General features: G+C 44.5%; 2 protein-coding genes across 7 annotated transcripts in view; one reads left to right on the top strand and one right to left on the bottom strand.

Annotated features, from left to right (window-relative positions):
* Nucleotides 1–14,809: 14,809 nt before the first annotated feature.
* LRRC56 (leucine rich repeat containing 56) lies at nucleotides 14,810–147,819 on the bottom strand. Of its 6 annotated transcripts, none has more exons than XM_077459071.1 (14): nucleotides 147,688–147,819; nucleotides 76,779–76,819; nucleotides 71,453–71,603; nucleotides 71,274–71,361; nucleotides 50,606–50,666; nucleotides 48,415–48,511; nucleotides 46,467–46,664; nucleotides 38,456–38,633; nucleotides 36,991–37,203; nucleotides 35,566–35,630; nucleotides 31,707–31,831; nucleotides 30,842–31,026; nucleotides 27,784–28,084; nucleotides 14,810–26,072 (listed from the first exon to the last, which is right to left on the bottom strand). In XM_077459071.1, exons 3-14 carry the CDS (start codon nucleotides 71,594–71,596, stop codon nucleotides 25,886–25,888), a joined length of 1,842 nt encoding a protein of 613 aa, XP_077315197.1. In that variant the 5' UTR covers nucleotides 71,597–71,603; nucleotides 76,779–76,819; nucleotides 147,688–147,819; the 3' UTR covers nucleotides 14,810–25,885. The 6 variants fall into 6 exon arrangements, with proteins under 6 accessions (XP_077315197.1, XP_077315188.1, XP_077315180.1 ...); XM_077459062.1 differs by having other exon boundaries at nucleotides 35,560–35,630; XM_077459054.1 differs by having other exon boundaries at nucleotides 71,256–71,361.
* Nucleotides 147,820–204,819: 57,000 nt separating this feature from the next.
* The window catches only part of HRAS (HRas proto-oncogene, GTPase), a gene marked incomplete in the record, with an annotated part of 155,612 nt that continues 72,073 nt past the window's right edge, over nucleotides 204,820–288,358 (top strand). The window contains 3 exon segments of the mRNA XM_077459086.1: nucleotides 204,820–205,047; nucleotides 239,961–239,997; nucleotides 272,382–272,505.

The following is a 288,358-nucleotide window of genomic DNA, read 5'->3' on the forward strand; positions in this document are numbered from 1 at the left end:
GTATGTATGGATTGCATGGGTTGTTACCAACATATGGTGACAATTTCATGTCAACAGCACCTTTATAAATATAAATATATATATATATATATATATATATATATATATATATATATATATATATATATATATATATATTAAAGATAGTATATGGGGTTCCCATCCTACAGTGAGGACTAAATAGCTGGGTGTACCAACCCTGTATATAAATATGAAAAAAGTGTAGGAGCAATTGAAATGGGCGTCTCAGACTTTCATAAGCTATGGTATCAAAACTATTTCATTTGTTGAATATAAAGAAAAAAAATATATGGGGGGTTTATACAAAACACAAAACCTTTCCAACCATGTACAGTTAAAAGTATATATACAGTGTATGGTGTTAAATCAAGATTGTCAACATGTTTCGCAGTACGGAAATATACTTTTTTCATATATATCTATATATCTATATATATATATCTATATATAGATATATATATATATATATATAGATAGATAGATAGATAGATATCTCAAAGGGAAAAATTGTTTGCTGCTTAGAAAATGTTAGCTAGAGTTTGTTAGTATATCTAAATCTGCTAGTATATCTAACACTACCCTCCCACCAGACTGACAATGCCGGCCGGCCACCACTCGGTCCCTGGGCGGGCTGAGCTCTGGCTTGATGCCGGTTAACTCCGGCCAGCCTGGCATGGGTCTTCCAGGGTCCCCCTTGCCGCCTGAAGCCCGGGAGAGCCGTGGACAGCCTGGGACTTTGCCGGCCGGCCAGCCTGCCATGGGTCCTGGAGGGTTCCAAAGGTGGCTCTGTTGCTCCTTCATCCAGAGTGGAGGCACTCTAATACAGGAGTTGTGTTACTGGGCAGATTAACAGGTATAAACAGAGGGTAAAAAACCCCCCAAAAAAGAAAACGAATGCAGTCACCAAATCGATTACTGAGCAACAGTTTAGTATATTTTTTGTTTTTGGTTTAGAACTGCTTTAAGAGTCTATCATGATATGATCCTGTTGGGATGAAAAGTTTTTTTTAGGTTCTGGGTAAAATGTTTATTAAAGCTGTAATGGAGGTTTTGATTCCTGATTGGGAATATTTTGATCCCTTCATAATCAGATCTACGACTGGATTAAGAAATGGTTAACTATGCTCAAAAACTTTTGCCCTTTCATCATGGATATTGGTTTGAATATAGTTTACCGAAAATATTGCTAAAATAAGATTGTCTGGGCTGTACTATGTTATATATATATATATATATATATATATATATATATATATATATATATATATATATATATATATATATATATATATATATAATATATATATATATAATGTTATATATATAACTGTATGTTTTTTGCAGCAGTGCTGCTGCCATCTACTGACTTCCAGGGATACTTACAGTGCAAATATTTTTTGCCATTTGGTTTTCTTTTTTATGTTACATAAAGTTGAATTATTTTATATTATGATTTCCTACTTTTTGTTATTACTAAGAACTCTTTTTTGCATACTCATTTATTGTACATTCTATATTTACCAGGTCACTGCGATTCAGCTGTGTCTTATGGTTTTAAATCACTTAAAAGAAAACGTAAGTTTTGATTATTAGGTGCCAAAAATTCAGTCCTGGGATAAGGATGGCCATAAATGACTCTTTTTTTATTAAATCAGCCAGCAGATCGAAAAAAACAAATGGATTATTCCCCCATCCACACAAGCGAGGTGGCTGGAGGAATCCTCCTCGTTGTGCCATTGTATTCTGACAGTGGCAAACCTCCACTGTCGCATTATACAGATCAGTGGCAGTTGGTTATTGAGTTTTCCAACATTGCCATTCCACAAAAGTTGATAGACTGACTTCTATCAAGCTGGAATGGACATAGATCTATATCTGGTCAGTCCCTTCTGAACCAGCAGAATTTAGATCCATCTATGGCCAGCTTAATATGGAAATGAGGCGCTGGATATAGATCTTCAGTCAGTTCAAAAGATGTAATAATTGAGCCTGGTGTCTTGGATTCAGCCCATTAGGGTGGGTGACACTCAGATTAAAGTGGTAGTAAAACACACAAAAAAACTTCCACCTGCAACTTAAAGGGGTTGTAAAGGCAAAAGGTTTTTTAGCTTAATGCATTCTGTGCATTAAGATAAAAAAAAATGTGTGTGTAGCAGGCCCCCCAGCACCCCCTAATACTTACCTGAGCCCCTTTCCAACAAACCAGAAACATTAAGGCTTCATGTACACTGGACGTTGAAAACCTCTACTGAACGTTTGACGTCACCAATTTCAGTCCAGGCACTGCATTATTGTGACAATAAGTTCTGGATCCACAAGGTGACTGGACTGACACCTGCCTCAGCCTCTTAGCGAGCCGCTGAGAGGTTGAGCTGGTCGCCCCGTCCCCTCCACAGCTCAGCGATCCAATGAGTGAAGAGGGGGCAGAGCAGAGAGCTGCGACTGACAGTGTTCAGCTCTCTGCTCAGGGAGCCTTGAAAAACGAGCGTACGGCGGTACTCGATCACTTGGTTCTCAGCACAGAGGCGCTGGAGCACAGATGCCGCATCGGACCAATGCTGCATCCACCTAGGTAAGTATGATTCTTAAAAATAAAAATAAAAAATCCTTTACTTCTCTTTTAAAAATGGGCTGCATATCTGTACACGTCACATCTGAATGAATAAAAGGCTGGCAATATTCTTGCTAAATCACAGATACCTTTGTTAAAAGCTGTAACAAATTGTAGATTCTGAACAATAAAAAAGGCTTCATGTACACTGCAGCTGTTAGACTCATGTTTATGGTCGGCGTTAAAGGGGCTAAGTGTTATGTGCGTTTGAGAATCATTTCCCAAATGATAATAATGAGTTGTTTTATCAATCAAATTTATTTTTAAAAGCACACATCAATGTATATGAATACAGATACAGACTAAATAGGGAATCTTTAATCCTTATCTATTTCTTCTCTCTGTGTACATTAAAACCATATATATAGAATTATAGAATATATTGTGGCAGCACGCAGGTAAAGTCACCTGGTTGTATCCAGGATGGGGAAATATGTGTGCCCTAGATTCAGGCTTTATGCAGACTTGTACAATTAGAGGGGAAGAGTTAATGAGCCCAGCTGAAGTAAGTGGGCTCATTAAGGCTGGGTTCACACCGCTGCGGGGGGAGAACCGGATGTGATTCGCACAGCAAATCACATCCGATCTCCGTAGCGCTGCGAGTTCAGCCATACAGATAGTATGGCTGAACTCGCAGCGGTCCCGCAGCAAACTCGCACGGGACCCTTTTTTGGGTCCGCAACGGAATCGGATCGCATGGGGGTTCACACCATGCGATCCGATTCCTGTGCGAGTCGGCAGATCGCACTGCGATATGCCGACGGATCTGGGGGTGTCATTAACATAACATTGACACCCCCAGCCGTCCGCATAGGGCAGTGTGAACTGCCGGCGGGAGGTATGCGATGCGGGAAAACGCCGCGGATTCGCGGCGTTCCCGCATCGCAGCAATGTGAACCCGGCCTAAGACCTCTACAAAAAACCCCAGCATGCTTAGGGAGATGCTCCATCCTGGAACCAGTTTTGTGTAGTATAGACTGGGGAGTGTGATATCTGTTCTGTGCGGTGAGTTAACGCCTGTGTGGCAAACCTCTACAACAGAGACAGGGACTGGTGCAGCACAAGGCTGCACTCAGTTGTTAGACAGGGAATCTAAGTGTGTAGTTAGAGGTCAAGCTGACCAGGATTTATTTTCATGTTTTATTTTTGTTTGGCTGTTATATGTATCACTGCATGTAGCATAAATAAACCGCATCTTTTGTTTTTTGCACCTACAACGCTGTCTGCTGTGCCTGATTTTGTGTTGTGAACCCATCCAGGGGGTCACACACACCCGCTGCCGAGCTAACCCCTCACAGTTGGTGGAGAATTTTGGCAGTTTTTTTTCAATTTTTTTTAAAGGCCAGCATGGAGGAGATACTGAGACAGCTGGCTCTAGCAAATGCAAATCAGCAGCAAACAAATGCGGCTTTACAAAAGAGCCTTGCAGCCCAGCAGAAAGCTCACCTGCAGAGTCTGGAAGCTCAGCAACAAGCACAGCAGCAATCTGAAGCCCGCTTTATAGACCTGTTGCAGAAGCAAGAGCAGAGTTTTCAACAGAAAATAGAGACATTAATACAGCAACGTCCGCAGACCAATGAAGCAAGTGGTTACAATAATACCGCATCCTTTGGTGTGAGCCGTTTATTGACAAAAATGACTGGAGAGGATGATCCGGGGGTGTTTTTGACCACATTTGAAAGGCCTGCTGAAAGGGAAAAGTGGCCCAAGGAGCAATGGGCTGGACTGGTGGCCCCTCTGTTAACTGGGGAATCGCAGAAAGCTTATTATGACCTAGAGCCTGACCAAGCAAAAGACTATGTGGTGCTAAAAACAGAAATATTGGCACGGCTGGGTGTCACCCTGGCCGTCCGGGCTCAGCATGTGCATAATTGGACTTTTCAGGTTGGAAAACCCCCCAGGTCTCAAATGTATGATCTCATTCACCTGAGCAGGAAGTGGCTGCAGCCAGAGACTTTGACCGCACCAAACATTGTGGAACGTGTTGTCATGGATCGTTTCCTGAGAGCTCTTCCTACTGCCATCCAAAAATGGGTAAGCCATGGAGACCCAGAAAATGCAGATAAACTTGTGGATCTGGTTGAGAGGTACTTGGCTACAGAGAACCTGACCACCTCTTCCAGGGACTCACGGACTTTCCACCCTAAGACCAGATCATCCCCAGTGGCGGGTAAGATGACTCCAAGGGGTGAGGGTGGAGAGAGTGAGAGGGTGGGAGTTCTACCTAAGGTCTGGTGGGAGCAGCCCAGGAAGCCCAGGCTGCAAGAGACAGGGAAAAAGATTATTTGCTACCGCTGCCGGCAAGAGGGACATATTGCAGCCAATTGCCCCGTTGTGGATGAGCCTATGCAATGTGACTTTATAAGGGAGAGACGTCAGTCGCTGTTTGCGACAGTTGCATGCACTGCCATTCGGGGACCTGAGAAACATTTATGTAAAATGTGTATTAATGGTAGAAATGTTGATGTGTTGCTGGATTCAGGTAGCCTGGTAACATTGATAAAAGCTGAATTAGTTACTACAGAGGTCTCTGGGAAGAACAGGGTGGCTGTTATTTGTGTGCATGGGGACACCCGAGAGTATCCTGTAACTTCAGTGTTTTTTGAGACCCCCAAAGGTAACCTCTCTCATCAGGTGGGGTTAGTGTCTCACTTACCACATGATGCTATTGTGGGAAGGGATTTTCCAAAATTCTGGGAACTCTGGGATTGTCCTGAGCCCCCCACTGGTGCCCCTATAAACCAGGAAGATGACCAGAATTCTTCTGGGAGTGGTGAGGACTCTCCTGAATTTCCCTTGTCGGTATTGGCGGGGGGAAACTCGAGAAACTGGGGAGGAGCCAACATCCTCAGATGAAAACATGCCGTCTGTGGAGTTTTCGGATCTTGAGGTTCACAGTGAAAATTTTGCCACAGAACAGTTAAAAGACCCCACCCTAATAAGGGCACGGGAAAATGTGGTGAAAATAGATGGCGAGTTAGTGAACCCAGATAAGACTTGCCCTTATCCTTACTTCACTATGGAAAGGGACCTGCTGTATCGAGTGGCTCAAAGGGCAGAAGAAACCATTGAGCAACTTGTAGTGCCCAAACCTTACAGGAAGTTGGTGTTAGAATTGGCTCATGGGCACATTCTGGGAGGTCATCTGGGGACAGAGAAAACCAGAGAGAGGGTATTGCAGAGATTCTATTGGCCTGGGGTCATAAAGGAAATAGAAAATTATTGTTCCTCCTGCCCTGTGTGTCAGAAGTCGGCACCTATGCCACATTTCCGTAACCCGCTGGTACCTCTTCCTATCATTGAGGTCCCCTTTGAAAGGATCGCAATGGATTTGGTAGGTCCGATAATGAAGTCCGCCAGGGGGCATCAGTACATTTTGGTTATATTGGACTATGCCACCCGTTATCCGGAAGCAATTCCTCTCCGAAATACCTCGGCCAAAACCATAGCCAAAGAGCTATCTCTTGTTTTTAGCCGTGTGGGTATTTGTAAGGAACTGCTTACGGACCAAGGTACACCCTTTATGTCCCGGGTTATGAAAGAATTATGCAAGTTGTACAAAGTGACGCAATTGCGTACATCTGTGTATCACCCCCAAACAGATGGGTTGGTTGAAAGATTCAACAAAACCCTTAAACAAATGTTAAAGAAGGTGGTGGATAGAGATGGAAAGAATTGGGACTGTCTAATACCCTATCTAATGTTTGCCATTAGGGAGGTACCCCAATCCTCTACGGGTTTCTCACCCTTCGAGTTGCTCTATGGGAGACACCCAAGAGGGCTGCTGGATATCGCCAAGGAAACTTGGGAAAATTTGAGTTCTCCTCACAGGAGCGTGATTGAGCATGTCGCCCTGATGCAAGATAGAATTGCACAGGTAATGCCAATTGTAAAGGAACATTTAATCCAAGCGCAGTTAGCACAGCAGAGAGTGTACAACCGTGGGGCCAAGACCCGTACTTTTTCCCCGGGGGATAGGGTCTTGGTGCTAGTCCCTACGGTTGAAAGCAAATTTCTGGCCAAATGGCAAGGTCCATATGAAGTAATTGAAAAAATTAGTGAGGTGAACTACAGGGTTAGACAGCCAGGAAGGCGAAAGCCGGAGCAGATCTATCACGTCAATCTGCTGAAAGCCTGGAGGGATAGGGAATCCCTAGTTGCAGAGACTTTGTCACAAGTACAGCCTGATTGCTTAGTTCCTGAGGTTGGAATAGCAGACACCTTATCGAAACCCCAACAACAGGAGGTTAAAGAGTTTGTACTTCGTAACAAAGAGATTTTCTCTGAGCTTCCGGGACAAACATCTGGCGTAGAGCATGACATTATCACCCCGCCAGGAGAAAGGGTAAAACTAAAACCTTATAGAATACCAGAGGCCCGACTGGAGGCAATACGTGGGGAGGTTCAAAGGATGTTGGAATTGGGTGTGATAGAGGAGTCCCAGAGTGACTGGTCCAGTCCTATCGTACTAGTACCCAAACCTGATGGGAGCTGGCGGTTTTGTAACGATTTTCGACAATTAAATAAAGTTACAAAATTTGACACCTACCCCATGCCGCGTATAGATGAGTTGATTGACCGGCTGGGAACAGCCCGATATATGACAACTCTTGATCTCACCAAAGGGTATTGGCAAATTCCCCTGGCCGAGTCGGCCAAGGAGAAAACTGCGTTTGTAACCCCAGATGGGGCATTCCAATATAAGAGAATGCCGTTTGGGTTACAGAATGCACCGGAAACATTCCAGCGGAAAATGGATAAGATTCTGAGGCCCCATCAGAAATATGCTGCAGCTTACCTGGATGATGTGACTATCCATAGCACAGACTGGGTCTCACATTTGCCGAAAGTACAAGCAGTCCTAGACTCTATCCGGGAAGCTGGGTTTACGGCCAATCCAAAGAAGTGTACCATTGGACAGGAGGAGGCCAAATATCTTGGGTACACTATTGGGTGATAAAACCCCAAGTCAATAAAGTCGAGGCCATACAGAGTTGGCCACGTCCCAACAGCAAGAAACAGGTACGAGCCTTTCTGGGAATCGCTGGCTATTATCGACGATTCATTCCCCATTTTGCTTCTCAGGCTGTGCCCCTCACCAACCTGACAAAAGGGAAAGAGTCTGTCATGGTTAAATGGTCCCCAGAGGCTGAAGAAGCATTTCAGCCCTTAAAAACAGCCTTATGTAGCCAGCCAGTGTTGTACTCACCAGACTTCTCTAAGGACTTTGTTGTACAAACTGATGCATCAGACGTTGGGTTAGGAGCAGTGTTATCCCAGGTCTGGAACGGGGAAGAGCACCCAGTCATTTACCTCAGCAGGAAGTTGAAGTCCCATGAGGTAAATTACGCCACGATTGAGAAGGAATGTTTAGCAGTGAAGTGGGCTCTAGATTCCCTTCGGTACTATCTGCTAGGTAGGCACTTTGACCTGGTGACTGATCACACTCCTTTAAAGTGGATGGCTCAGAACAAGGAGACCAATAGAAGGGTAAATAGGTGGTTCCTGGCCCTACAAGAATTTAACTTTACAGTTAAGCATCGCCCTGGTGTTAAAATGGGGAATGCGGATGCTTTGTCTCGGATACATGTGTGTCTGACTGCTTGTGTTACAACCCCAAGGTTGAAACAAGAGGGGGGGGGGTATGTGGCAGCATGCAGGTAAAGTCACCTGGTTGTATCCAGGATGGGAAATATGTGTGCCCTAGATTCAGGCTTTATGCAGACTTGTACAATTAGAGGGGAAGAGTTAATGAGCCCAGCTGAAGTAAGTGGGCTCATTAAGACCTCTACAAAAAACCCCAGCATGCTTAGGGAGATGCTCCACCCTGGAACCAGTTTTGTGTTGTATAGACTGGGGAGTGTGATATCTGTTCTGTGCGGTGAGTTAACGCCTGTGTGGCAAACCTCTACAACAGAGACAGGGACTGGTGCAGCACAAGGCTGCACTCAGTTGTTAGACAGGGAATCTAAGTGTGTAGTTAGAGGTCAAGCTGACCAGGATTTATTTTCATGTTTTATTTTTGTTTGGCTGTTATATGTATCACTGCATGTAGCATAAATAAACCGCATCTTTTGTTTTTTGCACCTACAACGCTGTCTGCTGTGCCTGATTTTGTGTTGTGAACCCATCCAGGGGGTCACACACACCCGCTGCCGAGCTAACCCCTCACAATATATAATTATCATGCCGCATACACACGATCGGAATTCTCGTCGGAAAAAGCTCTGATGGTTTTCCCGACAGAATTCCGACGGAATTCGGCTCAAGCTGTCTTGCCTATACACGGTCACATCAAATTCCGATCATTTATAACACGGTGACGTACAACACATACGACGGGACTAGAAAAAGGAAGTTCAATAGCCAGTAGCCAATAGCTTCTGTCTCGTAGTTGAATCTGAGCATGCGTGATTTTTGGAATGTCGGAATTGCATACATACGATCGGAATTACCGATAGAAAGTTTTTCCGTCAGGAAAATTAAGAACATGCTATCAAATTTTGGCTGGCGGAAATTCGGACAGCTAAATTCCGATGGAGCATACACACGGTCGCATTTTCCGATGAAAAGCTCTCATCGTTCTTTTTCTGGCTGGAATTCCAATCGCGTGTACGCGGCATCAGACAAAAACGTCTGCGATTTGCATAGCCAACAATTACCCCTTTGCAGCTGGAGTAAGAGTAAAGCCGGTATGCTAATATAGCACCAAACGAGATGATAAGATTTAGAGAAAAAATTTAAATAAAGTTAAAGAAAAATCTACAATTATTGTCATCTCTGGGGAATAATAATCTAAATATCATGAATACTCAATAGTCAGTATATGCAAATAATAAATTAATCAGGAAAGATCAATGTAACATAATTAACTTTCCAAAATGGCTGCTGGCTCACAATGTTCATTACCAGAGTCCCTTAAGACGGCTACCCTACCCAAAATCGTGGCTTGTTAAGGAGGAGCTGCGTCTTGCAACCTTAAAATATCAGAGTATGAGGCGTGATGATGCGGGTATGTATGAAAGTGCATGCGGTGATGAATGTGATGTGAATTGATGAGTCCAATGTATTAAGCGATGAGTGTTGAGCTGAAATGTGTTGTTTTTATGGCTTCCTCTCCTGGTCCTATATACTCTGGACAATAAGCTCATAAAAATTATAATAAGTGTAGCCCAGAAGGTGGAACTTATTTTCACTGGTTAATGCAGATAAAATAGAACTTCCTTGTTTACCTCTTTTAACCACCAAATGTCATCCTAGGGCAGAAATATTTGTTCTGAATTATTCCCATAAATGATTTGTCGTAAGAATGGCCATTATCTCATGGTACAGGCGTGGCCATGTGATATTTTTAATATATATCTGTAATGTTCAGGAGATCTGGTAATGCCATTTAGATGAGTATACGTTTCTAATGCAGCAAATTATTACTATTATTATACACAATTTCTATAACTCCGTTTACGCAGCGCTTTACAAATTATATTGATTATATTGATGATTGAAAATGATATTGATTAGTAAAAAAAAAGGTTTTACCTATAAATATATATTCTGATTAATTACACATTTAGGTAGAAGCAGAAAGCTATATGGATATATATATATATATATATATATATATATATAGATAGATAGATAGTTATACTATACATCTCCAAACACAATAATTTGTATATTTAAACCATTCCTACATATGGAATATTTCCTAATCAAATGAATACATATTACCCATAGATGATTATTATGCCATCAGAAAATACAATCATGACTTGATCTATTTCCTGGCATATAATGTATGTGGTATAGTCTTATATTCACACACTTTTAGATCTATGCAGAGATGGTGCTGTTCTTAGTAAAATATTATCATAAATATAAACATACGTTTTACAGTTCCCTTTAGGCATAGTATGGCCTATGGAGGTTGTACATCAATATTTATGATAATATTCATTGTGGGATCTTTGTTATATAGTGTCCATGTATTATAAGTGTCCATATATGATAAATGATACCCGAGCTTTATTCCTAAATGGTGAGGAATTTTAGGAGGTAAGCCAGATGTTTATTTGCCTGTCCTCTTAAGGCCCATACACACGATCGGACTTTTTGACAACAAACATGCAAATTAGCTGGTTTAAGGCAACAATCCAATCGTGTGTACGCTCCATCGGACAAACTTTTTCGGTTTTCATCGGACTTTTGTTGGCTGTGCGAACGGACAAACTTTTTTGACAACAGAAAGATAAGTGACCTCATCAATTATGCCAACTGGATATGTTGATGAATTGTACCATCATCCAAAAATATGAGAGATATGGACTGGAAGGTCTGGTCCCCATACCAGAGCTACCAAAAACAAAAAAGAGCTGGCGGACTATTGCGGTACATGTTGTAAAATTGATACAAAACTATTAAACCAAAATTAAAATACAGACAATGTTTATTAATACAATAAAACCATTTAACAATTCACAAACTGGTACAGGTGGTGACGTATTTCTACTAGTTTCGCTATAACTTCTTCAGGAAATACATACATCTGTAAAGAGGTATAAATATACATAATGAACATCAGAGAAATACATTCAGTCCGCCAGCTCTTTTTTGTTTTTGGTAGCTCTGGTTTGGGGACCAGACCTTCCAGTCTATATCTCTCAAACTTTTTGATAACATAAGTCCGATGGAGCAAAGTCCGATTGTGTGTACACAAAACCATCAGACTTTTGTACAAAGTACAAACACGCATGCTCAGAACCAATGCAAAAGATCAGACAACAATAAAGAAGTTGACCAAAGGGTGACACTGGAGTAATTGAACGTCCTCTTTTGAAGTGTCGTCAGTACGTTGAAACGTCACTACGTTCGTGTTTGTTGCCAAAAAAGTCTGATTGTGTGTATGCAATACAAATTTACGGCCAACGCCCTTTGTACAAAAGTCCACGGAAAAGTTTGTACAAAGTCCAATCGTGTGTATGAGGCTTTAGAATTGTCCAGCTTGGTAAATATTCCCCCCAAGGTTTTCTTGTAAAGGCCCATACACATGATCAGACTTTTTAAAAACAAACATGCAAATGAGCTGTTTTAAAGGCAACATCCGACCATTTGTACGCTCCATCGGACAAACTTTTTCAGTTTTCATTGGACTTTTGTTGGCTGTGTGATCAGACAAACTTTCCAGCAACAAACGTCCGATGGAGCAAAGTCCGATCGTGTGTACAGAAAACCATAGGACTTTTGTACAAAGTACAAACACACATGCTCAGAACCAATGCAAAAGATCAGACAACAATACAGAAGTTGACCAAAGGTGGCGGTAAAGAGCAGAAAAACCACTTGATTTAGTGAAAGTTGGCTGAAAAAGTCTGATCGTGTGTATGCAATACAAGTTCAGGGCGGATGCCCTTTGTACAAAAATCCACGGGAAAGTTTGTACAAAGTCCGATCGTGTGTATGAGGCTTAAGACTGTTTGAAAATGGCATTTCTCACCTGGGGAAAAACAATTGAGTTTGCCATTTTTCCAAAGTTTTAGTACTAATCCAAGGCTTCTCAAATAAATTCTGTTTACAGACCAGAAAATATATTTATCCTTGGCTTTATATATCCAGTTTATCAAACAACCTGTTTACAGATCTCTAACAGGGTCATAAAAAATGCAGTATGTTCTGTTTGAAGACTAATGTGAATGTCCTGAGCTTCACCTCTGTTTTGAGGCTTATTCATCCTTAACCACTACAATACAGGGCACTTTCGCCCCCTTCCTTCCCAGCCCAATTTTCAGCTTTCATCGCTCTAGCGCTTTCAGTGACAATTGCGCGGTCATGCTACACTGTACCCAAATGAAATTTTTATCATTTTGTTCGCACAAATAGAGCTTTATTTTGGTGGTATTTATTCACGACTCCGTGTTTTATTTTTTGCGATATAAGCGCAAAAAAGCGGAAATTTGGAAAAAAAACTATATTTTCTTTTTTCTATTTTAAAAGAAATCCAATAAAATCAAATTTTGTCATAAATTTAAGCCAAAATGTATTCTGCTACATGTTTTTGGTAAAAAAAATTCCGTTAAGTGTATAATAATTGGTTTGTGTGATCACGGACATATGTACGCAAATGATCATGTACATATGTGTGCAGGTGATCACGTACATATGTGTGCACATAATCATTGGGACAAGTGATTTTAGTGGGACATATGTAGGGGACATGTTTTTATTATTAGGGACATGTGTTTTTATTTTTTGGGGACATGTATGTTTTGGGGACATGTGTGTTATGGGGACATATGTGGGGACTGTGTTTACACTGTGTGGTGTGTTGTGTGTTTACACTAGACTGAAGATCAGTGAGTAAAAAGCTGTAAAAAACAGCTCATACTCACTGATCATCAGCCGGCTGCAGCAATCTGCTCTCCTCTCCTCAGCGATGACTTCTGTGTGAGGAGAGGAGGAGCCGATTGCCTAGCAACCGGCTGTTTGTTTACATCACATGACGGCCGTGATTGGACACGGCCGTCATGTGATCAGGAGGGCCAATCACAGAGCCCTCCTGCCGATCTGAGATGCGCCGTGTCCCGGTGACACGGGCGCATCGGGATCGCGCCGCTGCGCGGGCACGGGCGCGCGCGATCCCGCTCCTCCTGATGGACGTTCCTGAACGTCCTATCAGGAGTAGACGGCTCCCACCCGGCCGTATATGTGCATTGGCCGGGTGGGAATTGGTTAAACCTCCATATGAAAAATGTATAAAATATGTCTATTTCTTCATATAGTTCTAGCATCTCCAAAATGCATTTTCAGCCCGTTGCTTTCTTGTGGAATCAATAATCTTTGGAATCAAATTTAGCCCTGGCTGCTTGATTATTACTTTATTAGCCTTTGAAATTCATATGTTTCTGTTACGAGGCCTTTGTATTTGCTTAGCAAATTATGTTACATATGATGTTAAAGTGGTATTCAACCCAAAACCAAAAATGTAATATATTACAGCTTACCAATCAATAGATGTGATGGCTGCATTATTTTTCTTTTTTCGTTTTTTTTCCTTCCGTTTTTCACCTGCTGATCTGCCCAATAGCACACCTACAGTATTACAGGCAGTCCCCAGATTACAAACAAGATAGGGACTGTAGGTTTATTCTTAAGTTGAATCTGTATGTAAGTCGAAACATGTACATTTTTTAAGTGTAGCTCCAGCCACGTTTTTTAGATAGCATAGGGAAGGGTTATCACCACTGTAACATTTGTTTTGCTGTCTGTGCCCCTGTTCAGAAGATTTCACCTCACTTTCTGTCCCAATGACAATTGGATTTAGAAAATTTGGGTTTTTTAGGGAAACATGGACTGGTGATAAAGCATCAGTGGAGAAACATTTTTCCTATATTAACTTACAGGAGAGAATTTCCCTTCCTCTCACTTCCTGTTGTCTCCCTCCGTTTGTAAGTAGGAGTCATCTGTAAGTCGGATGTTTGTAAGATGGGGACCGCTTGTAGTATGTCCCGCTCTGGATGAAGGAGTATAAGGGGCGCCTTTGGACAGCTGCATTGCCAGTCTAGGGGGAGGGGCATGTTAATCGTACTAGAAGATTTAAATATTTAAACTAATTAATGCCAAACTCTATCTAATATTTTATAAGCAGTCACAGCAGTTTTTGCTCTTTTTTGGGATGAAGGTTTCACATAAATAAATTTAAAAAAAGCTAATCATTGAAAGCACCCCTGTCAGTGGTAAATGGTTTTGTGTCATCTCTGTAACTGATACATCTGGAAGAGAGTTTGGTCTTGTGAAAAACAGGCTCACTGGCTGGATCACCAAATGTAAATAGAAGAAGTAAAGCCTAAAACTGGTAAGCTGGAATTAAAATGCTTGGGTTTAATAACACTTTATTCCTTTCTTGGGTATGGTCTCAAACTGTTCTGCATAGTTATGATAGTACAGATCTAAACAAAATGGTGGAATATTTTCAGGCATGGGGGAGCTGAAATAGAGGGATAATGTAGTAGCGATATTGTAGGCCACTGGGTTCTGAACTTGGAGTGGAACCAGGGGACTCATTGTTGCACGTATACCCCACACCTACTCCTTTGCTTTAATCAAATGAAAATATGTATTTCCGTTGATGTTGTGCTAAGCTGTCAGGCATTTTAACAAATAGAATTCCATGAGATTCTTACAAATTATTAAAAAAATAGCTTTATTCATACAAGTAGAAAAATATGATTGACTTTATTTTTCCAGTGTAACACATCTCGTTTGAATGTCATTTCATCAATGTACATCCAAAATTAAGCAAAATTACATTTCTAATCTCAATATACAGATATGAATATAGGTTTGAGCAAATAAGAAAACAACCTAGGAGCATTTATTTTAGGTTTGACATTTCAATCGACCTAGAACTGGTATTCATATATACAGTGGGTATAGGAAAGAATCACGTCCCCTTTAAAATAATCACATTTTGTTGCTTTCAAGCCTGAAATTAGGACAGAGGAAGTTTTGAAGGGGACGTGTTTTGTACCCATCTCCTGACATGTGCCTGTCCACAACTTTTGACAGTGCCTTGCCACCCATTGTTGATCGCTTGCTTCAGCTGCACTACCAGGGACTGAAATGCTCCAGGAAAGCACTATTCATGTTGAGCTAATCAAACTGACACACAGCTCATCACAATTGAAGTCAAATGGCTTTGTGTGCCATTAGGAGTGTAATTAGCTACACCTGGTTGAGTTTATTAAGTAATTTTTAGGAGGAGTGATCCTTTTCCCAACTCAGTGATTCTGTTTTTTTATTTATTTTTATTTTTTTATTCTGAAATGTTGGTGTTATATCTCTCACTTGGATGTCATAAGTTGCGCTGAGTAAATACAGCTGGATAAAACAAAAAACTGTGTCTGTCATTTCAGGCTGTAAAGCAACAAAATCGAATTATTTTATAGGGGGGGGGGGGTAATTATTTTCTTTTATGGCCATACCTCACGTCAGCACACGATGGGCTAACGCCTCCTCTGGAGCTCACAGGACCACCTGTTCCTTGCTAAATAAAAGACAGCCCCCTCCCCCAAATTAAGTGTTATTTTTTGGTCATGCTCCAGGCCACCTGTGGATTGCAGTGATAAGTACTTGGTTGCTACAAGGATATCCCCCCCTACCGCACCACCCCTCCATGTTCAGCCTCTCATGGAGTTGGAAGACCCTGAATTTCAGATGGTAAAGCCTCCTGAAACTAGGTGTCCTTTGTGCCGGGCCGCGGGCAAGGTTGCTTAGATAGCACAAACATTCTACAGGTGTAGTATTAGTAAGCTCTGCAATATCACCATTGGGGTTTTTCCTCTTTTGTATAGGCAGCGTGCCGCACTGCTCTCCTGGCTTTGGCTTCAGCCTGAGAACGGTGGTGGATGATGTCACAGAAGGCAGGGAGATGGGCGGCGTGGGGTAGTGACCACCAGTCCCCAAGCAGCAGCTTAAACAGTCTTAGAGCCAGCAGAGGAATTGGTTTCTCTCCTCTCTCTGCAGTCCTGCCAGTTTTCCCTTGTGTGGTAAAGACTTGTTGCTGTTTGCTCCCCTGCTGTGCTGTTTTCCCAGGGGTTAGACAGTCTGACTGGTTTTGTCTCAGATTCTGTGCCTCCTGTCTGCCTCAGAAAGGCTGCCTGACCTTACCTGCTACTGCTTCTGAAGTAAGTGAATGAAAGTAGATGGGTCTTAAAGGGACAGTGTACCTATTTTTTCTTGGTAAGAGAATTATGATTTTTTCCATATTTTTTTTGCAAATATGAGCTCACCACACTTGCCAGTGGCACAGAAGACTAGCAAAAGGTACATGGGGGTGGAGTGGGACATGTCTTCAAAAGAGTGCTCAAGGAATAAAAAAGTATGGTGTTTTGCATGACTTTAGGAGCAGAAGCCCTAAACGTAAACACTCCAGAAAACATAAGACCCGCCACTGGTCATCTCCTGACCAAGACAATCTGCATGCCTCACATTCCCGACCAGGGTGGCTTTCATGCTCCTCAAGCAACTCATGTGGCAATGGCTCACATGCATTTAAATCAGCGCAATAGAAAATGCTTTGCCCAGCCATGCAGTGATGGGAAGTCAATTGGCATGAATTGCCTCAAACGACAATGGATAAGGAAGCAGATGCACAAACTTCAAAACCTAGAGGCTGTAGCGGAAAGTATGTGGCAAATATCTATGCAACAGGCAAGACTCAGGCCCAACCATCGCGAAAAACAATGCAGATATTTCTATTAAATGTGAAAAAGGAAGGGCCTTCTTTTCCCATATAGACAGAGCGTTAAAAGCTCATTGATGAAGAATGGGAGAGATCTGATAAGAAGACCAATTTACAGTAAAAGGTCTAAAAGCTTTTACTGTAAGAACATGCTGCATTTTTCCTGTGCATCAAAAACATGCTGGAACACACATGTCCTTATTTAAGGTTAAGAAAAAAAGAGGGGAAAAAATGTGAGTTATTTCTAAGAATTGCAGGCCTACAATATAAAACGCCAAATTTCCATGCAAAATAATTGTACCGCTTTCAGCACCTAAAATCTGATATAATCATACCGCCAGGGAGGTTAACAGTGATGTTTAAAGCAATAAGAAATTACCTTTAATTCAAGGGGAACCTGCAGACGTGGGCATGGTTCTGGAGGACTTGAACCTGGCTGCTGACTTTTGGCCAAGGCTTTAATAGACCTAGTTCTAGGGCTGGCGCATTCAGTCTGAGCCATGAGTGCTTTGTGGTTGCGCCACTGGAGGGTGGCTGAAGCTTCCACACAAGCCCTTTGTAACATTCTCCATAATGGGAGGTTGTTGTTTGGCAAAACGGTGAATGAAGCGAGTGACAGAAGAAATGTCCAGAATGTGGCCACAGTCTAATAAGAGGAAGCAGCCGTTTTTGTTCAAGTCAGTCGATCTTCAGAAGGGTTCAGGAGGCTAAATCGTATAGTCCGGGCTAAAATGTACCAGATCACAGTGAAGGGGGGCTCAAACTTCCTGTTTACATGAAATCCAACCCAGAGAAGGCTGCTAGACATTTGGAAAGTCTTTTGAAGGTGGGCCCAACCAGTGTCTTCCAGTGGGAGCCAGGATAGCCTCCTTTTGGGAGGGTTTTGGCAACAAACATCAAAGACAGTTAGCTGTGAGTACAATCACCAAATCCTTTCATTCATGACCAACAGATCTCAAGAAGAAAGAATTACTGCAAGGTTACATATAAGAATTATACTGCAACAAGTGCTACTGCCAGCAAAAGAACAAATCTGGGTGTTTCTCCCCATTCTTTCTAGTACCCAAGGCATCAGGAGCTTTCCCTACTGTCTGGGTTTGAAGAAATCGAATGGATACATAAATAAAGGTTCAAGATAGAGTCTGTGCAAACAATCATGGCGAAAGTTTAGCATGAGGATTGGTTAGAGTCAATTGACCTGCCTGACATATACTTCCATATACCAATTGGTGTGTAACAGCAGAGACATCTGAGGTTTGCAGTGACCTGCTGTCACTTCCAGTTCAGATGTTTGTCATTTTTAGAATTAGCACGGCACCAACAAACTTTTTGAACATTTTGTTGGCAGTAAGTTGTCTTTGGGGTTAAGGCTGGGTTCACACTGCAGTGGTTACGAGAACCGGATGTGATTCGCACCGCACTGCAGTGAAAATCACATCCGATCTCTGTGCGATGCGAGTTCAGCCATACAGATAGTATGGCTGAATTCGCATCGCACCCGGCCCAAACTCGCACAGGACCCTTTTTTTGGTCTGCAGCAGAATCGGATCGCATGGGTGTTCACACCATGCGATCCGATTCCTGTCCGAGTTTGCAGATCGCACTGCGATATGCAAACTGATCTGGGGGTGTCATTAATGTTTCACTGACACTCCCAGCAGTCCGCATAGGGCAGTGTGAACTGCCACCGGGAGGTATGCGATGTGGGAACCCGCCGCGGATTTGCCGCGTTCCCGCATCGCTGCAATGTGAACCCGGCCTAAGGCTCTGCCACTACTTGGACAATGTTTTGATTGTCGGAGGTGTAAGCCAGGAGCTGGCAAAGCATCACAACTTTGTCCTAGAAATCCTTCAGTCAACTAGTGAACAACCAGGAAAAGCAGTTAACCCGTTCTTAAGCTATGAAGGATCTTTGAGTAGTTTTTCATGCCCGGATAAGTCGAGTGGTTTTTCAAAACTGCAAACTTTGCAAAATGAAAATCTGCCTACGAAGAATCATGAAGACAGCATTTATGTCAGCGAGGGATTGCACTGTGCCCATTGGGACATTTTACATTTTCAGTGCTGCCTTGTGCCAGGTGGCACATTGGGGGCTTTTCAATTTGCTTTCCTCAGTCAATAGGATGGGCTGCCTTTGGATTAAAAAGTCTTTGGGGTTGATTTGCTAAATGAAAATAGACTGTGTACTTTGCAAAGTGCAGTTGCACTCTGCGAGAGAAGTTACTCCAGGGCTTAAGGCTGCATTCACACCTGAGTGTAGCGTTTTCACGCAGAAAATCGTGCGTTTTTGCTGCTTTTTTTACCACGATTTGCAGCTTTTTTACCGCGATTTTGTGCAGGGCAAAAGGTCACCAATGTTAAAAGAAGAAAAATGTCCAAATCTGCTCAATTCGAGCGACAAAAAAGGGTCCGGAACTTGTTTTGAGCTTCAGGCGTTCGGCTTCAGGCGACATGGAGTGGAGATGTGAACCATCTCCATTGAGAATAATACATTTTTCCCCTCCAGCGTTTTGTAGCTTCAGGCTTCAAGCTACAAAATGCTCAGGTGTGAATGGGGTCTTATAAATGAGCAGAAGCTCTGCTGAATTGCATCATGTGTTTTTTACATTTCCCTTGCACGTGATTGGGTATTCTTTGCAAAGTGAAGCTTTACCTCATCTACTAAGCTCTGGAGCAGCTGCAAGGTGCACAGTGTATTTGCCTTTAGTAAATCAACCCCTTTGTGTCTGCACAAATTAGCAAGAACTGGAGTTTTAGACACCAGTGTGCCTCTTTTGTGGTACGCCTCTCAGCCCAGGAGATGGAATAATTCTAACATTGGATGCCAGTCTGCCTTTAGTCTGAGGAGACAAATGCAAGGCCATTAACCACTTGGGATCCGCGCTATTGCCAAATGACGGCATTAGCGCGGATCTACTTTTCCGGGACGACGTCTATTGACGTCGTCCCGGGTACGAGCGGCCTGCGCGCGCCCTGAGGGGCGCGCGCGGCGCGCTCTGTGATCGGCGAGTCCGTGAGACTCGCCTGATCACCGATCCGTGCAAGAGGTCGATCCCGACCCCTTATCACGTGACAGCTGATCATGTGATAGAACGGAGCCGGTAATCGGCTATTATTCCTCCTCGCGCTGACAGCGCGAGGAGAGAAAAAAAAAGCCGATCACCGGCGGCCGTGATCGGGACATCAGTCCCGATCACGGCCAGCAATACAGCTGACCACCTGCCCCCTGCCAGTGCCCACCTGCCCACCGCAGTGCCATCCTGAATAAAAGTAAGTGCCCCCCATCAGTGCCCACAGTGCCACCCACAGTGCCACCCACAGTGCCACCCACAGTGCCATCCAGCAGTGCCACCAACAGTGCCACCCACAGTGCCCACAATGTGCCCTCAAAGGTGCTGCACCCCAGTGCCGCCCATCAGTGCCCAGCAGTGCCGCCCATCAGTGCCCAGCAGTGCCGCCCATCAGTGCCCAGCAGTGCCACCTATCAGAGCCACCTATCAGTGCCACCTATCAGTGCCCATCAGTCCCATCTATCAGTGGTACCTATCAGTGCCCATCCGTGCCACCCATCCGTGCCACTTATCCGTGCCACCCATCCATGTCATCTTATCTGTGCCCATCTTTGCCCATCAGTGCCGCCTTATCTGTGCCCATCGGTGCCGCCTTATCTGTGCCTATTAGTGCCGCCTTAACTATGCCTATCAGTGCCCACCAGTGCAGCCCATCAGTGCCCACCAATGCAGCCCATCAGTGCCCACCAATGCAGCCCATCAGTGCCCACCAATGCAGCCATCAGTGCCGCCTAATCAGCGCACTTCAATGAAGGAGAAAAATGACCCGTTTGCAAAATTTTATAACAAACTATTAAAACATGATTTTTTTTTTTTTTTTGCATCTTTTTTTGTTTGTTTAGCAAAAAATAAAACTCCGAGCTGTAACTAAATACCACCAAAAGAAAGCTCTATTTGTGGGAAAAAAATGATAAAAATTTCATTTGGGTACAGTGTTGTATGCCCGCGCAATTGTCATTCAAAGTGCATCAGCGCTGAAAGCTGAAAATTGGTCTGGGACTGAGGGGGGTTTAAGTGCCCAGTAAGCAAGTGGTTAAAGACTAGTGGAATGCTGATGCTCTGACTGTCTTAAATGGAAGGTAGTTTTTCTAGTATTGAAAGCCTTTCAGGATCTTTCTCCAATGGGCCTGAGTGAAGTTGATTATTGACAAGACAGCAGTAGCCTACATTGCCCACCAAGGGCACCAAGTGTCTGTCTTTTCCCGTTACGTTTCACGACATAAACTTTTCACTGGACGGAGAGCGGCTTACATGCAGTTAAAGGCAGTCTACTTACTGGGAAAGCAGTGTCCACCAACGTATCAGTTAGGCAAAATATTTTCCAACAATAAGTACCTCAACTAACTTTGGCATATGTAGTTCTCAGCGAGTCCATTGAACATGCAGCTTCCGGTATCTGCAACAAGGTACAAAGGTGAAGTGATAGAGGATGGATTCACAGTGCCATGGATTTTTTTTTCCTATTGGTGTTTGTCTTTCTCCAGTGTCCAAGATTATCAAGATTCTTCTGAAAATTTCCACCTGCCAAGGTGGCCTTGGTTTTCATTGCTTCCCTAGATGTCATCAGAACCACCAATCCCGTTTTCAGTAAAACAAGAACTTTTATGCCAATGTCAATGGCAACACCCTAATCCAGTGAGACTCTTAATAGCCTGGCTATTGAATTGGCTGGACCAGAGGTGCAGAGATTCTCATCCGAGGTGATTCAGGCCTTGCTGAAGACCACAATACCATGAACACTACATATGAGATGATATAAAGGAAGTTTGCTCAGCAAAGTTTTTTTACTCCTGTGTTTTCAGCTCTAGCCAATATCCTGGACATTTTTACAATTAGGGCTAGAGGTTGGTCTGGCATACAACTCCATTAAAGTACAGGTCTCTGCCTTTATCCTCTTTTTAAGGCTGCAGGTAGATGGAAGAGCCATTGGACAGATGCTTCATGCAGACCGTAATCCATATACGATCACCAAGGAAATCTTTGTTCCCTTCATGGAACTTAGGCTTGGCTCTGAGAGCACTAGTATAGGCACCGTTTGCTCTAATAGTGTAATTTCCATTCCAGTTCCTAGTGGTAATATTAATTCTTCTGACAGCGGTTGCTTCAGACAAAAGGATGTTGGAGATTGTAGCACTTTCCTGCAAAGATCCCTTGTGTGTCTTTTTACCAGAAATAGTGACACTATGCCCATCTCCAAGTGGTATCCGGTTTCCAGGAAAACCTTGGGCAGTCCCTCCAAGTATTCAAATTGAGTCACTGAGTACAAATCAGGAAGACTTCAGGTCCTTACACAAGTTGCTAACCGTGTACATGCAAAGGTCAAATACATGAGGAAAGTGGACAATCTTCATTTCGCCATCAGGTTCTTGAGTCATCTTCTATTGGTTTACCAGGGTGATTAGATTGGCATGCAGGAAGTAGGCCTGCCTGCTCAGGAACAGGGGCAAGCTCCTTCGACCTGAGGGGTGAAGGATATATGAGCGATGGTTAGCCCTTAATTTGACTGTACAAGCCAGGCATGCAGTCAGCAAGTTCTGCAAATTTTGTGACGAGACATATAAATTATTTTTGTCTTTGGCTGTTTTTCTTTGATTGTCAATATTTATTTTCAAGCGTTCTCTCCCGTCAATATATTCAGCTAGTTATATCCCATTGTGGGCTGATGTGAGGTATGGCCAGGAATAAGGAAAATTGTTATCAAATACTTCCCGTAATTTTCCTTCCCTGGCCTATCCTCACATCAGCAAAGGACTCCCTCCCTAGTGGCCTGTTGCAGGCTAGATTATGGAACACTTCAATGGGGGAGGGGGCGTCATTTATTTAGCTAGGAACAGTTGGTCCTGTGAGCTCCAGAGGAGGTGATAACCCATTGTGTGCTGGCATGGGGATAGGCCAAGAAAGGTAAGTATTTGATAACAATTTTTCATTCTACCCACTGTATGTAGACATCAGGTGTGACAGGCAATCAGGCAGAAACAGTCACTGTTTTTTTTTTTCCTGGATACTGTTCTTATCTGAAATTTCAGTCCACATACTGCACAATATATCATTGTAAAAAGATTATAAGATGTAAGGTGAGACTGATAACCACTTTTAATGGCTGCCTTTGGAAAACAGATATGAAAATATAGGTGCAGAAATCTTATCAAAGACAAAAAAAGCTGGGGCAAATGGACTTCCTGATATCTGTCCAATATGAGTTTTGAGTGGACTTACACTTTAGCCTAGGTTCACATTGGAGTGATTTGTCATGCGATTTGAGAGATCAAATTGCATGACAAGTCACAGCCTATTGGCGGCGATGACACAGATTTTGCTGCACCACACCGATTTGCAAAAGTAGTTCCTGCACTACTTTTGCCGATTACAGGTATGACTTCAATAGACATGTGTGTATGAAGACACACAGATGTCTATCAAGTAGCACCTGAAATTGCGCTGACCTTGCTAGTTTGAAATAGCGCTACTTCACTTGAAATAGTGCGATTTCAAAGCAGCATCAATGTGAACCAGGGCTTCAAGAAGTAAACAGGAAAGCAGGAAAGGAGGTCAGATGAGTTAATATTAGGTGATTTAACTATGCTTAGTATAGAAAGATTTTAACAAATTGTGCAGCTACCAAACATATATAAAATGGGTAAAAAAAAAATGTGCTTCATAATATAACATTGCGTACACTCACGTTCATTTAAAGAATGAAGCCATAGTGGTAAAACGCCACCCAAACTTCCCAAAGACAAGTGTCCCAACTGTTCTATTACCTCTTGTTTTCCTGATTGCACAATGCTGCTCCAGTTCCTCTGCTTCTCCCATACCTTCATCTGTTTGCCTCCCATCTGATTTAACCCCATTCCCACAATGATTTTCCTGTTCTTTTACTGTCAATCCTCCAACTTCTATTTTTGTATTCTATTAGTAGAGGAACCATTTTATTTTATGAATTATGAGTACTGGAACATACAATATGATAAAACATTTGTGCCAGGTCAATCCATACATCACCAGCCCAGCAGAACATGGGTGCAGATCCAGGCTTGTTCCCAGCCACAACAACGTTCAGATAAAGAAAAATAAAGGAAGATAGGCCCCTATGTTCTCTAAAAACTTCTTTTCATTATTCAAAATTTACATAGAATACAAAATAAATCTCTGACACGTTTCCTCTGAGCTTTGCCAAAGCACAGTGCACTCTTTGACAAATGGTGAGTACAGTGGGGAGTGTTGTCAGGTATTATCTTGAGCCCTGGGCTGATTTAGAATGAAGAAAATATGTTTTTAGAAGACCTAGTGGGGGAATTTTACCAAAACTGGAGAGGTCAAAATCTGGTGCAGCTCTGCTTAGAAATCAATCAGCTTTCAGGTTTTATTGTCAAAGCTTAGATGAAAAACCTGAAAGTTAGAAGCTGATTGACTACCATGCAGAGCTGCACCAGATTTTGCACTCTCCAGCTTTAGTAAATCTTATCAGGTGTGATGTTCCCTCTTTTCGTCATTTGAACATTGGAACATACAATGATATAATTTTTTCCTAAATATGCTAATTGTTCATACTGTAAAAATCAATGACATGATAAGACTATATTATTGTTAACCCTTTTGACTGAGTCGGGGTTCCGGGTTTGTATCCACCAAGGATGCGGTCATTTTATGGAGTCTGTATTTTCTGTGTGGTTTTTCTTTCCACAGTTTAAAATTTACTGGTGGGCTAAAGAGAGTCTACAGTTTTCATATGACTGTTGTAAGGACATTGAATTGTGAGCTAATTTAGCAGCAGGGGCTTGTGTGAATATTTATTAGTCCCTAAAAAGGGCTAATGGGGAAAGTTTCAACTATATACAAATCAATGAAATAAATATATTTCAGTTAGCAGTCTCTGGAAAGAAGTTTAAAAGTTTAAGTCATTCACTGATAACAATATAGTAAGCTCCTCACTACCACTTTGTCACTTGCTGTCTGCATATCTGTTAGTCACACATATACACATAAGAAAGAGAATATGTGACAATAATAGAGTAACTGCATGATCAGTGGCGGCTGGTGAGTTTTTTCGGGGGGGGGGGGGGGCAAACAACCACCCCCCCGGACAGCTGTTGGCGCAGCACTGCTACCCCATCCCGGTGACCAGGGACGCGGCACTACTACCCCCCCCCCCCCCAGTCTGGCACTTATGTGGCTAGCTGTGGTATCCTCCAGCACGGTCCTTGTGGGCGGCGGGGTCCACCACGTGCCTTCTCTATTACGCCTAAAAGCTAGGCATCCAATAGTATCACCTGACGCTGTATTGCCTCATGCTTTGGCCGATCGGGAAACAGGTCTCACGACCTGCCTCCTGATTTGGCAGGGAGGAGCTTTAGTGTGAAAATAGCAAAAATTAATTTGCTATCGTCACACAACTGGGTGGGCTCGGAGCGCAATGCTCTGCGCTTCGAGCCCACCCTTTTTTGAAGCCTATTAGAGACTCTGGCTCTAATCAGGTGCTTTAACCCCCCCCCCCCACCATTGGAATCCATGGTCTGGTGCCCTGATATGTAGATCAGGGGGGCAGACAAATCGATGGGGAGGCAGCGCCCGTGCACCCTCTATGGACGGGCTGCCACTGTGCATGATCAACAATCCAATATGTACAAAATTCCACATTAATTATCCATAAAGCATTACGATTTCTTATTGCGGTATTGCAGTGTTTCCCATACGAAGGCTAATAATGTCTTTTAGTGCAACAGGTGAAACAAATAAGCCAACCTAAGAGCATTTTTCTTGGAAGATTATTATTGATTATCACATAATATTGTTATTGCATTTATTTGGAAGACCAAAGTTCCTCTCTTGTGGATTCTTCCTCTTGTTTTTACACACATTTCCAAATCATGATAAATATTCCAATACAGCAGCGAGATTCTGTGGTCTGCAAAGTTAAGTTACCACCTTTCCTCATCATATGCCAACCTATGTGTTGGAAGTCTTGCTGGCTGTTAGAAGGATTGGTCTATTTGGCAATCTTTGCAGGATTCCCTTTGATGTAACAGGTCGAATAATATGTGGTGGTGATGGTCTCTCTGGCATTTTAGTAATGGAACGGATGACTGGTTGATGGGAGGTAATCAATGTAGGACTCTTTCTTTCTAATGTAGACCTAAACAATAAGAACATATGCAAAAAAACACAACAATTATACGATACAAAAGACTTATGTATATACTGAAGTGATAAAGACGTGAGACTATAGAATTCTGAATTACACAGTTTTCAGATCCCCTTCATAATGCACCTTTCATACTTCTCCCAAAGTATCAGCCGGATATGATTAGGTGACCTCAGTTGAAATGGCTACATTTTTTTTACCCCTTAGTGCAAGCTTCTCCCGTCCCTATAGGAGGTTTCAGACACTGGGAGACAGGCATTTCGGTCATGTGACCACCATGATTGGTTGTCACAGTGGTCACATGTTCGAAAAGCTTTCTGTTACCCGCTGGTAACTGTGCCGAGAGTGTGCAGGGTGTGTGCTCTTGGAACAGCATTGTTTACGTTTTGGTACACATAGATGCAGCCCCTTGACGTTAAGGCCCACCCACTGAGAGGCCGCATATATGCGTTCTGCCGGCGAGAAGAGGTTATGTTTTGAATAGAGTGGAGAAAAACTACTACCCCATCATTGTTTATTGCTGTCTGTGTCTCCACTGGATACCTTCACTCTATTTGCCCTAGTGATCGCTGTCATTAACAAAGAAAATGATGTGGAATCTTAAATTTTACCATTGTCACCAGAAATGGGTGGAGAGGAAATCTTTCAGTGGGGACACCTGTCTGGGTGACAACTGCCTTAACCACTTCATACCTGGGCCATTTCTGACATTTCGCTCCTACATGTAAAAATCAACTTTTTTTTTTTGCTAAAAAATTACTTAGAACCCCCTAAACATTATATATATATATTTTTTAGCAGTGACCCTATAGAATAAAATGGTGGGTGTTGCAATTTTTTATGTCACACAGTATTTGCGCAGCGTTTTTTCTATGCATGCAGGAGTAACATATGCATTCGCATTTGCGCATAAGCACGGTGGGACTGGGGTGCTTCAAATAGCTTTTTTGTTTTTTAATTAAATTTGTACACTTTTTTTGTACTAACTTTATTGCTATCACAAGGGATGAACAACATCCCTTGTAAAAGCATGGGCCGTGACAGGTTCTCTTTATGGAGAGATTTGGGGGTCTCTTGAACCCAAAAGCTTCCTCTGGCCCCCTATGCAGCCGCTCAAACAGAGATTGGTTTGATTGGGTGCTTTCCTTGCCGCTGGTGGCCAGGTAAACAAAGGGGCGCAACTGGAAGTCGCTCCCGGTTTGCAGGGTTAAAGAGAGAGGGAAACTGTCTCAGTTCCTGTCTCTCTGTACAGGGCAGCCATTGCCACTGTCTGCATTGCTCTTGGCCTCCGCAAAGGGACAGGAGAGCAAGGGAGAGGCGACGGGAGGAGGGTGGGACCCCCTTCTGCCACTCGCAGAAGTGATCGAGTGGCTAATTAGCCACTCAAATCACTTCTGCCTGAAGGACAATCGCCGGTAGAAATGAATGATACCGGGATGATGCCTGTGGGTGCAGGCATCATCCCGGTATAACCACTGAAACCCAAGGAGGTACAGGTTGGGTAGGAAGTGGTTAACAGGAATTCCCCTGCTTTGAAGAAATATCCTCTCATTTTCTGTTGTGTCTCCAGGACAGGAAGTATTTGGATAGAGCACTGAAGATTTTAGCCCTTCTGTATTCTTTTATGCACTAAAAAAAAATGTTTTGGCTGTATAAACTATACTTTAAAAAACAATGGTCACTCAAGCATTTGAACACTAACCTGGAGGATATATAAGCTGTTGATGAGTATCCAGAACCAGGCCTTCCACCTTCCATGACCAGAGTCCTAATGCTTTTGTCATCAGTAAGCAAGAATGCTTCATCTGCCAAGTATGTATTTGCTTCCACTGCCCTTGGGGTAAGGCTTTTAATCTGACTGTTACTTTGGAGTAAACGTCTGGCTCGTATATCTGCTCCTTTGTTTAGGCGCGAAGTTCCAGTGGCGGAAGAAGGTGGACATGGCGTAATAGGAGGGGATGGCTGAAGTGGAGCATCCTGCAAAGTCATTTCTCCAAGCTGACCTGATCAGGCAAGAAACAAACAGCATTAGCCCTTTCTTCTGCAATGTGATATTTGCTGCCGGTACAACAATCAGATTTTAATTGCTAATCTGCAAGAGAATATTACAGCAAAAATATCTTTAAAGGCTTTAGACGGGACAATCTATTTTTTTACACTGAGCTCCGTTAGCAGAAGCTGAATTACCATTTATCTTTTTTAAAAAGACCTCCATAAAAAAATGTCAATAACAAACATATGTATGTGGAATTGGAGCTTTTTTTTTTTTTGCATTATTCCAAAAAAAGATGATCCAAGCACCTCAAGCAAGTATCGGGTAACGTAGGACTTATTGTGAAAATGGAAATGAGCCCTCAGAGTTGGTCTAGTAAAGCTGCACACTTTTTCATTTAATTACGGAAGTTCCGCCCCTCTCCTCCTACCCCTCTGTTGAGCCAATTAGAGAGCACAGCACGCTTTGCGCCAGCACAGTAGGGACAGAAAGGCTTCACTGCTGGGTTCGCTTACCAGGAATGGCGGTGGCAGCATCCGGGAGTCGATCCTTGGGTGCTAACATCGTGGGCTCCCTGGACAGGTAAGTGCTCTAATATTAAAAGTCAGCAGCTACAGTATTTTCACTCAGGCTGGACCACCTCTTTGAAGTGTAAGTGTAAGTGAACCACTCAGTCGGTTCAGCAGTCCAGGAATTTGAATCCCTCTGTGCAGTGCATCCAGGACAGATCAGACTGATTCTGATTGGTCAGCACCTGCACAGTGAATTGCTCTGTTCCATCCCAGAAGTGCTACGCAGAGAAGAGGATTTTAAATCCTCAGACTGCTGGAACAGCTCAGCATCCCCAGAGGTAAGTACAATTGGGACCGTGGGGGTGAGGAGGATGTATGGTGTTAGTTCACATACTTTTTTGTTTCTGTAAAGGTAAAGTAATATTTGAAAAATATTTTTGCAAATGGAAGCAGTTCGTGTTTCTGAATACAACTTGGAGCCAAGCTTTTGCAGCCTCTGTGCAGCACAGCTCTGGGAGAGGGAGAGGTAGCACAAGTAGCATGTTGATATGAGAAGAAAGCGGAGTGACAGAGAGATGAGCTTGTCAGTTTGCTGCTTCTTCTTTCTCTCTCCAGACACAAGCATCTGGAGGGACAAGACCTGTTGCTGAACTCTGACAGAGAAAAGGCCTTCTTCCCTGCCAGACAGTGCTGTGTAGCATGGCAGAATCCCCATGATTAAGCTCCAAGGGGCGGAGCGAAACGCATTGGAGGCATGGCCTAACATGGCATGTCTGGGCTGAGACTGCCATTGATCTCACTTCATGCACATGGGTCTGCTTCATGATGTGCGGCTTATGGATCTTTTCCTGACATGGCAGAATGTAAACCACAGAAACGAATGGAGAGAAATACAAATCTTTTGACAGGTAAAACAGCTTGCTTATATATTTCATCTGTATCTTTAGCTGTTTTCTTGAAGTTCAACATTAAAACATATAGAAAGTAAAAAAAATACAAAAATCATAAAACAACTGTGTCGCATTATCCTAAGAAAATACTTAGACTAGCAAATCTAAAAAGATGATGTGCACTTCCACATTAAGGACTAAATAACTTGCTTGAAAAAACTTTATAAGCCACTCAGCAAAACAGTGCTTGGCAAGAGGACTGTTTTAATAAAAGTATGAAAATATGGAATTGTGGTATCAGAGATGACACTGTAAAGAAAAGAGTATGTATGTGAACAATTTATGTAGAAGGCGATAATGAATCTTGGAGTAGATTAAATTGACAATAGTGTATCTGTCACAAATAGAGCTAAGGCCTAGTTCATCAGTCCTTGGGCTTGTGTCAATAGCATCCGTTTGAGACGCTTAAAAGATCATTCAGAATTAAATGACAGGTACATTTGACTTGCAGTGGACCCTCCTGTGACCTGCATTTAAATCACTTTAAATGGGTTTTGCATACCTATAAACATGTACAGGTATGCAAACTCATTTGATGCGAATGAAAGCCTGTCAACACAGACCCTAACAAGCAGAAAGTAAATGGTCACACAAACACAAATTTTCCTGCCCTTGGGAGTGTGCCCGCTCAAAATAAGTAGGCTATGTCTCCATCCTGGCTTAATATGGATAAATCTTGTCTTGCTGCCCTCATAAGACTGGGGGAGTCTGGAACAAAAAAGAAAGAGGGCGCAACAACCTAGTGCATTATCCTAAAACCATAGCTTTATTGTTCTAGCTCTATTGTTTATTGTTATAAAAAGTGGTATGTATTATACTCACAAAATGACAATTGCATTGCTATGGTTTTAAGAGGATAATGCTCTAGGTTGGTGTGCCCTCTTTATTTCTTTTTTGTGGTTCCTAACAAGCAGAAAGACTGTGTTTAAATCAAAGGTACTCTTAAACCACTTGGGAACAATTTGTGACTCAAGAGGATGTAGAGTGCCAAAGGGTAAATAATTATAAAGAAATTTGTGTTATTGTAACGTAGAATGGTTTCAGCGGTTTTAAAGACCCCCTTCTTTAGGAATGGGGCATAAACATGTGCGGCCCAGAACTGGTGGGGCAGTAATGCTGTTGGGCTTTTATCAGATTTTGGAGTAGTTCAATTGCTGGTGTCTGCTATGTCTGCAAGGAAAAGAAGCAGCTCTCATATTTATTTTACATATAAAGAACAATATGACCATGTATGACCAGACTACCTACATCTATCGACTATAGACAGTAAAAGAAAAAAAAATAGGAGTTGGCAATATTTCTCACTTGCAGGTGACCGAGGTGATGGGCTTGAGGTATCTGGAGTGACTCTTACAGGACATTGTGAGTCCCAGGTGTCTTCTAGATCTACATCTTCACTGCTAGAAGACAAGCTGTCCTCTTCCTCTTCATCACTATGTGTTATAATGAGAACCTGAGGAGCACGTTGATCCTGAATCCGCTTCAACTGCCTGAAAGACATCAATTCAGAGTCACAATGTTGGTTTGGCCTTGGTTCATGTAACAAAGCAGATTAAAGAAAACCTGAAATGACAACCTGGCTCAGTTCCAAAGAGGCTAACAGTAAAGGTGGGCTGATCTATACTCAAATATGGCTAATATAATATGTTGAAGACTAAAGCAAGTAGATCTCTCTACCTGAGACATATTTGGGTAAATGTTGTTGGTTTAAATCTGCTACTGATTTCTGACAAGTTTATTAAAGAGCCCCTCCTCCCCCTAGAGACAGCTATGGATGAACATTTTTGGGTGAATCAGCCCCAGAATCTATGTTTGTTGAGGAGTTCAGTAAAGGGATCTTCCCTCACAGGGATAGAATTGCGTGAATATAGTGGGGTTGAATCACCCAGTGATTTCTTATGTTTCTTGTGGACTCTAGAAAGAGATCTCTCCTAACCAGAGACAACACTTGCTATAAGCTACTAGTGGTCTCTAATGGAAAGTGTTTGAAAATTTGAACAGATACACTTGGCCCGTCGGGGCTTCTTTTTTATACTTATTAAGCCATGTGTGTTGGCTATGTGTGTGTGGTGTGTTAAAATTAAAAGCTATCTGACTATATGCTATTATCAACAATAATTTTAGATTTTAGAATGTTATAGACAGCTGAATGTCTCCGAAAACTTCTTACTCATTATGCTTTTCTCTCCAGGCTTTCAACTCTGCAAACACATCATCGCGATCTTTGTGGGTTGACACCACGGCATCAGTCTCAGGTTTGTGACCATGTGACTGGAGGTTGCTCACAGGAGTTAACTGAAAGGCAAAGGTCGATTAGACTGACAAAATGAAAATACCAACATGAATGACATATCACATGACATGGGAAGACTGCAAGAGACTCGGCCAGAGATCAGTATCTACATGTATGTTGAATATTGTCAGACATAGAATAGCCATTCCTGCTTGCTTATACAATCATGGAGCTCAAACCCTTTCTACAACAATTCCTGCTTGCTTATACAATCATGGAGCTCAAACCCTTTCTACAACAATTAGGCCTTGTACACACGGTCGGAGATTCCGACGGAATGTGTCCTATCGGAACGTTTTGTCTGATATTCCGACTGTGTGTTGCCTGCATCGGACTGTTTCTGTCGGAATATCCGACGGACCAAGTTTTCCAACCTGCCGGTAAAATTTTCAGACAAAATGTTCCTATCGGACATACTCCGATCATGTGTAGCCTACTCCGACGGACAAAGTGGCACGCATGCTCAGATCAAATTCCTAGACCAAAGCTATTGGCTACTAGCCTGAACGTAGTCCCGTTGTAACGAAATAACATCATCACGTTATGTACAATCGGATTTTCTGACAATTTAGTCCGACCGTGTGTATGCAACATCACTTCCGGACCTCTTCCGGAATTAATCCGTCGGAATTACTTTGACGGATTTGGTTTTTGGAATCTCCGACTGTGTGTACAAGGGCTTAGATCTGTAAAATTTAGCCATACATGTATGTGGCAAACCTATTGGAGAACTTGCTAAGCCCGTACTCCAGCTGAGAAAATAAGAAATTGTCCACTGGCCTTTTAGCCAATCAGGTTCCCCCTATTATGTTGGAAAAGTTACAGAATAATCTCTTCCAAGACTCCCAGTTAGAAAATGACCAACAAAGTTCCCTTACGGTTTACATACAGTTAACATGCACAATTGGCTGGAGTCTTCCTAAACTGGCCATAGATGGTTAGTATTTTTTCATTCAACCAGTGAAAAAAAACTGACAGATTCCTCTATCCACACAAATAAGGTGGATGGAGGAATACCCCCCCCCCCCCCCTGGACATTATATTTTGACAGTGGCTCCCACTGCTGTAAGAAAACACTGATCAGCAGCTGCAGCCACTGATCATTTGCCGAAGGCAAATACAGTGCTACCTACAGCTAGACCAGATAGACAAACAGACGAGTGCTTGACCATTTTCAGTTATGCCTTTTAATACAGTGACTAGACACTGGGAAAGTCTTTATAGCCCCTAACAAGTAACCTCCAACTAACAGGTCTGACAGTGTGTATTTTGCTGAATAACATACTGAATTTCCATGTCAGTTGAGTTTCCCTTGCTTTCCACTGGTTTCAATGCTGCACGCACTTACAATGCTGCACGCACTTACAATGCTGCACACACTTACTATGCCTTCCACTGAAGGGCACCCTATGCATGGCTACATTAAGGCCCAAAAATTGATGCTGTACACTTTGCATAAACCACCAATGGCAAACCAGGCCAAAAGACAGGCAGATTGTGCCTGCCTATTGGTGCCTTAAAGTGAATCTGCACTTTGCCCACATGCATAGCCCTCCCTGGGCATAATTACTTACCTTACTTTCTCTCCCCCCTACTCCTTTCAGCCACCAGGAGTGACAGAAAGTTCCAAGTAAGCTTTGAGTTTCTGGTGTCCTGGCTTACACAGGGCTATGGACTCTCCATATAACCAAGTGACATAGCCCAGTGCTTTTACCCTCAGTGAGCTATGTGCTCCTACATCAAGAAATACTGGGTATTTCCCTTGGTTTCCAGTGACGAATGGATCATAGGAGAGTGAAGAAAGGCAACTATATGCTACTAGAGGGAAAGACTAAAACAAACCTTTTGCTTTGCCCTGAATCCTTTAAAGCACTACTTCCAGAAGAGTAGTTTTCGTCTTCACTTCAAGTCCCTGGCTGGGTGAGATACAGTGTTGCTCACATTACTGCTAACATATGCTGAGCGATTTTGACTTGGTACACATTCATAGAGAACTGATTTTCTAAGTGCTTTTTTTATGCATGTGTTAAATGTTTTCTTAAATGGATAGCAATATGACCTTTTTTATTTGCTTTTTGAGATGCCAAGATGATGATGGCATACTAAATGCAATTTTCTGTACCATATGGTGACACATTCCTCAAAGTATTAAAGCGCACTTGTTATGTTATATTTTGCCACACTGTGGCACGGTGCAAACACGTTTTTGCACCGTGAAGATAGACTATTTACACAATTGTGTGACGCACATAAAGCAGCTTTTATGAGCTTTGGATTACAGTACTTAACCACTTCAATACTAAGGACGTCATATGACGTCCTTGACATTGAGTAGGGATATCTGAATGATGCCTGCAGCTACAGGCATCATTCAGATATCATTTTTTCAAGCCGGCGATTCTGTGCACGATAAGAATGATCATAGCGGCAGTTCCACCGCTTGATCGTTCTTATAGGCAATGGGAGGGGACTCCCCCCCCCCCCCACCACCATCTGGTGCTTCTCCAGGCTTTCCCGTACCATCGGGGGCCTGGAGAAAGAATCGGCCAGCGCTGGATGATGATAGAGATTTCTGGTGACCAGATGGTCACCAGTCATCTCTATGATGGTTGGAGGCCTGGGCGCAACATTATGACGTCATGCCCAGGTTCCCAGAAATAAACAAAGCCGCAATCGTGGCTGTCAGCATTAGATCGGTGAATTTTTTTCCCGATCTCATGCTTTCCAGCCTGGAGGAGAGATAAAGATGACCGGTCACATAGATTCCTATTACAAGGAATGTTTACATTCCTTGTAATAGAAATAAAAGTGATAAAAAAAATGTAAAAAAGTGCAAAAATAAAAATAATTAAGTAAAATAATAAAATTTTTTTTTTAAACGCCCCTGTCCCCGGTAGCTCGCATTCAGAAGCGAACGCACATGTAAGTTCCACCCACATATGTAAACGCCATTCAAACCACACATGTGAGGTATTGCCGCATGCGTTAGGGCATGTGCAACAATTCTAGCACTAGACTTCCTCCATAACTCTAAACTGGCAACCTGTAAAAATGTTCCGACATTCCATGAGTGTGCGCAATTTTAAAGTGTGACATGTTAGGTATCTATTTACTCGGCATGTTTCGCATTATATAAAAATTGGGCTAAATTTACTGTGTTGTTGTCTTTTAATTCATGAAACGGTTTTTCCTACAAAAAAAAGGCATTTGAAAAATGACTGCGCAAATACTGTGCAAGATAAAAAGTTGCAATGACCGCCATTTTATTCCCTAGGGTATCTGCTTAAAAAAAACATATATAATGTTTGGGGGTTCTGAGTTATGAGCAAACAAATAATGATTTTTACATGTAGGAGAGGAGTGCCAGAATAGGCCCGGTAATGAAGTGGTAATAAAAAAAAAGTTTGCATGAGCTTTAAAAGATTTTTATTAAATGTATATATGCTCTGTATAATATTGTCACTATCTCTGCTATTAGCATATATGATTATTGCATAGAGTTGGTTCATACAGCTAGCATATTTATTTATTTTTATGGGGTGGGACAGCACTCAATTTATTTTGTTCTTTTTAATTTTTCCAAATAAATTTATATTAGGTGCTGGAAGCTTAGTGGAGGAAATGGTGAAAACGCATAATAATATTATTATTAATGAATTTATACTTTGTTTAAATATGTTATATACTGTACAATATCTACCTAACCAAAATGTCTATTTCCTTTACTGACATTTACCCCCATCTTTTCCTTTCTTGCCCGAAGAGCCTTTATTGGATTCCCACAAATGACTTTACCAATGCCTGCAGGATGACAAATAAAGAAAGAGAACATCACCAACATGCTAAGGTATATTTAATATAATGTATGACTTGAAAAAGTACAAAGGTTGTGTACTGCATATAGTAGAAAATGGAGAAAAACAGCATCAGTGAAGGAATGAAATATACAAAAAACAACATATTGTAGGTTTAGATTGACATGGATATTTTATAGATAGGTAACTTCTATCCTCATATTGATTAGTGGTTCCAAATTAATAACTACTGCAGTAGGGAACAGACACAAAAGATACGCTCAGCATCTTTCCAAATAACTGTTCTCTTTTATTATGATGCATTTGAAGGTTTTTATACACATGATTACGTTGGTATCACATTAATATTACAATTGTACGTTTATGGTAACAAGGGGCGTTACATAGGCAAGCTAATTCTTATCAGGACTCAAAAGAATGCAAAACATGTACTGAAAACATTATTAGTGCCGTGTGCACAGTGAGGGCATTGTGCAATACATATAAAATAGAATACAATTATATACAGAACCTACAAATTTCCATTACAAGATCTATACAAGAAAGAAATATTTTGTGAAAAGCACAAAAGAGATCTAATTCCGCATTCCGCTGATTTACTTTACTGCGATCAGAAGGTACAATGTCACACTGTATCTGCAGCACTGCGGTCGAAAGCTGGTATAATTAATGGAGGCTAGTATATTTGACAAATTAGACATTAATGATGGCAGGTTTGTGTTACAACACTTAGGACTTTTTCAGAAGAGCGGCTGTGCAGCAGTAAAGTTAGGAGGTTGAACCATTGTTTTACCATCCCCTGGCTGCCTACCTGGATTGTAACACTACAGCTGGACATGGCTGTACACTTGCCACAACCAGGATGCCGTGCTTAGCAGCCACAGCATTTTTAACTCTGGGTGCAGAATTGACAGGCAGCACTGCTTGTCAAACTCACACCTTTAGTTCAATGAGAACCGTACTGCAACATTGAGCTTAATAATCAACTTGGAGTTGCAGCATGGTCCCACAATGTAAAATTGTTGTCCATCAATTTAAAAATAAAAGTAAAAAAACAAAGCAGGTGTTCAGGTGTAGTGACATCTCCTGAACTCTTGTCTGTTGCTGCTATGCTGCTCTTTAAAAAGCAATCCACCACAGATATAGAGGGCAGTAAGCAGTACCGCGTGCTGGAAAGAAGCCTTGAAGGCCAGAAGCAGCAGCAAAATTTTAATTTAGTCTGGAATAAAGTTTGTAAAAATAAAGCCATAACTCCCCATGCTAGTTAAAGTGAAAGGAAAATGACTAAAGAGGTTTAAGAGGCAGAAAGATTTCATGTTTATGACAAGAGTGAATCTTTACGTCACCATGAGTGAGGTCACTGGCTTCATCATCTGCTGGGTCATTCCCTGGTGATTCAGATATAAGACTTTCTTGTCTGCCATGTAAGCTGGACATTGCCCTCCCTGCACTTGAAGGCCTTAGTGCAGATTGTGGTCTTCTAGTAACCCCTGGCTGGGCAGTGCTTGGTCTAATGTTTTCCTTTTGTAGGGCACTTCTCAAGTCTTGAAGTGAACCATCTATAAATAATACATGCCGGTAATTATTAAGTAATGTTGTTATACAATGTATACAGTACACACACTTATTCAGTTAGTATTCATTATAATATTTTTATTAAAAAAAAGGAATGGTGATTAGCAATGTACATCATCTTCATCAATGTACATCATCTTCATCATGGAGTGTCCTGCAGCAACCAGAAACCATTTTTCAATAATATGACTACAGTAACCTGAAGTCTAGGTGCTAGGGGAATTGCGCTTCTTTAGATTAATGAAAAGTCAACAAATTATAAACACCACTATTTAAAGTGGAACAACACTATCTGAGAACCACAAACCAAAAATGCTATTTAATTCAATTATAATATTCAAACTAAAGTCACCCATCCATCCATGACTACATGCTTTATTTTGAGGAGAAATCACTTTACAAAACATCCCCTCCAACATTTCTGTCCAAGGCCATCTTGAGTAAGGGCAGATGATTCATGTAGCACTTCCAGGAATCCATCTTCCTTTAGCTCAAGCATTCATGTGGGGTAGTGTGCTTAGCTGAGAAAACCCTTCCTCCCCTCCAGAATGTGATGTATGACATCAATTTCCTAGGCTTTGAAACCAGAAAGTAACTGAAGAAATATAAAAAAAAGTTTAAGACAAGGAAATGTGAAGTGGTTCCAATGAGGGCATTGAGAACATTACTCACTGTCCTTTTGTTCTATGGTAAAAAAGCCATACTGCTAAAATGGAAGAACACAAATGCTCCAGAAATCTGTTTCTGGAAAAAGTTGAACACTATGTTGCCATTCTATAAATCCACATACAAGGCATGGGGATGTAGGAAAAAATTTGATAAAGTATGGAGGGCCTGGTATGAATCTGACATTATGGTGGGGTGAGAGTGAAGTTCTTCTTTAAAACCCAATTCTGGGATAAAATGGTTTTTCCTGGGGTGGGGCTTTTAGATCAAATAATGTAGAGTTTCATAGTTATAGGGCCGACACAGTTCCAAATATTTACATTTTGACAAATTACAAAACAAGTTATGGTGGTCAGACTAGATTTAAAATGAAGATATTAAATTGGACCAAAACTATAAACGTGTCTTGTGGTGACTATAGGAAATAAAATGATTGCCATACTAATACATACTACTTTGTTAAGGATATTGTCTAATTTTATCTATCTTTAGAAATCAACGTACATTTGTAGTATACAGTAATTGTGTACTGTGTACCCCTATTTGTATTTCTTGTTCCACTCTCCTTACCCAAAGATGTATCCGTCTGGCTCCCAACACTTTCCTTAATTAGGTCCTTTACCATCAGCCAGTCTTCTGATGGAGTGTGAGGTGTAGTTGGGTTTATTTGGTCAGTTGGAGCATCATCTAAATATTGTAGTTGAGGGATTATCTTTTTAATCACGCCCCGATAATTGTAGTCTGCAGCCTAAAATTCAGAACAAAAACACATTGTAAAATACTTGTCTCAAAGCATGAGTTGTAATCCTAACACCTTAAAGTCAATCTATAGTGAGTTTTTTCATCATTATTGCAGTATTCACTTTTATATGTTGCTGTGCTACCTAAACCTCCAAAGCCCCATACACACTATAAGATTTTCTGCTGATTTTTGTCCTCAGATTTACCAAAACCATGTAGTAGAAGGGCCTGCCTGATTGCATACAAATTGAAACTCCTCATATTATATGGTTTTGGTAAATCTGAAGTAAAAAAATCAGCAGAAAATCTGATAGTGTGTATGGGCCTTAAGAGCTACAGGTAAGGCTCCATGAGACCTAAAGACTGATGAATTGGCAAGGTCTTTGAATAGATACCGTAATCCAGCTTCCGCCAGAATGGTGTTGGTTCTCACTTCAAATTACTGACTGATTTTGAGAGTGAGTATATAATCCATTGTACCAATTAGTCATACCAGGTATAACAACAGCTTGCATCTGCATCTAGTGGAGAAATAGTAAGTTCCTCTAACTTTTATATGTGATTTACTTTGAGCCCCCATCTATTGAAACAGAATGTTTCTAGAATTTGTGGATTAAAGCTCTTTCAGTATTGGCACAGTGGGATTGATTAAAGGAGAAGTTTGGTATAAAAAAAACATTCATACTCACCTCCATGCTGCAGCATTGGTGTGATGCTAAGGAACTGAACAATCACATGACCACTGATTGCTCAGTTCTCAGACAGCTCTGAACAGACTCTGCCCCTCAAGCTGTCATTGTGGAGAGGGAGAGGGAAGGAGTGGCACGCTCCGGTTCTAAGCCACATGCTTTGTCTGAACCTGCTACCGATCAGGCAGCTGGGTGAATACTGACAATATGCTCGGAATCCTTCCAGAATCTGGAGCAGCTCTGTGGCATCAGCCAACAGCAGCCCTTAGCAGGCTGATTCTGGGTCACAGGAGATCACAAACAAGTGCACACATTTGACCAACAAGAGAAGCATGGCCAAAAAAACTTTTTTAAATAAAGGCAAATAGGTCATTCACTTTGCTCCAAAGCTTAGTGGATGAGGTCATGCTCTGCTGACTTCCATCATCCAATCCAACCAAGCAGGCAAAAATTCTGCTTTAAAAAAAAAAAGTCCTTGCATGTGAGGCCCCTTTCACACAAGCAGTGTCCCATTGCCCTCTATGGAGTGGTGGATGTCAATGGACATGTGTCTGCTAAAAAGAGACGGATGGGGATCCCCCATCCTTCTATCGCAGGGGTCTCAAACTGGCAGCCCTCCAGCTGTTGCAAAACTACAAGTCCCATGAGGCATTTCAAGGCTGACAGTTACAAGCATGACTTCCTCAGGCAGAGGCATGATGGGACATGTAGTTCTACAACAGCTGGAGGGCCATCAGCTTGAGACCCCTGTTCTACTGGATCGGATGATGGTTGGATTGGAAATAGAGAGGAGGTCCGTTTCCACCCAACCACCCCATAGAGAACAGGAGTTTTGTCCACGTCCACTCTACATAAGCGGAACGGACACGGACCTGTCATCTGCCTGCTCAGTGGGGATCGGCGGACAGATTCCCAGCTGAGCAGGTGGATCTGCTGCCGTGTGAAAGGGACTTAATCAAGTATTCTTTGCAAAGTAAAACCACATACACTGAGCTCTGAAACAAATCTTTTGCCTCTAGCAAACCAACCCCAGAGTTTCATAGTGACAGGATTACAATGCAGGCCAGAGAAATGCTCACCAGTTTGCATAGGTTGCTCCTTTGCTGGCTAGATAAGTAAGCTGCCACTCTCTTGCTGCTAAATTATTTCTGCATATGTGCGTACTCAGCTTTTGGGGGTTATACTAGGATGATGCCCACAGTTGAAGGCATCATCTGGGTGCTGTTTTTCAGAGCCGGCGATCGGCTATCCAGTGATAACAACCGATGCAGCTAAAAGCCGCTCGGCTGTTATACCGGAGGAGCGGGAGGCGACGCCCCCCTCTCGCCGCTCTTACCGGGGCTCCCGTTCCACCGGGAGCACCAATCAACAATCCGCCGCTTCTGGCAGCTAGGGACAGACTGGAATGAAGCCGGAAGCAGCTTCATTCCAGTTTCCTGATTGTAAACACGGAAGCGACGCCATGACGTCACTTCCCGTTTACTCGGCTGCCAATGGCGCCAGTTTTAAAAAAAATATACAGCATTCAGAATCGCCGAAATTGATCCCTGATCCCTTTGTAAAGAGTGCCTGTCACCACATATTACTGTCACAAGGGATGTTTACATTCCTTGTGACAGCTATAAAAGTGACCATTTTTTTTTAAACCAATTTATTAATTTTAAAATAAATAAGAGAATTTTTTTAAAGCGCCGCAAAGAAAACGCATACGGAAGTCGCGCCCACATATGTAAACGGTGTTCAAATCACACATGTGAGGTATCGCCGCGATCGTAAGAGTGAGATCAATAATTCTAGCACTAGACCTCTTCTGTAGCTCTAACCCGATAATTGTAAAAAAAATTAAAACATTGTCTATGGAGATGTTTAGGTACCGTAGTTTTCTAGCAAAAAATATGTATTTTAACGTGTAAACACCAAATGTCAAAAATAGGCTTAGTTATGAAAGGGTTAAGTGAATATAAAAGGTAAAAAGCTGAAAAAACAAACTAATGCAGCTAGCACATTTGAGGACTGGTAAGCTGCAGTACATTATGTTTTTCTTCTTCAGATACGCTTTACGATCCTCAGGAAAGTTGACTGCCTGTAGGGCTGCAGCAACTTCAAGTTTAAATGTATACCTGATATACTGTAGTAATATAATCTGTAAATCTTGCATTTTTTAAAACTATTTGAAGAATTAGATTGGTGGGGTGAGAATATATTGGATAAAGTAGTCATTTTTAAATATCTGCCATTTGCTCATTAAAGTGGATTTAAACCTCATTCATGAAATATAACCTGGGCACATATATCTGTAGTGTTTACTTATCTCTCTCCAAAGCCCTAAGTCCAATGTCTTTCTGCTGCTCTGTTATCAGCATGATAACTTCTGACAAGTTTTCTGACACAGGAGATAAAAGCATCTGGAAACTTGTGTCGGGGAGGGAGCTTAGAGATAATTAGCAGAGAACTTGTCTATTCACAGCACAGCTCTGCAAGTCTCTTCATTCTTCTGCCTATGTGTCTTTCCTTCAATCAGCTCACACATAGTGTATTCCCAGACTCCCCTCCCACTCCTGAAACATGAAGAAGAATTTCTAACACATGTGCACTTTCTAAAGAATGTACAAAGGGAAAAGCAGATATACATGTAAAACCTATGTAGGGAGATTTGTTTCATCTCTGGCTGTTCACTTCACTGGGTATATGTGAGGGTTTACAGCCACTTTAATGTAATGGTTACAAAATTCTATGTTTAAAATGGTAGCAATAATGTACACCAGTGGTTCACAACCTCAGTTCTCAAGGGTACCCCCAACGGGCCATGTTTTATGAACTTCCCTTAGATAAAATAGCTCTTATCAATACTGTGACAGACCTAGCCAGGACAGAGGCTTTTGGAGGGGGATGAATGCTAGCCTCCTCCGATCATGGCCCTGGCATTTGGGGGAAGGGTGCTCTTTGTGAGCTGTATGTCTGGGGACCCTTGAGGTGGTGTTACTTTGATTCAGATCCATGTCCCCCCAAGACACACAGACTCTGGGAACCCTGTATATGCCATATTAGAAATAGTGACTGATTCATACTGCTGGGACACATACTGTTAGATGCTAATGTCATCAACTCCAGCCACCTGCCTGTTGTCTTCTATAATGTAAATGAGTCTAGTATGGCTTGTCACAGCTTCTAAGTGTCTTTCACCCATTGTTGTTTGTGCTAATTAACCCTGCAATTGTACGAAGGAGTTCTGTGTTGAGATGTATGATAATGTGTAGTATAGTTAGGGAGTCGCATCGGCTGCTTTAAGGGATTCGTTGATTAGCTCGTGTTAATTAGGTTTCTGGTTACAGTTGTATTGTTAAAGCAATATGAGCAGGAGGGGGGACCTCCTCTTCTACTGTATATAAGACTTTTATTTTGGTTCTAATAAAACAGTCCATGTTCAGCAACTAAACAAGTATTGTCTTGTTTTGTGCTTGTGAGCGCTTGTAATATCTGATATCTATATTCAGACTGGGAGGAAGTGGTATATGACGAAAGCACTCAAGCGGTGTGTGGGAGGTTTCGTTACAAATACCATGTCATTGATATTGATTTAGAAACAAATGAGTAGCAATTATATCATGGGTAAAATAGCTGCTCCATTCCTATTGAATTATTGAACAGAGATCTCGCATGGGACTTTGTTACAGTAATATATATATATTTATATTTATACAATAGAAAATCTTTATTGATCAATGAGTTAAAAAATGTCTCGTCTATACAGTTCACGTCCTATTCTATAGAATATTTCCTGCTGACCTCACAGGGAGCAGGGATACATTTTTGTGTACGAAAGAAAGATTAAAATGAATTGCAAATCAATCCAATGCTTTTCAACTTATACAAAGTCTTCTTCCGGGGATAAGATGGTGGAAACAATCACAAAAAAGGATATGACCAGGTGTACTTGAACCATCTAGTTCATTTTTATATGGTCACTCATTTTTGAACCAGCCAATATGATTGAGTCTGCCTCAGTTGCCTCCCTCTGATGACCATTGATCCTTTGTGGGACTTGAATCCCGCCCCCTGTGATATCATTGGATGGCCATGCCCCATGGCTATATAAGAGATGTCAGACTGCATGGGACATCACAATAGAGGAAGACAACCTCAGAACCCACCTCCATGTTGAGGGCATGCGGCCTGGTATGGTTGGGGGGGTGCTCGCTCATCCCCTCCCTTTCCTGATCTACCAGTCTACCAGGCTGCATGCTCGGATAAGGGTCTGGTATGGATTTGGGGGGGGGGGGGGGGGCACACCATTTTTTTTACTTTTTGGTGTGGGGGTGTCCCCTTCAAATCCAATGACTCATCAGTTGCTACAGACGCGGCGGCCACCTTCCCAACTTGCTCCTTAGCAACCAGCTATATAGAGTGAATGTAAAAAAAACACACACATTGCAAAACGAAAATTGCAGTAACAGCGGTGTTACAATCAAAGAAAGTAGCTGACTGGCCACACTCCGAATACACATCTTTTATTCGTGGCAAAACAGGTTAAAAAAATCCAAAACTGTCACATCATGATTGTAGTTGGTACAGAGGAAAAGGATAACAGCGCGGTTACAAAAATGCTGAAAGCACAGCAAAAAGCACTGCAGAAACGTTCAAAAGCAACATGCATATATGAGCCTTCAGACTGAAGCTTTTAGAACCTAAATCCAAAGATCAGAAAGGGTGATAGTTAGGGATACCGGTTCATGATCTGGCTACTACAAACATCCTCCTATTTGGCCCTTTTTTATCCTTGTTAGAGGAAAAGATTGCAAGATCGATATGAAGCATTTCTGGTGTAAGTTTTATGAAGCACTGAGCAAATGTGTTGGTCATTGTTGTATGGAAACACAGATCTTCTTTTTTTTTTTTTAAATAACAAACATGTTATACTTACCTGCTCTGTGCAGGGGTTTTGCACAGAGCAGCCCTGATCCTTTTCTTCTGGGGTGCCCTGGCAGCACTCAGCACTCCTGGCTCCTCCTCTTCATCAGGTGCCCCCATGGAGAGCCGCTTTCCCTGGGGGCACCCATGCGAGCACGCTCACTAGTCCCTCTGCTGCGTCCATTGACACTGACAGCAGGATTTGCCCCTGCCCCCCCCCCCCCCCCACTCTTGTGTCACTGGATTTTATTGACAGCAGTGGGAGCCAAAGGCTCTTGCTGCTATCAATTTATCCAATGAGGAAGGAGACACCGGCTAGAGCTGCTGGCTTTACAACCCCTTTAAGGCTACATTCACATCCGTGAGTGGTGGCTGCCAAGCAGAATCTGTAGGTTCTTGTTGGCAGTTGTAAATATTGCTATCACACACTGCGTACGAATAGTGGCAGCTGTCAGATTTGTACTCTTCCAAACAATAGCCGGCGCCGCTGCTGTTCAAGTGTAGCCAATTATTTTATAAGTAAGTGTCCTAGGTCGGCATTTCTGCAGAATTTTGGCCGCACACTAACTGGCCACAGCTAATCATCCAGTTTGTATGTGGCTATAACACATAGCATGCTATGTTGCTGTATCAGGAGATGGCGTTTAGCAGTCTCTGAATGCAGCAAACTATCTGCTGCTAAACTGTTGTGTGAATGTAGCCCACAGCCTGGTACACATCAGCGGGTTGAGCGGAAAAAAACCAACAGCTCCGGTCAAAGCCAATGTTAGTACAGCGATCTCCCCTGCTGTGCTATTGTGTATTGACAGGGGGTTGCCCCCCCCACCAGAACACTCCAGTCAGCGCTCTAAACCTTTGGCTGCCAGTGCTGATCGGGAGCCAATCAGCTGCTGGTCTTCAAGGATGCTTGTCCAACAGAAACTGCCATGCACACGGGCCGAATTTTAGCCAATTTTTATTCAACCGGCTGATGTCGCCCGACATTCGCCGCATGTGTATTAGGCTTAACTCTCCTCACTCTCACCAGCTAAATGGAGCAGAGGGGGAGTTAAGGGATGAAAAGTGTATGGAGATAGTCAGCTGACATTAAAGTGAATGTATTGCTTTGTCCAGCATGGGTTCACTTTAAGCTATTTACAGTCACATAGGCAGCACAGAAATTAAACTATATATATTCTCTTTAAAAATAAGTAACATATTAATTCATTCTAAAAAAGTAAGTTTTTTCTACAGTAACATATATCATATATAAAGATTGTTAAATTATATTTATTTCCCGTCACTTGTGCTATATTTTTCCAGCTTAGTCTGCACATTTGAGCGAAGGCCCTACTTGATGTAACCAGTAGCTCAGGCTCCCTGCATGTCAGACGTGAGATCACCAGAGGAGATGATCTCACCCCAGGTGAAATCAGATCAGGCTCTTGCACCAGATGCAGACATGGGTTGATAACCTTGTTAGAGGCTCTGTCTGGGGACAGATGGAACTTAACACAAGAAGAATAGACGCCATGCTAAGCAAAAATCTTTATTATTATTTTACAGTTGTAATCTTGAAACTTAAAGGGAACCTGTGTGCCTACATATATGGAAGGTGCCATTGCTCATTTGAAAGTGTACTCTCAGTGGCTGTCATCTTTATCCATGCTTCCCTATTTAGCAAGGCACTGGCTATAAAAGGTCTTGCAGATCAGCCTTTCTGGGATTAAAAATGTATGTCTAGGAAAAAGTAAATATATGCAGTATATATATCTGCAATATGTACACATTTCCTGATGTTTTCAATTTTTGAAAATGCTGCGAGTTAGGTTATGAAGATGAAAAGGGGGAAAAAGTGTTCTGTAGTCCAATAGGGAAGACGTCACTCAATTTCAATGCAGTAGAGGCAGTGTTTTCAGAGCCCTGCAATGTTAGGAGTTTACTAAATTTCTGGCAGTATGAACAGGTATTTTCTGTATTTTCACTGTTTTTAACTAGGCAAAATATGGGACAATATCCATGTATTTTCTAGACATAGACTTCAATGGGCCTACATCATAAGAAAATCATAAAGGCTGCCATTGCTACACTCTTCCTTTGAAAATGTTTGTTACTTGGCTCTAATGCTGATAGCAACCCCCTTAACCTATGACAGAGTCACTTTATAGAAATGTTTAACAATAAATGAAGACCACATGTCAGCGATTTTTCAATTTTAATTAGGCATTGAAGAGGTATCAATGTTTTGTGTCGAGTCCACTTACCGTGGTGCCTTCAGGACTAGGTCGAACACACACAGAATTGCCTTCTATGGTGAGGGTTCTTAGATTGCTGCACAGTGCTAGGTACTGCAATTCGCTTATCTGGTCGATGTTGTTACCTTCTAGGTCAAGGACCTCCAGATTTTCCAGCATGCTCACTTGACTGAGGTCTCTGAGATCATTGTAAGCCAGATAAAGCTCCTGCATTGGACAATGTCAAACATTAATCACTGGTCAAAAATAAATCAGCACCCCACAACACCAAAGATATCCCAAACAATAATGCATTTTAGGCAACCTTATTGACTGAATGGAGCATACATGCATTCATTGACCACACCAAAAAGTTGTATTCTTCAAATAGGTTTACAGTTGGTTTACCTTTATGATATGATATTGTTCTGCAAAAGAAAAATCTGGAGGAGACCCATACGTTAGGTGTGCCTCATACCAAGCAAGAGTGAGGGATTTTATAAACCCATCTCATAGATCTGGGTAGCTGTGGACCTGGCATAGTCATTACAAGTAATGCAGTGGCAATATGCCTTAAACTTCTGGATCAGAAACGTGGCCAATGTGCATGGCCTTCATGGCAAAAACACTGGGCATCTGTTTGGACTACCAAGACAAGCTCACAAGCCCTTATCTGCATAACTGCTTAGAAATGCTACTGTGAAGTTGGTATAGAGCAGTGATGGCGAACCTTGGCACTCCAGATGTATTGGAACTACATTTCCCATGATGCTCATGCACTCTGCAGTGTAGCCGAGCATCATGGGAAATGTAGTTCCAAAACACCTGGGGTGCCAAGGTTCGCCATCACTGGTATAGAGGGAAAGAATGTTGTGTTTACCTCTTAACTATATGAAATGGAGGACAGGGACACTTCGATATTACTAAGATTTTAATAGAACGCTGAGCATTTTAGATACCTGTCCATATGCTCTTCTGTTGTTGCTGTATATTATTTTCATTGTTGGGATATGTGTTTTTAATGTTCACATGTCAATTAAAGTGCTACTAAACCCAGGACCCTGCATTCACTATATCTGGTCTCCCACACTACACAGAATATAGAAATGCAATTATCTTAGTAAATATAAGCTGCTAAAAACCATTTCTCCTCAGCAGTAAAAAGCAGTCTTGTGACTTCTATCAGTCTCTAGTTAAAGCTTGTAGGAGGAGTTTTCGTTCTACTCTGACTGTCTTATGAGGCTGCAGGACCCAGCCCCTCTGTGTGGACAGTGCTGATTGGCCCTGTACCGAACACATCCATCCCCCCCAAGACAAAAAAAAACTACTACAAAGCCTCTGTCTTATTAGGAGATAGATTGGGGACAGTGGAAGAAAGGGTGGATAAGAGAAGACAGGATCAAACAGCCTTTTACAAAATACAGAGGATTACCCCTTAGGTTCCAAAGTGAGTATCACAGTATAACAATCACAATTTACTGTTGTGGGTTTAGTAACACTTTAATGTGTGTTACCTCACCTGCTTGGATTTGGGGGTACAATAATAATGTACATTCACCAATCAGTTAGTCAGTAATGACACCGATCCGCTATTGTTCCAGTTTTAAGTGTGATTATGTAGTGCAACATGGAAGTGGTTTGCATGTTCTAATGTATGGGGTCAAAATTGGGTTGGACCTCAGTAATACAGGAACCTTTTCCAAGATTGAGCAGTGCTGAGTTGCATTGATGTGAACAGGCCCCATTGATGACTTCCATTGTCATACGATTCTGTGTGACTCACATCGTATCTGAAATCACACTAGTGTGAACGGAGCCAAAGGCCTTTATTGTTGTAATGCATTAGAGGAACTTCTTTGCTTTTATGGAGCTGTTTGGATATTTGTCATTAAATAGTTGAGACAATTGAAGCCACAAGCAAGATTTTTCTTTGAAACATATGGGTGATCATAGGAAAAACCAACAGTGATAGATTTACCTTAAGGGAAAAGAAGGAGGCTATCCCATCAAGGTCTGTGAGACAGCAGCGTGCCAACCAAAGCACTTGCAGATTTGATAGAGAGGTGCCAAGATCTCTATGAAAGGAAAAATGAAATAAACAAGTTTATAACATATCTTGTATACAAGCATATTTATTGCTGGGGTATTTAATCATTTACAAAGCAGTTGATTTTGAACAGTAAATGTGTCCTAAATGTATTTTCCTGCAAAGTGCTTACTATACACCACTTGTTAAAAAAAGTGTTTGCAAAAGCAACACATCAGGTGGTTTCTACAAATTTCCATGCTGCATTAAAAGAATAATAGATGAAATCTCACACACTGTAAATAGTACTTCTTCTCTTCTCTACCTAAATAACTACTAAAGACTAAAGCCAGGCAACTACCATTTCTATAAGGAGATGTCAGAAATGCTAACCACCTTAACCACTTGAGTACCAACCTGTAATATCCCTTACTAGGTCATTTTTTCAGTTTTCAGTGCTGTGATCGTTTGAGTGACAGTTTCTGTCATGCATTACTGAGCTTTGCTATATTTTGACAAAGATTTCCCTTACTTTCTGTTATACATTTCAAATTAAAATGGCAGACATACATTAACACCCCAAAAATGACTCCTTTTTAGAAATTAGACACCCTAACGTAATCTAATTTTTGAATTTTTTTTTTAAATTAAGAAACATGTTGGTACTGAGGTGGGTGGTGCATTAGATATAGCATATCATTATAATTTTGAGGTCATACACAGAGGGAAGAGAAGGTGAAGAGGTTAATATACATGTCACATGGGAGGATGGGTATGAGGGGTCAATGTGCAGATGTACAGAATAAGAGTGGCTAAAGCTTTAATATACAGAGCAGTGGTGGCTGTTATTTTTTTGGGAGGGGGCGGCAAACAACAACTGCCCCACCCCCGAGCGGCTAGCAGCAACTCCCCCCTCGTGCTGTTTTCCAGTCGGCCTGGCACTTACCCTATCTAGGCGGGCAGTGTGCAGCGGCTGCTTGTCCTCACCTCCATCGGTGGCTTCCAGCATGCATCCCCTCCCCTCCTCCTAGGCGTCTAATGGGATTGCCTGTCCTTTCAGCCAATTGGGTGACAGGTCTCAAAATCCACTTCCTAATTGGCCAGGAGGATCAGTGTTACAGTACCGAATATTAATTCACTGTTGTAACATACCTGGGTAGGCTCCGAGCGCATTCTCTGCCCCACCCTATTTTGAAGTCTATTAGAGCCTCTGGCTCTAATAAGGTTCTTCAAAAAAAAAAAAAACACCCGCCCCGTATTGGAGTTTATGCATCCGGTGTCCTGAAAGGAGCCAGATGCATAGATAGGGGGAGGCAGTGATGGTTAGGGGGGCGGCATCCATACGCCCTTAATGGACGGGTTGCCCCTGATACAGAGGATTGGTGAAACCTTGTGCTAAGGTGTAAAGAATAATATATATATATATATATATATATATATATATATATATATATATATATATATATATAAAATTACTCAACTTGCAGCAGCTGTACACAAGGAGATATTCACTTAAATAGCTTGCAATCATGCAGGAAACTAATTAAAACAATGAGCAGAGCTCGTGTGCAATGTAACAGTTGTAACAAAAATAAAATATATAAACAACAAAACCAAATGATATGATTATATATGTTCCAAAATGTCCCAATAAAAAGTGCTCTTGTGCGCCAATCCTTTGATAAGCGCAACACGCTCCAAACTTCCACTATGTGATGTGACTCACTCTGCGATGTGCCCCTGATACAGAAACTAATATACAGAGACAGGATGGAGATCAGATGTACAGATCACACATTACAGAAGAGAAAGGTTGTGGATAAAGGGTTTAAAAAAGATCCCACAAAATGGCCATGACTCTAAGGACTAACGTCCGAAGTGTGTACGCTGTTTTACAGCTCTGTACATGTACTTAATAAATAAATACCATTTTGGATGCCATCCTTTGTGCCGACCATCTCTTTCCTTACCCAGTTGCCAACTGCCGCACGCCGTTATACATCGGCACAATGGCAGTGGTGGGCAAATGGGCGTCCCCTAGGAGCCAGGGATAGCAGGTGCGCACCCGCCCCGAACAGCGTGACTGTGCCCGCGGGACCAGCGGACTCAATGACAAACAACAAACAAACAACATTCCCCTTACCTTATGGTCAATATGACACTGTTATTCAGCTTTAGTTGTCTAAGGTTTGGCATGTATGTGCCTAAAAAAATTAAAAAAATGCAATTTACTTTTTGGAAAAATATCTAACACCGTTAAAGTAAAAGCCAGTACACGATCAGTGGTGGTAAGTACAATAATGAAAATCATTTCTCATTTTGAAAATTTTAGTGTTGCTTTTAGTTATACTTCTTGGTGGTATTTAATAACCAATTCGTTTTTTAGAGTTTAATATTTTTTAACCAAAAATATCTATTTCCGTTAAAATTTTAGTAAAAATGCCAAGACATAGCAAAAAAACTGAGTATGAAGGGCAGGCGTGTAGGAGAGAAGGGAGGTTGAAAGGGTTAAATTTGACTTGATCAACACCCCAAAGAATGACCAAATTTAACAAACAAGCAACTCATGCCTGCTGGAGAGAATGTAACATGCCTGGCACACTCATTCATATCTTCTGGTCATGCCCACACATAAAACAAATCTGGTCCAAAGTAGAAACGCTATTACATGACATACTGCACCTCCACATTCCACTTACTCCACATCTGGCGATTCTCAATCTCACCATTAATGATATACCGCCCAACCTACGTTTAATCACCACACACGTCCTTTTGGCCACAAAACTCTTAATAGCAAGGAAATGGAGGACAACTGAAGTCCCTACACTAGAAGACATTATCATGGTAGTCCAAACTCACTATACATATGAGAATATCCTCTCTAGGGGGAAATGTAACCACCTTTGCATAAAGAATCTCTGGTATCCCTAGAAGTTATGGTATGACCGTTACCGCAATATTTGATTCAATCTTTGATTCTGGATAATGTCACAGCTCTCCTTCCTCTCTTCCTTCCCCCCTCCCGCCCTCTCTTCCCCCTCCCCACTCCCACTCTCCCCCCTTTACCTCTCTCCCTTCCCTACCATTATTTCTGTTTGTATGCTGATGTTATTAAACTATGTATACTTGGTTAAACAATATATTGTACCTATTGTTTACTTGCATAATTGTATGTTTGCAAAACTCAATAAAAACTATTTTGAAAAAAATGGAATAAAAAATTTGACTTGATCATGTATTCTTTATTCCCCATTTCATTCCCCTCCTCCATTGTAAGAGGAAGGGGAGGGCCCTTAGATTGCTGCATTTGTAAATTTAAAAAGCCAATATAAAGGATAGGGATGAGCCGAACACCCCCCGGTTCGGTTCGCACCAGAACTTGCGAACGACCCCCGCGTTCGTTACGAACGTTAGAACCCCATTGAAGTCTATGGGACTCGAACGTTCGAAATGGAAAGTGCTAATTTTAACGGCTAATATGCAAGATACTGTCCTAAAAAGGGTTTGGGGACCTGCCTCCTGCCCCAGGGGACATGGGTCAATGCAAAAAAAAAGTTTTAAAAACGGCCGTTTTGGCGGGAGCACTGATTTTAATGACGATTAAAGTGAAAAAAAAAAGTGAAATATTACTTTAAATATGGTGCCTGGGGGGGTGTCTGTAGTATGCCTGTGAAGTGCCACGTGTTTCCCGTGTTTAGAACAGTCCCTGCACAAAATGACATTTAACGGAAATAACACCATTTAAAACTGCTTGCGGTTTTAATGTTATATCTGGTTCCTGCAATATGGTTGAAAATCATTGAGAAAAATGGCATGGGTAGCCCTCCCTGCCCATTACCAGCCTATTTGGGTCTTGTACGCATATTAAGGGGAACCCTGTACCCATATTAAAAAAAGGAAATGCGTGTGGCCCCCAGGCCCTATATACTCAGAACAGCAGTATACAGGCGGTGCAAACAAGACAGGGACTGTGTAGGTTTGTTGTGTTAAGTTGAATCTGTTTGTAATTTTCAACTGGTACATTTTTAAAGTGTAGCTCCAGTCAAAAAAACCATTTTTAAGCTTTTTGGAAAACGGATAGGGAAGGGTTATCACCCCTGTATAATTTGTTTTGCCATCCGTCTTTTTTCATCTCACTTGCTGCTGTCTCCTTCCGTTTGCAAGTAGGAGATGTTTGTAAGTTGGATGTTTGAAAGTAGGGGCCTGCCCTATATTATAGCGGTATGTACTGGGTACAGAGCACGCAGACAGCACGCACTATCTCCTAACACTACTGACTGCAAGCTCTATTATTAACCACTTGACCACTGAGCACTTAAACACCCTTAATAACCAGACCAATTTTCAGCTTTTGGTGCTCTCACATTTTGAATGACAATTACTCAGTCATGCAACACTGGACCTATATGAAATGTTTGTCCTTTTTTTCACACAAATAGAGCTTTCTTTTGGTGGTATTTAATCACCTCTCAGTTTTTTTATTTTTTGTGCTATAAAAGAAAAAAGACCGGAAATTCTGCGAAAAAATGAATTTTTCTTTGTTTCTGTTATAAAATTTTGCAGATTAGTAATTTTTTCTTCATAAATTTTTTTTTACTGGTTACATGTTTTGAGTTGCAGAGGAGGTCTAGGACTAGAATTATTGCTCTCGCTCTAACGTTCTCGGCAATACCTCACATGTGTGGTTTGAACACCGTTTTCATATGTGGGCGGGGCTTACGCATGCGTTCGCTTACGCATGCGTTCGCTTCTGCATGCGAGCACATGGGGACATGGGCGCTTTAATTTATTTTATTTTTTTTTATTGTTCATTTTACTTTATTTATTTTAGTTTGACATTTTTTTCCCCAAAAATATATTTTTGATCACTTTTATTCCTATTACAAGGAATGTAAACATCCCTTGTAATAGGAATATGGAGTGACAGGTCCTCTTTACAGTGAAATCTGGGGGTCAATATGACCCCACATCTCACCTCTAGGCTGGGAAGCCTGAAATAAAAAAGAAAAAAAAGATTCTGGCTTTAATCGTACTGGCGAGTTGGTAGAAGCACCGGAGGGCGGTGAGGGGTGGGGGGCGTCTATGGCTGGGTATTTCAGGGTATCACCGAGTATGGCTGGGTATCTCCGAGTATGGCTGGGTATCTCAGAGTATGGCTGGGTATGGCAATTTATGGCAGGGTATTGCAGAGTATTGGCGGGGTATTGGCGGGGTACTACAGAGTAATAGCAGGGTACTGCAGAGTATTGGGGAGTACTACAGAGTAATGGCAGGGTACTGCAGAGTAAAGGCAGGGTACTGCAGAGTAATGGGGGGTACTGCAGAGTAATGGCAGGGTACTGCAGAGTATGCACTGGTATTGCAGAGTATTGGCGGGGTATTGGCGGGGTACTACAGAGTAATAGCAGGGTACTGCAGAGTATTGGGGAGTACTACAGAGTAATGGCAGGGTACTGCAGAGTAAAGGCAGGATACTGCAGAGTAATGGCAGGGTACTGCACTGCAGAGTAATGGCGGGGTACTGCAGAGTAATGGCAGGGTACTGCAGAGTAATGGGGGTTACTGCAGAGTAATGGGGGGTACTGCAGAGTAAAGGCAGGGTACTGCAGAGTAATGGGGGGTACTGCAGAGTAATGGCAGTGTACTGCAGAGTATGCACTGGTATTGCAGAGTATTGGCAGGGAATTGAGGGGTTAAATTCGGTGAGCAGCGATGTGGGCACTGCAGATGCAGCCCACATCGCTGCTGACACCGATCTCTTTCCCCTCCGCTGTACCGATCGGTACAGAGAGGGGAGGGAGGAACCGGCGTCATAACATGACGCCGGTTTCTTTACAAGTGATCACTCCGTCATTTGACGGAGCGATCACGTGGTAAACGGCCGCGACGAGCGGCCGTTTACCGTGATCCGTGCTGCCACGGATGCTCTCGAGTACGCGCCCCAGGGGGCGTGCGAGAGCAGAATTCTGGGAGGCCGTTAATTAACGGACTCTCAGAGTTAAACAACCGCCCTGAAGCCGTTAATCGGCAATGGGCGGTTGTTAAGTGGTTAAAGATGGATCACTAGCTAGCTATATAGGTGAGGTGAATATAGTGGTGTATACTGCGGTCAGGGCACAGACAATAACCACTACACAAGAGCAAGATAGGAAATCAGCCAAAAACGATTGGTGTGTAACTGTGTTGAAGGTACACAGAACACCCACTGCTTCAGATTCCAACACACTACACGAGGCCGCCTCAAAGGCAGCCTTATATAGTGTGGGGCGTGCACTACACAGCCTGAGCTATGATTGGCCACAGGCAGGATGCCTGTGGCCAATCATGGCTCTCCTCGCTGCTGGCGCTGCGATTGGCCAAGCTTGCGGGGTCACAGTGCATGCTTGGCCAATCATGAGCCAGCAATGCACTGCGCCATCGCAGTGCATTGTGGTCCGCGCGCGCCATACGAATTTTGACGCGAACGGACCAAGAGTTCGGATTTCGCTGAACGCCCGAACAGCCAATGTTCGAGTCGAACGTACGTTCGACTCGAACACGAAGCTCATCCCTAATGAAGGAATAGTGGTGGTAAAAAAAAAAGCACTTGTGAGTTTAACCAATCTTATTTTTTGAACAATTCTCCTTTAAGGGGGCGTGGTAAGGGGTGTGTCCTATGCCTGCATACTTTGGGAGGTATGCTTCATGTGATTGCTGCAATTGTTCTCTTGATGACCAATCAGAGTGATCTGAAGGCACAAAGCAGAGTCTTGGGAACATGGCCAGTCTTATGCCGCGTACACATGATCGGACTATCCGGTGGATTGTCCGCCGGACTTTGCAGCGGAGGTCCGCCGGACTTTCCGAACGAGCGGACCTGCCCACACACGACCGTACTTTTCCGGCGGACAAACCGCTAGACTATGGCGGGAGTCCGTCTGACTTTTCAAATGAACGGACTTGCCCACACACAAAAGAAAAGCCCGTTCATCTTGAACGCAGCTCCAGGTAGACGGGACTAGCAAAGGAGGTCAATGTCGCCACCTCCATCGGTGAGATTGACACCTCGCTAGCCCCGTCACCTGGTATGGACTTAAAGGGGAAGCCCTATGCCGAAGAAACGGCGTGGTGCCCCCCCCAAAATCCATATCAGACCCTTATCCAAGCACGCAGCCCAGCCGGTCAGGAAAGGGGGTGGGGACGAGCGAGCACCCCCCCTCCTGAGCCGTACCAGGCCATGTGCCCTCAACATGGGGGGGTGCTTTGGGGAAGGGGGGCCCTGCGGCCCCCCCACCACAAAGCACCTTGTCCCCATGTTGATGAGGACAAGGGCCTCTTCCCGACAACTTATTAAAGGGGGCTCCCGGATTCCGATAAGCCCCCTGCCCGCAAACCCCGACAACCAACAGCCAGGGTTGTCGGGAAGAGGCCCTTGTCCTCATCAACATGGGGACAAGGTGCTTTGGGGTGGGGGGCCGCAGGGCCACCCCTTCCCCAAAGCACCCCCCATGTTGAGGGCATGCAGCCTGGTACGGCTCAGGAGGGAGTGGGGGGGGGGGCGCTTGCTCGTCCCCACCCCCTTTCCTGACCGACCGGGCTGCGTGCTCAGATAAGGGTCTGATATGGACTTTGGGGGGGACCCCCACGCCGTTTTTTCGGCGTAGGGCTTCCCCTTTAAGTCCATACCAGGTGACCGGGCTAGCGAGGTGTCAATCTCGCCGATGGAGGTGTCAATCTCGCCGAATCTCGCTAGTCCCGTCTACCTGGAGCCGCACTCAAAATGAACGGACTTTACTCCGTGTGTGGGCAAGTCTGTTAATTTCAAAAGTCCGGCGGACTAGCACACAGACGGGCGGATTGTCCGCCGGACTGCCGAGTCCGGAAGACAATTTTGAGTCAAAACTTCTTTCTAAATCCGCCGGACTTTTGGAAAGAAAAAGTTCGCCGGAGCCCACACACGGGCGGATTGTCTGGCGGACTCTGGTCCGCCAGATAGTCTGATCGCGTGTACGCGGCATTAGTGTTTAAAGCAGCCACTTTGCAGTGCTTTATCCAGAGTCCTTTATTAATGGCACTGGGTAAACGTATGGCAGAACAAAAGTGTTAAAGAAAACATACATTAGAAAGAGATCATCTTAAAGATGTAATAAACCCAATACCAAAATATAATATATTGCAGCTTATCAATCATTAGATGTGGAGGCTGCATTACTTTTCTTTTTTATGCTTTTTTACGCTTTTTTACGCTCTGTTTTAACTTTGATCTGCAGTTGAGGCTTTTTTCAGGCGCTATGCAGGCGCTATTTTTAGCATCGTAGCGCCTGTAAACCTTCTCCAGTGTGCCTACACTCTGGGGAAAAGGAGCAACAGAGACACATTTGGACAGCAGCATTGTTAATCTGGAGGGAAGGGGTGTTAGATGCACAACAGATTTGGATACAGTTAAAGCAACAGTTTTTGTTGTTCTTTTATGGGATAAAGGTTTTACGTCAATAAAAACTGATCAATGGAAGCACCCGTCAGTGGTAAATGGATTGTCTCTGTAACTGATATATCTGCAGGACAGTTTGCTCTGTTGAAAAACAACAAACTTGATCACCAGGTGAAAACGGAGGCATAAGCGTACAAAAAGAAAACTATTGCAGCCACCACATCTAACGATTGGTAAGCTGGTGAAGATAAGGGAAAGAAAGCCTAATAAAGAAAACTAATAGAGCCATCACATCTAAGAATTGGTAAGCTGCAAAATAATAAATGTTTGCTTTTGGGTTTATTACCACTGTAACATTAAGCAATATTATCTTGCGTATATTTTGTAATCATCTATGGATATGGGACAGCCTTTTTGATCCTCCCATCTTACTATGGCTTGAAAACAACAGATCTTCTGTAGTAATAACTGGTGGGCAGGCACAATGTTACATAGACTGCCTTGGCTTGGACCTGGGAATGCCATTTCAATGAAAGAGGTATGTCAGGGGTGTCCAACCTTTTGACTTTTCTGGGCCACATTGGAAGAAGAGGAATTGTCTTGGACCACACATAAAATACATCAACTAGAAGGATAGCTGATGAACGGAAAAAGAAAGCAGGTCACAAGTTAGCACTCCCCGATATAGATAATGAGTAATAAAACATATTTTTTTCTAAAGAATTTTAATTATAATAGTAAAGGTGGGCAACATAAAACGAGTGTGATATTTGACACTGTTTCTGATAAACGAACGCATCGATATCTGGTTCAATGGATGTAGCAGCAATTCTCAATTCTTCAGGTGCTCATCAGATATTTTGGTTCAAATGTTGCCCTTTTGTGTGCTTCAAGTGGTTGTAAAGGCTCAAGGTTTTTTACCTTCATGCATTCAATGCATTAAGGTTAAAATCCTTCTTCTTTGCAGTAGTCCTTCAGCCCACCCTAATACTTACCTGAGCCCCATCTTGATCCAGCGATGTGCACGAGAGCCTCGGATCTCCAGGGACTCTCCCTGTTCATTGGCTGAAACAGCAGCTGGAGCCAATCACAGCCAGTGAGCCAATGAGCAGAGGTAAGGGGCGGGCCTAAGCCATGGTTCTGTGTGTGAATGGACACACAGAGCTGCAGCTCGGGAACGTGCCTGCTTGGGCGTCCCCATTGCAAGCTGCTTGTTCTGGGGGCACTCGGCATGAAGGAGGGGCTTAGAGCACCAGCGTCGGAACCAAGAAGAGGAAAATCAGGGCTGCTCTGTGGAAAACCTTCACAGAGCAGCTAAATATGACATGTATGTTATAAAAAAAAAAAAAAAAGCTTTAATATCACTTTCATCCTTGAAAAAAAGGCGTGATTGTGAAGAGTGTAATATTTTTCTATGGGAAGATAAAATAAGATTAAAGAGACACTTTCATTTTCTTTTTTATTTTCCGGCCGCACGTGTTCTCTGCATTTTACTAAAAATTCCAAAAAAATCTAAATTTTTAAGTGAGTTTACATTTTGTGTTGGGCCGCATTCACAGCCCTCCCATGGGTTGGACAGCCCTGAGGTAAGTCCTTATTCAAAAAAAATGCGTGATTTGGTAATGCTGACATATAACCTGATGATTTATGAGGTGCATGCCTTGTAAAGTCTGCATCGCTTAATTAATGACTAAGGACTGGTGACTTATGTTGGTGCTGAGTGTGCATTACTCTCATGTAATATGAAATCATCACTAGTCACACAGAATGCTTGACCTCTGCCAGACACATTCGGTTACACTGCACCTAACTGAAAGCTAAAACATGATCGCTTGCCATGTTTTATTATCACCTGTTATGCCATGATTACATAAAGGCCATAATGCTTTGTTTTGTCGCGATTGCAGCCAGCAGTACATGTGGGTATCCTGATCTATATTCTCAATAAATGGGGCTTCTGCAGACACATACACATGGGAAAAAATGCCTTGTAACAGTTATGGTGTATGTATAGGCAAAACTTTCTCTTTTCGGTAGCTTATTAAAATCCCTGCCAGTTTATTTCTTGCTGCCTGTGCACCATTGGGTATAGTTTTGTTCCTGTCTCAAAGCTAATACAAGATACTAGAAAAAGTATAGGGAATTTTATTCTGAAGCTGGCTATAGATGCATCTTTTTTTTTTTTTGATCAGCCAGTGGGCCAATCAAAAAGAACCCCAACAGACTCCCCCATCCACACAAGTGAGGTGGATGGGAGAATCCCCCCCCCCACTGAGCTATTGTATTCTAATACAGGGATAGGGTGGGGTACAGGGAGACAGCAGGGCAGAACACGGGTGTTTAGCAGTGCAGAGTACAGGGGGTCAGGAGGGCACAGTATAAGGGGGCAGAAGGGCACACTAAATGGGAGAAAGGCCCGTTATATGGGAGCAGTATATAGGCTGGGGTGGTTGCCACTTTTTTGTACAGTTGGGTGAATTGGTACGGGGATGCACTGGATGCCTTCGCTGCCATTGTCTTGCTGAGAGCCACATGCATTCCTGTGCCTTTAAGGAGGGGTGGGCTCCCTCCAGGCATACATGCCCTCAATCTATTCATTCTTATATATGTGCTCCCACTAGGGAGGCTCTGAAAATTTAGAGTGAGGATGACAGTGTATACAGAGATTTCTTGGCGTGAGCACCATGGCTTACACATATATTTGCAAATGTGTGCAAACAAAACCCACTGTTTTTAACGTAAACTGTTAGCCAAGGCCATTTTGATTGTTTTGCAGGTTGGCAAGTATGCTGGGAAATCGTTTGTTGGTAGATGTGATCTACCCATCAGCTTCTTGCTACTGATGGGTAGATTTTGTGGAACCGCATTTTAGAAACCCTGGTCTAACCCTTCCCCACTCTATCCAAAACAAAAAAAATATTTTACCTAGTTATACACCTTTTAACCACCTTCCTGACCAACCGCTGGCAATTATACGCACGAGCCATCGTAGTTATATGTCGGCTTGCGGGGTCGGGAAAGCAGGCGCATGCGTACCCACTGCACAGCGGGGGTGCTGGTGCTTGTGGCCGATGGTCGCAATGACCGTCGGCCAAGAGCAATCGCAAGCACGAGAGACAGAACAGGGACAAGTGTATGTAAACACACACTTCCCTATTCTGACAGGAGTGACAGATCTTGTATTCCTATTAGCTAGTAGGGGTGCAACGGATCAAAAAACTCACAGATTGGATCGTTCCTCGGATCAGAGTCACGGATCAGATCCTTTTTCGGATCAGCAAATAATAACTGAATTTGCAAAAACCTGTGAAAATTCCACCGCCATATAGTCCTCACTGTAATATCCACAATCTCCCTCACTGTAATATTGGCTGAGCATGGCTAGGTATTGCTGAGCATGGCTGGGTATTGCAGAGCATGGCTGGGTATGGCAGAGCATGGCTGGGTATGGCAGAGCATGGCTGGGTATGGCAGAGTATGGCTGGGTATGGCAGAGTATGGCTGGGTATGGCAGAGTATTACAGAGTATGGCAGAGTATTGGCAGGGTATTGCAGAGTATTGGCAGGGTATTGCAGAGTATTGGCAGGGTATTGCAGAGTATTGACAGGGTATTGCAGAGTATTGACAGGGTATGGCAGGGTATGGCAGAGTATTGGCAGGGTATGGCAGGGTATTGGCAGGGTATTGGCAGGGTATGGCAGGGTATGGCAGAGTATGGCAGAGTATTGGCAGGGTATGGCAGGGTATGGCAGAGTATTGTCAGGGTATTGCAGAGTAGGCTGTCAAAGAGCAGCGCTGTGGACAATACAGATGCAGCCCCACAGCGCTGCATCCATCCGATCTCTCCCCCTCCACTGTACAGATCAGTACAGTGAGGGGAAAAAGGAACCAGCGTCTCTGTCATTTGACGGAGCGATCACATTGTAAACGGCTTGGATGTAGAAAGATGGCCGCTGCTTCGGAGCTAGGCCTAAGCTGCGGCCTTTCCTAAGGCTGTGACCACGGAGCGTAAAAAAAAGAAAAAAAAAACACAGAATAAAATCATATTTTAATAGTTTATTTGGATTTATTAATCTATTTTATTAAGTTATTTATTAATCTATTTATTATTAATAAGTTATTAATGAGTTCCTTGTTATCTTATTTATGATCCTGTTTTCAATTGATATTTTCAGTTAATCACAAAGGAAAACAATGCTGTGTGCGTGGTTTTGTTGGTTATTTTAATTTATGATATAATGCTTCTTTGCAATTCCTTATACCTTCTATGCAATACCTATCACAAAGCACTACCTGTGTGGTCAACATAAGATTAGGCCTCATGCACACTGGACGTCATAAAAATTGGATTTTTTGTACTCACCGTAAAATCCTTTTCTCTGTAATTCACCAACCAACACAGCTCCTCTCTGTAACTAAATGGGTTGTATAGCCTACCATTAGGAGAACTAGGCAAAATTGTTACACAATACACAGAACTTTAATCCCGCCCCAGGGGGCAGACCCTGTGCTATCAACCCTCCTCACTGCTCCCAGCAGCTTCAGTACATCAACAAGCAGTATAACGTAGAAAAAAGGAGGGGTGGGTGCTGTGTTGGTCGGTGAATTACAGAGAAAAGGATTTTACGGTAAGTTCAAAAAATCCTATTTTCTCTTATATTCACCGACTGACACAGCTCCTCTCTGTAACTAAATGGGACGTCCCCAAGCAGTGCCAAACGGGGGTGGGAAAAAAGAGCATAAAAACCTCATCCACCATGGCAAGTGGGAACTAGTGAAACTAAACCCACAAAAAAACAGCAGTGTGTGGAAAAACACCACCATATAACCGGGTATCCTCAATAGGAGTGATCCCCAAGACCGCAACATTGCGGAAGTAATGCAACAGTGCATTAACAAAACAGTACTACGTTTTTATCGAAAAACGACCGCTCTGAAATGACGAATAGCTGGGCGTGACCAAGCAGCTATTCGTCATTTCAGAGCGGTCGTTTTGAATGCTCACCCGGGACCCGCCGTGGAAGCTGAGCCTGTGTTCGATCTAAGACGCTCGGAACTGCGGTGAGGCAAATCCGATCGTTCTGATAGTGACATCTTTTGTGAATGATTTTATAAGATTATGTACGTATGATTTGTATGCGTATGAGCTTTTTAATCAATAAAGCAGTTTGCACTATGGAATCTATTTTTTGTTGTTCCCTTATGTGAACCTGCTGCTGTAAGTGAAGTATAAAAACCAGGAAATCTTTTACCTTGGGAGATTAAGGAATCTGAGATTGTGAACCTATTGATTATTGATGAGACAAGAGGATTCCGCAGACCAGTGAATTTTAATTATTCGTAACGAAGTGCCTGTTAACCCTTGATGTTCTGGTGAGTGCATTACCTTAAGGGGTGTCACCGGCTGTTAAGCTCTTTACGCACTGGTGGTGTGATCTTGGAGATGGACTTTCCTTTCTGGTTTTCCAACGTGTGAATGTGACATCTGGAATCTCATCCTCATATACGTGGGATTTTTTAAGGACATTTCTGTGGTTTATTTTGTAATCACGGGACTATCACCCTCTTAATGATATTATTTTTTTTTTTTTTTTTTTTTTTTTTTTAGCGCTGTCAATATGGTATATAGGGGACAATAGGGTAGTGAATGCTATATACTATATATATTTCTGTGATTGATTTTTTGTATGATAGCAGCTTGTATTTGGTATTATTATTTTTTGACTTAGCTCTGTGAGCGCTGGGATCAGTGGGGAATATTCTCAAATTTTGTTTGTTTGGGTTTTTTTCCAGTGATATTAGTACTTAATACAATATCCTCATTGATATGAAAAGCCAAAACCACCTTTGGTAGAAAGGACGGTTGCGGACGCAACACCACCTTATCCCTGTGGATGACCAGATAAGGCAACTTGCAGGACAAGGCCGCCAATTCCGAAACCCTCCTGGCCGATGTAATGGCCACTAGAAAAACCCCCTTCTGTGAAAGGGTCAACAGGGGAATCTCCCTGATATTCTCAAACGGCGGCTTCTGAAGCGCCAACAACACCAGGTTCAAATCCCATGGGGGCAACGGAGGACGCACCGGAGGGACTACATGTCGTACCCCCTGAACAAAGGTACTCACTAATGAGTGAGACGCCAGGGGTAGCTGAAAAAAGATAGCCAAGACTGAAATTTGCCCCTTAATGGTGCTCAACGCCAATTTCTGGTCTACTCCTTGCTGAAGAAACAGCAGGATCCTGGATAAAGAAAAGGAGCGCAAATGCCACCCTTTCTCCTCACACATGGAAATGTAGGCCTTCCAGGTACGAAGGTATATCTTCCGTGAAGATTTCCACGCCCTCTGCATAGTTGGAATCACTGAGTATGACAGACCCAGTTCCTCAGCACCTGGTTCTCAATAGCCATGCCGTTAAAGCCAGTGATGGTAAAGCAGGGTGAAAGATTGGACCTTAAAATAGGAGGTCCTCTCGCAGCGGCAATAACCAGGGAGCGTCTGCCACCAGACGCACCAGGTCTGCGTACCAGGGCCGCTGAGGCCAATCTGGGGCCACCAGGATTACTGGAATCCTCTTGGCTTCCACTCTGCGAAGCAGACGTGGCAATAGTTTCAGTGGAGGAAAGGCGTAGATCAGCTGGTACTGATCCCACAGAGCCACCAGCGCCTCTGACGCGTCTGTCCACGAATCTCTAGTCCTGGACACGAATCTGGGCACCTTCCGATTGAGACGGGAGGCCAATAGATCCACATCTGGTGTGCCCCACTTCAGGCACAGCAGCCTGAATATCTCAGGATGCAATGCCCACTCTCCTGGGTCTAGCATCTGTCGACTCAGATAGTTCGCCTTCCAATTTTCCATCCCCGGGATGTAAATGGCGGACAGGGCCGGAACGTGTCGCTCTGCCCACCGAAGTATGTGAGCGGCCTCCCGAGCAGCAGCTGAGCTTCTTGTTCCCCCTTGGTGATTTATGTATGCCACAGCCGTGGCGTTGTCCGACTGTATCCTTGTCGGACACCCCTGAAGACACATCGACCATGTGTGAAGACACAGCCTGATCGCTCTCAATTCGAGCAGATTGATCAGCAACTTGGATTCTTCCGTCGACCAGAGGCCCTGAGCCGACTGAATCCCCATCATTCCACCCCAGTGGAATAGACTGGCGTCCGTAGTGATCACCATCCATTTCAGAGGAAGGAACGATTTTCCGGACTGAATCACCGGCGACCTCAACCACCAGATAAGGGAGTCCCTGACTGGCTGGCTCACCTGGATCTGCCGATCCAGGGACAACGGAGATTTGTCCCATTTGGTCAAGATCTCCTTCTGCAGGACTCTGGTGTGAAACTGGGCATAAGGTACTGCCTCGAAGGAGGCTACCATGAGCCCCTGCACCCACATGCAAAAGCGGAGCGATGACCACCTGCAGTTCATCAGCAGTTTGACCGCAGATCTGAGAGTCAGCAATTTGTCTGAGGGGAGAACAACCCTCACTTCCCTGGAGTCCAACAGTAACCCCAGGTACTCCAGATGCTGAGTTGGTACAACCACCGACTTCTTTAGGTTCAACAGCCACCCAAATTCTTGCAGGGTCTGCATGGTGATCGCCACATCCTCCTCTAATTCTGAGGCGGAAGATGCTCTCAGGAGGAGATCGTCTAGGTAACCCACGATCCCGATCCTGTGCTGCATCAGCAATGCCAATACTGGAGCCAGTACTTTGGTAAAGACTCGGGGGGTTGATGCCAGGCCAAAAGGAAGAGCCACAAACTGGTAGTGGGTTTCCCGTACTACCAAACGCAGACATTTTTGATGCAGAAGGCAAAAGGGTATGTGCAGGCAAGCATCCTGGATGTCCAAGGATGCCAGAAAGTCCCCTTGATGGAGTGCAGCGACAACTGAGCGAACTGATTCCATTCTGAACCTCTGCACCTTTACAAAGTGATTGAGGGTAGTCCAAGATTGGACGTACCCCTTCCGTCTTGGGAACCACAAACAGATTTGAGTAGAACCCCTGGAAGCGTTCTGATTCCGGAACCGGTACAATCACCCCCTGATTCAGCAAGTCCCTTACCGCCCCCAACAGGGCCTCCCGGCGAACCCGGGATACGGGTATGCTGGAGGGGAACAGTCTGTTCGGCGGCCAAGAGAGAAACTCTATCTTGTAGCCTGTGGAAATCAGATCGCAGACCCATTGGTCGGATAACCGGGAGGTCCACCAGGCTGCAAACTCCCGAAGACGACCCCCCACCCGAAAAATGGGTGGGGGCAAACCTTCATGTGGTAGCACTTTTGGTCGCAGGCTTGTGGTTCCAGGGACGCTTCTGACCATCTGTGGGTGTCCTGTTGGGCTGGGGGCGTCTTGCCGAAGCACCGGGCAGACGAAAAAGCAGCTTGTGAGCGGAAAAAGAGGGCCCTTGCCTGCAGTGAGGCTCCTTGGCCTTCCTGGCCTGTGGGAGTAGAGTACTCTTACCACCCGTGGCATTCTTAATAATGTCATCCAACGAGGCTCCAAAGAGCCACTCGCCAAGGAAGAGAAGATCCATCAGGGCTTTCTTGGATGCCTGGTCAGCCGACCAGCATTTCAGCCAAATTAGGTGCCTCAGCACCACAGCTGACACTGAAGCCTTGGATAACAGAGGGAGAGTATCCAGGGCCACGTCACAAACGTACTTGAGGCTTTGCACTAGTTGGTCTGCTAGCTCCACGCAGACAGGGAAGGCGTTCTGCTCTCCCAATTCGCAGTGCAAAAGTTTTGCCCACTCTGTCAGTGTCTGCGACACCAGTGCAGATGCCAGTACAGGTCGCACGGCTGACCCCACAACCGTAAACAAGGAACGAGCCACCGCCTCGGGCTTCCTGTCCATGGGATGCTTGAATGCAGGAGTCCCCTCAACCGGGATCGTGGTTGAGGATAGTGTCCGCTGTGTACTGCGAGTGCGCAGTACACAGGACAAGCAGATTCTGAAAATAGCCGAAGATGAACGGCACCTGCGCCGTGAGTCCAGGTTCTAGCCCCACCATCCAAGTGGACACAGAGTTAGAATAAAAAGAGCAGAGTGAAGCAAGGTCATGCCCGAAGCGTGGCGAGCGAGGGGCCCTCTAATATGTGCAGCCCTATGTCCACTTGGATGGTGGGGCTTGCACCTTGACTCACGGCGCAGGCGCCGTTCATCTTCGGAGATTATCCGAATCTCCTTCTGCTCCGTACTGCGCAAGCGCTGCGCCTGCGCAAGTACGGGGCGGACACTTTTCGATGGCCGGACTGAATATGTCCCAACACCACTCTTCCATAAAGGCCAGATTTGTGGAATGCACGACTAATAGTTGTCCTGTGGACAGATTTTCCCACCTGAGCTGTGGATCTCTGCAGCTCCTCCAGAGTTACCATGGGCCTCTTGGCTGCTTTTCTGATTAATGCTCTACTTGCCTGGCCTGTCAGTTTAGACAGACGGTCATGTGTTGGTAGGTTTGCAGTTGTGCCATACTCTTTCCATTTACGAATGTTGGATTGAACAGTGCTCCATAAGATGTTCAAAGGTTGGGATATTTTTTTATAACCTAACCCTGCTTTAATCTTCTTCACAACTTTATCCCTGACCTGTCTGGTGTGTTCCTTGGCCTTCATGATGCTGTTTAATTACTAAGGTTCTTTATCAAACCTCTGAGGGCTTCACAGAACAGCTGTATTTATACCAAGATTAAATTGCACACAGGTCTGTTTACTAATTAGATGACTTCTGAAGGCAATTGGTTCCACTAGATTTTAGTTAGGGTTATCAAAGTAAAGGGGGCTAAAAATGTTGAATGTTGAAAACTATTTATCATTTTCCTTACGCTTTACAATTATGTGCAACTTTGTGTTGGTCTATCACATAAAATTCCACTAAAATACATTGACATTTTTGGTTGTAACCAAAATTTCAAGGGGTATGGATACTTTTTCAGGGCACTGTATAACTTTTTATCTTCCCTTACCCTTCCAAAGCACCTACATGTGAAAAAGCAGATTTCTGTATTTTTTATTTACAGTGCCTTGCGAAAGTATTCGGCCCCCTTGAACTTTTCAACCTTTTGCCACATTTCAGGCTTCAAACATAAAGATATACAATTTTAACTTTTTGTGAAGAATCACCAACAAGTGGGACACAATTGTGAAGTGGAACGAAATCTATTGGATAATTTAAACTTTTTTAGCAAATAAAAAACTGAAAAATGGTGCGTGCAAAATTATTCGGCCCCTTTACTTTCAGTGCAGCAAACTCACTCCAGAAGTTCAGCGAGGATCTCTGAATGATCCAATGTTGTCCTAAATGACTGTTGGTGATAAATAGAATCCACCTGTGTGTAATCAAGTCTCTGTATAAATGCACCTGCTCTGTGATAGTCTCAGAGTTCTGTTGAAAGCGCAGAGAGCATCATGAAGACCAAGGAACACACCAGGCAGGTCCGTAATACTGTTGTGGAGAAGTTTAAAGCCGGATTTGGATAAAAAAAAATTCCCAAGCTTTAAACATCCCAAGGAGCACTGTGCAAGCGATCATTTTGAAATGGAAGGAGTATCAGACCACTGCAAATCTACCAAGACCTGGCCGCCCCTCTAAACTTTCAGCTCAGACAAGGAGAAGACTGATCAGAGATGCAGCCAAGAGGCCCATGATCACTCTGGATGAACTGCAGAGAACTACAGCTGAGGTGGGAGAGTCTGTCCATAGTACAAAAATCAGTCGTACACTGCACAAATCTGGCCTTTATGGAAGAGTGGCAAGAAGAAAGCCATTTCTCAAAGATATCCATAAAAAGTCTCGTCTAAAGTTTGCCACAAGCCACCTGGGAGACACACCAAACATGTGAAGAAGGTGCTCTGGTCAGATGAAACCAAAATCAAACTTTTTGCCCACAATGCAAAACGATATGTTTGGCGTAAAAGCAACACAGCTCATCACCCTCAACACACCATCCCCACTGTCAAACATGGTGGTGGCAGCATCATGGTTTGGGCCTGCTTTTCTTCAGCAGGGACAGGGAAGATGGTTAAAATTGAGGGGAAGATGGATGCAGCCAAATACAGGACCATTCTGGATGAAAACCTGTTGGAGTCTGCAAAAGACCTGAAACTGGGATGGAGATTTATCTTCCAACAAGACAATGATCCCAAACATACAGCAAAATCTACAATGGTTCACAAATAAACGTATCCAGGTGTTAGAATGGCCAAGTCAAAGTCCAGACCTGAATCCAATCGAGAATCTGTGGAAAGAGCTGAAAACTGCTGTTCACAAACGCTCTCCATCCAAACTCACTGAGCTCGAGCTGTTTTGCAAGGAAAAATGGGCAAGAATTTCAGTCTCTCGATGTGCAAAACTGATAGAGACATACCCCAAGCGACTTGCAGCTGTAATCGCAGCAAAAGGTGGCTCTACAAAGTATTAACGCAAGGGGTGCCGAATAATTTTGCACGCCCCACTTTTCATTTTTTTTATTAGTTAAAAAAGTTTCAAAAATCCAATAGATTTCGTTCCACTTCACAATTGTGTCCCACTTGTTGGTGATTCTTCACAAAAAATAAAAATTTTATATCTTTATGTTTGAAGCCTGAAATGTGGCAAAAGGTTGAAAAGTTCAAGGGGGCCGAATACTTTCGCAAGGCACTGTACTAATCTTTATGCAGCGCATGTTTATGTGTACAGGCACACTAAACACTTGTCGACCGCACACTGTAGTTTTACTGCTACAGTACTGGCCGGCTGCTCAGAATCATGTATATATACAAGATTTTGCATTTCTGAAGAGGTGGTGTGTGCTCGCAAGCCTGGCCTCCCAGCTGTGCGGTCACTGGCTCCAGTACATGCCAATCACCGGTTCCCGGCCTTAAAGGGGTTGTAAACCCTCATGTTTTTTCATCTTAATGCATCCTATGCCACCGGCCCCCCAGCCCCCTGTTTTACTTACCTGAGCCCCGTAATTCCCACACCGGAGATACGCTGTCCTTCTCTGCACGGGGTCCCGGCTCTTGATTGGATAGATTAATAGCAGCGCAGCCATTGACTCCCGCTGCTGTCAATCAAATCCAAAGACGCTTGAGCCGAGGCTGAGTCTGGTCTCTCCTAGGGGGTTATCTGAAGTGAGCAGGAGCCGCGAGAGCCGCCGAGGGACCCCAGAAGTCGAGGATCAGTGCCGCTCTGTGCAAAATGAGCTGCACAGTGGAGGTAAGTATGACATGTTTTTTTTTTTTTTAAATAACAAACAAGCCTTTACAGCCACTTTAAATCATTGATCAATTGGCAGAGCAAGTGACAGGATAAAGTTCTGTGTATGTAAACACAGAGTTTTCTATTGACAGCAACGAAGCAGGGAATAAAAACTGGCACATCCCTTAGTAAAAGCACCACACAGTAAACACTTTACACATTACTAGGCACACAGTTAAATCGTTTGATTGCCCCAAATGTTAAACTTTTCCCAGCCAGTGTCATTAGTACAGTGTCAGTGTATATTATTAGCACTGACAGTGGCAGTTAGTTCCCACAAAGTGTCAGTTAGTGTCAGATTGCCCTCCGTAATATCAAATCCTTGATCACCGCCAATACTAGTATTTAAAAAAAAAATCCAATATATATCCCATAGTTTGTAGCTGCTATAACTTTAACACAAACCAATATGGCCTTATTGAAATTTTTTACCAAAATATTTTAAGCTGAATACATTTTGGCTAAATTAATGAAGAAATTAGATTTTTAATGTTTCATACCAGAAACAAAAAAATAGTTTTTCTTTCTTCATAATTGATGTTTTCTTTTGGTTTCTATAATAATAATAAAAAAATCCTTTGGTGATCAAATACCACCAAAAGAAAGCTCTTTCTGTGTGGAAAAAAATTATAAAAATTTTGAGTACAGCATTGCAGTACAGCAATTACCGGTTAAAGTAGCGCAGTGCCGAATTGCAAAAAACTGACCTGATCATGAAGGGGGTAAAATCTTTCGCAGGTCAAGTAGGTATAAACAATGGTCTACACAGGGGTGGAACTTTTGTCGCAGGAGTCACACTTGCGACTCGACCCTGGCGTTCTGCTGCTGTGGGGGGTCCCCCAAAACCTGGCATCTCCACCTGCACCTATGGTTGTCAATTTAAAATGCAGTGGGGGGAGTGGGAGGTGGCGATCGGCAGCTCTATGGTGCCCACGAGTCTTGGGATCTCCTTGGAGCTAGTAGTTCTCTTCCCAACTGTATACAGTGGAGAGGGGAGGGGTCTCTGACCCAGGCATGTATCCACGCCACTTAAGTGAGTCGGCTCAGGTCAAAAGGCCCTCCACTCTTCACTGTATACAGTCGGGAAGAGAAGTACTAGCCCAAGGGAGAAAACCCCGGGCACCATAGTGCTGCCGATCGACGCCTCCCACATTCCCACCTTCCCCCAGGTGGGGGGTCCAGAGATGGGCTGGGGGTTGGAGGTGCACAGCAGAGAACAGCCAGGTACAAGGGAACCTCTGGAAGGGGGGGAGGGGGGCAGCTGTCTGGGGACCCTGATGTAAGAGGGGGTGCCCCCTGGGGACCCTGATGTGAGGGGGCCCTGATGTAAGGAGGGGCTCTCAGGGGACCCTGATGTAAGGGAGGGGCTCCCTGGGGACCCCAATGTAAAGAAGGGGCTCTCTGGAGACCCCGATGTAAGGAAGGGGCTCTCTGGGGACCCTGATGTAAGGGGCATTCGCACTCAGATATGTAACAATATTTAATATTATATATATATATATATATATATATATATATATATATATCACACACACACACACGTATGCACGCCCAAGCGTATGGCTTTCTTTACTTTGCTGCTGTGGGCCCGAGATATTTTGTAGACCTAGCAACGCCCCTAGTGGGGGCCCTTCATGGTTTCTTGCACCGGGGCCCTGAAGATTCTAGTTAGGCCTCTGGGTCTACATTTACATCATAAAAAAAACTGTATACCTAAAAACATTGGGTTTTTAGACATCAATATGCAAGAAGCATTAGGAGACTGAACCAGTAAAAGATATTAAACACTAAAGTTACCAGCAATATGGGTTTGTTTTGCCAGCATTCCCTCATCAGGATTCAGTTTGCAGTCCCAATTGGTAAACAAAGCTCAAATCATTTGTATCTACAAGGTAGATGAATACCGTGTACAAGCTGCAATGCCGGATGATTAATGTGCTTATTTATACAGAAGTTCCAATGTGTTATGACACAAGGAACAGTGATGGATCTACATCATGGAGTTCAAGCAGCTATCATGCTGATACTCATGTGATGTTCAGGTAGTAAATTTCTATAGTGATCATTTGGAAAGTGTGGCATACTGCATATAGTTTCCTGATAAGACCCTCTCCTTAACCCCTCACCTAGAAAGCATCCCTCACCAAAATTCCCCAAGGTGTGATCCCTGGTGTCCACACACATCTGGAGGGTTGTAACGTCTTGCAGGTCATCAGCTCCAGTAAGTGTTTTCTGTAAAGAAAAAAATGAATTGACAGGTTCATGTTTAGTGAAAAATGTTCAATCAAACACACTTTGTATGTATACTTGTGATAAGTCTTACCAGCCTGGCCAGGGACAGGTACTCATCTACCAGGCCTTCATCTTCATCGTTGTCCAATGGACTTGGGTTTAGTGATCCTTGCCAGCCCAAGTCTATCACCCTGACGCTTGGAGTACTAGGGCGCATCTCTAGTGTCTTATCCATAGTACACCTGACAAAAAGCCAAAGTGGGGTCTAAAATTAATTATAGAAAACATTTAATAAGTATCTTAACGATTTCACTGTATACATATATCGACTAAAGAACAGAAAAAAAAAAAAAAGAATAGATACATGCCTCAGTTACTGCTATTGCAGCAGCCATTGTATGTACAATTTGATGAAAGTCTTTTAACATGTCCTCCTCAATTTCATAGAATGTACAGTGCCTTGCGAAAGTATTCGGCCCCCTTGAACTTTTCAACCTTTTGCCACATTTCAGGCTTCAAACATAAAGATATAAAATTTTAATTTTTTGTGAAGAATCACCAACAAGTGGGACACAATTGTGAAGTGGAAGGAAATCTATTGGATATTTTAAACTTTTTTAACTAATAAAAAAATGAAAAGTGGGGCGTGCAAAATTATTCGGCCCCCTTGCGTTAATACTTTGTAGTGCCACCTTTTGCTGCGATTACAGCTGCAAGTCGCTTGGGGTATGTCTCTATCAGTTTTGCACATCGACAGACTGAAATTCTTGCCCATTCTTCCTTGCAAAACAGCTCGAGCTCAGTGAGGTTGGATGGAGAGCGTTTGTGAACAGCAGTTTTCAGCTCTTTCCACAGATTCTCAATTGGATTCAGGTCTGGACTTTGACTTGGCCATTCTAACACCTGGATACGTTTATTTGTGAACCATTCCTTTGTAGATTTTGCTGTATGTTTGGGATCATTGTCTTGTTGGAAGATAAATCTCCGTCCCAGTTTCAGGTCTTTTGCAGATTTCAACAGGTTTTCATCCAGAATGGTCCTGTATTTGGCTGCATCCATCTTCCCCTCAATTTTAACCATCTTCCCTGTCCCTGCTGAAGAAAAGCAGGCCCAAACCGTGATGCTGCCACCACCATGTTTGACAGTGGGGATGGTGTGTTGAGGGTGATGAGCTGTGTTGCTTTTACGCCAAACATATCGTTTTGCATTGTGGGCAAAAAGTTTGATTTTGGTTTCATCTGACCAGAGCACCTTCTTCCACATGTTTGGTGTGTCTCCCAGGTGGCTTGTGGCAAACTTTAGACGAGACTTTTTATGGATATCTTTGAGAAATGGCTTTCTTCTTGCCACTCTTCCATAAAGGCCAGATTTGTGCAGTGTACGACTGATTTTTGTCCTATGGACAGACTCTCCAACCTCAGCTGTAGTTCTCTGCAGTTCATCCAGAGTGATCATGGGCCTCTTGGCTGCATCTCTGATCAGTCTTCTCCTTGTCTGAGCTGAAAGTTTAGAGGGACGGCCAGGTCTTGGTAGATTTGCAATGGTCTGATACTCCTTCCATTTCAAAATGATCGCTTGCACAGTGCTCCTTGGGATGTTTAAAGCTTGGGAAATCTTTTTGTATCCAAATCCGGATTTAAACGTCTCCACAACAGTATTACGGACCTGCCTGGTGTGTTCCTTGGTCTTCATGATGCTCTCTGCGCTTTCAACAGAACCCTGAGACTATCACAGAGCAGGTGCATTTATACAGAGACTTGATTACACACAGGTGGATTCTATTTATCACCATCAGTCATTTAGGACAACATTGGATCATTCAGAGATCCTCGCTGAACTTCTGGAGTGAGTTTGCTGCACTGAAAGTAAAGGGGCCAAATAATTTTGCATGCACCACTTTTCAGTTTTTTATTTGCTAAAAAAGTTTAAAATATCCAATAAATTTTGTTCCACTTCACAATTGTGTCCCACTTGTGGGTGATTCTTCAGAAAAAATTACAATTTTATATCTTTATTTTTGAAGCCAGAAATGTGGCAAAAGGTTGAAAAGTTCAAGGGGGCCGAATACTTTCGCAAGGCACTGTATCTATACTGATTGCAAATAACTTTACCTGAGGAAGGAGCTAAGATTACTCCGAAACGCATCAGGATAATGTTTATGCAATGTTTGATGTAATCCCGCTATATACACTATTCAGGTGTAAAAATAATGCAGTAATTTGTACACCATGCTTTTATCTCAATATTGTATACTTTTTCAATATTTTTTATACTTTATGTGAATATATTTTTCTTTGCTAAAATAAACTTTGGAATTTTAAATATAAGTTACGCGCTTGCGCCTTTAAAGTCCAATCGCTAAGGGGGAAACAATACTTCTCTGTAATGTCTTAGGGATGTTGGCCACATAAATAGCAATTTAACCTTGTAACCCTTTTAAAAAGAATAGATACAAAGCAGTGCTGAATATAATGGAATGTGTAATGCTGAGCATACAATCTTGGGGAACTGAAAACCAATGTTCCCCTCTAGGTGCCTGTAAGCAGTTTTTTTTCCTTTGCTAAAGTGCCGGTCATATTTCCTTCCCACCCAGCTCTGTTGTCCCTTTAACTGGACTATTACGCCGGGGGGACAGGAAGGTCTGTCTGATCACGTGAGCACTGTGATTGGCTGTCAGATTGGTCATTTGAATGTGAGTTGGTTCCACCCACGTCCGGTCATTACTAGACTCTGGGAGCTGTCTTTGACAGCTTGGTCTCTGTGCTGGGAGCACAAAAGTGGACATGCTGTCAGCAGAGAAACCTCTGCCGCCCATGGACGCATATGTGTAGCATCTGGGCATAAATGCTACACATACACACATAGGCATTAATGTGGGTGGCAAGAAATTAAAGGGAAAACAGAATGTGTTCTTAATAAGTACATACTGTATAGCTGTTAAGACTGCTCTTGTGCAGGCTGAAACCCATGTGAAACAGGCCTTAGTGCATTTTTTACGTGTAAAAAAAACCTGTTGATTCTGTCAGAATTTCACCGCCCTTGTAAATTCCTCTGCACTGAACTAAAATCTCAAACAATGTACTCTCATCAGGTCTCTTCAGTGAACTACAGAACATCTCCCTCTATGATATGGAGAAAAAAAGGAGAGTAGGTGTTGTCAAAATTAGGACAGCAGCCTAGTGTGACAACTCGACTCCATACTAGCTGAAGCAGCGGCACGGATGTGCGCATGTGCCGATGACGTTGGCACAGGCTGATACAGGAGATATCCCCTAAACCATGTAGGTTTAGGAGATATCCAGGGTAACTACAGGTTAACCTTATTATCGGCTTACCTGTAGCAAAAAGGGGTTGTAAAGGGTTTACAACCACTTTAAGGCGTGTTACTGGCAAGATCACCAGGTGAAAATAAAAGGAAAAAAGCCTAAAGAAAGAAAACAAATCCAGTCACTACATCTGAAGGCTGGTATGCTGCAATATTTCACATCACATTTTTGTTTTATGGTGTGACTACACTTTAAAGTAGTCAGAGTTGTAACAGCTCAATTTCATGGCATTGAGCCACATATTTACGTAGGCCCCTTTCCCCCAGAAAAATCACGACACCAAGCCTAAACAAAAAAATATGTGGCTAAAAAAAAAAAGTTAATATACTTACTTCCTGTATTTAAATGTATGTATAATGGTGCGCTCTGGTCAACTTCCTTTTACACAATCTACACTTGGAAAAAACAGGGATACCAATCCTGTGACTACTATAGGGGATATACGCTGAACACCTTGCCGTGCAAAAACCTGGCTGCTGTAATTCATGTGCATGGTGCCCTGAAAGACACAGTATGTGTGAATAGAGGGTGGCTGCTATGCATGAATCTATTTATTGCATATAGGGTGTGGTCTGGAGAAAGGGGGCGGCACCCGGGCGCCCCCATTGGACGGGTCGCCGCTGGTGGGCAGAAGCTGAGGTTAGATTAGTAGCTAATTTGTTCTAACCGTTGCCTTTTTTTTTAAGTTTTTTTTTTTGCAGCTTTTTTTTTTAGTGAAGGCAACTCTAGGATCTAACCCTCTTGTTTTGAATTGTACTGTTTAAATTGTAAAGTGCTGCGCAAACTGTTGGCACTACATAAATCCTGTATTATAATAATAATCAGAGTTTGTATTTTTGATGACCGTTTATTAGTCACATGCTGCATTGTATTCAATGAGATGGCTGGCTATAGATTGCCATTAAGGAGTAATAAATCCCAACCATTGCATAAAGCAAGAAACAGAGCCTGTAATTATAATGAGTACATAAGAATGTCAATGAATGAATGAATATAGTTATAAATTAAAAAAAAAAAAAGTAAAAAAAATACAGTAATGCACTCCAATGGGCAGAATAAATTAATGATTGGCTGGAGCCGCAATGAGCCGCCAGTAACGGCACACTCAATGAAGCAACGGCACATACGTTCCGTTGCTTCATTTTGCTTCAGTGTGCATGTGCTGATGATGTGGGCACATGCAAACACAGGGGATATCTCCTAAACCTGAATGGGTATCTAGGGTAGCTACAGGTAAACCTTATTATAGGCTTACCTGTAGCAAACAATAGTCTGTAAGGGTTTACAACCACTTTAAGAGTTAACACTGAGTTGTTATTACTAGACTATAGAAAATGCTGATATATAATACATAATACAATTGGAATAATGTAATAAGACCCCACTAAAATAGAAGAATGTTACACGTGACAGAGGAGTATAATTCCTTATCCTCTAATGCCTCGTACAAACAATCAAACTATCCGGCGGACTTGTTTTTTTTCCCCAAAAGTCCGGCGGTCTTAGAAAGTAGTTTTTGACTGCAAGTCCGGCGGAAAGTCCGTTCATTTTGAACGCGGCTCCAGTTAGCTGGGACTAGCGAAGGAAGTCAATGTCGCCGCCTTCGGTGGCGAGATTGACACGTCACTGGCCCCGTCACCTGGTATGGACTTAAAGGGGAAGCCCTTCGCCAAAAAAAACAGCGTGGGGGTCCCCCCCAAGGTCCATATAAGACCCTTATCTGAGCACGCAGCCTGGCCAAGCGCCCCCCCCCCCCGAGCCATACAAGTCCGCTAGTAAAAGAGCTAGCAGAAGATAGCGGAGGAGTCCAGCGAGAAGACCCCCCCAAGATGGAAGAAGACCCCCGGAGCTGTGCAATAAATTATTTTTAACCCTTGTGTGTTGTGTTTTATTAAAATTTTTTTTTACAGGTGAATGGGTAGGGGTACATTGGTACTGGTATGGCTCAGAAGGGGGGGGGGGGCGCTTGCTCGTTCGGAAAGTCCGGCGGACTTTCCGCCGGTTTGTCCGCCAGACTAAGTCCACCGGATAGTCTGATCGTGTGTACGTGGGATAAGTATTCTTAACTTTAAATAAGTGTAAAATACTCACCTCTTGAACAAAAGTTACATTTCTAGGAAACGTGTCTAGACCTAGGAAATAGAAGAAGGGACATACATTTTAAAGCCATATTAAACCCAAAATGTAAAAAGTAATACATTGCAGCTCACCGATCCTTAAATATAGTGACTGTATTTGTTTTCTTTTTTTGCCTTTTGTTACTTTATTTTCACACTTCCTGTCTTAGGGTGTCTTCACATTAAATGGGGGTGCAGTGGAGACACCTTTGCACAGCAGCATTGTCAGTCATTGTCACACACACACATACACTCACACACATTTTTTACCTTAATTCATTCTCTGCATTAGCGTAAAAAAAACACCCCCTAGGGAGTCTTAGGACTCCCAGCCAATCGGGTCTCAGGGCCCACTTCCTGATCACCTCCTTCACATCCGTCTAGCGGTTGGGGAATGGGGGGGATCGCCACCTTCCCATCCATCTCCTGAGTGGGGTGGGGTGTTGGTTTTCCACCCCCCCAAAATATTGAGCACCAGCCACCATTAGGATGGGGTAAATCTTCCGGAGATCATGTGGTTAACCTCCCTGGCGGTATGATTCAGTCCGGTTTTAGGTGCTGAAAGCGGTATAATTATTTTGCATGGAAATTTGGCGTTTTATATTGTAGTCCTGTAATTCTTAGGAATAACTCTCTTAAATCTCTTCAAACCAGAGTCTAGCGGACATCCCGGGTATGATAAAGTTTATAATATAATAAAGAATAATAAAAATTATTCAATAATGTAATCAAATCCTAAAACACTGAAAAAGGGACATGTTTTGGTTTCTATGGACAATCTCCAAATTCCAGACAGAAAAAAAATGTATTTATAATATAAAAGTGCATGCAGGGCACTGCACAGACCACTAGGGACAAAGGGGGTGTGTAATTTTTAATACAGCACGGTAATCTGTAAGATTACAGTGCTGTGTGTGTTTTGTGTCTTTTTAAATTTTTTGAATTTGCCGCCGTTCTCCGCTCCCGTGCGCCGTAACGCCGCAGGGAACGGAGCTCGGCGGCATTCGGCACTGTGAATCGAGCGGAGGACAGCTCGATCACACAGCGCGGGGGACATCGCTGGATCCAGGGGACAAGGTAAGTAACTCTCCCTGTGTCCTCCTCTCCATCCAGCAATGCGATCCCGAGTCTGACTCGGGGTTACCGCTCCTATCAGTAAATTCCTAACCCGAGCCAGACTCGGGATTACCGCTAGGGGGGTTAAGAACCCTCAGCCTGATGCCAGCAGAGAGCTGGCTGATGGGGGGGAGTTATGTAAATATAAATGCATTGACAGGGATGTCAATCCAGAAGAGTATGCATTCCTAGAAAGGCTGCAATTGCATGCAGACTGCCCTAGGTAACGCCCACATGTGATACTAAGCTTTCACGAATAAATAAAATGCAGTTGGGTAGCCTGTGCACTTTGTGTGGGCAGTTGCACTAATTTTCCCCATAGCTTAGTAAATGTAGTACAGATCTGCTAATTTGCATCATCCACTCATGTGTAAGCAAAAATGCTGTTTTTTGTATTTCATTGCACCTGATTGGGTATGCATTACAAAGTGAAGCTTTACTACTAAGAATGAAGGGAAGGCTGGTGTTCAGCTTTAAATACTTACTAAAACAAATGAAAACTGGTGTAGTCAAGCAATGAATTTTAGTAAAGCTTGACACACACCTTACATCATGTCTATACACTGAGAAACATTCAATATATTTGTTTTTCCTGACTCGTATTATTGAACTGAAAAGAAAACAATATATTCTCATCATAACCCTCTCACTTTATTCTACATGACAGCAGGAAACATTCAGAGGTTGGAAAGCAAAGTGTAAAAAGTTGAAAAATGCAGGAGACACCAGAAAGCAGACTGTCCTTGCGTAAAAATGGCCAAAGATGGGTTGCATTTTGACCCATCCATGGTCATTCATCCATGATCATTCATCCATGGTCATTCATTCATGGTCATTCACATTCAACAGAGGTTGATCTAACGACCAAATTCTAATTCAATAAAACTGGTGCTGCTCTATACTATTCACTCTGAAATATAGGCTATGGTATGACATATGTGAACTATTAATATTACTATTACCTCTATTCCATAATATAACCATATGTGCTTAAACCAGTGCAATTATTACATAAAATGTCTACTGTGCAACATCCAAACTTAATACAATTTAATATATGAATAAATAAATCAGATTCATAAAATTACTAATTCATGCTAATTTGTCCAGTGCTTTTTACAGTTCAGTCATGTGTTTATCGTTCACTATAAAGTGCAATCCAAATTCATTACGGTGGAGGTGTAACTAGAACCTTTATGGCCCCATTGCAAGAAACCATAAAGAGCCCCCGCCCCCCTTTGCATTTGAGCCCCAGGCTTTCAATCCCGGGAGGGTGTCTGTGACCAAAGTCACTTTGGGTGGAGGGCTTGTGGAACCCAGCTTACCTTGGAGAGCACTAGAAGTTCATTGTCCAGCTCTCCCAGCCCCTCCTATGATGTAGAGGTAATAGTAATATTAATGGTTCACATATTTCATAGTGTATAATTCAGAGTGGATTGTATAGCGTAGCACCAGTTCTATTGACTTTGTTGGCTACTGCTGTCCACTGGACAATAGGTGGTGCTTAGCAGCTGTACCATATTCACTTGATTAAATAGATCCAGGAACGCAGAGTATATTTAGTTTAAAGACCCGTACACACGATCGGACTTTTTGGCAACAAACATGCAAATTAGCTGTTTTGGTGCAACATCCGACTGTGTGTGTACGCTCCATAGGACAAACTTTTTCGGTTTTCATCTGACTTTTGTGGGCTCTGCGAACGGACAAACATTTTGACAACATAAGTCCGATGGAGCAAAGTCCAATCGTGTGTACACAAAACCATCGGACTTTTGTACAAAGTACTCAGAACCAATGCAAAAAGATCAGACAACAATACAGAAGTTGAGCAAAGGTGGCACTGGAGTAATTGAACGTCCTCTTTTGAAGTGTCGTCGATACGTTGAAACGTCACTACGCTCGTGTTTGTTGCCTAAAAAGTCTGATCGTGTGTATGTAATACAAACTTACGGCCAACGCCCTTTGTAGAAAAGTCCACGGGAAAGTTTGTACAAAGTCCGATCATGTGTATGAGGCTTTACAATCAACTTCTATCAAACAGGACTGTTGGAAAACTTGCATTAGATCAGCGGCTAACAAGCATGCTTTACTGCATATACAGACTTATTTTACTGTTGTGGGTTTGGTAACACTTTAAAGAGGAAGTAAACCCTGATGGGTTTACTTCCTCTTTCATTCCCTGCAAAGGCAAAGCATAATGGACTACTATGCATCGCATAGTAGCCCATTATGTGTCACTTAGCTGACACAGGAGCCAGCGATGTCACCTCTGTCCCCTGTAGTCCGGTGCATCCATCTTTTCGGTGGGGTCTCACATAGAGGTCGACCGATATATCGGCCGATATTTGCCGTTCTTTAATTAATCAGCATCGGCCGATTGTGCTGATAAAAAGCCGATGTAGAACTACAGTGGGACTTTGAAATGACTTCTGTAATAGAAGTCAATGCAAGTTGCCTGAGTTGTCATAGAAACGACTTTCCTCCTCTCTGGCCAGTCTGCCAAGAAAAGAGCAAAATGATACAATGTTTACACTTGAATGAATGAAATCATCTCAGTGTGTAGAAGTTCTCAGTTTAACCATTTAAAGACTAAGGCCTCTTTCACACTAACGTCCCGTTCAGGCCCGCCTGTCAGTTTTTCAGGCGGACCTGAACGGGTGCTCCATAGAGGTCTATGGAGCGTCGGATGTCAGCGGTGACATGTCCGCTGACATCCGACCCGCTCCGATCCGAAAAAGTGTGACGGAGGAAAAAGCTATTTTTCCATCCGTCTGCGGATCGGATCGGGTGACGACGGGCACTGCGGTCCATCGTCATCCGATCTCCCATAGGGGAGAGCGGCGCTGTGACAGGTCCGTCCCTGCGCAGTGTGCAGAGACGGAGCTGTCATCTCCCTGCTCAGCGGGGATCGGCGGAGTGATCCCCGCTGAGCAAACGGATATCCACGGGGCGGATCAGAACTGATCCGCCCCGTGTGAAATGACCCTAAATCTTTTCTGACACTTGTTGCTTACAAGTAAAAATCCAGTATTTTCTGCCAGAAAATCACTTAGACCCCCCAAAAATTATATATATATTTTTTAGCAGAGATCCTAGGGAATAAAATAGCGGTTGTTGCAATATTTTATGTCACACGGCATTTGCACAGAGGTCTTTCAAATGCATTTTTTTGGGAAAAAAATTACACTATTTAAAAAAAAAAAAAAGTTTAAAAACAGTAAAGTTAGCCCATTTTTTTTTTGTCCAAAAGTTTTGACTACCTGTTTTTATTTAATATATATTTTTTTTTTATTTTTATTTTTTTTAATCTAAATCATACATACAAGTAAACTGATTGGAGGTTTGTTTTGTTTAATAAATGTTTAAATGTAAGAAATTTTCTGTATCACTTATGAAGGCTGCTTTCACACTGGAGCGGGCAGGCGTTGATGGTAAAACACTGCAAATTTTAGCGGCTCTTTACCATCATTTTAGCGGTGCTATTTGGCTGCTAGTGGGGCACATAAAACCCAGCTAGCGGCCAAGGAAGAGGTTAAATGCGCCCGTGAAGCATTGCATGCACTTCGGCAGTGGTGCCCATTCATATCAATGGGCAGGAGTGGTGGAGGAGCGGTATACACCACTCCAAACGTGCTGCTTGCAGGACTTTTTTTTTTAAGATCCTGCCAGCGCATCGCCTCAGTGTGAAAGCACTCTGTCTTTCACACAGACTGCAGAGGAGCCATTTTGCAGGCACTTTACAGGTGCTATTTTTAGCCCAAAAGCCTGAAAAACGCCCCAGTGGGAAAGGTGTGTTAGATTTTATGAGATCAAGGGGGATAAAAAAAATAAAAAAAAATCGGCCTAACATATCGGCCCAAAAAAATCGGCATCATATATCGGCCATCGGCCACCATGATTTCTAAATTTCGGCATCGGCCAAAGAAAAACCCATATCGGTCGACCTCTAGTCTCGCAGCTCCACCGCTGTCATTTGGCGGAGCCGCGATGAAGTCACTCCCGCGCATGCGCACGGGAGCGGACACGCGCGGCAGCTCCATTGTTGGAAATGCCGCGCTCAGTGCGCCTGGTGCCTGTCTTCGGGCAAATATCTCCTAAACCGTATAGGTTTAGGAGATATTTCTTGGACCTACAGGTAAGCCTTAATCTAGGCTTACCTGTAGGTCAAAGTGGTTTGTAAGGATTTACAACCACTTTAAATCTGAATGACACAATGGGGGTTATTTACGAAAGGCAACTCCACTTTGCACTACAAGTGCACTTGGAAGTGCAGTCACCGTAGCTCTGAGGGAAAGATCTGAAGTTAAGGGAAGCTCTGCTGATTTTGCCATCCAATCATGTGCAAGCTAAAATGCTGTGTTTTTATTTGCTTTGCATGTCCCCCTCAGATCTCCAGCGACTGCACTTTCAAGTGCACTTGTAGTGCAAAGTGATTTTGACTTTCGTAAATAACCCCCATTGTGTTTGATTTACTAAAACTGGAGAGTGCAAAGTCTGGTGCAGCTCTGCATAGAAACCAATCAGCTTCCAAGTTTTTTTTTTTTTTTTTTTTTGTCAAAGCTTAACCACTTAAGCCCCACACCAATTGTCAGCCTAAGGACCAGAGGTCTTTTTACAATTTAACATTGCACTGCTTTAACTGGTAATTGCGCGGTCATGCAATGTTGTACCCAAACAAAATTTGCATCCTTTTCTTCCCACAAATAGAGCTTTCTTTTGATGTTATTTGATTGCCTCTGCGATTTTTATTTTTTACGATATAAATGAAAAAAGACCGAATTTTTTATTTTTTTATATATATTTTTTAATTTTGTTATAAGAAAAATCGAACAAACTCAATTTTAGTCATACATTTAGGCCAAAATGTATTCAGCCACATGTCTTTAGTAAAAAAATGTCAATAAGCGTATATTTATTGGTTTGCGCAAAAGTTATAGCGTCTACAAACTAGAGCACATTTTCTGGAATTTACACAGCTTTTAATTTATGACTGCCTATCTCATTTCTTGAGGTGCTAAAATGGCAGGGCAGTACAACCCCCCCCCCCAAATGACCCCATTTTGGAAAGTAGACACCCCAAGGAAATTGCTGAGGGGCATGTTGAGCCCATTGAATATTTTTTTTTGTCCCAAGTGATTGAATAATGACAATAAAAAATAAAATAAAATGTTTACAAAAAGTTGTCACCAAATGATATATTGCTCACACATGCCATAGTTATATGTGGAATTGCACCCCAAAATACATTTTGCTACTTCTCCTGCGTATGGGGATACCTCATGTGTGGGACTTTTTTGGAGCCTAGCCGCGTACGGCACCCCGAAAACCAATCACTGCCTTCAGGATTTCTAAGGGTGCAAATTTTTGATTTCCCTCCTCACTACCTATCACAGTTTCGAAGGCCATAAAATGCCACAATAGCACAAACCCCCCCCCCCCCCAAATGACCCCATTTTGGAAAATAGACACCCCAAGCTATTTGCTGAGAGGCATGTTGAGTCCATGGAATATTTTATATTTTGCCACAAGTTGCGGGAATATTACAAACTTTTATTTTTTTTCACAAAGTTGTCACTAAATGATATATTGCTCACACATGCTATGGGCATATATGAAATTACACCCCAAAATACATTCTGCTGCTTCTCCTGAGTACGGGGATACCACATGTGGGGACTTTTGGAGTCTAGCTACGTACGGGACCCCGAAATCCAAGCACCGCCTTCAGGATTTCTAAGGGCATTCATTTTTTTATTTCACTGAACCTGAATCTGACAGATGAGTGACTTCCTCTTCACTATCTGTCATGCTCATAAACGTGTAGGCCTCTTCACTAGTGTACCTTCGCTTTGCCATTTTGGGCTCTAAATCTAGTGGTACACTAGTGAGATTCACAGGTAAAAAAGCACCTAGGCTGTCAGCGACTGTATAAAATGCTACCAAAAAAACCTGTTAGCGATCGCAGGGATCAGGCCTGACTCTGCGAACACTGCAGTTATGTGTGTTTAGTGTTTTGTAAGTGACGGTGATCAATCGATACTGCACTTGGGTGGGCTGGGCTGGGCGGAGGGGCAAAACGCAGGTGCTAGCAGGTATCTGGACTGATCCTGCTAACAATGCGTTTTTTGGAACCCTAAACTGCTGGGGACACTAGTATAGATCTGATCAGATCAGATATTGATCTGTTCAGATACTATACCACTAAGGGAGGTGTTTACTTTGCGCGTGGGTGTTAGTGGTACTTGCACTAACCTAGCGCTGCCTGGGGCGACGCAGACCCTATCTGACCCTAAAACCTAATTGATATCAACCGCTGGGTGATCAGGGGGTTAAACCTTTATTGGGTAATAAATGGTGGGTGCCCTGATGCTATAAAAAGCAAACTAACTAACCAGTGTCACCCGTAACACTTATACAGTGATCACTGGTGAAAGGGTTAACTAGGGGCAATCAGGGGGTTAAAACCTTTATTAGGTAGTATATGGGGGTACCTGACATTATATAAAAACCTGACGGGGAACCTAAATAACTAACTGGCTAACCAGCGTCACCAGTAACACTTATACGGTGATCACTGGTGAAAGGGTTAACTCTAGGGGCAATCAGGGGGTTAAAACCTTTATTAGGTTGTATATGGGGGTACCTAACGCTATAAAAACCTGGCGGTGAACCTAAAAAATAACTAGCTACCTAGCGGCACCAGTGACACTAATGCAGCGATCAGAAGCTGGCAAAAGGGGGTGAAAGGGTTACCTGGGGGGCAATCAAGGGGTTAAACCTTTATTGAGGGGGGGTAGGGGGCTACCCTGGACCCAAAGGGGCCTAACACTAACTGCCCTGACACTTATAACAGTCACAACTGACACTAAAGGCAGTGATCAGTAAATAAATGATCACTGTAATCAGTGACACTGTGACTGGGAGGGGGTGATCGGGGGGAGGGGGTGATCGGGGGGGGGGTGATCAGGGGGTGAAAGTGTGCCTATGTGTACCTACGTGTCAGTGGACTGTTGGTGCACTTACTATGATGTCTTCTCTCCTTGCCGTCTGGTCAAAAAGACCGCCACAAGGAGAGTGACATCACTTCCTCCTGCCTGTGTTTACACTACACAGGCAGGGGAAGTTTCTCATTCGCCAGGAGCGATCGGCCAGGCTACGTGCTCGGATAAGGGTCTTATATGGACTTTGGGGGGACCCCCACGCCGTTTTTTCAGCGTTGGGCTTCCCCTTTAAGTCCATACCAGGTGACGGGGCCAGCGAGGTCTTAATCTCACCGATGAAGGCGGAGACATTGACTTCCTTCACTAGTTCCGGCTACCTGGAGTCACGTTCAAGATGAACGGACTTTTCTCCGTGTGTGGGCAAGTCCGTTCATTTTAAAAGTCCAGCAGATTGTCCGCCGGACCTAGTCTACCGGAAAAGTCCAGTCGTGTGTGGGCAGGTCTGCTCGTTTGGAAAGTCTGGCACTTTGTCCGCCGGTCTAAGTCTGTCGGATAGTCCGATCGTGTGTATGCAGCATAAGGCTTACTTCTTCTTACTTGTGTAAACAAATAATCTGGGCAGTCTGCCAAGCTTTCAACCAGGTGTAAATGCAGGAAGTTTAACCACTTAAAGTCTAAATCTTTTTCTAACACTTCTTTCTTAAGTTAAAATCAATATTTTTTGCTAGAAAATTACTTGGAACCCCAAACATTATATATATATATATATATATATATATATATATATATATATATATATATATATATATATTTAGCAGAGACCCTAGGGAATAAAATGGCAATTGCTGCAATATTTTATGTCACACTATATTTGCTCAGCAGTCTTTCAAATGCAATTTTTTAGGAAAAAATACACTTCAATAAATAAAATAAAAAACGAAACAGTAAAGTTAGCACAATTTTTTCTTGTTTTAATGTGAAAGATGATGTTACGCCGAGAGAATCGTGATCTATCTTCTAAGCAAATAAACCGTGATTCTCATTTTAGCCAGAATTGTGCAGCTCTACTGGTTAGGTACTGATAACTACAATCTATTTGGTGCTGGATATCTGATATTTAAAGTATAACTAAATGTAAGTTTTTGGATAGGGTGGAGAGGGATTAGAACACCTGTCAGTTTTTATATTTTTGCCAACTATGCCACTGAGAGGAAGATTCAACTCCCCATCATTGGAGTCATTGGGAGGAATTCGAAGGAATTTTGCCCCATCTTTGGTGTCACTGGGAGCAATGATGCCCATCATTGATTTCATCGGGAGGTATTCTGCCCCTTCATTGGTGTCAGTGGTGAAAATATGTCCCATTGTTGGTATCGGTGGATGAAAATAGGACCTCAAGGGCAGGATAAAAGCAAGCAAAGGGCCACAGTTTGGAGACCACTGCTCTAATGCAAACAAGTAAAGATATAGTCACCTGTTCAAAGACTTCTATGCCAACAAGCAAAATTTGAACATTTCCCCTGGGCACAATAGATAATTAAAGAGGCTATATGGACATAATGGAGCAATATGGTTAATCAATACTACTTGTAGATCTTATGCACAGAATTGAGCCATGTGGACTGAATATAAAAGAGGCCAATTAAATATTTAGTATTTTGCTTTGCTACTGGTTGCTGTAATATATAAGTGACTCAAATAGGGTGATCTGTATAGGACGGCCTTCCTGTTGTCCAAGGCTAGCGATAGAGATATTTGTTGACTCAATCTGCTATCTGGAATGAAGAGCATTATACATTGACAAGGTCATACTGGTAATGATGATGTATCAATAATTTACTTATATACATCAGCAATGATTCAGTACTTCCCATTCCTAACCACACCTTGCTATTCACTGCACCTCTGTCTGTAGCCATCTAAACAGTTAAGTGGCTGTGCCAGTAATGACTTCATTTATTGATGCAGCAGTAAAAGATGCAGCGGTGCAGCCCTTAGTCAACACTGGGAATGTGAAAAGAGTGCCAGACTGTTTCATTAATATATTTGCTTTCAATTTGTGACCTCATGCCTAAATTTAAGCACTTACTTTATTCTGTTGGTCTCTGACGACATTCTGGCTAAGGCACCTTACGTTTTATTTGGTACATTATTTATATATGTCCAGGTTATTTACACAGTACCATTTAATTTGATGGAAACTCTTGAAGCAATTGGATATATTACGCTAGTGCTAGTCATGATTTTAATTAAGATTACATTTTGTTTGGTTAGGACCCTTTTAGTACAAATGTTTTAAACTAGTAGTACCCATTTTCTAAAATAAATACTTCTGAAAAGTTAATGGGGTACTTCAGCTTTTAAACTCATCCCAGTTTAGAAATCTAGTAAATAATACATTATAAGTAAAATAGATCTTAGTCATTGTAAAAAAGACTGTTTGGAAAACAAAATTAGGGGTCTTGAGAATAAATATATTTTATGCTTATTTATAAGGGTTGGCTTTTAGAAGGGGATATAGAAAAATGTAAAACTATAGGCAAATTTTTTTCTTCATTTTGGACAGAGTAAGGCAGGGTTATAACCCCTGTCAGTATTATATTTGCCATCTGTGTCCCATTGCATAGATTTTCCTTCACTTCCTGTCCCATAGCCAAACAGGAAGTGAGAGGAAATCCCTGTAAATTAAGGGAATTCCTTGGGGACCTCCAGGCCACCAGAACTAGTGTCCCCATTGGAACATTTCCCCTAAATTACTTTTCTGAGGACAACCCAACATTTGGGATTTTCTTTTACTTTTACTTTCAATGATAATGGCAAACAGGACAAGCCGTCCCCTCCGGGAGAAGACAGTGATTATCACTAGCAGCTGCTATAGTAAATCTGGTAGGCTGATTGTACCCAAGTTGACCAAAGGTACATTCAGCCTGCCCACACGCAGTTCGAATCTCAGCTGGTTCCTGCTGAACCGGACGAGATTAGATTTGAACCGTCTATGGCCAGCCAAAGGGTTTTAAACATGGTTTCAGATTTGTTATACTGAATAATTGATGATTCTGTTTTACTGTGCTTTTATAGGGTGATAATGCTTATCTTCCAGCATCTAACACTGCGTGAGCATTATCTTCCTCCTACTACAGGCATGTTTTGTCAACCGATGAGTTGCAGTCAATACCCCCTTCAGTGGTTGACTGACAGCAGTTCTGCCAATTAGGCAGCCCTAGCCAGGACTTCCTTCTACATTAGGAATATTGGTTCTCCCCTCCCACAACCCTGGCCTGAATGGGCAGACCCACTGATAAAAAAAAGTCACATTACTGCTAATAAACAAAAAGGAAAAAGTTATTTAAAGTGGAGGTTTAGTCAAACGCTAACTATACTTAACGCTACTCCCGCCCCCATTCTAAGTCTATTCTATCTACCCTGTGAAAGGAATAATCTGTATATTTACCTAATCTTTGGTCCAGTCCCATGATCAGGTCCCAGCGCCGGCTTCGGTGAGGAGAAAAGGTCGTAGACAAAAGCTGTAGAACCTGAGCGATGTCGTCGTCCATAGGCTTACTATGGGGCAGCCGCTTTTGGCAGATAATGTGATTGAACCAGAGCGCCCTGAGAAAAGGTAGGTTTACTGATCGTTCCTTTCACAGGGTAGATAGAATAAGCTCAGAATGGGGGTGGGAGAAGATTTAACCTTCCTGGCGGTATTCCCGAGTCTGGCTCGGGGAGGAATTTCAGTACCATTAGCGGTAACCCCGAGCCAGGCTCGGGATCGCATCACAGGATACAGGGAAAGTTACTTACCTTGTCCCCTCGATCCTGCGCTGTCTCCCCGCTGTATGTGTGAGCTGTCTCCTTGCTCGATTCACACAGTGCCGAGTTCCGCCGGGCTCCATTCCCTGCGAGTGTTGCCACTCACGGGGACGGAGAACGGAGCCAAATTCAAAAAAGTAAAAACACAGTACATATACAGTACATCTTACAGATTACAGTACTGTATAAAAAAAATTACACATCCCCTTTGTCCCTAGTGGTCTGTCCAGTGCCCTGCATGCACTTTTATATTATAAATACTGTTTTTTCTGTCTGGAATTTGGAGATTGTCCATAGCAACCAAAAAGTGTCCCTTTATGTCAAAAGCGGTTTTAGACCAGCTAGAAAACAGTGATAATAAATTAGAATCACTTGCAGAATTGAGCGATAATGATTTGTGGGGAAATTCATCATCAAACACTAAATAAAATGACAGCGACAATTCTGCAACTGAGCAAATTTCAGTGTTTTTGATTTGATTACATTATTGAATCATTTTTATTATTATTATATTATTATTTATTAGAATTATTTATAGCTATTTATTATATTATAATTTATGATTAATTTTTCAAACTTTATCACACCCAGGATGTCTACTAGACTCTGGTTTGGACAGATTTAAGTGAGTTATTCCTAAAGGCCCATACACACGATCAGACTTTTTGACAACAAACATGCAAATTAGCTGTTTTGGAGCAACATCCGACCGTGTGTACGCTCCATCGGACAAACTTTTTTGGTTTTCATCGGACTTTTGTTGGCTGTGCGAACGGACAAACTTTCTGGCAACAAAAGTCCGATGGAGCAAAGTCCGATCGTGTGTACAGAAAACCATAGGACTTTTGTACAAAGTACAAACAGGCATGCTCAGAACAAATGAAAGATCAGACAACAATACAGAAGATGACCAAAGGGTGGCGGGAAAGAGCACAAAAACCATGTGATTTGGTGAAAGTTGGCTGAAAAAGTCCTGCCGCGTGTATGTTTAAAGCCTCATACACCTGATCGGACTTTGTACAAACTTTCCTGTGGACTTTTGTACAAAGGGCATTTCCCGTGAACTTGTTAAGCGTACACACGATCGGACTTTTTCAGCCAACTTTCACCAAATCACGTGGTTTTTCTGCTCTTTACCACCACCTTTGGTCAACTTCTGTATTGTTGTCTGATCTTTCGCATTGGTTCTGAGCATGCATGTTTCTAAAGTCCAATGGTTTTCTGTACACACTGTTGGACTTTGCTCCATCGGACTTATGTTGTCAAAAAGTTTGTCCATTCGCACAGCCAACAAAAGTCCGATGAAAACCGAAAAAGTTTGTCCGATGGAGCGTACACACACTCGGATGTTGCCTTAAGGCTGGGTTCACACCGCTGCGGGGGGAGAACCGGATGTGATTCGCACAGCAAATCACATCCGATCTCCGTAGCACTGCGAGTTCAGCCATACAGATAGTATGGCTGAACTCGCAGCTGTCCCGCAGCAAACTCGCACAGGACCCTTTTTTGGGTCCGCAACGGAATCGGATCGCATGGGGGTTCACACCATGCGATCCGATTCCTGTGCGAGTCGGCAGATCGCACTGCGATATGCCGACGGATCTGGGGGTGTCATTAACATAACATTGACACCCCCAGCCGTCCGCATAGGGCAGTGTGAACTGCCGGCGGGAGGTGAGCGATGCGGGAAAACGCCGCGGATTCGCGGCGTTCCCGCATCGCAATAGTGTGAACCCGGCCTAAAACAGCTCATTTGCATGTTTGTTGTCAAAAAGTCAGATCGTGTGTATGGGCCTTAACAAGTTCACGGCCAATGCCCTTTGTAAAGAAAGCCACCACTCCAGGCAGGCCCACAGAACCAAAAAGACAACTCCTCCAGGAGTGAAGAGACACCGGGTGCAGGCAACGGCATATAATTAATGAAGATACCGTAATTAGAAGACTCTGGACGGCCGCACTTCAAAATAAATTCAATGCCTTTTAATTACAAAACCAGATCACACAAAATGGATCACATAGCATGAGTAAGCACTCCTGGTAGTATGAAACGCGTTAGCTGTTGTCACTTTGCTGTGATCCATTTTGTGTGATCTTGTTTTATAATTAAAAGGCATTGAATTTATTTTGGAGTGCGGCTGTCCAGAGTCTTCTAATTATCTTCAAAGTTTGTTTAAAGTCTGATTGTGTGTATGAGGCTTTAAAATTAATATAAAAGAGGCAAATTAAGTTAAAATCGCTTTCAACAATGTAAGAATGTATGTGTCATATCTGGCTGATGTCCTCTCTATATTATGCTACCTTTTACCTACTTTTCATGATAAATTATGGAAGTGTGTAATTTTTTTTATTTATTAATCATTTATTATTTGTTCATTTTATGTAATCGGTTTGTGTATCATTTGCATCTGTTGTATGAGCATTAGCTAGATCCCACCTCCTAATTAACTGGGGGGGGGGGCAGGGACATTGTGGCTGGATGTGTATATAGGAACATTGAAGATGTCCGTGGGTCATTCACTACCCTGGCCCTGGTGAAAAGGGTTCGCTCTTGAAACACATCAGCCATTTTGGATGCCGCCTGGTCTTTCTACAGTACCGATTGACTTGCATAGACCTCCAGGGAGTTGGCCCCACTTGCTATGATATGCGTTTATACAATATGCATTTTGTGAGTATATTTATAGCTGTTTTTATCTTTAAAAAAACTTTACTGAGGTAATGCGCTAGGTCGGTGCTAGGTCAAATTCTGTGTGAAGAATAGCTGGTTGTTAAGGAGCGAGCCGGGAAGCTGGCCACTGCGTCCTTAACAACCAATGACTCATCAGCTGTCATTGGGCTTCCCCACTGGGAGCTGAAATGTAAACAAAAGAATGCTGGCAATAACAAATTCAGAGAAAGAAACAGCGTGGGATTCCCCTCTCCCCATGCCATGCTGGGTCTTTGACGTCACAAGGGGTGGGGTCACCAAATTACGTCATTGGGTGGCCCTGCCCCTTACCTATTTAAGAAATGTCGGACGGAGGAGCAGGCAGACTTCTGCTGCTGGTCACATGTTCAAAACAAAAAAGCCTTTGGAATACAGAGTACAAATAAATAATTATTATCAATAAACTGTTTTAAATTGTCATATAAATATATATTTGAAATTAAATCTTTATTTTTTGTCAGTAACATGGTGTGGGCGGATTTCTGCCAGTCACAGGCTGTGTCATGACCCTCCAGCCTGTGTCTTAGAATAAGAGCGAGGTGAAGCATCTATTAATTCACATGTAATATCCCACCCCCATATTGTTTAGGTGGCTAGTGGACATGGAGGAGGAGGGAGGGAGTGGGCTGTCATTTACCACCGTGTATACGCCCATATGTGTGACTCTATAGTCATATGAGCTGCTCAGATGTGATAGGGAGGAAATACTTGGCACTGAAAACTGAGCATGTGCAGAGTTGCCACCAGAGCTGCAAAATCCCAAGCTGAATTGGGGACATGAACAGAAGGGGGAGATAGAGAGCAGCAGGATCGATCAGGTTTTTTGCAGAATACAGAAAAGAAATCCCATAGTGACTGAGTATGAACAGCATGTAATACACCATTTATTGATAGTTTATGTTGTGAGTTTAGTGACACTTTAACCACTTGCCGACTGCCCACCATCAAATGATGGAGGGGTAAAGCCACCCTCGTTTTGGGTGGACGTTATATGATGGCCCTCCTGAACAGCCGCTGATGCAGCTCTTTAACCATGAGATCAAAAAGTGATACACTCCGCGCCAAACTAATTAACAATATCAAATTCAAAAGAAAGAATAATGTGCAGCTGCTCCTCTGATCAAGTGGTGATACTCAAATATCTGATATAGTAAAGCCCGGTACCACGGGTGGAATGCACGCCAGCTGCAGTGGCTAGCTGCGAGCCACCATCCAACAAACAGTCACGCTTGCAGCCCCAGTGACGGGACAAGGCACATCTCCAGGTAAGCAGCCATTTGGCACATATACCTTTTAATCTTTATAATAAAAACAGGATTACACTATTTGGTTCCTATTGTCTTTTCACATATCACATCCACGGTTTCCCTGGAGGGGGGGTTTGCCTTTATCCATAAGTCTCCACCATTGCAGCAAGCAATATTTTGGCAAATATCTTCTGACTCGCTTTTTAACGAAACGAGTCAATGTTTTCTGGTAAGCAGATCTTACATAAGAGCACGTTGGGTGTATTGTTATCGAGTTGGTGAAGGAATTTACGCTTACTCTTTGGAAGAATCTGAACACAGTAGCCCATTTTTGGACATCTCTTTATGGTTCAACTGGGACATTTTATTACCTTGCACCTTTATTCTGGCCATTCAGCCAGTATCACAATATCTATTTTCTTTATCATACATCACAGTACACAGAGCCACAGTAATTACTGTCTGGGTTATATGGCACCTTTAGGTGGTGGACACTGGCACACAATAAACAGGAAGTTCAATTCCCCATATAACCCCTCCCCTTACCCCTCCCCTTACCTCAGGTTTTTCGCCAGCGTCTAAGGTGTTGGTCACGAGTAAAGACGTGCTGTGCTGAGCCCCCCGCTGGAATATTCCTTACTGGGACAAGCCATGCAACTGGATCCATTCAAAGTGTATTTTCCAGGCCGTATTGAATGGTACCCGGGCCTCGTGTCCAAAGAAACAAGGTTTTGCCTGTAACGCTTCTTTTTTTAGAGAGCTGGTCCCCGGGATCCAGTATTTGTTTTTTTTCAGCCATATTCCTGGCAGGGTGCTTTTTACAGGCCCAGGGCTGTGGATCCCCCCCAATAAAAAAAGGGGGCCCCAGTCCCTGAAGGTTTTCTAAACGGAGCCCACCGTGAGAGGTGAAGATTGGGTCTGTTACCACAGAACCCTGCAGCTGGATAAGGTAAGGGAGATTCCTAAGGAATTAATTCTTGTGGGCCTACTCCTTTAAAGAAAATGTTTGGGGGGGGCGTGGCCTGACGCGAATGGCGACGGACGTGTAGTTGAAGAGCTCCCGCCGCTCACGGAGCTATCCGTCGCCATCCACCTGCCAAAGAGCACAATCTGCCTGTGAAATTGTTTTGCCCGGTCCGCGCTGTACCGCCGCGGGGTCCTGGACGATTTTCCCCCGGAATTGTGGCCTACAACCGCCCGGACCTGCCGCTGGTTTCTCCGCCGGCCGCCGCCATCTTGGGCCTCCGGGATCGCCTGAAGCCACCGGAGCCACGCCGGCGGGTGAGGTAAGGGGCTGTCATCGGCCCCCTCCAGTTGTCTCCCCTCCCCGCCCGGATCCTATTTGGGGCGGCCGGCTCCGGCCTAGTGCGGCCTACTGAGGCCTAAGGATCCCCAGGGTTTCCTACAGCTGCTGCCCGGAAAGGGCTCCACGGCCGTTTCGGCCTACAACTGTTTGCCTACTTGCTCTGGCCTGCTCGCCCACCCCCCCTCACGGAGGATTGCTTTATTAGACTTATCTCTCTGCTTGTGGTTCTCCATCCACCTTTGATTGTGACCCCAGCCTGCTCTCCTGGTCCACTACTCCAGGCATCCTTTTTCCAGGCACCCCCTGCAGCCCTCTGCACACAGTCTCTGCTCTGGCTACCTTTGTATATTCATTTACTCTACTGAAGCAGGGGAGTGACCACTTTACATTCCTTCTACCTGGATGATCCTTTAATCCTCTCAGTTAATAAGCCACTATACCCCACAGAATTACTACGGCGGAGGTCACCTTGATATATCTCAAGACTGTACCTATAAGACCACGTTCTGAAATATGCAAGCCCCTCCTGAATGATCTGGACTTTCACCTCTAAGGGCCTGCCCCCACGTATGGAGAAGTAGGTCGGGCCTATACTTAGCTCCTGGCTCCCCCGGCCCCGCGGCCCTTATTTCGGACAGTAAACCGGACTATACACAGCACCATGGGGAAAGACAAGCCCAAAGCACACAAGAGCAGTAATAACCGTCACCCGGGAGGGGATCTCGATGATTATTTTGGCCATGGACGGTCGTCCTCTCAGCACCGACCGGCATCCAAAGGGACGCCGGCCCCTCCATCCCCGGCATGCTCTGAATCAGCTCTGCAGTCTCAGGTGCGTCCCCACAGCCTGCTCTCACATTCTGAGGACACTGCCCTCTCCCCCAGGCTTACCAGAAGCCGCTCTAATGCCTCCCTAGGATCGGGGGATGGATGGGACATGGAATCGCAGATTAGATCCCTGCACAGCTACATGAGGTCTCTACCCACCAAAGCTGACTTTGAACACTGTGTACTTCGGATCGAGGAAACATACCGCAAGGAGATCTCTGACTTGAGAAAAGATGTGGGGGTACGCTTTGATGATGTGGATAGCACAGTAGATAGCCTGCGGGACACTGTACAATCACATGATCGGATCCTCAATACCCACACTGTCCTGCTTCAGCAGCTCTCATACCAACAGGACGACCTCGAAAATCGCAGTCGCCGCAACAACATCCGTATACGGGGGATACCCGAGTCGGTTGACCCCAAAAATCTGCCTGCAGCTGTGACGACTATCTTCAACCAACTGCTCCAACGACCCAAGGATGAACCGATCGAATTGGACCGGGTGCACCGTACATCGGGTCCCCGTACCCCTGACCCCTCCTTCATTCGTGACACGTTGTGCCGTGTCCATTTCTACAAAATAAAGGAGAACATTATGAGGGCCGCCAGCACGCAGCAGTCGATCCTCTTCAATGACGCACCCATCATGCTCCTTCCTGATCTCTCTCGCCAAACACTGGCTTTGCGGAAATCCCTACGACCCCTCACGCAACTCCTGCAAGCAAGACAGATCAAATACCAATGGCGTTTCCCGTTCCATCTTCGAGTGCACCACGCGGGTAAAACCGCTGTATTTCGTACATTGGGGGACCTGCCTACATTTCTTAGTACGCTTGAACTGCCTCAAGTCGCCCTGCCTGACTGGCCGTTTGCACCGACCACTCCAGGTCTACCCTACACCCCGCAATGGCAGAAGCAAGGACGCAAGCGCACCCCTCGGTCCCCGCAGCTTCAGGATCCCAACGACTGACCCGATCCAGTGGGCCCCCCCCCCCCCCCCCGGGCCTGTTTTCTCCTCCCGCCGCTGGGGTCTTCCCCTGTGATGGCCTTGGACCCGTATGGGTCGAATATCTCACATGTTGATTAACCCTTTTGTTTACAGGTTTTTTACATATCTTTTACAACCCCCGTTGCTGTGTTCCCCTCCCCCCTTTCCCTATAGTTGGGGTTCTCCGTTGTGCTGATAGTTCCTGGACGGACCTCAAGACTTGTCTTTGCAACCCACTGTCTACAACGGTCCCCTCCGTGTTGCCCTTGACATACTTTACGATTATTGTTTTGTTTAATCTGACCCCTTTGTTGGGCCTATTGCATGTCCTTCCCCCTATGACTCATAGATGTTCTCTATTTTATGCCGGTTTACAATTGCATTTATTGATGACCACTAAGATGATTATGCTTACTATGTTCTTTAGTTTACTCTTTAGGTCGCAACTGATACTGGTTTACCCGTGGGGCCGGGGTGCTGGGAGCTGCCCGACTCTATGTTTTTATCCCACACTCCCCCCCCCCCTTACGGGTTTTTTTTCTTTTTTGTTTTTGTTGTGCGCCCCACGGTGATCCTATGATCACTGTGCGATGCACTGATTTGTGCCTTTCTGATAGGCTTCTTTTCTCTGTAATGTTTGCCTTTTGGAGCCACCTAGTGGCCTTTTTTATTTTATTTTATTTTTTTTTTCTTGCCTACTCCTCTTTTCTGCCTGACCTACTGGGCCCGTCTCCTATCACTGATGTTTCCAAATGCCCTGTTTCGTGTCCCCCTGTTTAGTGTGCTGGGAGCGGGTTGCCACACCTACCACTGTTGCTACTACCTATGCAAGGTTGTTATACTGTTCTTTCTCTCTCTTCTTTCTTCTCTTCTCCCCTTCGCCTTCTCTCTGTCTTTGCCCTCCCACCCCTTCCCCCCTCCCTTACCTCCCTGTACATCCTCTATTCCTGTTTCTTTCCCCAATGGGGTTTGCCCATAGTGTCACTCATCCTATTGATCCCGAGCTCCACCCCAATGATCCCCCATGGCTAGTGACGATTCAATAACTTTTGCTTCCTTTAATTGTAGGGGTTTCAACACTCCCGAGAAGCGGAGCCAGACACTTTACCATTTTCACAAAAAGCGCACGAAAATTCTGTTGCTTCAGGAAACACATTTTCGAGCTGGAGCTATTCCGGCACTGCGCAATAGGTACTACCCTCATTGGTTCCACAGTGTTAATCCGCAGGCCAAATCCAAGGGGGTATCTGTTGCCTTTCATAAATCTTTTAACCCGGAGGTCCTGGACTCTCTCATAGACGATTCAGGCCGCTATGTGTTTTTGAAACTGAAACTAAACGATTTTCTCTTTACAGTAGCTAACGTTTACGTGCCGAACGTGGGCCAGGCTCGGTTCCTCTCTTCAGTCCTCACCAGACTATCCTCCTTTGGAGGGTCGACTTTTATTGTTGGAGGTGATCTCAATATTTCCCTCTCCCCATCCGCAGACACGTCCTTGGGTAAGTCTTCTGTACCTTGTTCCACCTTGACACGTATTAAATCACTCCTCCATTCCTCCCATCTGGTGGATGCCTGGCGAGTCCAGCATCCCACAGAAAGGGATTACAGTTATTTTTCAGTCTCACACAACTCCTACAGTAGACTGGACCACTTTCTTATATCGCAATCACTTCTAGACACGCCTCTCCAAACCGCGATCGGTAACCTCCTATGGTCCGATCATGCCCCCATTTATCTGACTCTAGTCCGCCCCCCTGTTGCCCGCCGGGGGGCGAGCTGGAGACTTAATGACAATCTGCTGCGGGACACCGTGTGCGTAGCGAATGTCTCCAAAGTCATTAAAAATTTCATAGGTGACCACTCCGCTGACACGACCTCCCCTTTGAACCAGTGGGACACACTCAAATGTGTGATCCGGGGTACCCTCATACAACACGGCTCCCGCCTTAAGAAGGCCCGCGCTCATGACATATGCAAACTCCTTTCTACCATAGCGGACCTTGAACCCCTTCATAAAAAAGAATTGGACCCTACGGTTTTTGTCCAGCTTTCCAACGCCCGCAGAGACTTGCTCCAGCTTCTAGACGCGCATTCCCTAATTGCCAGGGATAAAGCGCGGAATCACTTCTACTCCCTGGCGAACAAATGTGGTAAACACCTGGCCAGAACTATTCACCCTAGACCCCCACGACATTCTATCCCCTTTATCGTCCAATCGGACCATAGGAAAACGTTTAACACCTCCGGGATATCTGAATCCTTCCGGCAATACTATTCACAGCTTTATAACCTCTCGCGTGCAAACCCCTCCGATCGGTCCCCCCCCTCTCCCGACCCCACACAGGATTATATTATGGAAACTGCCCTACCCACTATTGATGATGCAGACGCGACATCCCTAGATGAGCCCCTAACTACTTCTGCAAGACATTTGCCCCACAACTTGCACCCCTTCTGACAAAGGCCTTTAACTCGGTAGACACTCTTACCCTCCCCTCCAAGGAATCTTTATCTGCCAACATCTCTATTATCCCTAAACCAGGCAAGGACCCATCCCAATGCAGCAGCTATCGACCCATATCCCTGCTCAACATAGATATTAAGCTTTTTGCGAAAGTTCTGGCTACTCGTCTGTCCCCTTTACTGCCTAAAGTTATTCATAACGATCAAGTAGGGTTTGTCCCTGGCAGAGAAGCGAGGGACAACACCTCCAAGACGATACATCTTATCTCCCTGATCCAACGTAAAGGCCTGAAAGCTTGCCTCTTATCTTTTGACGCTGAAAAGGCCTTCGATAGGGTCAGCTGGAGGTTCCTACAGCTGTCTCTACAACAACTTGGCCTCGGAACTCCCTTCATCTCCAAAGTTATGTCCCTATATTCACGACCCTCGGCTACGGTCCTAGTCAACAGTACCACATCAGCCCCCTTTGACATTGCAAACGGTACCCGCCAGGGCTGCCCCCTGTCCCCCCTCCTCTTTATCATTATTATTGAACATTTGGCCTGTGCCATACGACAAAACCCCTCCATTCTAGGTATCCAAACTCCGTCTGCACATCACAAACTTTCCCTATATGCTGATGATCTCCTTGTGTACGTTCAGAATCCACACACCTCCCTACCATCCCTACTCAGAGAATTTCAACGTTTTGGTATCCATAGTAACTTCAAGATCAACGTTGCTAAGACTGAAGCCCTTAACATATCCCTCACCCCCTCCACACTGTCCCTTCTAAAATCCAATTTCTCATTTAAATGGCAGACCAAGGGGATTTCTTATCTAGGGGTCATTATACCCTCCAACCTAGCTAACTTGTTTGCCCTGAATTATATTCCCCTGCTTAACCGTATACGGAAGGACCTTGAGGAATGGGGGGGATCTCCCTTGCCCTGGTTCGGAAGGATTAATATCCTAAAGATGGACATCCTGCCCAAGCTCCTGTATTTATTTCAAACCATTCCCATCCAAGTCCCCAAATCATTTTTCATCTCCCTGCATTCGCTAGCCATCAGATTCATGTGGAACAGGGGCCTCCCCAGAGTTAAATTTAAACTGCTTACACTCCCGAAGACTATGGGGGGAACAGGCCTCCCTGACTTTGAGACTTACCATACGGCTGCTCACATGACTCGCATCATAGAATGGTTCCCCCGTCCTCCTTGCAAGGCCTCGGTGGCCGTTGAACAGGACCTTTCTCCTGTGGATCTCCGAGCTCTTCTATGGGGATACAATCAGGACTACTCTAGTATGACATCCTTATCCCCATTGACTTTGGCCTCCTTGAAATTATGGTATAAGACAGGGCTAAACACCACCCTTTCCTCTGATCCGGGCCCCCTGACGTCCCTCTTTGACCATCCTGCTTTACCACAAAGTACAGGGGCAGCCTCCCTAGGACCCTTTAGGCGTACGGAGTGGCCGCAAGCTTTCACATTTGTACATCCCTCTCAGGGGACCCCGGTCCCCCTGGCAGACTCTGGAGATTGGCTTACGGCCCTACAGGTGTCCGCATTTACCAAACGCCTACACTCCTCCTCTCAAATACACCGCAAGCTTACCAACTTTGAGGTATTGTGCTCGCTCTCAGAAACCCCCAAATACCTGCTGTCCTCCTTATATAACTTACTACAGACTTTAGCGCATGATCAGCTCCCACCTTATACTAGGCTGTGGTCTGCGGGTTTGGGTGAAGACATCTCTGTGCCGGATTGGCAAACCTCTTTCCACTTCACACACAAGTCGACCATCTCCTGCTACTCTCAAGAGAAGAACTATAAGCTGCTGTCTAGATGGTACAGAGACCCTGCTACTTTACACAAAATCTTCCCGTCAACGCCAGCCATCTGCTGGCGCTGTGAAGCCTCAGTCGGAACCTATCTACATGTCTGGTGGGACTGCGAGAGGATTCGCCCCTTCTGGACACAGGTTTTTGAATGTTATAATCTTCTAGCTGATACTCCGGTTCCTATCTCTCCGAAAATTGCACTACTCTCAATACTGCCCGGGTCTATTAAATCGCAGAGACAAAGATTGCTTCGTTTTTTTATGTCCTCTGCTAGGCAGCTGATACCTGCTTATTGGAAGACGACGACTACTCCCCCATTGTCACGGGTGGGTATCCATTATGAATGACACCATGAGAATGGAGGAGATGTTGGCACTGGACAATGACACTTACACCAAGTTTATATCTCAATGGTCGATCTGGCTCCGCTTCTCTTCCTCTGACACCTTAATGGAACAAATCTTGAATGCATAGGGACGCTGTGGGCTCTCTCCTACCCTTCCCCCCCCCCTACCCGTATCCCTTCCCCTTCCCCCCTTTTCCCTCTCCTCTCATCTTGCTATTCATTTTTCTCCTCTAACACTCTGTTCCTCTTTCTTGTGCTCCTCTCTTCCCTTTTCTTTTCTCTCTTTCTTTCTGTCTTCTTCGTAATATTAATTACACGTTGTCTCATGTATTAACCCATGAGTATTTTTTCCCTACTGTGGCCTTGTGGATCGGGAACAGGCTGTTTTCCCTGTTTTTCAAACTTTCCGACGGGACCGACTGTGGTTGATAGTCGTTTGCCGTCCATCCATAAATGTAGTCCTGTTACTGTTCCTGCTTGTATTTGCCTCATGACGGTTACTGTCTTATTGTTCTTACTTGAAATGTTCAATAAAAATATTTTCAACACTAAAGAAAATGTTTGCTATGCCTATAGCCACCACCGGGGGCTCTCAAGAGCACGTACCTGTTCCATGCTTGTCAGTCTCGCCTCATGTCTCAGGCTGCACGCTTCTCCGGCCCAAAGCTCCAGGTAAAGTCGCTGGAAAGTAGGGTTTTCTTGTCCAGGAATGTCCCCCCACATGGATAGCTTCCTCCAGGCAGGAGGAGCATGGTGCTAAAAGGCGGTGTGCCGCGCTCCTCCGCCGCCATTACAGCAGTCCTCGGCAGCTCTCCTCCTCCCCCAGACCTCCTCCATGCGGTTGAGCAGGATTGGAGCCTAGAGGAAATCGCTCTATTTTAAAATAGATGAGGGGGTGGCGGTGGGTGGTCGGAAGGAGGGGGCGGGCTTATTGACACGCGAATTGAGCGTCCAAAACGTGGGCTGCACAGCTATAAAATGCACCTTTTTCAGGTGCATACAGCTATGAGGGACACAGAGTGGATGGGGGGCATGTGAGTTGGTGACACAGGCATTCCCAGGCACATTTACTTTAAGCATCAGGCTGAGCTTAATACCAGCGGTAGTTGCTGGACTATTGCTCAGTAGTGAGTGCATTTTTTTGGTGGTACCTCTGTGTTGTGCTTGGCACTATGACCAGAGGAGGTGGTTCAAATGCCACATAGACCAAGGATACGAAGGGGTCTCCCTCAGGTCCCAAAGGACTCTCCCTCTGCAACACTATCCCGATCTAAGGAGGCTGGTCAGAGTGAGCCATCGGGGTCATCAGGGGCTGCAATTGCTTCCAACACTTCAGTCCCTGTCTATATAACTGAGCAGGTTTTCTCCTCAGCTATGAGTGGCTTAGAGGAAAGATTAGAGGCTTTAATCACGTCTTCACGAGTGGAAGAAATCGCATTAGGTCCCCTTCTACCACCCAGGATCCCCAAACGGAGGAACTGTGGGAGGGGGAATCCCCCTCAGGAAACCATAAACAGGCTGATGATTCCTCTTCAAAAGAGGTCCTGGGGGAAGAAACCCGCAAGACAGAATGCTAAAGCCTCTTTATGAAGGGGCGCCCCGGCTCGCTCGAGTGGGGGGAAGACTTCTACAGTTCTCAAAGATCTGGCAGGAAGAATTTCGGGACAGATGGGTAGTCTCCACAATAGCTCTAGGTTACAAACTAGAGTTCAGAGAATTCCCGTCCCTTCCTTTCCTCAGGTCAAATGTCCCCAAAGATCCAGAGAATCCAATCCATGCATATGCATAACACAAAATCCATCCATATGCATGGATTGTGTGTTAGCTGCCATGGATAGGCACGAGGAAAGGAAAATTACAGAGAGATTGCCCGCTGCTGATCTTATATTGCACATGTGGATTGCCTGCTGCCGATTCATTTTCTGTGCAGAGGAAAAGTCTCTGACGGTTTTATAAACATCCGGACCCCAGGGATATTCAGACAAGAGGGATACTAGTCTCGGGATAAGGAGCTTATACGCCTGTTACCCCAGCAGGGGTGAGGCGCTCTGGTGAGTGCACATACAAGAGGGGGAAGTAGAAGAAGGAGGGGAGCACTGAAAAATCACCTTTTTCTCTGTTGTATTTGCACAGCTTTTCACTTATGGACTGAGGTCGTCGTGGCTCATGACTTTAAATCAATTTTTCCTGATCATTATTACATTTTGGGTATTTATATTCGGGACATTTTTTTATATTGTGGACATTATATTTATAAATTAACCAATCAATTTTTCATGCACTTTATTATTACATACACATTAGTTTATATATAATTAATTTTCAACGCACTTTATTCGTATATATACATTAGTTTATATATAATTAATAATTTTTTTGAGAATTTTTCTGAGAATTCATTGCTGTTTTTTTTTTACTTGCAATTTTACATACGTTTTTTGCACAGTTTCACCTTATATGCCAAATCACTTTTTATATTTGATGCACTTTATTATTTTTATAGAATTTGCACTTTATATGTAGTGTTGTTTTCATATATACACTTTTATTTAGAGGTGTGGACAGGACACACAAACTTCTTAGTGTATACATAGTGCACTTACTATCTTTTAGAACAGCGCCATCATCCTTTTGTAGTTTCTTATACATGTTTTGCTTCACTTTGGTGTAGTTTTATAGGGAGGCTGCAGTTCACTCTCCTAAGCGTGGATATTTTTGATTATATAGTCCTGGAAGAATCGTCTGTCCAAGGGAAATGGTCCAGAACCGAAAAGACCTTGCCCATCAACATTCTACAGATTTGTGCAGCATGTCTATCCCTAAAGGCCTGGACATTCAGGTTGCAGAATTCTCCTGTCAGGATTCAATCCGACAATTCCACAGCAGTGGCTTATATCAATCACCAAGGGGGCACCAGAAGTCAGGCAGCCCAGGCAGAGGTAAACCATATCCTAACCTGGGCAGAAGAACATATGGCGTTCATTTCAGCAATCTTCATTCCAGGGGTAGAGAACTAGCAAGCAAACTACCTAAGTCCCCAGCAGTTGTTCCCGGGGGAATGGCCCCTTCACCCCGACATCTTCCTGGCTGTATGCCAACGATGGGGGATCCCAGATGTAGATATGTTTGCATCCAGGTTCAACAACAAAGTCGACAATTTTTATTTTGTGTCAAGAACAAGGGATCCACTCGCATGCTGAACAGATGTGTTGGTGACTCAGAGGGGTCAGTTCTTACTGATTTATGCGTTCCCTCCTATTCTGCTACTACCTCGACTTCTTTGCAGGATCAAGCGGGAAAGAAAATCTGTAGTTCTTGTGGCCCCAGTGTTGCCCAGAAAATTTTGGTATGCAGAAATAGTAAAGATGGCGGTAGGAAACCCATGGACCCTACCACCACGTCCAAACCTGCTATCGCAGGGACCAGTGTTCCATCCTACTTTACAAACGCAAAATTTAACGGTTTGGCTATTGAAACCCACATTTTAAAGAATTGGCATTGTGGCAGGCTCAGTGATACCTACCACGATTAATGCAAGGAAGCCAGCTTCCAGAGTCCTTTATTATAGAGTCTGGAAGGCACATGTTTCTTGGTGTGAATCCAGGGGTTGGCATCCTAGGAAGTATGTCATAGGTAGAATTCTTTCCTTTCTGCACATGGGGCTAGAGATGAAGTTGGCCTTGAGTACTATCAAGGCCCAGGTCTCGGCCTTATCAGTGTTGTTTCAACATCCACTGGCTTTGCATTCTTTGATCCAAAGCATTATACAGGGGGTAACGTGGCTTAATCCTCTGGTTAAAGCATCCCTGAACCCTTGGGACTTGAATTTAGTCCTGTCGGCATTACAGAAACAGCCTTTTGAGCCGATATGACACATTCCTTTGGTCCTTTTGTCAAGGAAACTAGTTTTCGGGTAGCCATTTCTTCTGCAAGAAGGGTATCAGAGCTGGTGGCTCTTGTTTGTTTTAATGTTCTAGAGCACCCTCTACACTTTACTATATTAACCATGTAATCTGGGGCTTTAATGTAATCAGGGTACTGATGATCAGTGCCAGGATTACATGCCCTGTTCTCCCCTGCAGAGGATGCCACTGCTCGGCTGTCCTCGCTGCACACTCTGTTAGGCCGCGTACACACGCGGGGACTGTTCGCTGAAACTTTGTTCGTCAAACAGTTGCCGCAACAGTCCGCTCAAAATTTGCATGAGCGGACTTGCCCACACACGAGCGGACTGTTTCAGCGAACTGTTTGCCAAACAGTTCGCTCAACTTTTGAAATGAACGGACTCGCCCACGTAAGGCGGGGGCAAGTCCGCCCATTTCGAGCGCGTGTACAGGTAGGCGGGGCCCGCGAAGGAGACGTTGCGGGCACTGCCGCCTGGAATGGACTTAAAGGGACACCCAACGCCGAAAAAAATCGGCGTGGGGGTTCCCCCAAAGTCCACAACAGACCCTTGTCCGAGCACGCTACCCGGCCGGCCAGGAAAGGGGGGGCGAGCGAGCGCGCCCCCCCCCCTGAGCCGTACCAGGCCGCGTGCCCTCAACATGGGGGGTGCCTTGGGGAAGGGGGGGCCGCGCGGCCCCCCCCACCCCAAAGCACCTTGTCCCCATGTTGATGAGGACAAGGGCCTCTTCCCGACAACCCTGGCCGTTGGTTGTCGGGGTCTGCGGGCGGGGGGCTTATCGGAATCCGGGAGCCCCCTTTAAGAAGGGGGCCCCCGGATACCGGCCCCCCACCCTATGTGAATGAGTATGGGGTACAATGTACCCCTACCCATTCACCTGTAAAATAAAAGTACCCAAAAAAAAAACACAACACACGAGAAAAAATATTTTATTGCACAGCTCCGGGGGTCTTCCGTCTTCGGGGGTCTTCTCGCCGGACTCCTCCGCTATCTTCGTGTAGCTCTTTTGCTAGCGGAGGAGTCCGGCTTTCTTCCTCCCCGCCGCCGGCCTCTTCTCCCGACTTCGGGGGTCTTGTCCCCCTCTTCGGTTCTTCTGCCGGGCCACCGCGCCTTCTTGTAGCTCTTTTGCAGGCGGTGGCCCGGTCTTCTGTCGCCGCTGTCGCCGTCGCAGCCTTCCGTTCTTTTTCTTGTTCTTCTTCTTCTTCTCCAGGAGATGTTGACACGACGCTCTCTCCGGCCGGAATGCCAGAGCCGCCCTGCGCTGCCACTTATATAGTGACAATGGGGCGGTGTCACATGGTATATGTCACATGGGTTGGTCACATGGGTTGATGTCACATGGTGACCCCGCCCCCTTACGATGTCATAGTCCCCATGTGACATCAACCCATGTGACCAACCCATGTGACATATACCATGTGACACCGCCCCATTGGCAGAAGAACGAAAGGCGGCGGCGACAGAAGACCGGGCCACCGACTGAAAAAGAGCTACAAGAAGGCGCGGTGGCCCGGCAGAAGAACCGAAGAGGGGGACAAGACCCCTGAAGTCGGGAGAAGAGGCCGGCGGCGGGGAGGAAGAAAGCCGGACTCCTCCGCTAGCAAAAGAGCTACACGAAGATAGCGGAGGAGTCCGGCGAGAAGACCCCCGAAGACGGAAGACCCCCGGAGCTGTGCAATAAAATATTTTTTCTCGTGTGTTGTGTTTTTTTTTTGGGTACTTTTATTTTACAGGTGAATGGGTAGGGGTACATTGTACCCCATACTCATTCACATAGGGTGGGGGGCCGGTATCCGGGGGCCCCCTTCTTAAAGGGGGCTCCCGGATTCCGATAAGCCCCCCGCCCGCAGACCCCGACAACCAACGGCCAGGGTTGTCGGGAAGAGGCCCTTGTCCTCATCAACATGGGGACAAGGTGCTTTGGGGTGGGGGGGCCGCGCGGCCCCCCCTTCCCCAAGGCACCCCCCATGTTGAGGGCACGCGGCCTGGTACGGCTCAGGAGGGGGGGCGCGCTCGCTCGCCCCCTTTCCTGGCCGGCCGGGTAGCGTGCTCGGACAAGGGTCTGTTGTGGACTTTGGGGGGACCCCCACGCCGATTTTTTTCGGCGTTGGGTTTCCCCTTTAAGTCCATTCCAGGCGGCGGAGCCCGCGACGTCTCCGTCGCGGGCCCCGCCTACCTTCACACGCGCTCGAAATGAGCAGACTTTCCTCCGAGCGGGAACAGTTTGCTCATTTCGAAAGTAGCCTACACACGGGCGGACTGTTCGCTCAAACCAAGTTTCAGCGGACAGTTTTTCGGAATTTCCGAAAGACTTTGTCCGTCAAACTGTCCGCTGAAACTGTCCGCTGAAAGCCCACACACGGGCGGACTGTCCGCTGAAACACTGTTCAGCGGACAAAGTTGGGCGAACAGTCCGCCCGTGTGTACGCGGCCTTAGTGTTAGTGTTAGTGTGATTGGACACAGCCGGTCACATGTAAATATAGGAAGTGCCGTAATCATCTTTCATCACCTCACACTAACAGAGTGTGCAGCGAGGACAGCCGAGCAGTGGCATCTCCTTGCAGGGGAGAACAGGGCATGTAATCCTGGCACTGATCATCAGTACCCTGATTACAGTAAAGCCCCAGAAGTTCCACCAATCAATGCCACAAATTAGTGTCCATCAGTGACACAAATCAGTGCCTACTACTGGTGCCAGTCAGTGCTTCCTTTTAGTGACCATCAGTGCCTGCACATCAGTACTGCCCATCAGTGCTGCCTATTAGAGGTCGACCGATATGGGTTTTTCTCTGGCTGATGCTGATATTTAGAAATCGCAGCGGCCGATGGCCGATATATGATGCCGATTTTTTTTGGGCCGATATGTTAGGCCGATTTTTTATTTCTTTTTTCCCTTCCCCCCCCTTCATCTCATAAAATCTAAGTTGGACACCTTTCACACTGGCGAGTGCTTTTACAATGAGGAGATGCGCTGGCAGGACGTTAAAAAAAAAAAAAAAATCCTGTAAGCAGCATCTTTGGAGCGGTGTAAACCGCTCTTCCACCACTCCTGCCCATTGAAATGAATAGTCACCACTGCTGAAGCGCATGCAATGCGATTTTGCAGCAGTGCTTCACTGCCCCGCTAGCAGCCGAATAGCGGGGCTAAAATGACGGTAAATCGCTGCTAAAACTTGCAGCGTTTTACCGTCAACGCCTGCCCGATCCAGTGTGAAAGCAGCCTTAATAAGTGATGCAGAAAATTTCTCACACATTTATTAAACAAAACAAACCTCCAATCAGTTCACTTGTATGTATAATTTAGATAAAAAAAAAAACTATTTATTAAATACACAAAAACAAGTACTCAAAACTTTCGGACGAAAAAAAAAAAAAAGGGCTAACTTGCGTTTGAAAGACCTCTGCGCAAATACCGCGTCACATAAAATATTGCAACAACCGCTATTTTATTCCCTAGGGTCCCTGGTAAAAATATATATATAATTTTTGGGGCTTCTGAGTGATTTTCTAGCAGAAAATACAGGATTTTTACTTGTAAGCAACAAGTGTCAGAAAAGATTTAGGCCGCGTACACACGGGCGGACTGTCTGGCCAACTAAGTCCGTCAGACAATCTGACAGACAGTCCGTCCTACTTTTGAATGAACGGACTTGACCACACACGATGAACAGACAGTCCGCTGAAAGCTTGCGCGATGACGTGTACAGCACGTACGACGGGACTAGAAATACGACGTCCAATACACTGCAATGCAACCTTCGGCCGTGTAAATCCTTTCTGAGCATGCGCCATACTTAGTCCGTCCAACTTGCCTACTCACGAGCGGACTGTCCGCTGAAACCAAAGTTGGACGGACAATATTACGGAAATTCCGAAAGACTTAGTCCGCCAGACTGTCCGCTGAAAAAGTCCGCTGAAGCTCACACACGAGCGGACTGTCCGCTGAAACACGTTTTAGCGGACCAAGTCCGTCAGACAGTCCGCCCGTGTGTACGCGGCCTTAGTCTTTAAATGGTTAAACTAAGGCCGCGTACACACGGGCGGACTGTTCGCCCAACCTTGTCCGCTGAACAGTGTTTGGGTGGACAGTCCGCTCGTGTGTGGGCTTTCAGCGGACAGTTTCAGCGGACAGTTGGACGGACAAAGTCTTTCGGAAATTCCGAAAAACTGTCCGCTGAAACTGTGTTTGAGCGAACAGTCCGCCCGTGTGTGGGCCTGTCCGTTGTACTTTCGAAATGAGCGGACTGTTCCCGCTCGGAAAGTCCGCCCATTTCGAGCGCGTGTACAGGTAGGCGGGGCCCGCGAAGGAGACCTCGCGGGCTCCGCTGCCTGGAATGGGCTTAAAGGGGAACCCCAAAGCCGAAAAAAATCGGCGTGGGGGTTCCCCCAAAGTCCACACCAGACCCTTGTCCGAGCACGCTACCCGGCCGGCCAGGAAAGGGGGGCGAGCGAGCGCGCCCCCCCTCCTGAGCCGTACCAGGCCGCGTGCCCTCAACATGGGGGGGTGCCTTGGGGAAGGGGGGGTCGCGCGGCCCCCCCACCCCAAAGCACCTTGTCCCCATGTTGATGAGGACAAGGGCCTCTTCCCGACAACCCTGGCCGTTGGTTGTCGGGGTCTGCGGGCGGGGGGCTTATCGGAATCCGGGAGCCCCCTTTAAGAAGGGGGCCCCCGGATACCGGCCCCCCACCCTATGTGAATGAGTATGGGGTACAATGTACCCCTACCCATTCACCTGTGAAATAAAGTACAAAAAAAAACACAACACAGGGAAAAAATATTTTATTGCACAGCTCCGGGGGTCTTCCGTCTTCGGGGGTCTTCTCGCCGGACTCCTCCGCTATCTGTGTGTAGCTCTTTTACTAGCGGAGGAGTCCGGCTTTCTTCCTCCCCGCCGCCGGCCTCTTCTCCCGACTTCGGGGGTCTTGTCCCCCTCTTCGGTTCTTCTGCCGGGCCACCGCGCCTTCTTGTAGCTCTTTTACAGGCGGTGGCCCGGTCTTCTGTCGCCGCTGCCTTCCGTTCTTCTGTCGCCGCCTTCGGTTCTTCTGCCGGGCCACCGCGCCTTCTTGTAGCTCTTTTACAGGCGGTGGCCCGGTCTTCTGTCGCCGCTGTCGTCGCCGCCGCCGCCGCCTTCCGTTCTTGTTCTTCTTCTTGTTCTTCTTCTTCTTCTCCTGGAAATGTTGACTCGACGAGCTCTCCGGCCGGAATGCCAGAGCCGCGCTGTGCGGTCACTTATATAGTGACAATGGGGCGGTGTCACATGGTATATGTCACATGGGTTGGTCACATGGGTTGATGTCACATGGGGACTATGACATCGTAAGGGGGCGGGGTCACCATGTGACCAACCCATGTGACATATACCATGTGACACCGCCCCATTGTCACTATATAAGTGACCGCACAGCGCGGCCCTGGCATTCCGGCCGGAGAGCTCGTCGAGTCAACATCTCCAGGAGAAGAAGAAGAAGAACAAGAAGAAGAACAAGAACGGAAGGCGGCGGCGGCGGCGGCGACGACAGCGGCGACAGAAGACCGGGCCACCGCCTGTAAAAGAGCTACAAGAAGGCGCGGTGGCCCGGCAGAAGAACCGAAGGCGGCGACAGAAGAACGGAAGGCAGCGGCGACAGAAGACCGGGCCACCGCCTGTAAAAGAGCTACAAGAAGGCGCGGTGGCCCGGCAGAAGAACCGAAGAGGGGGACAAGACCCCCGAAGTCGGGAGAAGAGGCCGGCGGCGGGGAGGAAGAAAGCCGGACTCCTCCGCTAGTAAAAGAGCTACACACAGATAGCGGAGGAGTCCGGCGAGAAGACCCCCGAAGACGGAAGACCCCCCGGAGCTGTGCAATAAAATATTTTTTCCCTGTGTTGTGTTTTTTTTTGTACTTTATTTCACAGGTGAATGGGTAGGGGTACATTGTACCCCATACTCATTCACATAGGGTGGGGGGCCGGTATCCGGGGGCCCCCTTCTTAAAGGGGGCTCCCGGATTCCGATAAGCCCCCCGCCCGCAGACCCCGACAACCAACGGCCAGGGTTGTCGGGAAGAGGCCCTTGTCCTCATCAACATGGGGACAAGGTGCTTTGGGGTGGGGGGGCCGCGCGGCCCCCCCTTCCCCAAGGCACCCCCCCATGTTGAGGGCACGCGGCCTGGTACGGCTCAGGAGGGGGGGCGCGCTCGCTCGCCCCCCTTTCCTGGCCGGCCGGGTAGCGTGCTCGGACAAGGGTCTGGTGTGGACTTTGGGGGAACCCCCACGCCGATTTTTTTCGGCGTTGGGGTTCCCCTTTAAGCCCATTCCAGGCGGCGGAGCCCGCAACGTCTCCTTCGCGGGCCCCGCCTACCTGTACACGCGCTCGAAATGGGCGGATTTGCCTCCTCCTTACGTGGGCGAGTCCGTTCATTTCAAAAGTTGAGCGAACTGTTTGGCAAACAGTTTGCTGAAACAGTCCGCTCGTGTGTGGGCAAGTCCGCTCATGCAAATTTTGAGCGGACTGTTTGCCGAAACTGTTTGACGAACAAGGTTGGGCAAACAGTCCGCGCGTGTGTACGCGGCCTAAGAACTTCTACACAGGGAGTTCAGCCCATTGAAGAAGAAACATTGTATCACTTTGATCTTTTCTTGGCAGCCTGCCCAGAGAGGAGGAAAGTCCTTCACTGATGTCTTCAGGCAACTTACATTGACTTCTATTACAGAAGTGTTTTGCAAGTGTTTTGTCGCGCTGAACATGTAATCGGCTTTTTTATCAGCACAATCGGCCGATGACGATTAATTAAAAAATGCCAAATATCGGCCGATATATCGGTCGACCTCTACTGCCTATCCACGCCGCCTTTCAGTGCCACATATCAGTGCGGTAAAATAGTGCCTCCTCATCAGTGCAGCCTATCAGTGCCCATCAGTGAAGGAGAAAAATTACTTATTTACAAAATTTTGTGACAGAAACTAAGAAAATGTTTTCTTCAAAATTTTCAGTCTTTTTTCTTTTTTTTTGTAAATATTAAAAATCCCAGCAGTGATTAAATACCATCAAAAGAAAGCTCTGAGTGAAGAAAATAATAAAAAAATGTATTTGGGTACAGTGTTGCATGAACGCGCAATTGTCATTCAAAGTGCACCAGTGCTGAAAGCTGAAACATGTCCTGGGCAGGAAGGTGTATAAGTGCCCTGTATTGAAGTGGTTAAGCTTACTGTATATCTTTAAAAATCACTGAACTGAATGGATCTTTTTTTTCCTGGCATAAAACAACTGTCAGGAATGTCTTGCTTTAGGAAACCAACATGGGGTAAATTATGTCTTTGATCTGGATAGTTTTATGCTGTAGACAAAGCAAAGCAGGAACGTGTCTTCTCCGCCAATAAGGCAAGTCTGGATTTGTAAAAAAAAAATAAAAGTTCAGGCTGAAGAATTTAGAACTACTGGAAAGTCAGGCAGACTACTACCGTGTCACCTTCTTGCTGCGATTTATTTACTATAATGTGCAAACATTGTCTGTAGAGTTTAAAGTACTGACAAACGTGGTTGGACAATGTATCTACAATGCATCCGACAAGATCAACAAAACCTGATGGAAGACAAAGCCACAACGTGGAATGTGGCTGTCTATCCAACCAAATAACTGGTTCTGTTACTGTAGGAAAACACTCATTTCATCCTTGTCTCCCGTTTTACTATACAAACCATTCACTATAAGCACATGTATAGCTTTCTGGTACAATCTTTTTCTTTGAAAATCCAAAGAAATACAATGCAAGAAATGCAGGGAACCAATAGTTTTGGTCATGACTGTAGCTTTCAACTAGGGATTCTGTCAACATTAGCCTCTAACTTTTCCATTTGGCACTGCTTAGGCAAAATCCACGTGAAAAAAAAAAGACCCGTCTGTCCTACAGTAACTAGCGAAGGATCGTTTTTTTTTTTTATTATTGTTTTTTTTAACAGCCACCTAAGTACTAAGTACCAGTACTGATAAGGTAGACTGTACCCTCTGCATGCATCTCTAGTGTTAAAGTGGTTGTAAACCCTTACAACCAACTTTGACCTACAGGTAAGCCTAGATTAAGGCTTACCTATAGGTCCAAGAAATATCTCCTAAACCTACACGGTTTAGGAGATATTTGCCGAAAGACAGGCAAATGCACCGTAGAAAGACAGGCATGCGCCGTAGACAGCGGCGCGCAGGTGCACTGAGCGCGCCGCTGTCAATGGCGATATGCAGCGAGTGGCTGCTCCTGTGCGCATGCGTGGGAGTGACGTCACCGTGGCTTCGCCGAATGACAGCGGTGGAGCAGCGAGACCCACCAAGAAGATGGATGCTCCGGACTACAGGGGACATCGGTGACTTCGCTGGCTCCTGTGTCAGGTAAGTGACACATAATGGACTACTATGCGATGCATAGTAGTCCATTATGCTTTACCTTTGCAGGGAATCAAAGAGGAAGTAAACCCATCAGGGTTTACTTCCTCTTTAACGGTCAATTTTGAGTAATGCATCCCTAAAACCATATGGTCAATGACAATATGGCAATATAGGAGTCACCCATGCAAAAAAAAACAAATAATTCCTAAGGGTTTACAAACACACAAATGATGTAGCTTGGTTCATGAGGATAAAAATGATGCAATTATGGCTTACAGATTCTTGACACGGGCTTAAAAATGGCTGTGCATTAAGCGTTGTCTCTGCAGGACCCTTAACCACAAATCAGATGATCTAAAACACTTTAAAATCCCACAGGACATTTACTAGTGCATTATAGAAGTCTTACATTAAAGTAAAACAATGCTGAAATCAATGCAATATATCTAAACATGGACCCATTGAGAGATACTACTTATTATGTTTAATGAGAACACTCTAGCAGGAAGGAAAGCACTAACTGTTTATTATATTTAAAAAAAAATATTCTTCTAAAATATAATGGGTAACTCTTCAAGAAAGTAATCTGAAAGGTAACTTTTTAAATCCACTCTAGAAAAATAATCCTCAATTCATCACCACAATCTGTTTTATCTGCAGATAAATTTTGCCATTTCAGATTTTTTGTTCCATTACAATGTGTTTTTTAATAAACAAAAAAATCTCCTTATTGATTTACCAAATGTATTTTAAATTCTGGGTGACCTGAACACACATCCATAAATGTGTCCAAATATAATTCATAAAGGAAAATAGTTTTGCTAAGGGCTTTGGGGTAAATTACCATTTTTTCCAGGCAATTAGCAGAATTGCTTACGATGAAGAAAAATAATTATTTTCTAGATGTTTCTGCAGGGTGTAGCGACAAAGAGAGAATGCTCAATGATTAAAGTGACACTACACAATATTCTTATTTTCCAAAAATAATCCATACACATCCATGTAGTGCAAGTTTGTGGCAGGTATAAGCACTGCTTTATGTATACTACAAATCCCATTACTCTAGTCACTATCTAGATAGTGATAGTGCTGTTCTAACTATGTTTTATGAGCAACTCCCTATCTTTACAATCAAATGTATATATAGTTTTTAGCCTCCCTAGGAGAGGGAAGCTTGGATCTGACAAGTAAGGGTCTCTCTACTGGCACCGTACCTGCCTTGTCTGGGGTTGGTCACACAACAGATTGTCATTACCCCCTGCTACACTAAATACTTTGCCAATATTTATAGGGGTTCTTAGCAGCCTGTTTCAACTTGCCTTTCTTGACAGCTGGAGTATTGTCATATTCTTAAGGGCAACGCCCTAGGGATTAATAATGAGAATTAGTGCCACACTTCCAATAGCGATGTCAATATTGATATTACTGCTTCTTAACTGAGCAGTAGTAACCCTGACCATGTTTAGATTGTTGGCTTACTTGTTTAGCACACTATGGTTGTATGGAATGCCTAGTTTCACCTCTTTTCATTAACAATTTTTCCTCTTCAGTTACCATATTCATGTATGCGGAGCAGCTTGTTCTCACAGGGGCAGAGGAGATCCTTCTCAGGAAGGCTCACCTTGCCTGTTTAGGTACCCCTCTTTAGTATTTATTGTTTTCTGCCTTATTATTATGTCACATATATGATTATAATGCCTGCTATGCTGTTGGGATAACAACTTAGATTTTTCCCACAATAGGCTTGGCATGATTTGTGCCAGATGCGTGAAATTACACGTGGTGTCTCGCTTTGGTGAGCGCTTTAGTTCTTCTCTGGACATTTAACCCCAGGTGTCCTCTTGTGCTATTTCTGCTTCCTCTCCTATTGTTTATTACTTCCCTTTGTCCCCCCACCCCCCATTTTCTTCACCCCCTTTCCATCCCCATTTTCCCCCTCTCTCCTTTCTCCGTTCCCACTTGGTCTAGACTACCCTCTTGAACATTTCAGCATGGCCCATACTGTGAGTTCTTGCCCCCGGCTAAAACTCTGCTCCTATAACGTAAATGGCCTCAATATAGCCTCTAAACAAGGTCAAATCCTTTATCAAATGCATAAACGACAGGTCAACCTGCTCCTACTGCACAAGACACACTTTCATTCTGATTCTACCCCATCCTGCTCCAACAGATACTTCAACAGGTAGATCCACAGTACAAATCCATCACAGAAGGCCAAGGGAGTCTCTATTGCCTTCCACAAAACACTCCCTATCGAAATACTTGAACATGTGTCCGATCCAGAGGGAATGTCTTTGTGAAATTTACACTGTGGGGGACTAAATTTACAGTAGCTAAGATCTACCTACCAAACGTTAACCAAGTCCCGACAGCTTTGCGGTACCTAAAGACTCTAGCGGGTTTCATGGAGGGTAAACTCATCCTTGGAGGAGATTTCAACACCCCACTGGAGCCTCTTTTAGATTCATCGACATTGTGTTCTTCAATCTCTTTCCGTAAACTCCGAACCCTTAACTGGGCTATCTACAATATTCATCTCATAGATGTCTGTAGGGTGCTAAATCTAGGAATTACACTCACTTCTCCCATGTATATCACTCATACAGTCGAATTGATTCTTTTTTTCACCGACCATAGCTGCTTAGACAGGTCCCGGATTGTGAAATTGACTACATGGTTTGGTCGAATCACTCCCCCATATACCTAACGTTCTTACTCCCCTCCACCCTGCTGAAGGAGTGCACATGGCGTTTAAACAGCTCGCTACTTACGAACTCGGCCTGCATCTCACGGGTCTTGGAAGCCATATCTAACTTCTTCACAGATCACACTATGCACACTACCTCCCTTCCTATCCAATGGGAGGCACTAAAAGCTGTCTTGCGAGACAGTTTCGTTCAAAGAGGGGCCCATCTGAAGAAAGAGCGCTCGGCTGCTATAGTGCTGCCATCAAAAAGCTTCGGAAACCTGGAAACCACACATAGGCACGCACCAACGGTGGAAACTCTTCCAGAGGTCTCTTTGGTCTGGTCAAAACACAGGGAACTTTACGAGGCGTCCGCACGCACATTTGCAGACAAGCTTGCCCTACACCAATATAAATCTCCTTACACCCAAAAACACCATCTACTTTTATAACCCACATCCAGGATAAGGCTTGGGACTCAATCTCCTCACCCTCTAAAATTGGGCAGACATTCATAGATTTCTAACAATCCCTCTACAATATATCTGCTGCTGATCCCTCTAGTCCCCCATACTTTGGGGAGGATAAGGCATCTTATGTGGCGAAGACCGCATTGCCTACCATAGATTATGAAACCATTAGCAATCTTGAAATGCTTATCACTGAGGAGGAAGTTGCAAGAGCCGTAGCTGCCACCCCTTCTGGCAAGAGTCCAGGGCCTGTCGGCTTTACTCCTAAATTCTACAAATTATTTGGCCCCCTCCTTACTTCCTTTTTAACTAAAGTGTTTAATTCCTTATTCAGAAAGCTGTATTTCCTCCACAAACACTTGAAGCCCATATATCCCTTATTCCAAAACTGGACAAAGTCCCAACTCTTTGAACAAACTACAGGCCTATTTCTCTGATAGGAGTCAATCTGAAATTTTTTGCCAAGGTGTTAGCCCTTGTGCACACGGTCGGACATTCCGACAACAAAATCCGTCGGATTTTGTCAGACGGATTTTGTCCGAAACTTGTGTTGCATACACACGGTCGGACAAAGTTGTTGGAAAATTCGATCGTACGTAACGTGATGACGGTATTTCGTTACGATGGGACTACGTTCAGGCTAGTAGCCAATAGCTTTGATCTAGGAATTTGATCTGAGCACACATGGCACTTTGTCCGATCGGAATTCTCTACACACAATCGGACAAAGTCCGATTGGATCATGTTGTCGGAAAGTTTTATAGCCCAGCTCTAAAACTTTGTCCGTCGGATATTCCGAGTGAAACAGTCTGATGGAGCCCACACACAGTCGGATTATCCGACAACACGTTCCGATCAGACATTTTCCGTCGGAATGTCCGACCATGTGTACAAGGGCTTAGCCAATAGATTATAGCCCTTATTGCCCCGACTGATACATTTAGACCAGGTTTGTTTTGTGAGTGGACACGAAGTAAGAGATAACCTTATAAAAACGCTTCTACTAACTGACTATGCCCGCACCCATAATATCCCCCTTTGCCTCTTAACAGTCGACGCTGAGAAGGCATTTGATTGCTATGATTGGCAATTTCTTTGCTTGTCCTTACAGCAGATAGGACTTCAAATGATATCGAGGATAATGTCTCTTTATTACTCTCCGTCGGCTAGGATCCAAATAAATGGCTCGTTATACCCTGCATTTCATATCCATCATGGGAAACGACAAGGTTGCCCTTTGTCCCCCCTTTTAAACGTACTTACTATGGAACATTTGGCTATCGCCCTGCAAAATAACCCCGCCATTCATGGATTGCGGTGGGTCCTGTTCATACTAAACTCGCTCTCTTTGCAGACGACCTACTGATGTTTGTGACTCAACCTCATATTTCATTGCCCTTGATAATCTGGGAATTTAAGGAATTTGGTTTAGTGAGCAACTTTAAAATAAATCATAGTAAATCGGAAATCCTCAATATATCATTGTCAGGAGTGGCTCTACAGCAACTTTCGTCCTTGTTCCCTTTTAAGACTCCACTTCTATTCGCTATCTGGGAATCAACATACCAAGGGACATATCCCAAATCTTTTCGGGAAACTTCACCCCCCTACTCCTCAAAACACAAGTGGACTTGGCCACATACACAATAGCTTTCTTGGTTAGGAAAGGTGAATGTTCTGAAAATGGATGTCCTCCCTCGGATCCTATACTTATTTCAAACAATCCCTATCTATATACCTACCTCATATTTCAGGAACCTCCGCCAGATGTTCTCTAGTTTCATATCAAAAGCAGCCTGACCCAGGATAAAATATGACACTCTTGCCCTTCCGAAGGCTGGGGGGAGCCAGGGTCCCAGATGCTTCTTTGTACCACAAGGCAGTGGTGCTCACACGTACCGTAGATTGGTTTCACCATTCTTCATCCAAGCTCTGGGTCCATCTAGAAGGCCACTTGAACTCGATTGAGCTTTGTGCTTTACCATGGACCACTGCAGTCCATTGTAGAGAGTCATCACTTTTTAGTGACCTTACCCGCAAAACAATTAAAATTTGGTACCGATTTACACCATTTGGTACCTTGTCAAAGCAAATGGGACCCATGACTCTCTTCTTTGGGACCCAGGCCTTCCCACCAACTGTAGGCGGGTCAGGGTTTGGACCTTGGCATAAAGAAGACCGTAGGTGACTTGCCCAAGTCCTTCGTGCAGACCCATCCTTCCCTTCCTGGTCGTTCCCTCATCAGCCTATGCAGTGGCTCCAGAGACAGCAAGTTTTATCATATATATTTGGAATCTCCCCTCCTTGTCAGATATTTTATCTGAACTATCCGGACTGGAGGACATGTCCTTGCAGACTGATCCGCCAACCCATGTAGTCTTCCAACTTTATACCCTACTACTCAATGCTTCTTCTCCTGACCTCCCATCATACAAGCAGACTTGGGAGTCAGAACTGCAACACACTATCTTGCTTCATTTTGACACATAAACTCTCTTTAGCGATCAAGAGCCAAGAAAAGGGGTTTAAGTTGGTAACTAGGAGGTACAGATGCCTGGTGACCATAAAACATTTTTATCCGTCCCTATTGGAGATACATGCTGGAGATGTCTATCTTCCAGAGGTTCCTTGCTCCACATCTGGTGGGATTGCTCTCCTGTAAGGAAACTCTGGCAATCAATATTTGACCTGTACTGCAAACTGATGGCGACTTCCATTCAACCCTCGCCATAAATAGCCCTTTTGTCCATTAACCCGGGCCCTATTAAATCAGAAAAAAAAATGAGTTGAGACACTTCTTAGCCACGGCAAGGACAGTGATTCCTTGACACTGGAGACTGACAGATATGCCTTCCCTGGGTGATTGGTCTACCAAAGTGGATTGTATTAGAGACCTGGAACGTCTGTTGTCTGAGGAAAAACGGGAAAGAAGAACGATTTTCCGTTACATGGACTTCTTGGTCCATGTTTCAGTACTCCTTAGAGTTTGTCTCGTGGGCCGAAGATGACTCAGATATTAACACGCCTTAGCCTGGATGGAGTGTTCCTTTACTATTACCCTATTTCTCCTGTCTTCTCCCCCTGTCTTTTTCCCGTACTCTTATGCAAGCTATTTCCTGTACTCTTATGCAAGCTATTTTCCAAATCGAAATGCTCTTGGAGCATTAGTTATGTTATGTTCTCCCTTCACATGACTATATGTAATCCTTACAACATACCACTATCTGCAAATGAAAGTGCCTTCTTATAATATCCAATACCTTTTTTGATTATTCATATGTTTCCGCAACACCTTTGCTACTCGGAATTTGATAGCCTAGCTTTTTATTTGTTTTGATCAGTTCTATGCTACACTGAATAATTTTGTTTCAAGGACAAAGATAGAGAGTAGAATATATGTTATACTACGTTAATTGTGATGTTTGTTAATATTATGACATTGTTAACTGAATATGTTACCTTCATACCTGATATATCCTGATCTTTCAATAAAATTAAGATTTAACTAAAAAAATAAGTGTCTATACTGTTTAAAATCCAGTAATACACTCTCTCACCCTGCTCTGCACATGCTCAGTTGCTCTCCATTTTTAGGCACTCCCGAGCTTGTAGAGGCTGATCTGCTGACAGTCTTATTTGTGTTAGTAGAAGTTTGGTTAATGGTTTTCTTTTTGCGTGTTTATTTTGCGCTATTATTATTATTATTATTCTTGATATTACTTGAAAAAAAAGCCTTTGAAAATTTGTTTGCAATAACTCCATCAGTATCACCAGCAAACAACTTCATTATTATCCCATTAAAGAAGAAGAGAATGTGCGCTACATTTGGAGATGATCTAATTTGCCACGTCACAAATGTTAATTCTCCATTATGAACGCTAGTTTACAAGACCCGGCGCTTCTGCTTCTGAGCATGCGTGGACTTTTGTACACCCGATTGGACTTTCCGACAACAAAGTTTTGTTGACGGAAAATTTGAGAACCTGCTAGCAAACATTTGTTGCCAGAAAGTCTGACAGCAAATGTTCGATGGAGCATACACACGATCGGACTTTCCGACAACAAGCTCGCATCCAACATTTCCCATCTGAAAATCCGACCGCGTGTACACGGCATTAAAGTGGAATTAAACCCCCCTATCCTTTATAGCCATGTTTGAATTGCAACTGCCATGGTGCTGCACTTGTGATCAGTTATGGCACCAGCCATTTGATGGTTTGACAGTTTGGTTGAGGACACAATCAAATGTGATAGTTTGCATTTCCAGCATTCCAGGAATGTAACTGTTTTTTGAAACCGGTAAATTGATGGGTTTAGTTTCTCTTTATAATTTACTGCTGGGGCTTTGAGCTTCAGGAAAATGGCAGCCTACAGCAAGAAGTAAGACCCCTTTCACACAGTCATGCTTTGTGCTAAAAATAGCACTGGAAAACTGCTTCCCATTCATTTCAATGGATGCTTTCACACTGGGGCGGTGCGCTAGCGGGGCGGTGAAAAAAGTCCTCAAAGCAGCATGTTTGGAGCGGTTAAAATACCTCAAAAACGCCTCTCTCTATTGAAATGAATGGGAAGAGCTGCAAAATGTTTTTTTCTTTTTTTTCAAGGTCACGTTGTCATGTGACCTTAAAAAAAGCACACCGGTAACACCGCAAAAAAGCCTGACGTTTTGCTGGAGGCAATTTACAGCACACACTCATTTTGGTAGCATTATTATTATTTTGAATGTATGTTTCTGGCTAAAGAACATTTTTTTTTTTATCGAGTTGTTATGGGTAAAGTTCCACTTTCAGTAGCCAGCACCCGCAGGCGTCTTAACAACCATGAGGCCTGGTAAGGTTTGGGAGGGGGGCGCTTGCTCTCCCCCCACCTTTCCTGGCCTACTGGGTTGCATGTTTGGATAAGGGTCTGGTATGGATTGGGGGGGACCCATGTGCTATTTACATTTTTTTACCTTCTGCTGTCAGTGGGGAATCCTCTGCTGACAGCAGGGGTGATTCATGGTTGTTAGAACCCTGGCGGGTGGCATCTCCTTACCAACCGATGACTCATCTCTGCTACTGATAGCAGGGATGAGTCACTGGTTGTTAGGGTGTCGGCGGGTGCCAGCCCAAATCGTGATTTTGATGCACTTTTATTGAAGTCTATGGACCTCAAAATAATACTGCATTGCACCAAAGTAGCACAGGACCCTTCCCCAAAGTCACATCACAGCTGCGTTGCATTGATGTAAACGTGCACCATTGGAAGCAATGTTATTTCCACTGTCATGTGATTCAGTGCGACCCAAGTCGCATCTAAAATCGCATCAGTGTGAACCAGGTCTAACAAGAAGTCAGATCACAACAGCAAAAACAAAGGAATTTGGAGATTTGAATAAGGCTGAGAGTAAAAGAAGGTACTTTTTTAGGTTAAGAATACATACGTAGAAGAATAGATTTTTTTATTTTAAACCAGAGTTTAGTGCCACTTTAAGACAAAAATAACGTTTCTTTTTGATTATTCCAAGGTGCAGCAACACTACAGCATACAGAACTAAGCAGGGAGAATTACAATGATGAATGACTGGTCAGTATTTGCTGGTCAACTAGGACAGTAAAGAGAAGGTACATTTATAAACCTTTAGATGGAAGAGGACTGTCGATCACAAACAAAACAAGCAGTCGCCTCGTTCTATCTCTGTAGCCTCAAATACAGACCCTGGTTGGGATGACTGGAATGAATGATATAGTACTGCATGACAGAATAGCAGCTGGGAAAGTACTATACGTGTGACTGATGATACTGAGCATTGAGAAGATGTGTCCAGCACCATTGCACTTAGAAAACAGTGATCCCGGTATTCATATGATACTTTTATAAGGACACAACACAACACTACTTGACTGGCTGGAAGTGGGGATGATCAGAAAAACAAGGAGAGCTACATTGGTGAGGTAGGTCCTTCTTTGGATTCCTACATATTTGCAGGCTTCACTCATAAGATCTCTCTACCATCCTTCCTGATTCTCATCCTGCCAGTCTGGGAATCTGGTTTCTTAAAAACCTGTTGCGAGGTGTTCACGCTCTATGACATTCTCTACAATACACCATTATCTAAAATTCCTTGAGGAGAATAGGTTTAAGATACTTATCTTTCCTTACAAGTACACAAAAAGTTTAACAAGTGGTCTGTAGACAAGATGTCTTATATTCGTAGCATGAAGCAGAATGAAGTCTACACAAAATAGCCCACCTGGTGATTAAACATTCAACCACTGCATGTTAGGTATCAAGTGCAAAGTAAAGAGCCATGGGACAATTATGCCAACAACGCGGTACAAAAGTCCTATCCAACCAACATTTATAGGAACAAAGAAGGCAGGCTCACATCACTGACGGACATGGCAGTCACATAGGGTCCTGCAGGTAGAATCTGAATGTGCAATGGAGAACCAGGAGGCCAACGCTTTTAAAATGCAGAATATTTTTCAGTGGCCATAGGAGGTACTAGCAGTAGAGAGGTATGTATTAGCCCTTGTGCACACGGTCGAACATTCCCGACGGAAAATGACTGTTTCCGTCGGAATATCCGACAGACAAAATTTTAGAGCTGGGCTATAAAACTTTCCGACAACATGATCCCATCGGACTTTGTCCGATTGTGTGTAGAGAATTCCGATCGGACAAAGTGCCAAATTCCTAGACCAAAGCTATTGGCTACTAGCCTGAACGTAGTCCCGTCGTAACGAAATAACGTCATCACGTTATGTACGATCGGATTTTCCGACAACTTTGTCCGACCGTGTGTATGCAACACAAGTTTAGGACAAAATCCGTCAGACAAAATCCGACAGATTTTGTTGTCGAAAGTCCGACCGTGTGTACAAGGGCTAAAACCCTTCTTTTACAGGGACCTTTCTTGTTTTGTGATGACAGTCTTATTAAATATTAACGTATCTAACTTTTATAATTACTTAAAGTGTTATTAAACCCACAACACTAAAATCAGTCTGTATATGCAGTAAAGCATGCTTGTTATACTCACTGTGGAGCCTAAGGGGTTAATCAAAGGCTGTTTGATCCTGTATGCACAGATCCTCCTCCTCTTCCACTGACTCCAGAACATGTGCGAATAAGACAGAGCCTTTGAAGTCAGGCTGCACATTCTCAGTTTGGTGTGTAGTGCTAGTGAGTTTTTTTTTTTTTCTTACGAGAATGCATGTGACCAGCACAGGGCCAATCAGCACTGTCCAGACAGAGGGTCAGGGGTCCTGGATCCTGATAGGACAGCTCAATGCAGTATGAAAACTCCTACAAGCTTAGCCCAACACCGATAACTGACAGTGACAACAAGTCACAAGACTGCTATATACTGCTGATGAGAAAAGGTATTTAGCAGTTTATATTTACTAAAATAATTGCATTTCCATGTTCTGTGTACTGTGGGAGATCAGATATAGTGAATGCAGGGTCCTGGGTTTAGTAACACTTTAATGATTAAAGTTATTGTTTCCTATGCTTTTGTGCATAGGACATGGCAGCAAGGCTAAGCGACTCAACTATGAACAAAAACATAGGAGCTGGGATGCAGAAAATGGCAGCAGGTTCTCTGGAATCAAGGGTCAACATTTTTAATATTTGGCTATATCAGGAAGCAGTTTGTTCACCGAAGGGCTGGAGAGCAGTACAATAACGAGTGTCTGCAGTGAATCATGATGGAGGTTTCTTGCAAGTTTGGGGCTGAGTTTCTCCAAATGGAGTTGGAGATTTGGTCAGGATCAATGTTGCCCTTAATGCTGAGAAATATAGGCAGATACTTATTCATCGTGTCATTAAGTCAGGGAGGTGTGTGATTGGCCCCAAATTTAGTCTGCAACAGGACAACGACCCCAAACATGCAGCCAATGTCATTAAGAACTATTCTTAGCGTAAAGAACAAGGAGTCCTGAAAGTGATGGTTTGACCCCCACAGATCCCTGATCTTAACATTATCGTGTCTGTCTGGGATGACATGAAGAGACAGAAGTATTGGAGGCAGCCTATATCCACAGAAGACCTATAGTAAGTTCTCCAAAAAGTCTGGAACAACCTAGCTGGCGTGTTCCTTTCAAAAACTGTGTGCAAGCGCACCTAGAAGAATCAAAGAATTGATGCTGTTTTGAAGGGAAAGGGTCGTTACACCAAATATTGATTTGATTTGAATTTCTCTTCCATTTTGTTAATTGATAAAAATAAACTTAACACTTCTATTTCTGAAAGCATTCTTTATATATATATATATATATATATATATATATATATATATATATATATATATATATATATATATATATATATATATATATATATATATATATACATACAGTATATAAATTATTCATACCAATGTCTGAAGAAAGAACCTGACGGGTTTACTTCTTCTTTGTCTCCCTGCAAAGGTAAAGCATAATGGGCTACTATGCATCGAAATATAGTACTAAAGATAGAGCTGCAAGATTCTGAATAAAAAGAAAATCACAATTTTTTTGCTTAGAATAAAGATCACTATTCTGGGGGTAACATCATCTTTTACATTATACAAAAAAATCGGGCTAATTTAAATATTTTTTTTTTAATTAATTGAAGTGTATATTTTCCACAAAATTTGTGTTTGAAAGACCACTCAGATACAGCATAAAATATTGAAACGACGGCCATTTTATTCTCTAGGGTCTCTGCTTAAAAAAAAAAAAAAATATATATATATATATATATATATATAATATTTTATTTTTTTCAAAGTAATTCTAAGTAATTTTCTAGCAAAAAATGCTGATTTAACTTGTACGTAGTAAGTGTCAGAAGAAGGCTTTAAAGCGGACCTCCACCCTGAAGTGCAAGTTCCGCTCATCTGATCCCTCCCCCCCTCCGGTGCCACAATCGGCATCTTTCAGGGGGGAAGGGGTGCAGATACCTGGATAATCCAGGTATCTGCACCCACTTCCGGGACAAGATCGCCCCCCCCCCCCGTTGTGTTCTGGGAAACACACAGTTCCCAGGACACAGCGGGGACCAGTAGAGATGCGCAGCACGACTCACGCATGCGCAGTAGGGAACCGGGCAGTGAAGCCGCAATGCTTCACTTCCCGATTCCCTGACAGAGGATGGCGGCAGGGGCAGCAGAGAGACGAACAATTGCTCGTCATCTGCCGCTGACATTGCTGGACCCTGGGACAGGTAAGTGTCAATTTATTAAAAGTCAGCAGCTGCTATATTTGTAGCTGCTGGCTTTTAATATTTTTTTTTAAAAGGCGCAGCTCCTCTTTAAGACCCCTTTCACACCACACCGCCCTTTGCGTCGGCGGTAAAACGCCGCTATTTTTAGCGGCGTTTTACCGCCGGATTTGCTGCGCATTTTGGTCGCTAGCGGGGCGCTTTTACCCCCGCTAGCGGCCGCGAAAGGGTTAAAACCGCCGGCAATACGCCGCAATAACGGCGTTTTGCCAGCGGCATTATAGCGCTGCCCCATTGGTAAACACACCGCTCCTTCACCGCTCCAAAGAAGCTGCTGGCAGGACTTTTTTCTGACGTCCTGCCAGTGCACCGCTGTAGTGTGAAAGCCCACACAATGGTGCAGCTTCTTTAGGGCAGATTGCAGGCGCTATTTCTAACGCTATAGCGCCTGCAAAATGCTCTGTGTGAAAGGGGTGTTAGTGGTTAAACTGACCTCATTTGCAGACAAAGTTAATCTCTTTGGTCTAAAAGAACCAAATGATACATTGTTTCTTTTTATCTCTCAGCGCTGAGCAATGTTGTGATAAACTTTGCCTTTTTTTTTTTTTGACAGCTTTTTTTTGACAGCAGAGAAAGGCTTTGCACTTGTTACCTAAATCGTGGAAATGACAGATTTAGACCGTGAGGGGGGTTGAATCGAGATCACGATTTTTTAGCAATTGATTATGCAGCTCTAACTCAAGATCTTACTCCCAAGGACAGCTCCCTGCTAGTTTGGGTGCCCAGTAGGGTCTCTCGAGTAGTCTAGAACAGCCTTTTTCAACCAGGGTGTCTTGAGGTTTCCTCAGGGGTGTCTTGGCAAAATGCCTCTAAATTGATCAAAAGTTGTATACAAGCCAGCAAGTGACTCAAGCCTGCCTTTTAGTTACACAAAGCTACAGGTTTTCATCATGGCTCAACTCACCAACCAGTCTGCTGACCAACCAAATTAACCTGTCTAACCGTCTGCTAAAAGCAGGGGTTTAGTTAGCACACATTTGCAAACATGTGTAAGCTGCAAGGCCTTGTCATGGCACCCTGCGTTGCTTGCAGTCCTAACACTACAAATTTATGTCTCCACAGTGGAAGCACATGCATGGAATGGATAGATGAGGGCCAGGTGAGCCTGGGGACTGCCCAAGCCCCCTTAAAGAAACAGGAGCACACTGGGCACCCAGCAAGAGCACAATGGTAGCAAAGGTGCCCAGTGTGTCTCCGGACTATATATACAAACAGTAATACAAGATTCCTTAGTAAAAATTACAGCCTGAAATCCTCACTAGACGTGCGCCATATCCTGCCAACAACCACCACCGTAATATGCACTGATTTCAGAATACGCTCAGTATACTTTGTAGATGAAACATGAACAGGAAACGTCTATCCAGCGCTCTATAAAACCTGTAAATTCACTAGCTAGCTGGGCTGATCTGTGCAGATGTTTTTCACATCTCTGGTAGTTACATTACGTCCCCCTCATTTCAGTGCTTACAATAAATCCTGCATATGTGCTTTCAAATGGTAATGTGTTGTTCTTGTCTAGTTCTCTATGTTACCGATGATTAAAAAACAAAACACAAATGTAAGTTTCAAGTGTGGGATGAAAAACTCATTAGAGAAAGTACTTAATTGTTCATGAACCAATTCTTTAAGGAGTTAACTCTTTACAGTTATTAATTCTGTTCATATTTGCTGAATACTGTATATCCCTAATGTATACACCCCATTAAGAGCTTTACTGTGAATTAGTATGAAACACTAATTCCCACCCAACCTGACATATTGAATTGGAGTCTATTATCATGCCTTCACTTATAGTGGACCTCAAAATGAAATTGCCGCTATTCCTCCTACCCACCACCGCCCCTAACACTTTAGATCAGGGGTATCAAACTCAATTTCATTACGGGCTGCATTAGCATTATGGTTGCCCTCAACGGTTGTGTCTGTAATGCCGCGTACACACGACCGGACTTTCTGGCAGACTAGATCCAACGGTCTTCCGGATGGACTTTCGGCGGAGTTCCAACGGACCTTTCGAGCGAACGTACTTGCCCACATACGAATAGGCTAAGTCCATTCAAAAGTCCGTTTTTTTTTAATGTGATGATGTAAGGCGGGACTAAAAAGGAAGTTCAATAGCCAGTAGCCAATAGCTGCCCTTGCGTCGGACCAGCATACAGACAAACAGTTTTCCCGATAGGAATTGAGTCTGTCGGACAGATTTGAAACATGTTCTATTTCTAGGTCCGTCTGATTTTTTTAATGAAAAACGATCGGATTAGTCCACGCATGATCGGATTGTCCGACGGACTGATTCCGTTGGACCTAGTGTGCCAGAAAGTCTGGTCGTGTGTATGCAGCATAAGACTTGTGGCAGTGTGTTACCCCGTCAGGGTGATGTTGACACAGGATTCTCAACCAGGCAGGTTGAGGGGCTCCAGGGAGTTTGCTTAATTGGGAGGAAACTGGCTTTTCAGTTTCCTCATTGATTAGAAAAGTCCACATTGGTGCTCCATGCAACGTCTGACATCCCCTTTGGGTTCTCCTGGAGGTGTCTAACTGCATGCCGATCCCTATCTCCGCCTTACTGTGGCTACCCTCTAAACTGCGACCCCGCTCTGTCAGCCCCTTCATGACACATAGTCTGAAATGATGGGACTCAGTACAGTAATCTGTCAAGCTCATGTCTCTGTTCCTACCACTACTCCCTCTCTTCAATAACCCCATGTTCCCACCTGGCTTAGAACAACTACATGTATTCTCGTGGTGGCATGCCCTTGGGTTCTCACAGGTTTGTCATTTTCTGGGTTCTTGCACTTTTCCCACATGGTCCCTGATCTAAGAGACCCACAAAGCTCCTCCAGCCGAATTGTTCCATTATTTTCAGCTGCGACACCTCTGTTCGACATCATGAAACCTTCCGGTTATCTATCACTGTAGGATGGGTTTGACTCAGGCAATGCAGGCTGGGACGTAGGAGGAGGACCTTATATGTGGCCTCTAATGTCGCTGTGTTAAAGGAGCACTTCGCTATGCTGGACCAGGCATTAGTCCAGTCTGCAAGGTCGATGGGGGACATGTCTCGTTCCCATTTAAGCACATAGAAGAGAGAGGTAGAGGTGCTGTTGGTGATATTTGATGATAACCGCCTTCGAACACACCTGTCTGCACTGTCCGATCCCCCGCGGCACCATATCCATGATTTACTCCTCACTCTCCGCCAACAGCATCTATTAGCTGCAAATCACAGGAAAAAAAGTCCTAGACCCATTCCAAAAACACTGGCCACAAAACGCATAGATGTGAACTAGTACCATAGGAAACCATGTTAAATGGACTGAAGTGTGTTTCTGCAAACTGCAAAATGCACTAGAAAATGCATAGGTTTGAAGGTAGGGTAAGCAATAAACTAAGACTTAAAGTGTTATCCCAACACTTCATATTCCTGATATATGCCTACTGCACTATGTACATGTATGAGAAAGTCGCACATTATGGTCAGTTCTCTAGCCCTGCTGGGTACTCAGCATGCTCTTATCCAATGATCAGACTTGTCCTGTCCTGAACCCCCTTCCCCCCCCCCCCCGCGCTGCACAGCCATTCACTGGGAAGTTCAGTGTACTGCTGCCTCTCCCTGCCCCCTCAGCTCTTGTGCAGTATGAACAGAGGGTATATGATCACTTATAAAGAGGGGGGAAAAGGTATCGATAATGTTTTTTATAGCTATAGAAAAATGTTTTGCCTTCCATTTCTATTTTGAATGGAATTTTTTACAAGAGGACCGTTTTCAATTACCTTAAGTTGTGCAGGGCAGGTGCAGACCAGCACTGAGCCATCAGATGTCAAGATCTCCCCACCCTCGCTTACATCACAGTGCACCCCTCTTATAAAGGCTGAAAGTTTTTTGAGCTCCATCTCGATCCAGCAATGTGCACGAGAGCATGGACTCTCCGGGGACTCTCCATCCTCATTGGCTGAGACAGCAGTGAGAGCAATTGGCTCCTGCTGCTGTTAATCAAAGCCAGTAAACCAATGAGGAGAAAGAGGGGCAGGGCTGCGGCTCGGTGCGGAGTGGACACACAGAGCAGCAGCTCGGGAGGCTGCCTGCTTAGGTGCCCCCATGGCAAGCTGCTTGCTCTGGGGGCACTTTACAGGAGGGAAGGGCCAGGAGCGATGACGGGGGAACTTAGAAGAGGAGGATCGGGGGGCTGCAAAACCGCTGCACAGAGCATGTAAGTATGATCTGTATCCCCATCTGTGCTGCTGACTGTTGAGAGTGGGGAGGCAGACACAAACCTCTCCGCAGCTGCATGGAGAAGCGCAGGATCTGGCAGAGGTGTTCTGTCCTCCTCTCTGCCGCAGACTGCCTAGACAAGGTGGGGGAGGAGATGAGTGGGGGCGCGGCAGCTGCAGGAGAGGTGCGAGGGCAGCATGCTTGGGTGTCTGCAGGTAGGGGCAAGTGGGGTCAAGTGCCTCCCCCTGGAATCAGGGATCGGATCAGCTCATTCAGCACAGTGGCATCACTATAGGTGTGCAAGCAGTCAGCAGGGGTGACACCACCAAGGTGCTGTCAGGCCCCCCCATCAGTGTAGTGTGACTGTGGGCTCTTTTCCCTGCTCAGTCCAGTAGAGAGCTCGGCTGTGCTGTGTCAAGAGAAAGGCGAGCTGCGGGTTGTCAGAGGTTTACCCCGCTTGTCCCCCCTTTTTCCTGTCAGGGAGAAGAGACGGCGACTCTGCCAGCTTCCTCCCCGCTCCGTTCCTTCCCCATTGGCCATAACTGAGGGCCAATCAAAGGAGACTAGGAGAGGAGAGCATCATGGGACATGTAGTCCCGAAGACTGGTGGCCTCCATTTTGCACAGGAAGGAGGCTACAGCTCAATCAAGAGAGAGATTGAGAGACTGCAGCCTGGAAAAAATCTGAGGGAGAGCGCTACAGGACAAAGAAAGAGGTGTGTAATGGGCTGAAGCCAGAGAGAGAGCCACGTTGCCCAGCGCCACCAGAGAGAGAGCCATGCTGCCCAGCGCCACCAGAGAGAGCCACACTACCCAGTGACACCTGAGAGAAAGCCACACTACCCAGCGCCACCAGAGAGAGAGAGAGCCACGCTAACCAGCGCCACCAGAGAGAGCCACGCTACCCAGTGTCAACAGAGAGAGAGAGCCACGCTGCCTATTACCACCAGAGAGAGAGCCAGGCTCCAGAGCCACCAGAGAGAAAGCCACACTACCCAGCGCCACCAGAGAGAGAGCCACACTACCCAGCGCCACCAGAAAGAAAGCCACACTACCCAGCACCACCAGAGAGAGAGAGACACACTACCCAGCACCACCAGAGAGAGTCACGCTGCCCACCGCCACCAGAGAGAGAAAGACTGAGCCGGGGTACAGACATGATACACTACTGACCAGAATTGTCCCCGGGGAACCCAGAGTGAGCGATCGTCCAGCCGGAGGGATCCCTGCTGTCGTTTCACTGGGTCTGGTAAGATCTTCTCACAAGACAATTGGGTAGTGTTGGCATTATGTACAATTAACTGCAATAAAGATGTTGCCATTGCACTTCAAAATTAAGGTCTATGTCAGGGCATCAATGCCAGTTACAATTGTCTTCTATGTGCCTAGCTCAGGCTGTAATGCTGCCTTCAGATGGGTTGTAGTGCATTACTGAAAAATTCAGGCATGCTGCAACTAAAGCCATCCTCACTGCAAGCGTAGATTTTGTCATTTTTTTAAATATGGGCTCTGTGACCCAGTTCACACCTGAACAGAGTGACGTTCATGTGGTTTTATTTGAGAATTTTTCAAGCGTATTATAAGCGTTTTAGAAGCGTATTCCAAGAATTTTACATGTGTTTTTAAGCTTCAGGTGTTTTACATTTCTCACACGATTCTCCCACCATTGATTAGAAAATCGTTTGTTTTTCCAAAAATTTCCAACAGGCACGATTACTCAAATTCAATGGCCGCATGAAAATCGGCTGTTGCTGCAGCCCACTAATAGTGCCAAAATGGAACGAAAATTCTTAGATAAGATTTTCGAAAAAAGAAAATTCTTTCGAAATTTGACCCATATATGGCCTGTCTTAGCCCATGTACACACGGTTGGACATTTCGACAACAAAATCTGTCAAATTTTATCCGACGGATTTTGTCCGAAACTTGTGTTGCAAGAGCCGTAGCTGCCACCCCTTCTGGCAAGAGTCCAGGGCCTAACGGCTTTACTCCTAAATTCTACAAATTATTTGGCCCCCTCCTTACTTCCTTTTTAACTAAAGTGTTTAATTCCTTATTCAGAAAGCTGTAATTCCTCCACAAACACTTGAAGCCCATATATCCCTTATTCCAAAACTGGACAAAGTCCCAACTCTTTGAACAAACTACAGGCCTATTTCTCTGATAGGAGTCGATCTGAAATTTTTTGCCAAGGTGTTAGCCCTTGTGCACACGGTCGGACATTCCGACAACAAAATCCGTCGGATTTTGTCAGACGGATTTTGTCCGAAACTTGTGTTGCATACACACGGTCGGACAAAGTTGTCGGAAAATCCGATCGTACGTAACGTGACGACGTTATTTCATTACGACGGGACTACGTTCAGGCTAGTAGCCAATAGCTTTGGTCTAGGAATTTGATCTGAGCATGCGTGGCACTTTGTCTGATCAGAATTCTCTACACACAATCGGACAAAGTTCGATCGGATCATGTTGTCGGAAAGTTTTATAGCCCAGCTCTAAAACGTTGTCCGTCGGATATTCCGACGGAAACAGTCTGATGGAGCCCACACACAGTCGGATTATCCGACAACACGGTCCGATCGGACATTTTCCGTCAGAATGTCCGACCATGTGTACAAGGGCTAAGAGGTTTTTACTGCTATGTGTGTTCCTTGCTGGGAAGATCCCCTTTTCTATTAATCCTAGAGACCGGTAAAAATCCCAAATTGGCACCAGAACAAGAAAAGGGAGGAACTCTTCCAATGAGGATTTGTTCTGGTGAAAACTATCTAAGAGAGGACTTTCTTTACTTTATAGAGATTTCCTCTCATTTTCTTGTCTCTGAGACAGCAAGTGAAGACAAATTTCCCACAGACACGGCTTCTAGCTACAGTAGGGTTAACCACCTTTTCTTCAAGTCAAACCCGAACACTTTAGTGGGCACAAGTCAATTTTTTTTCATAGTAAACATTTTAGAATTATAAAAAACCTGGGAAGCCTTTGGGTGACCCAAGGAGAGTAGTATGACGCTCATATCTCGCCGTGGTGAACAGTGGGTGTAGCCAAATTGCTCTTGCTGACAACATTGCCCCGCCCTTCACTGATGTGGAACCTTCCCCCAGACAGCCACCCACAGCTCCTATACAGCAACAGATTTGTGTGTGACTATCTCATTTACTTGGGGAGCAACAGCCAATCTGAATATTGTGTCCTGGTTTCAGGCGGACTGAAACCTGGATACATGATTCAAAACCTGGACTGTCCGGGTGAATCCAGGACAGGTGGCAACCCTACTTCTAGCCATTCCATACTACAACATTTAAAAAAAATGGCTTTACCCATACTTTTTCAGTGCTGTAATATGCAGCCCTCTGCTACCTGATTTCAGCATGACTCTCTCACACTGACATCATACAGCAGTATAGCTCTTGCTCGTTTTCTTCTCAGTGAATATTTTATGGACACCCCTCAATAGAAAGTCCTATCATGAACTATTATTTACCTATACAGCAATTATGATTGCAGTAGGTATGGCTGCTAGAAGTGCCCCTTCCACCTATCTTGCGCCAGCCTGCTCATCAAGATAATTTAACAGAATAAGTAATTGATCAAATCAGACAGCGAATACCTGTGACATGCAGTTTACTAAACAGGTGTAACGTTAGCATAAGGAAAAACAGGGCCAGAATGGCAAAGAACATGCAAACACTGCAGAACAAAACAAAACCGATTATAAAGCTGCACAAACATGGATTCCTCAAAGCAATGCCTCTATGTCTCAGCGAGGGTAAAGAGGATGCATAGCATAGTGTCAATAAGACTCTATAACCACAGAGAGTCAAGCTGAGAATCACTAGTTCGGTAAAACAGTTTAGAACACAGATAATTACAATTGTCCTGGGGGCACAGGGCCACCCAACTGGAACCAGAGCACTCTGGTAACAATTGAGGTTTTGTTCCCCACACTAGCTGGGTCTTCAGGAGACCTTGTTGCTATAAGGCCTCATGTATACTGCTGCTCCTAAAGTTTCATTTTAGTTTAGGAGCTTTTGGTGGTTTTGGGGGCAGTTAAATGTCCCTCTTGAATGCAAAGAATAAGTTTGGCCAAAAAAGCACTTGGACATTTATCAATTTCCAGGGCAAGTACTCTGGCCAATGAATAAACATCCAAGAGCTAAATGTGGCTACACGTGGTACGACATTTGTGCTGCATTTAGCGTTTTTCTGCTGTCACGCCAAGTGAGGTTCCAGTGTACATGTAGCTTTAGACGCTAGCCTGGCTGCCTACACACTAATTCTGGCAGTGGAGGGCCTCCCACTTGGCTGCAGGTCACTTGCTCAGCTACCTCTGCCTCATTAGATGTGGCCTCTCTGCGCTGCTGACAGAGAGAAGCTGAGAATCTTCCCTGAGCACATCCAGGAACCTAGTTAGTTGTTGGAAAAGGAGTTAACTGGGTTGTAAACCCTTGTGTTTTTTCACCTTAAAGTGGAGTTCCAACAAAAAAAAAGTAAAGTCAGCTGCTACAAATACTGCAGCTGCTGACTTTTAATAATGGGGCACTTACCTGTCACAGGGTCCAGCGATGCGGGGGAATGAAGCACCGCTCGTCTCCCCCTCCTCTCTGCGGTGCCAGCATTTTCACAGCCGGGCACGTACTGCGCATTCGCGAGCCGCACTGTACGCTGTGACTGGCCGGGCAATCATCTGGGACCTGTGACATGTCCCAGATGATTGCCAAGAGGGAGGGGGGAGAGATGAACTTACTTTCAGCGTGGCGGTGCCCCGGCAGGAAGTGGGAGCTGGAACCCTCTATAAAGAGGGTTTCCGCTCCCCCCCCCCCCAAAAACAAAATGACATGCCAAATGTGCCATGTCAGGGGGTCACCTTCCCTTAAAGCGGCATTCCACTGAAAAATTTAACTTCTGCTTTTCAGATCCCCCCCCCCCCCGGTGTCACATTTGGCACCTTTCAGGGGAAAGGGGCAGCAGATACTTGTCTAATCCAGGTATTTGCTCTTTCTTCGGGGCAAAGATCACCGCAGGGTCCACGGCAATCTATGCCATGTCCAGCCCCTCCTCCGCCCCCCCCCCCCTCGCTGTCTTCTGGGAGACACACAGGTCCCAGAAGATGGCAGGGACCAGTGAGAATGTGCAGTGTGACTCGCACATGCGCAGTAGGGAACCAGGTTCCCTGATTCACTTACTGAAAATGGTGACGCCTCCACCAGAGACCCAAGGGACAGATCAGCTTCAGGTGAGGAAATAGAGGGTGCCCTGGACAAGTAAGTGTCCATATTTTATAAGTCAGCAGCTGCAGTATTTGTAGCTGACTTTAAAAAAAAAAAAAAAAAAAACTCTGTTTCTTGATCATACATCACAGGACACAGGAGCTTCATTACATAGTGGGTTATATAGGCACCTCTGGTGATTGGACACTGGTTAACCCCAATTAAGCAGAATTCCTCCCCTATATAACCCCTCCCATATGGGAGGCACCTCAGTTTTTTCGCCAGTGTCTATGGTGGTTGATCACGTAAAACATGTGCTATGAAGAAAGCTCTGTGCAGGTCCCTGCGGGGGCCTAAGGTCTACAACAAACCGGATCCATATCTCGGGCCGATATTTGACTCCCAAGATGATATGGTACCCGGGCCTCGTCAGCCGAAGAAACGAGGTTTGGCCTGTAAGTCCTCTCCTATTGGAAGACTGGGCTCTGGGAAAACCAGACTTGGTGTACTGTTTACACAGAGCGCACAAAAGTTTCTGCCAGAGTCTTTTACATGGTCCAGGTAGGAGGCTCTTCTGAGAAAGAGCCCCAAATAAACCTGAAGGTTGGCTAACACTGCCCACCGTGATGGGTGAAGGCTGGAATTTGTCTGTTTCAGCAATTCCTGCGGCGAGGACAGGTAAGGGAAGTTAATCCTACATATATATAATAATATGATGGATTTCTTCATTTTGAGTAGTTGTATGTCTTACTTGGTTTCCACCACTAGAGGGAGTAACAGCAGCCTGATGCATACTTACATGCCTTTCAGTACACACGCTCAGTGAAGCCTGGTTCTCCAGAGGTCTCACGTCTCCACTGCAGTCCCTGCCACAATAGAGGTAATACAGGGGTCCCACGTAGTCTGGGGGTCCCACGCAGCTCCGATGGAGTTTCCCTTTCCCCCCTGGATTCCGCGGTCCTCGTGCACGCGCGCCGGGCACGCTCCCAGCCTAATGGAGGAGGGGGGAGTGTGGTTGTGAGCCGTGCACGTCAGTGTGCACGGCGCTGTACTGCGCAGGCGCCAGGCGGCAGTTTTAAAAAAAAACAGAGCGTCAGGGGGCTGTAAGTGGAGACACAGGAGCTGTGGGCAGTAAGCATCCCAGGAGATTGGATCCAGGCAACCCTTAGACACCTACTCAGCATCAGGTTATGCAGTTTAAGCATATATATTTATTGTGAGACTTTAAGCACAACAGTGATTGCACTTTGTACTAGTACCTCTGCTTTGTAGCTTAGGACTATGTCTCCTCGTAAGAGGGTCTCAGGGGGGAGGTAACAAGAGCACTGGTAAATCACCGCCTAGGTCCAGGGGTTCTAAAAGTGCCTGTAAGTTACCATCCCCCCTGCAAGACTGGAGCCAGCCTCACAGGACGAGTCAGTGCCCCTGTCAAGTTTTGCAGCCTCTCCTAATGTCCCAGCCCCGGTTTATGTCACTGAGGACTCCCTTAGGGCTACATTGGAGGGTTTTGAAGGGAGAATAATGAATTTTATTTCTGCTTCCCTGAAAGATAGCAGGAAAAGGGGTAGATCCCCTCCCTCTGCTGAGATTCCTCTCTCAGATGATTCTTCTGAAAATGAGGAGAGATCCCTGTCTTGGGACAGGGATCAGGAGCAGTCGGATGATTCAGAGGAAGAGGAGAGAGTCCCCTCTTCCCAGTCGCTCAGAAAACAGGTGCGGTATTATACTGAATTGGTGCGTACCACATTCAGAATGCCTGCTGCTGAAGTCGCTACGTCCTCTGTTTCTTCCCTGGGAGTCAGGAAAGTCCCACAGACTGCCTATTCCTTCCCAATTCATCCCTTAATGGATGAATTGTTGTATGAGGATTGGGGACATCCCGATAAACTGTTTGCTCCTCCTCTATGCATTATCCTCTGGAGGAAAGTTTCACCAAGAAGTGGGGGGTCCCATCTGTTGATGCGGCTGTTTCTTGTGTGAATAAAAGTAAATAAGTAATAAATATTAATAAATAAGTAAATAAGTAATAAGTATTAATAAGTAATAAAAGTGCAAAGGGCCCTATGGCTAAAGAATTGGGCAGCTGAGCTGTCATGCAAGAAGCATTTGATTGGGTTCCCGTTTAAAGGGGAACGTTTGTTTGGAGAAGAATTAGACTAATTCGTCCAAAAAATTTCAGGGGGTAAATCTACTCTCCTTCCAGTCAAAAGGAGCAAACGTCCTTCATTTAAAAGCATAAATGGGTACTCACATATTACAGGCAAATACAAGCATGGAAATAAAATCTGGCAACGCAGTGGCATCAACGAGGGAAGGGCTTGTTGATGCCACTGCGTTGCCAGATTTTATTTCCATGCTTGTATTTGCCTGTAATATGTGAGTACCCATTTACGCTTTTAATGTTAATAAAAGTTTTAAACTTTTTTGGGATATTTGGATTATTTTTTTTTGTATATTTGGATATAGTGTTTCACTATGAGGCTGCATTTTCTTCTTTTTGGCCTATAATATACGTGGAAGAATCTCTGTCCTCAGTCACCCCAAAAGGTGGATATCCATTTCATCTATTTTTGGGTCATCTCTCTGTGTACTCTGGTACCCATGAGAAGTTACAAGTTTTGCCAGCTGTTTTTTCATGTGGATTTACATCAATAAACTCGTGTGACTCACTAGGTATATACCTAACTGGGTCCATTACATCTGGTAAGCCTCCTCTCAAGTGGTGGTGGATTTCTGCTAAGTATTCACTGAAGTCACTATAACTTCTCAAGATATTGCACTTTGTCACCATATTGTTTCACTTATGGACTCTTAACACGTTCAACTTGGTGGATATACATATATAAGTTTTTTTTGTATATTTGGATATAGTGTTGTCTAAAACATAGAATCATTAATAGTGTTAATTTATGCAGAGTTTTTTTCACTATTAAAGTTGATTATATTATTTACACTGGTAAAAGATTATATAGATATTGTCATAATCTAAGCGCTGCACCTTTTTTATTATTTCACCATTTTGTTTGTTGCAGTAAGTCTGCGGTGCTGGCAGCTATTATTTATTTGTTGTTTGTGGATAGCGCGGTTTTTTCTCACTTTATATACACTAGGAGCAGTGAGTGCCATTGGGTGACCCAAGAAAACAATGATCAGTGCCACTCTGTGCAAAATGAACTGCACAGTGGAGGCAAGTATGATATGTTTGTTATTTAAAAAAAAAACTAGGGTTTACAACCCCTTTAGGTGCCAGCATCTGAGAATGGGGAGCTAACTCCAGGGCAAAACTGCTGCATCTCCTCTCTGATCTTGTGAGGAGTGCCTTTTGACATTACCACATTCAGTGATGATAATGAAGGCACACAGTAGTCTTCTCTGAACCTTGCATTGTTTATATTTGGCCATGATAGCATGACATCAGCAGAATTTAAGCGGGAGTCCGCCGGGAGTGCGCGTTTTTTTTTTTTTTTAAAGCCAGCAGCTACAAATACTGCAGCTGCTGACTTTTAAAATAGTGACACTTACCTGTCCAGCGCGCCCGCGATGTCGGCACCCGAAGCCGATCTCTCGATCGCCTCTTGGGTGCTGCCGCTGCCATCTTAGGTATGGGAATCAGGAAGTGGAGCCTTTCGGCTTCATTTCCCGGTTCCCTACTGCGCATGCGCGAGTCGCGCTGCGCAATGAGGATGGACCCGCTGCCTCTGGGATCTGTGTGTTTCCCAGCAGGCAGCGGGGGACTTTCGGAAAGGGGCGTAATCTACGCCCCTTTCTGCAGAGAGCTATCCAGGAAGTGGGTGCAGATACCTGTACTGTACAGGTACCTGCACCCCCTCCCCCCTGAAAGGTGCCAATTGTGGCGCCGGAGGGGGGGAGGATTCCAATGAGCGGAAGGTCCACTTTAGGGTGGACCTCCGCTTTAACAAGGAAGCCACTGAGTGTCAAAGAAGTGCAGCAACTCACCACTGCCTAGAAAAAGTATTCACACCCCTTGAAATTTTCCACATTTTGTCATGTTACAGCCCAAAACTTAAATGTATTTTATTGGGATTTTATGTAATAGACCAACACAAAGTGACACAAAATTGTAAAGTTGAATCAAAATGATAAATGGTTTTCAAAATGTTTTACAAATAAATATATGAAAAGTGTGGAGTGCATTTGTATTCAGCACCCTTTACTCTGATACCCCTAACTAAAATCTAGTGCAACCAATTGCCTTCAGAAGTCACTTAATTAGTAAATAAGAGTACACTTGTGTGTAATTTAATCTCAGTATAAATACAGCTGTTCACTGAAGCCCTTAGAGGTTTGTTAGAAAACCTTAGTGAACAAACAACATCATGAAGGCCAAGGAACACACTAGGCATGTCAGTGATAAAGTTGTGGAGAAGTTTAAAGCAGGGTTAAGTTCTAAAAAAATATCCCAAACTTTGAACATCTCACGGAACACTGTTCAATCCATCATCCGAAAATGGAAAGAATATGGCACAACTGCAAACCTACCAAGACATGGCCGTCCACCTAAACTGACAGGCCGGGCAAGGAGAGCATTAATCAGAGAAGCAGCCAAGAGGCCCATGGTAACTCTGGTGGATTTGCGGAGCTCCACAGCTTAGGTGGGAGAATCTGTACACAGGACAACTATTAAGGCCCATACACACGATCAGACTTTTTGACAACAAACATGCAAATTAGCTGTTTTGGAGCAACATCCGACCGTGTGTACGCTCCATCAGACAAACTTTTTTGGTTTTCATCGGACTTTTGTTGGCTGTGCGAACGGACAAACTTTCTGGCAACAAAAGTCCGATGAAGCAAAGTCTGATCGTGTGTACAGAAAACCATAGGACTTTTGTACAAAGTACAAACAGGCATGCTCAGAACCAATGCAAAAGATCAGACAACAATACAGAAGTTGACCAAAGGTGGCAGTAAAGAGCAGAAAAACCACGTGATTTGGTGAAAGTTGGCTGAAAAAGTCCTGCTGTGTGTATGCAACACAAGTTCAGGGCCGACGCCCTTTGTACAAAAATCCAAGGGAAAGTTTGTACAAAGTCCTATCGTGTGTATGAGGCTTTAGTTGTGCACTCCACAAATCTGGCCTTTATGGAAGAGTGGTAAGAAGAAAGTCATTGTTGAAAGAAAGCCATAAGAAGTCCTGTTTGCAGTTTGCGAGAAGCCATGTGGGGGACACAGCAAACATGTGGAAGAAGGTGTGGTAGAAGACTAACAGTGCACATCACCCTGAACACACTGTAAAACATGTTGGTGGCAGCATCATGTTGTGGGGATGCTTTTCTTCAGCAGGGACGCTGGTTCAAGTTGATGGGAAAATGAATGGAGCAAAATACAGGGCAATCTTAGAAGAAAGCCTGTTAGAGTCTGCAAAAGACTTGAGAAGAGGTGGAGGTTCACTTTCCAGCAGGGCAACAACCCTAAACATACAACTTCAATGGAATGGTTTCGATCAGAGCGCATTCATGTGTTAGAATGGCCCAGTCAGAGTCCAGACCTAAATTCAATTGAGAATCTGTGCAAGACTTGAAAATTGCTGTTCAATTCCCCCAAGGGGAATCCCTTGGGGACCTCCAGGTCACCAGAACTAGTGTCTTCATTAGAAGATTTCCCCTCTATTACTTTTCTGGGACAACCAAAAATTTGTGATTTTTTTTTTTTTTACTTTCACTTTCAATGATAATGGTAAACTGGACAAATAGGGTGAATCTCCATCGAATCCATCAACACTAATCCATGGTTCTAATCCTTCTCCACTCTATCCAAAACTAAAAAAAATTAAGCCTTTAATTATACTATACTAGATTTAATAACAGAATCCACATGCAAAAACGCTCAACGTGTTTCGAACAATCTGTCTTCTTCAGGAGAACATGTGGATGATATCATATCTGAACTTAATCATATACATTCACAGTCTGTATAGATTATTGTCTCCATGATAGAAGATTGGACCCCCACACTCCATAGCCTGCCAGAGACAACCACATGAATCATCATCAGAATATGTGTCCACTGATACACTACACACGGGGTATAGGAAGGTCATATACTAGATTAAAAGCGTAAATTAAAAGAAAGCAAGCAAGCAGGGCCTGTGTAGTTTGGATCAATAAAGCCCTTGTTCCTTCATCCTCATCAGGTGTCCAAGAAAAGTGACATGTTCCCAACTCACTCCCACTGCTGCTGAAAGAAAATACACGGGCTGCTAATGCCTGGCTGTCTCTAACCTCAATGCTAATTATTCTCAAGCAGGCTTCCAGGGAACCCAAGGGTTCTTCTAGAGGTTGCTAGGGATTCCTTGAGCAGTGGCAGGTTGACCTCCCAACTGATGGTGCCTGCATAGTTCTGGGTCAAACACCAGTCAGCGTCAGCAGAATAACACCAATTACCTTTCTAGTTGTTTATGGCATTCTTATTACTAATGTATGGGGGGGGGGGGGGCATTCTTCCCACTAATCACCAATGTAAAGCTGACCATACAATAATTGAAATTCAGGAGGCTCAGCAGGGATCGGCTAAATTTGGATCAGTGTGTAGTCATCCCTGTCCAACAGAAGTTGACTGTTCGGATAATTTTCCTCAATCAGTGGCTGCAGCCAATCGTCTGCTCCAGCTGTCAGAATACAATGTCCTGGTAGGGGGACCTCATTTGTGTAGATGGAATAATTTGACTGTTTTTTTTTTTTTTTTTAGTTTAACCCACTGGCTGAACAAAAAATAACAAACAGTGTATGGCCAGATTAAGGGACATTTTCCCACTGACCCCCAAAAATTGAATTTCAGCAAGAGCTCCCTGAGACCTGAAAATGATATCAAGGTTTCCTCTGGGGTTAAAAAGTTGAGATAATCTGCTCTATGTTTTCTGATAACCTGGAACAAGCATGCAGCCAGTAAAGTACAAACTCATCTGTGTACTTGTTATTGGTCACAATCACTTCCATGCATCTCCTAACCGAATGTTAAATCTCGCAACACGCTGGACAATTGATTCAGGACTTTCATAGGAAATTTGTATAGTCACTGATGGTATATTGTTGAATGTTGTCATGAATGGTCTTCATGCGAACATTCTCCAGAAAATCTAATAGTGAATGGTCCACTTTAAGTAGAAGGAACAGCCACGGCCTTCAGTGACTGTTCACATCTTGGCTGTGCCTGTGCATTACATCCCCATAAACTGGTGGACTTCACCTCTGACCATGGGGCTGTTTATGGGCTATAATGTGCAGGTGTAACCAGGATTTTTAGTTCAGAGCAAATAGGCAAAATGGATAAGTGCACTTGTCTTAAAGCTGAACTCAGGGAAAGGAAATAATCCTCCCTTGCAGTGGGACTGTCAAGGGTTAAATGCTCATTCATAATCTAGGAGCTCCAGGAAAATCAATTCTACAGGCTCCCACCAGGCTGTAAAACCAGTTCCCCCTTCCCCCTCCTTCCCCATGCTCTGGCTCTTGAAGGTCCCTTGACATCGCTGAGTCCAGTGCAGAGCCCATAACCTTACAGTCCACCGGAGCTTAGGGTACCTCCCAAATATAGAATTTGAGAATGATGGACACTTCAGGGAGATAGTGACCTCCAGCACACGTGGTTAATGGTTTAAATATTCTGCAACAAGCAAGAGTCCTACAGACACATAAGCCTCATACACACGATAGGACTTTGTACAAACTTTCCCTTGGATTTTTGTACAAAGGGCGTCAGCCATGAACTTGTATTGCATACACACAGCAGGACTTTTTCAGCCAACTTTCACCAAATCATGTGGTTTTTCTGCTCTTTGGTCAACTTCTGTATTGTTATCTGATCTTTGGCATTGGTTCTGAGCATGCCCGTTTGTACTTTGTACAAAAGTCCTACGGTTTTCTGTACACACGATCAGACTTTGCTCAATCTGACTTTCGTTGCCAGAAAGTTTGTCCATTCGCACAGCCAACAAAAGTCTGATGAAAACTTTTTGACAACAAACATGCAAATTAGCTGTTTTGGAGCAACATTTTTGCTCCAAAACAGCTAATTTGCATGTTTGTTGTCAAAAAGTCTGATTGTGTGTATGGGCCTATATAAGCCTCAGCACAATCATTCAAAAAAAATTTTCCATTATATTTGGTTTTGGACACACTGAAAATAGACAGAGTTCATTAGAAATATATAAAATAAGATTTGTGAATTTAAAGATTTTGTATATCTACTTAAAATAGAATCAAACAGTTTTATGCTGTACTTTATGATGTGCATGCAATTGAATTATATTTGTTTGTATAAAATTGCTTAAAATAAAATAAAATACAGAATAAAAAAAAAAGAAACTAGACAGAGAGCTAACACTTTTGTCTGAGTTTACCTTAACCACTTCAGCCCCGGAAGGTTTTACCCCCTTCCAGACCAGGTCATCTTTTGTGATACAGCACTGTGTTGTGTTAACTGACAATTGCGCAGTTGTGCGACAATGTAAACAAATGATGTCCTTTTTACCAACAAATAGAGCTTTCTTTTGGTGGTATTTGATCACATCTGCGTTTTTTTTTTTTTGCGCTATAAACAAAAAAAAAAAGTGGCAATTTAAAAAAAAAAAAAAAGATATTTTATACTTTCTGCTATAAAACACATCCAATAAAAAAATTTTAAAAATTGAATTTCTTCATTAATTTAGGCCAATATGTATTTTGCTACATATCTTGGTAAAAAAAAAAAAATCCCAGTAAGCGTATATTGATTGATTTTGCGCAAAAGTTATAGCGTGTACAAACCATGGGATAGATTTATGGATTTTTTTTATTGTTTTTAATAGTAATAGGCGCGATCAGCGATTTGTAGTGGGGCTGCGACATTGCAGCGGATAAATCTGACACTAAGTGACACTTTTTAGGGACCAGTGACACCAATACATGATCAGTGCTAATAAAAAATGCACTGCCATTGTATAAATGACACTGGCAGGGAAGGGGTTAACATCAGGGGTGATCAAAGGGTTAAGTGTGTTATTAGGGAGTGTTTTCTAACTGTGTGGGGATGGCTTAACTGAAGAAAGAGATCCGTGTTCGTGCTTAGCAGAAACACAAGATCTCTATCTTTCTTACTAGCAGAACGACGATCTTCCTTATTTACATAGGCAGACTGCTGTTCTGCCTCTCTACGAACGATTGCTGGGTTCCCGGTAGACATCGCGTCTGCTGGACCTGGTGATTGGCTCCCGCTGTGTCCAACTAGAGCAGGAGCAGGTCTCCGGCGGCATGCGTGCACACCCCAACCCAGAAGAAGGAATTACATACAGGCTACCCACTTGCATACTGGGCACTTAAACCCCCCTGCTGGCCAGACCAATTTTCAGCTTTCAACGCTGATACATTTTGAATGACAAGAATTGCCCAGTCATACTACACTGTACCCAAATTAAAATTTTATATATGTTTTTCACACAAATAGAGCTTTCTTTTGGTGGTAATTAATCACAGCTGGGGTTTTTATTTTTTTACTAAATAAACAAAAAAAGATGGAAGATTTTGAAAAAAAAAAAAATCATGTTTCTTAGTTTGTTATAAAACTTTGCAAACAGGTAATTTTTCTTCTTCATTGATATGCGCTTATGAGGTGGCACTGGTGGGCACTGAAAAGGCCGCACTGATGGGGACAGATAAGGTGGTACTGCTGGGCGCTGATGAGGTAGCACTGATGGGCCCTGACTGATGGGTGGCACTGATGGGCCCTGACTGATGGGTGGCACTGATGGGCACTGATAGGTACCACTGATAGATGGCACTGATAGGTGGTACTGATGGGCACTGGTAGTTGACACTGATGGGCAGCACTGTTTATGAGGCACTGATTGGGGACACTGATATGTGGCACTGTGGGCACTAATGGGTGGCAGTGTGGGCACTGGTAGGTGGCGCTGGTGAACACTGGTAGGTGGCACTGGCAGGTGGCACAGGTGGGAACAGATGAGCTGGCAGGAGCTCTCCTTGATCGGGACTGATGTCCCACCGCTGGTTATCAGATTTCTTTTTTCTCCTCACACTGTCAGCGAGAGGAGAAAAAATAGCCGGTTACCGGCTCTGTTTACATCACATGATCACCTGTCATTGGCTGACAGCTGATCATGTGGTAAGGGGTCAGGATTGACCCCATACTCCAATCTGTGATCAGCCGAGTCTCATTGATTCACTAATCACAGAGTGCGCACCCTGCCAGGGGGCGTGCAGGCTGCTCGGGCACGGGAGGGCGTCTAGTGACGTACTCCTGGCAAAGTAAGTGCGCGCTGTAGCCGTCATTCGGCTATAGCGCGGATCTGAAGAAGTTAAAGAAGAACTTTATTAAAATAGTCATGGACTGCTTATCAACCAGCAACTGTTGAGACAATGAACACTTTGGTGAGAAGTATGCCATGTACAATATAGTGTACATAGTGTAGGGGTCTGTAAGGTAGAATGCAGGGGTGAGCAATGTACAGTGTACAAGGGTCAGAATTACATAACACACAAAGTGCTGCAGTCAGTGTCAGCTTTAGGAATACAAAACACAGGGTGCGGGGTTCCTGGGTGTGTAATGCACTGACAGGCAATAGACGGGGTCACATGCTGTCTGCCATAGATGGAACAATCATGGGGCCTGGGATCCCGAGCACCCCCTTAAGTGATGCGGAGCTCATCCTAGTGTGCCTCTGCCAGGCGAATTAGTGGAGCCAAGTATCAGGACTTTAAATCTCAGGGCTGTGCTGCCAAATCCAGAATGGTTGGAGGTACAGCATGCTAGATGTACACAAGCATTTAACCATTACAGCATGGGGGCATCCCCACTACAAGGGAGTGTTAGTCCTTTCCCCAGAGATCAACGTTGAAGTACACTGAGCCTGGGGGCCATGCTATTGCGGATACAGACATTGCATGTGATTCGCCCTGCATTCCTGTGCAGATCACATGCGATTTCTGTGCGATGCAAATTCAGCCGTACAATTTGTGTATAGTTGTTCACACCCATGCGATCTGATTCCTGTCCAAATTCACGGTTTGCACTGCAAACCGATCTGGGGGTGTCATTAACTGTATTGAAACCCGCAGCGGTTCGCAGAGGGCAGTGTGTACTGCCAGGGAAGGAGAAGCAATGCGGGAACCTGCACTGGAATCACAATGGTTCCCACATCTCATGGCCTTCGCCTAAGGCTGGGTGCACACATATGTAATATGGGAACCAGCGTGATTCCAGTTTCTGCATCGCATCGCCTAAGGCTGGGTGCACACATATGTGATATGGGAACCAGCGTGATTCCAGTTTCTGCATCGCATCGCCTAAGGCTGGGTGCACACATATGTGATATGGGAACCAGCGTGATTCCAGTTTCTGCATCGCATCTCCTTTATTAGTAGTTCTCACTGCCCTCTGCGAATCGCAAAGTTAATGCCCCCAGAACGGTTTGCAGATCGCAGTGCAAACTGTGAATTTGGACAGGAATCGGATCGCATGGGTGTGAACAACTATTCGATCGGATTCCAGTGCGGGGAAAAAAAGGTTCCTGCTGCATCTTTCGTACTAATACAATGCGAGCGATACAAATTGTATGGCTGAATTTGAATTGCACAGACATCGCATGTGATCTGCACAGCAATGTGGTGTGAATTACATGCGATGTCTGTGATCACATATGCTGCCCTATGCATGACAAACTTGCCAAAGAAGCTCCTGCACTTTTTTTGGCAGCGATCCCTGTGCGTTTTACACGTGACCCAACACACGTCTGCACACTGTGTTCGGGGTGTCATTCACCACAAGTGTGATACGCACACGCAGAACCCCGTGTTTTCTGCGCACTATCCTGGAATGCAAAGGTGTGATTGGAGCCCAACACATGATGTGCAAGAGCAGCAAAGTGTGAATGGGCCCCCTAAGACCTAAGTGACAGCTCCGGGTCTGTCTATACAACCCCGGTCCAGACAGCTCCGGGTCTGTCTATACAACCATGGTCCAGGTAGGTGACAGCTCCGGGTCTGTCTATACAACCATGGTCCAGGTAGGTGACAGCTCCGGGTCTGTCTATACAACCATGGTCCAGGTAGGTGACAGCTCCGGGTCTGTCTATACAACCATGGTCCAGGTAGGTGACAGCTCCGGGTCTGTCTATACAACCATGGTCCAGGTAGGTGACAGCTCCGGGTCTGTCTATACAACCATGGTCCAGGTAGGTGACAGCTCCGGGTCTGTCTATACAGCCATGGTCCAGGTAGGTGACAGCTCCGGGTCTGTCTATACAGCCATGGTCCAGGTAGGTGACAGCTCCGGGTCTGTCTATACAGCCATGGTTCAGGTAGGTGACAGCTCCGGGTCTGTCTATACAACCATGATCCAGGTAAGTGACAGCTCCGGGTCTGTCTATACAGCCATGGTCCAGGTAGGTGACAGCTCCGGGTCTGTCTATACAGCCATGGTCCAGGTAGATGACAGCTCCGGGTCTGTCCATACAGCCATGGCCCAGGTAGGTGACAGCTCTGGGTCTGTCTATACAGCCATGATCCAGGTAGGTGACAGCTCCGGGTCTGTCCATACAGCCACGGTCCAGGTAGGTGACAGCTCTGGGTCTGTCTATACAACCACGGTCCAGGTAGGTGACAGCTCCGGGTCTGTGTATACAGCCATGGTCCAGGTAAGTGACAGCTCCGGGTCTGTGTATACAGCCATTGTCCAGGTAGGTGACAGCTCCGGATCTGTCTATACAGCCATAGGTGTGCACACAGGGTGTGCCAGGTGTGCCTGGGCACACCAGATTCCCCCTATTTAGACCCCTGATTACCAAACCAAACCTAAACAAATTGCAATAAAAAAAATTTGTAAAAAATAAAATAATAAAAATAAAATAATAAATAATAATAAAATAATAAAAATAAAAACTACAAAAAAAACGGACAGCATCCATTGCTCCACTGACACTGTCAATATACATTTATATATACACACACACACACAGGCACACACACGCATGCTTGAGCTTTGGGGTGCACACCTATGTATACAGCCATGGTCCAGGTAGGTGACCAGGAAGATTTCTCAGTCCTGCCTCTGTTACAATGGATGGAGTACACATTACATTACATTAGTACTCAGCCTTCTCTGCAGAGACTTCCCCGCACGGTACTCACAGTGCCCACCTACCATCCCAGCGGAGCCCATGAATACATCCCATCCCCGGACCGCTCCGATCCCTACCTTCCCTCCGCGATCAGATCCCGGCAATCACTGTGTACAGACACGGTCACACTCGGCCAGGCTTTGCTGCATTCCCAGGCCCTGTTACCAAGGAGCCCCGTGTCATAGCAACCGAGATTGCGAGAGAAAGAGAGAAAGAGAGAGAGAGAGAGAGAAAGAGAGCTCATTAACATAACTAAATATTCATTGTCCGTCTGATGGATACCTGCTATAAAGGACGATCCGACTACCTGTGTGGGCGGAGCTAGGCATTCCTACACAGGACAGTGCTCTGCTGGACATCGGCTTCACCTACAAGTAAGAGAGATTATCTCTATGAAATGATTGTAATAAAAAACATCCAGATGTCTATATTGTGTTATAAAGCTGAGAATACACAGGTAGATCGATCCTCACATGTGCTAGTATACAGGTGAGCAGAATACAACGAAACATAGATCTTGGGGGGGTTGTTGTCACCTTGTGTACAATGAAACTGGGGGATTCTTATCTTCTAGGAGGGTTGTCACCTTGTGTACCATGAAACTGGAAAGTTGTCCATGGAACTTATGCTACAGATGTGGGCGGGGCTTAACGCGCCCAAGTGGGGACTCGCTAATGCCTGTGCTCACAGATGCAGGCCATTGTCACATAAAATCATTGTTAAGATGGCACTCCGACTTAGAAGTGATCATTCTTTACTTGTACAGATAGCCCTTTGTGTCACTTCCCTAAACCCTTAAAGCGGAGGTCCACCCTAAAGTGGACCTTCCGCTCATCGGAACCCTCCCCCCTCTCCGGCGCCACAATTGGCACCTTTCAGGGGGGGGGGGTGCAGGTACCTGTACAGTACAGGTATCTGCACCCACTTCCGGGATAGCTCTCTGCGGAAAGGGGCGTAGATTACGCCCCTTTCCGAAAGTCCCCCCGCTGCCTGCTGGGAAACACACAGATCCCAGAGGCAGTGGGACCATCCTTATTGCGCAGCGCGACTCGCGCATGCGCAGTAGGGAACCGGGAAATGAAGCCGAAAGGCTCCACTTCCTGATTCCCATACCCAAGATGGCGGCGGCAGCACCCGAGAGACGATCGAGAGATCGGCTTCGGGTGCTGACATCGCGGGCGCGCTGGACAGGTAAGTGTCACTATTTTAAAAGTCAGCGGCTGCTGTATTTGTAGCTGCTGGCTTAAAAAAAAAAAAAAAAAACGCGGAGTCCCGGCGGACTCCCGCTTTAATAACCAGACCAATTTTCAGCTTTCGGTGCTCTTACATTTTGAATGACAATTACTCAGTCATGCAACACTAGACCTATATGAAATTTTTGTCCTTTTTTTTCACAAAAATAGAGCTTTCTTTTGGTGGTATTTAATCACCGCTCAGTTTTTTATTTTTTGTGCTATAAAAGAAAAAAGACCGAAAATTCTGTAAAAAAATGAATTTTTCTTCGTTTCTGTTATAAAATTTAACAGATTTTTCTTCATAAATTTTGGCCAAAATTTGAACTACTACATATCTTTGGTAAAAATAAGTACAAATTGGTGGATATTATTTGGTCTTTGTGAAAGTTATAGAGTCCACAAGCTATGGTGCCAATATCTGAAAATTGATCACACCTGATTTACTGACGGCCTATTTCAATTCTTGAGACCCTAACATGCCAGAAAAGTACAAATACCCCCCAAATGACCCCTTTTTGGAAAGAAGACATTCCAAGGTATTTGGTAAGAGGCATGGTGAGTTTTTTAAGTTGTCATTTTTCCCACAATTCTTTGCAAAATCAAGATTTTTTTTACTTTTTTTTTTTAACAAAATTGTCATATTATCAGTTTATTTCTCACACACAGCATATGCATACCACAAATGACACCCCAAAACACATTCTGCTATTACTCCCGAGTACGGCGATACCACATGTGTGAGACTTTTACACAGTGTGGCCACATACAGAGGCCCAACATGCAGGGAGCGCCATCAGGCGTTCTGGAGCACCCAGGACAATTCTGACATTTCTCTCCTGCATGTAAAAATCATCATTTATTTGCTAGAAAATTACATAGAATCCCAAAACATTATATATGTTTTTTTAGAAAAGACCCCCTGGAGAATACAATGGTGGTCGTTGCAACTTTTTATCTCGCACGGTATTTGCGCAGCAATTTTTCGAATGCTTTTTTTTTGGAAAAAAAACTATTTTGTGCTTAAAAAAAAAAAAACACAGTAAAGTTAGCCCAATTTTTGCATAATGTGAAAGATGAAGATACGTCGAGTAAATAGATACCTAACATGTCACTCTTCAAAATTGCACACGCTCGTGGAATGGCGCCAAACGTCACTACTTAAAAATCCCCATAGTCGACGCTTTAAATTTTTTTTACTTGTTACATGTTTTGAGTTACATAGGAGGTCTAGGGCTATGTGGGCGGGACTTAAGTATCCGTTTGCATCTGCATGCGAGCAAATTTTTTTTCTTATTGTTCATTTTACTTTATTTATTTTAGTTTGACATTTTTTCCCCCCTCAAAAATTTTTTTGATCACTTTTATTCCTATTACAAGGAATGTAAACATCCCTTGTAATAGGAATATGGCATGACAGGTCCTCTTTACAGTGAGATGTGGGGTCAATAAGACCCCACATCTCACCTCTAGGCTGAGAAGCCTGAAAATAAATAAATAAATAAATATTCTGGCTTTGATTGTATTGGCGAGTCGGTAGAAGCACCGGAGGGCAGCGGGAGGGGGGGATGTCTATGGCTGGGTATTGCAGGGTATCTCCGAGTATGGCTAGGTATCTCCGGGTATGGCACTTTATGGCAGGGTATTGCAGAGTATTGGCTGGAATTGTACTGCAGAGTATTGGCTGGAATTGTACTGCAGAGTATTGGAGGGTATTGCAGAGTATTAGCTGGTATTGCAGAGTATTGGCGGGTACTGCAGAGTATTGGCTGGCATTGCAGAGTATTGGTGGGTATTGCAGAGTATTAGCTGGCATTGCAGAGTATTGGCTGGTATTGCAGAGTATTGGCAGGGAATTGGGGGGTTAATTTTCGGTGAGCAGCGATGTGGGCACTGCAGATGCAGCCCACAGCGCTGCTGACACTGATCTCTTCCCCCTCCGCCGTACCGATCGGTACAGAGAGGGGGAGGGAGGAACTGGCGTCATAACATGACGTCGGTTTGTTTACAAGTGATCGCTCCATCATTTGACGGAGCGATCACGTGGTAAACGGCCGCGATGAGCGGGCGTTTACCGTGATCCATGATGCGGATGCTTCATAATGATCCATGATGCGGATGCTTCATGATGCGGATGGTCACGGATGCTCTCGAGTGCGCTCCCAGGGGGCACGCGAGAGCGGAATTCTGGGAGGACGTTATATGACGACCTCCCAGAGTTAAACAACCGCCCTGTAGCCGTCATTCGGCTATGAGCCGGTTGTGAAGTGGTTAAATCACTATATAAATCATTATTTAAATCAGTATTAAAAATGATTGATTTAAATGATAATTTTTAAAGAGCAACTCTCATCTCTGTCCTGCAATGGCTCCTCCTCTGATCCGCAGTTGACTCACGACAACTTTAATGGGACGGCTGGTGATGCGGCAGTGACACAACAAGGTGAGAGTCGTTGGCGGTAGGTGAGTGGATGCCCACTAACAGGCGCTGCCATGATGGATCTGAAATGACAGTTGCTCTTTAAATGTAAGGACTTATTCTTGATGGTTATTAGAATCATTAATATTTGCAAACAAAATGAAGGTTTCCTATTTAGAATAATAAGCTGTCAGGTTAGTAAAACAGCGATATCAGAACTGATTCACTCATACAGTTTGAAGTGTACGTAGATTTGGAAAACAATGGGATAAAGGAATATTCCTGAACTTAGGTTTATCTCATGGTTACTGTGACACTGTGTGAATGCATCAATGTAGTGCATGTTAGCTTGCAGGGCTTGGATTCATTGAGTGAGTTTGCCAAAAATGTAAAATGTAAAAAAATGTAGAATATTTTCCATTTCATGCTGATTAAACTAAATTATTAATGTACCGTAAAAAATCTTTAGATAGATGTTTACTACAAAGGCATTTATTAAAACAAATTTGATAAAAATCTAAAAAATAGATTCATACAAAGAAAATCAGATCTAATTAAAAAAAAAATCAGATTTTTTTTTAAATCATTGATTTATATGCACCCTGTCTGTAATGTCTCTCAATGGATGCATCAATTCCGAGTGGGTAACGTCAGGGCCGTAGATATTTATTTATTCTGGGGGGGGGGGGTTTCAGCAGCAGGTACTAAGTAAAAGTATTTTTGAATAAAATAAATTGCGCAAAAATTATAAAGACTAGAAAAAGGAAAAAACTATATGCGTTGCCTCTAGTAAGCGACCACATACTCAAACCTGATTTCAGTTTTTTCCTTCTTCCAGTTATTATTAATGCTGTTGGCTATTGTTCAGTCTTAAAGTGGAGGGCCACCCTGAAAAACAAAAATACATTAAAATTTAGAAAAAATCTGAAAAAAAAATAAATGAAATACATTTTTTTTTTAAACCAGTTAAGCCCCGGACCAATTGTCAGCCTAAGGACCAGAGGTCTTTTTACAATTTCGCACTGCACTGCTTTAACTGGTAATTGCGCAGTCATGCAATGTTGTACCCAAACGAAATTTGCGTCCTTTTCTTCCCACAAATAGAGCTTTCTTCTGATGGTATTTGATTGCCTCTGCGATTTTTATTTTTTATGATATAAAAGGAAAAAGACTGAAAATTTTGAAAAAAAAAGATATTTTCTACTTTTTGTTATAAGAAAAATGGAATAAACTAAATTTTAGTCATACATTTAGGCCAAAATGTATTCAGCCACATGTCTTTAGTAAAAAAAATGCCAATAAGTGTATATTTATTGGTTTGCGCAAAAGTTATAGCGTCTACAAACTAGAGTACATTTTCTGGAATTTACACAGCTTTTAATTTATGACTGCCTATCTCATTTTTTGAGGTGCTAAAATGGCAGGACAGTACAAACCCCCCCAAATGACCCCATTTTGGAAAGTAGACACCCCAAGGAAATTGCTGAGGGGCATGTTGAGCCCATTGAATATTTTTTTTTTTGTCCCAAGTGATTGAATAATGACACAAAAAAAAAAAAAAAAGTTTACAAAACATTGTCACTAAATGATATATTGCTCACACCTGCCATAGTTATATGTGGAATTGCACCCCAAAATATATTCTGCTGCTTCTCCTGAGTACGGGGATACCACATATGTGGGACTTTTTGGGAGCCTAGCCGCATACGGGACCCCGAAATCCAATCACTGCCTTCAGGATTTCTAAGGGTGCAAATTTTTGATTTCACTCCTCACTACCTATCACAGTTTCGAAGGCCATAAAATGCCAAAATAGCACAAACCCCCCCCCCCCCCCCAATGACCCCATTTTGGAAAGTAGACACCCCAAGCTATTTGCTGAGAGGCATGTTGAGCCCATGAAACATTTTATATTTTGCCACAAGTTGCAGGAATATTAAAGTTTTTTTTTTTTTTTTTGCACAAAGTTGTCACTAAATGATATATTGCTCACACATGCTATGGGCATAAGTGAAATTACATCCCAAAATAAATTCTGCTGCTTCTCTTGAGTACAGGGATACCACATGTTGGTAACTTTTTGGGAGCCTATCCGCGTACGGGACCCCGAAAACCAAGCACCGCCTTCAGGATTTAAATATAAAACGCTACCAAAAAAAACTGTTAGCGATCGCAGGGATCAGGCCTGACTCTGCGAACGCTGCAGTTACATGTTTAATGTTTTGTAAGTGACAGTGATCGATCGATACTGCACTTGGGTGGGCTGGGTGGAGGGGAAAAACGCAGGTGCTAGCAGGTATCTGGGCTGATCCCGCTAACAATGCGTTTTTTTGGAACCCTAAACTGCTGGGGACACTAGTATAGATCTGATCAGATCAGATATTGATCTGCTCAGATACTATACCCCTACGGGAGGCTTTGCACGTGGGTGTTAGCAGTACTGGCACTAACCTAGGGCTGCCTGGTGGCGATGCAGACCCTGACCCTAAAACCTAATTGATATCACCCGCCGGGTGATCAGGGGGTTAAACCTTTATTGGGTAATAAATGGTGGGTGCCCTGATGCTATAAAAAGCAAACTAACTAACCAGAGTTACCCTTAACACTTATACGGTGATCACTGGTGAAAGGCTTAACTAGGGGCAATCAGGGCGTTAAACCTTTATTAGGTAGTATATGGGGGTCCCTGGCGCTATATAAAAACCTGACGGGGAACCTACATAACTAACTGGCTAACCAGCGTCACCAGTGACACTTATACGGTGATCACTGGTGAAAGGGTTAACTCTAGGGGCAATCAGAGGGTTAAAATCTTTATTAGGTAGTATATGGGGGTCCCTGACACTATATAAAAACCTGACAGGGAACCTAAATAACTAACTGGCTAACCAGCGTCACCAGTGACACTTATACGGTGATCGCTGGTGAAAGGGTTGACTCTAGGGGCAATCAGGGGGTTAAAATCTTTATTAAGTAGTATATGGGGGTACCTAACGCTATAAAAACCTGGCAGTGAACATAAAAAATAACTAGCTACCTAGCGGCATCAGTGACACTAATGCAGCGATCAGAAAAACGATTGCTTAGTGACACTGGCAAAAGGGGGTGAAAGGGTTAACTAGGGGCAATCAGGGGGTTAAAACCTTTATTAGGTAGTATATGGGGGTCCCGGACGCTATATAAAAACCTGAAAGGGAACCTAAATAACTAAATAACTAACTGGCTATCCAGCATCACCAGTGACACATATACGGTGATCGCTGGTGAAAGGGTTAACTCTAGGGGCAATCAGGGGGTTAAAAACCTGGCGGTGAACCTAAAAAAATAACTAGCTACCTAGCGGCACCAGTGACACTAATGCAGCGATCAGAAAAACGATCGCTTAGTGACACTGGCAAAAGGGGGTGAAAGGGTTAACTCTAGGGGCAATCAGGGGGTTAAACCTTTATTAGGGGGGGTAGGGGGCTACCCTGGACCTAACACTAACTGCCCTGACACTGTGACTGGGAGGGGGCTGGGGGGCAATCAGGGGGTGATTTGTGTGCCTATGTGTACCTACGTGTCAGTGTAGTGATTGGTGCACTTACTATGTGTTCTCCTCGCAGTCCGGTCAAAAAGACCACCCCGAGTAGAGTGACATCACTTCATCCCTGCCTGTGTTTACACTACACAGGCGGGGGAAGCTTCTCATTCGCCAGGAGCGATCGAGAGGGAATGGCCAGAAGCCAATGGCCATCCCCTCATCCCGGAACGCTCCTGAAGCGAAACGGACCGCCGCAGCCAGCGGGAGGGGGTCCGATCGGACCCCCCACCCGCTGGAAGGCAAGCACGTACCGGTACGTGCTTGTGCCTGTTGGTGCCATTGTGCTGACGTATATCTACATGCGGCGGTCCTTAAGTGGTTAACTTACCAGAAATGCCTGTTGCTAGGCACATCATCCTAACCTGCCTCTTCCTCCTCCGCGGTGATCTTCTATCTTCTCTCCTCCATGCGGCGTCTTCTGGGTAATGGGTTGCGCTGTGTTCTGGGAACTGTATGTCCCAGAACACAGCGCGCCCCATTCACAAAGCGCTGCGCGACTCGCGCATGCGCAGTAGGAAACGGGCAGTGAAGTTGCAAGGCTCCACTGCCTGTTTCCCTTAGCTAAAATGGCGGCGCTGGGACCTGAGAGCCGAGGGACGGGTCAGCCTCGGGCGGCCGACATCGCGGGCGCCCTGGACAGGTAAGTCTGCTTATTAAAAGTCAGCAGCTACAGTGTTTGCAGCTGCTGACTTTAAAAAAAAAAATGTAAAACCGGCCCTCCTTTTTAAGCCCCATACACACTATCAGATTTTCTGCAGATTTTTTCATTCAGGTTTACCAAAACCATATAATACAGTGCCTTGCGAAAGTATTCGGCCCCCTTGAACTTTTCAACCTTTTGCCACATTTCAGGCTTCAAACAAAGATATAAAATTTTAATTTTTTGTGAAGAATCACCAACAAGTGGGACACAATTGTGAAGTGGAACGAAATCTTTTGGATATTTTAAACTTTTTTAGCAAATAAAAAACTGAAAAGTGGTGCGTGCAAAATTATTTGGCCCCTTTACTTTCAGTGCAGCAAACTTACTCCAGAAGTTCAGCGAGGATCTCTGAATGATCCAATGTTGCCCTAAATGACTGATGGTGATAAATAGAATTCACCTGTGTGTAATCAAGTCTCTGTATAAATGCACCTGCTCTGTGATAGTCTCAGGGTTCTGTTGATAGCGCAGAGAGCATCATGAAGACCAAGGAACACACCAGGCAGGTCCGTAATACTGTTGTGGAGAAGTTTAAAGCCGGATTTGGATACAAAAAGATTTCCCAAGCTTTAAACATCCCAAGGAGCACTGTGCAAGCGATCATTTTGAAATGGAAGGAGTATCAGACCACTGCAAATCTACCAAGACCTGGCCGTCCCTCTAAACTTTCAGCTCAGACAAGGAGAAGACTGATCAGAGAGGCAGCCAAGAGGCCCATGATCACTCTGGATGAACTGCAGAGAACTACAGCTGAGGTGGGAGAGTCTGTCCATAGGACAACAATCAGTCGTACACTGCACAAATCTGGCCTTTATGGAAGAGTGGCAAGAAGAAAGCCATTTCTCAAAGATATCCATAAAAAGTCTTGTCTAAAGTTTGCCACAAGCCACCTGGGAGACGCACCAAACATGTGGAAGAAGATGCTCTAGTCAGATGAAACCAAAATCAAACTTTTTGCCCACAATGCAAAACGATATGTTTGGCGTAAAAGCAACACAGCTCATCACCCTCAACACACCCAGGGGCGTACCAAGCAGGGGGCGGGGGGGCGTTCCGTCCCAGGTGCCACACATTGAGCGGGGTGTAAGTGGCTGGGTGGCATTGCTATGGGGTTCACTCTGCACTCAGACACTGTCTGACAGCATCCTGAAGGGAATCCCTGGCTCTGGCTGCTGTTTTTTGTGAGTTTTTTGTGAGCTTCAACACCCCCAGCACTGTGGCCGAAATAGTATGGTCTAGTTTCTGTTTTCACCTGCTAGCTCCACCCACCACTGCTGAGCAGCCGAGCTGAGTGTGTCATCATTCAGCGCGGGGGTGGTTTCCTTACTGTGCTGGTCTGTCATAGAAGGGGAAGGGGGGGGGGGTGTTGCTGTGTAGTAGGTATAGTGTAGCTGACCTGATGGGGGGGGGGTTGCAGAATACAGGCATGTGCTATGTACAGGTTGCAGACTCCAGATTTGTGCTATATACAGGTAGCAGAATACAGGCGTGTGCTATGTACAGGTAGCAGAATGCAGGCATGTGCTATGTACAGGTTGCAGAATGAAGGCGCGTGCTATGTACAGGTTGCAGAATGCAGGCGTGTGCTATGTACAGGTTGCAGACTCCAGATTTGTGCTATATACAGGTAGCAGAATACAGGCGTGTGCTATGTACAGGTTGCAGAATGCAGGCGTGTGCTATGTACAGGTTGCAGAATGCAGGCGTGTGCTATTATACAGGTTGCAGAATGCAGGCGTGTGCTATGTACAGGTTGCAGAATGCAGGCGTGTGCTATGTACAGGTTGCAGAATGCAGGCGTGTGCTATGTACAGGTTGCAGAATGCAGGCGTGTGCTATGTACAGGTTGCAGAATGCAGGCATGTGCTATGTACAGGTTGCAGAATGCAGGCGTGTGCTGTATACAGGTTGCAGAATGCAGGCGTGTGCTGTATACAGGTTGCAGAATGCAGGCGTGTGCTGTGTACAGGTTGCAGAATGCAGGCGTGTGCTGGATACAGGTTGCAGAATGCAGGCGTGTGCTGTGTACAGGTTGCAGAATGCAGGCGTGTGCTGTGTACAGGTTGCAGAATGCAGGCGTGTGCTATGTACAGGTTGCAGAATGCAGGCGTGTGCTATGTACAGGTTGCAGAATGCAGGCGTGTGCTATGTACAGGTTGCAGAATGCAGGCGTGTGCTGTATACAGGTTGCAGAATCCAGGTGTGTGTTGTATACAGGTTGCAGAATCCAGGCGTGTGCTGTGTACAGGTTGCAGAATCCAGGCGTGTGCTGTGTACAGGTTGCAGAATCCAGGCGTGTGCTGTGTACAGGTTGCAGAATCCAGGCGTGTGCTGTATATTGCTGTGTGACTACCACCCACCTATAGTAGCTGAGCTGTGAGCTTACCTGGTAAAGGGGGGGGGGTGGTGTTGCTGTGTTCACAAACCAGGTATAGAGTAGATGAACTGATCTGATAAAGGGGGGACTTATACCCACATCTTGCAGCCATCAGATCCGTCCAGCAAGCAGCAGGTCACTGCAGCATCTTGCCATCTTCCCTGCGGCCATCAGATCCCATCCACGTCCAGCAAGCAACACACCTTGTCAGCAGGTCAGTTCCCAAATCTGAATCAAATCATCAATGCCAATGCTGTCCCCAGGGACAGATCCGATCCAGAGATCGCCATACTGTGGGATCTCTGGATCAGATCTGTCCCTGAGGACAGTAGATAAAGCAAAGTATGGGCCATACTTTGTATTGTCAGCTGTCTCCCCGTCTCACTCTGATGTCTCCCTCATAGCAGCTCCAGTCCAGCTCTCCACTTTCCTGACCTTGGCACAATCTGTCCAAAAATGTGGCATCTGCTCACACCTGAATGACTGACACCTCTGTCCTTTCCTGTCTATTGTCACTGGCTACCATGGATGAACAGCATCGGCTGTTATTACAAGGAGCGGGAGGGGACGTCCCCATCCCCCCACAGCTCCGCCCAGGTCTCCCATCCCACCCGCAGACCTGAGCCACCAGCCAGCTGGCCAGAAACCCGAACAAAGCCGAATTTGCCTTTGATCAGGTCTCTGATGTAGAAAACTGGAAGCGACAGCACAGTGTCACTTCCGGTTTACTCAGTAGCCAATAGCGCCATTTAAAAAGGAAAGCAGAATTAAAAAACGCTGATCTTGGCAGAGGAGGGTGTTTTTTTGTGGGTGTTTTTACAGTTGGGGGGGGGGTGCCAGATATAGGATGGGCCCTGGGTGCCAAATGCTCTAGGTACGCCCCTGAACACACCATCCCCACTGTCAAACATGGTGGTGGCAGCATCATGGTTTGGGCCTGCTTTTCTTCAGCAGGGACAGGGAAGATGGTTAAAATTGAGGGGAAGATGGATGCAGCCAAATACAGAACCATTCTGGATGAAAACCTGTTGGAGTCTGCAAAAGACCTAAAACTGGGACGGAGATTTATCTTCCAACAAGACAATGATCCCAAACATACAGCAAAATCTACAAAGGAATGGTTCACAAATAAAGGTATCCAGGTGTTAGAATGGCCAAGTCAAAGTCCAGACCTGAATCCAATCGAGAATCTGTGGAAAGAGCTGAAAACTGCTGTTCACAAATGCTCTCCATCCAACCTCACTCAGCTCCAGCTGTTTTGCAAGGAAGAATGGGCAAGAATTTCAGTCTCTCGATGTGCAAAACTGATAGAGGCATACCCTAAGCGACTTGCAGCTATAATCGCAGCAAAAGGTGGCTCTACAAAGTATTAACGCAAGGGGGCCGAATAATTTTGCACGTCACACTTTTCATTTTTTTATTAGTTAAAAAAGTTTCAAAAATCCAATAGATTTCGTTCCACTTCACAATTGTGTCCCACTTGTTGGTGATTCTTCACAAAAAATGAAAATTTTATATCTTTATGTTTGAAGCCTGAAATGTGGCAAAGGGTTGAAAAGTTCAAGGGGGCCGAATACTTTCGCAAGGCACTGTATGAGGTCAAACCTTGGGAGTTTCAATGTGTATGCAATCAGACAGGCCCTTACACTACATCAGTGATATGCAATTAGCGGACCTACAGCTGTTGCAAAACTACAAGTCCCATCATGGCTCTGCCTCTGGGTGTCAGGTTTGTGGCTGTCAGAGTCTTGCTATGCCTCATGGGACTTGTAGTTCTGCAACAGCTGGAGGTCCGCTAATTGCATATCCCTGCACTACATGGTTTTGGTAAATCTGAAGTCAAAAATCAGCAGAAAATCTAATAGTTTGTGTGTGTATGGGGCTTTAGTGTCCAAACTGAATAAGTGCAAAGAGTGCTGCCTACCTACAAGGAGATGGTGCCTTTTGCACCTCCTCAGTAAGGTTGGCTATTAAGGGGCAAAGTGCGCCATGTTGTGTCAGACAGAGCACTCACTGACTTTAACTTTTACAGATTAACAAAAAAAAGGGGGGAATGCACTGCCTACCACAGGGTGGTGCCCTGTAATAGCCAATCTTACTGGGCAGGTACAAAGGGTACCATCTTGTGGAAGGCAGCACACTCACCGTGTTCACATTAGCTTAATTTTCAATTAATCACAGAATAAAAAATTAAAAAAATTAAACTGAAAAATGACCAGCGTTGAATATACTGACTTTCTTTAGGCTAGGTTCACATCTAAGTGGGTGCGAGAAGGTTTGTGATTGCACACCTGCCTGCACTGGCAGAGGATAAACACACTAATGCTTAGGAGATATGCAGAGGTACACCACAATGCGGGAAACCCTCAATCCACGCATGTTTCATGCACCTCATTCAAATCGTACCCCCTTGCAATCTGCAGTGGGTGTCAGTGCTATCTTAACACCTTAAACAAAAGTTGCAAAACACAGTGTGTTTGCCTGCATCAGATCACATTCACAAAACGACCATGCGAACCAGTTGCAGTGTGGTTCCTAAATTGGTGCATGCATGACTTTGGGGAGATTTGAGCCCATTCAAAATGAATGAGCCTTGATTGCGCCACAATCGACATAGTAAGGCTAATTTCACACTATAGTTTGCATGTAAATCGCACAGGAACTGCACCGCATTCCTGTGCAATTCACATGAGATTCTGTGTGGTGTGATTTGAGCCCATTTTGAATGGGCTGAATCTCACCACATCGCACCAAAGAAGTGCAGGCACCTTTTTTTGAAAACCAACTATGCAATCTAGTTCAGATAAACACTGTGTTTGCGACCTCCTTTTAGGGAGTTGTTAACTCTGAATTGACACCTGCAGCAGATCAAAAACACCACATACAGTATCTCACAAAAGTGAGTACACCCCTCACATTTTTATAAAATATTTTATTACATCTTTTGGGTGAATCCTGCCCTGTGACCCAGACTTTAAAGGGAGGGGATCATGCTCTGCTTCAGTATGTCACAGTACATGTTGGCATTCATGGTTCCCTCAATGAACTGTAGCTCCCCAGTGCCGGCAGCACTCATGCAGCCCCAGACCATGACACTCCCACCACCATGCTTGACTGTAGGCAAGACACGCTTGTTTTTGTGCTCCTCACCTGGTTGCCGCCACACACGCTTGACACCATCTGAACCAAATAAGTTTATCTTGGTATCATCAGACCACAGGAGATGGCTCCAGTATTCCATATCCTTAGTCTGCTTGTCTTCAGCAAACTGTTTGCAGGCTTTCTTGTGCATCATCTTTAGAAGAGGCTTCCTTCTGGGACGACAGCTAGGCAGACCAATTTGATGCAGTTTGCGGCGTATGGTCTAAGCACTGACAGGCTGATGCCCCACACCTTCAACCTCAGCAGGAAATTGACAGTATTCATATGTCTATTTCCCAAAGACAACTTCTGGATATGACGCGAAGTACGCGCACTCAACTTCTTTGGTCAACCATGGCAAGGCCTGTTCTGAGTGGAACCTGTCCTGTTAAACCACAGTATGGTCTTGACCACTGTGCTGCAGTTCAGTTTCAGGGTCTTGGCAATCTTCTTATAGCCTAGGCCATCTTTATGTAGAGCAACAATTCTTTTTTGCAGATCCTCAGAGATTTCTTTGCCATGAGGTACCATGTTGAACTTCCAGTGACCAGTGTGACAGAGTGAGAGCAATAACACCAAATTTAACACACCTACTCCCTATTCACTCCCGACACCTTGCATGGAGTCACATAACACTGGGGACAGAAAATGGCTAATTGGGCCCAATTTGGACATTTTCACTTAGGGATGTACTCACTTTTGTTGCCAGTGGTTTAGACATTAATGGCTGTGTATTGAGCTTTTTGAGGAGACAGCAAATTTACATGATTATACAAGCTGTACACTCACTACGTTACATTTTGCAAAGTGTAATTTCTTCAGTGTTGTCACATGAAAAGATATAATAAAACATTTACAAAAATGTGAGGGGGTGTACTCACTTTTATGTGATACTGTATGTATTAGGGATGAGCTTGGTGTTCGAGTCAAACGTATGTTCGACTCGAACATCGGCTGTTCGCACGTTCGGCGAATACCGAACGTTATTGGCCGTTCGCGCCAAATTAGTGTGGCGCACACGGCCCACAATGCACTGCGCCATCGCAGTGCATTGCTGGCTCATGATTGGCCAAGCATGCACTGTGACCCCGCATGCTTGGCCAATCACAGCGCCAGCAGCAAGGAGAGCCATGATTGGCCACAGGCCACAACGCGGTGGCCTTGTGTAGTGTTCCGGCATCTGCAGGAGTTAGTGGGTGTTGTCTGTGTGCCTTCAGCGCAGTAAAAACCTGTATCTACATATATTGTTCTTCTCTAATTGAGCCATCAGCCATCTGCAGGAGTTAGTGGGTGTTGTTTGTGTGCCTTCAGCGCAGTATACACCTGTATCTACCTATATTGCTCTTCTATAATTGAGCCATCTGCCATCTGCAGGAGTTAGTGGGTGTTGTCTGTGTGCCTTCAGCGCAGTATACACCTGTATCTACCTATATCGCTCTTCTCTAATTGAGCCATCTGCAGGAGTTAGTTGGTGTTGTGTGCCTCCAGCACAGCACAGTATACACCGGTATCTACCCTTTAATTGCTGGTGTTCTATAATAAAGGCATCTGCAGGAGTTAGTGGGTGTTTTGTGCCTCCAGCACAGCCCAATATACACCTGTATCTGCCCTTTATTGCTGGTGTTCTATAATAAAGGCATCTGCAGGAGTTAGTGGGTGTTTTGTGCCTCCAGCACAATATACACTACCCAATTGCTGGTTTTCCCATCTCCCTGCAGGCCATTACCATGTCTGGAAGGCCAACAAGGAGAGGCAGACAGGCACGAGCCAATAAAGGCTAGGGCAAGCAGGCTCTGTGTCTAGAGACAACAGTGCTGGTCATCAGCATATGACCATGGGACACCCTTGTCCTTATTTTCGGCAGCTGGATGTGTTGAGCCGCATCATGCCGAAGACTTGGTAGAGTGGATGACCAAGCCCTCTTCATCCTCCTCATCCTCTCTCACCCAGGCTCAGGGTACTAGCAAAGCAGCGGCCAACGCATCCTCTTCCCTCGTCTCAATGTCATCATCAGTGACTCCTTCCCTAGACCCACCACGTCCTCCTGAGGAGTCCCACGAACTGTTTGAGTACAGTGTTGGGTACATGCTCCAGGAGGATGCCCAGTGTTGTGTAGGCTCTGATGATGATACTCAGCTAGAGGAAGGCAGTAGCATAAGCGCAGAGAGAGGGGATGCTCAAGAAGGACAGCAATCTAGCAGTCATGTTCCACAAGCTGCAGCATACTGGAATGATAAGGACACTGAGTCCACGTGGGTGCCTGGTAGGAGAGAGGAGGAGGAGGAGGCACATCTCCAACGAGGCAGGATGCCCTCCGGGGGTCAGCTTAGGGGCAGCACACCAAATGAATCACACAGCAGAGCTCCCCCTGTGCAGGGCGCTGCCTCTGCGTGTTATTCTAAAAGTTCTTTGGTGTGGGCCTTTTTTGAGACGAGTACATCAGATCGCACCACTGCTATTTGCAACATATGTCTCAAGCGTATCTCTCGTGGCCAAAACATCAGCCACTTGGGCACCACAAGCTTGACCAGACATATGTTGACCTGCCATGCAGCTCGTTGGCAAGCTTACCTCAAAGACCCACACCAAAGTACAAACGGACCTCTCCTTGCTCCTCATCAGCTGGGATCTCCAACCCCACTAGACCTTCAGTCCTCTCTGGAACCTGCACCGAGAGGAATGAAGGTGCAGAATTAGGTGTGTCACAGCCAAGTGCTTGCGGGCACTCTGCTAGCAGCATACCCACGTTGGATTTTAGCAGGCAAATTTCCCTGCCCCAGCTGCTGGACCGTAGAAAGAAGTTCACTTCCAGCCACCCACATGCCCAGCGGGTGAATGCTAGCTTGGCTAAATTGCTAGCACTTCAACTGTTACCTTTTCTGTTGGTAGACTAGGCCCCCTTCCGTGAGCTTGTGCAATGTGCGGTTCCTCAGTAGCAGGTCCCCAAACGCCACTTTTTCTCACGGAAGGCGATTCCAGCTCTCTACCGGCATGTGGAAGGCAATGTCCTTGCCTTGCTGGACAGGGCGGTCAGCGGTAAGGTGCATATTGCCGCTGACTCATGGTCCAGCAGGCATGGATAGGGACGTTACCTGTCTTTCACGGCCCATTGGGTCACTTTTCTGGCAGCTGGGAAGGATGCAGGACAAGGTGCAGTAGTGTTGGAGGTTGTTTTTCCGCCACCACACCTCCAAAATGCTACTACTGGTTGTGACACACCTCTCTCCTCCACCCCCTCCTCTTCTTCTTCCTCCATGGCCTCTTCCAGTGCTCTGTCCTCGCAACCAGCAGTGCTCTGTAGGCGTTCAAGGTGCCACGCAAGTACGCAGGCAAAACTATGCCATAGCGTGCTTGAGCTGGTTTGTTTGGGGGACAGGAGCCATACTGGGGCAGATATTTTGTCAGCTCTGCAGGGGCAGGCCAAAAGGTGGTTGACGCCACGCCAGCTTAAGCCAGGATTGGTGGTTTGCGACAATGGCACCAACCTCCTCTCCGCCCTCTGACAGGGACAACTGACCCATGTGCCCTGTGTGGCTCACGTCCTTAACCTGGTGGTGCACCGGTTCTTGGGCAGGTACCCGGGCTTACAGGATGTCCTGAAGCAGGCCAGGAAAGTCTGTGTGCATTTCCGCAGATCATTTAATGCCTGTGCTTGGCTGGCTGAGCTCCAAAAGGAGTTTAACCTGCCCAAGAACCGCCTTGTATGTGACATGCCCACCAGGTGGAACTCAACGTTGGCCATGCTGCAGCGGCTGCACATGCAGCAGAGGGCCATCAATGAGTACCTGTGCGACTACGGCACCAGGACAGGGTCAAGGGAGCTCGGTTTTTTCTCACCACGCCAGTGGGGCATGATCAGGGATGCATGTACTGTCCTGTCACCGTTTGAGGAGGCCACAAGGATGGTGAGCAGTGACAGTGCATGCATCAGTGACACTGTATCTCTTGTCCACCTGTTGGAGCATACGCTGTGTGGAATAATGGACAGGGCACTTGAGGCAGAAGAGATGCAGGAAGAGGAGGACTTCCTTGCCTCTCAAGGCCCCCTTTATCCAGACAGTGTTCCTGCTGTCCCACCCATCACACAGGAAGATGAGGAGGAGGATGATTATGTCAGCATGGAGGTGGAGCCTGGCACTCAGCATCAGCAGCAGCAGTCTTGTAGGGATAATTTACAGTCCCAAGAAACCCGAAGACTTGTACGTGGCTGGGAGGAGGTAGCTGTGGATCATGTTGTCCTTAGTGACCCAGAGGACTCCGGACCGAATGCCTCAGCTAACCTACGCTGCATGGCCTCCCTGATCCTGCAAAGCCTGCGGAAGGACCCTCATATTCTTCTGATCAAGGAGAGGGACCATTACTGGCTGGCCACTCTCCTTGATCCACGGTACAAGGGTAAGGTTGCGGACCTTATCTTGCCGTCGCAGAGGGAGCAGAGGATGAGACATCTCCGGGAGGCCTTGCAGAAAGGTCTGTGCAATGCGTTCCTAGAGACTGGGAGGTTACAAACTCCTGGTCCTGGACAACGTGTTTCTGAGGCATCAGTTAGAAGGAGTGGTGGAGAAGGTGGCCGTCTGATGCGTTCAGACAATTTTTTAGTCCGCAGCCCCAAGGTATGATCGGTTCCAGCAACCATCGCCAGCGTCTGATTTACATGGTGCAAAAATACCTAGGGGCAAGGTCAGACTTGGACACCTTTCCCACCAAAAATTCTCTGGCTTACTGGGTCTTGGGGATGGATCACTGGCCAGAGCTTGCACAGTATACAATTGAGCTACTGGCCTGTCCTGCATCCAGCGTTCTTTCAGAGCGCACCTTCAGTGCTGCCGGTGGCTTTGTAACCGATCACAGGGTGCGCCTGTCCACCGACTCGGTTGATCGACTGACCTTCATAAAGATGAATCAGTCTTGGATCACCACCAGCTACCAAGCATGTGAAGCTGATGTAACCGAATAATTTTTTTGGAAATATCACATCCCTTCAAGACTGCCTATGCTGATGCTGATTGACTGTCCTGTTATGTTGACTGTCTATCCTCTTCCTCCTCCGCTAAAATCTTGGAAGAACATTTTTGGTTCTGGGTGATGCCACCAGCCCAATTTTTCATCCCCTGTTTAACAGGGGCGTGTAATTACAATTTTTGATGCAATGCTTTGCAGCAGGGCTCATTCCTGCAGTACAACTAGAGTATATGGGAGAGGTTGCAGTGTATAGGCCCAATTTTTAAGCCCCTGTTTAACAGGGGCATGTAATACAATTTTTGATGCAATGCTTTGCAGCAGGGCTCATTCCTGCACTCCAACTAGAGTATATGGGAGAGGTTGCAGTGTATAGGCCCAATTTTTCATCCCCTGTTTAACAGGGGCATGTAATACAATTTTTGATGCAATGCTTTGCAGCAGGGCTCATTCCTGCACTCCTACTAGAGTATCTGGGAGAGGTTGCAGTGTTGTGGCACCAGCAAGCAGTGGCTAAGGCCCAATTTTTCAGCCCGGGGCATGTAATTACAATATTTCACAGCAGGGCCCATTCCTGCGCCCACCGAGAGTAACTGTGAGAACTTACAGTGTTATGTCACCAGCACCACTACCACCACCACAACCACCAAAGGCCCTATTTTTCTACCACTGTTCAACAATGGCATGTAATTAAAATTCTTGATATAATTGTTCACAGCAGGGCTCTCCAGCACCTACCAAGAGTCACTTTGAGGGCTTACAGTGTTGTGGCAACACCAAACACCTTAGGCGCAAATTTCTGCAGAGGATATAGGGCAGGCTACTTTCAAACATCCAACTTACAAACGTCTCCTACTTGCAAACGGATGGAGACAACAGGAAGTGAGATGAAAAAAGACAGACGGCCAAAAAAATTATACAGGCGTGATAACTCTTCCCTATTTTTTCCAAAAAGCTTAAAAATTGATTTTTTGACTGGAGCTACATTTTAAAAATATACCAGTTCAAAATTACAAACAGATTCTAATTAACACAACAATTTCACTTTTTTTTTCACTTTAACCACTTAAGGACCGCCTCACGCCGATATACGTCGGCAGAATGGCACAGCTGGGCACAATCATGTACCGGTACGTGATTCTTTAAGTGCCGCCGGCGCCACGCTCCCGACCCGATCCTGTGCTCCGTGGCCGCGGGGCCAGCGGACCCTATCACCACTGGTGTCCCGCGATCGGGTCACAGAGCTGAAGAACGGGGAGAGGTCTGTGTAAACAAACCTCACCCCGTGCTTCCCTGTGTGGCTGTCACCGATCGTCTCTTCTCTTTTATAGGGAAGGACGATCAGTGACGTCACATGCCAGGCCACACCCCCTTACAATAAAAAAAAAACACATAATGTCATACATAACACTACACTGCCCCCTAGTGGTTAACTCCTTCACTGCCAGTGTCATTTACACAGGAATCAATGCATTTAAATAGCATTGATTTCTGTATAAATGACAATGGTCCCAAAATGTGTAAAAAATGTCATAATGTCGCAGTCACATTAAAAATCGCTGATCGCCGCCATTACTAGTAAAAAAAAATATTAACAAAAATGCTATAAAACTATCCCCTATTTTGTAAACGCTATAACTTTTGCGCAAACCAATCAATAATCGCTAATTGCGATTTTTGTTACCAAAAATATGTAGAAGAATACGCATCAGCCTAAACTGAGGAAAAAAAATATTTTTTTATATATTTTTGGGGGATATTTATTATAGCAAAAAGTAAAAAATATTGAATTTTTTTCAAAATTGTCGCTCTATTTTTGTTTATAGCGAAAAAAATAAAAGACGCAGAGGTGATCAAATACCACCAAAAAAAAACTCTATTTGTGGGAAAAAAAGGACGCCAATTTTGTTTGGGAGCCACGTCGCACGACCGCGCAATTGTCAGTTAAAGTGACGCAGTGCCGAAACGCAAAAAGGGGCCTGGTCCTTTGGCTGCCAATTGGTCCGGGCTTAAGTGGTTAATCATCATTAAAACCAGTGCTCCCGAAAAAAACGTCCATTTTTAAAAACATTTTAGGCATTGCCCCATGTCCCCTGGGGCAGGAGCCAGGTCTCCAAACCCTTTTTAGGACAATATATTGCATATTAGCCATTAAAATTAGCACTTTTTATTTCAAACGTTCGAGTCTCATAGACTTCAATGGGGTTCTAAAGTTCGCACAAATTTTCGGTCCGTTCCAAAGTTCTGGTGCGAACCAAACCGGGGGATGTTCGGCTCATCCCTAGTATGTATGAACCAGGGGTAAAGCAGAGCCAAGGCATACCACTGAGGGCAGCAGAAAGTCCAGCCTGCCTCTGGCATTGGCAGACATGTTGTAGTGTCAACTGCTGAATCAGTAAGCCAGTGAGCACCACAACCACCTTGCCAGTGCCAGGCTGGACTGTCAGTAACACAAGGAATAGAAAACTCAGCTTAGCCTCATTCAACTGCCAGTAAATCAAGCAATGCTAAATTTAGCCCAGCCAGCCTCAATCACATACTTTGCCAGTTGCCACACAGAATCACAGACAGTCTCTCAATGACTCACGATTACCTAGTATGAACAGCAGAATGCCAGCAACTGCACAGCAGTCTGAGCAGTGGAAAGTCAGTACACTCTGTGAGGCTCTCTGAGACTAGGCCAGAAGAGAAAGTGGGACATACCTGGACAGGACAGCAGCAGTTCATCCATGTGGGGGGCTGGCGGCTACACACTTCACAAGCATTCTGCACTCCAGGGCCCAGGCAAAGCTCCTCTCCCAAGCCCAAGGTGGGAGTGGCACTACAAGCCAACGGGAATACATGGTGTGCAGTGGGCAGGACTACATGCACTGCCGGCTCCCACTGTGTTGCCTGGTTATAGATCTGTCAGCCTTCAGCTCGAGCCCAATTGACTGGCCTGGCGGTGTACCACAACATACGTGCAGGTATGCCTAATGATCTATTATACTTGCTGCAGCCGTATTATTACACTCTGTGCGCCACTGACTGCAGTGCTGCCTGTCGCTGGTGCCATGTGCGGCTGCAGAGCAGGGACACCATGCATTTTAATGTTGGCCCTGGGGGGTTTGAACACCCCTGACCCCCCTTATCTACGCCCCTGGGTACCATGGAGGTCTGTACCACACTCTACCAGCACAGCCCAACATGGCACCACACTGCCAGTGATATTACAAGACTTTTCCCTGACACCTGAGATCATCTCTTCACGTGTTCCCGAGCTTCTTCATTCCCCAGGCGTCACACTCTACTCCCCTTCCATGACACCTCCAGCTAAGTACTTAGGATACCCCATGCTGCAATGTCGGCACTGATTGCTGAGGAGGGGGCCAAGCTCACAAACCCCTTCTCTACCAGGACCCTCCATGCCCTGTCACCACATCTCCTACTGGCTGGCTGCCTAAGAACCTGATATTACTCCCGTTGCTCCTAGCCAAAGCAGTATAGGCTCTTCTCCTTCCACTGCAGGGTAGACCTTTGTTATGTGTTCATACTTAACAAAGACTTCTCTTCTTTCCCCATCCCAGCCATGTTCTTTGTGTAGCACACTAGTTCAGAGTAGACTGCTTTACTTTCGCTCCTCTGTAAACAGTGGAGCAGAGGTTGATTGCTCAGAGCTGTTCATTGTTTCACAGGCTACTGTTCTGCTACTGTCCCTTTCTTCTAGAGGTATCGGAAGCATAATGGGAGGGAGAGCCAAGAAGTAGTTTGAGGCCTGGTAGGAAAGGGCAGTGTACATGGGTCCAATCTTTCAGGGACACCATATTCAGGGGCTCTGCCCTGAGGGCAGAAAAACTAGAGAAGCTAGAGTGAAGACACCAAGGTCACAGTCAGCCTAGAGATACAGTAGGACATTTATTTTACAAGTGCAGTACAGCCAGGAGTTTTGCAATACAACCAAAACTTTGTGTCTAAGGCTGGCCATAGATGGAGCGAACCACGGGTTGCAGGAAAGAAATTTGCTTTATTCCCCCATTAACAGACAGTGTTGACAAGTAAATCCCTCCCACGGTGCTATTGTGTTCTCCTGCCAGGAGAACATGGTGATTATTGTTGTGGCTATTACAGGCGCTGGCAATAATCGCATGTAAAATCAGGAAGGCTGATTGTACTTAAGTTCAACTTGAGAACCTTCAGCCTGCCTATACATGGTTCGAATGTCGGTCGGTTCCTGCTGAACTGGCTGAGATTTGAACCATCTCTTGCTTAACGGTCAGAGGTTCTGCAATGCAGCCCAAAGTTTGTGCATAGCAGCCAGAAGTCAAGTAGAACTCAAGTGGACAGTTTTGCAGTTCCGGGGTATCCCATGCTCCCCATCCCTAATAAGTTACTGTTCCAATTAAAACGCTAAAAAGAAACCCCTAGACTGATTTTTTTATGCCAGAGAAAGAATGCCGAAAAATGGTACCTGGCTGTGTGTGTTCTAAAGGAGGAAATAGGACCAAACTATCAGTGGCTCCTGTGGAGGTAGTACGGCATTTGAGATGCCATGCATGGACCCCTTTAGTGACTTTAGACCAGGCAGATTGGTTTAAAGTGGTTGTATACCGCTGGCCTTTTTTTCCCCTGCAAGGTAAAGTCATAATGTGCTAGTATGCATCGCATACTAGCCTATTATGTGAAACTTACCTTAAAACAAAACTGTTCCAGTGCCGCGATGTCAGCTCTGCAGCCACTGCCATGCTCACCCATCTTGCTTCTGGGTTTGAAGGGCTACGGCTCTGTGACTGGCCAGAGCCACGATGGCATCACTCCCGCACATGTGTGGGGAAGCCGTCTTTCGCGGCACAGGGCTTGGAAGGAACGACACGGGTGGCCATTCCTTCAAAACGCAAGCGCCAGTGAAGTCACTGGCTGCATGTAATAGAAACACCTTGTAAATGGTGCACGTTTAGGAGATATTTACACTACCTATAGGTAAGCCTTATTATAGGTTTAACTATAGATAAAAGTCAGGTATGGAAGTTTACTTCCTCTTTAACAATAAAGCTCTTTTACTGAACCTTTAAATTCTCAGCAACATCTTCCATACACATTCCTGTACAAAGTCCTCTAAGTGCCCTTTTAGTGTGCCCCATGAGGTGCTCATACATTAAAACGGTGAGAAAGTCTATTAGTCTATTTAGCAGTAAAGTCCATATCCCTTGGAACCATAACTGGGCTCCCACAAGAGGTGGTAAAGTAGCAAAATGGCAATTACAGCCTCAGCAGAACTCTCCTTCTCTTCCAATGCAGAGAGCAATGAAAAACCCTGACCTAGATAGTGTTCCCCCCACCCCAAAGAACCTTGTCCCCATGTTGATGAGGACAATGGCCTCTTCCCGACAATAAAAAAAACACTACCCAGGTTTTTAAAGTAATTTATTAGGCAGCTCTGGGGGTCTTCTTCCGACTTGGGGGGTCTCTTCTGGCTTCTCCGCTCTCTTTGGCCTCTTCTCCCTGTGTCCGGCCTCTTCTCCCACTCTCTGGTTCTTCTGCCGGCTCCTCTGCTATCTTCTTCCAGCTCTTTTGCTAGCGGTGGCCCGGTCTTCTGTGTTGTCTTCTTCCCTATTCTCTTTCTGCGATGTTGACACGACACTCTCTCCTGCTGTAATGCCATGTGCGACGTGCGCAACGACTTATATAGCACAGTGGTGTAGTGGTTAGCACTCTCACCTAGCAGTAAAAAGGGTCGCTGGTTCAAATCCCAACCACGACACTACCTGCCTAGAGTTTTCATGTTCTCCCTGTGCCTGTGTGGGTTTCCTCCAGGTACTCCGGTTTCCTCCCACACTCCAAAGACATGCAGGTAGGTTAATTGGCTTCTGTCCAAAATTGGCCTTAGTTTATGAATGAGGACCTTGGATTGTGGGCTCCTTGAGGGTAGGGACCAATGTGAGTGTGCAATGTACAGGGATAGGGGTAGACACTCACTCAGGTTGAACTGGATGGACTAGAGTCTTTATTCAACCTTACCAACTATGAAACTATATAGACATGCGTGGTCACCGGGTGATGTCACACGGTGACCCCGCCCCTTATGACGTCACAGTCCCAGGGTACGCTGGGGCTGTGACATCATAAGGGGCAGGGTCACCATGTGACATCGCCCAGTGACCACGCCCCATTGCCTATATGGAGAGAGCGCCGTGTCAACATCGCAGGAAGAGAAGTGGGAAGAAGATGACGCAGAAGACCGGGTCACCACTAGCAAAAGAGCTGGAAGAAGATAGCGGAGGAGCCGGCAGAAGAACCGGAGAGTGGGAGAAGAGGCCGGACACCGGAAGTAGAGGCCGAAAAGCGCGGAGAAGTCGGAAGAAGACCCCCCCAGCTGCCTAATAAATTACTTTAAAAACTTGTCTAGTGTTTTTTTATTGACACTTTTTTCCTCAGGTGAATGGGTAGAGGTATGATGTACCCCATACTCATTCACATAGGATGGAGGGCCGGTATCTGGGGGCCCCCTTATTAAAGGAGGCTCCCAGATTCCGATAAGCCCCCCCGCTCGCAGACCCCGACAACCAACGGCCAGGGTTGCCGGGAAGAGGTCCTTGCCCTGATCAACATGGGGCCAAGGTGCTTTGGGTTGGGGGCCCCCTTCCCCAAAGCACCCACCCTCCATGTTGAGAGCATGCAGCCTGGTATGGTTTAGGAGGGGGGGGCACTCGCTCATCCCCACCCCCTCTCCTGACCGTCCGGGCTGCGTGCTCGGATAGGGGTCTGGTATGGATTTTGGGGGGACCCCACGCCATTTTTTCGGCATAGGGGTTCCCCTTAAAATCCATAGCAGACCTAAGGGCCTGGTTTGCCCTTGGAGGGGAACCCATGCCAGTTTTTATTATTAGAGAGGCGACATTGTCGCTTCAGTATAGATGGAGATCCGACTTGGAGGTGACTTCCATTGAAATCAATGGGTAAAAGTCGCCTAGAAGTCGGATTGAAGTCATACAGGAACCTTTTCTGAAGTTGGAGCGACTGCAGTAGTGTACATTAAGATGACTCCATTCACTTCCATTGATTTTCTCAACCGCGCGACTTGGGGCAACTTGAAGTCTGATCCCAGGTTGCCCCTGTGTGAATCAGCTCTTACCTACCGAATAGCACCACTTCTCCTGAGCGACAATAACTAACAGTACAACCCACACAGTAAAAAATACATTTAACCCAGAAAATAATGAGCACAACCTACACAGCAATACTCAGTAAGCACCTGCTTACACACATACATTGTTTGTTTGATTTAAATAATTTTGTCCCTTTCTCCTTCTATAGTTAGGAGATGCCCTGTATAGCTAATCCCTCCTTTGTTTCAGCATGTCTTTAGTTTCTGTTGTGAGCAAATGTAATTGTTGGAACTAGATATGCTATGATTTTTTTTGACCTATCCAATGTTAATCTGTGAAGATCTGCACAAGTATTAGATTAAAGCTTTCTTCGATCTGCAAGATGTAATTTGGATTGAGTCAGTGCCTACCAACACCATTGAGATTGTAAATTATAGCTGTCTCACCACAACCGTTATAGAGATCACACTTGCAATGCTTAGATTGGGGGGGCAGAACAGAACTGGAAGGTTGTCACCTTTTGTTCCATGGAACTGGAAGTTTGTCACCCCTTTGGTTTAATAGAACTAGAGGGTTGTCACCTTAAATAGGAGCTCCAGTCTTCCTCCAAAAAAATAAAAGTCAATAGCTACAAATACTGTAGCTGCTGACTTTTAATATAAGGACACTTACCTGTCCAGGGATCCAGTGATGTCCTCACCTGCTTCAGGTGCAGACCCCGGCTTCTCTAGTAAGGGAGACAGGAAGTGATGCCTTGTGGCTTCACAGCCGGTTTCCTACTGTGCATGTGCGAGCCACCTTGTGAATGGTCCTGTAGTCTTCTGGGACCTGTGATATGTCCCAGAAGACTGCAGGGGGAAGAAGGTGGGGCTGAATCTATGGCCCAGATTGCTGCATCTATCTGAGCCAAAAGTGGGAGGGGATACCCACCAAAATCAGGTACCTACTCCCCCCCCAGAAAATGCCAAATGTGGCCGTGGGGGGGGGGGGGGGGGGGATGCAAACAAACAGAACTTCCCCTTTTGGGTAAAATTCTGCTTTAAGTACCATGGGAATGGAAGGTTGTCATCTTTTGTACCATGGAACTGAAGGGTTGTCTTCTATTATACAATGATACTGGAGGGTTGTCACCTGTGAATACAGTATAGTTCCACTTTAAAGACTGAATTGCACTTTTGTGTTGTAAATTGGGTTACCACAATGCACAATACATGTTCTATACAACAGGGGTAGGCAACCTTTTGAGCACAGTGTGCCGAAAAATGTTTTCAAAGAAATTGAGCATGCCAATTTTATAACAAAAAAAAATGTCAACTTCGCACTCAGTCACGATAAGCATTTTTTATAAAGTAAATGCTGTAAATTACTTGGGTAGTGAGAAATTAACATCCTGAACTCTCACGCCTCAGATCAGCCCCAATTCATGCACCTTCACACCTCAGATCACTGTCCCTCCTGCACATCTGTTTCACCACTGTACCCCCCTGCACATCTGCCCCACCACTGTACCCCCTGCTCATCTGTCCCACCAATACACCTCCTTTCACATCTATCCGCCTGCTTTTCTGTCTCACCACTGAACCCCCTTCTCATCTGCCCCAACACTAAACCCCCCTGCTCATCTGCCCCAACAGTGAACCCTGCTGCTCATCTGGCCCAACACTGTACCCCCCTGCTCTTATGTCCCACTGCTGAACTGAACCCCCTTCTCATCTCTTCCACCACTGTACCTCCCTGCACATCTGCCCCACCACTGTACCGTCTTCTCATCTATGATATGCATTATATGCAGCATGGTAAAACGAAGAAGAGATGAGACACATCTACCTGTCCTGGCATACTCACCCTGTTGATCCACCTCTCGCATCCAGCCCACATGCTTGTATGTGATGTGTGATGTCACATACAAGCATCTGGAATGGATGTGCAATGATGAGCTCAGGTCCGGGGCATTTTCTGAAAGCAGTGGGCCTGTGTGCAGGATCATAAGTTGGGCCGTAGCAACTGAGAAAAGTTGTGTGTTGTGTGTAGAGAGGTGACATTGTCGCTTCAGTATAGATGGAGATCCGACTTGGAGGCGACTTCCATTGAAATCAATGGGTACAAGTCATATAGAATTTGGATTGAAGTTGTACAGGAACCTTTTCTGAAGTCGGAGCGACTGCAGTAGTGTACATTAAGATGGCTCCATACACTTCCATTGATTTTCTCAACCGTGCAACTTGGGGCGACTTAGGACAATTTTAAGTCCAATCCCAGGTTGCCCCTGTGTGAACCGGCTCTTACCTACTGAATAGCACCACTTCTGCTGAGTGACAATAACAGTACAACCCACACAGTAAAAAATACATTTAACCCAAAAAATAATGAGCACAACCTTCACAGCAATACTCAGTAAGCACCTGCTTACATACATACATTGTTTGATTTAAAATATTTTGTCCCTTTCTCCTTCCATATTTAGGAGATTCTCTGTATAGCTAATCCCTCCTTTGTTTCAGCGTGTCTTTAGTTTCTGTTGTGAGCAAATGTAATTGTTGGAACTAGATATGCTATGACTTTTTTTGAGCTATCCAATGTTAATCTGTGAAGATCTGCACAAGTATTCGATAAAAGCTTTCTTCGATCTGTAAGATGTAATTTGGATCGAGTCAGTGTCTACCAACACTGTTGAGATTGTAAGTTATAGCTATCTCACCACAACCGTTATAGAGATCACACTTGCAATGCTTAGATTGGGGAGGAGGAACAGAACTGGAAGGTTGTCACCTTTTGTGCCATGAAATTGAAAAGTTGGCATCTTTTGTTCCATGGAACTGGAAGTTTGTTACCTTTGGTTTAATAGCACTAGAGTGTTGTCACCTTAAAGAAGAGTCTTTCTCCAAAAAAGTCATTAGCTACAAATACTGTGTGCAGGATCATAAGGTGGGCTGTAGCAGCTGAGAAAAGTTGGGTGTGATTTTCATTGCGCTGAATACTGGCTGTGACTTAAAGGGACTCAGAGTACCAGGGTTCAGTAGTAAGTGATGCAAAGGTTCAGGAATAATTTCTTTTTTTCAAATATACAATTTTTATTAAACACCAACAAAGGGATGGAATCCCAGCGATACATAGAAAATAAACATAAGTGCGAGCTGTGAAAACAAGTCGCATATCGTACATGGCATTAAACATCAGCTCAAATACAATAAAACCGTTATGTTGCAGGCCAAGTGCAAAAAACTTGTTGGCATATAAAGGTCAACCGGTTAATCTAAGTCTGAAGGTAGCTGGACTCCATCCCTACGTTTTCCATTATCTGAGAAAATTAGCGGGAAAATGGATAGAAACAGAATGTGGGGGGGGGGGGGGGGGGACACACAAATGGAGTGGAAGGAAAGGGAAGGAGGGGAGGTCAAAGACAGGCCAAAAGCAGCCAGGGCGAGTGTGGGAACAATCAGTGTATCTAGGTCTGCAGAGATGGAGACTGTGCATGCTTGGTTAGGAAGTCAGCAGTTCAATCCCTTCATCCGAATAGATGAAGATTTTCCATTGCGTCCAGGTTTCCAAATACTTCTCATGTTTGTGTTGTGCCGTAAGGACCAGATCTTCCAGCTTACCGACCTCCTCCACCCTCCTCAGCCAGTCTACCACAGAGGGGGGGCAAGTTTGTTTCCAACGTAGGGGTATGCAGGCCTTTGCCGCATTGAGCAAATGGCGGGTCAGCGATCTTTTATATTTTTTGAGTGGGACTTCGGTCAAATGAAGAAGGAAGAAAGCCGCATCCTCTGGTATTTCGTATTCCGTGAACTTCTGAGTGATGCGCCTAACCTCCCTCCAAAAACCCTGCAGGCTGGGACAGGACCAGAACACATGAAGCAAAGTGCCCTCCTCCCTCCCACACCGCCAACAGCGGTCTGAGGTGTCTGGGAAACACTTGGCCAGTCTAGAGGGTGTGAGGTACCAGCGCGTCATGATTTTGTAGTTTCTTTCCTGTATTCTGGTACATGTGGATGTTTGGAGGGCGCAGCTGATAATCTTCTGTTTTTGTGCCTCTGAGAACGTGCGGTTGAGGTCCCTTTCCCACCCAGCAAGATAGGTCAGCTGTGGAGGCGACGAGGCGTTGCTCAGCATGGAATACATGGTGGACAGGGTTTTTGATATTGAGTCATTATGCAAGCACAACGCCTCATATGCCGTCGGTGGTCTGGTGAAGCCTCTAGGATTGGGTAGCGAGTGGAGAAAATTATGTAATCGTATCGCCTTCCAGAAAGGAAGTTGGAATCTCCCCGTCACAGCAGTCAGTTCCGCTATGGAGGGCCAACGCCCGTCTATCACGAAGGCCGAGGCGTAGTCTAGACCAGCCTCCCTCAAAGTACCGTACTCATGAGGCTCCATTCCCGGCGGGAACTCCGGGTTGCCCAACACCGGATATAGTGGAGAATAAGCTGATGTAAGGGAAAGCCGAAAGGCGCACTGACGGCTGTGTCGCAGGGTGGTGCCTATAAGGGGATGATTCCTCAACTCCCCAGAAATGGAATCATAACACCAAAGCGTGTTTTGTAGCAAGAGGTTCGTTTGGGCCTGCTCAATACCCACCCAGAGCTTGGAGCGCCCATTGCACCTCCAGTCCAGAATGCGGCCCAAGTGAGAGGCTAGGTAATATCGCCTGACGTCCGGTAGCGCCAGACCCCCCTGTCTTTTCGGAAGGGAAATATAGGACCTGCTGATACGGGGCTTTTTATTCGCCCAGACAAAACGGGCGAACATCGTGTGGACTTGCTTGAAAAAGGACAGAGGTATATGAATAGGGAGAGCCTGAAGGAGATACAAAAATTTAGGTAGAATGCACATCTTTAGTAGGTTGCACCTGCCAAACCAGGAGTGTAAACCACTGTTCCATCTCTCCAACAAGACTCGAGCCTTCGTCAGGACAGATGGGAAGTTTAAAGCAAAAGTACGCCTAACATCTGGTGGGATGAGAGTTCCTAAATATTTCAACGCCTCACTCGTCCATTTAAAGCGAAAGTGCGTTTGCATGGCGAGCGCAGCTTGCGGAGGCACGGCAATTCCCATGGCAACCGACTTGGAAAAATTAATCTTTAAATTTGATAGACCACCGTATACGCCAAATTCCTTAAGAAGGTTGGGGAGGGAGATTGTGGGGTTGGACAAAGTAAACAGCAGATCATCTGCGTAAGCCGCGATCTTACAGTGTATGTCCCCAACTACAAGGCCTTGAATGTCCGCACTCAGTCGCACCGTACACAGAAAAGGCTCCAGCGAAAGGGCAAAGAGCAGAGGTGATAAGGGACACCCCTGTCTCGTGCCATTAGCAATAGCGAAGGGCGATGAGAGAATACCATTCGCCTTCACTTGCGCAGTGGGGTTCGAGTAAATTTGTCGTATCCAATTGAACATTCTATCTCCGAGACCTATATGTCTGAGCACCGCGAGCATAAACTCCCAATGAACCCTGTCAAACGCCTTTTCAGCGTCCGTGCTCAGGAATACACAGGGAGAGCTCCTTCTATTGGCCACGTGGAGGAGGTTGAAGACTCTTATCGTGTTATCTCGGGCTTCCCTGTTGGGTATGAAACCCACTTGGTCCTGATGCACTAAAGACTGGAGGTGGCGCGCCAAGCGCGATGCCAGAATTTTGGAAAACAACTTCAGGTCCACATTCAGTAGAGAGATGGGTCTATAACTACCACATTGTGTCAGGTCTTTATCCTCCTTGGGAATCAAGGATATATGGGCCTTCAGCATTTCCCTAGGGAAGAGCACCCCCGACCCAAGTGCATTAAAGAAGGATATCATGTGCGGGCCCAGGATGTGGAGGAAGGTCTTGTAGTACGATAGCGGATACCCGTCTGGACCTGGAGCTTTGCCAGGCTTCATATGTCCGACTGCAGTACGGAGCTCCTCCATAGTGATAGGCGCTTCCAGTTCTTCCCTTATGTCTGCCGACAGGGATGGCATTTGAGAATTCGTGATGTAGTCAACTATATCGGCGTGGGAGGGTTGGTTACACGTCAAATTATATAATTTAGAGTAAAATTGCCCAAACTCGCCAGAAATCTGCTTAGGAAGGGTGACTCTTTGGCCGTCCGGGTTAGTAATGTAGGGGATGTAGGAAGCTTGTTTCTGTTCCCGTACCGCTCTCGCTAGGGTTTTACCGCATTTGTCGCCAGACACATAGGCAGTCTGTCGGCAGCGCTGGAGTGCCGCTTTAGCTCTGTAGTACAGCAGGTCAGTTATTTGCCTACGGACCGACCCTAGCTCAGATTCAAGTGACCGAGAGGGGGCATGTTTATGGCGTGCTTCCAATGAGGACATGGTGGCCAGCAACCTGGTCAACTGTTCTGATCGCTCCCTCTTTAGTCGTGAACCATGGCTGATTAGTATCCCCCTGACGACCACCTTGTGCGCTTCCCATAAGATGCCCAAGTCGCAGTCCGAGGTGGCGTTCTCCTGAAAATACAAGGACATTGCCCTTGAAACTTCAGCCACAAGCTCAGGGACTTGGATAAGGCCCTCGTTCAGCCGCCAAAATCTAGAGTCCGCCCTATGGTTCCCTGTCAGTATGTATTCTAAGGTAATGGGGGCATGGTCCGACCATGTAATATGGCCAATGGAGGCGTTTTTTACCGCGTGCAGTTGATCATGAGGTATCAGGAAGTAATCAATCCTAGAGTACAATTTGTGGGTGTGCGAGTAAAACGTGTAGTCACGTTCGCCAGAGTGCGTTAAGCGCCATACATCCACCAATTGGGCCTTGTGTAGGGAATTCGTTATGCGTTTTCTATGTAGTGGGGGAATTGAAGAGAGTCCCGAGGACGTGTCCGAAGCGGGAATCAGCGGGGCATTAAAGTCCCCCCCAAGGATCAGCTGACCCGTAGTAAAATCTCCAAGTTTATCTAGGGCCCTCGCTATAAAGGCACCCTGATGTTCGTTTGGCGCGTAAACGGAGGCTAGTGTAAGAGGGGTAGTTCCCACTAAACCTTTGATGAACATAAAGCGACCCTCCGGGTCTCCTAATACTGCTTGGCATTGCCAGGGGAGACTAGTTGATATGAGGATGGAGACCCCTCTAGACTTGGCAGAGGGATTAGTGGAGTGATAAGCAGTCTGAAAGAATCTGTTTTTAAGGATCGGGTACTTCTCTTGTTTAAAATGCGTTTCCTGGATAAAGGCAATGTCCGCGTGTGCTTGGCGGAGGTCATTTAACAAGACACGTCTCTTCTCTGGGATATTCAGACCCTTAGCATTTATTGATACAATTTTTATGGAGTCCATCGCCCTGGCTACTCGAGTCAGGAATAATTTCAACAAAGTTCCCAGAAGCTCAACAGTAATTCCACAAACTGTCACCTGATTGTGGTTTTCTCAATCACAGTGAAATCTCTTCTTTCTGAGATTGGTAGTGGCAACCAAGCAAGTCATCTTCCCCCAGATGGTGGACAGGGATAGCAGGACTGTGATTGGCTTTAGCAGTGGCCAATGACAGTCCTCCTCCTCCTCCTGGAAACAGGGACCACCCCTCCACCAGAACGGCACCCAATGTCTTCCCATCACAAAAGCCGACAATTGCAGCTACAGCAGCTACAGCAGTTACAGAATCAAACAATGTTTCCCATCTTTTACAATGTGTGGGGTGCAGGTGCGGTGGTTGAGCCACGGTTATACCACCTCCAACCACTGAGCCCCAAGTAAACATGGCTAGTGAGAAAAATGTTAGCTTCTGCCACCTAATACAACCCATTCAAGTGCATAGGACCTCACAGCAAGCAAAATCTGATCGATTGATTCTTCACAACATCAAACAACATGACAGAATCTAGGAACTATGTAAAAGACACATGCTGTGTCACTAAGTAATTTATACATAACCAAACAATTTAGTTGTATTTATGCTGGATCGGTATAGATGGAAAATCTGATCGTGGGAAAGTAGATAGAAAGATATGATCCTTAAGGGTATGTATTGAATTTTTCCCCACACAGTAAAATGATCAACAGTGTAATCATATATAAAATAATTCCGTGTATGACCGCCATAACACAAACTAGACACTCTATAGTGCTGTCTCCTTACATCAGACTCCCCTCACATCCCCATTACAGGCCCTGCTACATCAAAGTCTACATCAGAGTCCCCCTAACATCAAGGGTCTCTACCAAAGTGCCCCTTACATCAGGGTCCCCATCAGAGTTCCCTTTACCATCACTGGCCCTGTGCATACCATAGGCAGCCTTTGCAGACCTTATTCATCACATTGAGGATATGCCACTAACCCTAGCTGTTGGGCTTGGTGTAGGTCAGATGTGGGCTATAGGCCATAGGTCGGAGACCCTTGGCCTAGAGCAACAGTCTAGGACTGTATACACAGGTGGAAACAGATCCTGTTTATGGCATGAATTCTGCCTTTCTGCCTATATGCTGTAGTTGGCATCAAGTGCTTAAACTTCTGGGTTTGTGCTTAGCAAAAAAAAATAAATCATTGATACATTTTCTACAATTGTAAAAGGGATGAATTGTCATTATAGCCAATAACACTTCTACATTCCATGGAGAGGACAAGCATGAATATTACAATAAGGTTACAGTCTTAAACTTGTTTTGATTCCTTCAAACTTCTGTACAGTATTTTAGATACCACTGACCACCAAGAGAGTGGAACCACCAAGATACCCTTAGCAGATAAAAGATAAATAAAAAAAAACACTGCTCTACTGCAAAAATTCCTGTAAATTAGCTCACATCAGCATCTATTTATATCCGTTAGCTCCGTCACGTTCTTATAAACTATGCTTATGCTATTGTGGGTGCATGTGACTGTTAATTGTATTATACTGTAACAACTGTTCTCATCAGAGCTGTGCTATCCCAATCTGTTAAATGTTACATATTTCACAGTTTTCACAGTCACCAGGGAATTTTTCAACCCAGAGTTGTTTCATACACAATATAGATCAGCCTTTCTCAACCTTTTTAACATCGAAAAATTCTTCAAATAACTTTCCAGTCTCAGGGAACTTCTGTTGATAATGACTATATCTAAAGCTTGCAGTACATTAGCATGATGGTCAATAGGAAGAATGCTCCTTACATTTGTGGTCATTGGGAAGACTTTCCCCTACTGACAGCTAAAAAAGATCATTGGTGTCAGTGGTTACTTATCTAAGGCCTTCATAGACAAAGAAAATCACTTGATTCCCCCCATTAACTCAGTCATTGTTGATGGGGGAATCTCTCCATTGAAGCTGTCCCCGCCAGAAGAACACAATGATTATTGCTAGCGGCTATAACAGCCGCTAGAAATAATTCACGTGTTAAATTCGACAGGCTGGTACATGGTTCCTCCAGAACTAGCCATGAATCATCTATGGCCAGCTTTAGAGAAAAAACATTGCTCATTTCTCAAGGGACCCCCAGCAAACTCTGAAGAAACACTGGTTGAGAAAGGCTGGTATCGATCAGGGGTTTCCAGACTTTCTCAACAAAGGGCCAGTTTACTGCTCTTCAAGCTTTAGTGAGGACGGACATGACCAGTGGGAGTAGAAAATACTCCAGCATCAGTAGGACTAAACATTGCCTCACGTTTGGTGGTCAGAGGGAATAAAAAAAATTACATAGAGCTTGTGGTGAGTAGGAGGAAAAACAGTGCATCATAATTGGTATTAGTGGGGGAAATGGTGCCCCAGCTGGTGTCAGTAGTAGGATAGTGCCCCTATCATCGGTGTCAGTGGGAGGAATCGTTTTTCACCATTTAGATCAGTGGGAGGAATTATTGTATGCCTTATTGTTGCTGTCACTGGAAGGAATAGTGACCCATCGTTGAAGTGGGGGGGGGGGGGGATTATGCCCCACTGTTGGTGTCAGTGAATGGAATGGTGCTGCATTGTTAGTGTCAGTTTGAGGAATAGTGCTTCGTAACTGTCAGGGCAGGTCACTGTGAACAGGTTAGATTCCTGGGTTATGTAATTTCCCCTGCTGGTTTTTTGATGGACCCAGAGAAACTTACAGCAGTCCTACAGTGGCCCCGATCCATGCATTTACATCCTGTGCAGCGTTGTCTTGGCTTTGCAAACTATTATCAGAAGTTTATTTGTAACTTCTAGTCTCTGGTCAAGCCCCAGACTGATATGACCAGAAACCCACAGAGTTGGTCTCCAGAGTCCATTAAGGCCTTTGAGAGTCTCAAGGCTGCCTTTGTTTCTGCTCCTGTGTTGGCACATCCTGATCCTATGTTACCTTTTATCCTTGGGGTTGAGGCTTCTGAGACTGGAGTTGGTGCCCTTCTGTCTCAAAGTCCTACCTAAGAGAGAGTTATGTATCCTTGTGGCTACTTTTCCAAGAAACTGTCACCTGCGGAGTGCAATTATGAGAATGGTGACAGAGAGTTGTTAGCGATCATCTTGGCCCTGAAAGAATGGAGACATCTCCTCAAAGGTATCACTGTACCGGTTCTCATTCTTGCTGACCATAAGAATCTCACATTCTTGTCTGAGGCTAAATGCCTCTCTCCCAGAAGGGCGTCATGGGCTCTTTTCTTGTCTAGCTTTAATTGCATTGTCTCACTCTTACCCGGTACTAAGAATGTAAGGGCTGGCGCTTTGTCACAGCAATTTTGACGGTTTTGTTTGCCGTGATTCCTCCTAATCATATTCTGGCTATGGTTCGCACCAGTCTCACTTCTTCTTTAGGTGACAAAATTCTTCCTGCTCAGGTTCATGCTCCTCCTGAGAAACCTTGTGACAGCTGCTTTGTGCCAGAGAGTCTCCGTACTGCCATGCTCCAGACTTACCAACTGGCCACCCTGGCCAGAATCAGCTCTTTTGGGCCATTTCCCAACAATTCTGGTGGCCTAGTCTACGTGCTGATGTAACTGCCTTCATAGCTGCTTGTTCCATGTGTGCTCAGAGTAAGACTTCATGACACCTTCCAGTGGGCCTCCTACAACCCATACCCAATGGAGAGAGGCCCTGGACCCACCTGTCTATGGATTTCATTGTGTAGTTACCCAACTCCCAGGGCAACACAGTTATCCATATGGTGGTTGACCGGTTCTCGAAGATGTCTCATTGTATTCCACTTGAGAAGTTGCCCACTTCTAAGGAACTGGCTTCCATTTTTGCTAGGGAGATCTTTCGCTTACGTGGACTACCCAAGGTGATTGTCTCGGACAGGGGTAGTCAGTTTGTGTCCCGGTTCTGGCAAGCGTTTGGTGCACAATTGGGAATTCAGCTTGCTTTCTCCTCTGGCGTATCACCCGCAGTCTAATGGGGCCGCAGAACGAGCCAATCAGTCTTTGGAGCAATTCCTACGTTGCTATATTTCTGACCATCATAACAACTGGTCAGACCTCTTACTGTGGGCGGAGTTTTCTCACAATATTGCCATAAATTCGGCTTCCCGATTGTCCCCGTTTATGGCAAACTATGGTTTCCAACCTTCCATGTTGCCTGACTCATTTGTTCCGCAGAGTATTCCTGCATTAGAGGAGCATCTCGGTGGTCTTAGTTTCACTTGGTCACAATTCCAGGAGGCTTTGCGACATGCTATTGATGGGTAAAGACTCCATACCGCAGATGCCTGCCTTCCAACCAGGTTGGGGACAGGGTCTGGCCATCATCTCGCAACCTCTGACTTCGTGTTCCCTCTCTGAAGTTTGTACCTCAGTTTATTGGGCCTTTCAGTATTGTTGGTAGGATTAACCCAGTGGCTTACACATTAGACCTTTCTTCTAATATGCGTATTTTAAATGTATTTCATGTCTCCCTATTAAAACCTTTGGTCTGCAAATGCTTTACCACCTCGGTGCCTCGTCCTCACCCTATACAGGTTGAGAACCATGAGGAGTATGAAGTACAGTCCGTTGCTGACTCCCGTAGGTTACGTGGATGCATACAGTACCTGGTGCATTCTAAAGGGTATGGTCCAGAGTAGGGATGAGCCGAACACCCCCCCGGTTCGGTTCGCACCAGAACTTTGGAACGGACCGAAAATTCGTGCGAACTTTAGAACCCCATTGAAGTCTATGGAACTCGAACGTTCGAAATAAAATGTGCTAATTTTAATGGCTAATATGCAAGATATTGTCCTAAAAAGGGGACCTGGCTCCTGCCCCAGGGGACATGGGTCAATGCCTAAAATGATTTTAAAAATGGCCGTTTTTTCTGGAGCACTGATTTTAATGATGATTAAAGTGAAAAAAAAAGTGAAACATTCCTTTAAATATCATGCCTCTGGGGTGTCTATAGCATGCCTGTGAAGTGCCACATGTTTCCCGTGTTTAGAACAGTTCCTGCACAAAATGACATTTTAGGGAAAAAAAGTCATTTAAAACTGCTTGCGGTTTTAATGTAGTATCTGGTTCCGGCAATATGGATGAAAATCATTGAGAAAAATGGCATGGGTAGCCCCCCTGCCCATTACCAGCCCCTTTGGGTCTTGTACGGATATAAGAGGAACCCCATACCCATATTAAAAAAAGGAAAGACCCCAGGCCCTATATACTCAGAACAGCAGTATATAGGCGGTGCAAACAAGACAGGGACTGTGTAGGTTTGTTGTGTTAAGTAGAATCAGTTTTTTAATTTTGAACTGGTACATTTTTAAAGCATAGCTCCAGTCAAAAAATCTATTTCTAAGCTTTTTGGAAAACATAGGGAAGGGTTATCACCCCTGTAGAATTTTTTTTGCCGTACGTCTTTTTTCATCACTTTCTGTTGTCTCCTTCCGTTTGCAAGTAGGAGACGTTTGTAAGTTGGATGTTTGAAAGTAGTAGCCTGCCCTATATGCGCTGCATGAATGGTGGAACAAGATGTTGATGTTGCCACAACATTGTAAGCCCTCAAAGTGACTCTTGGTGGGCGCTGGAGCGCCCTGCTGTGAACGATTATATCAAGAATTGTAATTACATGCCATTGTTGAACAGTGGTAGAAAAATTGGGCCTTTGGTGGTTGTGGTGGCGGTGCTGGTGCCACAACACTATAAGTCCTCACAGTTACTCTCGGTGGGCACAGGAACGGGTCCTGCTGTGAAATATTTGTTAAACAGGGGCTGAAAAATTGGGCCTTAGGCACTGCTTGCTGGTGCCACGACACTGCAACCTCTCCCAGATACTCTAGTTGGAGTGCAGGAATGAGCCCTGCTGCAAAGCATTGCATCAAAAATTGTATTACATGCCCCTGTTAAACAGGGGCTGAAAATTGGGCCTATACACTGCAACCTCTCCCATATACTCTAGTTGTAGTGCAGGAATGAGCTCTGCTGCAAAGCATTGCATCAAAAATTGTAATCACATGCCTCTGTTAAACAGGGGCTGAAAAATTGGGCCTTAGGCACTGAAACCTCTCCCATATACTCTAGTTGTAGTGCAGAAATGAGCCCTGCTGCAAAGCATTGCATCAAAAATTGTATTACATGCCCCTGTTAAACAAGGGCTGAAAAATCGGGCCTATACACTGCAACCTCTCCCATATACTCTAGTTGTAGTGCAGGAATGAGCCCTGCTGCAAAGCATTGCATCAAAAATTTTAATTACACACCCCTGTTAAACAGGGGCTGAAAAAGTGGGCTGGTAGAATCACACAGAACCAAAAATGTTCTTCCAAGATATCAGCAGAGGAGGAAGAAGATAGACAGTCAACATAACAGGACAGTCACTCAGCATCAGCATAGGCAGTCTTGAAGGGATGTGATATTTCCAAAAAAATTATTCGATTACATCAGCTTCAGGTGCTTGGTAGCTGGTGGTAATCCAAGACTGATTCATCTTTATGAAGGTCAGTCGATCAACCGAGTTGGTGGACAGGTGCACCCTGTGATCAGTAACAAAGCCACTAGCAGCACTCAAGGTGCGTTCCAAAAGAACGCTGGATGCAGGACAGACCAGTAGCTCAATTGCATACTGTGCAAGCTCTGGCCAGTGATCCATCCTCAAGACCCAGTAAGCCAGAGGATTTTCGGTGGGAAAGGTGTCCAAGTCTGACCTTGCCCCTAGGTATTCCTGCACCATGTAAATCAGACGCTGGCGATAGTTGCTGGAACCGATCATACCTTGGGACTGCGGACTAAAAAAATTGTCTGAACGCATCGGTCAGATGGCCAACTTCTCCACCGCTCCTTCTGACCGATGCCTCAGCAACACGTTGTCCAGGACTAGGAGTTTGTAACTTCCCCGTCTCTGGGAACGCGTTGCACAGACCTTTCTGCAAGGCCTCCCGGAGATGTCTCATCCTCTGCGACGGCAAGATAAAGTGCGCAACCTTACCCTTGTACCGTGGATCAAGGAGAGTGGCCAGCCAGTAATGGTCCCTCTCTATGATCCGAAGAATACGAGGATCATTCCGCAGGCTTTGCAGGATCAGGGAGGCCATGCAGCGTAGGTTAGCTGAGGAATTCGGTCCGGAGTCCTCTGGGTCACTAAGGACAACATGATCTGCAGCTACCTCCTCCCAGCCACGTACAAGTTCACGGGTTTCTTAGGACTGTAAATCATCCCTACAAGACTGCTGCTGCTGATGCTGAGTGCCAGCCCCCACCTCCATGCTGACACAATCATCCTCCTCCTCCTTGTCCTCTTGCTGTGTGATGCGTGGGACAGCAGGAACACTGTCTGGATAAAGGGGGCCTTGAGAGGCAAGGAAGTCCTCCTCTTCCTGCCTCTGTTCTGCCTCAAGTGCCCTGTCCATTATTCCATGCAGCGTATGCTCCAACAGGTCGACGAGAGGTACAGTGTCACTGATGCATGCACTGTCACTGCTCACCATCCTTGTGGCCTCCTCAAACGGTGACAGGACAGTGCATGCATCCCTGATCATGCCCCACTGGTGTGGTGAGAAAAAAACCGAGCTCCCCTGACCCTGTCCTGGTGCCGTAGTCGCACAGGTACTCATTGATGGCCCTCTGCTGCGTGTGCAGCCGCTGCAGCATGGCCAACGTTGAGTTCCACCTGGTGGGCATGTCACATATAAGGCGGTTCTTGGGCAGGTTCAACTCCTTTTGGAGCTCAGTCAGCCGAGCACAGGCATTAAATGATCGGCGGAAATGCACACAGACTTTCCTGGCCTGCTGCAGGACATCCTGTAAGCCCAGGTACCTGCCCAAGAACCGCGGCACCACCAGGTTAAGGATGTGAGCCACACAGGGCACATGGGTCAGTTGTCCCTGTCAGACGGCGGAGAGGAGGTTGGTGCCATTGTCGCAAACCACCAATCCTGGCTTAAGCTGGCGCGGCGTCAACCACCTCTCGGCCTGCCCCTGCAGAGCTGACAAAATATCTGCCCCAGTGTGGCTCCTGTCCCCCAAACAAACCAGTGCAAGCACAGCATGGCATCGTTTTGCCTGCGTACTTGCGTAGCCCCTTGAACGCCTATGTAGCACCGTTGGTTCCGAGGACAGAGCACTGGAAGGGGCCATGGAGGAAGAAGAAGAGGAGGGGGTGGAGGAGAGAGGTGTGTCACAGCCAGTAGTAGCATTTTGGAGGCGTGGTGGCGGAACAACCTCCAACACTACTGCACCTTGTCCTGCATCCTTCCCAGCTGCCAGAAGAGTGACTCAATGGGCAGTGAAAGACAGGTAACATCCCTGTCCATGCCTGCTGGACCATGAGTCAGCGGTAATATGCACCTTACTGATGACCGCCCTGTCCAGAGAGGTAAGGACATTGCCATCCACATGCCAGTAGAGAGCCGGAATCGCCTTCTGTGAGAAAAAGTGGCGTTTGGGGACCTGCCACTGAGGAACTGCACATTGCACAAACTCACGAAAGGGGGCCGAGTCTACCAACTGAAAAGGTAGCAGTTGAAGTGCTAGCAATTTAGCCAAGCCAGCATTCAACCGCTGGGCATGTGGATGGCTGGGAGTGAACTTCTTTCTACGGTCCAGCAGCTGGGGCAGGGAAATTTGCCTGCTACAATCCGACGTGGGTGTACTGCTAGCAGAGTGCCCACAAGCACTTGGCTGTGACACACCTAATTCTACACCTTCATTCCCCTCAGCGCAGGTTTCAGAGGACTGAAGGTCTAGTGGAGTTGGAGATCCCAGCTGATGAGGAGCAAGGAGAGGTCCGCTTTCTTCTTTGGTGTGGGTCTTTGAGGTACACTTGCCAACGAGCTGCATGGCAGGTCAACATATGTCTGGTCAAGCATGTGGTGCCCAATGATGTTTTGGCCACGCGAGATACGCTTGAGACATATGTTGCAAACAGCAGCGGTGCACTCGTCTCAAAAAAGACCCACACCAAAGAACTTTTAGAATAACACACAGAGGCAGCGCCCTGCACAGGCGGAGCTCTGCGGTGTGATTCATTCGGTGTGCTGCCCCTAAGCTGGCCCCCGGAGGGCATCCTGCCTCATTGGAGATGTGCCTCTTCCTCCTCCTCCTCCTCTCTCCTACCAGGCACCCACGTGGAGTCAGTGCCCTCATCATCCCCTACCTCTTCATCGCTGGAGCAAACCTGGCAGGATGCTGCAGCTTGTGGAACATGACTGCTAGATTGCTGTCCTTCTTGAGCATCCCCTCTCTCTGCGCTCACGCTACTGCCTTCCTCTAGCTGAGGATCATCATCAGAGCCTACAAAACACTGGGCATCCTCCTGGAGCATGTACCCAACACTGTGCTCAAAGAGTTAAGGGGACTCCTCAGGAGGACGTGGTGGGTCTAGGGAAGGAGTCACTGATGATGACATTGAGCCGAGGGAAGAGGATGCGTTGGCAGCTGGTTTGCTAGTACCCTGAGCCTGGGTGAGAGAGGATGAGGAGGATGAAGAGGGCTTGGTCATCCACTCTACCAAGTCTTTGGCATGATGTGGCTCAACATGTCCAGCTGCCGAAAATAAGGACAAGCGTGTCCCATGGCCATGTACTGATGACGATGCACCGCGTCCACGACCAGCACTGTTGTCTCTAGACACAGAGCCTGCTTGCCCTCTTTTATCGGCTCATGCCTGTCTGCCTCTCCTTGTTGGCCTTCCAGATATGGTAATGGCCTGAAGGGAGATGGAAAAACCAGCAATTGGGTAGTGTATATTGTGCTGGAGGCACACAACACCCACTAACTCCTGCAGATGCCTTTATTATAGAACAGCAGGAATTAAATGGTAGATACCGGTGTATACTGTGCTGTGCTGGAGGCACACAACACCAACTAACTCCTGCAGATGGCAGATGGCTCAATTAGTGAAGAGCAAAATAGGTGGATAAAGGTGTATACTGCGCTCAGGGCACACAGACAACACACAGAAACTCCTGCAGATGGCTGATAGCTAAATTACAGAAGAGCAATATAGCTATATAGGTGGATAAAGGTGTATAATGCACTCAGGTCACACAGACAACACCCAGAAACTCCTGCAGATGGCTGATAGCTCAATTACAGAAGAGCAATATAGCTATATAGGTGGATAAAAGGTGTATACTGCACTCAGGGCACACAGACAACACCCAGAAACTCCTGCAGATGGTCAATAGCTCAATTACAGAAAAGCAATAACGCTAAATAGGTGGATAAAGGTGTATACTGCACTCAGGTCACACAGACAACACCCAGAAACTCCTGCAGATGGCTGATAGCTCAATTACAGAAGAGCAATAACGCTAAAAAGGTGGATAAAGGTGTATACTGCATTGAAGGTACACAGAGAACACCCACTAACTCCTGCAGACGCCAACACACTACAGAAGACCGCCGCGCTAGCAGCCTTATATAGTGTGGGGCGTGTACTACACAGCCTGAGCTATGATTGGCCACAGGCATCCTGCCTGTGGCCAACCATGGCTCTCCTCGCTGCCGGCGCTGTGATTGGCCAAGCATGCGGGATCACAGTGCATGCTTGGCCAATCATGAGCCAGCAATGCACTGCGATGGCGCAGTGCATTGTGGGCCATGAGTGCCACACGAATTTGATGCGAACGGCCCATAGAGTTCTAGCTTCACTGAACGAGCGAACAGCCGGTGTTCGAGTCAAACATGCGTTCGACTCGAACACCAAGCTCATCCCTAGTCTGGAGGAACACTCTTGGATCTCATCCGTGATTTCCATAGACATTTTCCCCTCAAGCCTGGTGGTCCTCCGAAGGGGAGGGGTCATTTAGGAGGGGGTACTTTCAGGGCTGGTCTTAGCTCTTCCTTCTCTGAGCTGGCCGCTCAGCTGTCGGCTAATTGTCAGCTCCTATCTCTCTACAGTGACTCGCCTGTTGATGATATCCTGCTCATTAGTCCTAGCTACTTAAGCCGTCCAGCCCAGAAGATCTCTGCCTTTGCCTTGGTCATTTCTCTAGAGACGCTCTCCTGTGTTCCTGTTAAAGACTTGCTTGGCTGACATTCCTTCTGGCTCCAGATCCTGCTTGCTGTTCTACTACGCTCATCTCTGGCTCCCTGATGCTTTGGCTTATCTGACTATCCATTCCGGTTCCTGAACTCTGTCTATGTTTTGACTATGTTTACTCGGTTTACCTTTTTTTTAAATATTATTAAACAAGTGAGAGTTAACTGTACTTCTGCCTGGGTCTTATTCATGGTTTCTGACAGTATCAGGGGACAGATAGTGCCCAAAGAGCAGGATAAGGGCACGCGAAAGTGACATTCGGCCCACAGTACTCAAAACATAAGAATTCTCATTGCAATCAATTTTTTTATGGGTTTATAGTAAATGGTACCACAAAATCAGTTATTAAAACCATAAAAATTATCGTAATAATATTAAAATTGTAAATAGCACCAAATCAAATTAGAGAAGTAGAGCTCGCAGATCTCATTTTAATTCAACATCCTCATGTTAGCTCAGCGCATTTCAACTGCTTCAAGCATCTTCATCAGGAGTACATGTAAACAATATTCACATAAGGGAACCTAGTACAATAAAATCACAATTTCGGTATAGTTTGCTGGAGTAGAAATTCCAGGAGGGAACCTCTGAGGGACATTAAAATGATAGTCTAAACAAAAATATATTGATTGTCAGAAATAATCCTCTATTTTTTTTTATGGCGAAAGTAAGGGACTTCAGAAACAAGAAACAATGTATTGATTTTTTTTTTTTCAAATCTATTTGAATGCAACCATCCATAGAAGTGATCAACATGCCCAGAACCATAACTCAAACAGCAATGTATGCAATCCAAGTAATCTGGTAATCGGCAGATCAAAAGTACTCCAGACATCATCCCCCGAGAATTACTCCTTCAAACCAGAATTCAACTCAAACTGTATAATTGTGCTGGATGTGGAAATCCACAAACTTCTGATGTTTTCTTTCAAGACGTACACGGCAAGAAGAGGGTAGATGACTGTTAACATTTGTTCGATTCTTGGGATGCAAATAAAGGCTTCTCTAGTTTGATTGGACATTTATGCTTTGAATTATAGTTCTCATCCCCCAGTCATGGTATAGTCTCCTCTGTGGAGTTGGACATTTTTTACTGCACATCCTATCTCTAGCATAAGAACAGCTGTCTTCAAAAGGACTTATCCAAGCATTGCTTCAAGTATTATTTGTTATGAGCTGAGAAGGTCCATCACTTCAGGATCCCTTCCAAAGACTACCAAGGGAGTTATTCTTCCCAAATTGAATATTCCAGGAGTGCCAAGCCAAAGAGTTCAGATGTGTATAAGGATTTCAAAATAAACAATCAGAGATTTGGCCATTGTTAGTGGCAGTGTGATCATCCTCATCCTCCAGTGGAAGTCATAGAGTGATGAGCATTTGTTACATCTTACCTCTACCATATGGTCTTCCTGAATTATTTCATTTTCTATATATTGTGAGGGGTTAGCTCGGCAGCGGGTGTGTGTGACCCCCTGGATGGGTTCACAACACAAAATCAGGCATAGCAGACAGCGTTGTAGGTGCAAAAAAACAAAAGATGCGGTTTATTTATGCTACATGCAGTGATACATATAACAGCCAAACAAAAATAAAACATGAAAATAAATCCTGGTCAGCTTGACCTCTAACTACACACTTAGATTCCCTGTCTAACAACTGAGTGCAGCCTTGTGCTGCACCAGTCCCTGTCTCTGTTGTAGAGGTTTGCCACACAGGCGTTAACTCACCGCACAGAACAGATATCACACTCCCCAGTCTATACAACACAAAACTGGTTCCAGGATGGAGCATCTCCCTAAGCATGCTGGTTTTTTTTTGTAGAGGTCTTAATGAGCCCATTTACTTCAGCTGGGCTCATTAACTCTTCCCCTCTAGTTGTACAAGTCTGCATAAAGCCTGAATCTAGGGCACACATATTTCCCATACTGGATACAACCAGGTGACTTTACCTGCCTGCTGCCACATACCCCCCCCCCCCTCTTGTTTCAACCTTGGGGTTGTAACACAAGCAGTCAGACACGCATGTATCCGAGACAAAGCATCCACATTCCCCATTTTAACACCAGGGCGATGCTTAACTGTAAAGTTAAATTCCTGTAGGGCCAGGAACCACCTATTTACCCTTCTATTGGTCTCCTTGTTTTGAGCCATCCACTTTAAAGGAGCGTGATCAGTCACCAGGTCAAAGTGCCTACCTAGTAGATAGTACCGAAGGGAATCTAGAGCCCACTTCACTGCTAAACATTCCTTCTCAATCGTGGAGTAATTTACCTCGTGGGACTTCAACTTCCTGCTGAGGTAAATGACTGGGTGCTCTTCCCCGTTCCAGACCCGGGATAACACTGCTCCTAACCCAACGTCTGATGCATCAGTTTGTACCACGAAGTCCTTAGAGAAGTCTGGCGAGTACAACACTGGCTGGCTACATAAGGCTGTTTTTAAGGACTGAAATGGTTCTTCAGCCTCTGGGGACCATTTAACCATGACTGACTCTTTCCCTTTTGTCAGGTTGGTGAGGGGCACAGCCTGAGAAGCAAAATGGGGAATGAATCGTCGATAATAGCCAGCGATTCCCAGAAAGGCTCGTACCTGTTTCTTGCTGTTGGGACGTGGCCAACTCTGTATGGCCTCGACTTTATTGACTTGGGGTTTTATCACCCCCCTCCCAATAGTGTACCCAAGATATTTGGCCTCCTCCTGTCCAATGGTACACTTCTTTGGATTGGCCGTAAACCCAGCTTCCCGGATAGAGTCTAGGACTGCTTGTACTTTTGGCAAATGTGAGACCCAGTCTGTGCTATGGATAATCACATCATCCAGGTAAGCTGCAGCATATTTCTGATGGGGCCTCAGAATCTTATCCATTTTCCGCTGGAATGTCGGTGCATTCTGTAAGCCAAACGGCATTCTCTTATATTGGAATGCCCCATCTGAGGTTACAAACGCAGTTTTCTCCTTGGCCGACTCGGCCAGGGGAATTTGCCAATACCCTTTGGTGAGATCAAGAGTTGTCATATATCGGGCTGTTCCCAACCGGTCAATCAACTATACGCGGCATGGGGTAGGTGTCAAATTTTGTAACTTTATTCAATTGTCGAAAATCGTTACAAAACCGCCAGCTCCCATCAGGTTTGGGCACTAGTACGATAGGACTGGACCAGTCACTCTGGGACTCCTCTATCACACCCAATTCCAGCATCCTTTGAACCTCCCCACCTATTGCCTCCCGTCGGGCCTCTGGTATTCTATAAGGTTTTAGTTTTACCCTTTCTCCTGGCGGGGTGATAATGTCATGCTCTACTCCAGATGTTTGTCCCGGCAGCTCAGAGAAAATCTCTTTGTTGCGAAGTACAAACTCTTTAACCTCCTGTTGTTGGGCTTTCGATAAGGTGTCTGCTATTCCAACCTCAGGAACTAAGCAATCAGGCTGTGCTTGTGACAAAGTCTCTGCGACTAAGGATTCTCTATCCCTCCAGGCTTTCAGCAGATTGACGTGATAGATCTGCTCCGGCTTTCGCCTTCCTGGCTGTCTAACCCTGTAGTTCACCTCACTAATTTTTTCAATTACTTCGTATGGACCTTGCCATTTGGCCAGAAATTTGCTTTCAACCGTAGGGACTAGCACCAAGACCCTATCCCCCGGGGAAAAAGTACGGGTCTTGGCCCCACGGTTGTACACTCTCTGCTGTGCTAACTGCGCTTGGGTCAAATGTTCCTTTACGATTGGCATTACCTGTGCAATTCTATCTTGCATCAGGGCGACATGCTCAATCACGCTTCTGTGAGGAGACCTCTCATTTTCCCAAGTTTCCTTGGCGATATCCAGCAGCCCTCTTGGGTGTCTCCCATAGAGCAACTTGAAGGGTGAGAAACCCGTAGAGGATTGGGGTACCTCCCTAATGGCAAACATCAGATAGGGTATTAGACAGTCCCAATTCTTTCCATCTCTATCCACCTCCTTCTTTAACATTTGTTTTAGGGTTTTGTTGGATCTTTCAACCAACCCATCTGTTTGGGGGTGATACACAGATGTACGCAATTGTGTCACTTTGTACAACTTGCATAGTTCTTTCATAACCCTGGACATAAAGGGTGTACCTTGGTCCGTAAGCAGTTCCTTACAAATACCCACACGGCTAAAAACAAGAGATAGCTCTTTGGCTATGGTTTTGGCCGAGGTATTTCGAAGAGGAATTGCTTCCGGATAACGGGTGGCATAGTCCAATATAACCAAAATGTACTGATGCCCCCTAGCAGACTTCATTATCGGACCTACCAAATCCATTGCGATCCTCTCAAAGGGGACCTTAATGATAGGAAGAGGTACCAGCGGGTTACGGAAATGTGGCATAGGTGCCGACTTCTGACACACAGGGCAGGAGGAACAATAATTTTCTGTTTCCTTCATGACCCCAGGCCAATAGAATCTCTGCAGTACCCTCTCTCTGGTTTTCTCGGCCCCCAGATGACCTCCCAGAATGTGCCCATGGGCCAATTCTAACACCAACTTCCTGTAAGGTTTGGGCACTACAAGTTGCTCAATGGTTTCTTCTGCCCTTTGAGCCACTCGATACAGCAGGTCCCTTTCCATAGTGAAGTAAGGATAAGTGCAAGTCTTATCTGGGTTCACTAACTCGCCATCTATTTTCACCACATTTTCCCGTGCCTTTATTAGGGTGGGGTCTTTTAACTGTTCTGTGGCAAAATTTTCCCTGTGAACCTCAAGATCCGAAAACTCCACAGACGGCATGTTTTCATCTGAGGATGTTGGCTCCTCCCCAGTTTCTCGAGTTTCCCCCGCCAATGCCGACAAGGGAAATTCAGGAGAGTCCTCACCACTCCCAGAGGAATTCTGGTCATCTTCCTGGTTTATAGGGGCACCAGTGGGGGGCTCAGGACAATCCCAGAGTTCCCAGAATTTTGGAAAATTCCTTCCCACAATAGCATCATGTGGTAAGTGAGACACTAACCCCACCTGATGAGAGAGGTTACCTTTGGGGGTCTCAAAAAACACTGAAGTTACAGGATACTCTCGGGTGTCCCCATGCACACAAATAACAGCCACCCTGTTCTTCCCAGAGACCTCTGTAGTAACTAATTCAGCTTTTATCAATGTTACCAGGCTACCTGAATCCAGCAACACATCAACATTTCTACCATTAATACACATTTTACATAAATGTTTCTCAGGTCCCCGAATGGCAGTGCATGCAACTGTCGCAAACAGCGACTGACGTCTCTCCCTTATAAAGTCAGGCCGCGTACACACGCGCGGACTGTTCGCCCAACTTTGTCCGCTGAACAGTGTTTGGGCGGACAGTCCGCTCGTGTGTGGGCTTTCAGCGGACAGTTTCAGCGGACAGTTTGACGAACAAGGTTTTACGGAATTTCCGAAAAACTGTCCGCTGAAACCTTGTTTCAGCGAACAGTCCGCTCGTGTGTAGGCTTGTTCGTCAAACAAAGTTGCGCGCATGCTCAGAAAGGATTTTCACGCCGAAAGTTATAATGCAGTGTATAGGACGTCGTATTTTTCGTCCCGTCGTACGTGCCGTTCACGTCATCGCGCACGGTTTCAGCAAACTGTTCGTTCGTCGTGTGTCGCCATGTCCCTCCATGCTAATTTTGAGCGGACTGTTTGCCGAAACTGTTGGACGGACAAAGTTGGGCGAACAGTCCGCGCGTGTGTACGCGGCCTCACATTGCATAGGCTCATCCACAACGGGGCAATTGGCTGCAATATGTCCCTCTTGCCGGCAGCGGTAGCAAATAATCTTTTTCGCTGTCTCTTGCAGCATGGGCTTCCTGGGCTGCTCCCGCCAGACCTTAGGTCGAACTCCCACCCTCTCACTCTCTCCACCCTCACCCCTTGGAGTCATCTTACCCTCCACTGGGAATGATCTGGTCTTAGGGTGGAAAGTCCGTGAGTCCCTGGAAGAGGTGGTCAGGCTCTCTGTAGCCAAGTACCTCTCAACCAGATCCACAAGTTTATCTGCATTTTCTGGGTCTCCATGGCTTACCCATTTTTGGATGGCAGTAGGAAGAGCTCTCAGGAAACGATCCATAACAACACGTTCCACAATGTTTGGTGCGGTCAAAGTCTCTGGCTGCAGCCACTTCCTGCTCAGGTGAATGAGATAATACATTTGAGACCTGGGGGGTTTTCCAATCTGAAAAGTCCAATTATGCACACGCTGAGCCCGGACGGCCAGGGTGACACCCAGCCGTGCCCATATTTCTGTTTTTAGCACCACATAGTCTTTTGCTTGGTCAGGCTCTAGGTCATAATAAGCTTTCTGCCATTCCCCAGTTAACAGAGGGGCCACCAGTCCAGCCCATTGCTCCTTAGGCCACTTTTCCCTTTCAGCAGTCCTTTCAAATGTGGTCAAAAACACCTCCGGATCATCCTCTCCAGTAATTTTTGTCAATAAACGTTTCACACCAAAGGATGCGGTATTATTGTAACCACTTGCTTCATTGGTCTGCGGACGTTGCTGTATTAATGTCTCTATTTTCTGTTGAAAATTCTGCTCTTGCTTCTGCAACAGGTCTATGAAGCGGGCTTCAGATTGCTGCTGGGCTTGTTGCTGAGCTTCCAGACTCTGCAGGTGAGCTTTCTGCTGGGCTGCAAGGCTCTTTTGTAAAGCCGCATTTGTTTGCTGCTGATTTGCATTTGCTAGAGCCAGCTGTCTCAGTATCTCCTCCATGCTGTCCTTTAAAAAAATAAAAAATAAACTGCCAAAATTCTCCCCCAACTGTGAGGGGTTAGCTCGGCAGCGGGTGTGTGTGACCCCCTGGATGGGTTCACAACACAAAATCAGGCATAGCAGACAGCGTTGTAGGTGCAAAAAAACAAAAGATGCGGTTTATTTATGCTACATGCAGTGATACATATAACAGCCAAACAAAAATAAAACATGAAAATAAATCCTGGTCAGCTTGACCTCTAACTACACACTTAGATTCCCTGTCTAACAACTGAGTGCAGCCTTGTGCTGCACCAGTCCCTGTCTCTGTTGTAGAGGTTTGCCACACAGGCGCTAACTCACCGCACAGAACAGATATCACACTCCCCAGTCTATACAACACAAAACTGGTTCCAGGATGGAGCATCTCCCTAAGCATGCTGGGTTTTTTTTTGTAGAGGTCTTAATGAGCCCATTTACTTCAGCTGGGCTCATTAACTCTTCCCCTCTAGTTGTACAAGTCTGCATAAAGCCTGAATCTAGGGCACACATATTTCCCATCCTGGATACAACCAGGTGACTTTACCTGCCTGCTGCCACAATATGTTAAAGAAATTCTGTCTAAGCAAATCAAAACACCCATTCCCTGCAACAGAAGAGGTAGTATAATCATCTAAAACTCCAATACAAAAATGTAATAGAGCTTATTAAGAAGTGGTGGCTGAATTTGTTTTCTTTCTTCTGCCCGTTTTTCCTCTGTTTGCACCTATTGATCCTGGGAATAATACACTTCCTGTCCCTGAGTGGCTACATTTATTTCTCCACTTTACCTATGAAGGGGACCATGGATGTTACTCTAGGGCAGGACTACAAACACATTTTCCTTTCCTCATACCCATTACATAGGCATAGGTCCCAACTTTTGCGGAGGGACTGTCTCTCTTTTGGAACAAAATCTTTTTGGCCTCTTTCCTTGTCATTTGTCCCTCATTTTGATCTGATGCATATCAGATAATCTGTAAAATAATGTATTATTTATCTGTATATCAGATATCTGTGTAATATTTATCTACGTAAAAGTGTTTTACGGTTCTAAACCTTTCATCCAATTTCTTGTTGCATTTGGTAATTTCAAAAGCCAGTATAAAGGAATAATAACAGTAAAAAAAAGCACTTGTAGGTTTAAAATGATCTTTTGTGTACAACATGTATAAATTCTTCATATAAAGGGGTATGGCGGTGGAGCCTACAATATTTGAGATAATCGGTGTCCCTCTTTCTTTCCCATCATAAAACGTTGTGAGGTATGCATAGGGGATGAGAAATATTACATTTTTGTTCTTGGGTTAGATATCCTTTAATGGTGGCCATGCCTGCATTGATTTCTTTTTTGTTTTTTACCCAATTGCTCCACGATTTAAGCAAAAGGTTGAATCCACAAATAATAAAATAGCCATAGCTTTCCTTTGATTTAGACACAGTTTCAGTCAGGTTCAAACAAACTGATGTGATCAACCAAAATTGAATATTATTGATTGTTTTTCATCATGTGGAAGCGTTTGTTAAATACAATTGTATTTTGATCAAATATACAGTGCCTTTAAAAAGTATAAAGGTAAAAAGTGCAGAGCTAAAACTTTAAGTAAACAAAGATCATTGGGTGGGTCTCACAATGGTTATTACAAACAATGTGGGGCTATAATGAAATAAATATACAGTGATTTTGTATAAGAAATCAAAAGAAAAGCAAATTAATTAAATAGACATAAAGACCATGGGTGACATGGAAAATGTGGTGAAACTGAATGGCCCTTAAAGGGATATACGCCAAATGTTCATAACATCATTGAAACATCAAAAAAGGGTGAATGGATGGTGAAATAATATGTGAAGGTGAGTGGTCCATCATCGATATGACGAAGGCTTACCAGATGGTTTGAACTCAAAAGGACATACGTCCTGTGAGTCAAACAGGCTTGTATTGGCAAGTGCCAAAGTTGGAGACATCGGATCTGGAGACCTTTGACACATGTGCATGCGCCTTGGAAGGTCAGCAGCTACAATTACCTGTCCTGGAATCCAGCGATATTGGCCCCAATGTCAGTGTTTCCATCGGCTCTCAGGTGCTGCCATTACCATTTGTTGTAAGGGTAACCAGTAGTGAAGCCTTTCGGTGGTGGAGGAAAGAGGAGGGGGCCTAACTTCCCTGTGATCCCACTGTGGCGAGATCTCTCAGAAGTGGGGAGGGGTACCTAGCAATAAGAGGTACCCGCTCCCCCCTCCCCCGAAAGGTGCCAAACGTGGCATCGGAGGGGGGAGAAGGCACTTTTGGGTGAAACTCCTCTTTAAATTTGGGTTAGTCAAAAGACAGCACAGCAGTATTCATCTCCAGCTTCCCTTACTAAAACCAACCAATAAGGAATGAAATACAGTTAGTATAAATAAGTTACTTTTTTTAATTGAAGTGTATGTACAGTATATCCTATCAATGAGCTTCTCTTATTTTTCTCCATTTTGATCTATCAAATTATACCATTGAAAGTATTTTGATATATCTGTTTGATAAGTGCAAAAAAATAGCTGTTGATCAAATCAGAAATTTGGAGCTATCCTGTGTCCAGTGCACACTTCCTGTGTTATCTTTAGGAGTCTAATTAATCCTAATTAATCCTAGTTCTTATTCTGGGACTACCTTCATGTTGTGGAGATCATAATGGAGTAAAGGTTTGAGTAGTTTAGCAAATGACAATTGATCAGGGCTGACACCACTCAGTCCACAAACATGCTGTGTGATGTTAGTCCGCCACAGGAATTATGAGCTGCAGTGCATTCATGGCAGATCAGCTAGTATTTTTCTGTACTTGCAGCATTTTTAAAGCAACAAGACATGGAGAAATGTGCAGGTATTGCAAATATGTACAGCTTAGTTTTGTCATAAACTATAACACATGGGTAAAAGGAGATAAAAACTTGAAAAACTACCTAAGGGGCCACCTACTAGCTTAAAGCCTTGCCCTTTGTTCTACTCCGGGTGAGGGTATGGAGGATCACTAAAGGATGCTTTGGTCCATTGGTGTACCTGTCTGTGTAATTTAGTATGTTTAAGTGTAATATATACTGTAGTACAGTGCGTTGGGTCCCATGATTATGTCTATCCTGAAATCTTTATGTTTTAGACTTCCCATATTCATAGTTTTCCTGGTCTGGAAAAAGAAAAGGTCCAGCAGCCAGCTTTTTAATAGAGATTTGGATAGTGTAAGGAATGATTAGAACTCCTGCTTGCTGTGCTCCACCTAGACAGGTTCATCCTCTCCATTTGGTACAGCAAGTGTTGGGAAATCCAAATGTTAAGCGTTATAACCAGAACTTTCTTTAGAAAGCAGCTACACCCTGAGTAGAAAAGCCTGTCACCCTTTCTCTATGCTGGCAGGACCGTTGCTCTTGGTGTGAAAGCAGTGGTCTCTCTGCAGAGGTCCAACCTCCCCCCTCCTCCTGAGTCAGACCTATAACTCTCCAATCAGCAAAGAGCATGTGATTTGCTGATAGAAATGTCTCTTCTGCAATAAAAGGTCCCCAATTTCCTGTTAGCTGTCTTTTCCGGCACTGTAAACTTCACAGCTCGGCTTATAGCATCGGGCCAGTCACTGTGTGTTGTTGGATGACTGGCTCCTGTGCATGCATAGGAGTAGTGTTATCCCTTGCCAACCAATGAAGGTGGCAAAAAACTGTCACAGAGAAGGAGATACAGGCACCAGCAAGGGAGTGTTGGAAAGGTAAGTTCAACCTCTTAAATTCAGTTGGGCTTTAATGTATTTATCCATGATTGTTACCGAAAACTTTTATTTTATTTTAATGTTGTGAATTATATTTTGAGATCCTTCCTACCTCCACACTAAAAGTGTCACTTCTGCCAGTTCCCTAGTGGGCACTCCTAAATGTAAAGCGGGACTCTGCTGGGCACACCTGTATTTAGGGGGGTACTCTGCTGGGCATCCCTGGATGTAAGGACTCTGCAGGGCACTCCTGTATTTAAGGGGGTACCCTGCTGGGCATCCCTGGATGTAAAGAGGACTCTACAGGGTACACCTGTATTTAAGGGGATGTGCTGCTGGGCATCCCTGGATGTAAGGACTCTGCAGGGCACTCCTGTATTTAAGGAGGTACCCTGCTGGGCATCCCTGGATGTAAGGAGGACTATGCAGGGCTGTCAGAAACCATGAATCAGACCGAGACAGAAGTACAATTAAATCACACTTGTTTATTAAATAAAAATAAAAAGGTAAATAGAAAAAGCGTAGTCAAAGCATAGCCAGAGTCCAGAGTTCATTAACCAGATCGGGTAATCAGCCAGGCCAGAAGTCAGGGATCCAAGTAGAGCCACAGCAAGCAGGATAAGAAGGGATGTCAGCAAGCCAGTCATTAAACAGAACCGCAGGAGATGGTTTCTTGTGATGTGACCAAGGCGAAGGCAGAGGTGAAGTGAGCTGGACAGCTTTAAGTAGGCAGATCAGAAGAGCATGATCAGGAACAGCTGGTAACTGTGGAGAGAGATGAGAGCTGGCAATTAGCTGACAGCTGAGCGGCCAGCCCAGAGAAGGAAGGGCTAAGCCAGCCCTGACCGTACCCCATCCTCAATGACCCCTCTCCCTCGGAGGGCCACCGGGCTTGAGGGGAAACTGTCTATGTAACTCATGGAGGAGGACAGAGGCATATACGTCCAAGGATGAAATCTAGGAGTGTTCCTCCGGACCTTACCCCTTCCAATGCACCAGGTACTGTATGCGCCCACGGAACCTACAGGAGTCAACAATGGATTGTACCTCATACTCCTCATGGTTCTCAACCTGAATAGGGTGAGGGCGTGGCACTGAGGTGGTAAATCGGTTACAGACCAACGGTTTCAATGAGGAGACATGAAACACATTTGAGATGGGCATACGAGGAAGGTCCAACGCGTAAGCTACTGGGTTAATCCTGCGAAGGATACGGAAAGGCCCAATAAACTGAGGCGCAAACTTCAGTGAGGGAACATGAAGCCGGAGGTTGTGAGATGACAGCCAGACCCTGTCCCCAACCTGGTTGGAAGGCGCAGGCAGGCGTCTGCGGTCAGCATGGAGTCTGTACCTATCATTAGCATGATGCAAAGCCTCCTGGACTTGTACCCAAGTGGAACGAAGACCACAGAGATGCTCCTCTAACGCAGGAATACTCTGCGGAACAAACGAGTCAGGCAACATGGAAGGTTGGAAACCATAATTCGCCATAAATGGAGACAATCAGGAGGCAGAATTCAAGGCACTGTTGTGAGCAAACTCTGCCCAAGGGAATAGGTCAGACCAGTTGTTATGGTGGTCAGAAATATAGCAACGTATGAATTGCTCCAAGGACTGATTGTCTTGTTCTGCAGCCCCATTAGACTGCGGGTGATAGGCAGAAGAGAACGCAAGCTGGATTCCCAACTGTGCGCAAAAGGTTGACAGCTTTAAGTCAGCAGGTCAGACGAGCAGGATCAGGAACAGCTGCTAACTGTGGAGAGAGATGAGAGCTGCCAATTAGCCGACAGCTCAGCGGCCAGCTCAGAGAAGGAAGGGCTAAGCCAGCCCTGACAAGTGCACACCTGTATTTAAGGGGATACCTTGCTGGGCATCCCTGGATGTAAAGAGGACTCTGCAGGGTACACCTGTATTTAAGGGGGTATCCTGCTGGGCATCCCTGGATGTAAGGAGGACTCTGCAGTTCACACCTGTATTTAAGGGGGTACAGGTACCCTACTGGGCACTCCTGAATGTAAAGCGGGACTCTGCTTGATGTAATGGACATCCCTGGATGTAAGGACTCTGCAGGGCACACCTGTATTTAAGGGGGTACTCTGCTGGGCATCCCTGGATGTAAGGATGACTCTGCAGGGCACTCCTGTATTTAAGGGGGTACCCTGCTGGGCACTCCTGGATGCAAAGAGGGACCTTTCTCACTGTACTTGGATGTAAACAAGGGCTCTGCTGGGCACTGAATATAAAAAGAGACTGTGCTGTGCACTGCTGGATGTGAGGTCTGCATGTCATTTCTCCTGGTGGGGTTTTCCTAATGGTGACAGCATTGGACCATGCTGTCACCAATAGGAAATGACTGCTGGTGGCCTCCATCAGACTCATGTGTGACAGGGTGACAACACAAGAGCACAATTGGGAAACAAGGGCATTGCGTTGTCACCCTGTAACAGGAAGTTCCTGAACAAGTCCTTCATGGCAGGATCAGCAGGTATTATGTTTTAGGAAATTGTCAGATTTCAGAATACTGAATACTATCTTTGGATTTTAGGGATTTGATTTATTAAAACACTTTGAGAAGTAATCTTCTTGGTATTTTCAGACCATGGAGGGATCGAAGTGATCGGAGGATCTGTAATGAATGGAAGGATGGAGCAGGGACAGGATGCTGTCATTCCATGATCCTCAGATGCTGACTTCTCTAGGCAGTCCTCGTCGTCCCATCTCTGTACACTGTCATCGCCCTGTTATTACACTGCAGCTCCCCCCACGCTGCAGCACAGGCTCAATCCAAGAAGCCAACGAGGGGCGGACTTTCCTGGGAGCCCACGCCCCCCTGCCCATTTGCCGCTCTCATGCACCTGATGACTGACGCCCACTGGTGGGCGTGGCGGCAGCAGCTCTCTGGGCGTGGGCTGCACACATTGTTCCAGAGCAGAGAGCAGGCAATGCAGCAGCTGCATAGACAGCTACGCCCTGATCGCCCATTCATCTGAACGCTGCAGACCCCCATCGTATGGGATCACTCGGGGGGGCTCCACACCGCACCGATTTGGCTGCATCTGGCAGATCTCTCTCATCGTTTAAACTTTTCACTCATCCACTTGTCAGATCTTCAATGCCAAGGACTGAATGTGTCTGTAGTGTGGGTGATCGCTTGCTGCAAGCCTCTGGTAAGTCACTTGGCTGTCTGTGGGTGTTGATTGGACTGTCCCCCCAATCCTTAGATCAATGCATTTATTCCACATTAGCGATCATGGATGTGTGGGGCTTGCAGATGTTTTATTTTTTTCCTATGCAGCATCAGCACATGTCATATTGTTTACCATAATGGCACCATTGGCATCCTATGTATGGGGATGGTTAGCCTGCATCCCCCAGACAGGAGATCTGCATGAATGAGCTCATCCAGTCCTGGAGTGACCCCAAGAGCTGTCTCCTATCATCATAGAGGATTGGCTGGTCTGATTTCATTGGGGGTCAGCCAACCACCCCCCCCCCCCTTCATGTGTTGTACCTATACACTTCCCCTATAGGAGGCATGGGCGGATCATGTCCTGAAGTCACCCCATTACCCCATCCCATCCCATATGATGGCTCCTTTTTTAGGACCTGGGTATAGGAGCATTTACTTGCAGCATCTCATACAGAGCAGTGACATCATACACAGAGTATAGCGATAATTTTTCTGTCCAGATCTGATTTATGACAAGCGATCACACCCAAGGCAACACAGCAATACGAAAGACAAGAACAGACGTCTCTGGGTGGTCCAGTGATTGGCGGCTTTTAGCATCTTATTGAAAGTAGTGACATCATACAGAAAATGTACTGATTGCGTTTGCAGGTATGGTGACAAGTGTCGTTATAGTGGGATCACATCGAAAGCAACAAAGCCATATGTATAGTAAAGATCGCAGTTTGTAGTTGGGTGGTCCAGTGAAAAAAAAAAAATATTATTATTATTATTATAAAAAAAATATAATTTTTTTCCCCTGTACTGTCTGCCCTCAAGCTGCACTGTTGGTTTTACATGCTACAGTATATTATACTTTGTATCTTTGGCCCATTCCAGTTGGTTTGTTATCATAGTTAAAGATATTATTTATTATTAAGTTATAAAAATGTTTTTTATTTATTTTATTTTTTTATAATATAGTACTAACAGTTTTTAGGAAGTGCTTTTTAAAATAAAGGGATACGGTACGGTTTCAACCAATTTAAGACAAGAGGATTAGGAAGGCCCAGAATGTGAGAGCTTTCATTCTAAAGGATAACTGGATCCACCTGTAAATTACAGAGCATTTCTCCAGTATAGGAATGCTTTGGATTCTAGTATAGAAAAGCATTTAATAGATGTTAACTGTAAATTAATGATCTTTCGTGTGCTAAAATAGCACATGTCATACATATATTACATACCTACTTTTTTTTTTTTTTTTTAACCTTCATTGCATCTTCTTCCTGCTGACTCTGGCAGCCCTTTTGCAGCCACTTCCTGTCTACATACATCTACTCCAGCTCTGACTGCACATCATTGCTCAGGCTGGGCTTCCTGGTGGTGTCAGCAGTGGACTTGCTTGGATAATGTCTTGTTCACAAGAACAGTGATACCCATAACAATTGAAAAGGCTGTTTTCTTCACAGTGTGTCAACTTCCAGGTGTTGCATGTAGACAGCAGTCTTTTAGGATGCAGCAGCTGCACAGACCCACTAATTTGTCAGGTGTGCGGGTTCTGGTCAGCGGTCTTAGTGGGCCGCCAGCACATGGCATCTGGAAGTTGAGACCCTGCAGAAGACGCGCTGTTCACACTATATGGACATCATTGACCATGGGAACAAGACCTGATGAGCAATATTATGGCCATTTGTGATCTCCACGCCAAATGAGTGTGACAGGATGACAACACAGGAGAGTACTTGGGGAAATGGGGACAGAGCATTGTCCCAATATAAAAACTATACATTTAAAAATTGCTTTTGAAATAACATTTACATGTTAAAAAATTCTTTAGCAATCCAGAGATGGTGCGATTCTATTTCTTTCCTTTCCTGTAACCACAGTCAGTGTTGGGAGAATCCCTCCTGCAGAGCTTTTATGTCCTCCTGGCATGGGGAGTCATCTATGCCAGGAGAACACATTGATAATCGCTAGCGGCTATAGCCACTGGCAATAATTGCATGAAAAATCCAGCTAGCTGTTTGTACCCAAGCTGCTCAATCAGCCTGTTCACACAGCATTCAAATCTCCCTGCTGAACCAGCCGAGATTTGACTCATCTATGGCCGGCTTCACTTTCACTCAACCTGTACATTACATTCAGCTCGGCTTTAACCACTTCAATAGCGGGCACTTGGCCACCTTCCTGCCCAAGCCAATTTTCCGTTTTCAGCACTGTCGCCATTTGAATGACAATTGGGTGGTCATACAACACTGTACCCAAACAAATTTTTTATCACTTTGTTCCCACTAATAGAGATTTATTTTGGTGGTATTTGATTACCTCTGTGGTTTTGTATTTTTTGCGCAACAAATAAAGACCGAAAAATTTGAAAAAAAACTAAGTTTTTTTTCTTTTGTTAAAAAATGTTTAAACAAGTTTTCCTTCTTCAATGATGGGCACTGATATGGTTGCACTGACAGGCGGCACTGATGGGAACTTATGGGTGGCACTGGTAGGTGGCAATGACACTGATGGGTGACATTGCCGGGCATCATGTTATATAATGGCGCTAGTCAGTGATTGGGCATAATTTGCACATGTGGATGGACATGGGGTACATACCTGGCCATCCACATGTTGCCCCCTTCCCTGGTGGTCCTGGCGGCTCTCCTGGTGGTCTAGTGTGAGCATCCAAGGGGGGGCTGTGCTGATAATCAGCGCAGACCCCTCCCTGTCAGGAGAGCTTCCGATCGGCTCTCCTCTACTCGCATCTGTCAGACGAGACTGGGGGAAAAGTTGATCAACGGCTTTTCCTGTTGACATCGTGATTGGACATGGCTGATCACGTGGTAAAGAGCCTCTGTCTTGGGTTCTTTACCAAGGTCGGTGGAGCGGTGTGTCAGACTGACACACCGCTCCACCGATCGCCGCAATGCGTGCCCCCACGGGCGCACAGAGGCTGTTATCCTGAAAGACATCATATGACGCCCAGTCAGGATAACTGAACCACCACCCAGTCGTCATTCTGTTATAGGCCGGACGGGAAGTGATTAAAGAAGAATTCCAGGTATAGATATTTTTACAGTTACATTGCTCCAAGCTGGAGCAATGCATATACCATATGTGTGGAAGCCGGAAATCCATTGTAGTAAACACCACTACTCCAGTGATGGCCACTAGTTTCCGGGTCCCATGCGGCTGCACTGTTGCATTAATACAGGAGGTTGCCCAGTGGGCATAACTGCCATTCAGAAATCCTTTAATTTTCTGAATGCATGCAAAGTATTTTGGATCATATGTAGCCCTCCTTTGTTGGTGCCAGTTATGTTAAGTTCAGCTTTAAGTTTTACATATAATATACATAACTACTAAATAAATGGATGAAATTCATATATGGGAATTGCTTACCTGCCAAAGGATTTGTATTTGTCAATCCGGTCCTGAGATATACACAGCACAGCCCTCTCTGGTAGAGAAAGAGACCTTATTTTTCTCTTCTTCTGTCCAGTAACACTTGCAGGTCTTGACTTTCCCCCCAGTGAGTGGACACGTAAAGAAGCAGCATGCTGATTAGCTAATTTCTCTGACACTTTGCTGTTTTCCCCCCTATCAGCTTGCCCCTGTGAGAGTATTAACCCTGCAGACTCAGCTGATTGGCTCCTTGAACTACTTCTCCCTCTGTGTCTGAGCTCTGCTGTACAGGGGATGGGAAGAGATCGATACCAAGTCAGATACTTACCTGCTGGCAAATAATAAAACAAACGGCTGCAACAATTTGTGTCTTTTTATATCTGATTTAGTTTTAGCTTATAAGAAACTGTTATTAACCACTTGCTGACCTCCCCATACCACATTTGCGGCCGCAATGTGCAGGGGAGATATATATATTATAGTGCTTGGGGGGGCTCCGAGTAATTTTTTTTTTTTTTTTTTTTGTAGCAAAATGATGTTTTGTACATGATGGCGAGAAATGCCTGGATTGGAAGTGGTTAAAATCTGCCATTGGTCTACCCCCTTGTATTTTGTTTCAATAAATACTAGGCATTCTCTGATTGGATGAGATGGAGAGGAGGGACAGATGATGTCACAACCTTCACCTTCTCAGGGATGGGGGTTTGTTAAAATAGATGTTATTACAGCCTGACAGGGCTGTTCACACGTCGTGCCTGCAAAACATTTTTAAGGTATAATTGATTACTATTTTTAGCTCATGCTGCAGAGTTTGAAAATAGGCCTTACCTGGCATACTCGCCCATTGAAGCCATGCCACAACCACATTCAATTTGTGGGATTAGGTCAGGTGGGGAGGAGGCGATGTGAATAGCAGTTTGCAGATCACTCTTCAGAGGACACACCTAGTGTGAAAGCCCTTTAAAAAGATAATTCCTGGGCTTCATCTTTAACATTGCACTTTTTCTTCTAATTTGACCAATGGGAAGATAAATGGCCTTTAGGTGGATTGGTGATTGGAGTGCCCACTAACTTGCATTAGTTTCCTGATTATTTGAGTATTTTACATCTGTGGGAACCAGGTGCCTGCTCTCCATTTTGCTGCTTCCCTTGTTTTCCTAGTCTGTTGCTTTTAGGTATCTAAAAAAAAAAAAAATAATAATTTTGCTGATACTGGTCAAGTGCACAATAGTATTTGCTAATGACTAGGCTTACCCCCCACCCCACCCCAATCAGGCTGGGACACTGGCTGCCCAGGCACCCAGGGCTGAATAACAGGAGGCAGGGGAGTATTGCGTGTTCCCACAATTATTTGTAGTGCAGCTCTGATGGTGGATTGGTCAATGGTTAAGTTAGGTACAGGCTTAAGCTTGTCATGTATAGATCGAAATTTGGCCGATTCGTCAGGGAACAGGTGAATTTTGATCCATGTATGGGCAAGATGATTGTACCGACTTCTGTACAACCAGCCTGTTGGGTTTTTGCCTGGTCAATCGGTGCCATTGACTATAGCCGGCAGCACTGACCATTGTATTCTGATGGCAGGCAAGGAACCTTTAGAACACAATAGCATAGCGTGAGGATTCAACCATCTACATCAAATGCGTGGATAAGGGAATCGCCCCTTTTTTTTATTATATTAATAAAATGGGGTGCTAGCCATTACTTCCTGAGAAATGTAGGTATGGCATTTTTTTTACATTGTTGGACTCCTTTTACTCTGATCAGAGGTGGACTCCGCCCCATGAGAATCTGTGAGCAGGTCCCTTGCTGATTGGCGCTGATGTCACATATGTGCCCATTCAGTTTCTGCCCATTGGACACAGCAGAGCCCTTTCAGCTCAATGGGCGACCGGGTGTAAATGGACTACACTGTACATTTCCATGAGGCTACCTCTGATCTGGTCAAACTGAAAAGGACTTTTCCAGATCTGGAAGGACCTAGAGGTAGGTGGGTGTGGTGTAAATGGACACAAGTCAGTTTATATCTGCCTGTCCATGGACCCTTCTGATCAGGTCCACCTAAAAAACTGACAGGCAGACCTGACCGCAATGCCCATGCGAAAGGGGTCTTGCGTGTTGGTCCAAGCTAGATCAATGTAACTATTTATGTACCGTTAAATGTGAAAGGCTCCATGCCAACCATATTATAATTATCCAGCTGCAATCACTAAACTCATTGGGGGGTGTGCAAAGAAACAAAGTGTGTGTGTGTGTGTGTGCGCGCGCTCAAAATATCAAACCCATAACCAGAAAAAGTATTAAACAATACTATGTAAAATGTATCAACAAAGTATTCAATTGTGCAGCTCAGTTCACAATGTGTCTATAATAGTTATTCCTAAATCCAAGGACACCAATTCCTTTGACATCACACTTTCATGCAAAGAGAATTGTTGTACAAATGTCGTCGTTGTGTGGTGTGGGGGTTTTTTTTTTTTTTTATTATTATTGAACTTGATAGACATTAGTGTGATTATTTATGTTCTTTGTTATTTTTAAAACAAAAAAATGTCATACTAACCTGCTCTGGGCAGGGGTTTTGCACAGAGCAGCTCAGATCCTCCACTTCTTGGGTCCATCGCCGACGCTCCTGGCTCTGTGTGTTCATTGGCCCTGCCCTCTGTTTCTCTCCTCATTGGCTCACTGACTTTGACAGCAATGGGTGCCAGTGGCATCCACTGCTGTGTCCCAGCCAATAATCTGGAGGAAGAGTCCTGGGCAGCCTAGGCTCTCGTGCAAAATCGCTTGATCGAGATGGGGCTCCGGTAATTTTTGGGGTTTTTTTTTTTTTTTTTTTTTTGTTTTATCTTATTGCATAAGGATAAAAAAAAAAAAAAAAAAAAACTTTGGCCTTTACAACCTCTTAAAGAACTTTGTTTCTGGTTATTTGGATTTAGGAATAATTATTATGGACATGCTGGAGATTTATTAAAATTGGTGCGCACAGAATCTAGTGCAGCTCTACAAGGCAACTAATTAGTTCTAACTTCAGCTTGTTCAATTAAACTTTGACAATAAGCCCTCGTTCACATTGGAGGCGGATTTTAAATCGCGCGGGTTCAAACCCGCATTTCATTGCGAGTTCGGGGGCAATTTGAAAGACATCTGTGCGGGTTCATCCACAGATGTCTATTGAAAACGCCCCAGAAGTTGCCAAAAGTAGTGCAGGAACTACTTTTGGAAATTGGTGCGGCGCTGTAAAGTCTCGGATGGTGCCGTTGCCAGCAGTAGGCTGCGACTTGGCATGCGCTCTGACGTGTCATATCACATGTCAAATCGCCTTGATGTGAATGGGCAATACAACTTGACAGCTGATTGGTTACTGTGTAGCCCTGCACCAGTTTTAGTAAATCTTCCCGCATGGTTTGTGAACTAAGCTGAAAGTGAATGTCTTGTTCGTACGTTTTTATATATAATTATTTTTTTTATTCCCAGTAAACTTCCCAGCATGTTATCCTATGTGTCCATGCATAGGACACACCAGAACTAGTGGTTGTTTGAAGAAGAATTTTTCAGCTTGAAAAACGTGACTATTCTGCGTTTATGAGCATTTTTGATCAATAAGCTTTTGTGGGAGCATAGTTTAAAAAAAAAAAAAAAAAAAACGCAAACGCTTAAAAATGCTAATGCAAAACACATAAAAACGTACGTTATTAATGCAGCATTCTACAGCTAAAGCTACTGGCATTTTCATAACATCTGCTTTCCATGAGGCTCAACCTTTTGATATTTTGTGTGGTCATACACATTTGTTTTTATGTAAGTGCCATACCTGTGGGATCCCCGTAAAAGCTGGAGATCGCTGTACAGCCCTGGCCAAATGTTTTGAGAATGACACAAGTATTTATTTTCAAAGACTGCTGCCTCAGTGTTTTTAGATCTTTTTGTCAGATGTTAATATGGTATACTGAAGTATAACTGCCAGCATTTCATAAGTGTGAAAGGCTTTTATTGACAGTTAAATTAAGTTTATGCAGAATCAATATTTGCAGTGTTGCCCATTCTTTTTCAAGACCTCTGCAATCTGCCCTGGCATGCTGTCAATCAACTTCTGGGTCACATCCTGACTGATGCAGCCCATTCTTGCATAATCAGTGCTTGGAATTTGTCAATTTGTGTGTTTTTATTTATTTTTATTTTTTTTCACTCAATCGCCTCTTGAGGATTGACCACAAGTTATCAATGGGATTAAGGTCTGGGGAGTTTCCTGGCCATGAACCCAAAATGTCCATGTTTTTGTTCTCAAGCCCCTTAGTTATCACTTTTGCCTTATGGCAATGTACTTCATCATGCTGGAAAAGGCATTGTTCTTCCCCAAACTGTTCTTGGATGGTTGGGAGAAGTTGCTCTTGGTGGATGTTTTTGTACCATTCTTCATGGCTTTGTTATTGGGCAAAATTGTGAGTGAGCCTACTCCCTTGGCTGAGAAGCAACCTCACACATGAAGGGTCTCAGGATGCTTAAGTGTTGGCATGCCACACAACTGATGGTAGCACTTGCCCTTTTCTTCTCTGGACAAGGTTTCTTTTTTTTTTTTTTTTCCCCCAGATGCCCCAAACAATTGGAAAGGGAATTCATGACTTTAACCCAGTCATCAGCAGCTCACTCAATCCCTGTACCTCTTGCAGACTATCGGTCTGTTTCTGGTGTTTTTTCCTGGAGAGAAGTGGCTTTTTTGCTGCCCTTCTTGACACCGGTCCATCCTCCAAAGGTCTTCACCTCACTGTGCATGGAGGTGCACTCACACCTGTCTGCTGCACACCAGGCGGTCCTGGCGCTGGCTGGACTTTCTTGGGCACCCTGAAGCCGCCTTGACAACAATTTGAACTTCTCTCCTTTTTGAAGTTCTTGATGATCTGATAAATGGTTGATTTAGATGCAATCTTAGTAGCAGCAATATCCTTGCCTGTGAATCACTTATGTGCAAAGCATTGATGACTGCATGTGTTTCCTTGCAGGTAACCATGGTTAGCAGAGGAAGAACTATGATTTCATGCACCACCCTCCTTTTTAAAGATTCCAATCTGTTATTCTAGCTCAGCATTACAAAGTGATTTCCAGCCTTGTCCTCATCAACACTAACACCTGTGTTAACATGAGAATCATTGACATGTCAGCTTGTCCTTTTTGTGGCATGCTGAAATGAAGTGAAAGTGTGTGTGTGTGTTTGTGTGTTCATTTTTTTTTCTTTTTTTGGGGGGATTGAGTTCATTTTCATGGCAAAGAGGGACATTACAATTCATCTGCTCACTCTTCATAACATTCTGGAGTATATTAAAATTGCAATCATAAAAACTGGGGTAGCAGACTTTGTGAAAATGTAATATTTGTGTCATTCTCAAAACTTTTGACTAGGGATGTAGTAGATACTGCTTCTACAGTGATTACCACTAGCTTCAGAGTCAAAACAATTTCTCCTAATTTCTCCTTTTGAACATGCTAGTTGCCTGGCTGTTGATTCAAAAGACTCCAATATTTTGAGCCATTCCCCTAAAACAAGTATACAGGAACAAATATCAGGACTCGCTTTCCTGTGATTTTCACAAGCTTCATGTTTGTTCTAAGTCAGAAACTCAAAGTATGGAGGTTAAAGACAACCAGGCACTTGGCATTTTCATTAAGTGTCAGATTCTGTATTTTTCACAGTAAGGGTTTGCTTTAATGGACCCTGTCGCCAGACCATTTATAGCAGCAACAATATTTTCATAAAATCATCTGTGCATTTAACCTATTTAGGCATGTTATTTACCTGTGAAAGTTTCCCATATGTATACATCCAGGTGCTCTGAAACTGAATCTTGGATATGATACCTAAATGATTATGGAGGTGAAAGGAGGGGCAGAGGAGCTGGAGAGAGAGAATATATAAATGTCAGCACCGCAGCTGATTTTCGTCAGCTGTCGGGTGCATGCCTCCATTGCGAGTAAGGGAACCAGACAGTGTAGCCTTACAGTTTTACGCCGGGAACCCTACTGTGTATGCACAAGGCTTTGCACCTCTCTCCTATTGGCCCAGCAGCCGAGGAAGGAGTAGGAGGGAGTCCGCTTGGTGACTGAAATATCCATCACATATGTTGCACCCCGTTATTTTAAATGGCGACCGTAAAATTTGTGCGGCTGAAAAGGTGCCTGCACTGCTGTGGTGTGGTGTTTTATATATATATATATATATATATATATATATATATATATATATTTTTTTTATGCGACTTGGATCCATTGAGTGTAAAGTCATGTAAAAGTCACACTGGAAATTAGCGGGTCTCCAAAGTTGCACAATGTGAATGGAGCCTTAACTGACACTCTGGGCTTTATTTATTTTCTAGAGGTTTGTTTGCAAATCAAGAAATATCCGCCATCATTCAATGATGATCCACTATAAGGCTAGGTTCACAACTATGTGTTGTGATTGATGCTTCTGTTCTGGTGTGGGCGTGGTTTTTTTTTTTTGGCTAATATGAAAGTATGATGGTTCTGTTCATATAGTGTAACTTTGATGGAACTTTAACCTCTCTGGCACACAAATCGCATCAAAGTAGTGTAGGGACCTTTGTGTCCAAAATCGCATGTTGGGTTAGCGGTAATCAGGGATTAGTGTTCTAACCCCAATTATTACTGCTAGAACTACAGTGCCTTGCGAAAGTATTCGCCCCCTTGAACTTTTCAACCTTTTGCCACATTTCAGGCTTCAAACATAAAGATATAAAATTTTTTATTTTTTGTGAAGAATCACCAACAAGTGGGACACAATTGTGAAGTGGAACGAAATCTATTGGATTTTTGAAACTTTTTTTAACTAATAAAAAAAATGAAAAGTGGGGCGTGCAAAATTATTCGGCCCCCTTGCGTTAATACTTTGTAGAGCCACCTTTTGCTGCGATTACAGCTGCAAGTCGCTTGGGGTATGTCTCTATCAGTTTTGCACATCGAGAGACTGAAATTCTTGCCCATTCTTCCTTGCAAAACAGCTCGAGCTCAGTGAGTTTGGATGGAGAGCGTTTGTGAACAGCAGTTTTCAGCTCTTTCCACAGATTCTCGATTGGATTCAGGTCTGGACTTTGACTTGGCCATTGTAACACCTGGATACGTTTATTTGTGAACCATTCCTTTGTAGATTTTGCTGTATGTTTGGGATCATTGTCTTGTTGGAAGATAAATCTCTGTGCCAGTTTCAGGTCTTTTGCAGACTCCAACAGGTTTTCATCCAGAATGGGCCTGTATTTGGCTGCATCCATCTTCCCCTCAATTTTAACCATCTTCCCTGTCCCTGCTGAAGAAAAGCAAGCCCAAACCATGATGCTGCCACCACCATGTTTGACAGTGGGGATGGTGTGTTGAGGGTGATGAGCTGTGTTGCTTTTACGCCAAACGTATCGTTTTGCATTGTGGGCAAAAAGTTCGATTTTGGTTTCATCTGACCAGAGCACCTTCTTCCACATGTTTGGTGTGTCTCCCAGGTGGCTTGTGGCAAACTTTAGACGAGACTTTTTATGGATATCTTTGAGAAATGGCTTTCTTCTTGCCACTCTTCCATAAAGGCCAGATTTGTGCAGTGTACGACTGATTGTTGTCCTATGGACAGACTCTCCCACCTCAGCTGTAGTTCTCTGCAGTTCATCCAGAGTGATCATGGGCCTCTTGGCTGCATCTCTGATCAGTCTTCTCCTTGTCTGAGCTGAAAGTTTAGAGGGACAGCCAGGTCTTGGTAGATTTGCAGTGGTCTGATACTCCTTCCATTTCAAAATGATCGCTTGCACAGTGCTCCTTTGGGATGTTTAAAGCTTGGGAAATCTTTTTGTATCCAAATCCGGCTTTAAACTTCTCCACAACAGTATTACGGACCTGCCTGGTGTGTTCCTTGGTCTTCATGATGCTCTCTGCGCTTTCAACAGAGCCCTGAGACTATCACAGAGCAGGTGCATTTATACAGAGACTTGATTACACACAGGTGGATTCTATTTATCACCATCAGTCATTTAGGACAACACTGGATCATTCAGAGATCCTCGCTGAACTTCTGGAGTGAGTTTGCTGCACTGAAAGTAAAGGGGCCGAATAATTTTGCATGCACCACTTTTTCTCTTTTTTATTTGCTAAAAAAGTTTAAATTGTCCAATAGATTTAGTTCCACTTCACAATTGTGTCCCACTTGTTGGTGATTCTTCACAAAAAATTAAAATTTTATATCTTTGTTTGAAGCCTGAAATGTGGCAAAAGCTTGAAAAGTTCAAGGGGGCGAATACTTTCGCAAGGCACTGTGTGTATGTATATGTGTGTGTGTGTATATGTATATATATAAATAAAATATTAAATAAATAAAATTAATATAAATTTTACCTCGGTTTTATTAAATAAATTGTGGAAATGGGGGAGCACTGTGGGTCGCTTTCTTGTGTTCCTTATCATATGAAAATGCTGAGTTAAAAAAGGAGATCCATTATTCCAGTGCCCAAGGAGGAGGCTAATGACCAATGCCTATTAGACCCCTTTCACACTGGAGCGTTTTTAAGGCGCTTTAGCGTTAAAAAAAGTGCCTGAAAGAAGCCGCAACTGCAATCCCAATGTAAAAGCCTGAGTGCTTTCACACCGAGGCGCTGCGCTGGCAGGGCGTCAAAAAAAGTCCTGCAAGCAGCTTCTTTGCAGCGCTTTTGGAGCGGTGAATACAACGCTCCTAAAGCGCCCCTTCCCATTGAAATCAATGGGAAGCACCTGAAAAGCGCTATTGGCAGCAGCGTTTTGTGGGCGCTTTTACCCTTTATTTGGCCACTAGCAGGGGTTAAAAGCGCCCCAATAATGCTCGAAAAACGCTGGTAAAGCGCTGCTAGTTTAAGCTGCACTTTACGAGCGTTTTTCGGGCGCTGACATTGTGAAAGGGCTCTTAAAGCACTTGGGCTTTCACATTGGGACTGCAGATGAGGCTTCTTTCAAACGCTTTACAGGCGCTTTTTTTGACGCTAAAGCGCCTGAAAAACGCCCCAGTGTGAAAGGGGTCTTAGGTTGAGCAGGTCTTTCACCTAAGGGTGGTGGTCGCTGAAGGTTTCACAAGGAAGGGAGTTATTGTACTGAATGCACAGCGGTGTATATATATTTGGGACGCTTTATATAGGCTTATTATATTGATTCAATATGATCAAAGAGGATATGTTGTCATTTATAATTTTGTATTCTGAATTTTGAGTTGCGCTTCACTTATGTTTTTATTTTCAGCCTTCTAGCTCGTTAACGTTGTCGGAAGTATTTCTAATCTGGAATGGCTATATGTACCTTTTTTTTTTTTTTTTAAACATGGCTCCCCTAATTTTTCTTGGGTAAAGGATTTTCTTACTATTTCCATCTTTACTTCTACCGGGTAGGCATGATTCATTTTTAATTAAAAGTGTTAATTGAACAGCTTATAGCATGAAGTCTACTTTGACATTCCAATTAGATGAAGGTTACAAGAAACATAATTCCTTATATAATCTTGTAACCCTAGACGTGACATTGTGGTAGGATTGTAAGGAGCACTGTGGCTGATTACGAATTCTGCCATATGATACTCAGCTGCTTGGATAAGATTGAGTCCCGAGCCTCTCTTCTTTTCTTCTTTTACCTTTTTGCTTTATATAGCGCCCATGCAAAGAGATGTATCACATATTTTATTAGTGCAAATGAGCTCAAACCTAATGGCACATGAATAAAAGAGTCTTCATTTAATCAGATTAATATGAAAAGTCTAAGCCCGGCCTTCACTGAGCAGACCTCACAGGCAATCACAAGGGCTGTACTTTGTTTTTGTTTTGTTTTTGCAGCCGCATCTAGGGACGTTTTTGGCTTTTTTTTTTTTTTTTTTTTTTTTTTTACCTCCAAACTCTCCAGCATTTTAGCCTATGTGTCCATACACACGTAGGCTTTTAGCAGTGTTTAGTGGCAGGGGTTTTTAGGGGCAGAAATAGAAACCTACTTCAGCCGGGTTTACATATATGTGAATTGGATGCGGTTTTCACCACATCCAATTTGCATGACATGTGAATGTGACCAGCTCTTAGACTCTATTCACATCTATGCATGTTTCTTTAGTTTTTTGCAGGGCTTGCCGCTATTTTATTTATTTTATTTATTTTTACACTGTATATAGCTGGTTGTTAAGGAGGGGGTCGGGAAGCTGGCCACCACATCCTCAACAACCGATGAGTCATCAGCTGCCAGCGGGCTTCCCTGCTTAATGTAAAAAATAAATTGCCGGCTAAAAATAAATTTGTGAAAAAAATTAAATAAAAACGTGGGCGCCCCCCCACAGGTCCATACCAGACCCTTGGGTCTTATATGGATTCATAGGGACCCCCCCATACCAATCCATACCAGACCCTTATCCGAGCATTCAGCCCAGCAGGTCAGGAAAGGGAGGCCCCCCCCCCCCCCCCCCGAACCATACCAGGCTCCCCCGCCCCAAAGCACCTTGCAAAGGAGTGTAGAGTGAAAAAATACAGTAGACAGTTTTATTGACAAGTCTTTTATTTAATATCTTCTAACCTGCTTCTTCCTCCGGCCTTGCTCCTGCGTGCTTCTCCTTCTCCTGCTGCTTTTTCTTCCACTCTTCTTTCTACGTTCTTCTTTGTCCGGTGTTCTCCTTCCTCTGCTGCCGACGACCCTCCTTCGATGCTGCGTCCCGAGGATCTGTCCGCACCAATTTCAAGCATGTCTTGGATAACAATGGGGTGTGGTCATCAGATGACGTCACCCAGGGGCCCTGCCCCCTTGTGAGGTCACAGAACCATCATGCCCCAGAAGGTGACATTACAAGGGGATGGGGGCCCCTCAGATGACATCAGAAGACCATGCCACCATCCTTACCTAGGACATGCTGGACCCTGCATCGGAGGGGGGTTGTCGGCAGATGAAGGAGAACCCTGGACAAAGGAGACAGGAGAAAGAAGAGCGGGAGAAGATGAAGAATGAAGGAAGAAGATATTTTTAATAAGACTTGTCAAACTGTCTACTGTATTTTTTTTTTTTTTTTTTTTGGTGAATGGGTAGGGGTACAATGTATCCCATACTCATTTACATAGGTGGGAGGCCGGGATCTGGGGGCCCCCTTGTTAAAGGGGACTTCCAGATTCTGATAAGCCTGCCCCACCCGCAGACTCTGACAACCACTGGGCAAGTAAAGTATTGTCGATAAGAAGCCCTTGTCCCCATCAATATGGGGCAAGGTGCTTTGGGGTGGGGAGTAAAGAGCACCCCCCCATGTTGAGGGCATGCGGCCTGATATGGTTCAGAAGGGGAGCCGCTCACTCGTCCCCTCCCTTTCCTGACCTGCCAGGCTGAATGCTCGGATAAGGGTCTGGTATGGATTTTTTTTTTTTTTTTTTTTGCTGGCAATTCTTTTCTTTTACATTCAGCAGGGAAGCCCGCTGACGGCTGATGACTCATTGGTTGTTAAGGAAGCGACGGCCGGCTTTCCGGACCCCTCCTTGGCAACCCGTTTATATACAGTGATTGTACAACTAAAAAAAAAAAACTAATTGCAGTAAAAACGTGGTACTTGCATTTTGGATGCAGGTCCTATGAAGTCTATTACATGTAAAACGCTGCATTTTGCAGGGGGAAAAAACCCTGACCCTTTCTAAAAACACAGAGGCACAAAAATGCATTGATGTGAACATGTTCTATAGCAACCCATGTTAAAACATTTCCCTTTCTGCAAAATGCATCAAAAAACGCATTTAGTGTGAATCGAGCGTTAGTGGACCCGGTTCACCCATTTGTCCAGGGTGGCCATAGTGCGGTTTCCAAAAAGGTCCTGTGCATTTTTGGGTCGCGTTCGGGTGAGAATTCAGGCAAAAATTTGGACCAGAAATGCACCAGACCCCAGGGGACCTTGCTTTGTGTGCTGATCCAAATCATTTGGTGGAGGGGGGATTATGGGGTGGGGTTGTTTTTTCAGGGGTTGGGCATAGACCTTTAGTTCCAGTGAAGGGAACTCTTAAGGCGTCAGCTTTCCAAGACAATTTGGACAATTTCATGCTCCCAACTTTGTGGGAACAGTTTGAGGATGGGCCCTTCCTGTTCCAACGTGACTGCGCACCAGTGCAAAAAGCAAGGTCCATAAAGACATTAATGAGTGCGTTTAGGGTGGAGGAACTTGGCTGGCCTACCCTCAACCCGATAAACACCTTTGGGATGAATTGGAGCAGAGACTGCGAGCCAGGCCTTCTCATCCACATCAGTGCCTGACCTTACAAATACGCTTTTGGAAGAATGGTCAAACATTTCCATAGACACCCTCCTAAACCTTGTCCACAGTTTTCCTAGAAAAGTTGAAGTTATAGCTGCAAAGGGTGAGCCAACTCAATATTGAAGTTGAACCCTACGGACTAAGACTGGGATGCCATTAACCACTTGCCGCCCGCCCTATAGGGAATTGACGGCGGCAAAGTGGTTTCATAATCCTAACCGGACGTCATATGACGTGATTAGGATTATGAGCCGCTGCACGCCCCCGGGGGCGCGCATCGCGGCGATCGTTGTTGCGGGGTGTCAGTCTGACACCCGGCAACTACGATCTCGGTAAAGAGTCTCCGACGGAGACTCTTTACCATGTGATCAGCCGTGTCCAATCACGGCTGATCACAGTGTAAATGGGAAGAGCCGGTGATCGGCTTTCCCTCACTCGCGTCTGTCAGACGCGAGTAGAGGAGAGCCGATCGGCTGCTCCTCTGACGGGGGGGTCTGTGCTGATCGATTATCAGCACAGCCCCCCGAGGATGCCCACACTGGACCACCAGGGACACCACTAGACCACCAGGGAAAAGGTAATAAAATCCATAATCCTCCCTAGACCACCAGGGATGCCAGTCAGCACAATGGGTGCCAATCAGTGCCCACAATGGGCATCACTGGCATGCATTGTTTGGCACTGATTGGCATCCATTACTATAACACCTGTGCCGCCTATGAGTGCCCACCTGTGCCGCCTATGAGTGCCCACCTGTGCCGCCTATGAGTGCCCACCTGTGCCGCCTATGAGTGCCCACCTGTGCCGCCTATGAGTGCCCACCTGTGCCGCCTATGAGTGCCCACCTGTGCCGCCTATGAGTGCCCACCTGTGCCGCCTATCTATGCCCACCTGTGCCGCCCATCCGTGCCAGCTATCAGTGCCAATTTGTGCCACCTATCAGTGTCCATCCGTGTCGCCCATCAGTGCCGCCTATCAGTGCCACTTCTTTGGTGCCACATTGGTGCCCATCAGTGCCACCTTATCAGTGCCCATCAGTGTAGCCCCATCAGTGCCCATCAGTGAAGGAGAAAACGTACTTATTTACAAAGTTTTGAAACTGAAACAAAAAAAAACATTTTTTTTTTCAAAATTTTCGGTATTTTTTTTGTAGCGCAAAAAATAAAAACCGTAGAGGTGATCAAATACCACCAAAAGAAAGCTCTATTTGTGGGGAAAAAATGATAAAAATTTAATTTGGGTACAGTGTAGCATGACCGCGCAATTGTCATTCAAAGTGCGACAGCGCTGAAAGCTCAAAATTGGTCTGGGCAGGAAGGTGTTTAAGTGCCCTGTATTGAAGTGGTTAAAGTTGATGTGCATTTAAAGCCAGGTGTCCCAAAACATGTGACAATATAGTGTATTTTAAATATAATAAACTTTTTCTTTAGTTTTGGATAAAGTGGAGAGGGGTTAGAACACCCATCAGTTTTTATTGCTGTCTGTGCCCCCCATTAGGGAGATTCACCCTCTCTATTTGTCGGGTTTACCATTATCATTGAAGGAGAAGGAAAATCCCAAATGTTGGGCTATCACCTAACAGTTAAAGATTACTTTTGGTAATATAGTGTATGTGAGCCCAGTGTATCCAGGAGCAGCAGTGTTTTGGCAGAAAAAATGCTTGAAGCTTGTAAACGCATTCATGCATCTAAATGCATGTTTACACAAACTATATGTAAACTATATTATTCTGGCAAATAAAAATATTAACTTCCAAACACTTTATGCATATAAACACGCTTGTGATGGACTGCCTGGCACCCAACATGGGTGCCTTTGCCAAGCTTCCTCTGCACAGGAATCAGATATTATAGCTGAGAATTGCACTCAAGAACTAAACACTAGCTTAGGTGCAATCTGGAGTTGCCATTATTGTAAACTCACTGAATTTTGTACCACACAGTTAGCTAAAGCCAGGGCTCATAGTCAGTAGGCAAGAGCATACCCTGCAGTACCCTAAAAAAGCCCCTTGTCCCAGTTTTACAGGGCCCTTTATCCATCACCTTTCAGGCCTTGGTTCTGCAGTTGCTGACAGATCCTTCCTATGATTTTACTGCCTGTGTATGTACTTAGCGCACGTTGGTATATCTCCTGATGAAGCAGGTTTTGTCTTGTGAAATTCTTAGAGAATACAGCTTTAGCATTGCCACAGTATGTGATTTATCAGGTGGGCTTTTTTTTTTTTTTTTTTTTATCAAATTTATTTTAATAGATTTTTACTCCAAAATAATTTTATCTAAAGAGTTTTCTATTTAAGATGCCTTAATAATTTAGTTTGAGTATGAAATGGAGCTTAGTTGTATTGCATGAGGCTGTATATTCTGTAATATTTACATTTTTGGTAAACTCGTTCAATGAATCCAAGCTCTGCAAGCTTCGATAACATGCACTGCATTGATGCCTTTACATAACTTCACAGTAACCATGAGATAAAACAAAGTTTGGGAATATTCCTTTATCCTATTGTTTTGCAAATCTATGTACAAACTGTACCATTCAATCTGTTCTGATATTGCTGTTTTGCAAACCTGCAGCTGCTTATTCTAAATGGGGAACCTTCATTTTGTTTGCAAATATTAAAGATTCTAACTACCAGCAAGAATAAGTCCTTACATTTAAAGAGCACTTGTCATTTCAGATCCATCATGGCAGTGCCTGATAGTGGGTATATTCACTCGCCTTCTCCCGCCATGTCCCTCGCCTTGTTGTGTCAATGCCGCATCACCAGCCGTCCCATTAATGTGAATGGGACTGTTAGTGAGTCAACAGCGGGTCAGAGGAGGAGCCACGGGCAGGACAGAGATACAGCTGCTCTTAAAAATTATGATTTCAATCAAGCTTTTTTACTAGTGATTTAAATCATGATGTAAACATCCCTTGTGACAGCAACAGGCATGTGACATGCTCTTCATGGCGAGATCTGGGGTCTGTTGGGGGGTTTATTTGCAACTGTTAGGGTAGATTTCCTCTGATTCCCGGAGGTGGGAAGTGTCTATACATCCCACAGCAGCCAATGTGCAAATATTCATTTCTTGTCATATTCTAGTGTAGGTTTAAATGTGATTGGCTGTGGAGCAGTGTATACATTATGATAATTTAACCCTATAATGTACAGCCATTACACATTTCAGTATCTTAATAAATAAACCCTTGTTACAGCTTCTACTTGCGGAAATGTTGGGCAATTAAGTATTTCTTTACTATCCCTGTTTCATGTCCAAATACTTTTGACATCAAACGAAAGGAAACCAGTAGAGGAAGTTAAAGCTTCCCACTTGCCTGTCCTCATGTTTACCAAGTGACTAAATATAGAAGTTCTACCTTCAGGTGTAAGATGGTGGTTCTATGTATTCCTTATCTGTCGCTTTCAGTTGCTTTTAATCTCAGCAGAGACCTACTACATGGTGTATGTTTAGATCGAAATGAGTAGAATTGCATGATGTTTCTGTTGAATGAATGGCCTCCTAGATAATGGCGAGCATAACAGGTTTTTTTTTTTTTTTTTTTTTTTTTTTTGTTTTATTTGGGTTTTTTTTTGGTTGAGTGTGGGTGTTTTATTATTTTTTATTATTTTTTTAGTAAACTCATTTGCTTTTATATTGATGGGTACAGTGCATCAGGAAAGTTTATTTTTTCACAGTGGTTCACCTTTTCCAGATTTTGTTATGTTGCATCTTTATTCCAAAATGGATTAAAGCGGGAGTCCGCCGGGAGTTCTGCCGTGTTTTTTTTTTTTTTTTTTTTTTTTTTTAAAGCCAGCAGCTACAAATACTTACAGCTGCTGACTTTTAAAATAGTGACACTTACCCGCCCAGCGCGCCCGCGATGTCAGCACCCGAAGCCGATCTCTCGATCGTCTCTCGGGTGCTGCCGCCGCCATCTTGGGTATGGGAATCAGGAAGTGGAGCCTTTCGGCTTCATTTCCCGGTTCCCTACTGCGCATGCGCGAGTCGCGCTGCGCAATAAGGATGGTCCTGCTGTCTCTGGGATCCGTGTGTTTCCCAGCAGGAAGCGGGGGACTTTCGGAAAGGGGCGTAGATTCTGCAGAATCTACGCCCCTTTCCGCAGATAGCTATGCCGGAAGTGGGTGCAGATACCTGTACTGTACAGGTACCTGCACCCCCTCCCCCCTGAAAGGTGCCAATTGTGGTGCCGGAGGGAGGGAGGATTCCAATGAGCGGAAGGTCCACTTTAGGGTGGACCTCCGCTTTAAATTCATCATTTATTCTACAAACCATACCCCATAATGACAACGTGAAAGAAGTTTGTTTGAAATCTTTGCAAATTTATTAAAAAGAAAACAAATTCCATGTACATAAGTATTCACAGCCTTTGCTCAATACTTTGTTGAATCACCATTTAGCACCAATTACAGCCACAAGTCCTTCTTCCTTTTTTTGTTTTATTTTTTATTTTTTTTTAGTATGATGCTACAAGCTTGGCACACCTTTTTTGGGCCATTCTCCTATTTTCTTTTCTTTGCAGGACCTCTCATGCTCTATCTGGTTGGATGGGGAGCGTCGGTGCACAGCCATTTTCAGATCTCTCCAGAGATGTTAAATCGGGTTCAAATTTTGGCTCTGGCTGGGCCACTCTAGGACATTCACAGAGTTGTCCCATAGACACTAATTTATTATCTTGGCTGTGTGCTTAGGGTCGTTGTTCTGTTGGAAGATGAACCTTTGCCCCAGTCTGGGGTCCAGAGCGCTCTGGAGCAGGTTTCCATCAAGGATGTCTCTGTACATTGCTGCATTCATCTGTTCCTCAATCCTGACTAGTCTCCCAGTTTCTGCCACTAGAAAACATCCCAACAGAATGATGCTGTCAGCACCATGCTTCACTGTAGGGATGGTATTGGGCAGGTGATGAGTGGTGCCTGGTCTCCCCCAGACATGACACTTGCCATTCAGGCCAAAGAGTTCAATCTTTGTTTCATTAGGCCAGAGAAGTTTTTTCATGTTCTGAGAGTCCTTCAGGTGCCTTTTGGCAAACTCCAGGCAGACGTGTGTGTGTGTGTGTGTGTGTGTGTGTGTGTGTGTTTTTTATTTTTATTTTTTTCTGAGGAATGGCTTCCCACTCTTTCTGGCCACTCTACCATACAGAACTGATTGGTGGAGTGCTGCAGCGATGGTGGTTCTTCTGGAAGGTTCTCCTCTCTCCACAGAGAAACATTGGAGCTCTCTGACTGACTACCGAGTTCTTGGTAACCTCTATGACTAGGGCCCTTCTCACCCGACTGCTCAGTTTGACTGGGTGGGCCGCTCTAGGAAGAGTCCTGGTAGTTCCAATCTTCCATTTACAGATGATGGAGACCACTGTGCTCATTGGCACCTTGAATGCTGGACAAATTTTTCAGTACCCTCCCCCAGATGTGCCTCGATAGAATCCTGTCTCGGGGGGTCTACAGACAATTCCTTGGACTTCATGGCTTGGTTTGTCCTCTGACATGCACTGTTAACTGTAGGACCTTATCTAGACAGGTGTGTGCCTTTCCAAATCATGTCCAATCAACAGATCTTACCAGGTGGACTCCAGTCAAGTTGTAGAAACCTCTCAAGTATGATTATTAGAAACCAGATCCACCCAAGCTCAATTTTGAGTGTCATGGAAAAGGCTGTGTGTGTGTGTGTGTGTGTGTGTAAATTTTGCAAACAAACATCTTTCACGTTGTCAGTATGGGGTATTGCTTGTAGTATTTTGTGGAAAATAATTAATTTGAATCCATATTGGAATAAGGCTGTAACATAACAAAATGTGGAAAAAGTCAAGTCCTGTGAATACTTTCCAGATGCACTGTTTAGGAGATCTTTACTTGTGAAGGCGCCGGCGGCATCAATGGAGCATGCACTATGCTGTTCCTTCAGAGCCCTGGGCCCTGAACAGTGGATCCCTGCATGCATGTGCAGGATTGATGTCATTGTGGCTCGTCCAATCAAAGGACTGGAGCTTGCCAACCCGGAAGTAAGATAGCGAGAAGATGGAAGCACTGTCAGCGGTGACGGCGTTCCACTGGAGGGCTTCGTTTTTAACACAGCTCTATTCATTACATCATGGGATGTCCCATAGCAATGCCCAAACTGAGGGGAGGGAGACAAAGATCAGAAAGACCACCATTGACGTGAGGACCTGCACTGCTGCCTGCAGTACACTGCGCCCGAAAGCGGTATCCTCATGCCCTCTTGCATCCATCTGATGATCTGATGACCTGATGAACTAGTGAATGTATGGGCCGAAGACCAAGTTGCAGCCTTACAGATCTGAGCCATGGAGGCCTGATGATGCACTGCCCATAAAGCACTTGCTGCTCTAGTTGAGTGCACTTTAACCTGAAAAGGAGGAATTTTCTTTTCCCAACCATAGGCATGAACAATAACTTGTCAAATCCATCTAGCTATAGTGGACTTCGCTGCCTGGCCCTTTCTGGGACTGTCTGGCAACACAAACAGAAAATCCAGTCTTCCGTATCTGAGCAGTGGCTTCCAGATAGATTATGCCTGCCTGCTCTAACATCATCTAGAGAGTGTAACAATTTGTCCTCGCGGATCTGGAAAAAAGGATGGTAGGACCACATCTTGGTTTAGGTAGAACCCTGATACCACCTTAGTTAAGAAAGTCGAGTGAGGACGCAACACCAGAGTATGGCTCTTTACATTAAAAAAAAAAAAGATTCTGATACCCTTCTGGCAGAGGTTATGACAACAAGAAAAAAACAACTTCTTGGTCAAAAGACAGAGATACATGGTGTAATGGTTCAAAGGGCTGTTTTTGTAGAATAGACAAAACCAAATTCAAATCCCATGGACACACGGGTGGCCTGACTGGCAGATTTAAACGCAGTGCCCCCCGGATAAAGGTCCAGACTAGGGAATGAGAGGCAATCGGTTTCTGAAAAAAATACAAAGTCGAGATCTGACCCTTGATAGTGCTCAAGGCCAGCTTAATTTCTACTCCTAATTGAATGAAAGTGAGAATTCTGTCAATGACATACCTCCTAAGATGCCATCTCTTGGACTCGCACCAGGAGACATATGCCTTCCAGATTCTATAATAGATGAGCCTGGAGGCCGGCTTCCTGGCATTAACCAGAGTGGTTAGGACTGGACCTGAGGTCCCACACTTTAGGACATGGGTCTCAATAGCAAAAACATCAAATTCAGATTTTGTAAGGAAGGATGGAATATTGGCCCCTGTGAAATCAGATCTGGCCATAGCGGAAGAACCCATGGCCTTCCAACTGCCATTCACACAATCTCTGCATACCAGGACCTTCTGGGCCAAGCCGGGACTATTAGAATTACTGGCTTCCTTTCCCGCTTGATCCTATGAAGGAACTGTGCAAGAAGCGGAACTGGAGGGAATGCATAGATCAGAGAAAACTGATCTCAAGGCATTCTCTGAGCCTAGTGCTAGCTGGTCACTTGTTCTTGACACAAAGTTGTCTAGCTTCTTTTTGAACCTGGAAGTTGGCAGATCTACATTTGGGGGTACCCCATCTTTAGCATATGGCCTGAAATATGGTGGGGTGTAGAGACCATTTTCCTAGGTACAGTTGCTGCCGGCTTAGAAAAATCCACCTGCCAATTTTTCCACCCCCTGGAATAAGACCGCAGATAGGCCAGGAAACGTGCCTCTCTAACAACAACTGGTTCACTTCCCTCTGGGTATCCAGACTCCTGGCGCCCCCTTGGTGACTGATATAGGCCACTGCTGTAGCATTATCAGCTTGTATCCAGACAGGACCACCTTGTGAACTGCATGTCCAGGCCCTGAGGGCCAAACGTACTGCCCAAACCTCCAGAATATTGACGGACAGGAACCTTTCGGTCTGGGCCACTTCCCTTGGACCAAAAGCTCTTCTAGGACTGAACCCCAGCTTATGATGCTGGTATCTGTAGTTACCTCTTTCCTGGCGACTAGAATAAAGGATTTTCCTGTAGACTTTTGGCTAGTAATCACCAATTGAGGATTTACGTTCTTCTGACGTCAGGCGCATCGGAAAATCCACGGCTTAGATTCTCTTAATCCAAGCCGACAGCATGCTGTTCTTTAATGGCATTGAGTGAAACTAGGCAAAAGGAACAGCCTTGAATGAGGCTACAATCTTCCCCAACAACCTCGTTCAAAGGCAAATGGAAGGTCTTTCCCCTACTTGCCTACTTAGGCCCAAAAAAATTTATTTTATTTTTTTTAATCTCCTTTTATCGTCTTGGCCTTTGACCCAGGTAAAGACACCGTGCTTTGGGCTGTGCCTGTGCCTATGGCTATACCCAAAAAACTCCTCCAGCCTCGAAAGGGGCTGCAAGATGATTTCTCTAAGTTAAGGGCCCAGCTTAAGTGCTCTTAAGTCTTTACTGTATTGAGCACATTAAGTCTGTTTGGGCTGAGAATGTACCTTAGTCTGGGATCCTAACCTAGGAGTTCCAGATACTTGACCATGCAAGATGTACCTAGGTCCAGCCATGCAACAGACTTATCTCTCAGCAGCAGACTACCTTGGCATGCCATTACTACTATACCCTGGCCTCTTAAACCTGCTAGAGGAGGGCCCTAGCATTCTTTAAAACTCGAGCATGGTGGTTAACCCAAGGGCAAGCCTACTAAGTGGAGGAGGTGCTGTTTCCCTGTGAAACGCAGACAACCTCTGTAGTGGCATGCAAATGGCTCTTCACATGTTTATGTGGCAAGAGTAAACACCCTATGCCTCAATAGAAGTGTGTGTTCATGGAAGCATGAATTTCTTACAATATGTTTAAGGCAAAAACATAAAAAGTTGTGCGCTGTATACACGCATACCTATATCATATCATGTGCTGTGGAACGAGCATCTTGCAAGCAGGCATGCGTCTCTAAATGTGTAATTTGCACATCATGTATCCAGACACGTATTCTAATGTGAACATAAGCTAAATTAACATGCCTCATTATGCAACCATGCAAATCTAGGTGAACATGCAACTTTTGCGATTCAGCTTTTTTTTAAATTTAATTTATTTGTTTTTTATGCAATCAAACATTGTATGCATTATAAGCACTACTGTGCGGTTAAGTGTGTGATCAAGCAACCCTGTGCGATCCAGCATCTTGTATGCAATCAAGCATTTTTTTTATGGGGGGTTTTGTTTTTTGTTTTTTTGCCATTTTTGTAAAAAAAACAAGCTTCTCCATGTTACCAAGTATCCTTGGGTAATCAAGGACTCTTGTGAGATCAAGAAGGGGGGAGGAGGAGGAGGAGGAGAAGAAGATGATTGTGGGACCCCAAGACTTTGTGGGATCCCCCTTTTCTGTTCATGTGTCAGAGCCTGCAGTGGAGGAGGTGAGCGGCTGATAGAGTGGCTTCACTGAGCTTGTATTTCCTGGAGAGCATGTCCCGCCAGCTATGCCTCTTACTCCCTCTAGTGGTGGAAAACTGGTAAGACATGCAAACTCCTCAAAGAAGACAGTCCTTATTGTATTCACCTAGGATTGTCTTCACTTACCTTATCCTCGCCAATACTGCTGAGAACAGCCAGACCCAACCTTCACCCATCACTATGGGTAGTGTTGTGCGAACCTTCAGGGTTCTGGGTTCCTACTTACAGGAGCCTCTTCCCTGGACTTGTAGAAGACTCTGCCAGGAAAACCTTTTGCGCATATTTAAATATATGCCCAAAGTGCTGGATGTCAGAGCCCAGTCCTCAAAGAGACATTACAGACAAAACTTGTTTCTTCTCCCACGAGGCCTGGGTACCATCCATCTTAGGCAATTTTTATTGGCCCGAGGTATGGATCCAGTTGTGTAGCTCCTGAGCACCCACAGAGACCATCAAATAGAGCTTTCTTCTTGGCACATCTTGCATCATGACCAAACATCTTAGACACTGGCGAAAAAACTGAGGTGCTCTCCATAAGGGGGGTTATATAGGGGAGGAACTCTCCTTACAGTTAGGGCTGCCAGTGTCCAACACCTGGAGGTAGGTTATCTAACCCATGATGTAATGAATAGAGCTCTGTGTCCCCTGATGTATGAACAAGAAACAAACCATTTGGCATACTAGAACATTGTTAAACTTGCCTTAAAATGAAGCCCTTCCAACGCCAAGCTGCCACCGCTGCAGGCACTCCCATCTCCACTCAGTCTTCCTTCGGGATTTGTGGACTCTAGCTGTGTGACTGGCTGGAGCTGTGATGTCACTCCCACACATACGTGTGGGAGCTTCCGTTTATGGCACAGGGCTCTGAAGCAAATGGGCACTGGCTGCATATACAGTAAATATCTCCTAAATGGTGCCCGTTTTAGGAGGTATTTAGCCTTTTAGGCTTACCTATAGGTAAAAGTCAGCGATGGGAGTTTACTCCCACTTTTAAGGCTATGTTTCTACTATTGCGTCCCCGAAGTCGTGCGATTTTTGCCACAATTTTTTATTTTTTTGCTGTGACTTGAAGCAATGCCTGTGTATTCTTGAGGTCTATGGACCTCAAGTCACATCAAAGTGTGACCAAAGTAGTGCAGGCACTACTTTGAAGTCGCACAGATCTGAATGGTACTCATTAGAAATCATGGGGTGCGACTTGTCGTTGACTATTCAGTCCCAAATTGGATGAAAATTTGCACTAGTGAAAACCTAGCCTTAGGGCTGAAAGGCACTTTTGTAATATGCTGCATAAGTTGTGTGTTCATTTTGAGTGCCACCCCAACACACTAAGGCAATGCACTCTGATGCACATGTATTGCAGCACACCACAATGCATGGTTGTGGTGTACTCCGTCAAAAAAATAAAAAATTAAGCTACATGTTCTGTTTTTTTTTTTTTTTATTTATATATATTTTTTTTTTTTGGTCTTTTCCAATGTCTTTAAAACAAGTGGGCTGTCTTTACTACAATGAACGTTAATGCCCTTTAATAAGGGAACCTGTCAGGAGAGAAATACGAGACGGAGCTGGATGGGAATTTTTGTGGGTTGTGAAATTCTTTATTCTGAGCAAACCAGTTCAGTAGATCATTTATGTCAGATTTACCAATATGCGGATTTGATAATCTGTACCTATGATATACCAATTGTTGGACGTTGCACACAGCAATTCTCTACATTTTATTTACAGGGCAGGTTGGAGGAGCAATGGGTAGGGGATCAATGCTAACAACTTCTTCTCCCCTCCCCCCCCCCCCCCTTTTTTTTTTTTTTTTCCCCTCTATGGTTCAGTAACCCTCCGATGAAGACTGCAAATTCTTAGTACCACCGAATGTATGATCTGCAACTGTTGTTCATTATTCCTACTTACTATCAAAGCTGCCCACCTCAGGAAACACAAGGAGTCTCCTGGGAATAGCGGGAGGGGCTGGGAGGAAGGAATGGGCTTCCCTGCTGGACTTCCCATTACACACTCTAAAGATATTGATACACGTGTACTGCTTACAGAGAATGATAGACATTCCTGGAAATGCATCCCACCAAACTGCATTGTCTATGTGGACTCTGAGTGCTTATGGAGACATCAGTTTTCTTATTTAGGAACGAACAGTATATATATATTTTTCCGCTAACAGTTGAATTTTGTTCCAGGATCATAAATCTTTAAACAGTTTGTGAAGCCCTACAAATAGTCTTGATTTCTGCATGAATTTGTCATCTGATCATATAAACCAGATGTTTTCAAACCTGACGTCTCCTCTGTCCTCTATCCGCATTGGTCACTTCTGGACACCACTGGAATTCACACCCTACAGTGACAGGCGTGTTTTACAACAATATATACATCTGTCACCACAAGGAAACACAGAAAACAATTGTTTACTGTGTGTTCCATTCACAAGGCAACACAGCCCAGAGTTGCGCTGCAGCGAGCTGCGATACAATGCAGACATGCTGTATTGTATTTTATCGCACAACACTGTACAGCAGCCCATTGCACAGCTGCCTTTAAAAAGTGTACTTTGTACACTTCAAATAAAGTTTGTACAAATACAAAAAAATAAGAAAAACATGAGCTGGGTGTGATGTGCTGAATTGCGCGCCATGCTGCCCCCTAACACAGTCGAGAACTGACAGCTACTGGAGCTGTAATGCACTTCAGGAGCTGCCTGATCCTGTGTGAATCGATGCACTGTTGCATCTGTCCCCTGCTGTCTCTAAGGCTGAGGACTGAGTGATTAAAACACTGCTGATCGCTCAGTTCTCCCTACCGCTCTGAGCAAAGAGTCACCAGCTTGGTCTAGAGTAGCATGATGTATAGCCCTGGAGACCATGTGCACATCAGTAGGACAGGGGCCAAGGGAGAGTTTTAAGCCAGGTACACACTATAAAGTGTGTTATTTTTATTTTTTTATTTTTTTTTTGTCTTCTTTGAACCGGCTGTTGTCTCCCGACATGCAGCCCATGTATACACATACAAAGAGCGATCAAAATATTCTAGGAGAAGCCAGTACTGGGCCTGGGGTCTGAATTTGCCTTCTCTTGTTTTTTGTCTCTATTCATTTGTGTGCCTAATTTTGGACCTGCCCTTTGACCGTGAACCCTTCTGTGTTTTAAATGCAGGCTGCAGCTAAACATCCTATGGTCACAACCCTTCCTCTGTGAGTTTATATTACAGTGATACGTATGTGAGCATTGTGCCACAAGTATAAGATTTTCCTGCTTATGTTCAGAAACCAATCTTGGCCTGACTCCATCCATCCTCTATCCCTGGAGACTTTCATAATACAGTGGTAGTCAAGTATTTTTTATGGATCTCTGAGACCTGATGTTGAATATAGAAGATGACAGCAGTAGTGTGTTTGTGTTTTATTTCCCCCCCCCCCCATTTTGTAAGGTTTGTCCTTGATTTGTACACTGCTGTCCGCAAAATGCACGCGGGAGAGTATTGGCTTCCCTATAGCAAAATCCAAACCTTTCGCACTGGAGTCGGTGAATGCTTTAATGGTAAAATAAAATTGCTGTCCTTAGTCATCTAAAAAACGATCCATATGCATCCACCGCTTAATGGCCCTGTAATAATTTTTTCATGAAACTTCTCTCTGTGTGGGCCCCCCCCCCCCTTTCCTTGTAAAGTCTAACAAAGATGACCCTAGGCAACATAAGAGGTAACCAAAAATTCATGTCAGTCACATAGTCAATAAAAAGCGTTTAGAAGGATCAATCAAAACAGCGCTTGCAGACTATGGTGAATAAGTGCAAATGAACATTGTATAAAAATGTATTTATACAAATAATATCTCTGAAATAAAGTGCTAAGTGCTCAAAAAGTCCATAAGTGCTCCAATATTGTTGCTGGTGCTCCACAAACAAGAACGGCGCCATGTGCCACACTCCCCTGTTGTGACCTCACTCACTGAGTCACTCTGGGGTCAGAAAAGCTGAGATCAATGGGATCAATTATGGGGCACAAGGATTTCACTAAAGCCTCTCACAGTGATGACTTCCATTAACGTTCAAAGGTGCTCAATCATATTTGTATGTGGAAGACAAAGAAGGAACTAATGGTGAAGTACTGTATGGTTATAGGGAAGTTTGCGCTGGCTAGGTGCTACTTACAAGAAACCAGACTTAAACAGGCATCCACATTGTCCTTGAAGCCACCCTGGAGGCGAAACGTGTTGAACTTCCAGTCTCCAAACCACTGACATCACTTCTTCCCTCTGTGGAACGCATGCTGATCACCTGGAGCATTTGGCATAGCAGTGTACAATACTTGATCGGACACCCCACTACTCTTGGTACTGGAACACTGGACTGGCCTTTTAGTTGTGTATGGCTAGATCCTTTGAATTGTTCACAGGATAAGCCCAACATGTTTTCGAGCCATGCTTGTTCCCTCCTTAGGGGAAGAGGAGGGTGCACAGGTTGGTCAGTCATGTTGCAGGGATATAGGCAGTTGCTGGAGGGATCCGCCATGTTGAAATTGTAAAGTCTTACAAGAGATCCTGAACCTCAGCGTTTTTCCCTCTCAATTCATTCAATTGGAATGAACAGTGCATGTTCGTTGTGGTCATGTGCACTGTTCAATGCACACTACACATCCCATAGTCTATCTCTGACGAGAGGGTGGCGATGTTCCTTCATACAGTGGAACCATAGAAAATGAATGTAGACACCCTCTAACAGTAAGTCCAGGTCACAGCAGCAAAAAAGGAATCTGCAGTAGACTGAGCAGTAGAAAAGCTTTAAAGCTGAACTTCCATCTTTTGATACTCTTTCCCTTACTAACATGCGCTGCCGCGGGATGTGTGGTATAATCTTTATGTACCTGTGGCTACTTGCAGCATACCGCACTGTGTTCCATGTTTGAGCTAAGACTTCCAGTCTCATACCCAGGACACAGTTTATCACAGCGGCGCTCCGCTATTCAGAGAAAGCAATGTATTCTAGCAATGCATACAAAGCTTCCTCTGAGTCTGAGAGAGAGAGGGGGGGGGGCTGATGTCACAACCTCTGACTCAGCCAATCGGAGGAAGCTTTGTATTCATTGCTAGAATGAGGTGTGCCTAAAAAGATTGGCGAGTTGTTCAATATCTCAACGGCAACGTGGGTCAGGTGCACACATGTTCACGTAGCTATCCTGAGACACGTCGAGAGGGGCTACCTAGAGTGGAGTAAACGTAATGGTCAGGGTAAACCCGCTGCAGGAAGTCTGACATAGTCTGTGTGAGAGGTAGGGTCACAGTGCAATGGAGCAACGAGGGAACTTCGAGTTCTACATATTAGGAAAAACCATGATGGAGACACATGAAATGTTGGTGCAAGTGTACGGGAGGGAAGCCGTGAGCAGAAAATGTGTTTACTACTGGTTCAAATGCTTTCACTATATGGGAAGGAAATGACTGGGGATGAGCCATGTTTGGGTCAGCTGCCAACAAACAGAACCCCAGACATGTTTGCGCAAGTGCGAGAAATGCTGGCACAAGATTGGCGACTACCTCTGATGGCTGAGGAATTGGGCGTTAGCAAAGACATGGTGCACACCATCGTCCACAAATATTTGGGTAAGTGGAAGATCTGTTCCCAGTTTGTATCGCACAAGCTGACAGATGAAAAGAGAGAAAAATGGATGAAAACCTCTGGAGATTTCATTACCATGCATTACCATCCTTTTTTGCGAACCATCGTTCCAGGGGATGAGACCTCGTGGTACCAGTTCAATCTGGAATTCAAGCAGCAATCAATGGAATGTCATTCACCATCTTCTCTGCAACCCAAAAAGAGCCACCTGCAAAAGTCCATTGTCGTTGGCAATCCAAGAATGTGTGACAGCAGGATGGCAATTTATTTTCAATGCCAATAAAGGTAATTTTTGTTTTTGTATCTTTCTGGTTTTGATTGTTTTCGACTACCATTCACCAAACCTTTTAGATGTGCCTTGTACATTGGCTGAGCAGTGCTGTGATAGACTTTACTGTGTTCTGGTTATGAGACTGGAAGTCTTGGCTTCAACTCGGAAAGCTACATACAGTTTATATTGCACATCCAGCAGCCTCTCCAAGCTAGCCAAAATGAACTATGTAAAGTGTATCAAAACATGGAGTTCAGATTTAACCCCTTCCCGCCGAACTGATGCAGATATGCGACCTCAGCTTCCGAGGGTCATACCGGGATAATGCCTGCGATTGGCTTTCCAGCTATAACAACCGATGCGGCTAAAAGCAACTTGGCTGTTATGCAGGAGGGGACACCCCCCCCTCCTGCCGCTCTTACCAGGGCTCCCGTTCAATCGGGAGCCCTGATCAACAAACCGCCGCTGCTGGCGACTAGGGACAGACTGGAATAAAGCCATAAGTGGCCCGATCGTAAACACGGAAGTGACGTCACTTCCCGTTTACTCGGCTGCCAATGACGCCGATTTTACTGTCACAAGGGATGTTTACATTCCTTGTGACAGCAATAAAAGTGATCAAAATTTTATAATTTTTTTTTTTTTTTTAATAAATAAGAAAAAAAAAAACATTTTTAAAGTGTCGCCGCGAGCTCGCGCAGCAAAGAAAATGCATATGGAAGTCGCGCCAGCATATGTAAACTGTGTTCAAACTACACACACATGTGAGGTATCTCCGCAATTGTCAGAGCGATAACAATAATTCTAACACTAGACCTCCTCTGTAACTCTAACCTGGTAACCGTAAAAAAAAAAAATTAAAGCATCGCCTATGGAGATTTTTTTCTATTTACTTGGCTTAACATCACCTTTCACATTTATACAAAAACATTGGGCTAACTTTACTGTTTCTCTCTTTTTTTATTTTTTTTTTTATTTATTTTTTTATTCATGAAAGTGTCCCTTTTCCCAAAAAGTTGTGTTTTAAAACACCGCTACACAAATACCGTGTGACATAAAAAAATATTGCAACAATCACAATTTTATTCTCTAGATTCTCTGCTAAAAAAAATATGTATAATGTTTGGGTGTGTGTGTGTGTGTGTGTGTGTGTGTGTGTGCGTGCATATATATATATATATATATATATATATATATATATATATATATATATATATATATATATATATATATATATATATATATATATATATATATATATATATATATATATATATATATATATATATAATATATATTTTTTTTTTTTTTTTTTTATTAAACCAGCGTTTAGTCTAACCTTAAAAAGGAAGTTAAGTAAAGGCATAATGTTATAGTACGCATCTCATACCAGCACATTTTGTGACGCTTACCTGCAAATGAAGCCCACGTCGTCCCCGCTGTATGCCACATCCATCTTTGCCAGTCTTCCTTCTGGGGCAGCGAACTCCAGCTGTGTGACATCACTTCCGTGCATGCACACGGGAGCCGCCGGTCATGGCACTGACTTCTGAACAAACGGCACGGGCGGTCATAAGGTCATCAATGCAGTATACAGTAAAATCTCCTAAACAGCGCACGTTTAGGTGATGTGTACAGTGCCTAGAATAAGGCTTACCTATAGATACAATGACTACAGGAGGGTTTACAACCTTCTTGTAAGTAAATTATTTTAATTTTATTTTATTTTGTAGCAACGATAACGGCTTTTTGAAATACCTTTCCTAGAGAATTTGCCATTCAAGTCTTCCCCGTCCTAGTCATTGGTCATCTTTTGAAGAGGGTGAGAGTTCAGATTGTCATATATATATATATATATATATATATATATATATCAGGGGTTGACAAATTTGCTTGGAATCTAGGAGCCAGCTTAAAAAGTTAGGAGCCAGGTCCGTGACGACGATCCGGACCTGTCCCTGGCCTGACATGGAGACGAGTGAGGGGAAGATAGCAGCGCCGTCGCCGCCCCCCCCCGTCTCCAAGTCATTGCCCATAGCTCTTAGAGGGACATTTTATTTATTTTTTTCAAATGACAATTTTTTTTTCAATTGCATTTTAGTGTAAATATGAGATCCGAGGTCTCTCTGACCCCCAGATCTCATATTTAAGAGGACCTGTCATGCTTTTTCTATTACAAGGGATTTTTACATTCCTTGTAATAAGAATAAAAGTGACACAACATTTTTTTTAAAAGAACAGTGGAAAAAAAAAAGTTAAAATAAAGCAGAAAAAATAATAATTTTTAAACGCGCCCTGTCCTGCCCGCATATAAAATCGGTGTTCGAACCACACATAGGAGGTAGCGCCGTGATCGGTAGAGCGAGAGCAATAATTCTACCCCAGACCTCCTCTGTAACTCAAAACGTGCAACCTGTAGAATTTTTTTAAACGTCGCCTATGGAGATTTTAAAGGGTAAAAGTTTGTCGCCATTCCATGAGCGGGTGCAATTTTGAAGCGTGACATGTTGGGTATCAATTTACTTGGCGTAACATTATCTTTCACAATATAAAAAATAATTGGGCTAACTTTACTGTTGTCTTATTTTTTTATTAACTAAATTATTTTTCCCAACAAAAGTGCGTTTGTAAGTCCGCTGCACAAATACGGTGTGACAGACAGTATTGCAACAACCACCATTTTATTCTCTAGGGTGTTAGAATAAAAAATATATATAATGTTTAGGGGGTTCTAAATAAAGGGAAGAAGAGGCAGGTAATATAATACAGGCAGAGGAATCTTCATTAACATTGCTGGTTTGTCATACCAACGGCGACCACAAGAGGGCGCCAGATTCCATAAGGAATCATAGGACCACAGAAGGCCTCAAAGCCGCGGCCTAAATTTTCGGCCGCCGGCGGAACAGCCCGACGCGATCACGCTGGGGGGGTCCACAGACACAGGATACCCCCAGCTGTGCTGCCCCAGGCGCGAGGTCGCTATTTCTAGTCGCCAATGCGACCTGGCGACCGGGTTTTGTCGAGCCCTGATATATATATATATATATATATATATTATCGCTTTTTACAGTAACACTAGTTTTTAAATTATTGCATTAAAAACAATCACCTTGGACCTGGTTCAGGGTATACTATAGCATATGCCCGGAGATGCACAGGTGTTCTGTGCAGGCAGTACTATTCAGGTCCATTGGGATGCAGCAGCTGCACGGACATGGCCTCCGACATCTGTGTACGTGTGTGACCCTGAACTTACAGTGGTGTTCAGAGACCTGTGCCTGTAGGGATGTCAAATTGGAAGCAGGGGCTTTGTCCCAATGGGACTGCCAGCATGAGGCTGTATGGAAGACCTTACACATTGATAGGCCCTGTGTGAATGAGGCCTAAAATGCAGTTCTTCTTGGAAAGCATGTTCACCAAAAAGCCTTATTGCGCATGAAAAATATATATTGTGTGTTATGCCAAAGCTTTTGCCACATAATATATAGGTTTTGCCAAAGTGATTTACGTTTCCATTACCTACCTATTAATTTGGCAAAGTGTCTGGTATAGAATGAAGAAATATCCACTAATCCTGAAGTGATTACTATCTCAGAACGATTTTGCAACAAAGGGAGTTTGAGACTCCCATCCGTCATGCCTTTTCCAGGTCAATGACTTTGTGTAAGTATAAGGTGAAGGCTCCACAGCTTATACCTTTTTACAGGTGCTGCGATATGTCGTGCTGTTATAGTTTGGCAAGATGTTGGTTACTTGCGCTGCTGAAATAATTCTTTGGGCGCGTATGTTGTCCTTATTGGCAGAGAGCACTGGAATGTCTGTAGCTGTATATGAAAGTAGTACTATAAAAAGTACTTTATATAACATATCCTTTAGACTTTGCTGTGTACAGATTAGGGGTGAGGTTGATATATAATATGCCGATTGCTGGTTTGTATCTGAATTAACAGTAAGATTTTATTTGCACAGGTCCAAGAATCCTCTGAGATTACTCTCCGTGCATCAGGTATGGTACAGTCTTTTCTTCTATTTTGTGTGTGTGCGTGTATGCATTTTAAATTGCAGTGCTAGCTGTACTGCACCCTGATTCCCAGTTTTCAGACACACATCTTTGTTCGTATGATCAAGTTTAAAAAAAAATGCAGGGTAGAGGACAAAAAATGTTTTTCTCCATAAATATCTTCAATCGTCTGTAGTGAGCCCTAAGAGAAGAAATGCTGGTATGCCGTTTTGAGACACAGTAGCCATTTTGAACTACCTTGAGTCCCTACCATGTCTGCAACATCTGAGAGCTATATTGTAGTGCTATCAAGATGTAAACATGCATATAATAGCCATAAAATATTAAACTGTAAAGTCAAACCTTTGTGGGCACCTGATCATCACTCCTACACTTAAGATCCAAAAGTATGAAAAACCTCTTCCAAATCGTGTTTAGGTGTTTTCAGTAATGGGTACTGCTGATTCTACAGCATGCAAAGACAATTTGCTCTTTCAACCTTGTGGCAACATCATTAGGAACAGGCCCTTTTCTGTTCCAGCGTGGCTGTGCTCCTGTGCCCAAAGCTGGGTCCATACAGACGTTCTGGGATGACTTTTGTGTAGAGGAACTTGAGTGGCCTACACAGATCCCTGACCTCAAACCTACTGAACACCTATGGAAGAAACTGGAATATAAATTATGAAACCAGGGCTTCTCATCCAGTATCACTATCTGACCTTTTGGCTAAATGGACATAAATTGGCACAGAGACACTCCAAAATCTTAACAGGTCACCAAGGAACCCAAATGTTCATGTTGCAGTTCTATAGTTCAAGTCCCTTCAGCTTCTTTAGTGTATTCCATTGGTTTAATTAAAAAAAAGAAACACCCTTTACCTCCAGAAAAGCTTTTCTGCATCGGTTGCTCTTGGCGGCACCTAATTTCAGAGAGTAAATTCATTAATGACATTTGTGCTATTATATGAACTGAGGCAGACTTTATAATTTCCTGCCCCTCCCCATCAGTTACAGTGGTAATTGTGACTGTAAGGGGGTGAAAATCAATTTACCAGGCTCTTATTTATTTATTTTTTGGCCCTTTCACACGACCCAGACCTGTGACCAGTACTCTTATGTAGAGCGGACACCAACACTGCCCGTTCTCCTCGAAGGGCAATTGGATGTAAATGGACACCCGGTTTTTGCCAGATCGGATTGGATTGGAGGTAACTGTGTGTAAATGAACACAAGTCCTTTTTTTTTTTTTTTGTTTTAGATCCGGCTACTCTGAGGAGAATGGAGGGTTCAGTCAGGTCCATCTGAAAAACAGACAGATTGTGCTTTTAGTAATGGATAATAGGCAGGCATACAGTAGCTGAGCTGCAAGAAATTGTTCCAGAAAGCGCTTGGATCCAGATTGTGTGGTCTTTAAATGTCTAGGATGTGAGGGTAACATAACCTGATGATACACCAACTTCTATAAAAAACATCAATTTTATTTCAATGTATATTAAAAATCTTCACCCAGAACAAGTGTCAGATGTAAAGGAGAAACTGTGGCTAAGCCTGCTTACTGTATTCCAACAGAGGACGTCTGAGATGTGTCTGGTAATTGAGCCTCAATGCTCGTTGCAGGATGATGGACCTAGAACATGGAGCCACCCAGTGTGCAGGGGGTGCTATCTTGGGAACCACAGTGCCAATGGATAGGGCCAGAAGAATGTAAGACAGACTGTGAAACCATGAAGGTGCCACCCGTGCGCGGTGACGGGTGATGACTTTGACAAGGCGCAGGCATGCAAAACATGTCATTGTGATGGGACTTCGCCCACCAGCTTGCCCTCCAAATGCCCACACTTCAGTGACTTCTTCACGTAGTTCATCCGGTGCCGCGGTTAATGTCATCACCCATCGCCACACAGGGGTACATATAACTATTTGTGACAAAGGGGGGGATTGGGGTAAATAGTTTAGTTTAGCAGAGAGGGGGGTTCAGGGTACAGAGGTGAGAAAAGTGGAGAGCGTGCAGGTGAGCAGAGGGTGGGTCAGGGTGTGGGGGTGAGCAGAGATGGGCATGTAGAGGTAAACGGAGTGCGGGGGAAGATGGTCCTTTTTTTGCATGAGCTCCCCAACACACAGTAATCTGAACTAAGCCTCAAACTGGGGTGCCCCAGACTGAATACTTTTTTCCAGGGGGCCCTGACTCGAAAAAAGTTGAGAAATACTGCTCTGACCTGTGTTAAGAGGGGACAGGGAGGAGGTGACTGCCCTAGAACATTCAATCCAGAAATAGAGGTCAGATCATGTTCATGATTGGCTCATTTACAGTTGTCCATCTCGTCTCTTCTGATTTTTAGGTGTACCCTAGCATTGCGTGTCTAAAAGAGTAATTACGTACAACAGGAAGTCAAATGTCAAAATGTGAATGTTTCTAGGAAATGCTGCAACATTGTTAACTTACTCCACTAAGGACTAAAATTGTGTGCTTGAAAAAAATAGGATAACACTATCTTCTAGGAGCAGAAAAAAAAGCTAGTGTGCATGGAGCTTTAAAGTGGACCTAGCATCAGAAATAATTTTCAAATTGTGTATGCATGCTAAGTTATCTATATTTGGGTTTTTGTTCAGTATTTGGAGAGATCAGTCTTACCTCTAAAATCGCCTTTATGTTCTAATCGCCATCTTTTTCAGCCATCATACATGGTCAGCATCTACTTCCTGGACAGAAATGCTGGCACAGAGAAGAAACAATCATGTCCATTCTGGAGTTTTTGCAATTTTTAAATGCATTCAAAAGCTCTGATGCAACTCAGCCCCTGTTGCAGCTTCTCACCGGGTGTCCGTTTTTATGAAGCAGCGGAAAATATCCACTGCTCAATTCTACAGCATTCACAGAGGAGATCTCCTCCTCCTGGGTGCCAGTTTTATGAAGTGGTGTAGATCGCCTCTCCTTTTATCAAGTGAAACAATCTACAAACACAGTGGCGAACACCCCGATATTGGAATCAGGCGAGACATGGCGAGATTGCAGTACCAGAAATTCACTAAAACACTCGAGGGGTCCGTTCTTATTATATATAAATAAAATATGAGAGAGAGAGATCGATCTCTCATATAATTTATATTATATATATAATCTCTCTCTCTCTCTCTCTCTTCACTGCCCGATTCTCCACCTCTGAGCTGGTGAATCGGGAAATGTGAATACGGACACAGATTGCCAGTGAAGTCCTGAGATTGCACCTTCGGTCGGTGGGCGGGCTGGGGGGCCGGTCACTGCCAGGTGTTTTTTCACCTTAATGTATAGGATGCATTAAGGTGAAAAAAAACACAAGGGGCTTGCAACCCTTTTTAATGCAAAGAATGAATTGAGGTTAAAAAAAAAAAAAAAAAACCCTGCTTTTACAAGCACTTGTAGGGCTACATTCACACTTGTGCATTGTGGGAATGCATGCAAAATTGCGCGCTCTCACAATGCACAAAAAACATGCAGCCTTTTAGCATGTGCTGGAAATGTAACAACGCTCTCATTGGTTGTGCTCTCAACCAAACTGTCAAACCATCCAACAGCTGGTGTAATAACTGATCACAGGTGCAGCATCATGGCACTTGTAGGTTAAACGGAGGCAAAGATGGCAGCTTGCTTGGCTGAAAACACTTTGATGCTGATGAGAGACACACACACACACACACACACACACACACACACACACACACACACACACACACACACCTGTAGAACTAAAGGTAAAACTTTTTTTTACATGTTAGCTAGAGAGTTCTAATCCCTGTTGGCTTTTTTGTGTTTGGAGAGATTTCTCTCAATTTCCTGCTCCTATGGCCAAAACATTAAAGCGGAGGTCCACCCTAAAGTGGACCTTCTGCTCATCGGAACCCCCCCCCCCCTCCGGTGCCACAATCGGCACCTTTCAGGGGGAGGGGGGTGCAGTTACCTGGATAATCCAGGTAACTGCACCCACTTCCGGGACAGCTCTCTGCGGAAAGGGGCGTAACTTACGCCCCTTTCCACAAGTGCCCGCCCCTTCCCGCAAGTGCCCCGCTGCCTGCTGGGAAACACACAGCTCCCAGAGGCAGCGGGGAGCGTCCTTATTGCGCAGCGCAACTCGTGCATGCGCAGTAGGGAACCGGGAAATGAAGCCGAAAGGCTCCATTTCCTGATTCCCATACCCAAGATGGCGGCGGCAGGACCCGACAGACGACCTAGCAATCGGCTTCGGGTGCCGACATCGCGGGCGCGCTGGACAGGTAAGTGTCACTATTTTAAAAGTCAGCAGCTGCAGTATTTGTAGCTGCTGGCTTTAAAAAAAAAAAAAAAAACGCGGAGTCCCGGTGGACTCCCGCTTTAAGGGTGAGGTAATCCCTTGTCACCAGGCTCAGCAGAACTGGCGTCCTCATTGGAAGAGTTTACCTCTTTAACTGTTAGGTAATAGCCCAACATTTGGGATTTTCCTTCTCTTTCAATGATGATGGTAAACCCGACAAATAGAGAGAGAGAATCTCCCTAATAGGGAGCATTGACAGGTGTTCTAATCCCTCTCCACTCTATCCAAAACTAAAGAAAAAGTTTTATTAATTTAAGATACACTATATTGTCATCTGCCTTTACATGCACGTGAACTTTAATGGCATCCCGGTCTTAGTCTGTAGGGTTCAATATTGAGTTGGCCCCACTTGTTGCAGCTTTAACAGATTCAACTCTTCTGGGAAGGCTGTACACAAGATTTAGGCGTGTCTATGGGAATGTTTGACCATTCTTCCAAAAGTGCACTTGTGAGGCCAGGCACTGATGTGGGATGAGAAGGCCTGGCTCACAGTCTGCACTGTAATTCATCCTAAAAGTGTATTATCGGGTTAAGGTAAGGACTTTGTGAAGACCAGCCAAGTTCCTCAACTCCAAACTCGCTCATCCATGTCTTTTATGGACCTTGAACTTTTCCAGTGACAAAGGCCATTTTTTTCCTCTATCAGTTTTGTTTGTAGGACAGGAAGGGCAATCTCCCCAATTGACATGGTAAAAAGAAAAACCTGCCCGGTGTTTTAACCATTACTTTTGCCAGAGTTTTAGTCCTTTCCTATGCTCTCTTCTCCAAAATGCATGCGTTTGCTTTAGCTGTACTTCAGTTGATTTAGCACAAGAATATATCCTGTATAATTATTTGCACAGGACACTGGTACATTTTTTATAGACCCTGGGGTATTGGCTAATGCCTTCAGGGTGATTGGACACTGGCAAGCTCTCAAGGACAGTGTTTGTTAGTTTCTTAAGGAAATGGACCTCTTCTCCTTCATAGAGAAATCACTCTTGGCATAACTGGTTTATTATTATTATTTTTTTGTTTTATATTTTATCTTTAAATTCTTCAACTCCTCACTGTTTTTTAATGCCACAAAAAATAACTAGTGCTTCTGGATTAGCACAACCTCTCTAAAAGGGAGCCATACTCCGACCTCACACTGTGGGGACAGCCTATAATGTTGCTTTATGTTTTGGATCCTGCACAGATTCTCACCTCAGCACTGCATGTAATCAGCCACAGGATGCTATACAGGTTTAGGGCTGTGGTCCATCCCTGTGAAACCCAGTGCATAAAGACCCCTTTTGGGGGTATGCCCACCATGGTGAGTGTAGCCTTGTAGCCTGGACTTGGCATACAGTCTAATGTCATGGACAGGTAGGACCAGGTAACCTGTATCTCCCTCTGACCATTGCTGTAAAAGCCTGGGGCTATATTTGAATTGCTTTAATTTCAGTGTAAATGTTTCAAATTTGGCTCTAGAAGTCAACCACTCTTTCATCATGAGGATTTGTTACAGGACAATCTACACCTGGGTTGCTACATTTCTCATTTTGGACATGCTTACCCTAACCCACTCTGTGAGACTCTACAGGGAAATACTGTCACCTGTAGCTATGACAGAGACCGGGAATTCTGGAAATGCATCCCCTTCTGCATCCTACTCTGTGAGTACCCCACAGGAGAAAACCCTTACCCATAGCTATGACCTGCACAACACTCAACCTCAGAGTGATGATGGGCTCCTTGCAGCGGAGCGGGAACCGATTGTAACACTTGTCTCTGTGTCCGCTTCTAGCCCTATTTTAGGCACGCAATAAGCAGTCTACCTGACAAAAGCCAAATTCTCTGCATCTTTGTAACAACTCGTTGGACAAACCAAGGCTTTAATACAGCCATCTTTGTCCAGGGCTCAAAAATTGTAGGTCTCTTCACCATCTCTCATGTCTCTACCTGTGTCAGATCTCGATATGCCTGCCCTAGACTAGGCAGACACAGAAGAGAATGAAGAGGACATAGAAGTGGTATTGGAGGAAGCTGCAGAAGGTTTTTCTTCCCCACATTGCCATACAGTTGAAGAGGGAGCTTCACTGAACATGCCTGCTGATGTGGAAAAGCTCACTTCTGTTGTCTGTAAAAGGCTTTGGCGGTGTATCCTCCGTCTCGCCATGCCCTTTTGGTTACAAAGAAGAGACCTGCAAAATCTTTAAAGACATTCCCCATTCTTGAACAAATAGAATGTGCAATCTATGACTACACTCACACCTAGGAGTGGGGTGGGGGGGTCACATGTCAGTTTCAATGGAGATATTTGCCAGCACACACATGGGTTCAACTGGTGGTTTCAAAATAAAGTTCAAAACTCTGCCCCAGACCATTTTCTTCTCTCATTTAAATGAAAATGGTCAGATTTACACAATGCCCTCAGCCATATTTTATCCCAGTTTTTTTTATGATGGTACCTTCACAAGACAAGCTCAAGAATTTTTAAGCAAGCCTGTTCACACTACCAAAACCCTATGAAGGCATTCGTCCTATTTTGGACTTAAAATCCCTCACAAGTTAACGTTCCAAATTGCTCCAGGCTTTCAGTTGGGTGATCAATTTTCAAAAATCTGCTCTCCAGCCTTCTCTACATCTGAAATACTTTGTTACAGTTCCAACACATCCCAAGCAAAGGTTTTCCTTTCCGGAAAATAAAATCATGTCTCTCAGAGCTCATGCTTTTGAGAAATAAGATTAAGGGAGGGAAAGGACTATATGTGAACAAGATTTGGTCTGTCTGACCCAAATCAAACAAATGGCAAAAACACCTGGTGCCAAGATCACGGTGGAGAGAACCCCTTTAGGGTCTGTAATCGATAGACCAAAACATGTATAAAAAGTGTGAATTTATTGAAAATTTATAAAAATATACATGCAGAAAAAATATATTGGCCATAAGAACAATATCTGATACCCAAAATGATAGTCACTGTCCTGGTGCAGAGTGGACTAGTGGCGGTCAGTACAGTATAGAACACCTTACATGTTACGGACTACAAGTCCTTCTTCAGAGGTTTTGTTATAGGTTCAGATGGGTATAGCTTCTCGACCAATAAAGAGAGTATGCAAATAATACAGAATTGGTATAAGGTAATGAAAATAAATATTGTTTCAGCTTGACCACACTATACAGTAAGTTAACACAGCAGGTATTGTCCGTCATAGGGACGGATTACTTGCATTGTAAACAGTTCAGACAAAGTACATCTGAAGAGAATAAGATGATCAAATCACTCATGAGTAGCAGGGACAGCCATCTCCAAGGTACAGCAGAATTCAGTGCCAGAGGAAGGTCAGATAACGTGCTTCGCTGCGAGGACTCTAGGTAGAGGAACAGCATCGTTCCAAATAGTGCTGGGCCAGTGTAACTATATGGGAGGTATAGAATAGTATAATAATTTAAACACTGTACCCAGTGCAAGGATTAATCACTAGGATAGCACACATACCAAAAAGATTGTGACTATGTAGTTGTAGTCTGCTATGGATAAGGTAGTAAAAGTGAACCTACCTCAGGGCGGGGCGCGTTGTGCATCATCACACTGCCGACGTGCGAGTGGCACCACCTGCGCTTCAGGTTGGAGTGCACAGCCGTATGGACACCAGAAGGGTCCACATGCCAAGTGAGGGGCATACCGAGCTGTCCCACCAAAACAATGGGGCTCCATACTGGTGGAGGGGATTGTGTGTGTGTGTGTGTGTGTGTGTGTGTCTCACAGTACTGATTACTAATATAACAAATGTGATGAAATGGACCATTTCATCACATCTCGGATATATTAATTTGGAAAACCATATAAAGATGAGGGACTCTATGAAGATGTTTGGCCTAAAGGTCCAACTTACAAACTACAGACTCAAACCCTGGAAGCTGAGGTCTAAAATGGAAGGTCTCATTGAGCCCTGAAGCTGTAGTGGCCCCCAGATGAAATATCAATTTTAATTCAGTCTGCAATAGCAGTTTGTTGTAGTTGCCTCCACGTAAGGTAGGGCCAGTGTGATCTAGTGCAAGGATCCAAAAATAAAATTCCTTGCAGTAGATCACCTTCTTTTGGGGCTGTACCATTTACCCAGTTCCCTTTTTGAGACCTCTCTAAAAAATGTTTTGTCTAATTGGAACAAGCATCTTCTTTCTCACCACCTGCATATGCTTGCCAAGCAAGGAATTCTCTAACTTGGCGGATCTCCAGTCCAGCCTTGACAATGGGGAAAATCTTTGCCTATTATTGGAAAGTGATAACAACATATGCCAGTCCCTCAGAGTACAGGGAATATGGTTATTTGCGGAAGCAAACCCCTTCCCACCCATCAACATCTTGGAGCTATGGCTTTGCAACACTGGACCCCATTCGGCAAGGTCAACCAGTCAGTTTTCAGTTAGGCCAGGGATCTCCAAACTATGGCCTTCCAGCTATTGTGGAACTACACATCCCATATTGCATTGTAAAACTCTGACATTCACAGACATGATTAAGCATGATGGGAATTGTAATTCCTTAACAACTGGAGGACTGCAGTTTGTAGACCCCTAAGTTAGACAATGCCCCTGCTGTGGCCTGCATCAGCCACTCAGGACATGTCGAGTTTTGCAGCCCTAAAAGAAGCAAGCCAGATAATCTTAATGGAAACTCACTGTCCAGCCATCTCTGTGGTTCATATCCCAGGATTGAACAACTGGAAAGTGGACTATGTAAATTGCCACCAATTGGATAAGGATGAATGGACCCTTCACCCAGACATATATTTAACCTGATATGTCAGATGTGGGGGACCACAGATGTAGATATCCTGGCCTCCAGATTCAACAACAAAGTACCTTGGTTTGTGGCCAGGACCAGGGATCTAGCAGTGCTGGCCTTGGATACCCCAATCATCCCCTAGTCTCAATACAGGCTAATCTATGCCTTCCCTCCATTATGATACAAATTCTACCTCTTCTACTTAACAAGGTAGAGGAAGATGGCGATTTTAATTACAACAAACCTGCCCAGAAGGACCTGATATACAGACATACTCAGGCTTTTCAGGAGACAACCCCTGGCTTCACCCCAACAGGCCAAACCTGCTGTCTTAGGGCCGCCTAATCGATCCTGCTTCTCAGTGTCTAGTTTCAACCGCATAGCTGTTTTTATCAAAATGGGCATGGTTGTAATATCTGCCTTAAAAGTCCCATTAATGGTTTTTGTTTGATTGTTTTAGTATCCTGCTACATGACCTCTCCTGCAAAGTAACCTTTTGGTAATGATCACATCTATCAGACTAGTCGGAGTTAGCAGCTCTTGTACATAGTTTAGTCTGGTTGAAAAAAGACACAAGTCCATCTATTTCAACCAATTGTAGGAAGCACTTCCTCATTCTTCATGATAAGGTAGTCTTTTTTTTTATCTTATTTATTTTGTCCAAGACCAGCCTTTCTTCCTACGGTGGTATCAAGTTTCCAGCTCCTTTTGAAGACATAATCTTGCCATCCTTCTGCCCTGGTCCAAAACAAAAAAGGAGATCTCTCTTCATTCCATGGAGAAAGCCAGAGCCATTTAGTCTACCTCAAAGCAACAACCTTCATTGGGAAGACTGATTTCCTATATGTCCTCTCCTCAGGGCCTCACAAACGACAAACCAACAAATGTGTGACCCCCCCCCCCCCCCCCGCACGTGCTTAAGAGTAGACCCCAGGAGTGGCAGTTGTCTAAATTCTAATCTTGGCTTTAAATGACATGTTGTTGTGCCTTGCTGCCCTCTTGCTACTGGGATTAGGATACACTGAAGCCATAAAGCAAAACTGAGGGTGCACCAGTCTAGTGCATTATCCTCCAATACATGATTTTTATTGTTGGAAAAGTCATAAGTATATTACTTACAAACCATCTGACGTAAAAAAGCTTGTCTTGCTACAACAATGGCATCAAGTCTACGTTGCATCATAGATCATAACAGGATGTCAAGAGTCCAACAGGCTAATTCCTTTTCGAGAGATTTCCCTCTTCCTCAGTTGTATTATACCTCCAACTTTTTAACACTAAAATACATGTTTTGAGGATAATGCGCTAGGCTGGTGTGCCCTCTTGCTTTATGGCCTCACAAAGGACACCCTGCTTTAAAGTTTACCAATGGATAAGAACACTGATTGCTAGAAGTCTAAGGCTGGGATCACATATATGCGTATTGGATGTGGTTTTCCCCGCATCCAATGCACATGACAGGTGAGTGTGACTGTCCTCTCGGTGGAGCTGGTTCACACAGGTCATGGGCGGCTGCAGTCTGGATCCCAGAAGGGTCCTGTGTGTATGTTGTGGGTCCAGGACGAATTCAGGCAAAAATTTGGACCAGAGTCTTGCCTGAACCGTTGAACAGACACGCTTCGGACCCCAGGCACGATCCCGCCACCGCACATACAGTATGTGAACCCAAGCTAAAGGACACATTTCCTCTTGTGCTTTTACTTGCTCATTCCCTGAGATTGATGGGGGTTTCCAAAGCCATCCTGCACCAGACCTCTGTACCCCAGGATTGTAATGCCGACACCTGGTCCCCATTTTCAGAGTTTTACTAGGTAGATATCTAATTCTCTGAGGAGGAAGCTTTTGGCAGCAAAGTTCTTGCAGTGACACTCTGTTAAGTTTGTTGACCTTTTTCTTGTTGCTGTTGTTGGGCCTCTTGGCCCAGTTTTGTTTGCCTAGTTGTTGCCCACCCTCATTTATTGCTTGGGTCGTCTTATGTCTATGTATACTTGGCCTGTGTGCTTTACTGCACTGCAAGATATGGAGTTTACAGTCAAAATTCCTTGTTTTTTTCCCACAAATGACTAACAGGATCCTGTATTGCTCCCTTTTAATGATTTTGACTCGCAGAATTCAGAGTTGTGCTAAATAACTTATTTATTTGTTGTATCTTTTGGCTATTTTCCCAGATGTAAAGGATCAGAGTTTAACCATGGTTCAGCATAGTAGAATTTTATTTTTGTTTGTTTCCACCTAATTTTACAGTGGTGCATTTAAACGTTAATGTAGAAATCTGAATTGGTGCTTGTGCCTGTTGCACTTTCAGTTCTCACACTCCTCCCATTTTCTATCCTGACACCAGACCCCTTCCTCCAGCTTTCAGTCTGTCACTATAGCCACCTCATCCATTGTGTAGACAGTGAAAAGCTGTGACAAGAAGGGCAATGTGTGTACTTTAAATCATATCTTGCCTGTCCTTTTTTAGATATGGTGTCTGCTTTAGGGGTTTGTCTGTTTTTTTTTGTTTTTACCCTTTTTTATTTTAACCTGGTAATCCCGTTAATACACTTCCCTGACCTAGGGTGACAACTGTACTAAGCAGCGTTGTCACCCATAGAGAGGGAGTATGTTAGGACTACTCTCTCTCTCCTCTCCTCCTCCTCCTCCTCCTCCTCCTCCTCTCCTCTTTAACAGGGGCAGGTCTACAGAGATGCGGTATTTAAAAAAAATAAAAAAAATAATCTACACTCTTTGTATTCTTTCATGGACTGTCTGGTCTTTTTAGCAGGGGTACCTGTAAACCGATTGCTTTGCTGAATCGGAGCAGGACAGGATGAATGGCGCTGTTGTGACATCTGTGCCTATTCAGTATTTTTCTGCATTGTGCAACTGGACCTTTACAGACCCGTATTGGCTCTATGGGCGCCCAGATAAACAGACTTCTGTCTATTTACATCTTAGTGTTAAGCATTCCCTACTATAATACAAAACTAGATACAACTGGGCTTTAGATATAATCTAAGCATATGTTCTGCAGAGCACCCAATACACAGAAGTAATAGAATGCAAATATGCAATTACCAATAGCAGCCAATCAACAGTGAAAACATCCCTGGTGGTTGTGTTGTGCTACCTATTTTGTAAACAACCCCCAAGTATTTGTCTAATTTACTGGCCAGTCTGTGTTTTGTTCTAAAATCGGGCGCTGGCACAATGAAGACACAAGCACATCAAATGCATTTACTCTGACATTGCTAATGGAAGCATTTCCCCAAATCAATATGCTCTTTGGCAGTCCAGGCCATTTAATAGACCCAGGGCTGTTATTTTTAGCCACAGTAGTCTGAATTTTCTCTGCCTGCTCTAATTGAAAATCCTTCGATCGACAGGACGAAATCTGAGCGCACAGACTGCTGACAGGGTTGTAGTTTGAGGGCATATAATATACAATCGTTGTCAACTCCTGCTGACCTTGGGGGAAGTCAGGGAGTTACCCTCTTAACACCAAATAATTATTTAGTAGAATTTCTATTCTACGGGATCAAATTGTATACTATACTACAGATTTGAAAAGGGGAAAAAAATGTAAAAAGATATCATTTCACTTTACACGGTTGTTGCATGGTGCCCTGCAGTGAATGCTTTACACAACAGCACATGTATACAATAGTACATTTTAATATCAATGGTGTTACCCTCATAAAATAGACATTTGCCACAAACCATAAAGGTCTACAAAGTTGTTGTGCTTTTTTCATTTATTTATTTATTTATTTATTTATTTTTTTTATGAATTGGTATTTTAGCAAACGGTTGCACTTACTGACTGGTGGTGCAATTGCACAAACTGTTTCAGAATATTTTTAACTATTGAACTGTTCCAGTGAATTTGTCTTGTTCTCCTGCCTTGTGCTGATCCCAGTTCCCGGACCTCTACGGTAGTCAGGAGTTGCAAGAGACTGAGGCCGGCCATACACGATACAAATTTCTTGTTCAATTGCCTTTTAGATTTACCTTCAACTAATGTAGTGCAAGGGCCTGCCTGATTGCATACAAATTGAAAGGGTTTAGGTTTTACCTTTATTATATGATTTTAGTAAATCTAAAGGAAAGTTGAACAAAAAAAGTATAGTGCATGGCCAGCCTAAACACTACATTGTGAGATCATTAGACTGTTGGACTGTTCTAAGAATCACTGTCAGTCTTTCTGGCTAGCATCATTATTTGCTACTTCCAAGACAACCTGCTCTCTAGCTCCTTTAGTCTCCTCCTCATGCTCACATCAAAAACTTCCCCAAATTCACTCCAATCCTCAAATGCCTTGCCCCAACCTTTTATGGCTATCTCCTAATCTGTCTTCCTTTTAGGTGACTGATCTGAAATATTTTGAGGCAACAGTATCCTGTTTCTAGCTAAACAACTGAATTTTACTTTCTCAGATAACTCAACAGTTACTACATTTTATATCACTTGCCCTTCCCTTTTTAGATTGCAAGCTCTCCTGAGCATCTTCCCGTATTTTATAAAGAGCTACTCCAAACTGTTCCATTATATTACTCTTGAATAATAATCATGGTTGACCTAGTTAATCCCATGATCCGGAACCACTCTCACTGGATCATCCCAACTATGACACTTCCTGCTTGGAGTTTGCATGTTCTCCCTGTGCCTACGTGGGTTTCCTCCGGGTACTCCGGTTTCCTCCCACAATCCAAAGACATGCAGGTAGGTTAATTGGCTTCTGTCTAAAATTGTCCCTAGTATATGAATGGGGACTTTGGATTGTGGGCTCCTTGAGGGTAGGGACCGATGTGAGTGTGCAATGTACAGGGATAGGGGCAATTGCAGACACTCAAGTTGAACTGGATGGACTGGTGTCTTTATTCAACCTAACAAACTATGAAACTATCAGTGGGGACCGCACATGTGACATCCAGAGATAAAAGCTACCAGCTGTGCAGTGTTGGCTGTTAGCTCTCAAAAAATAAATGTTAATGTATTCCCAGAATTGAACATCATAATAGGGAACATTAATATACAGGTTATGGGTGGGAAGGGATTAATTGTTTGGTAGGAGGAAGAACGCATGATTTCAATCCAAGGAAGCCACGTTTTATGATTATTCTCCTCTCAGTTGTAAAGAGTAGCTGCCCGTTCCTTCAACGTAGACTTCATTTTTCTGGAAAACTGCATGCAAGTCACAGGAAGGGTCGTTGGATCCCATAGCGCAGGAACACAGGCTTGGGCCACTTCGAGAAGGTGGGCTGTGGGAGGTTTTTTAGTGGGACTATGTACAAGTGTAGAAGGTAGCTGATGGAATTTGTTCCATAAAACGACCATGGTGAGTTCAGTTGTGTGCTTATGCACCTCTGCCCATATCAGGTGCAATAGAGGGCAAGCCCAGAAGATTTTGGACAGCGATTACAGTAGGTGCTAGAGAACTAAGGGACCTGCTTGTGAAGTAGGGCAGGTTTGTGGTACCACCACGTGAGTAGTTTGTACCCCTCTTCCTGGTATCTATTGGACAAGGATGCCCTATGGGACAGTGAGAGATTGTCCTCCTGTATCTGCTTTCTAGAGAAAGGAAAATGGGAATCCAAACTTCAAATCACTATGTAGGGTGGGACAGAGTCAGGTAGGTAGTTCAGCGGCCTATTGAATTATTTAAGAGGAGGTAGGGATCTGTGGAAGGGTCTATGTCTAAGTGTTTCTAAATTTAAAATGTTCTTACCTTCATGCATTCTAAACATTTACCTGAGTTCTCAATTGCTTCAGTGCTGCATGTGTGGCTCTTCTCTCACTGAAAACAATGGGAGCCATTGGCTCCTGCTGCTGTCAATCAGATCATGTGAAGAGGGAGCAGGTAGTGGGGCTGAGACACATTGCCTGGCTCGGGAACATTCCCACATGCGTTCGCACATCATCTTGATATGGAGGCACGCGTAGAAGTGGAGGAGCCAAGAGCGCTGGCAGGGGACTCCAGAAGGAGGTAAGGGGCTGCCCTGTAAAATACCAAGTATAACCCTCCTTCCTTTTTTATTTTTTATTTTATTACATTTTTTTTTCCTTTTTATAACTACTTTAAGCTAAAATTTGGCCAGGTGAACTACCGAAGGTGAGAGCAAAGTTTGTATTTCTATAGGACTGGGCCGGTCTTGGTTCACAAGAAAATGCAAAGCTTTAGTTTTTGCCTACTTTCGGTCCATCTCGGGTGCTTTTTGTCCAGGCCAGAAAGGGAACTCGGGGTGGCCCAGTATTGGAAGTAACGGGGAAAGTGAAGGAGAAATCTGAGTTTGAAAAGGTCTAAATGGTGATCCTGAGGGTGGTCCCAGTGGTCAGATAATGTTTGAGGATTTGCCAAGCACTGGGAGGGAGCCATAAAAGACTTTGGAAAGGTACAGAAGAAATATCTTATTCTACAGTGACCCAGTTTTTAAGTGCCAGGTGTAGGGGCCACACTACTATCTGGGCCAAATGTATGGCTTTGTAGTATTTAATGTCTAGAAGGCCAATGCCACCATCTAGTTTGGAAAAGGTCAGGAGGGCGTGTTGTAAGCGTGGGCACTTTGTTTATCCCGTATGTTCGAATGCAGCAAAGCACAGGCGCATTTGAAATAGGCTGGAGGAATGTATATGGGAAACAACGGTATAAGTTAAAGGACCTATGAAACGATTTATATTGGGCACATTGCATCTCCCTATCCAGCCAGTTTAAGGTGAGCGATTGTAAAACCATCGTTATATCTGCAAGATGTTTAAACTTTCCCAAATAAACATGCATATAAATCTTCCAATCCTCTACCAGCATATAATTGAAACATATGAAGTTATCCTTGCCCTTAAATCAGTGTTAACATAACAATCATGTGCCTCATTATTCAGCGAGTGTCTTCAGTCCAAACATATATAAACCAATATAGTCCATACATCATTTGTGATCCATCCAGTGTTTTTTTTTTTTTTTAATTCAGTCTCACTTCTGTGCACAGTGCTCTAAATACCAAAAAGCCAGCACATCTCTATTTTCTTCCTTCAGTAGAACCTCCAACACACCCCTCTCCCCTGGTTTAGACAGGTAAGTATCACTACATCTGGTACATCTCCTCTCGCTCTTCCTGTTGTGTAGCAGTCCCCATTTCTCTACTTCTGCTAGATGGGGGTCTCTTTATATTTATGTGCCTTTTAATGATCTGGGCTACATTACGTAATAATGGGTCAGTTCACCCCATTCATAGCTTCCATTTCTGCTCTGCAGCCATTACAAGGGAGTGCTGTTCTCTCATAAATCTTATGTAGAATGCTGCTGAGGTCAGAACATCCATTTTACAGCAGGTTGAATGAGCTTCTAGTGTGGGCAGCAACTTCACCTCCTGAAGCCCCATGTGATCCAAGAGACCAATGGGTATGTCCACCCACAAAACATCTGTGAATATTCCTGTCAGTAAGAACTGCTCCCCTCATTTCTTGTCCTGTTGTCGCATGGACAGGAAGTTGAAATCTCTCTGACGGGCTCATGAACAGAAATTAATATGACGGCAGTATTTTACTCTATCGATTAAAAAAAAAAAAAAGTTTTGGCGGAGTTGAATTTTTAAACATTTAGTTGGCTAGAAAGGAGCAATACTTTTTTTTTTTTTTTTTTTTTTGTGTAACACGCATGGACAGCCCATTAAACTAAACATAATTTTCTTGACATTTTGCAACTCTAGGCAAAAGCTGGGTTTTAATTGCCAGTTTACATTGGGTAGCAGGCTGCATGGGAAATTCATATGGTGTAATTGCTGTATGGATTGAAATACTAGAATTGTTATTAAAAGTGGTTTAACAAGATGTTTAGGGACTTCTACCTAGCAGCACTAGAGTTTTTGGTTCGAATCCCTACCATGGCACTGCCTGCCTGGAGTTTGCATGTTCTCCCTGTGCCTGTGTGGGTTTCCTCCCACACTCCAAAGACATGGTGGTAGGTTAATTGGCTCCTGTCTAAATTGGCCCTAGTGTGTGTGTGTGTGTGTGTGTGAGAATGTGAGTTGGGGACCTTGGATTGTAAGCTTCTTGAGGGCAGGGACCAGTGTGAATGTACAATATATATTTAAAATGCCAAAAACTTAAAAAATTTAAATTGACGGCACTATGTAAGTACCTGAAATATTTAAAATGTTAATTTTACTACTCTTTTGTGGACTGGTTAAGTTGAGCACTTTCTGATTTCTTCACCAGCCGGGGAAGAGGATAGACTCCAGCAATTGCTAATAACGGAGGGTAAGCATGTTAGATTTGGATGGGATTAAAGTCAAGCTAGTCGGATGCGGGCACAAAAATGGAGACAACTTGCATGTGTCTGTGCATTATCATTAATATGCCATAAATTGTTCTAGCCAGTATTAATGATTGCTGTTCCTTTCAGCTTGCATGTAGTATTACTTATGCCTGCAGTCCACTAAGGAGTGTGATCATTTATTTTTCCCAAAGAGTTCCTCACCATCTTACTGTAACATTTTTTCTTCATTCACAAGACAGATGCAGAATACAAAGAGAAGATTGTCTGTTTCTTTTCTTCTACAATACACCAGGAATGTAAAACTTGTAGCAGCAAAATGGGATAGCCATAGGGAATTCGGGATCTGCTTCTTCATCTTCAGTGTTCACTCCCATTAACTCTTTATAAGCTAACATCCAGGAAAACAGTATTCACAATACATTTCATGCAGGATAATAATTCATATTGAAAGAGTGACCTGTGAAGATAGAAATAACGGTTAAGATTTTACCAGTTTAAAGTTGGGCTCAGAATTTGACATCCAGATCCTGGCTTCACTGTCTTGTGAGTCTCTGATCTGGGAAAATTTGCAATATGGGCGTTGAGGTGGAACTACAGTCATTTCTTAAGTCAGCAGCTACAAACACCAGAACACAGGAATCCAGCTGAGCCATTTCTGCAATGGTGTTCGGATCTCCAGTGCCGACATTTGGATATGGGAACGGTCTGTGACCTCCTGCTGTATCTGGGTACGGGGTGACTGGGTACAGGCCAACTTCCAAAATTCTTCAACAAAAAATTATAAAAATGACACAACGGCCACGCCTAATATAAGGTAGACTAGAGAGGAGAAACGAAATTATATAAATTCCTCAAAGTCATAGAAAACTGTCACCTCAAGAGTTAACTTATTCCAAGGATTGAGGTGTGTTCCTCTGAATTAGGGCAAGCGTACAGAGGTGGAGAAAGAAATTTCCCAAGTAATTCTTCAGAGAGCAACCGCCAGAATTAAACAAAATATAAATGGATTCTTTATTGAAAAAAAATCCACATAAACGCTAATGACTAATGTATAAATGACAAACCTCCACCACATACAATAAAAATAGACAACGTTGTCTTAAAACACAGATGGCCACCACAAGCAGACACACGCCCCTCGCTACTATCATGGATTGCTGATTCTTATAATGAAGCCCCAGTGTGGACTTGGCTAGAGGTGGGTTTAGAGCAATTCACTCAGTATTACATGAATACCACACATTGAGCATTTATCCTGTCCACAACTAAATTAGATAGATGATATCAAGGAGCAATTCATACATTTAGTCCCAGTTGGACAGATTGAAAATTGAAAGGGCAAATATGATAGAATGGAAGTATCATTTCCTAGTGGTGCAGATCAAGCAGAGTGGACATGGCAGGAGTGTTCAAGGCTCCCCCAGGTATACAGGTGTGTAGTGGCTATCCAAGTTGTCAGTAACAGATTAGGATGGGCTGTTGTATCTCTATGGGGTAGGTGTGTGTAAACCGGGAAGATGAATCAATACAGCTCACCACTCTCCGATATCCACCTTGTCCGCCGCATCAAAGTTTCCAGAGGAGATGGGAACCACAGGGGGTGATGAAAAACCTTTGACGCCCCTCCAAGTGTCCCAAGGTCATCCAATTCTGTTGATTTTCCACGTTATGATGCCTGCATGTAGCTAGGGTACTCCAATAACTTTTTCACATCTCCCGGGGAATGCGGACAGGCGGTTGTCCTCTAGTGAATGGTCTGTGATGGCGTCATGCAGACACGTTTCACTTGTGACCCGAGTTTCTTCAAAACATGCGCGGAAGTCTGGTAAGTATCCTTGAATAGCCCATGCGAGACACAGCAATTGGTGTCTCCACAGGGTTCAGCAGGCGTCCACTTCCGATTACTCAGCCATTCACACAGTATCAATAGTAGACATGGCTGGCCATGGAGTACAGCAGAGCTCCAAACAAATCAAAGAAATAAACAAAGATAATAATAAGCATGGAAAATAATGACTATTCTGATAATGAACAAAAAAAAAAAAAATATATATATATATATATATATATCTTAAAAAATTAAAATTTAAAGAATTGAAAACAAAAATTTGGAAAAACCCACATAAGAATTCCCCACCATGCCATGGTAAGTCCTTGATATAACCCCGGATTGAAATGGCTACTGGAATGTATTAAAAGCCAAGGAGTGGAGTACCTATAGATATAGAAGAGGAAACGGGAGGGGGAAAGGGCAACAAAAAAATCCTTAATGATGCTTGATTACAGGCGCTATATAATCTAGCTTGGGAAAACTCCTTATTTAAACTCATTGGTCTCAGTTTGGCAGTAGGGTTCATGGAACAGATTGCATTTATTGAGCCCCAGGAGTTACATACTATTTAAATTGCAAATCCACATTTATTCTTTTTGATAGAGAATTCTGTCAGTGACCTCTCCTTAAGGGTAAATTAAGTTTGTAGATGCCCTTAAAGGAGAGTCCCTTGGGGGGTAACTGTCAGAGAAATTAATAATAAAATGAAGGGTGAGAGTATGCTTATCATCTCTCTTGAGGATACTCTGGTAGTAGAACAGTTGATGAAGTTTATTCATTTTTAAATTCTTCTTGCAATCAGAGCTGGGGAACACATCCGTTCTATCCACAACTTTACAGACAGTACACCTACCACAGGGATGCATGCCTTTCATAGGTGGTAGACTGGTCAGCCAAAGATTTAATTGATCTTTGGTATTCAGAATGAGTAAGTCTGTCCTTAAGGCTTAGATGTCAACCTCCAACAATCTCACCCGGTATAGGTGATCCTGACAGGATATGCCAATGGTGGCCAAGTACACTTTTTTGACCTGGTCCCATTGTGCCCCGTATTTTGTATTTATCCTGATGGGGGCTTGTTGTTGGGTTTTTTGTCTTGTACTTTTGTTTTATCCAGTAGGTCTCTTCTATTCATCTGTATAGTTTTTTTTGTTTTGTTTTTTTGTCCCTTCTGATGCATTTATGTGAGTATCCCCTTTTTTTTAACCTGCCGTACAGTTCCCTTGCTTCAATCCAGAAGTCCTCTTCCTGTGAGCAATTCCTTTTAATTCTAAGGAACTGGCCCACAGGTATTCCTTGAATGAGTGATCAAGGATGATGGCTTGTAGCTTGTAATAGAGTATTAGCCGCTGTCTCCTTACAATAGGTCTTAGTCGGGATCGTATTATCTTTTACTCAAATAGTCAGATCCAGGAAGAGTAAAGTTTGATAAGAAAAAAATTTGATATTTCTGTTATTGTGACTCTGAGTTCTCTTTTGATTTTTGCCTATTTCTCTTCCTCTTCCTTGATCCACCACCTGTGTCTGAGTATTTTGTTTCCCCCTCGTAGTTAGTTTTTTCCTTTTTTTGGGGCCAGTGTTTATTATATCCTCTCCTTTCTCTAAAAAAAGTAACAGATTTATCTCCATGCTCATCCTCACTGTCTGTTGCCTAGGCAAATTATGAACTTTTATGTGTTTGCAACCAGTTTCAGATATTACTGGTTGCATGCTTGTTCAGGGTGGTGATAGTGAAGTAATTTCCATCCTTGTGAATTCACTAAAGAGCCTTTTTTATTTTTTATTTTTTATTTTTTTTACCCCACAAACAGGCTTATTTTATTAATTCATGCATATAGTTGAGCTCTGCCCAGGTGCTTCTACAGTAATACAGTACAAACAGAAAACTTCCCAGTACACTAGGGCCTCCTGTACATTGCTGCTGGTAAACGGATGTTTAGGAGCAGTTGGGCATTTCTTTCAGCTGCCCCTGAACTCTCCTCTGTTATCTTATCAGTACATGTACACTGGGTCTTTTATAGTCGTTTCTAGGCAGTTGAATTAAGAAGCGTTTTTTTGGAAGGCAAAAAAAAAAAATGGTTTCAGACGGATGTTAAGAAACATTTGAAAAGCCAAATGCCTGTAACGGTCTGTAAACTTTGCTAAACGTGGCAACTCACATTTAGCAGAGTTTCGTTTACAGACGTGTTTTTTTTTTTCATTTTAGCAAAAAAATAAAAAAAGCCTCAACGCAAATGGGGCATGTAAACGCGGCTAAACGGATGTTTTTAGATGCCGGTTTCTAACTGTCAAGTTAAATCGCTCAGAAGTCAAACAACGTCATGTACATAAAGCCTTACAAGCTAGCTTACAAGAAAAACTAACCCCGACTAACTGCTTCTGCAGTAATTAGATGTTTCTGTGCAGGTTTCGACAATGTAGAGTCTTGCTCAAGGCTATGATTCCCTTCACCACCACTCCCTAAATCCTAAGATATGGTGTTAGTCCTGCTCAGCTGCTCAGTTGTCTTACCAAATCCCTCCTACCGCCTCATCTCCACAGCACAGGGACTAATTATTCTGTAGTCCAAGATAACTGGGAGGGATGATTAGACTCCTTGAAACAACTCAGGATGTGTGCAGAGCTTACAGGACAGCTCTTCATTTCTGACATGATCTCTTTTTCATTTAGCAAACAGATATGCTTTCAATACAATAATTACCAGACCAAAAGGGAGCAATTAAGGTGTTTATTGTTGGACTGTAGATACGCTTTTAATACGTACACTTTTTTTTAAAGCCTAACTCCAGGCAACTAAGACATTGTTGTGCCCACACTGCAAGGGTTAACTGCTTGTTATAGAGGTTTTAACCTTAAAAAAAAAAAAAAAAAAAAAAAAAAAAAAAGATTCTGTCTTTTTTTTTTTTTTTTTTAAAGCAGGTTAAACAGCATTGTGCTGCCTAATCTGTCCCTTTCTATGCTGTAACAAAACCTGGTTGATCCTGCCTGTTGTGTCCCCCTATATAAACTGACTACAGTAATCTAGGCTGATGATCCATAATACCGTTGCCAGTTTACATGCCTCCATTATTCAGCTTTCTCTCCTCTCTCCCCTCAACCCCCTTCCTCCCTGCCTGTCAGCTCCTGTGTGTGAGTGATCTCCCTGCCCCTCTCTTATACCAAGGTATACTACACAGTGTAAATGTTTGTTTAAAATGGTGCTGCTAAATACATTCTTTCACATCGCTTCTGTGTTGTCACGTGACCTCCTGCCCCAATCCTCCCCTGATCTAAGGGCTACAGTGGTATAGGCGGAGTGGATGGCATAGCGATCACATGATCTCCCAGCCGACATCCTCTCATCCCCTCCAGGTGTGGCCCTTAGATTTGGGAGGAGAGCAACAGGAGGTCATGTGACCACGATAGGCAAATTAAATTATGTATTTGTGAAATAAGGTATTTATCGGCATTATTTTACACAAACATTTACATAGTATACCATTGTATAACAAAGTGGCTCGCAGTGATCCTACTCAACCGCTTTAAGGTTCTAGAGAAACCATGAAAGAAGATTTGCTTAACCGTTTCTCTGCTCTTCCTCAGTGTCTTACCACGTGAAACCTCCACATTGCCTCTAGTGGCCAGGGCCTATAGCTAGCGATACATGAGTCAGTCTTGTTTTTAATCAGACTGAGGGCTGATCGAAAAAACTGATACAACATATACACTCATCTACCCACCATTCTGTTATTGTATTTTGACAGCGGGACTCCTCCACTGTCAGAATACACTGATCAGCGCTGCAGTGCTAAGCGAACCCAAATCTTTTCTTTAAGCCAATTCGATTTACTGCTCTCAAATGGTAATAGCCCTAGATGGAATGAATCTTGGCTAGTTCCTGCCTGAATTTCAATCTATGGCCAGGTTATCTGTCCTGAGCTGCTTATGCTACCAGCACAATGCTTATTGGCTGACAGTTTTCCACCTAGCTCCTTTTGGCTTGCCATCTCTGGATTGAAAAAATCAGACTTGTCTGAAACGGCCACCCACTAAGTACATTTTCTCTTTATGTCCAGCTTAAGCAACTCGTGGTTGCAGGAAAGAAATTTGCTCCATTTATTATTTTTATTTTTTTTCCCACATCGTGTTGATGCAGGAATCCTGCTGGGCCATTGTGCTCTCCTGGTGGAGGGGGGGCTGTACCTGCCGGGAGAAGACTGTGATTATTGCTAGCAGTTATAAGAGCCGCTAGGGCTAATCGGAGGTAAAACCGGGCATGCTAGTTGTGCCCAAGTTGATCAATCAACTTGGTATATTCAGCCTGCCCATACACAGTTCGAATGAGATTTGAACCATGTATGGCCTGCCTTTAGAGACCTAAAAATATGTTGCTACGTCCATTTGGTACAGTTTATGAACAATAGAAAATCAAAGTAAACCTGATTGTAGAAAAATCTCTAAGACTTGATTTGAAAAGACACCTACAGTTCAGAAAAAGATTAACAGCCCAGCTGGAAATGGTGATACAGCTGCATTAACTGATAGCCACCTCCAATAAGGAAAGGGCTATTTCTTGTGCAGGTAAAAGGGTGCAAGGATTAGCCTACTCTACTAGAAAATGAGGAAACTGCAAGCACCTAGTGAGTTTCTGCAGGGGTAGGTATAGCCGATAACCTATACAAGTGGTTAAGTGCAGCCTCCTGCATCACCAAAGGGGGGCTTTTAAGGCTTTGTTCACACATTTGCATACCTAAGCAAGCATACACCAATATGAAGAGGTGGGTTTGCCTGCACTGGATGCACAGGTGTTCCATACATCTACATGCAGGCACTCCCATTCATGTAAATTGGGGCACAGTGGCTACACAGACACCACCATTGCTCCCAATTTGACATCGGTGTGAGTGCATGTCTCCAATTGCAGACAGTGTGAGATGAAGACCTGCACGTTCACCTTCAGGGATGTCCGATTGCTGTGTCTAAGGAACCAGTGTGCATCCAAATAAATATGAATGGGACTGCTTCCACATGGATGTAAGGAAGACCTGTGCATCCTGTAGGGCAAACATGGCTCTTTGCACGGGTGTAAGCTAAAATATGCCTGTGTGAAGGATGCCTTCTCAGTATATGTTATGTTACAACAGATTGTCAGGGACAGTAGGCCTGTTGAGAGACTGAGCATGCTACAGGAGTGTGTAGAGACAGAGGACATGATACACGAGACAGCTAGAGATTACTGTTAGCTATGCATAAGCCACCGCAGCAAATCTGGTGGGCTGCTGGTCTGAGAAACCTAGCGGATCTCTGACTAAATCCGTTAGGGGTGAAATATGTCAGAGGAGAAGGGGATGAACTGTGTTGCTTTTATGGGCTGAATATAAAATTGACTGAGCCAAGTGATGGAAATTGGTGTGCGACTTCTTTATTTAGAGATTACTGTTGTTAAAGCGGAGTTCAACACACTTTTAGAACTTTGTCTTAAAGGAAAGATGACCCCTCCACCACAAATTTTTGGCCTTTTTTTTTTTTTTTTTTTTTTTTCACCCCCCCAACTAATTTTTTCTGAAGTACTAAGTGTGCTTCCGTTCCAGCACGGCTGCGGCGCAGGACGTCATGTCCTCTGTGTGTGTCCCAGAAGACAAGCTGGCCATTCACAAAGCACCACGCGACCGGAAACCAGGATTGAAGCCACAAGGCTCCACTGCCGGTTTCCCTTAGTTAGAATGGTGGCATCTGTGCCTGAACCGTTGAACAGATCGGCCGGGGGGGGGGGAGGGGTAGTTGGCGGCAACATCGTGAGCTCCCTGTACAGGTAAGAGTCCTTATTAAAAGTCAGCAGCTACAGTGTTTGCAGCTGCTGACTTGAAAAAAAAAAAGAAATTGTGGCTGGAACTCTGCTTTAAAGGAAACTGCACAAAAATGTAAAGTTCTGCCTTTGCTTCTCCAACCCCCTACTGCTACTACTACTGCTCCTACCTTGTCTATAATCTCCTGGGACACCTTGCAGGTCCATTCACAAAGAGTAGCCAGCCCATGTTTTTGGCCCAGGCCACAAACAGGCCCAGGGTAGCACTTTGTGGGGGCGCCGCAAAAAAGCCGCTCCTCCCCTGCACAAAAAAATACCCACGCCCTCCTCCCAGCTCACGCACCCAGGGCCGCCATCAGGGGAGTACAGCTGAATCCCGGAGCCCAGTGCCCACAAACCAGTTCCGGCACTGCGCTCCGGTAACTGGCCAGACAGAGGTGCGCTAGCATGGGCACCCGGGACATCTGCCGCCCCGGGGATCCTCCAAGCAGCGACTAGCTTTCCTTAGCAGCCGACACCTCTCTCCCTATTGACAGCCATACACACTCCTTGGCTCCTCCACCTCTGCTCAAATTTTCTATTGTACACAGCCAGGAGAAGGAAGAGCCACAGAGGAGGGACACTACTTCATTATAGCTGCGCTGCTGGTTTGAGGTCTGTGTATAGTTTACAGTGGAGGGGGACACTGAAACCGGGGGGGGGGTGTCAGATAACAGATGCACACATGGAGTGATGGGAGGGGAGTAAGGGGATATGTGTTGGGGGGGTGGTTTCGGAGAGTCCCCCCCTATGTTGGTCCCCCCTCCCGCTGCGTCCTCCCTCTGTCGGTCCCCCCCCCCCGCGGCATCCTCCCTCTGTCGGTCCCCCCCCTCCCGCGGCGTCCTCCCTCTGTCGGTCCCCCTCCCGCGGCGTCCTCCCTCTGTCGGTCCCCCCCCCCCTCCCGCGGCGTCCTCCCTCTGTCGGTCCCCCCCCCCCTCCCGCGGCGTCCTCCCTCTGTCGGGGTCCCCCCCCTCCCGCGGCGTCCTCTCCTCTGTCGGTCCCCCCCCCCTCCCGCGGCGTCCTCCCTCTGTCGGTCCCCCCCCCTCCCGCGGCGTCCTCCCTCTGTCGGTCCCCCCCCCCTCCCGCGCGCGTCCTCCCTCTGTCGGTCCCCCCCCCCTCCCGCGGCGTCCTCCCTCTGTCGGTCCCCCCCCCCCCTCCCGCGGCGTCCTCCCTCTGTCGGTCCCCCCCCCCTCCCGCGGCGTCCTCCCTCTGTCGGTCCCCCCCCTCCGCGGCGTCCTCCCTCTGTCGCCCCCCCCCCCCCCTCCCGCGGCGTCCTCCCTCTGTCGGTCCCCCCCCCCCCTCCTTGGCTCCTCCACCTCTGCTCAAATTTTCTATTGTACACAGCCAGGAGAAGGAAGAGCCACAGAGGAGGGACACTACTTCATATAGCTGCGCTGCTGGTTTGAGGTCTGTGTATAGTTTACAGTGGAGGGGGACACTGAAACCGGGGGGGGGGGGTGTCAGATAACAGATGCACACATGGAGTGATGGGAGGGGAGTAAGGGGATATGTGTTGGGGGGGGTGGTTTCGGAGAGTCCCCCCCTATGTTGGTCCCCCCCTCCCGCTGCGTCCTCCCTCTGTCGGTCCCCCCCCGCGGCATCCTCCCTCTGTCGGCCCCCCCCTCCCGCGGCGTCCTCCCTCTGTCGGTCCCCCCCCCCTCCCGCGGCGTCCTCCCTCTGTCGGTCCCTCCCCCTCCCGGGGCGTCCTCCCTCTGTCGGTCCCCCCCCACCCCTCCCGCGGCGTCCTCCCTCTGTCGGTCCCCCCCCCTCCCGCGGCGTCCTCCCCTCTGTCGGTCCCCCCCCCTCCCGCGGCGCTCCTCCCTCTGTCGGTCCCCCGTCCTCCTCTGTCGGTCCCCCCCCCTCCCGCGGCGTCCTCCTCTGTCGGTCCTCCCCTCCTCCCGCGGCGTCCTCCCTCTGTCGGTCCCCCCCCCCTCCCGCGGCGTCCTCCCTCTGTCGCCCCCCCCCCCTCCCGCGGCGTCCTCCCTCTGTCGGTCCCCCCCCCCTCCCGCGGCGTCCTCCCTCTGTCGGTCCCCCCCCTCCCGCGGCGTCCTCCCTCTGTCGGTCCCCCCCCCCCCTCCCGCGGCGTCTTCCCTCTGTCGGTCCCCCCCCTCCCCGCGGCGTCCTCCCTCTGTCGGTCCCCCCCCCTCCCGCGGCGTCCTCCCTCTGTCGGTCCCCCCCCCTCCCCGCGGCGGTCCTCCCTCTGTCGGTCCCCCCCCTCCCGCGGCGTCCTCCCTCTGTCGGTCCCCCCCCCCTCCCGCGGCGTCCTCCCTCTGTCGGTCCCCCCCCTCCCGCCGGCGTCCTCCCTCTGTCGGTCCCCCCCCTCCCGCGGCGTCCTCCCTCTGTCGGTCCCCCCCCCCCCTCCTGCGGCGTCCTCCCTCTGTCGGTCCCCCCCCTCCCGCGGCGTCCTCCCTCTGTCGGTCCCCCCCCCCCCTCCCGCGGCGTCCTCCCCTCTGTCGGTCCCCCCCCCCCCCCGCGGCGTCCTCCCTCTGTCGGTCCCCCCCCCCCTCCCGCGGCGTCCTCCCTCTGTCGGTCCCCCCCCCCCCTCCCGCGGCGTCCTCCCTCTGTCGGTCCCCCCCCCCCCCCGCGGCGTCCTCCCTCTGTCGGTCCCCCCCCCCCCCTCCCGCGGCGTCCTCCCTCTGTCGGTCCCCCCCCCCCTCCCGCGGCGTCCTCCCTCTGTCGGTCCCCCCCCCCCCCTCCCGCGGCGTCCTCCCTCTGTCGGTACCCCCCCCCCGCGTCCTCCCTCTGTCGGTAACCCCCCCCCCCCCCCCCCCCCCCCCCGCGGCGTCCCTCCCTCTGTCGGTCCCCCCCCCGGCGTCCTCCCTCTGTCGGTCCCCCCCCCGCGGCGTCCTCCCTCTGTCGGGTCCCCCCCCCCCCCGCGGCGTCCTCCCTCTGTCGGTCCCCCCCCCCCGCGGCGTCCTCCCTCTGTCGGTCCCCCCCCCCCCCCGCGGCGTCCTCCCTCTGTCGGTCCCCCCCCCCCCTTCCCGCGGCGTCCTCCCTCTGTCGGTCCCCTCCCGCGGCGTCCTCCCTCTGTCGGCCCCCCTCCTCCCGCGGCGTCCTCCCTCTGTCGGTCCCCCCCCCCCCGCAGCATCCTCCCTCTGTCGCCCCCCCGCGCGGCATCCTCTGACGGTCGTTGCCCCCCCCCACCCCCCCCCCCCCCGCCCCGTGGCGTCCTCCCTCTGTCTGTCGGTCTATCTCCCCCCGTGGCGTCCTCCCTCTGTCCCCCCCGCTGCGTCCTCCCTCTGGAGAGCCAGCTGTGGGCCAGCAGGAAGTCACAGGCAGATTCCCACACTCATGATGGCAGTGCTGGGGACCTGAAAATGACAGTGCTGGATCCCTAGGCTGGTGAGTACCTGCTTATTAAGTCAGCAGCTACAGATCAATGTTATCAATCCTGACAGCTGGAGTCTGAGGGCCACACATCAAGTACCATGGGGCCACGCATTGAGCTGACCTGCTGTTGCTGTAGGCTACAATATTTTTCTATGCCCTAAGGATTGCTTTGAAGCACCTCCCTACTCTGATCATCCAGTTCAATTAAACACAGAAGCTCAGAAATTGCTGTTCTGCCTGCCCTGTGATGCTGGTAAAATTACACAAATTCTGAAAAATTAGTTACATGATCTCTGCTGATAATCAGTTGGTGAACAAGTTGCTAGCAATTTGTCACATTAAATACAAACATTTTTTACCTGCACTCGGCACAAAAACAATATAAACAGGTAAAAGCAACTAGCAAAATTTGCTGTTAACCAATATTACAAGCTCAAGTAATAAAATGCAGCGCTATCACATAATAAAAAGTCTTTCACAATCCTAGAATTTCGGGTCCCAGAGTTTACAGACGCACATCCACAAGTACATTTGGAACACAAAAGGGTGATTAAGGTTTCCTCCCCTGATGTACAACACTCCAAACCACATGATCTGAGTAACCTCCTGGTATCTTTCAAGAGGAAGTAAACGTCATACTTTGTACCTTTTTAGGTAAGCCTATAATAAGGCTTACCTAAAGCTACTGCAAATATTTTACTGTATACTGCGCCGATGACCTCATCGGCACATGCGCTCTGCTGGAACAGCCACCTGTGCCATTTCACCAGAAGCCTGTGCCGTGACGGCGGCTCTCGCGTGCATGTGCAGGAGTGACGTTACACAGCTCCGGTCAGTCACACAGCTGGAGTCCATGGACCTGGAAGAAAGACGGGCGAAGATGGATGCTGCCTCCAGTGGGGACGATGGGGGGCTTTGTTTGCAGATAAGTTTATCATAATGTGCTAGTATGCGATTACTGTTGGTTTATTAAGCATTAAATGCAGTTACCCGTGAATAAATAAAATGCATAAGCAAAATCTCAAAGCAGATGTACCCCCACTTCACAAACTGTTACATTCATTTTAAGCTTTTATTAAAAACTTATTCGGATGAATGTCAAACAGAATAAATGTTATAAATGCCTAAACATATGTTATGTTAAGAAGGAAAAACTAAAGTGGTTAATGTCATTTTTAGTTACCACGTTGGCACTATGCTCACAATGGGACCCAGCTAACGAGCAGATATTAAAAACCATCAGTCACAGATTTATTGGCAAACAGAAACAAGAGTTTATATTGTCCAAACTAACCAGTTAGCTATTTCTTCAAATTTATGAACTTCATTAAAAAATGTTGATTGCTGTTAGTACTTTCTAAGCACGTATGTGTATGTGCCAATTGTTTAGCATCTACAAAGCTATTAGGGGGAAACATCACAGAGTTTTGCACTCTCAAATCTCATTAGATTGCGCAAAATACTTCATTTTTTTTTTTTTTTTTAAGGATCCCTTCTCTTTGGCTTTGTGAATTGAGCTTATGACATGCAAAGATTGAGCGCTATGTAGCATTTGGGGCTTGTTTATGGCTTTCTCACGACCCATGAAATAATGATACAAAGAAAGCCTGTTGATAGCTGAGACTTGGAAGAAGCTGCTTTACATGATGTATAGCCAGACTCTCCCAGTGACAGATCCATTGTCAGAAAGTAGATGCATTTCAGGATATTCATTTCCTCAGTCATAAGTTACCCAGGATAATTGTAGCAGCTTTCTTACATTTATTGCACCGGAGGGTGGTCCGCCTTACCAGCATGTGCTATATTGCAGACACGTCTACTAGAGAGGAAACCTGGTCCAGCTTCCTCCTCTGAGAGCATGAGGAAATGACCTTTTTCATGGGGTTGAACACAGGTCTTCAGAGACTGCAATCCAGAATCACAAGAATGTGGGTTGTATGGTTATCATAGGCCTATACTGCAGCTTGTTGGGAGTAGGATAGTGGCATGGTGTGTCTACGTGCGTATGATAGACCAAGTTATTGCATGCCAACTAGTTGCTTTACTGCTGCTTTGGTTCAGCTGCGTTTGTGTTTTTCACCCCCAATAATATGCTTCCAGGGTAAAAGATTCTGATTCAGACACTGGATTTGGGGTCCAAGCAGCAATATTCGTAAGGGCTACACAGGTGATTTTTAATGCCAGAGCATGAAAATCTGTATTTTGCAAGAATCAATACTTAGTTTTGATGCAGGACATTGCTGGGTAAATTGGATATTAATTTCACAGGGGTGTTTGAATGGAGAAAAAAAAACACCCAAGAGTATTCTAAATGTGTTTATTTGATGAGCGAGTTTTCATGTGCTTCCAAAATTTGTGAAGTTGAAGAGAGGTGATAAATTACTACGTTTCTGTTTGCCATTTAAAGTGCAGCATTGAGGGGTCAGGGGTGAGCAATCGCATTACTAAAATTCGTTAGCAGCAGCTCACATTTAGAGTAATGCAAAGATATTTTGGAGAAAATTTAGTGTTGGAAGATCTACATAAAGTGACACGGTCGTGTCACATACTATAACGTTATGGTGCCTTTGTAAAGGCCCCCTGAACCCCCCCTGGCACTCTTTCCTAGATCTTCTTTGCCTCTAGAACCTGACGCCTCTAGGTATGGGGAAATGTGTTCTCCACCCCTGTGACTGGTTGGTTCCAGCAGGCAATCATTGGGCTCAAATAGTCTCTCATGTCCTAGGGTGTAACGTAGCATTTAACACCAGTCAGCACTAGGGATTTTAGTGCTGGCTGCGATGCAAAGGGCGAGTATCGGGGTTTGAATGGAGCTCTTTATAAAGGCACTGTCACTTTGACATGAATTGGCAAAGTGACAGTATCCCTTTTAAAATTACCTGTGATGCTCTAATGCTGGGCATTCAGGCCTACAATAACACTATGATGTGTTTTTAAAGCGGTAGTAAACCGTGGCTGGTTAAAAAAAAAAAAAAGCAATAATATGCTAGTATGCATTGCGAGGTATGCCGGTGACCTAACCAGCTGCATCCAGGATGAATATCTCCTAAACAGTGTATGTTTCGGAGATATTTATATTTACCTACAGGTAAGCCTTATTATAGGTTACCTGTAGGTAAAAATCACAAAGTGGGCTTTACTACTGCTTTAACTAGTAAGAAATATTTAAAATTTTCTTTCCTTTATTCAAGTTGTTTGTTGGGTTTTGAATGTATTTATTACAAAAGCATGCACATCTTCAGGCTTTGCAGAATACATGTCATGGATGTACATAGTTTGGACGTATAGAGAACAATAAAATATGATGTACAATAAATAGTGTTGAGTGCCTACAACGAACCAATGGGAGTCATGGAGGGATAGAAAAGGAGAGAAAAAAAAGGGGGGGGGGGGGTCCCGGTTGAAGTGAGGGGGCAAAAAAGGAAAAAATTATAGTTGAGAGATTTACTAGCTCAATCCTAGGGGCAGGATTTCTTGGTCAAATCCTGCCAGAAGGTAACTAGGGGTGGTCCGCAAACTGCTTAGTACTTTTTGACCCTATTTGTAAGTTGTGTTTTGGATCTTTTCATGCAAAAGAATGGTGTTGATTCTAGGAATAGATTTGGACAGAGTAGGGAGTACCATGCTTTCAGACACAAGAAGCAAATAGCAGTTCTCTAACAAGGTAACACACCTTGCATTGATTGGAACCTGAGCACTTGTGTAAGGATTCAACCAAAGTGTCCTCCATCCACTCAATACAATACAAAATTTTGTAGAGCGTGCTGGCAACTGAAAAATCCTTTAGAAGACTTTATTGGTGGCAATGACCGTGACTAAAAAGCAAGCTAACGTGTTTCGGCACGTGGCTTGTTCACAGCATGCTTATAAGTAACTGATATAATAAGAAATGTGTATAACTGAATGTTAAAGCAGAAGTGATCCATGCGCAGTATATGTCCTTGGACAATAAAGAAACATTTGACAGCATGGTCCTTCCATCTCTAAAACCTGCCATGTAAATAGATTTATTTTTTAATAATGTTTTTTAATTCTGTATCGGTTTTCTATTTTTTTTTTTTTTTCAGAGGTCCTAGACTATGACGGAGTACAAGCTGGTGGTGGTGGGTGCCGGAGGCGTTGGTAAAAGTGCCTTGACCATACAGCTTATACAGAACCATTTTTGTGGATGAATATGATCCAACCATAGAGGTAAGAGTTTCTATTGTTCAGTAACTTGGCCCCTATACTTTTTAATCATAGCCTGCTCATGAAATGTATATGGTTGTAAATGGTACCCATGATCTTGGTGGACCATGACACAGTGTTATTATTTTTATGTCTTTCTAAACAGGTGCAGGGGGCATCTACTCTTGCCAGAAGCATGTTGTAAACTGAGTTATGGTTTTCAGTGCATATCTCTAAACAGGGACTTGATTAAGTTATTTACTGTAGAAAAAAAAATCATTACAGCTAGCCATTAAAATGGAACTATAAGACTCCTTTCACACTGGGGTGGTTTTCAGGCACTTTAGTACTAGAAATAGCCCCTTCTCTGGGGAAAAAAAAAAGAAGTTTTACAAGCAGCATCTTTGGGGCAGCACTCTCAAAACGCCCCTGCTCATTGGAATGAATCGGCAGTGCTTTGAAACCGCAGTAAAACGGGAGTTTTTAACCCTTTTTTTGGGGTTAAAAGCGCCACTGCTAGTGGACGAAAAGAGCCTCTTAAACGGCGGTAAAGTGAGCGGTGCTTTAGCGTTGATACGGCTCTAGTGTGAAATGGGTCTTTAACACAGCTAAAATGAGCAGCGCTTTAGCACTGAGGCAGCCCGAGTGTAAAAGGGGTCTAACTGCTCATCTAAGTGTGCATAGAGCTTCTCCTAGATGCATACAGTGCGAATTCAGAATTGGCGTCTCTGCAGGGCTTTGGCTGCACACCAACTGGCCAGGGCACCAAGTGTTTAGCCACTCTAAGTGTAGCAAACCAGCCATCCATGTGGATGTAGCCATAGGCAAACGTGGTCGGTGATTTTTAGACTGGGAAACCTCTCTGGTCCTGACAAGCAGGAAGATTTGAAAGAAAGTATTTTCGACTTCAGGCATTGTGTTTTGTCGGCTTTATAATAAAGAACATATCAATTTGTATTGCACGTCATACTATAAAAATGCACTGGCAGAAAAAGGATGTTTCCATCCTTGAATGGGATTTCACTTACCTGTTGCTAGAAATTCTTGTGACTACTAGTTGAACAATGTGTTTATTGAATGAGGGTTTTATGATGATGCAGGAAAGGGTTGATGGAGAAAACAGACCGACTTTTGTAACTTGCCAAATGAACCCTATACAGAGTGCAGTAGAACTACCTTTTGTATGTTTAACTTTCCTAGTCATTAGGGATTCATAAAGTTGCTCAAGGTCTATGAGAGGTAGCAAGCTTTAAGTAAACTGTAACATATGTAGACAAGACTTAACTGAAGAAAGAATGATTGATGGTTTCATTGTAATCTACACATTAGCTGCATAGAGATACCACACTAAACTCCTCATTCAAAGCCTAAAAAAATCTTATATATTGCAGCTTACCAGTCTTTAGATGTGGTGGCTTTTTTTTTTTTGTTTTTTAGGCTAAGAATTTTTTCCACAAATGCAAAAAACACCTGCCGATCTTGCTTGAAATGCAATGTCCTTGTTACTCCCTGTAAGCTTAACAGAAAGAATAAAGAACCCTATTTTTACTGTGTAATCTACTAGTTTCACCATATCTATGCTGTGCCCCCATAAAATAGTGGAGAAAAAGCATAGACCTTAAAGTGTTTGTAAACCCACATGGAAAAAAAATAAAAATAAAAAAAGACCCATAAGACAAAGGCATATAACATACTAGCTCATTATGTAATACTCACCTGAGATTGAAGCCCCCGCTGCAGTGCCCGTACACAGCACCAGCCGGCGACATTTCTCCCCGGAGTTACTTTCGGGTATCGCAGCTCTTGCGCTGTGATTGGCTGGAGCTGTGGTGACGCCACTCCCGCGCATGCTTGCTGGAGTTACCTGTAACGGCACACTTACTGACGCAAATGGCACATAACATTGCTTCAGTGCACATGTGCCGATGACGTCGACACATGAAGATACAGGGAATATTTCCTAATCTTGCAGGTTTAGGAGATATCCGGGGCCTTATTGGGCTTACCTGTAGCAAAAAGTGTATTGTAAGGGTTTACAACCACTTTAAGGCTGGGTTCACATATACGTGAATTGGATGCGTTTTAAAACACATGCAATTCGCATGACATGTGAATGTGATTGGCTCTCAATGGAGCCAGTTCACACATGTCCAGGGTGGCCACGGTGCGGTTTCAAAAAGGTTTGAATTCAGGCAAACATTTGCACCTGAATCGCACCTAAACAGGAACGCACCAGGCCTGGACAGCAAACGGCAGCTGCACATATGTGAACCCACCCTGAAGGCTGGTTCACACATCCTTGCAGTCCGTGTGCTTCTCCACATGCCCTTTGTTTTGGCAAATATACCACCTCACTTATTTGCTTGCTGATAAAAAAAACAAAAAAAAACACCTTTTGCTTATACCAGAATCTAGCCTCTCTTGTACCCCTTACTATATGATTAACTTGATCAAGTATAACATAAATAAAGTAAATAAAATTATTAAAAGCAGTGATGTTACAAATTTTAAGCCCTGGTTCACACTGGAGCATTTTGACATGCGATTTGACATGTCAAATCGGCAGCAATTGCCGTCAATGGCAAAGTCCGAATCGGTGCGACGCCGCATCTGCACCGATTTCAAAAAGTTGTTCTGTACTACTTTTTGCGATTTCGGGCTGCGATTTACATTTACATCTGTGTAGAAACTTGCACAGATTACTCTGAAATCGCAGCCAAAATCGGGACTGACGTGCAGGAGTGAAATTGTGCGAGTTCAGCTGAACACGCACGGCTCCAATTCACGCAGCTCAGTGTGAACCTGGGCTAAAACACAAAATTGTTGCCAATGGACAGAGACAATTGCAGAAAGGACAAAATTACAGCTAAAGAAACAATAGAGTTATGTGACAAACATCCTTGCGTTCCATTGTGTGACAAATGAGAAAGGGGGACAGTGTCATGATCTCATCTTTGCTTGCAAAATGCTTCCATCCATCCAGATAGAGACTCATCCTTTTAAATATCTTAAGACTTTGCCAATTTTAGTCAGCAGATGGCGCTGTAGGACTGATCAAAATCTCAAGACACTGATCGGCTGTAGGTCACCAGCTGGCATTTATGACAATCATGTCCAGCTGTGCTCACATTCAATTCTCGTAGGCAGATCCATTACAATATACTAATAGCCTGTACACACGATCCAAAAATCGTACGAAAAATAGATTTCAAAGGGACCTTACGATAATCTGATCGTTGGTACACAGCTTTTGATTTTTTGTTTTTATTCTGTTTGAGAATTTTCCTAACTTTAGTAACCACTTCATTTTCGATTATGAGATTGGCATGCAAAAAAAAAAAAAACGCTAATTCGTCCGCTAATCTTGGTGTGTGTACAAAGCATTAGCGGTGTTAGAAAAGAGTCCAGGGCTAACTTCTTTACATCAGCCAGGTGGTCTGACTAAAATAACCTCTACAGAAACTCTTCCAGTGGTGTTTAAAGCAGTTGGAAACCCGCTGTTGTGTTTTTTTTTTTTTTTTTGTTATGTTTTTTTTTTTTTTTTTTTTTGCCACCTGCAAAGGAAAAGGCATAATGAGCTAGTATGCACCGCATACTAGCTCATTATAAAATACTTACCTTAGAACGAGGCCCCGACATCTGTCCTGATCCACGCCGAGGGAGCTGACATGTTCCCTCTGCGTTTATTCCGGGTATCGCGGCTCTGGCGCTGTGAGTGGCCGGAGCCGCGATATCGTCACCCCCGCGCATGCGCGCAGGAGATTTCTTCCCGGCAGGGTCCGGCGTCTGCCGGGCTTCCAGCCGGGAATCCCCTGTGCGCATGCAGGTTTAGGCGATTTTTTTTTTTTTTTTTTTTTTTTTTTTTTACCTACAGGTAAGCCTTCTTATAGGCTTTCCTGTAGGTAAAAGTCCCCAAAATGACTATACAACCACTTTAATGGTGGCAAAACAAATAGTGAATGGCCATTTTATGACCTCATATTATGAGCAGTCCAGGTAATGCCTAATCGGTGCTTCTTAGGGCTGCACCAGTTCACTATTAGTCCATGAAAATAAAAACATTGTAGGCCCATTTTTCCATTTCACCATTTTTAAACAATTATTTTATTTTCAATGCTTTCTAGTGACTTTTCTTCTATGTGCTTTCCAGTATATTTACAAGGGTTATGGTGCAGGAACATGCATAATGCTGTATTTCTTCTTTTCTTTTTTTATTTCTTTAACCACTTCAGCCCGGAAGGGTTTACCTCCTTAAAGACCAGGCCATTTTTTTTTTGCAATACGGCACTGCGCTACTTTAAATGACAATTGTGCGGTCGTGCGACGTTGTACCCAAATAAAATTTTGCTCTTTTTTCCCCACAAATAGAGCTTTCTTTTGGTGGTAATTGATCACCTTTGCGGTTTTTATTATTATTTGTGCTATAAACAAAAGCGACCATTTTGAATAAAAAAAAAAAAACAACTTTCTGCTATAAAAAATCTCAGATAAATCTTCCGATAAAAATCTGTAAATAAAAAATCTAATTTCCTCATCAATTTAGGCCAATTTGTATTCTGCTACATATTTTTTTGGCAAGAAAAGTCCCAATTAGCGTATATTGACATGCACAAAAATGATCACATCTGCAAACTATGGGATAGATTTAGGGACTTTTTTTGTTTTTGTTTTCCTTTTACTGCGACATTGCGGCGGACAGACATGAAGTGATACTTTTTTTGTGACCAGTGACACTAATACAATGATCAGTGCTAAAAATTGCAGGGATACTGTATAAATTACACTGGCATGGAAGGGGTTAACTTCAGGAGCAATCCAAGAGTTAAATGTGTTTCCTATGTGCTCTGGGGGGGGGGGGGGGGGTGCAGACACTAAATGAAGAAAGAGATTGATGTTCCTGATTAGTAGGAATTACAGATCTCTCTCTTCCTCTGTGACAGAACCACAGTTTGCCTTGTTTACATAGGCTGACCCACTGTTCTCTCATTCCCCTGAACGATCGTGGGTTGGCTCCCACAGTGTCCAATCATGGTGGAAGTGGGGTGCCCCGAGTGAGCGCCCCAGACCAGGAAGCGCGTATGTTGTAAGTACAGGTACATTGGGTCACGCAGCCGTGCCGCCCTGCCGCAGTATATGTGCAGTGTGCGGTCTGGAAGTAGTTAAAGCAGTGGTGTAAATTGGCGTGATCAATTGAAAAAAATGCACCTGAAAGCATCTGATGTAACCCAGCCCAAAGGGACAGGAAGTATGTTATTTGCAGGATTACCAGATTAAAATAAAGGAAATAAAGCCTTACAAAGAAAACGAAACTAAAGCAGCCACCCCCTCTAAAGGAGTGGTAAGCTGCAATATTGTTTTTGTTCTTTCTTTAAATATGCTTTAAAGCAGAGCTCCAACCAAAGGGAAAGCTCTGCTTGTCTGTCCCCCCCCCCCTCGCTGCCACATTTTACACCTTTTGGGAAAGGGGAGAGAGAGAGTGGGTACCTGGTTTTGACAGATGCTCCCACTTTCGGGTGAGTTTGCCACGACAAACTGTCGGAAGTTCAGCCCCACTTCTTTTCCTGCCGCTGGGCCATTCACACAGCGCAGCGCGCTTCACGCATTTGCAACAGGGAGCCGTTTTCCCTTAGCTCTGATGGTGGTGGTGGTAGCACCCAAGAGCCGATTGAAAAATCACCTTGGGTGAGGACACTGCTGGATTCCTGGACAGGTAAATGGGTAAGTCCTAATGAGAGTCAGCAGCTATAGTATTTTTTCTGACGGAGCCTGGAGCTCCGCTTTAAAGTAGTTGTAAAGTCAGGGTGATAAAACACTGCCATCCCCTCTGTTTTTATTTTTAATTCTAATTGTAAGTACCTTATCTCAAGCAATAACTTGTTGTCCGTGTCTTTCCTCTGCTCTGTCTTTCTAGAATGCAAAGGGAGGGGCTGAGATAACCCTCTGACGTCAGTTGGCCAGCAGAGGAATGTCATGTGACCGCTGTGAGAATAAGGAATTTATGATTAGCGTTTTAAAGAACACACACCTAGTAGTTAAGATCTTGATAAAACTGAGGGGATGCAAGTTACTTTTCAAAGGTATTTCGAGTGACAGGGAAGAGCAGTAGGGTGGAGGGGCTGGAGGAGATCGCTCTCACACACAGGCATCTGAACTGACAGGCTAGGAGCGGGGGAGAGAGACGGAGAGCAGAGAGGAGACAGCGTGATGACAGAGGGACCTAATCTGACCACGGTATCCTGGATCAGGAGCCCTGATTATCATGGTCAGCAGAGACAGGGGGACACGGGAACAGGCAGGATCAGACAGGTATTTCACATCGTACAAAGGGACACATGACATGGCACAAGCACTGTGCTATTTAACATGCTTTAAAGGAGGCAGGATTTATATAACTTTTTTGGGGGGGGGGGGGGGGGGTTTACAAACGCTTTAAGATAAAATGGATGCAAAGCCTCGATTTTTCTGGCCCTGTTGCACAAGTCCATGCCATTTTTTTTTTCCTCTGTATCCACGCTCTACAATCAGCAAGGCTTCTCCTGTCTTCTGCAGTACGGCACAATGATCCTTGAACGCTGTCTGGTACATATTGAAGGCTACGAGTACCCTCTCTGGGGACACCTAGCACAGCACTGACATTAAAGGTTGTGTTTGGGTGTACTTGTATAGAAAATGTTCTATTTTTGATATATGCCCGTATACTACATGATTGTCTATGCGAATACTGGAGTATACCCGAGTATAGTTGCACACAGCCGCTTATTTATTTGGATTTGATGTACATGGCACCTGGGCTTTCTGGGAAGGGAATTGAATTAGAATCTATGTAGCATGAGCTCAGGGCATCCATGTGGAAGAGCCATTTAGCTCTTATTCCCTTTTACAGGTCCTGTAATGCAACCCAAGGTTGCATCCATGGCCATTAGCTAAGAGTCTTGCTGTCTGGACTAGGTGTATAGCCCAAGTCCCTGGCTCAATTTTAACAGATATATTTTCATTCACCACCACTTGAAGCCTTTACCTAAAGCATTATTCTACTGCTTGGATAGCCTACTGGTTACTCTCCATCAGATATCCAGGATGAGCTTTCTTTCCATTCACAGGAGAAATATCCTCCCATTCAGACGCTGGTTTTCATAAGTCCTGTGCAAGAAGCGTCTCAAAAGGTCCATAGTAAAGCACCTATCTGGTACATCTATAGACAAGTACATCGCTGGCAGAAAAAGTACTCTCCTCCCCAGGAAAAAAGGCTTGTGTTTCTGCAGGTAAGAGAAAGGGCGGCACATCAGATTAAAAGCAATACATTTTTTGGAAATCCATAAAAAAATTAAACCTGATACACAAACGATTCAAGGGTGCTCAGACGCGTTTCACACCAAAGTACTTCCTCATTACTAATTAATGATTACTCACATTTGTGTGAAACGCGTCTACTGAGCACCTTTGGATTGTTTGTGTTTCATTGTTTTATGGATTTCCAATAAATGTATTGCTTTTATTCTCCGGATGTGCCGCTCTTTCTCTTTGGCCTCCATAGATTCCTCTGGCTGCGGACCAGACAGGCACCCGGCTTTATACAGCACCACGTGAGATCCTGCAGATGGCTTAGGAGAGGTGTATACCCAGCTCTTCTTCCTGCAGGTAAGCCTTTACCCCTTAGACTAAGAAGTTTTCTTTCGCCCCTCACAGGTCCCACACTCCAAGTCTAAGCCTTGAGCACAATCCTGTTGGCGGATGTAGACCACCAAGAGTAGGTCCAAGCCCTCTTTCTAAAATAAATATTTTGTCGTTGCAACAAGTCACAATAAAATTTCTTCCAATAAAGGGATGCCCTTACTTGTCAGAGTAGAGGAGAATGCCTGTCAGGCTTTCATTCATCTGGTTCTCAGAGATTTCTGATGTTTTGGGTTCATGGTGGCATTCTCAGAGCTATGAACTAAGCCCAGTTTCACACTGCAGGGCACTGGGTGTTGGTGCTAAAGCGTGAAATGGATATTTTGATGATAGGCAACTCCTATCCTCATATTGATTAGTGGTTCCAAATTAATAACTACTGCAGTAGGGAACAGACACATAAGATACGCTCAGCATCTTTCCAAATAACCGTTCTCCTTTATTATGACGCATTTGAAGGCTTTTATACACATGATTACGTAGGTATCACATTAATATTACAATTGTACGTTTATGGTAACAAGGGGCGTTACATAGGCAGGCTTATTCTAATCAGAACTCGAAAGAATGCAAAACATGTACTGAAAACATTATTAGTGCCGTGTGCACAGTGAGGGCATTGTGCAATACATATAAAATAGAATACAATTATATACAGAACCTACAAATTTCCATTACAGTCTCCTCTCTTTTGATCAATATTTTGATCACTAACCATACCTGCTATCACCTTTAACCTGGAACCTCCACACGCTTAGGTGGAGGTAGTCCTGGCCAAAGAGGCAAAAACTCCATTGTGGAGAAAATAATAGCTGAGCAGCTTTTTTCATTACAAAATGACTTTTCACTGTGAAAAACAAATACATATTTACAGAGTACTGGCTGTACACTCCTGTGGCCAGAATGGCCTTCTAGCTTAATTGCTGGTATGCTGACTTATCAGCATATGTAAACAGACAATTCTACATAAAATGGAGGTACAAAAGACAAATATGACTTCAACATGGCTAAACTACTTTTCAAATATATATATCCCTTACAATTAAAGTAATTGAATCAAAAATTGCCCTAGACTGTGATCGCAAGAAGGAAACAAATCAAACACAGAGATTTCTTTCATTTAGTCATTTTTGCAGTGTCTGGTGTAGATCCAGGTCACTTTTCCTTCAAGTTTTGCAAAACTGTACATGAAATAGATGCTGTATTGAGTCTCCAAACATCTCCTTATATATAAATGTCTCTTAACAATCCACATGTCACCTGGCTTTAGTTTTAGATCCTTCCAAACTTTTGGATCTGGAATTGGGGAGAAAACACATAAATAAGTTTGTCAAAAACCTTAAAAAATCAGCACCATTCTCTGTGAGATCCGAATGGAGGACTTCAGCTGGTGAGACAAAATATAAGCAAGTGAGTAACACACTCCCAACCCAAATCCCAAAGGGAGAGAGTCCAATATCCCCTCACAGGCTTGATAAAATATAATAAAACATTCAGGCAAAAGTTTTCTAGTTTCTTACTCTACTTTGTCCGCTACATTGTAGACAGTAGGGGGTGTAAAAATAAAACCTCAAAACTTCTAGTAAGGACTCTCCTATAAAAATTATTTCCTCTGTTACTCTCTGTAGATTTTGCACTCTGTACTTAAAAACTACTTCTGATAACACTTTTTTACTATGGCCTTTGCAGTAGCATTTGCCACTGGACATCCAGAAAACATGTCCATACAAACAAAATACATACTCGTAAGATTCCTGACTTGGGCATCTGGATATATCTTTTTGTTATCTCTGGAAGGGATGTTCAGCTTTTGGTAACACGTTTGGTAACAGGTAAAACAAGAAATGGTATGTTATAAAAACAACTGTGGAGAACCCTGGCTCTATCCCACACTCATTTACTAAGGCAGCCATAACTACTTGTGACTGATGACACGGTCCACGTGTCAAGCTGAAGGGAAAAGAGTGTCTGGCGAACATAAATGATCACCTTTTCCAAAGTCTTGTTTCGTAAGAAGTTGCCCTCTGTGGACCACTTGTGCTTCTCGTTCTGGGGTCCTTAAAGTTGAATTATTAATCCCAGCTATACTGGGCCAGAACTAGTTGTGGAATCTGTGAGTTGCACAGACCCAGCAAGTGTCCGGGGCTGTAAATGCAGCATCCTTAGAGTCGCCTGGTCTGCTTCCATAAGTGAGTTTTACTGTTAGTATGGCTACCTCAGCAAGAACCTGGAAGGCTGAAAACAGCCGATCAAACTTGGCATGCTTGATTGGTTTACCTGCCGAAGTAAAATCAAACTTCTGGCCCTTCAAATGGAACCAAAAGCTCTCGATCTCTTGACTATCTATATAAATATATACTCTTTTTATAGCTCACAGGCTTTACTTAAACATGGAGCTCTGCTTCTTGAGATGGGAAAAAGGATCCAATGACTCTGAATACAGGGAATCCTTCTGGGTGATAAACTTCATCCTCGGTATAAAACCAGGAATAACACTACAAAAAAGTAAATACTCGGGTCTTCAGGGAGTGTGTCCTGCACTGGGCTCACAGCAGCTGATTCCTATGTCATCAGTTTAACACATGTGTTTTTTCTTTGTTTCCAGCCTCCTCCAATAGAGGCAATAAGGTGGCTGGATTCAAATGTACGCATTTTTCATTGCCAGATTTGTACATAAACACACAAAACAAATTCATATTTTGAACCTTTCATTAGACAAACACTATATATTTGCTGTGCAGAATGTCGAACTATTAAAAATTAAATATTCAACCAAAATAATATCTGTAACTTTGTCTAATAGCAACTTTGCATAAAGCTACAGCTCTTATCTATCGGGGTGAACCCTTCATTACTGGGTCCAGCTTGCATAAACAATGGCTTGTTTTCGATCATGCTGTTTGTGTAAGAACTCAAGTTTCATGTTTCAAAAAGACAACTTTTTCCTGGCAATATTATAATAAATGATAAGAATACCCTGCAGTCATGCAGAGATGTCCATAAATCCAAAATATTCTTCTACTTATACCCACTGCACTTAGAAGGAAAAGGGGCACATCATTCCACAATCCACACATTCTGCTTTGGATTTCAAAAATAAAAATACATAAAAACCAAAGGACCAACAATATGTATGACGGCCCAGAAAGCACTTGGCCATCAAAAACTATAAACCAACTGGCTGCAGGCAGCAGCTATCCTAACAAGGTGTGTGGACTTGATGTGATGGGTCTGTTGTATTTAAATTGTATTATTACTCTCACATCATGGACCGCACATCAAGTTATTATCAGACTTTAAGATTTCATTTCTGTAGAAAAACTTCCTTATGTATCCCATCCATCTTGGCTTTGTTAAACATTATTGCAGCTGTATTCAAATTAACATCCTCATCTTAATCTTTTTTTTCTTTCCACTCAATAAATGTAAAATTACAAAATTGTTATCTTAATCTAAACTAATTCAATTTTTACCAATTTCCCCATTAACCTGGATTTAATTTCCAACCAAAGGTTGTCTAAACCAGTTTCAATATATTTATATTTATTAATAAAATTGTTAAACTCATATTAGAAATTAATACTCATATGATAATTTCAATATCACACACTAATATATATGAATGAATGAATGAAATACTTATATAGCGCACAATGCGAACTGAATCGCCTCTAGGCGCTGTGGCGAGCTTTGATCATCTGCTAAAAGAGGAAGGTCTTGAGTTTTTTCCTAAAAGCCAGGTGATTTTCTTCCAGGCGGATGTTGATTGGTAGAGCATTCCATAGCCGAGGCCCTTGGACAGCGAATCTCCGATCCCCCTTGGATTTATACCGGGCTTTGGGCACGAGGAGGAGGTTTTTGTTGGCTGATCGAAGACTGCGGTTTGGTGTGTAATGATTTATTTTCTCCATTAGGTATTGCGGAGCTTCTCTATGCACGCATTTGTGGGTGAGGCAAAGGGTCTTGAACGTGATCCGATTTTTTACGGTTAGCCAATGTAAGCTCCTCAGTGAAGGAGAAATGGATTCCCAGGGTTTTTTTCCTGTTATCAGCCTTGCCGCCGTGTTTTGGATCAGTTGTAATCGCGCAAGTTGATATTGTGGTAATCCTATGTAAAGCGAGTTTGCGTAGTCCAGTCGTGAATTAATGATTGTTCCAACTACTACTGCTTTGTCATTCTTTGGGATAAAAGGGATGAGTCTGCGAAGCATGCGCAGCAGATGGTGAGATCGACTGACTACAGATCCTATTTGCGCATCCATTGACATTTGTGCGTCTAAAATAACCCTGAGACTCTTCGCTTTGGTCTTTGGGGAGATAGTCTGCCCAAAGACGGTTGGTGGAGACCAGGAGGTTTTGGTTGCGGGCTTATGATTTTGGTGTAAGATAAGAAGCTCTGTCTTTGATTGGTTCAGCTGGAGGGAGTTGGTGGTCATCCAGTCCTCTATTGATTTGAGGCAGTTTTCAAGTTGTTGTTGGTGATCTTTTTTTCCATTGATCCGGAAATAAAGTTGCGTGTCGTCAGCGTAAGAGTGGAAGCAGAGATCTGAGCATCTGATGATTTGAAGGAGTGGGCGAATGTAAATGTTGAAGAGAACGGGTGACAACGGAGAGCCTTGAGGGACTCCGCAGGTGACTGCCCGAGTTTCGGAGAGGAATTTTCCTAGTTTCACTGTCTGTGACAGATTTCCTAGGAAGGACGCGAACCAATGGAGATCTATGTCTTGGACTCCGGCTACTTCTGTGAGGCGGACGAGTAGAGTATTGTGATCTACTGTATCAAACGCTGCACTTAGGTCTAGCAGTACGAGGAGACACGGCTCTCCGTCATCTGCCGCTTCGAGGGCGTCATCCCAAATCTTGAGGAGAGCTGTTTCTGTTCCATGACCCGGGCGGAAGCCTGATTGCAGCGGGTCCAGGAGTTTGTGAGTATCCAGGTGAAGTTGTAGCTGATGTACTACAGCTTTCTCCATGATCTTAGAAATGGTGTTGAGGCTTGTAATCGGCCTACGGTTGTTTGGATCCTGAGGGTCCAGGTTTGGTTTCTTGAGTAGAGGTTTGACGATGCCTTGTTTGAGGATGCTGGGAACAATCCCTTCATGGAATGATCGGTTTATGAGGTGGGTTATGGTTGGAGCCACGATGTCGGAGCATTCTTTCAGTAGTTTTGTGGGGATGATGTCAATAGGTGAGGTACTGTCACGCAGTTTATTAATGATGTTTTTTGCGGTGTCTACGGTAATTGGGGATAGTGAAAATTTTGGCGGTTGCGGTATGTTGGTGCGGACATCCTCTTTATGTATTTGCTGGCTGAGGTTGGATGTTTTCTTCTGACAAATTGTTTCCCTGATGGTTTTGATTTTATCGATGAAAAAATCCGACAGTTTGTCACAGTAATCCTGGGATTCGCTTTCTGGGGGTTCTAGGCACACCGGATTCATTGATTGATTAACCAGTTTAAACAGTTCCCGTGGTTGGTTTGCGGCCGTTGAGATTGTATATGAGAAGTGGTCCTTTTTGGCTTTGAAGATGCCCAGATAAATGTCCTTAAAGGGGGACATATTACTTAATTTTACTCAATTTCTCTTTTTTTTTTGTAAATGCACTGTTTCCACTATCAAAAGATATTAAATTTGTGTAAGACACGGTTAATTTGTAACCTTCATTTTACCATGTTTGGAAAACAGATTCAAAAATAATCGTGATCACATTGTTTATCATTAGATTCGTTAACCCGGCACATTTTGTTATAAATGTTTTGTCTAAAAAACTGAAATTGGCATGGTGTCCTTCCAGCTTATCACCAATCTCTCATGTCAGCCACATTCTTTCAGGAGAGCACAAAGGAGGGGGTCACATCTGCGTACATGACACAAGCGATAGAACTACAGGTTCCAGCATTCACAAACATACACAAGTATCGCTCTAAAATCGCTTACATTATTCCCATTTGTACACAACACATGCATTTCATTCTCTCTTTATTTTAATGCTTTTTAAATACTTCCTTGCTTAAATTTCTGCTTTCTTTATTTTGTTCTGATATCCTTTGCATCCAATGTATTATAATTCCATACTTCACATACTGTACCTTCTATGATCAGACGGGCAGCTATAGTGCTCGTCCCATCTTCCCTCTCTGACAACATATAAAGCATTCTGTTTTAACTCTCATTACTGTTTCTTGACTTTACTAGTTGTAGTGCCTGACCCCAAATTCAGCCCACAACTTAACATCAAAAAGTCCCTTTCTGTCTAGTGTTAATGTCACTCTTGATCCATCCTGCTCACATAAATAGCTGTTTCTCTAGCTGTATACTCTGCATGATTCTTTGTCCCTGTGGACTTTGGTGGTAACCCAGTTACCCATTGTGGATCCCTGTCCACTTTAACCATTAATCTAGGGGCTCAGTATAGGCGGAACCGCACCTTTGGTTCATATATAGCGCTCCTCTTGCGCTGGGCATTTTTGAGGGTCTCTTACCCATCATTCCCTTACTTAATTTAATGCCCATAATGACTGGCCAGTCTTCTCTACGTGTGCCTATACCCTTTTGCCTCTAAACTACTTCATCTAGCAGATGTACTACATATACTCTGTGAACAGCACTATTCTTCTCTTTCTCTATAACACTCTGATGGACAGTAGACAGTGACAACATAACATATAACCACTAATCAATACAGTTTGATTAAGGGGAGTAAAATAGGTACCCTTTGTCCCGAAAATGCCTTACCGATCAAGGAAGTCTGATAACTCAAATGTAAGCAAAAGGCTTACCTCAGCCGGCTGATTATCAGAAATTCCCGGATCGTCTCAAGCTCCTCGTTTCGGATACTCAGGGTCACCTGATAACCCCTGCTGGGCTGGCTTCGCCACCTGAAATGGATATTTAAATGATAGGCAACTCCTATCCTCATATTGATTAGTGGTTCCAAATTAATAACTACTGCAGTAGGGAACAGACACAAAAGATACGCTCAGCATCTTTCCAAATAACCGTTCTCCTTTATTATGACGCATTTGAAGGCTTTTATACACATGATTACGTAGGTATCACATTAATATTACAATTGTACGTTTATGGTAACAAGGGGCGTTACATAGGCAGGCTTATTCTAATCAGAACTCGAAAGAATGCAAAACATGTACTGAAAACATTATTAGTGCCGTGTGCACAGTGAGGGCATTGTGCAATACATATAAAATAGAATACAATTATATACAGAACCTACAAATTTCCATTACAAGCGCTGCTTGTTTTAGCAGTGCTTTTTGCCCGCCTGTGGGTCGCTTTTAACACTTGCTAGCAGCCGAAGTAGGGGTTAAAAGCGCCCGTGTTGCGGCACTTCCAAATCACTTTTCATTTCAATGGCATCGCAATTTTCCTTGCAAGTGGACTGCCCCAGTGTGAAAGCTTACACTGAAATGAATGTGAGGCGGTTTTCAGGCATTGGAGGCTATTTCTAGCGCTAAAATGCCTGAAAACCACCTCATTGTGAAAGTAGCCAAGAGTTTCCAACTTTGCCTCCTCCCCATCATGCTCTCGATTTTGCCATCCTCCCTGCAAAAGCAGGGGATCTTCCAATTGCTATTCAGCAGTATCTTTCATGGGGAATCTTCATGGAAGCCTGTTCACTGTTTTCAAGGCAAATGGAGGCTCTCGGCCCATTCTAAACTTGATTCTTGATTCTAAACTCTCAACTTGTTCCAGTGATTTCAAAAGTTCTGCATAGAATCTGCCAGTGGACATAGGAATGCTTACTTGCACACTTATCCTTTATCCTCCTCAACATTCTATACCATTACTATTTTTTCACCCTCCCCTTGGCCTGTCCATGGCACGGGGCCTTCACCAAGGTGCTTGCTCTGTTTCCAGCTCTGCTCTGTTCTCAGGGGATTCATATTGTGGGATACCTGGACGATATCCTGTTAAAGGACCAGTCCTCCCAAGCCCTTTCTGCTGATGTTCAGGGGACAAGTAGACTCTGCAGGGATTCAGATAGATTCTCAACCTTTGGAAACCATCGCTTTGCCCGACCGACCATTTACAAACCTGTGCCTAATATTGGGTACGGCCCTGACCAATATCTTCCTGCTCTGGGACAAAGTTCTGCCCCTCAGCTCTTTTGCCCACACCCTTTGGTCCCTGGGCCACACCTCAGTTCTTGCTTGCATGAGGGTGTTGGGCCTGATGGTAGCTTC

Source organism: Lithobates pipiens, unplaced genomic scaffold (genome assembly GCF_037356315.1).
Source record: "Lithobates pipiens isolate NorthernLeopardFrog02 unplaced genomic scaffold, aLitPip1_a1.2 Scaffold_10, whole genome shotgun sequence".
In the NCBI taxonomy this organism is placed as follows: Eukaryota; Metazoa; Chordata; class Amphibia; order Anura; family Ranidae; genus Lithobates; species Lithobates pipiens.

Bases quoted from the DNA above. Each gene is read 5' to 3' on its own strand.
- LRRC56 (XM_077459030.1), bottom strand. From the start codon at position 71,596: ATGGATAAGACACTAGAGATGCGCCCTAGTACTCCAAGCGTCAGGGTG. The intron at 37,204-38,455 runs GTAAGGAGAGTG...TATTATTTATAG, and splicing joins CCAGACGGATACATCTTTGG to ATGGTTCACTTCAAGACTTG. The intron at 31,027-31,706 runs GTAAGAAGTTTT...GATGTCTTTCAG, and splicing joins TGGAGAGAAAAGCATAATGA to GCAGTTGAAGCGGATTCAGG.